The sequence below is a fragment of the Rana temporaria genome, chromosome 11, assembly GCF_905171775.1.
Source record: "Rana temporaria chromosome 11, aRanTem1.1, whole genome shotgun sequence".
NCBI lineage: Eukaryota > Metazoa > Chordata > Amphibia > Anura > Ranidae > Rana > Rana temporaria.
In genome coordinates this window covers 18,939,093-19,207,018 of record NC_053499.1, presented here as the reverse complement: position 1 = coordinate 19,207,018, position 267,926 = coordinate 18,939,093, and the positions used below count along the sequence as shown (strand labels likewise).

Sequence of the window (267,926 nt, the reverse complement as noted above, 5' to 3'; positions counted from 1 at the left end):
ATTTTTTTTTTTTTATATATAAATATGTTTTTGGGGGATATTTATTATAGCAAAAAGTAAAAAATATTGCATTTTTCAAAATTGGCGCTCTATTGTTTATAGCGCAAAAAATAAAAACCATAGAGGTGATCAAATACCACCGAAAGCAAGCTCTTTGTGGGGGGAAAAAAAAACACCAATTTTGTTTAGGAGCCACGTCGCACGACCGCACAATTGTCAGTTAAAGCGACCCAGTGCCGAATTTGCCAAAAGGCCTGGTCTTTTACCTGCATTTTGGTCCGGGTCTTAAGTGGAACACCCCGTTCCACTCATTAATGTTTGTTAAAAGTCAGCAGCTACATAAAGTGTAGCTGCTGGCTTTTAATAAACATACTCACCTGCTCCACGTTCCAGCGACGCACTGGCCGGGGCTCCGCTCCACTACAACCCCCCCCCCTCTCCGGCCGGCGTTTTCATTCTAAGTGTGTGCACCTGGCTGTGACAGCTTTCCACTTCAGGCCGGGCACCCACTGCGCAAGCGGCACTGCGCCATCCGATTGGACAGGTGATCGCCTGGGACCTGTCGCGTGTCCCAGGCAATCGCCTACAGGGAGGGGCTGCCAAAAGGCGATATGATGATCGCCTTAGCAGCTCCTTGGCGGAAGTGGAACAGGAAGTCCCACTCCTCCTGAAGCCCCCCCCCCCCCCCCAAAAAAAATTACATGCCAGTGGATTAAGTGGAAGTTCCACTTTTGGGTCTAACTCCGCTTTACTGACTTGCAGGTCAGCTTATCTTACAAGGAGTATCTCCTAAAAAGTGCAGTTTAGGAGATATTCCCTAATTCTGCAGCCAGTGACGTCACCAGCGCATGTATACTGCATTCTGAAGGAACCGCATTCGAAGTGTGCCTTCCCTTCAGCCCACATCAACTTGCAGGGGATGGATTTTTTTTATTTTATTCTCCCCAAAGCATTTACTACTGCTTTAACCACTTGCCTTCTGGGCACTTTTACCTCATTCCTGCCCAGGCCAATTTTCAGCTTTCAGCGCGGTCACACTTTGAATGACAATTGTGTGCAATTTTGGGGGTAAAAAAAATATTCATCGTTTTTTGTTATGCAATTTTGCAAACCAGTAATTTCCCCCCTCCCTCCTTGATGTGTGCTCTGATGGGACAACTAGCCTTTTTCATAGTTTTGTTATAAAACTTGGCAGACCTGTAGCATACCTCAAGCGCCATTGACAAAGATTTGACACCAACCTAAGGCACTCTTTCAGTCATGTGACTAATTTTCAAGTTTCTTTGGTCTTGACTAAAAATAATGCTTTTTTTTTACTACACATGTTGGCTTTGTAAATTTAAGCTCCTTGCCTAAAGTGAAAGGTCTCGTTCGCTATTGTGAGCCATAAGGCCTTGAGCTATTGAAGTCTGTAAACGTGTGTTTGTGTGTTTTCTGATCCAATTTCCAAACTAATTTTAACTTATTTTTTGTTTTTCCTTTTAGGATGGATATCAGCAAAATTTTAAGCGAGGCACCGGGCAGGGAGGTCCTCGGGGCGCACCTCGAGGTAATGCTCAAGCGATGCACTCCTAACTCAGCTTCAACAAACTTCAAGGGCGCAGGCCTGAGGAATAGAAGGAAAATTTTCTCGCCCCTTCCCCCCTTCCCTCAGTAACATGCCTAGATTTCATCGGCCACACTAAATCTCCCCACAGCACCAGTTTGGGAATAGTAACTCGTCTCACTTGGGTGCTGAGTGAGGTTCAGTTCTTGTACATGATCTGTAGAGGCACCAGAATAGCGGTTTTTAACGCTCGATGGGGAAAAATTGCTTTCGCTAGAATGACTCGCCTTTTTTTAACCACAGAATTCTCCTGAAAACTTGAAGTTTTAATTTATTTTTTTTCTTAAGCTTTACTACTTGTTGCTGCCTTTTTTTTTTTTTTCCCCACCCACATGGAGAGTGTATAAAAACAATATTTTTTTTTAAACTTTTTGCAAGCAAATCATAATAAAATTGTCTTACCCATTGCTATTATACTTCCCAAAACTCTGAATTTGTGAATCGTTGCTTGAGTTTCAATAAAGTTGTGTTCAGTCAACTGCAGCTGGTTGCAGAGTATTTTGTGGTCTGGTTTATTGGACTCTGCTAGTGTGCGGGGGCATTCCAGCTTGTCATTGGCAACAATAATGAACCAAGGTTGTACACAGTCCACTTGCAACTAGCCTGACATTGGCTTGACTTTGTAAAATAAATTTGACATGTGGGGGATGTGTTTGAAGGTTGAAGCCACAGCTACAGATTTTTAAAACTGGAATGGGTGCTGATATGTAAACTTCAGTTTCATAAAGGTCAAAGCTCCCCTAAACTGAACAAAAATGTATAGTTTTCAACTGGTCCTTTTTTGCTGGTAGTTCTGCCATATCCACCTTGCTGTCCTAGGGGGTCAGCTGGGACACCTTACAACCTTCCTCTCTTCCATAAGAGGAGGGGTTGTGTACCCCAGAGCTAGGGGGCAAACAATGAGGACCAGAAGCAAAAGGTACAAAACATCACAACTTCATGGTGGGGGGGAGAAGGGGTGAAACAGAATTTTATCTAGTTCTCTAATCTTATACTCTTCAACAGATATTGCACTTTCATAATTTTACCACAAAAACTGAACTTTTTGGCTCTAGTATAAGCCTAGTGTGAGAATGCAGCAACTACTGTAAGTGGAAAAGAGGATCAACAATTCCCATTTGCACACTTCATTGCCCATTGCAATCTCACTGCCTGAAATTCTTGACAGACTGCGGGCGTCCATTCATTGTTTTTAAAGTCAAGGTCTCCTCCTGGTCCTCGTTCCGTGATGGGCTGCTGGGAAATGCCCATCACAGACTTCTTCTCATCCTCGGACTCAGTTTCCCATTAGACACTGTGTTCAGCCAATCAGACGTCCTTTCATCCTCGGACAAGAGGATGTCCGTGATTGGCGGAACACTGAACAGTGTCTGCTGGGGAAACTCCTATCACGGAAGGGACCAGGGGGAAGCTGAGACTTTTAAACAATGGACGCTCGCAGCCCTTCAGGTACTAGCTGAGGGGTGTATTTTCAGCCCTAAAAAAAGCTGAACAACTTTGCGTGTGTGTGTGTGGGCTGACATCACACTCAGCCAATCAGTGAAAGCTTTGTATTCATAATACAAAGCTGCCTACGAATAGCTGAGCACTGCTCCGGCTGACAGTGTATTTTTCTGGATGTGACACATGAAGCATTGTATATAGCTGAAGCTAAACAGGGCTTGGAGCCAGTGCAGCACTATACAAAACATAACAGGAAACCTTGAGATCAGCTTTAAAAAAAAAAAAGAAAAAGTGTGTGTGTGTGTGTGTGTGTGTGTGTGTATATACACACAATATATATATATTTTTTTTTTAAAGCTGATCTCCAGGTTTCCTGTTACTATAGTTTGTTTTGTATAGTGCTGCACTGGCTCTAAGCCCTGTTTAGCTTCAGCTATATACAATGCTTCATGTGTCACATCCAGAAAAATACACTGTCGGCCGGAGCAGTGCTCAGCTATTCGTAGGCAGCTTTGTATTATTAATACAAAGCTTTCACTGATTGGCTGAGTGTGATTCAAGCCCACCCCTCCCACTCAAAGCAAGCTTTGTATTTTCAGAATACAAAGCTGCCTTTAAATGGCTGAGCGCCGCTCAGACCAACTCTGTATTGTTCCTGGTGTAAGGCAGGAATTCTGTCTTGCAGCTGGAATTCAGTACTTGATGTTGCATGCAGTTTTTAAAGTTCTTAGAGCCAGTGCCGCTCTTGGCGAACAAATAGTTTAAGCCAGCTACAGGAAACATGGAAGTCTGTTTTTACTGGCCAGAGGGTTTTGAGTCTGCTTACACTTTATGGCAATACTAGAGCAAGATGTGAAGGTTGAGACCTAAATGTTATGCAATATCTAAAGCACCCCCCCCCCCTTACACACTATTGAGATTTTCTGTGGATATTTTATTTGTCTTCAGATTTACCAAAACCATATACTTTTTTTTTTTTTTCTTCTTCATATGAGGTCAAACCTTGAGAGTTTCAATTTGTATGCAATCGGGCAGGCCCTTGTATTACATGGTTTTGGTAAACCCCGAAGAAAATCTAATGGTGTGGTTCTCAACTCCTGGCCTTGAGTGTATTACCTTTGGGGAGTTGCAGACTAGAATACTGCAATTGATGAGCAGCAAATGATATAACTTGTGATGCATTGCAGTTATCATGCAAACCTGGCCTATTAATGGGTCCTGAGGACAAAAGTTGAGAACCACTGATCTAGGGTGATTCCTGAGGCAAGCATAGATTGGGGGGGGGGGGGTTATACTAAACTTTTTTTAGTTTTAGATGTGCTTTCAAACAAAATGTTACTCTTCACTGCTGCCAACTTATGGCTTTTTTATTTATATATTTTTCTAGTCCCCAGAGTCTTACCTACTGTGAGAACAAGTGATGGATTTGCCTTTCAGATGCTATTGGACCTAGTCTGTGTGTTCTTATAGTGGCTTTGGAAGTCTCTTCCACAAAGCGAAATGGCTGCACGAGAAGCAGTTGTCATTTGAACTACCTAGGCTGCAGCCGATTAAGACTTTTGCTGTTGACATCTTTGCGTGTCATGTCGCTGATCTGTAGTGCTGGGCTCAGGTGTGTTTTTAGAATTGTAGTCCCAACCCACCTGAGCAATCCTGGCAGGAAACCAACACTGTAATCGGGCAGCTGCGAACCTGGAAATGCCTTGCTTACTACGATTGGCATTGTTGGTTTCCTGGTGGGATTGCACAGGTGGGTTAGGAATACAATCCTGAACTTGCCTGAGCCCATCATTACTGATCTGATGGTATACAGCTCAGGAGTCTGATCATTTCTAAGTGTTTTCAGGTTTGCCTTGTAATTGATGCTGGTTAAGGCTGGGTTCACACTACTACACTACTTTGCTCTGTGTTCAATGTTTCCCTATGAGAGCGTCTTGTAGCGTCCTACACAAGTCGGTCCGACTTTGAAAATGCTCCCTGTACTACTTTTGGTCCTACATTGATCCTACTTCAGGCCCATTGAATATCATTGAAGTCGGACCAAAGTAGTATCCTGTTCATGAAAGTAGGATGGATGTAGGACCAATGTAGGATAAATGTAGGACCAATGTAGCAGAGCAAAGTAGGATGAAAGTAGTGTGAACCCAGCCTAAGGCTGGGTTCACACTACTACACTACTTTCATCCTACTTTGCTCTGCTACATTGGTCCTACATTTATCCTACATCCATCCTACTTTCATGAACAGGATACTACTTTGGTCCGACTTCAATGATATTCAATGGGTTGAAGTAGGACCAAAAGTAGTACAGGGAGCATTTTCAAAGTCGGACCGACTTGTGTAGGACCAGTTAAGACAGCTCTCATAGGGAAACATTGATTTTCACATGTCATGCTACATGAGGCTCCCAATGTAGGACCGTTTGTCGGACAAGTGTGAACCCAGCCTTATGGAAAGGCGAGCACTAGTTTAGTAACTGACAACGCACTGCTGGTGTGTTTATACAGACTAAGCTAGTTTCTCACCCCCCCTTAGTATGTGTGCCTGAATGAGTGAATGTTCATTGTGTGCAAGAGTAAAGCTTATGATTTTTAGCTTTCTGTTGCAGAGTCGTGTCTTGGACCCCTTTTCACACTGGAGGCATTTTTCAGCTGTAAATCCCAGTATGAAAGCCTGAGTGCTTTCACACTGGGGCGCTGCCCTGGCAGGGTATCAAATTCCTGCAAGAAGCTTCTTTGTAGTGTTTTAGGAGTGGTGTGTGTGTGTATAATATCGCTCCTGAAGCTGTGCTTTTTGGCCACTAGCGGGGGTTAAAAGTGCCTTGCTAGCAGCCGAAAAGCTCTGCAAAGTGTCAGTAAAGCGCCGCTAAAAATAGTGGCGTTAACTGCCGACACCCGGTCGCTTTCAGTGTGGAAGCACTTGGTCTTCTGCTTTCCTCTTCCCAGCTCCAGATAACACAAACCTCTTGGAGCCTTTTGCTATGATTTACACAACCTTTAAAAAAAATGTAAATGCAAAGGTTGATCGTAAACCTAATCTTCTTGCCTTGCTATAGCAAAGATCAATAAAAATATATATTTTTTAGTTCTAGGTATATACAAACCTCTGGTTTGCCTTAAACCGACAAGGTTGTGGCAATTTTTTTTCTCTTTAAGGCAAACGCTTCAAAATTACAAGTTTGAGAATTGTGAAGGGTAACTTTTCTTTCTTATAAAGTCCATTACATTAGCTTTTATTATGAAAGGCGACCATGAGCCTTGCCACAAGCTAATTCTCACATGAGAAGTGATGTAATGTCTCTAAAAGTTATCTCCCCCTCTTTCTGCCGGAAGAACATATTGATTACTGCTAATGACCACAATCTGTAGAATCCGACAAGCTTGTTGTACCCAAATGCATTGGTCAACTTTGTGTTCAGCCTGCCCATACATAATTCAAGTCTTGGTCAGTCCCTGCTGAACATTTTGTGAAGTTACTTGAATGCCCAGTAGATCTAGGGTGCCACCAAGCAAGCATTGATCAGGAGGGTATGTTTTTGTTAATCTCTGTTCTAGGAACTCCTTATGACACTGGTAAATCATTTTGGCCTATACATTGTAAAGCGTGGCGTAAACTGTTGGCGCTATATAATAGGCCTCTAAACAAGCGTGCAAAGGCGGTTAACTATATAAGAAGCCATATTACGTTCCTTAGTTTTTAAAGCCAGCTATTTCGTTTTTTCAGGTCGCGGAGGGCCCCCAAGACCTAGCCGAGGAATGCCACAAATGAACAGTCAACCAGTCAATTAAAGCGTTGGAAGGAAGGCTTGCCCACCAGCTGGTGTTTAAAAGCATTAACTTTTTTGTTTTACCTTCCCTCTTGCTAGGATATCTTTTTGCTTGTAAGGGGACTGTTATATTGTTGCCTGGTTTAAGATGAGATTACGGTTGTCAGAATAATCTTAACTGGATATGCAAAAATCATCAAACACACACCCGCTGCATGTTCTTCAGTAAAGAACCCGTGGCAGCTTCAAGTTCATGAAGGACAGGACGCTTTAATGGTTTTCTCATTAAGTTTTCCGGTTATCTGTTCAATTTCTGCCTTTGTTATGTAACCACTTGGGGCTTGAGCTGTAAATGAACATGTACCCACTTTAGACCCCCTGGATCCCTAAATGATCAGTATATGTTGGGCATTACTAGGCCAATTTATCCAACTAACTATACATAGCAGGATTGCTAAAGCTGTCTTGTCTTTGCCTTGGGCCTGCACTGATATCGTGTTCCATCTCTCTACTATCATTTGAGATCAGACTATCATTCATTTCACAGCTTGAAAAAGTAATCATCCGTTGTAGGATCATTTGAAGGGCATGCTAGTCTGGTTTGTGTGTACGTTCGAATGGATTCCAAGTTACCTGTGCTTAGTAGTTCCATGTTGGATAAGTCACAGAACTTCTGCTACAGGATTTTCAAGGGGCCCCATTTTATTTTTCATGGTTGGGGATCGTTTAAACTGCCATTTGTGAATCATATTCCCAGTAATCTGGCGATTAAAGGATCAATCATTTTGAACAGAGGCAAATAAAAACCTGTTTATATAAAGTTTGCTGATTTTTGTTGTGAACATTCCTAGCTGAGTTGGGTGTGGTGTACAATGTGTGGGTTCAGTGCTTGTTTAAAGTGGAGGTTCACCCTAAAACAATTATCTAACATTACATCCAGCATACTAACGACATGTACAGTATGCAGGTATTTTTTTTTTTTCGCTGTACATACCGTTATATTAATTTCCCCCCGGGTTCTGATTCCCGCGGCACTGGGCGTTCTCACCCCTGGGTTAGATGATTGACGTCTGGTGAAAAACTTCCCTTGGTGCATAAGGTGCGTCACCAGTTTTCCGTAAATAGCCGACCTGCGAGACGGCGCCTGCGCCCGCCATGTAGAGCTGACTGCGCAGGCGCCATATAGAGCCGACTCGCAGGTCGGCTATTTACGGAAAACTGGTGACGCGCCTTGTGCGCCATAGGAAGTTTTTCACCAGACGTCAATCATCTAACCCAGGGATAGGAACGCCCAGTCCTGAGGGAATCAGAACCCGGAAGCTGGGGGGAAAATAACAATATAACGGTATGTACGGCGGGAAAAAAAAGACCTGCATACTGTACATGTCGTAAGTATGCTGGATGTAGATGTTAGATAATTGTTTTAGGGTGAACCTCCACTTTTTTTTTAAAAACAATTTTTATTGGTTTTACATTGACATACACTTCCGGAAAGGAAGAAAGGGAACATTAGTTGTCACAAAGTCAGCATGAGGTGGCATAGAAACACACATTCCAAACCCCCCTGCCCCATCCCCTCCCGGAGCATAGCTGCACCATCCCTCAACGGAGGGGTACTTTGTTGCCAGGTGACCCAGCCTGAGCCCAGGCTGGTACACCGGCACAAACATTTGGCAGTCAGCCAAAAGAACAGATAGAAACATAACATATCATACACCTCCGACATTCACTCCAACTCACACCCACATTCATCCATACTGACCTCACAGCCCCTCACCCCCCACGCCCATACACCCCAGCCCAGGCCGCCCGGAGCCCCCCCCCCCCCCGCCCACAGCCGGTTATGGCTGAGAGAGAGGGGTGTCTCCCCAAAAGGAGTCCGCTATGTCCAACCAGGGCTGCCAGATCTTGTAAAACTTCTTGGGACAGGCCCTTCCCTTATATATACACTTAAACATAGGTAATACCTTATTCACCATACGATACAACATTTGGGTATTCGGGGCCGAGGCACTTTTCCAATGTAACAAAATCAGCTTCCTGGCATAGAATAGAACAGTTCGTATTAAAGTCCGAGCATGGGTGGTAGGTACAGAGTCATTTAGCACCCCCAACAATCCGGTCTCCGGGGCGAGGGGAACAGAGATGTGTAAAGTGTCCTTAAAAAAAGAAAATATTTCCTTCCAGTATAGTGAAACAGCTGGACATGACCAAAACATATGTGAATAGTTGGCCTCCGTGGAGTCACACCTGGGGCAGGAAGCACTGGGATTCAGACCCATACGGGCCAACCTGGCAGGGGTATAGTGCAACTGGTGGATGAACTTAAATTGTATGTATTGATCATTAGAGCCTATGAGGTGAACCTCCACTTTAAGTTGTTTAAAAAAAAAAAAAAAAATTCTTAAAGAGTGCGTAGTTTAAATTAATACATTTTTAATTGATTTATTTTTTCACCAGAGAACTTTCCCTGGTGACTGCATCCCTCGTGTCATTCTCAAGGAGATTATATATTTATATATATATATATATATATATATATATATATAAAAATATATAATCTCCTTGAGAATGACACGAGGGATGCAGTCACCAGGGAAAGTTCTCTGGTGAAAAAATAAATCAATTAAAAATTTATTAATTTAAACCACGCACTCTAAGAATTATTATTTTTTTTTTTTTAAGTGCAAATGCTCAAACAGCACTACTTTTGGCGATTTCGGGAGCAATATCTATTTACATCTGTGAAGAAATCTAAAATCGCCACAGTCAATCAGATCACCTACGCGATTTGATTTCTGTGCGAGTTCACAGTTCGCACTGTGATCTGTGAACCGATCTGGGGGTGTCATTAACACCTGCAGCAGTTCGCAGAGGGCAGTGTGAAATGCCTGCGGGGGAAATGCAATGTGGGAATCGCCCCGGGTTCCCACATCGCAATAGGCTAACCTAGGCTCAAGGATTCATATGTCTGATGTCAATAGGGCACTTATAACTGAATACACATACACACACGCACGCACGCAGCATAAATGAGTACACCCTTTGTCAAAAAACCTTTACTTTCCTTTCAGAATCAACATTTTTCTATGGGACACTATACTACAAAATACTCCCACAAATCCGGGCCATTGATTGCAACCAAGATTTGTTAATTTTGCGCACCCACACAAGTAGAATTTCCTAACAAATTCATTCAAGACCATGTTGCTAAAATGAATACACCCCAATGAAAGTCTTAAGCCCCTTTCACACGATAAGCCCGCTCGGATCCGCCTGCCATCCGATCAGCTCAAAACAGACATATGGTGATACGTTTGCCATCCGTCTGGTGGATCGGATCGGATGAAAATGGGCATGCTGATCCGTTTTCATTTTATCTCCCCAAAGAAATCAGCGGGGCTCTGACAGGTCCTTCCCTGCTCAGTGAGCAGAGACGGACCTGTCATCCGCCAACTCAGTGGAGATCAACGGAGTGATCCCCTTTTGAGCGGATCCGCCTCATGTGAAAGGGGCCTAGGGCTGGCCATACATTAAATTTTCTTCTATAGATTTCCTTTAGATTTACCAAAACCATATACAGGCGGTCGTCTAGTTACAAACATCCGACTTACAAACCACTCTTACTTACAAACGCAGGGAGACAACAGGAAGTGAGAGGAAATCTACTCCAAGGAAGGGAAATTTACTCCTGTAAGAGTTATTATGAGAAAAAGGTACCTCCACTGATGCTTTATCACCAATCCTTGTTTCCACAAAAACCCACATTTTTCAAAATCCAATTGTCATTGTGACAGGAAGTGAGGTGAAATCTTCTGAACAGGGGCACAGACAGCAAAATATACATTACAGGGGTGTTAACCCTTCCCTATGCTATCCAAAAAGATTAAAAATCTTTTTTTTTGGCTGGAGCTACACTTAAAACATTTACCTGACTTACAAACAGATTCAACTTAAAGAGGAGTTCCACCCAAATTTGGAACTTCCGCTTATCCCACTCCTCACCCCCCTTACATGCCACATTTGGCATGTAATTTTTTTTTGGGGGGGGGGAGTGGGGGCTTCAGGAAGAGTGGGACTTCCTGTCCCACTTTCTCCTTCCTGTAGGCGATTAAGCTTAATCGCCTACAGGAATGGGCTGCTGTAGGCGATCGCCTAGGACACGTCACAGGTCTTAGGCGATCTCCTGGCCAATTACACGGTGCAGCGCGGGGCCGCTCACGCATGCGCAGTGGGTGCCCGGCCGTGAAGCCGAAAGCTGTCACGGCCGGGTGCCCACAGTGACAATGAAGACGCCGGCCGGGGAGGGGGGGAGAGGAGCGGCGCGTCGCTGGAACGCTGGAGCAGGTAAGTGTCTGTTTATTAAAAGCCAGCAGCCAGCAGAGTACAAAGAAAATGCATGGTGCCTACAGTAAAACATGGTGGTGGCCGTGAGTGCTGCTGGTGTCGGGGAGCTGCATTTCATTGATGGCATCATGATTTCACAGAGGTATTGCTCTATATTGAAAGACAATATGCTACATCAATCCCTGCCCTTGGTCGTCGCGCACTTTTCCAACATGACGATCATCCAAAGCACACATCTAAGGCCACTGTTGCATTTCTTAAGATGATCAGGGTGAAAGTGATTCAGTGGCCACCTATGTCTCCTGTTCTGAACCCAATCGGGTAACACCTATGGGGAATTCTGAAGAGACAAATTGAGGATCAGTCTCCATCCAGAATCCAGGCTATAAAAGAAGTCGTTCTTGAAGAATGGAAAAAGGCGGATTTTGCAATATGTCGCCAACTTGTTCATTCCATGCCTAGAAGACTTGGCGCTGTCCATGCAAATCATGGAGGTCACACAAAATACTAGATGGAGTAGTTTTTGTCGTGGAGTGTATTCATTTTTGCATCAACTAATTTGAGTAAAAAAATGCAGCATGCGCGAAAATTTTTTTTGTTGTTTTTCAGAACCCGAAAAATGGGTTCAGCATAAAACAATGTCTTACCAATGCCCATTAATGCAGCCTGACCAGTGCAGGGGATAAGAGAGGTAGAGGAGAGCTGGCTGGATCATCACACAGGCTGGCGTTGCCCACTGTGACAGCTTTAATTTGAATCGCTGGGTGCTAGGGTGACCACATGTCCCCGGATTGCCCGGGACAGTCCCAAATTTTGCAGGTCTGTCCCGGGCACCTTCATTCCAGGACAATACAATGTCCCGGAATGAAACTGACACAGTCACCCCCCACCCCCCCCGGCCAATCTAATGCCCCCAAAAAAGGCCGCCACATCACCACTTTACTCACTGATAGTACTTGTCCTGGCTGGGAATGCCCGGAGGAGCACAATCCCTGCCCCTGCTTGTGATTGGAGAAATCATAAATCCCACCTCTTGTGTCCAATCACTGTGCTGTGATTCGTTACAGCACAAGTTGATTTTTGGAAAAGGGGGTGTCCCTAAATGGAAAAATGTGGTCACCCTACCAGTTGCCTGCTGTCACACAAGTCCCGCCTCCTGGATCTGCTCCTACCTATTGCCTGATATACCAGAGTAGCCCGCCCCCCCAACCCCCAACCTCCAACCTCAGCACCCACCCAGGATTGGCCCTGCACCTAGCGCCGCCCCTGCAAACCGGGGACAGTATCCTCAGTTCGGGGACTGTCCCCAGAAACCGGGGACCTCTGGTCACCTTACCCTAATTGGGACAGTGCCATTGGAATGAGGTGGCAACCCTAGCCCCTCCCCACACATAATGTTTAATGTAGGGTGACCAGACATCCCCAGTTTCAGGGGACCATCCCCTGATTGAGGACACTCCCCGGACCAAGTCTGTCTCTGGTTTTGTCCCCAGATTGGATTTAATAGGGGGCAGGGGCAATTTCAAAGACAATCAGTGCAGAATTAAAATAAAAAAATTAGAATTACACGCCGTGCCTACTAGCATAGGGGGGGGGGGGTGTATTTTTCCCATTATCTGTGCCCCTTTCTGATGATCATGTGCTGGTCGGAGTGGAGGGAATATTTCTTCAGTTTTGGGCGCATGCCCATTTAGCTCCGCTCGCATGTTCTTCTGCCTTGGCTCAAATCCCGGCCAGCCACCTGCCTATCTCCTTGCCTTCCCTGGTGGAGTGATCTTCCTCCGCTCCCCATGCAGTAGTAGCCGGGGCCCGGAGAGTAAGACTTAAGAGGCTGTGAGGCGGGCGTAGGGTGACCACGTGTCCCGGATTGCACGGAACAGTCCCGGATTTTGCAGGTCTGTCCCGGGCACCTTCATTCCAGGACAATACAGTGTCCCGGAATGAAACTGACACAGCAACCTCTGGGGCCAATCTAATGCCCCCAAAAAAGCCCGCCACATCACCGCTTTACTCACTGACAGTACTTGTCCTGGTCGGGAATGCCTGGAGGAGCACAATCCCCGGCCCCTGCTTGTGATTGGAGAAATCATAAATCCCGCCTCTTGTGTCCAATCACTGTGCTGTGATTCGTTACAGCACAAGCTGATTTTTGGGAAGGGAGGGTGTCCCTGAATGGTAGTTTGAAAATGTGGTCACCCTAGGCGGGCGGCGACGAGCAGAGAGTCGCTGATTGTTGCCATTACTAGAAAAAATATGTCCCCGGATTTAATTTAAAAAATCTGGTCACCTTAGTTTAATGTGCATATAACATTCTTATGGGAAGAGTCTTTTTAAGACTAATCGCCTTAGGATGTATTGTAGGGTACTGAATGTAGCAGCTGCTGCACCAAAAATTGATCTAATATTAATAATTCCATCAACCAAAATAGATTGTTTGTAAAGTATGAACACAAACTACAACCATGTATTTGCAACCATGTGACTTGCATTGAAAAAAATGTGTCTCGGAGTCGGCCATTTTTCAATAGCCTATCATGCAACGCATGTTCCAGGCCACAACAAAATGGCTTCCGGAATGCAGACGGGACGTCACAAAGCCGACTCTGATTGGAAGGACCCCTGCGAAAGCATTCAGGCGCCGAGGACAGCCCGGGGTCCTACCTTACTGTGCACATGGTACATGTGATCGGAGCTGGCTGCCTGATTGTAGGGTATGTAATGGGTGAGCTGTGTGATCCGGGGCCTGGGCGGTACGGGGGTCACAGGCGGGGAATTGCCGGTTATGTTACATAGATGTCTCCTGTAGGTGCCTGTGTCCTTCCATAGAAGGGAGAGTGTCTGTCAGCTCTCCTATGTATGTGTATCCCTCATCCCTGAACATGTTTCCTTATTTTTAGTTCTGTTCATCTGCACTATAAACCGTCCCATTTTATAATGTTACCATAACCACTTCAGCCCCGGAAGACTTACCCCCTTTACAACCAGGCTATTTTTTTTTTACGACACGGCACTACTTTAAAGCGGTTTTCCACCCTAAAGTGAAGTCCCGCTGATCGGAACCCGCCCCCCCTCCGGTGTCACATTTGACACCTTTCAGGGAGGAGGGGGGTGCAGATACCTGTCTAAAGGTATTTGCACCCACTTCCGGCCCGGCATTCACGGGCAAAAGACGGGCATTGCATCACATCCAGTTGCCCCCCCCCCCCTTGTGTGCTGGGAACACTCAGCTCCCAACACACAGCGGGAGCCAATCGGCGGGCGCGACTCGCGCATGCGATGTAGGGAACCGGGCAGTGAAGCCGCAGCGCTTCACTTCCTGGTTCCCTCAGCGTGGTTGGCGGGGGGAGCAGCAGAGTGACGAGCGATCGTTCGTCCTCTGCTGCGATCGGCGCTGGACTCCAGGACAGGTAAGTGTCCTAATATTAAAAGTCAGCAGCTGCAGTATTTGTAGCTGCTGGCTTTTAATATTTTTTTCCCATGGCACATCCGCTTTAACTGACAATTGCGTGGTCATGCGATGCTGTGCACACAATTTTTGTCTTTTTTTTTTTTTTTTCTCTCCCACAAATAGAGCTTTCTTTTGGTGCCATTTGATCGCCTCTGCGTTTTTTATTTTTTGCGCTATAAATGAAAAAAATTAATAAAATTAAACCACAATATATTTTCTGCTATAAAACATATCCAATAAACAAGGCAAAAAAAAAAATATCGAATTTCTTCATAAGTTTAGGCCAATCTTTATTTTGCTACATATTTGTGGTAAACAAAATACCAATAAGTGTATATTGATTGGTTTGCGCAAAAGTCATAGCGTCTACAAACTATGGTATATTTTTAATTATTTTTTTTACTAGTAATGACGGCGATCATCGACTTAAAGTGGAGGTTCACCCGGAAATGTAAATTTTTAACCTTAGATTGAGGCTCATTTTGTGAAGGGGAATCGGGTAGTTTTTTTAAAATCGAAGCTGTACTTACCGTTTTAGAGAGCGATCTTCTCCGCCGCTTCCGGGTATGGGCTGCGGGACTGGGCGTTCCTATTTGATTGACAGGCTTCCGACGGTCGCATACATCGCGTCACGATTTTCCGAAAGTAGCCTAACGTTGGTGCGCAGGCGCCGTATAGAGCCGCACCGACGTTCGGCTTCTTTCGGCTACTCGTGACGCGATGTATGCGACCGTCGGAAGCCTGTCAATCAAATAGGAACGCCCAGTCCCGAAGAAATCTGCTTCTACACAGGAGAGCCGCCTTGTAGCATTAAAATCGCAATGGAGCGGATTTGAAGCCTTTAACCTCTTTCCGACCAGCCACCACAGTTTTAATCAATAAACGCTTATTGCGTTGTTTTTTTTTAACGAAAAATATGTAGAAGAATACGTATCAGCCTAAACTGAGGAAAAAAAACTTTTTTTTATATATTTTTGGGGGATATTTATTACAGCAAAAAGTTAAAAATATAATTTTTTTTCAAAATTGTCGCTCTATTTTTGATTATAGTGCAAAAACTAAAAACCACCAAAAGAAAGCTCTATTTGTGGTGAAAAAAGGACGCCAATTTTGTTTGGGAGCCACGTCGCACGGCCGCGCAATTGTCAGTTAAAGCGACGCAGTGCCGAATCGCAAAAAGTGCTCTGGTCTTTGACCAGCAATATGGTCCGGGGGTTAAGTGGTTAAAGTAATATTAATGCTTTCTTTGTTTTTCATTCAACACACTGAGCACAATAATATTAATATTCCCCAGTAAACAAAGTATTCAAACACTTACCCCAGCACTTGCAGTTAGCCGCTTTCAATACTGCTGGCTCCTGCTTTCTTGGTGCTGCTTCCCTAAACTTCTGGCCTCACAGGAAAGGGTTAAAGGAGATTTATAGGCTCTCTCTATCTATCTAAAAAAACACAAGCATACATACTCCCCTTCAAGTTGCAGTATCTGTCCCATGCCAGCTGTAGGACTGAGACCTGAGTGATCACATGGCTGATGATTACTCAGCTTTCAGCCTGCTCTAAACGGTCAGTCATGGCTCTCCATTGTACTTCTTTGCGATCGCTGGAGCAGCTGGCAAGGGAGTTGGGTGCAATGGGCAGTCGGAAAGATCCCGGCAATATTGTCAGGATCCTTCCTGATCCTGGCACTGCACTGCCATGTAAGCGGATAGCAGGCCATAGCCCATAATTAGCTGACTGGGTCACAGGAGAACATAAGTAAATCTATTTCTATGACCCACAAGAGAAGTACAGCCCAAAAAAAAAAAAGCTTTTTCCCATACTTTCTTTTTTTAACAGTGGGCAATACGATCTCCAGTCAGTCTGTTTTCTTGGAGAAGGGAGGGGGGAGGAGCAGGGGAATTTCTTGCCATCCTAGGCTACAGGGCTGTGTGCTTCTTTTAATGAACACAGTATACGGACCCAAAAAATCTAGTCTAGGATGGTTCCATAGGATGCTGCAAGAGAAAGAAGCCGTCCTGGGGCAGCGGTCATGGTACCAGCTTTGACAGGAACATAGGCAAGGATTTGGCCACTTTAGGTGCTCCCTATAGCAGTCTTACTGCTACAGGGCGGCACCTTTTGTGCCAGATTGTGTGTGTGTGTGTGCGTGTATATATATATATATATATAATGTGTGTGTGTGTGTGTGTGTGTGTGTGACCCAACATTTCCGGGTTGAGGGCACGCATGCGCGCCACTGGCTTGCTTCTGCTGTGATTGCACACAGCAGAAGGCGATCGACAGGTGCAGGGTACCCTATGTCCTCAGGCACCTCCTGATCGTTAGAGAGGTAGATCCCTGTGTACAGAAGGCAGATTATCCTTCTGAGAGGAGGGAAGGGATGAAATTTGTGTCTCTGCAAAGAAGGGAATACATTTCATCTCTTCCCCTAGTAAAAGCACCTCACACAGTACACATGAACACTGGCTAGGCACACGGTTAACCCTTTGATCGCCTAAGGGTTAACCCTTTGATAAAGAAGCTGTATAAAATGCATACAAACTGCAGTGACATGTTACTCTGAGAATGGGCCCCCGCAGCCTACTGGGATATATGAGGGGGATGTCCCAGGAAGCTGCTGGAGTACAACACCACATTCTGCCTAGGTAATAATTAGGGGGGGGGGGGGGAGGCAGGGTACTGAAAAAAACCCGAAAACAAAAAAGATTTGCTGTCTAGGTAGTGGAGGGGGCAGCTGACAGACCTAAAGCTGGGTTCCAAGTGTAAGCCAAAACTTTTTTTTTTTTGCAGGTTTAAAATTAAAGTGTTTGCTACCGTAAAAATAAATAAAAATATATATATATATTATATCCTGTTTTTTTAAAGCATGTTTTATAGCACAGTGCTTGTGCTATGTCATTTGGCCCCCACCTGAAATACCTGGCTGATCCTGCCTGGCTATACCCTTCCCTATGTAAACTGACCACGGTGTATCACGGCTGCTGAGCCCTGACATTGTGGTCCATTTATATGCCTCCGTCATCCGAACCCCTGCACCTGTCCTTCTCTCACCCCCTCCCCTCCCTGCCTGTCAGCTCCCGATCCTCCCCTCCTGCTGTAAAAAAAAACTGTTTGCGCTTTCTATAGTTCCCTCTGTTCTACAACATTAAGCTCCCCGGTGGATGTCATTTGTGTAAGGCTGACCGCAGGTCAGCCTGTATTTGTATTTGTAGGAGGAGTCGGGAGGTATTTAAACCCACCCTCCTTCCTCCTTCTGGGCGACGGTCTTTCTTGTCTTTTTAGGCATACCGACCACGTGACCCCGGCACACCTCAGGTCAATTTCCCTGTTTCCCCCTCAGACCTTTCCCTAGCACGATTACCTGACACTCTGAGTACAAATAAAAATATGCTGTTATTACCTTATTTATAGGGGTGCAACGGATCAAAAAACTCACGGATCGGATCGATCCTCGAATCAGGAGTCACGGATCGGATCATTTTCGGATCAGCAAAAAAAAAAAGACAAATCTTGTTACACCCACCAGAGTTTTAGATTTCACAGTTCTTCTCAACACAAAACGGAGCTTATGTGCTTAAATACAGTGTTTGGAAATCCGACGGACTGTTTATTGCTAATGTGACAGAACACCTCTGATTTTCACATTTAAACAGTCCGTCAGATTTACAAATACTGTATTTAAGCGTATAAGCTCTGTTTTGTGTTGAAATAACTGCATCTCGCAATACTTATATGTGCAGCCAAGTGGAAGTCGCAGCCCCATGTATGAAAGTGGTGTCACCAGTTCCCTACTGTGACCTGAACTATCCCAATCATCAGATCCCTTTAGTGTCATTGATCGGCGGGCTGAGTGTCTAGTGAAAATCCCCCCTACGTGCTCAGTCCATACAGAGCCCCCGATCGCCTCCTCTCTCTTCTCTGGCAAGCAGCAGGACGCCCGGTGCGGCGGCGGCGGCAGCGGCTCCCCGTGTGGATTCCTCAAGGTGCAGCATGGAGCTCATCGCTGGGCTGTTAGGAGTCGATGACATATTGAGCTCAAGTGCCCACAAACTTCCGAGGAGCAGCCTGCATCCCCCGCGCCGGGTGGACCTCAATGGCCGCCGCTTCGATAGCTAGGCCCAAGCCGCGGCCTTTCCTATGGACCAGGAGGCCCGTGGATCGCCGTGTGTCCCGACCCGAAGGTGCTGATCCGTACGGATCAGTTGCACCCCTAGTGACAATACATGATGTGTTCCCACTGTCATATGGCATTCTTGTGCCACAGTGCCTACACACCGTCACGGTTTTATCCACTAACCTCTTTCCTTCATCATTATATTTGACAGGGAAGCCAAAATGCTCCCATACAGGGGATTTAAATGACGCGGGGCATTCAAGCTCCTCCGTTCGCCATGACCACGCTGTGTGTGGACTGAACATTTTTTTTTTAGAAAACAATCCTCGGATCACGTGTGTGCGGTTCGGATCAATCTTTTTCGGTTCGGATCACGGATCAATGACGATCCTTTGCACCCCTACTTATTTATGAGCGCCGCTCAGCGCTCTTGTGACTGCTCACGGGTCGCCACCTCTCCCTGTCCAGGCTGACGTCAGTGGGGAATACCCAGCACCTCTCCCCGCACCTATCAGATCGGGCAGTCACGTGAACGCAGAGCGCCGCATATAAATAAGGTATTGCACAGCATATTTTTATAAATGACATCCACTGGGGAGCTTAATGTTATCTAATGCTGTGGGCCCCGTGATCAGTGTACTTTGGGTAGGTGTGATGTGACATAGTTTGCTTTTACAAGACTAACGTGAGACTTTGGCTCCCTCCAGATTAACCAATCACAATGCAGAGGAAGAAGATCGATAACCGGATCCGGGTCCAGATCGAGAACGGAGTTGCTGAGAAGCACAGAAGTTTATTTGTGATTGTGGGGGACCATGGGAAGGATCAGGTAATTACGTTCAGTTTTATTATCGGTCATGTGATCCGGGGTGTGTTGGGTTATATGTCTGCTGCTCATTATACACAGCAAAACGGGATGAACTGAATTTCTTTACGATAAAGAAAAACTTCTTCCTTTACGCCCTGGTTCACACTGGGTACGATTTGGAACGATTTGAGATGCGATTTGACATGTCAAATTGCATCTCAAATCGGCGGCAATTGTCGGCAATGGCACTGTCCTAATCAGTGCGACGCCGCATCTGCGATTTCAAAAAGTAGTTCCTGTACTACTTTTTGCGATTTCGGGCCGCGATTTACATTAAATTGCGGCCGAAATCGCAGCCGCGAAATCGCGGTAAAATCGCGCATTTTACCACGATTTTGAATTCGCAGCAGTGTGAACCTAGGCTACAACTTCTTTAATCCCAGCACTGGTAATGCTGCTCAGACAACACTGTAAGTACAGGTTGCCTGCAAGTGTTCGGTCATATATCAGGTTCGGATGGGGTCTTTTTTTACATTTTAGTTTTTAATATAGTGTCGATTTATTTATCTATTTATTTTTTTTTATTTTTTTTATATACATTATATTGGGTTTTCTTGTGACTCCAGTGCCTGGACCTGATCTGTCCACCAGAATGGTCCGCTGTGCCCCTTATAATGCTGAATGAGGGTAGAGATATGTGAGGATCTGGCTATGAGAGAACAAGAACTTTTATTTCTTTGTTGAATGGGACAAAGACGTGGAAAGCTTTTAAAGTAGAGATCTGCATTTTTTTTATTTATTTTTTATGGACTGGATGCTGAATAGAAACATGTATATAGAAGAGGATTGGGTAGTATGTTGGGGGACTCGGCAAGAACCAAACTCTGCCTAACCACGCTCAGCACAATATGGTAGAACACAGTTGTCCAACACAAGGCCCGCGGGCCAAATCCGGCCCTCCAGACCATTTCATGTGGCCCTCGCACCTTTCCTGCAGCTGCAGGAGAGCTCTAGTCTTCCTCTGGTCCTCCTCCAGACCCCTACTTTCTGCTTTCAAGCAATGCATCCAGCTTCTTCCCAGCAGCAGCATAAGGAAAGGGGATGCACTGTGTTGTAAGGGATAGTGGGGGACTCAACTTCTGATGGTGGGGTGGCACTTGACATCAAATGTAAAGGGGAGGGGATGAGCTGGACTCCTAATCTTACAGATACAACCGGCCATTTTGAGAACAATCATAATGCTGATGCGGCCCTCAATGAAATTGAGTTTGACACCCCTGTGGTAGAGTCACCATTGCTGAATTTTGAAGTTTGTGTCTTCACTGCTTGCCGAGTCGCTAATCTGAGACTCCAGTAGCCAGAGTGGTTCCCTGTAATAAATAAGTATGTGTAACACTAGCATGAATTCCTATTGGATGCTGGGGATTACTGCCCTATGCAAGTCAAATTTGATTTGCGTGTGTATTTTATGCCTTCTGTGATTGTAAAGTAACCATGTCCCTCTCCGCAGGTGGTCATTCTCCATCACATGCTCTCCAAAGCTGCAGTGCGAGCTCGGCCCTCTGTACTCTGGTGTTACAAGAAGGAGTTGGGCTTCAGCAGGTAATAATCGGCTTCCATGGACCCGTCTGTGCTCCAGTTCCACTTATTTATTTTTTATTTTTTGCACTTATTAAATCTGACCTCCAGTTTTGCACAGTTGTACCGGCTGCTCTCCTAGACTGAAATTGCTTATTCTGATTTCACTGCACACTGTAAGCTCCTCACTGGGTCTAGGACAGGGGTCTCAAACTGGTGGCCCTCCAGCTGTTGCAAAACTACAAGTCCCATGAGGCATTGCAAGGCTGACAGTCACAAGCATGACTCCCAGAGGCATGACGGGACTTGTAGTTTCACAACAGCTGGAGGGCCACCAGTTTGAGTCCCCTGGTCTAGGATAAGGTAGAATAAACATTAATTTTTTGGGGCTTGTTCACAAGGCACAAAGGGGGTTATTTATTTAAAATTGTAGAGTGCTCAATTCAGTGCCGCTCTGCATAGAAACCAATCGGCTTCCAGGTTTTATTGAACAATCTGTAGTTAGAAGCTGATTGGCTGCCATGCACAGCGGCACCACATTTTGCAGGTCCAATTTTAGTAAATTTTAGTAAATCAACACCACAGTGTGTGTTTTTTTTTTATTTTTTTATTAACATTTTTATTATTTTTTACAATTCATTTTTTATTGCATTTTTTTTTTTTTTTTTATATCAGCACTGTTGGGGGGCTTTGGTGAGATAGTCCCTTTCTCTGTCTCAAAGGGGAGATAACTAAGGACACAGACTCCCCAGTCCCTTTCTCTGCAGCCTCCGCTAAAATGAATGGACAGCGACTCCTCTCCATTCATAAACTGAAGCATCGTAAACGCAGAGGTTACGATGCTCAGTTATATGAATGAACAGTCAGTGATCACTACCGACTCTGTACATTCGGAAAAGGTAGGAGCCGGATTTAGCCGCTCATACCTCCGCTCTCCACCCTGACAGATCGAGGGGGTGGAGGAGGACTTTGAGGGGGAAAAGGAGCACAGAGGAGGAGAGCAGCCTGGAGGGGGACAAGGACCCGGAGGGGGACACAGCATGGAGGGGGACAAGGAGCATGGACAGCAGCACGGAGGGGGACAAGGACCCGGAGGGGGGAGAGCAGCACGGAGGGGGACAAGGACCCGGAGGGGGAGATCAGCACGGAGGGGGACACAATCCCGGAGGGGGAGAGCAGCACGGAGGGGGACAAGGACCCGGAGGGGGAGATCAGCACGGAGGGGGACACAATCCCGGAGGGGGAGAGCAGCACGGAGGAGGATACAGGGACAGTCAGCGGTGATCGGTGCGGCTTTGGGGGGAGTTGCAAGCACCGATCACCTCCTGTATAACTTTCACTAAAGCAGCTGAAAAGGGGGCAGATCAGTGCTTGTAACTCCCTCCGCCGCACCGATCACCCCTGACTGCCCAGGTATTGGGTGAAGCATACAACCCCACCTAGTGACTGAAAACAGAAATTACAGTACCAATAGAGCACCACTATGGCACATTTCTATACGGTCTGTCTTTGTTATGAATATTTCTGAATTCTTCTCCCAAGCTTCGTTCTTCTCAATGCTTGGAGTGGCAAGAGGCTTCAGTCCCACCCAAAGCCTCATTTGGTTATTTCTAAGCCCAGTAGTCATGTTTAGTGATTTGTTTCTATGACTTGTCTGGAGTTGTTCGGAATGGGGCCGATGATTGGAATCCGGCACGTGCCGCCTCTGGAGTTGGTTTGTGACACATACACCTTTCTTTTGCAGTAACCGGAAGAAGAAAATGAGAAAACTACAGAAGAGGATAAAGAGCGGCACACTAAACATCAAGGAGGACGACCCGTTTGAGCTGTTTATTGCCGCCACCAACATCCGCTATTGTTATTATAACGAGACCCATAAGATTCTGGGAAACACCTACGGCATGTGTGTCTTGCAGGTATGTCGTACCTAGATCATCCTTCTTGTCCCTCCCCAGGTCTTCACACAGCAGTGAGCTTATCAGTTCTCTGAGGCAGGAGGCACAGAGTTCCTCAGGATTTGTTGGACACGCCTCCTGGTCTAGATATACAGAATTGGGTGCGAAACAGAAACAGGAAAGTGTGCAAAATGTTTTTACTTGTTCATAGTTTGATCACAAAAAAAAGTAGGGCTGTTACTGATTAAAATTTTCGCGTTCGATTAACTTTTTTTTTTTTATCGATTTAATCGACTAATTTTGATTAATTATAACGCACATACATTTTTCAGATCACCACCATATATAGTCCCCACTGTAATATCCGCAGACGTCTCCCCCCCCCCACTGTAATATCCAGACGTCTCCCCCCACTGTAATATCCGCAGACGTCTCCCTCCCACTGTAATATCCGCAGACGTCTCCCTCCCACTGTAATATCCAGACGTCTCCCCCCACTGTAATATCCACAGACGTCTCCCCCACTGTAATATCCACAGACATCTCCCCCACTGTAATATCCACAGACATCTCCCCCACTGTAATATCCACAGACATCTCCCCCACTGTAATATCCACAGACATCTCCCCACTGTAATATCCACAGACATCTCCCCCACTGTAATATCCACAGACATCTCCCCCCCCACTGTAATATCCACAGACATCTCCCCCACTGTAATATCCGAAGACGTCTCCCCCCCACTGTAATATCCGAAGACGTCTCCCCCCCACTGTGATATCCACAGACGTCTCCCCCCACTGTGATATCCACAGACGTCTCCCCCCACTGTAATATCCACAGACGTCTCCCCCCACTGTAATATCCACAGACGTCTCCCCCCACTGTAATATCCACAGACGTCTCCCCCCCCACTGTAATATCCACAGACGTCTCCCCCCCCACTGTAATATCCACAGACGTCTCCCCCCCCACTGTAATATCCACAGACGTCTCCCCCCCCACTGTAATATCCACAGACGTCTCCCCCCCCACTGTAATATCCACAGACGTCTCCCCCCCCACTGTAATATCCACAGACGTCTCCCCCCCCACTGTAATATCCACAGACGTCTCCCCCCCCCCTGTAATATCCACAGACGTCTCCCCCCCCACTGTAATATCCACAGACGTCTCCCCCCCCACTGTAATATCCACAGACGTCTCCCCCCCCACTGTAATATCCACAGACATCTCCCCCCACTGTAATATCCGAAGACGTCTCCCCCCCCCCCACTGTAATATCCGAAGACGTCTCCCCCCCCCCCACTGTAATATCCGAAGACGTCTCCCCCCCCCCCCACTGTAATATCCGAAGACGTCTCCCCCCCCCCCACTGTAATATCCGAAGACGTCTCCCCCCCCCCCCCACTGTAATATCCGAAAACGTCTCCCCCCCCCCCCCCTGTAATATCCGAAGACGTCTCCCCCCCCCCCCCCCCACTGTAATATCCGAAGACGTCTCCCCCCCCCCCCACTGTAATATCCGAAGACGTCTCCCCCCCCCCCACTGTAATATCCGAAGACGTCTCCCCCCCCCCCCCCTGTAATATCCGAAGACGTCCCCCCCCCCCCCCCACTGTAATATCCGAAGACGTCTCCCCCCCCCCCCCACTGTAATATCCGAAGACGTCTCCCCCCCCCCCCCCCACTGTAATATCCGAAGACGTCTCCCCCCCCCCCCCACTGTAATATCCGAAGACGTCTCCCCCCCCCCCCCCCCCTGTAATATCCGAAGACGCCCCCCCCCCCCCCCACTGTAATATCCGAAGACGTCCCCCCCCCCCCCCCCACTGTAATATCCGAAGACGTCTTCCCCCCCCCCACTGTAATATCCGAAGACGTCTCCCCCCCCCCCCACTGTAATATCCGAAGACGTCTCCCCCCCCCCCCCCCTACTGTAATATCCGAAGACGTCTCCCCCCCCCCCCACTGTAATATCCGAAGACGTCCCCCCCCCCCCCCACTGTAATATCCACAGACGTCTCCCCCACTGTATAGGAAGATTAGTGCTTGTATAGTCTTACCAGAGAAGCCGGCCGGACACGAGGAGTTGAGGCCGGGTGATGACGTCAGCGCGCCCCTGGGTGGACCGAGACCAATATGGCTGCCTCTCCGGGAGCTAGGCTGAAGCCGTGGCCTTTCCTATGGCCGAGGCAGCAGCGGAGCTCTGCGGATCACGTGGTGTGCCGATCCGCATATGGTGACCCGTTGGGATCATTTACGATCCGTTGCACCACTAGTACCGATCAAAAAAATTAACGATTTTTTCTTGTGAAAGAAATAAAAAATTAACGATTAATCGAGGAATTAATCTTTAATTTCCACAGCCCTAAAAAAAGCCACTCATAAGTGGTGATGATTTGTTCTAACCCCAACTCGATTCAGCTAAACCCGTAGGAAGCTGTCGCATGACAACATTCCTCCCGGCCCAATCGGCTGTGGCCGAGGCGAAGGTGGAGCTGCGGGGCAGGGAGGTTCATGATGTCTTTGACCTAATATAGCCATATGGCTGTGCAGCCACTTTAGGTCGGCGATTTCCCAGCCTATTGGGTACGTGCAGATGCAAGCGACTGATGCTGAATGGGCTGGCAGGGATGCGACCCTGTGACAGCTTCCCATGGGTTCTGTAGAACTGAGTTTGGATCAAACCCAGCTCCTCCCTATTGAAAGCCGGTGTCGCGGGTATGCATCAATCATCTGTGGCTCTCTCTCAGGTTGTGTACAGAGTTGTTTCAGTCTTCCTTTTTCTTTTTTAGGATTTTGAGGCTCTGACTCCCAACTTGCTGGCTCGTACCGTAGAGACGGTGGAAGGTGGTGGACTTGTGGTGCTTCTTCTCCGCACTATGAGCTCCCTGAAGCAGCTGTACACCATGACCATGGTAAGTATATCAGGGCTGGGGTCACCTCCGGATTTCTGTGATCTGTAAACCTTGTGGTGGGGGGGTAAGAGCACATCAGATCCGATGAAGGGTGGTGTCAAATCTAGTGGGTTTAGTGTAATCAACCCAGGGTTGCATGACCTTCAGAAACTTATCATGGGTAATTTCTAGCGGTTTTCATTTGTTTAGCAATAAAATAATCGCAGCGTTGATTAAATACCACCAAAGGAAAGCTCTATTTGTATAATAAAAATGTTGTATGAGTACAGTGTAATTGTCATTCAAAGTACAACGGCGCTGAAAATTGTCCTGCGGTGGAAGGGGGTAAAAGTTCCCTGTAGGCAAGGGGTTAAATATCGTGCAACATAAAAAATTGCAACAGCCACTTTATTCTCCTGGGCCTCTGCTTAAAGATATATACGCGGGTATATAATATAAAAGTAATTTTCTAGCAAAAAAATGCAGATTTTTTTTTTTTTTGTACATGTATGAGAAAAATGTAAAGGAAGTAGTTGAGGATGTAGGAATCATTAATTATGTAAAGTTTAGCTCCGCTGAGAAGTGAAACTGTTGTAACATTTGTAACCATGCATGTTTATACTATTCAATAAACATCCTTTTTTGAGAAGGAAAAAAAAAAGTTTAGCTCCGGGCAGGAAAGAACATGTTTAGCTTGATTCAGAGAGAGTTACGCCGGCGTATCGGTAGATCCGCCGACCTAACTCGGAATCTGCGCCATCCTAAGTTCAAGTGTATTCTCAAACTGAGATACACTTAAACCTAGCTAAGATACGACAGTCTGCGCCGTCGTATCTTAGGGTGCAATATTTAGACTGGCCGCTAGGTGGCGCTTCCGTTGAGTTCGGTGTAGAATATGTAAATGACTAGATACGCCTATTCACGGACGTACGTGCGCCCGTCGCAGTAAAGATACCCCGTTTACGTAAGTGTTTCAAATATTTTATTAAAGTTAAACAGGAATACAATCAATTCATGTATATATACATGGGGTTGTACAATAAAAAGAGAATTCAGAATAACAGATATATAGTGGCGTTTTCAGGCGTAAAGTTATTCTATCAAATAGCTGGACTAGTCAATGTTAAGTATGGCCGTCGTTCCCGCGTCGAAATTTGAGAATTTTACGTCGTTTGCGTAAGTCGTCCGTGAATAGGGCTGGACGTAATTTACGTTCACGTCGAAACCAATACGTCCTTGCGGCGTACTTTGGCGCAATGCACACTGGGATATGTCCACGGACGGCGCATGCGCCGTTCGTAAAAAAACGTCAATCACGTCAGGTCACCCCCCATTAACATAAAACACGCCCCCCTCATCCTAATTTGAATTAGGCGCGCTTACGCCGGCCCTATTTACGCCACGCCGCCGTAAGTTAGGAGGCAAGTACTTTGTGAATACAGTACTTGCCTCTCTGACTTAAGGCGGCGTAGCGTGAATACGATACGCCGCCTTAAAGTTGCGGCGGCGTCTCTGAATCCAGCTAGTTTTCTTGCGATGGGCCCTCTGCCCACACTGCAGGGGTTAAATGCTCGTTTGGTATGTCTATGGGTAGAGAAATAAGCTGCAAGACTTAATTTATTCCTCATTCTGTCCGGATTCCTCCATCTGCACCCGCTCCCTCAGTACCTCTTCTCTAAGGTCGGCAGTTGTATTGAATACAATGCAGGACCAACAGTCCATTTGCCTTCTGGTCACTTTGGTACAACCCAATGTAAACTCTTTAGCACTGAGTGATTTGGCTCCATTTCCGCCCCCGTCGTTTCCACACATTTACCATTCCTGCTCCTCCGTTGTAAAAGTGTTGTCAGTGAGGAAATCTGCAGGGACTCATTTCTTGTCTTCTTCTTTCTCTAGGATGTCCATTCTCGCTACAGAACAGAAGCGCATCAGGACGTTGTGGGACGTTTTAATGAAAGGTAGATGATCTGTTTGATTTGAGAATGTTATATCTTGCTCCTTACTATATAAGCTCCTGAGATACGCATTGCCCTCTGAAGAGTAATCAGCGGTGGATCACTTATCAGAGGGCGTGTGACAGTATGTTACCATCACAATCTGCTTTAACTTCTTCAGACCCGCGCTATAGCCGAATGACGGCTACAGCGCGGACCTGAAAATCCAACTGGACGTCGATTGACGTCCGCCCCTTAGGGGAAACTCTGTGTTGGCCGTGTCCCTTGGACACAGCCAATTATAGTTCGCCGCGAACGGCCAATCAGAGTGGCCGTTTGCGATGCGATCTGTGCGGCCAATGAGAGATGATCTCATATGTAAACATATGAGATCATCTCTCATTGCCGTTTTACACTAGCGGTGCTGTCTCTGGAGAGGTGACCGATCTGTGTCCCTTGTCCATAGGGACACAGATCGGTCACCCCCCTCCACCTACAGTTAGAACACTATGCAGGGAATACATTTAACCCCTTCCTCTCTCGTTAGTGTTAACCCCTTCAATGCCAGTCACATTTATACAGTAATTAGTGCATATTTATAGCAGTATAAATGTGAATGGCGCCAAAAATGTGTCAAAAGTGTCCGATGTGTCCGCCATAATGTCGCAGTCCCAATAAAAATTGCAGATCGCCGCCATTTATAGTAAAACAAAAGTAATAAAAAATAATTCTGTCCCCTATTTTGTAGGCGCTATAACTTTTGCGCAAACCAGTCGCTTATTGCAATTTTTTTTTTACCAAAAATATGTAGAAGAATACGTATCGGCCTAAACTGAGAAAAAAAAAAAGATTTTTTTTTGAAAAATTGGGATATTTATTATAGCAACAAGTAAAAAATATTGTATTTTTTTCAAAATTGTCGCTCTTTTTTGTTTATAGCGCAAAAATTAAAAACCGCACAGGCGATCAAATACCACCAAAAGAAAGCACTACTTGTGGGTAAAAAAGGACATCAATTTTGTTTGGGAGCCACGTCGCACGACCGCGCAATTGTTAGTTAAAGCGACGCAGTGCCGAAAGCTGAAATTTCATCTGGGCAGGAGGGGGGTATATGTGCCCAGTAAGCAAGTGGTTAAATCCCAAAAGCAAGTCCCACCGCGGTGTGATTTGCATGGAGTTGCAGTGCAGCCCTCATTCGCATGAATGGGACACGTTTGGCCGAACGCAGCAGGTGAATGCAAATCTTAACACAAGGTAAAGCTTCGCCTCCACGGCAAGTGTACAGCCCCATCTGGCTGCCTTTGCGGGGGGGCAGGGTAAAATCAGAGACGAGAAAAAAGGGGGACAGGGGGATACTAAAAGTTATCCCACAAATCGGACTTTAGAGGCACAATAAACAGTGAAAAAATATTACAATGTTTATTTAAATTAATACATGGTACATATAAAACATTTAGAAGAATTAAAAAACACATAAATACAGTAAAGTACATGTTAAAGAGTGAGCCCCTGTGCGTCAACGCATTTCGCTGTTAGGCTTCGTCAGGACACATTCAGGGATCGTTGGAAAGGAAAAATCTGGTCTCATTATCTGAGATAAAACTGTAAAAATATTGCTCCAAGCACCTGTTTTTACCACTCCCCTCCAAGTAGAAATGTATACTTGGCCTTACTGTAGCATGTTTTATATATCTGGAATATTTGGCCAGTTTGCTTTTGATGAATTTTGTGTACTGATATTCTTCCATTCCCCACAGGTTTATATTATCTCTGTCCTCCTGTAAGAACTGTATGGTGATTGATGATCAGCTGAATATCCTGCCTACTTCCAGCCATATTGCCAACATAACGCCGATTCCGCCAAAGACACAGGTAAGGGGCGTCTCGGTAATTTTTGGGCTGTATCTGCATAACCATTTGCCATCTGCTAACCGTACATTTACTAAAAGCAGGCGGCACAGCCAGGAAACTCCACTTACCTGTACACTATGGTGTACTTCTTTTAGAGACGCGCATGCGTGCGCCCTCTGTTGACCTGTGCTGTGATTGGACGCAGCATGAGTTTGTCAGCAGGCTAAAGCCAACCATTTTGGCTGTGTACCTGCTGATCGGCTGTGGCCAATTGCACCACAGATCTGTGTGTTTTGTAAACAGGCTCTGCCTGGATTTCTCCCTGCCGGGCCGAAATGAAAGCAAGTAGAGAAACCCAACCAGATCAGTAAATCAGCACACATACTTAGGCACACCGTTAACCCCATGATTGCCCTCCTAATCACCCCCCTGTCACCCAGCCATTAGTACAGTATTATCACTGATCTCTGTATTGGTGTCACTATCAACATCCGTGTCTGTCAGCGCCCCTCTCAGCCAGTGTCAGTTAGCGCCAGATTGCCTACCACATTATCACAGTCACAATTTAAGTCGCTGATCACTGGCATTACTTGTATAGAGTCTGTATAGATTAGCATCTTAATCAAAACTTTACTTGTGACCCCAGAAACTGTTTTTCTAGAGCCATTTATACAGTATTGGTGACCACTATTTTCCCTGAAGAAGCCAATGTTTGGCGAAACATGTAGGGACTATTGACCAGTAACCTTAATAGGAAGGTAATACCTTGGCCAGTATTAGTATATTATTGCTCTATTGTTTTTATGCACCCATGAATGTATTGTATGTCATAAATATTTTTGTAATAAAATAATTTTTTTAAGTACTATTTGTAATTTCTACTGTTTTTAGGCACCGTTCTAATCCCAATTCCCTAGCCCCCTTTTTGTTCAAACTCAAAATGTATCATTTTTATTTTTTTCTAACAAAGTGGAAAATATAAAAAAAATATAAAATGTTTTGGTCTTTTTCCATTTATTATATCAATGGTCTCCAAACTGTACCAAATTTCGACATTAAGCCAATTGCGTTTTTATGTTGCACATTTTTTTGCAAGTTTTTCATGTGTTTTTATCGCACGTGTAGCAAAACGCTTGACTGCTTCCTGTGTTTGGGGTGCCATTAAAACCACTTGCCGTCCAGGCTTTTTCTGGCACCGTTTCTTTACAAGTTTAACCACTTCCATACCGGGCACTTATACACCTTCCCGCCCAGACCAATTTTTAGCTTTCAGCGCTGTTGCACTTTGAATGACAATTGCGCGGTCATGCTACACTGTACCCAAACTACATTTTTATAATTTTGTTCCCACAAATAGTGATTTCTTTTGGTGGTCTTTGATTACCTCTGGTATATTTATTTTCTGCAAAAAAAATGACCAAAAATTTAGAAAAAAAAAACGTTTTTTTTTTGTTTCTGTTATAAAACATTGTAAATAAGTACGTTTTCTCCTTCACTGATGGGCACTGATGGTACGGCACTGATAAGGTGGCACTGATGGGCGGCACTGATGGGCGGCACGGATAGGCGGCACAGATGGGCACAGATAGGCAGCATGGATGGGCACGGATGGGCATAGATTGGCACTATCGTATGTGTTGTACTAATGGATGCCAATCAGTGCCAAACAATGCCTGCCAATCAGAGATGCCCATTGTGGGTACTGATTGGCATCCATTGCGGCACTGATTGGCATCCATTTTTTGTGTCCTCCTCAACCCTGGTGATCTAGGGTGGCATACTTTTTTTTTTTTTTTTAAATCTTTGGTGGTCTAGTGGCCATCCCTGGTGGGCATCCTCGGGGGGGGGGGGGGGGGGGGGGGGGGCTGTGCTGATCAATCAGCACAAACCCCCCCCTGTCACAGGAACAGCCGATCGGCTCTCCTCTACTCGCGTCTGACAGAAGCGAGTGAGGAAAAGCCGATTACCGGCTTTTCCTATTTACATTGTGATCAGCCGTGATTGGACACGGCTGATCACATGGTAAAGAGTCTCCGTGAGAGACTCTTTACCTTGATCGGTGTTGCGGGGTGTCAGACTGACGCCCTGCAACCACGATCGCCGCGATGCGTGCCTCCGGGGGCGTGCAGCGTCTCAGAATCCTGAGGACGTCATATGACGTCCAGTCAGGATTCTACAACCACTTTGCCGACGTCAATCTGTCATTGGCGGGCGGCAAGTGGTTAAATTAATTATATTTTTTTTGCTAGTTACTTATAACCCCCAAACTATATATACTCCCTTTTTATTTTTTTTGGAGGGACCCTAGGAATAAAATGGCGATCGTTGCATTTTTTTTTTTTTTTTTTTCATACGCAATGGTTTTGCAAACACAACTTTTTGGGAAAAAATACACTTTAGTGAATTAAAAAAACAAAACGCAATAGTTACCCCAATTTTTTGTATATTGTGAAAGATATTGCGCCAAGTAAATTGATACTGAACATGTTATGCTTAAAAATCTCGAAAGGCCACGCTTTAAAAGCCTTTACAGATTACCAATTTATAGTTGCAGAGGAGGACTGGTGCGAGATTTATTCCTCTCGCTCTAACGTTTGCAAAAAATTTTAACGGCAAAAAATCTGTTAAAGTTCTGCGGCTTTCTTATTTCCTTTATCTGTCTGTTTTTTGTATGTGATCATAAGGTGGTGGTTGTTCCATAATATACGGACCTTGTATGGTGCTACAGCAGTATCTCAATGTGTTTTTCAGGAGAGCAGCCTGACCCCGGAGGAGCAGGAGCTGCAGGAGGTGAAGCTCAGTCTCCAGGACACACAGCCGGTTGGGGTTCTGGTTGAAAACTGCAAGACCCTCGACCAGGTAAATCTGACTTGGAGGACTCCACTAGTTTTCGATTTACAAAACATTTTATAATTTTGATAATCTACATTTGGGTATAAAAGATGCCCGGGGTGGTAGACCTTGTATCTGTGATTTTTAAGAAGACTGGTGATGGCACAAAGAAAGGTCTATTAGACCCCAGATCTCGCCTCTGGCCTCAAAAGCATCTGATCAAACTGAGATCCGTAAAGTCAAGGACTAGGTTTCGACTTAAATTTTTTTTATGATCGACATTTGGGTATGGCCGCGTACACACGATCAGTCCATTCGACGAGAACGATCCGAAGGACCGTTTTCATCGGTTAACCGACGAAGCTGACTGACGCTCTGATGTGCCTACACACCATCGGTAAAAAAAAAACATTGTGTCAGAACGCAGTGACGTAAAACACAACGACATGCTGAAAAAAACAAAGTTCAATGCTTCCAAGCATGCGTCGACTTGATTCTGAGCATGCGCGGCCTTTTGACCGATGCTTTTGCATACTAACGATCGGTTTTGACCCATCGGTCAGGCGTCCATCGGTTCAATTTTAAAGCAAGTTCTCTTTTTTTTTTTTTTGACCGAAGGATAACTGATCGATGGGGCCCACACACGATCGCTTTGGACCGATGAAACGGACCTTCAGTGCGTTTTCATCGGTTTTGACCGATCGTGTGTACGCGGCCTATGAAGGATGATGGGGGTGGTAGACCGGGTATCTGATTTTGAGAAGACCAGTAATGGTGGAAAGAAAAAAATTGAAGAGAAGACGTGATGTGAGACTTCCGCGCTTCTTGGTTTGATGTTGGCAGATCCCGCCAGTTTCCTGACCTGGAGCTTCTGTCTGCCTTTGGCCATTACCGCTCTTGCCTACTAATGACCCCTAATTTTATTACACCTAAAAGAACATATACAGGTGCCTCTCATAAAATGTAGAATTTCGTCAAAGTTTATTTAATTTAGCAATTAAATTCAAAAAGTATTTTATATATAAAAAAACGGAGGTACTTCCTGTATGGGAGGGGTTATATAGAGAGGTACTTCCTGTATGGGAGGGGTTATATAGAGGGGGACTTCCTGTATGGGAGGGGTTATATAGAGGGGGACTTCCTGTATGGGAGGGGTTATTTAGAGGGGGACTTCCTGTATGGGAGGGGTTATATAGAGGGGGACTTCCTGTATGGGAGGGGTTATATAGAGGGGGACTTCCTGTATGGGAGGGGTTATATAGAGGGGGACTTCCTGTATGGGAGGGGTTATATAGAGGGGGACTTCCTGTATGGGAGGGGTTATATAGAGGGGGACTTCCTGTATGGGAGGGGATATATAGAGGGGGACTTCCTGTATGGGAGGGGATATATAGAGGGGGACTTCCTGTATGGGAGGGGATATATAGAGGGGGACTTTCTGTATGGGAGGGGATATATAGAGGGGGACTTCCTGTATGGGAGGGGATATATAGAGGGGGACTTCCTGTATGGGAGAGGATATATAGAGGGGGACTTCCTGTATGGGAGGGGATATATAGAGGGGGACTTCCTGTATGGGAGGGGATATATAGAGGGGAACTTCCTGTATGGGAGGGGATATATAGAGGGGGACTTCCTGTATGGGAGGGGATATATAGAGGGGGACTTCCTGTATGGGAGGGGTTATATAGAGGGGGACTTCCTGTATGGGAGGGGTTATATAGAGGGGGACTTCCTGTATGGGAGGGGTTATATAGAGGGGGACTTCCTGTATGGGAGGGGTTATATAGAGGGGGACTTCCTGTATGGGAGGGGTTATATAGAGGGGGACTTCCTGTATGGGAGGGGTTATATAGAGGGGGACTTCCTGTATGGGAGGGGTTATATCGAGGGGGACTCCCTGTCTTGTTTTTAATGGTCCATTTAACTATAGGTGGTGTATAACACAGATAGCTATGTATATAGTCTGGTCTGTGTTCGTGATGTACGATAAAGGAAATCCTTCTTTTTTTTTTATTTTTATTCGTCTTAATCTAATTTTCTGAAATAATTGAATTTGGGGTTTTTACTAGCTAGAAGTCATAATCGTCAAAATTCAAAGAAAAAAATGCTTGAAATATATCACTCTGTGTGTAACACATCTATATAAAATATGTTTTGAATTGTTTGTTTTTTATGTTTTGAATTGAATTACTGAAATAAATGAATTATTTTTTTTTTATGATCTAATTTTGAGATGCACATATATGCCAAAAAAAATTGAGTGACAAAGCTTGGCCGCCACTTTTTACACACTGCTACCAGCAAGAAAGACGGCTTCACTACTTATTTTATTTAAAAAAAAGACAATGTACCTTTTTGCCAGAATTAAAACAAAAATAGCACCTTCATCACCTACACTCCATATTTTGGTGTCGTGTTCTATGACCACTCAGGTGCTCTTTATGTTGTGCTGTTTGCGCCACCAATATGTATACTACAGTTGTTTTTCATGTTTCCAATTTTTCATATGTGCTCCTTTTTTATTCTTACATTTTGGTGTTTCTTCCACATTCCTCCTTTTTCTGCAGGCCAAGGCAGTTCTGAAGTTTATAGAGGCGATATCGGAGAAGACCCTCCGCAGTACAGTGGCCCTGACAGCCGCTAGAGGTCGCGGCAAGTCGGCAGCACTAGGATTGGCGATTGCGGGGGCTGTGGCTTTTGGGTAGGATTTGTTTTTACTTTTATTCAGTTTGGTATACAGTGGAACCTCGGATTACGAGCATAATCCATTCCAGGAGAATGCTTGTAATCCAAAGCACTCGCATATCAAAGCAAGGTTCCCCATAGAAGTCAATGAAACAAAAAAAATACAAAAAACACCTGATGCTTCACCTGATACTTGTACTGTCGGCGGTGATCAGTGCGTGGGGAAGTTACAAGCACCGATCACCGCTGTATAGATTTAAAATTAATTTCTCCGCTTCTCTCTACACCTCTCCCCCCGCGCGGTATCCCGCCGTGTTTCTCTCTCCCTCCGTGCTCCTCCTCCACCCCCTGGAAATGTCAGGATGGAGAAGCGGGGTAGGAGTCGGTAAATCCGGCTCCTTACTGTTCCGAATGGACAGAGTCGGTGATCACTGACTCTTCTCTTCATTCATAAACTGAAACATTGTAAACACAAGTTACAATGTTTCAGTTATGTGAATAGACAGACCCTGTCTTCTCTCCTTTCATTTTCAGCACAGCTGATGCTGCTGAGAAAGGGACAGGGGAACATGTGTCCCTAGTTCCTTTTTCTGTCTCAAAGGGAAGATGTCAGAGGTGCGTTAAGACCCCTGATATCTCACCAAAGCCCCCCAACAGGGCTGAAAAAATAAAAAAATAAAATAAAGAATAAAAAAACAAAAAGATAAAAAAAATAATTGTAGAAAATAAAAAAATTATAGAAATAACACACTGACACGGTCCACCCCCCCCTTAAAAAAAAGAAAGCATTATAAATAAATAAAAAAATGTAAAAAATTTAAAACAAATTGTTAAAGATAAAAAAAACACTACTGACATGAGATTAAAAAAAAGTATCGGTATTCGGTATCGGCGAGTACTTGGAAAAAAGTATCGGTACTTGTACTCGGTCTTTAAAAAGTGGTATCGGGACAACCCTAATAATGACCATTGTATGTATAAAGCAATTTACAGAGCCAACATCCTATGAAACTGCATGTACATTAGTACGGAAAGGTACTAGGCCTTTCTCTCCCAGGTTGGATGTTCTTCATTCATAGGAGTAGAGTGGATTTGGAAAACGCTGCATTGTGGCCAATGGATTGAGATGATGAATAAATACAAAGTGATACTAAAGTCTTTTTTCTTTAAAAATAACCAACATGTCATACCTCCTCTGTGCAAGGGTTTTGCACTGATGGGTCCCGACCCTCTTTTTCTTGCAGTCCCTCCGCGGCGCTCCTGGCTCCTCCTTTTCTCGTGCCCCCCGACGGAGAATCGCTTTCTTTGGGTTCACTCATGTGGATGCACTCCCGTGTCGTTCTGCTGTGTCCATTGACACAGATAGCAGGACCCGGCTCCCGTGTCATTGGATTTGATTGACAGCAGTGGGAGCCAATGGCCCCCTGTGATCGGGAACAGTGATCAGCTGGTAGATGGTAGCTCCTACCCCTCACGGTTAAAATCACTCCCTAGGAAACACTTAAAGTGGTTGTAAACCCACTATTTGGACTTTTACCTACAGGTAAGCCTACAACAAGGCTTACCTGTAGGTAAGGAGAATATCTCCTAAACCTGCACGGTTTAGGAGATATTACCCCCGCAATGCGGGCGGCGCATGCGCAGGGGGGACTCCACGGCTGAAGGACCGGCATCGCCGGACCCTGCCGATTTTAAATCTCCCGCGCGCACGCGCGGGAGTGACGTCATCGCCGCTCCAGCCAATCACAGCGCTGGAGCGGCGATACCCGGAAGACACGCCGGAGCAAGATGACATCCTGCTCGGCGTGGACCAGGTAAGTGGTACACACCTCGTTCCGAGGTAAGTATTTCATAATAGGCTAGTATGCGGTGCATACTAGCCTATTATGCCTTTTGCATTGCAGGTTTGGGGGGAAAAAAAAAAAGTTTATGCGGTTTACAACCGCTTTAACCCCTTCCGCGTCCCCTACTGGTTGACCCCTTCACTGCCCTTGTCCTTTTCACAGTAATTGGTGCATTTTAATAGCACTGATCGCTGTAAAAATGACAATGGTCCCAAAAATGTGTCAAGTGTCCGCTGTCCCCACCATAAAGTCACGATAATAATCGCAGATCGCCGCCATTACTAGTAAAAAAAAAAAAACAACAATAAAAATGCCATAAAACTATCCCCTATTTTGTAGAAGCTATAACTTTTGCACAAACCAATCAATATACGCTTATTGCGATATTATGTATTTTTATTTTTTACCAAAAATATGTAGAAAAATACATATCGGCCTAAATAGAGAAAATATTTGCCTTTTTAAAAAAAAAAAAAAATTGTCGCTCTATTTTTGTTTATAGCACAAAAAATAAAAACCGCACAGGTGATCAATTACCACCAAAATAAAGCTCTATTTGTGGGGAAAAAGGGACGTCAATTTTGTTTGGGAGCCACGTCGCACGACAGCGCAATTGTCAGTTAAAGCGACGCAGTGCCGTATCACAAAAAGTGGCCTGGTCATTGGACAGCAGAGATTTCTGTAGTCTATACTAGCAGTATTTAGATATTTATGAATTAGTGTGTGACTTGACTAAAGAGATTTTATATATTTATTTATTTTTATATTTTTTACATTTTGTTAATTACTTTCAGCTCTGCAGTGATATTCTATGAAAAGTAATAAACACGGCTAGATTCCGATTCACCGGATAGGTTTTTGATTGATTGTTTTTTGTCCGTTTTTAGTTATTCCAATATTTTTGTGACCTCTCCGAGCCCCGATAATCTGCACACGCTGTTTGAGTTCATCTTCAAAGGCTTTGACTCGCTGCATTACCAGGTGAGGCTTCTTCCCTTCTCGGAGCTTTGTGTATGCCCCTATGGCTCTATTTAACCCCTTTCCCCTCAGCCCTCCTGCCACCCCTTTGCAAATAGTTATTGGGCAATCCAGACCTGAGCGGCACTTCTGTGATCACATTTGAGGGCCACTCAGCCTCTGTGATGATGCGCCCCCTAGAGGGGGTGTATAGATGACAAGCTGGGCTTATTAGCATTTATCATATGCCAGGTTAGCGGTGGCGGCTTCCTTACCTCTCTTGGTAATTTAAATAAGAAAGAATACTAATTCTATGAAAATATTTGACTTTCCTTGACATCAAAGTATGTGACCCCCTTTTATAGGAACATATGGACTATGAAATCATCCAATCCCTGAACCCGGAGTTTGAGAAAGCTGTGGTCCGAGTCAATGTGTTCAAGGAGCACCGACAGACCATACAGGTGAGCAGAACAGGGCGAGGTCCAAGTCGGCCCACTTTGGGCGGTTTAATATTTGTTTGGCCCCTGTGGTCAGTAAGTCATCTCTGTGTTTCACTTACTCTTCATGTGATTGGCTCGTTTTGAGGTGCTAGTGACCTCAAAAGGAGCCAATCAAATCACAATTGGGACTGTGCAGCAATCTGATTACCGTATTTATTGGGGTATTGCGTGCTCCGGCGTATAGCGCGCACCCCTAATGTGGACCCGGGTCCGTCTGCGGCTTCGGTGGTGTCCTCCTCGTCGGGTCCGGCGTCCGTCTGCGGCTTCGGTGGTGTCCTCCCGGTTCCTCCTGCGCTGTCTCCCCGTCGAATCGCCGCTTCCCGCGCTCAGTTTGAATGCCTGCGCCGACATATACCGACTGCAGTACACATTCGGCCAGGCTCGGCTTCGCTCGTGCTCACGCTCTGTGACGTTTATGCGTGAGCACGAGCGAAGCCGAGCCTGGCCGAATGTACACTCGGTATATGTCGGCGCAGGCATTTTAAGGGGAAAAAAGTGCGCGGTATACGCCGATAAATACAGTATTCAACCTTTTTAGTGGTTTTAAGCCCAGAAATAAAAATGTAATATGCTGTGACTTACCAGTGTTTATATGTGGTGGCTGCATTTAGAATCCTGCCAGTAATTCACTTTATGTAGCGCCCTGGGGTTTAGTCAGGGAGCTCCTCACCAGATTCCTTGTCAGGAGTAGCTACTGTAGTTAATTACTAGGGATCCATTGACTTATCCCCAAGTCTGGCCTGGTTGTACTTTCCTCTTCTACCATCAGGTGGCCTGACACTTGGAGGTATTAGATTGAGAAGGACAACTCAAGGTCATGTTCTGGGTATATGGCAGGGATATGCAATTGGCGGACCTCCAGCTGTTGCAGAACTACAAGTCCCATGAGGCATAGCAAGACTCTGACATCCACAAGCATGACACCCAGAGGCCCGAGGCATGATGAGACTTGTAGTTTTGCAACAGATGGAGGTCTGCTAATTGCATATCCCTGGTATATGGGGTATCTCAGCCAATGGGCAGGGGTTTTGTTGAATCCCTTGGCCTGCTGGGAGAGCCTAAATATTCGGGTGAGGTCAGGTGATCCGCCGCCTGGGTGGACGTGTGCCCTTTGCCCCAGGCTGCTAGACCGAAGATTGGGCCTATTCTGGGGGCGTTTGGCTGCCAGGCTGTCTGAGGGCCTATTCAGAATTAAGAGGGCAGCGCAGGGTTGGGACTGCAGCTTGCATGTCCAATTAAAAGGTTGGTTCCGCCGGCTGGAGAACCTGTTAGTGGTCGGTGGTAGAAGGGAAGCTGTCATCACAAAGCGACCAATCGCCTTTACCAGGGACCACCGTGGGCAAGTCCCGGAGCAGTATTCTTACCGAACGGGCATGGTGGAGATTTGGGAAACTTCAGCCGGTGATCAAGTCGGGGACCCAACCAGCGAGGTGAGGCTTGTAGAGCAGCCTTGTGTGTCAAGCCAGGGGCCGAGCCGGTCAGCAGGGGTGAAGCTTGAAGGTATCCAAAGTGCCAAGCTAGGGACCCTGCAGGGAAGCGTGGGGGACGCTTGAAGGAGATACCATCGCAAACCTTGGAGGAGCCCAAGGCATTCAGAGTTGGTAAATCAGAGGGTCTAGTGAGAGACAAGGGGCTGAAGAACTACAAGGAGAAGTTGTACAGCTGAGAGAACTGTTACTTTGAGTTAGGAACTGTTTAAGTACTGTTACCATAGGAGACCGCAAACCTGAACGTGCAGAAGTGGCGCCGCCTTTTCCCTGTACAGCTGGTCTGTTATTGATGCTAATGTTGATCAACTCTTGTTCCCGTCTTAGTACATCCATCCGGCAGACGCCGTAAAGTTGGGTCAGGCGGAACTGGTGGTGATCGATGAAGCAGCTGCTATCCCTCTGCCTCTAGTAAAGAGTCTTATGGGGCCCTACCTGGTCTTCATGGCATCTACAATCAATGGGTGAGTTCCTTAGGAAGAGGGACTGGAGATGTAACACATGGAAGTGTGGGTTATGGTAGAAGAATTATTTATTTATTTTTTATAATTTTTCTAGATATGAAGGCACTGGCCGCTCCCTTTCACTCAAATTGATTCAGCAGCTGCGCCAGCAGAGTGCAGAAAGTCAGATCTCCAACACCGCAGAGAACAAAAACTCCAGCACCCAGCTCCTGTCCTCAGGTAGAGTACTGTGTGTAATACATTGATGGGATCCTGACAAATCGCTAAATATACTTTTGAAACTCACATATAGTATCTGACAAAAGATTTTACTTCTGTTCAGCCAGTCCTGGGATTTACACAGCCCTGACGTCTGGCACAGGCTGCTGACCCGACTGTTCTCTACTACAGTTATGCAGCATGGCTGGGTCACCTCTCCCAACCCTCAGCTAGTGGTTGGACATGTAGGAGAGCAGAAGCCCGAAGAGGGGGTCTCTCTCTCTCTCTCTCTCTCTCTCTCTCTCTCTCTCTCTCTCTCTCTCTCTCTCTCTCTCTCTCTCTCTCTCTCTCTCTCTCTCTCTCTCTCTCTCTCTCTCTCTCTCTCTCTCTCTCTCTCTCTCTCTCTCTCTCTCTCTCTCTCTCTCTCTCTCTCTTTCACACTGACATGTTTTTCAGCCGGTATAGTGCTAAAAATAGCGTCTTAATACCGCCTGAAAAAATCCTGCCCTGCAGTCTTCAGTGTGAAAGCCCGAGCCGTACCAGGCCGCATGCCCTCGACATGGGGGGGTGGGTGCTCTGGGGCAGGGGGGGGCGCCCTGCGGCCCCCCCACCCCAAAGCACCTTGTCCCCATGTTAAGGACAGGGCCTCTTCCTGACAACCCTGGCCGTTGGTTGTCGGGGTCTGCGGGCGGGGGACATATTGGAATCTGGGAGCCCCCATTAATAAGGGGGCCCCCAGATACCGGCCCCCCACCCTAGGTGAATGAATATGGGGTACATCGTACCCCTACCTATTCACCTGGAGGCAAAGTGTCAATAAAAATAAACACACAACACAGGGTTTTAAAATAATTTATTAGTCAGCTCCGGGGGGGGGTCTTCTCCACTCTCCGGGGGGGGGGGGGGGTCTTCTCCACTCTCCGGGGGGGGTCTTCTTCCATCTTCTTCGTTCTCCGCTGTCGTCTCGGCGATTCCCGGTTTTTCTACCACTCACTCTCTGGTGCCTTCTTTGGGCTGGCCACTGCTATCTTCTTTTTAGCTCACCTTACTAGCGGCGGCGCAAGCCCGCTCTTTGCCGTCTTCCTCCTTCTTCTTTTCTTCAGATGTTGACACGTCGCTTCCTCCCGCTGTAATGCTGGGTGTCCGGTGCGTGATGATTTATATAGGCCTCTTATGACGTCGCAGTCCCATCATGCTCCGGTCCCGTCGCTTCTATGATGGCTTTTTCCCCATCGAGGCGAGCTGGCTCCCACGACGGGGCTCATAGGTGGTCAATCTCGCCGAGAAAGGGAGCGAGATTGACACAATATCGCAGTCACTTACAGCAAGATGCATTGATGATGATTTTTTATTTTTTACTTATAGCAGCCGGTTTAGCGTTCATCTTTTTGCAAACCATTTCTGAAATTAATTTTAGGATTTTCTATTCTTGCATCTGAGAATCAAACTGTCTTCATGTTGATTTATGTTCATTTTTTGTCCCTCCCCCTCCTTCCAGCTCGTACCCTCCATGAAGTATCTTTGCAGGAATCTATACGTTACGCTCCGGGAGACGCCGTGGAGAAATGGCTGAATGAACTGCTGTGTTTAGATTGCCTGAACATCAGCAGGATGATAAGTGGGTGTCCCCTGCCCGAGACCTGTTCTCTGTATCCTTTCCTTGTACCTTACTGACTAGTCCTATGGTAGTACTGTGCCCATTTCTGTATGTGCCCTGTGAGATCTGACGGGCATCAACATGTTCACAATTATTCAGTAGGACACCAGAAAAAGCAGCAATGATTATCAAATTGAAGGCACTCAAAGCTATGAATCCAGTTCAGATCACTGAAGTTTAACCACTTGCTTACTGGGCACATAAACCCCCTTCGTTCCCAGGCGAAATTTCAGCTTCCGGCACTGCGTCGCTTTAACTGACATTTGCGCGGTCGTGCGACGTGGCTCCCAAACAAAATTGACGTCCTTTTTTCCCCACAAATAGAGCTTTCTTTTGGTGGTATTTGATCACCTCTGCGGTTTTTATTTTTTGTGCTATAAACAAAAAAAGAGCGACAATTTAAAAAAAATATATATATTTTTTACTTGTTGCTATAATAAATATCCCAATTTTTTTTTTAAAAAACTACTTTTTTTCTCAGTTAAGGCCGATACGTATTTTTCGACGTATTTTTGTAAAAAAAAAAAAAAAAAATCGCAATAAGCGACTGGTTTGCGCAAAAGTTATAGCGCCTACAAAATGGGGAACAGAATTATGATTTTTTTTTTTTTTTACTAGTAATGGCGGCGATCTGCGATTTTTATTGGGACTGCGATATTGCGGCGGACGTATCGGACACTTTTGACACAAATTTGGGACCATTCAAATTTATACAGCGATCAGTGCTATAAAAATGCACTAATTACTGTATAAATGTGACTGGCAGGGAAGGGGTTAACACTAGGGGGTGAGGAAGGGGTTAAATGTGTATCCTAGGTGTGTTCCAACTGTGTGGGGGGAGGAGGGGTGACTGGGGGAGGTGACCGTTGCTGTGTCCCTATGTACAAGGGACACAGCATCGGTCTCCTCTCCTCTGACGGCACGTGGAGCTCTGTGTTTACACACAGAGCTCCACGTCCCTGCTGTGTTACCGACGATCGCGTGTACCCGGCGGACATCGCGGCCGCCAGGTACAAGCATCGGCTCTTCAGCGATGCGCCGGGACAGTGTTTACCCGCTGCGCGCCCCCCAGAGGCACGCGTGGGTAATGCACTTTAAAAGACGTCCACTTGGCACTTGAGAGCCGCGCTGTTGACTTCTTTTGTCAATAGCGCGGGTCTCAAGTGGTTAAAGGATAAGTTCACCTTTCAAAAAAATAAAATAAATGCACATTTTACAACAAGATACCAATTGATATCTCGTCATATCAACACGATTCTGAACCATAGTGGTCTCAACTGAATGTCGCCTATGATGTAATATTCCTACCCATACTCATCAAAGATGGATGGAGAGGGCAGTTGGTGGTGACTCCACCCCCTCTCTATTTTTGGTTCTATGCCCCCCCCCCCCCCCCCCACAATTTTTTTTTTTGTTCCCCTCGTAGCTTGGCGTGTGAATAGCAGAGTTGGGAGGGACCTGGGATGGCCACCTAATATATCCATGGTTTTTAACACTAAGGGCAAGATTCTCGTACATCCGCGTAAAATTGTGCGGGCGTAACGTATCTGATTTACGTTGCGCCTCCGCAACTTACACGGGCAAGTGCTGTATTCTCAAAGCATTTGCTCCGTAAGTTGCGGCGGCCGTAGCGTAAATCGGCCGGCGTAAGCCCGCCTAATTCAAATTTGGATCAGGGGGGCGTGTTTTATGTAAATTTACTGTGACCCGACGTGATTGACGTTTTTCCCCGAACGGCGCATGCACCGTCCGTGGAATTTCCCAGCGTGCATTGCTCCAAAGTACGCCGCAAGGACTTCATTGGTTTCGACGTGAACGTAAATGACGTCCAGCCCCATTCACGGACGACTTGCGCAAACAACGTAACTTTTTCAAATTTCGACGCGGGAACGACGGCCATTTTCAGGGCAAAAAAGTGCGCGTATACGCCGATAAATACGGTATATATATATATATATATATATATATATATATATATATATATATATATATATATATATATATATATATATATATATATATATATATATATATATATATATATATATATATTTATATTTATTTATTTATTATTTTTTTTTAAATGTGTGTCTTTTTTTACATTTATTTAGCAAAACATATAAACCCAGCAGTGTTTAAATACCACAAAAAGAAAGTTCCGTCTGTATAAAAGATGATCTAATTTGAGTACAGTGTAGCAATTGTCATTCAAAATGTTACGCTGAAAATGATCCTGGGCATGAAGGGGGTAAAGTGCCCGATATTAAAGCGGTAAAGAAGCAGGTATTACAATTCTGTTGTCCAGAAGACCTTTTCTAATCAGTAGTTGCCCAAGATATACTTAACATTGTGTAACAGATACTATGTGAACCGGGACACTCTGTTCTGCTACCACAAGGCATCGGAATCTTTCCTGCAGAGGTTAATGGCTCTTTATGTTGCTTCTCATTACAAGGTATGGACTTCTAACTCTTTCATATAAAACGGATTCAACTGTCATGATAAATAAGGTGATGTAAGTCAAGGAATGGGACTATAGCTGTGTCTAATGATTGCGATCATTACAGAATTCACCCAACGATCTTCAGTTGCTCTCCGACGCCCCGGCACATCACCTCTTCTGCCTCCTCCCACCAGTACCTCCTACCCAGAATGCCCTACCAGAGGTCCTGGCTGTTCTTCAGGTGACCACTAAGCATTGTGTAGAATTGATGCAAAGTTTATCGCAATAGGGTGGATGTTGGTTTTTGTGTACTGGGGGGGAAGTTTTATGTTGCCCATAGAAATGCTGTTCTTGGAAGGTGGAGTCTATGGGCGACTCGGACATTTCTCTCCCGTGTCTTCTCCAATAACAAGCTGCTCTGTGCCATTCCTGTAGGTCTGTCTGGAGGGGGAAATTTCACGTCAATCGGTCATGAGCAGTCTTTCTCGGGGGAAGAAAGCTTCTGGGGATCTCATCCCCTGGACAGTGTCGGAGCAGGTATGTACCCCTCCCTGCTGTTTTATATGTATACACGGAGGTAAGCCACCTGGCCTTCAGGAGAAAGATCAAGACCCATCTCTTCTGAGGGCCCAGGGAATGGATACCAAGCGCCCAGAGGCGATTCCGTTGGCATGTATTGCGCTATATAAGTTTCTCACTCACTCACAAGGTAGGTGAAAAAAGACACAAGACCATCAAGTTCAACCTATGTGTGTGATTATATATCAGTATTTCATTGTATATCCCTGTATGTTGTGGTCGTTCAAGGGACTTATCTAATAGTTTCTTGAAACAATCGATGCCCCCCCCCCGCTGAGACCACCGCCTGTGGAAGGGAATTCCACATCCTTTCCGCTCTTACAGTAAAGAACCCTCTACGTCAGGGATCCTCAAACTACGGCCCTCCAGCTGTTGTAGAACTACACATGCCATGAGGCATTGTAACACACTGACATTCACAGACATGACTAGGCATGATGGGAATTGTAGTTCCTGAACAACTGGAGGGCCGTAGTATGAAGACCCCTGCTCTACGTAGTTTAAGGTTAAACTTCTTTTCTTTTAATGAGTGGCCACCTGTCTTATTAAACTCCCTTCCGCAAAAGTTTTGTCCCTATTGTGGGGTCACCAGTACGGTATTTGTACATTGAAATCATATCCCCCTCTCAAGCGTCTCTTCTCCAGAGAGAACAAGTTCAGTGCTCGTAATCTTTCCTCATAACTAATGTCCTCCAGACCCTTTATTAGGTTTGTTGCCCTTCTTTGTACTCGTGCCATTGGCTCCTGCTGCTGTTAATTAAATCAGTGGCGTGCCGGGGCCGAGTGATACCCTTGGCGACTATGGCCGCTGACTGTATCACATGGGAGCGCGCCCGCAAGCTATCCCCCTTGGTAGAGTGCTTCCCAGAGGGGGGGGATTATCTCTTGCGGGGAGGAGCCAAGACAGCCGCCGAGGAACCCCAGAAGAGGAGGAGCGGGGCCACTCTGTGCAAAACGAACTGCACAGTGGAGGTAAGTATGACATGTTTGTTTAAAAAAAAATAATAATAATTAAACCTTTACAACCCCTTTAAGTAGTTTTGGGTCACAGACTTGGAACAAGCATAGTGGTTTAGAAGCAACACCGGGCAGCTTTGAAACCAAGGATTTAGTATGGTGGAATCTAACATTCTAATAAGGAGAGGTCAGCTTGGCCTCCAGCAGCATCCATCAACTTCCCCATTAGCTTTAAAGCCAGGGTTACAACCCCTGTAGACCAGAGCACTGTTGGGGTCATCACAAGAGGACGGTACATGAAGCGATCTGCATGATGATGCAGCCTGTCAAATAATGTCCACTCCCCTTGAATGACCTTGCCTCCAGTTGCTGTCAGCCCAACCTACACGCCTGGTCATACTAGATCTATCAACTATCATACTAGATCTATCAACGGGGCCGGATTTGCCCTCCGTGCCGCCCCAAGGCCAGGTTCCGCAATGCACCCCCCTCCCCGCCAACCGAACCACCCCCCCCCCCCCCCAAATCAACGGAGAATGGCAACCGGATGGCAGGGTCGGCACAGTTAGTTCTAATAGTTTTTATTTTGTAGCTTGTCATTTACTTTTTTATTTCTGTATAATTTTCTTATTATTTTTAATATTGTTTTTCTTATTCTTTACTTTTTAATTTTTTATTTTAATAATTTAATTATTTTTTTATCAATTTTTTTTTTTCACTTGGCAATAAAGTTATCACACAGGAGAAAACAATTCCCTGTGTGATAGCAATTGGAGGTGACAGGTTCTCTTTATTGACCCTGTCACCTCCAAAACAGGAGTCCTAGCACTGTGCTAGAACTCCTGTCACAGCTCACCCCTCTCATTGTGTACATCGGTGGCAGGGACAGTCACAGGAGACAGACTCGGCAGCCTGGGGGAGGACGGAGTCCCGAAGACAAAGCCAGTAGAGAGAGGTATGTGGGGGGGGGAGGGGGACGGCAGCACACATCGCCGCAATCACTTAAGGAGCGAGCGGATTCCAGAAAGCAACTTGCCGCCCTTAACTGGCCGTCGGGGGACTCCATGCCGCTGCCGCCCCTTGGCACCCTGCCGCCCCGAGGCCTGGCCTCGGTGGCCTTGTGAGAAATCCGGGCCTGTCTATCAACTATCATACTAGATACTATCAACTATCATACTAGATACTATCAACTTCCAAGGAATGTGAGGGCTCTTGGGAGTCTTAATATAGCCGGATATGTCTGCATCAAAACTTCTTTTAAATGATATATAAAAAGGAGGACACAAAGTAAGGGTTGGTGGTCTTTTAGGTTGTATGCCTGATGTAGGGCTTTATCTATGTATGATATTTTGTTGTTAATACTTTTTTATTCCAAAATTTTTCAGTTTCAAGACCCAGATTTTAGCAGTTTATCTGGAGGAAGAGTTGTAAGGATTGCTGTTCATCCAGACTACCAAGGGGTAATACATTTATGTTGCTGGTATCCTTTTCAGAATGTCTGTTGGTTAACCGCTTCAGCCCCGGAAGATTTTACCCCCCTTCCTGACCAGAGAACTTTTTACAATTTGTCACTGCGTCGCTTTAACTGACCATTGCGGGGTCGTGCGACGCTGTACCCAAATTTCGCGTCCCTTTTCCCACAAATAGAGCTTTCTTTTGGTGGTATTTGATCATCTCTGCATATTTTATTTTTTATTTTTTTGCGCTATAAACAAAAGAACAGCAACAATTTTGAAAAAAAAAAAACACTCTTTTACTTTTTGCTATAATATCCCATTCTTTTTTAACAATTTTTTTTTCCCCCTAGTTTAGGGCGATATGTATTTTTAAAAATCGCAATAAGTGTTTGGTTTGCGCAAGTTATAGCATCTACAAATAGGGGATAGAATTATGGCTTTTTTTTTTTTTTTTTTTTTACTAGTAATGGTGGAGATCTGCGATTTTTATCGTGACTGCGACATTATGGCGGACACATTGGACATTTTTGGGACTATTGACAATTTTTTACAGCGATCAGTGCTATAAAAATTTTGCACAGGGGCACAGTCCTGCTGGAACAGAAAAGGACCCCCCCCCCCAAAGTAAATGTTTAAATAGTCTGTCTGCTGTAGTAACCCTTTAATCTGCATTCACACCTTGGCATACCTAATTGCAGCGTTTTGTCCCGCGAATTGCGGCGTTTTGTACCGCGATTTGCGGCGACAAAACGCCGCGATTGTGAAATGCAGCTTACCCCCAGGTCCACATCTCCTATGCCGAAAGCCGCCTGAAAAAAAGGTCCGGGACTTGTTTTCAGGCAGGCGTCCGGCGTGGAGATGTGAACCATCTCTATAGAGGGCAATGTAAAATCATCCCTCCAGCGTCTTAGGGGCTGCTGCGGCGTCGCGCTTCAGACGTATAAACGCCTAGGTGTGAACAGAGCCTTACTAGAAACACCTAAATTCAATCACTTTGAGGAGTGTCCACATACTTTTGACCATAATGTGGGTGTGATAATTGTCTGTCAACAAACTTCTGGACATCTAGCTGATGACCCAACAAATAGCTGGCAAAGCGGAATGGTTCAGAGGTGTGTGATTTGCAGCACCCAGAGAAGAGCGTTCCTTACATCATCATCTCTAATTGTTGTTCTGAGCGATTTCTGACACTGTGATCACCTTCTTATAGATGGGTTATGGAAGCAAAGCATTGCAGTTGCTGCAGATGTATTATGAGGGACAGTTCACCTGCCTGGAAGAAAATGTCACAAACAAGCCCCAAGAGATCACTCCAATAAGCGGTGAGGTGAGAATCTCTTGTTAGGATTTTCGGTCAGCGGTGGTATTTGAGTAATTTTTGTGATGTCCTGTGTCATATTATGTCATTTGCTTCCCCCTTGTAGGCGGTCAGCCTTTTAGAGGAGATGGTAACACCTCGGAAGAACCTGCCGCCCCTCCTGCTCCGGCTCAGTGAGAGACCAGCGGAGAAGTTGGATTATTTAGGGGTGTCCTATGGATTAACACCAAAACTGCTGAAGTAAGTAACCTACTCAGAGACCTTGTCACCAAAGCATTGCAACAGTGTGATTTGTAAATCCCCCAAACTTACTTATACCTGCCTGTCCAATGGTCCCCTGTAGGGTTGTCCCGATACCACTTTTTTAGGACCGAGTACAAGTACCGATACTTTTTTTCATGTACTCGCCGATTACCGATACTTTTTTTAAATGTGTCCCCCCCCAAATGCAGCCTTGTCCCCCCCAAATGCAGCCTTGTCCCCAAAGAGAAAGCCAGTACAAGTACTCGCGCAAATGCTCAGTATCTGTATCGGGACAACCCTAGTCCCCTGTCCCTTTTTCCTCCCTTAAAGGGGTTGTAAAGCTTCCCGTTTTTTCACCTTAATGCATCCTATGCATTCCGGTGAAAAAACATCCGATGCTTACAGGCCCCCCCCCCAACACACCACTTACCTGAGCCCTCGAAAGTCCCGCATTGAGGACGCGCTAGCTTCTCGGCTCTTCATTGGATAGATTGATGCCAGTGCGGCCATTGGCTCGGGCTGCTGTCGATAAACTCCAATGACGTAAGGCCCGGGGGCAGGTCCGAGTCCTGTAGCTGGTGGCTGTGGACGCAGAATACAGGACTCGGGAGCGCGCCCGCAAGGTAATCCCCTTGGGAGAGCGCTTCTCGGAGGGGGATATCAGAAGCAGGGAGGAGCCGAAACAGCCACAGAGGGACCCCAGAAGATGAGGATCGGGGCCACTCTATGTAAAACGAACTGCACAGTGGAGGCAAGTATGACATGTTTGTTATTTAAAAAAAGAAAAAAAAAAAAGTGAATGTTTAGTATCACTTTAAGCCTGGTGCAAAATACCTCGTGATCCCAGGTACGAGGGAGTATGTGGCCTTCTCTCATGATGCAGTGCTCATATTTAATCACCACTGATGGAGGGGGAGATTTTACCACTTCTAAGCGTTCATTTTGAGTGTTTAGGTAGAAGCTGCAACAAAGGAAGGAGCAGTGGGGGATCACTGAAGAAATGAGTATGGTGACAGAACCCACCAGGACAGGGGCTTTTGGAGGGGATTACAGGGTAGCCTCTTGCCTACAGACCATGGGCCCTGTTTTTTTAAGGGGGCTCTATTCTTGGGGGGGGGGGGGGGGGCATTGGAGACCCTTGGAATGGTCTTGGTTAGGGGCCATGTCTCCTCGAAACACACAGACTCTGGGAAGCTAGGTCCTGGATACAGATTTGTGGCCTTTGCGCCCAGAAACTGTGAGACTCAGAGCAGATGTTAATATAATCGTCTTAAAACAACCTGATGCTTGGGTCTCTTGCTATAATCTATTTACTAAGGTGTCTTTCTCCCATGGTATTGTTTCCACATTGTGTGACTCCTAGGTGTGAATTCCCTTTGTTATTTGAGTCACCTATTTTATCTGTCTGCTAATTCTTTAGAGATTTGGACAGCCCTAGGTCTTACTGGGGAAATGGTGCCAAATGGTCTGGGTGGGCACTGAGTGACTTAGGCATGTCTAGGTGACTAGTTGGCTTACTGTTTAATTAGATTACTGTTTATGTTGGCTGTTTTTTTAGCTATGTTAATTATCTTACTGTTTGCATAAAGTGATCAAGCTCTTTTCTGATTTGAGTTCCAGTTTGCACCTAAGCTAGTATCATCTAGATCAGGGATCCTCAAACTACGACCCTCCAGATGTTGCGAAACTACACATCCCATGAGAAATTGTAAAACTCTGACATCCACAGACATGACAAGGCATGATGGGAATTGTAGTTCCTGAACAACTGGAGGGCCATAGTTTGAAGACCCATGATCTAGATCTTGGGTGCAATATTCCGCTATAAATACCGAGTTCCTGAGTGGAGGAAGCTATATCCTGACAGAGGCACCCAAGCTGGATAGTCCGTCGCAAATATCAATGGTCGGGGGGAAGGAAAAGTGACTGTCTTTGAAGGCTGAGTTTATTATATGAGTAAAATGGCTTATGCAGACAAGGGGCCCCAGTATATTACAATGCACTATTCCCCCTTTGCAAAAATGTTTTTATTGTGATTGGCACACCTGTAGGCCTCTGCTGGTTGCCCCAAAGCATATACTCCCTTAGGCTGGATTCACACCTATGGCAGTTTTAGTGCTTTTTGCATTTTGCAGATTTCCACTACAGAACGTGTTTCATAGGAAACCATGTTAAATGGACTGCAGTGCAAATCTGCAAAATGCAAAAAGCGCTAAAACTGCATAGGTGTGAATCCAGCCTTAGAGCATGGTTGCTCCATTCTCAGCACCATGGCAGCCTGCTTCTCTTTTTGGAAAGAGCCACATGTGCAGTGCATTCTCTTTCCTTATGCCAGCAATACTAAGCCACAGGAACCTCCAAACTCTGCTTTGCCCCAGAAGAAATTGAGGGCAAGCAAAGTTTGAACAACATGGGATTTTGTGAGTGCATTTTGCACTTTGCTGGAAAACGGTGAAGTGCAGGAATGTTCCACCGAACAGAACTTGATCAATGTTGGCGGTCTGTTAAGACTCCATAAATGGTCTATGGTTTTTAATTGGATATTGCCTATTACTTATTGACCATTTCGGCTGGCCATTCGATTCCGTGTCTAATTTATGTTTTTTTCTCTTAGGTTCTGGAAGCGAGCTGGGTTTGTTCCTGTATACCTGCGTCAGACTCCAGTGAGTTGTTTTATTGTTTTCAATGATTGAATCCAAAACTCATTTTACCCCCCATCCTATATCTTCCTATGGGTTGTCACGGGCAGTCTTGCTCACAATAGGAAGGTATCAGAGGAGGCATGGCAGTTATTGCCCAGGAAGCCGCATGGTGGATTGTTCATTGGTTGGGGGATCGCTGGGGGCATTCTATGTACACTGAGCTGCAAGCAGACCTCTGTATATTCCTGCTGTACAGACCTACCCCCTGCTTACAGTGTAAACCCTCCTGTTCATCGAAATCTAGTTTATCAATGCTTTCAATCCTGTTATTTTAGCTGCTTGTTTGTCATCATTTGTGACCTGTTTGGAATCTAAAATAGATTTTCTGTTGATTCACAATACAGTTTTTGCTGGAAATCTGTAAATTGGCCTTCTGGGGGCAATTGTTTGGGGTCCCAAAGGTACTTCACTGAATGGTCTCCAGTGCCGGCTAGGACTAAACAGCGTTTCCGTATCATACTGTGCAAACTACATGAAGGTTCTTTGAATAAAACACTTGTGGTCATTTGTAATACCATGCCCAGGGTTTTTTTTTCAGTGGGAATGTGGGGGAAAGCCGTTCCGGCACCTTCAGCATTGGTTGTATGTAATAGGAAGAGGTGCTGAAGTGTTTAGATGTTCTGTTGATGTTATCTGCTGGGGGATCTATTGTTTCCAGCCACAGGAGAGTCTATCAATGCTGGCTGCTCTGTGATCTATTGTTGCTGGTGGACAAATTCTCTCGGGGGTGATCTCTTGTTGCTGGGTTGTTGTTTTGTTGTGGCAGGCCCATTGTTGCTGGCGGACAAATCTTTTTTTTGGGGGGGGGGGGGTGGATCTATTGTTGGTGGGGAAAGGGGGGGATTGTTGTGGATCTGTTTTACTGATTTTCTTTTTATTAACCACTTAAGCCCCGGACCATTTTGTTGCTAAATGCCCAGGCCAGGTTTTGCGATTCGGCACTGCGTCGCTTTAACAGACAATTGCGCAGTTGTGCGACGTGGCTCCCAAACAAAATTGGCGTCCTTTTTTTCCCCCACAAATAGAGCTTTCTTTTGGTGGTATTTGATCACCTCTGCGGTTTTTATTTGTTGCGCTATAAACAAAAAAAGAGCGACAATTTTGAAAAAAATTCAATATTTTTTACTTTTTGCTATAATAAATATCCCCCAAAAACATATATAACATTTTTTTCCCTCAGTTTAGGCCGATACGTATTCTTCCTATTTTTGGTAAAAAAAATCGCAATAAGCGGTTTTTGATTTGGTTTGCGCAAAATTTATAGCGTTTACAAAATAGGGGATAGTTTTATTGCATTTTTATTAATTATTTTTTTTTTACTACTAATGGCGGCGATCAGCGATTTTTTTTTTTCGTGACTGCGACATTATGGCGGACACTTCGGACAATTTTGACACATTTTTGGGACCATTGTCATTTTCATAGCAAAAAATGCATTTAAATTGCATTGTTTATTGTGAAAATGACAGTTGCAGTTTGGGAGTTAACCACAGGGGGCGCTGTAGGATTTAGTGTTCACCTAGTGTGTGTTTACAACTGTAGGGGGGTGTGGCTGTAGGACTGACGTCATCGATTGAGTCTCCCCTATAAAGGGGATGACACAATCGATGCGCCGCCACAGTGAAGCACGGGGAAGCCGTGTTTACATACGGCTCTCCCCGTTCTTCAGCTCCGGGGAGCGATCGCGATCGAATAGCCGCGCCCTCATCCCGGATCGCTCCCTGAGGCTTACCGACCGCCGCATGTACCGGGGGGGGGGGGGTCCCGATCGGACCCGCGGAAAGGCGGGGACGTACATGTATGCCCATATGCCTGTACGTGCCATTCTGTGGACGTACATATACATGCGGCGGGCGTTAACCAGTTAACAAATTCAATGCAAATTACTTGGCACCACAAAATGATACTTGATTCTGTATTCGCTAAAAGGAGCGATACTGGGTGGTGGGTAGAGGGTGGGACAAGGAGCGGTGCTCGGAGGTGGGTAGGGGGCGGAGACTCAGGGTTGACTCAGAAGAAGGGAGTGCCTACACCTATTCCCTGAGAAATAAGCCCTGATCATACCTAATGTGAATTGTTGATGTAAGAATTCAGGGTGTGAGGAGTCTGTTGGTTCTGTGCCATTTCTCAGCCTGGTATAGTTGGTGCCATTGGTGATGACGCCTCTTCACCAGATGTGTTTGATACAAATAAACAAGTATCTGCTACCTAATCTCATGCTGTCTTTCCTCAGAATGACCTCACGGGGGAGCACTCCTGCATTATGCTGAAGAGTCTTCAGGAAGATGAAGAATCTCAACAGGAGCCTTGGCTGACCGCATTTTGGAAAGGTATGAATGTGTAAAAACCAGCTCTACCCAGCCCCCCACTTAAACACCTGTGGTCTCGCTTGACCCATCAATGTCCCGTCTGCAGCAGCTTTTCTCCCCTCTTCCATTGTTCACAGGAGGCTTTGATGGCAGCCGCTGTCAATCAAATCTGGTAGGGAGGGAGTGAGTGGGAGGCGGGGCCAAGCGGCATTGTGTGGGGCGTTTTGAGAAGAGGAGGAGCAGACAGTGCCAGCGGGGGAACGCAGAAGAGTTAAGGGGTCGCTCTGTGCAATAGCATTGCACGAAGCAGGCAAGTATAACAAATTAAATATAAAAGTCCTTTTATAAATGTACCCTCTTGGGTATAAGAAACCATAATCGGTTATAAAAGTAAAATTGTATTCAAAATATCAGTGTTTTAAAGGGGGTTTGTTTTACATATTCTCAAAACAGCTGTCCAGGGTGATGTTATCCTGGCCTTGGGATCCGATTTTTTTTTTTTTTTTTTTTTTTTAATCCAACGTTTGTTTTTTTTTTGTATACTGTTTCAGTATTCGATAACAGGATCTGAGGCCCTGATGAAGCAGGTCAGCCCACGAAATGCGTTGGCTTAAAAAAATCGGATCTCAAGGGCAGGATAACATCACCCTGGACAACTTCTTTTGAGAATATTTTTTTTAAAAACAAACCCCTTTTTAAAACTGTGATAGAAAATGTTTACCTTTTTATAACTGATTAGCATTTATTATACACAAGGGGGTACATTTAACCACTTAAGACCCGGACCAAAATGCAGCTAAAGGACCCGGCCAGGTTTTGCGATTCGGCACTGCGTCGCTTTAACAGACAATTGCGCGGTCGTGCAAATTGGCTCCCAAACAAAATTGGCGTCCTTTTTTCCCCACAAATAGAGCTTTCTTTTGGTGGTATTTGATCACCTCTGCGGTTTTTATTTTTTGCGCTATAAACAAAAATAGAGCGACAATTTTGAAAAAAAATCAATATTTTTTTACTTTTTGCTATAATAAATATCCCCCAAAAATATATAAAAAAACATTATTTTTTTCCTCCAGTTTAGGCCGATACGTATTCTTCTACCTATTTTTGGTAAAAAAAATCACAATAAGCGTTTATCGGTTGGTTTGCACAAAATGTATAGCGTTTACAAAATAGGGGATAGTTTTATTGCATTTTTATTAATTTACTATTTTTTACTACTAATGGCGGCGATCAGCGATTTCTTTCGTGACTGCGACATTATGGCGGACACTTCGGACAATTTTGACACATTTTTGGGACCATTGTCATTTTCACAGCAAAACATGCATTTAAAATGCATTGTTAACTGTGAAAATGACAGTTGCAGTTTGGGAGTTAACCACAAGGGGGCGCTGAAGGGGTTATGTCTGACCTAACATGTGTTTACAATTGTAGGGGGGGGGTGTGGCTGTAGGTGTGATGTCATCGATTGTGTCCCCCTATAAAAGGGATCACACGATCGATGACGCCGCCACAGTGAAGCACAGGAAAGCCGTGTTTACACACAGCTCTCCCCGTTCTTCAGCTCCGGGGACCGATCGCGGGACTCCGGGGGCGATCGTGTCCGCTGGTCTCGCGGTCACGGTGCTTCGGACGTGCCATTCTGCTGATGTATATCGGCATGAAGGGGTCCTTAGGTGGTTAAAGTCGCAAACAATTTTTTACTTTTTTTAGATTTGCTTTCCAAGGGATGGTACCTCGAGTGAGTGAGTAACTTGTATAGCGCTACAAATGCGAACTTAATCGCCTCAAGGCGCTTGGTATCCATTTCCTTCCTTATCCTTCAGAAGAGGTGGGTCTTTTTTCCTGAAGGCCCGATGATTTTCTTGCATCCGAATGTCTGGAGGTAGCACGTTCCACAGCCGTGGTCCTTGGACTGCGAATCTTCGTTCTCCTTTAGACTTGTAGCGGTACTTGGGGATTTGAAGTAGATTTTGGTTAGTTGATCGAAGAACGCGATTGGGGTTGTGGTATTTTATTTTCTCGCATAACTATTGGGGGGCGATTCCTTGTGTACATTTGTGAGTGAGGCAGAGGGCCTTGAATGTGACCCGATCCCTTACGCCAGCCAATGAAGGGTCTTCAGTGACAAGGTGATTGATTCCCTGGGGTTTCCCCCCGTTATCAGTCTGGCTGCCGTGTTCTGGACGACTTGAAGCCGAGAAATCTGGTTTTTGGGTAGTCCTGGGTAGAGGGAGTTTGCATAGGCGAGCCTGGAGTTGATAATTGTTTCAACTATTACTGCTGTGTCCTCTTCTGGGATGAAGGGGATGAGTTTACGCAGCAAGCGGAGAAGATAATGAGATCCGCTGACTACTGATCCTATTTGTGCGTCCATAGTCATGTCATAGTCAAAGGTGACTCCTAGACTTTTGACTTTGGTGCTGGGGGTGATGGTTTGTCCCAGAATGGGGGGTGGCGTCCATGTCGTCCTAGAGTTTGTCTTTTGGTTTGCGTGAAGCAGAAGAAGTTCTCTTTTGGATCCATTAAGTTTGAGGTGGCTCTCTCCGTCATCCAATTGTCTATCAATGTGAGGCATTGTTCCAGTCCGTGATATTGGTCTTTTTGTTGCTGATGCGAAAGTAAAGTTGAGTGTCGTCGGTGTAGGAATGGTAGAGCAGGTCCTGTTAACTGATGATTTTGAGGAGTGGGCGGAAGTAGATGTTGAAGAGTGTGTGCGACAGGGTTGATCCTTGAGGGACTGCGCATGAAATGGTACGTGCTTCAGAGGTGAAGGCTCCTAGTTTCACTGTCTGGGATCGATTCCTAAGGAAGGATACGAACCAGGGTAGATCCGAGTCTGCGACTTTGGCTACTTCTGTGAGGCGAGTTAGCAACATTTTGTGGTCTACTGTGTCAAAAGCCACTCTCAGGTCCAGCAGCACCAGTAGACATGATTCTCCATCATCTCCTGCTGCTTCTAGGGCGTCATCCCATATTTTGAGAAGCGCCGTTTCCGTCCCGTGACCTGGGCGGTAACCCGATTTGTAGTGGGTCCAGTAGTTTGTTGGTGTCCAAATGGCGTTGTAGATGTTCTACTACTGCTTTCTCAATGGTCTTGGAAAAGACGTTAAGGCTGGTTACAGGTTGACGATGGTTTGGGTATTTGAGGTCTAGGTTGGGTTTCTTTTTTTTTTTTTTTTACAACATTTTTATTGAAAAATTTTCATAGATTTGTATACATAATACTATAAAACATACAGCAAAAGGTATGAGTACATAGTTCCAACAAAAGGGAAGGCATAAGGTTCAATATTCAGGAAAGAATGAGCCCAAAGATACTGCCTTTGGTATCTTTGGGCTCATTCACGCCAATAAAAAAAAAAGGGGGGGGGGGGGTCACATAAGGAACCTAGAAGTGGCAGGGAATCGTGAATCAAGGAGGACATAGTGCAGTGTACTACAGGCCCGTTGGACTCATGCAAGGATAGGAAATTGCCAGTCGGGGTACTCAATACAGCTTTTGTAAGTACTAAGGGACATGCAAAGAGTAAGAGTAATGCCCAACAGCTATGTCTGGAATCGACCGCCCATATTTTGCAACATAAGACCAAACAAAAACAACACACAAAGAGAAAGGAAAGAGAAGGGGGGGGGGAGAGAGAAGTAGGGCAAAGAGAAAGCAGATTGAGGGAGGTTGGGTTTCTTTAGAAGGGGTTTGATTATACCTTGCTTGAGGGAGGTCGGAACCATACCTTCTTTAAAATGATTGATTTATAAGGTGTGTGATCGCGTGGGTGCCAAGATGTCGGAACATTCTTTCAGAAGTTCAGTGGGAATAATGTCGTTTGATGTACTGTCTCGGAGGCTTCTGATGATGCTTTTAGTGGTATCAGTGGTGATTGGGTCCAGTGTAAATTTAGTAGTAGACCATTTATATTGATGTTTCCTTCTTGATTTATAGGAGTGAGGTTTGTTGTGTTTTTTTTTTTTTTTCTGTTGAATTGTTTCACGGATTTTTTCAATTTTGTCAATGACCTTGGGGTAGGAATTGTTACTCTACCCCCCACACACTACATTTTGAGTCTGGGTTCACACTATACTACACACTTTCATCCTACTTTGCTCTGCTACATGGGTCCTACATGGGTCCTACATGGGTCCTACATGGGTCCTACATTGGGTCCTACATGGGTCCTACATGGGTCCTACATGGGTTCTACATGGGTCCTACATTGGTCCTACATCCATCGACTTTCATGAACAGGATACTACTTTGATCCGACTTTGTGATAGTCTGACTTGTTCTTTGACCAATCAAAACAATCCCAGTGTGAGATAAATTCCTTTTACTGCTGCCGTTATCACAATGTTGGCTGTCAAAAGTCGGATGGTAAGGACAAGGCTCCTACTTCGATCCGATTTCAATGATATTCAATGGGCTGAAGTAGGATCAAAGTCGGACCAAAGTAGTACAGGGAGCATTTTCAAAGTCGGACCGACTTGTGATGTACCAGTTAAGACGCCTCTCATAGGGAGACATTGATTTTCACGCGTCATGTGCTCCCAATGTCGGAGCGTTTGTCGGACAAGTGTGAACCCGGCCTGAAGGATAAAAATTAGGATTTACAACTGCTTTATTTGTAAAATAGAAAATCAGGGATGAAACATCAGTTTAAAACTTAAAAACCTTTTTAAAAAAACTATAGGTTTTTATTTTTTTTAATAACATTCACTCCATACGATGGAGGTTTTCTTCCATGCAGAAAGAGGGCGATCCGTAAGGAAAACCTCCATCGTATGGAGTGAATGTTATAAAAAAACGTAATAAAAACCTATAGTTTTCCTCTTCAGATGGGACATCGGATTAGGTGGTTTAATCTTTGTACTGAACTCTCATCACTTGGATCTGTTTTTTTTTTTTTTTTCATGCAGATTTCCGAAGACGTTTCCTCTCTTTATTGTCCTATCAGTTCAGCAATTTCTCCCCATCGGTGGCGCTGAATATGCTACAGAACAAAAACGTCAAGAAAGAATCTCAGAGTTGTGCGTTCAAGTATAATTTCCGTTCTTTTGTTTTATGTGTTTCTTTGGGTTGAGCATCATTTAATCTGCCGACTTCCATCGTCTTCTCCCCCCTCAGCGATCACACGTTCAGAGCTGGAAGCCTCTTTTACACCGTACGACCTCAAGAGGTTAGAGATGTATTCTCAGAACATGGTGGACTATCACCTGATCATGGATCTCATACCCTCGATTGCACGACTGGTCTTCTTGCAGCGACTTGGAAGCTTCAACCTGTCAGTTGCCCAGAATGTAAGTAGTCCTGCGATGTACACTATATTACCAAAAGTATTGGGACGCCTGTCTTTACATGAACTTTAATGACGTCTTAGTCTGTAGGGTTCAATATTGAGTTGGCCCACCCTTTGCAGCTATAACAGCTTTAACTCTTCTGGGAAGGCCGTCCACAAGGTTTAGGAGGGTGTCTATGGGAATGTTTGACCATTTTTCCAGAAGAGCATTTGCGAGGTTGGGCACTTTTGTTGGACGAGAAGGCCTGGCTCACAGTCTCCACTCTAATTCATCCCAAAGGTGCTCTGTCAAGTTGAGGTCAGGACTCTGTGCACTGGTGCAATCATTTGGTTGGAGGGGGGATTATGGTGTGGAGTTTTTTCAGGGGGTGGGCTTGGCCCCTTAGTTCCAGTGAAGGAAACTCTTAAGGTGTCAGCATACCAAGACATTTTGGACAATTTCATGCTCCCAACTTTGTGGGAACAGTTTGGGGATGGCCCCTTCCTGTTCCAACATGACTGAGCTCCAGTCCTAAACGTTGTGGACAGCCTTCTCAGAAGATTTGAAGCTATTATAGTTGCAAAGGGCGGGGCCAACTCAATATTGAACCCTACGGACTAATAGTCAGATTCATACAGAGTTACGCCGGCGTATCAGTAGATACGCCGTCGTAACTCTGAATCTACGCCGTTGTAAATTTAAGCGTATTCTGGAAACCAGATACGCTTAAATTAGACTAAGATACGAGCGGCGTAAGTCTCCTAAGCCGTCGTATCTTAAAGTGTCATTTTTAGGCTGGCCGCGCTTCCGTTGAGTTCGGCGTAGAATATGTAAATGACTAGATACGCCGATTCATGAACGTACGTGCGCCCGTCGCAGTAAATATACGCTGTTTCCGTAAGAGATACGCCGCGTAAAGATAAAGCTGCCCCCTAGGAGGCGTAGCCAATGTTAAGTATGGCCGTCGTTCCCGCGTCGAAATTTTTAAATTTTCCGTCGTTTGCGCAAGTCGTCCGTGAATGGGGCTGGACGTAATTTACGTTCACGTCGAAACCAATACGTCCTTGCGGCGTACTTTGGAGCAATGCACACTGGGATATGTACACGGACGGCGCATGCGCCGTTCGTAAAAAACGTCAATCACGTCGGGTCACGAGTAATTAACATAAAACACGCCCCCCCATCCTCATTTGAATTAGGCGCGCTTACGCCAGCCCCATTTACGCTACGCCGCCGTAAGTTAGGAGGCAAGTGCTTCATGAATACAGTACTTGCCTCTCTGACTTAAGACGGCGTAGCGTAAATACGATACGCTGCGCCGCCTTAAAGATACGCGCCCCTACCTGAATCCGGCTATAAGACTGGGATGCCATTAAAGTTTATGTGCAGGCGTCCCAATACTTTTGGTAATATAGTGTATTTCACTTAGTCCTGAAAGTGCTGTGTGGTTGTTGCAACATATGCAGTAAGCAACCTTCTGCCAGCCAGTATGTCCTCAGTTGTTGGATGGGGAAGATGCCCTTTGCTTGGTGAATGTTCTCTGAAGAAATCTTCCTTGTAGTGTTTTTCATCCCGGTTTCTCCTCTTTCCCCCCACAGGCTCTGCTCCTGGGAATCGGGCTGCAGCACAAGACTATGGATCAGCTGGAGAAGGAGATTGAACTGCCCGTCAGTCAGCTAATGGGTCTGTTTAACCGCGTCATCCGCAAAATTGTCCAGGTAACTTTACTAAAGCTCCGTATTATTATGATGAATCACACCAATTATCACTAGTGTGTGTGTAGCCCGACCCTTGGCAAACAAAAATGATCTCTTGCAGTTGGACCAGTACTTATTTTATGTTTTTGGGTCTCCAGGTATTTAACCGGGTTCAGGAGAAGGCTGTGGAGGAACAGATGGGGGCCGTCAAGGAGGTGGTTATGGAGCCCACCTTGCAATCCCTCAATGATGATCTGGTGAGATTCGCTTACGTCTGTGAAGATGTTTTGATTGGTCGCCGCCACACTCCCCTGAACATTGCTATTCTTTGTTCCTTTAGGAAGAGGCAGCCAGGGAGTTCCAGCAGAAGCACAAAGAGGAGGTGCAGAAGTTGCAAGGAATCAATCTATCGCAGTAAGTGAAGTTGTTGACTTGGGTCTGATTCACACTTAAGGATTTTTTTTAGTGCTTTTTGTATTTTGCAGATTTGCACTACAGATTGTGTTCCATAGGAAACCATGTTACATGGTTTCTGCAAAATGCACAAAAAATTCATAGGTGTGAACCAGGCCTTTTTCTGTGGAAGCTGGGGGCGCGGCGGCGGCGTTTTGTAAGAATCCTGAATATGCATGATACTTTATCTGCAGATACGTGATCCGGGGTGATGATGACGAGTGGAACGAGGTTCTAAAGACTGGCAAGGCTGCATCTGTTATCAGTGTGAAAAGGTCAGTATGCTGCTATTTTATTTACTGGAAAAAGTAGATCCCTGCCATAGATCCTCCAGCAGTCTGCATTCCAGATTTCACCTGCAGCCCCTCATTATTATTATTATTATTATTATTATTATTATTATTATTATCTATTTTTATATGTTAAGCAGGCCATAGATTATGCAATTTTCTTTCCTGTTGCCACAGGGTGCAGGAAATAAAATCGCTAGATTCCTCCATCAACTTAGACAGTGCTGATGGGGGAATTCCCAATCTAATGTCCTGCTGGCGGACAGCCTTTACAACCAGCAAAACACAATGATTTCTACTGGCTGCTACAGCCGCCGGGAGTAATCACATGCAAAAGATCTGACAGACTGGTAATACTGAAGGCGATTGATGGATTGACGTCAGTACAACCAACCTGCCTATAGATGGATTTGATTTTATTGTACCCATAGGTGTGTGCGGCCTATTGCATTAGGGTGTGCACCCCAAATCTCTAACACACATAATTTTTCTGTAGCCTCAGCTATACTGTCCAGTGAATGAATGGGAAGTGCTCTGTGCTGAGCGGTTCCTTATTTTTCTTTATCGTACATCACGGGACACAGAGCGGCATATTCATTACTATATGGGTTATATGGAGTACCTTCAGGTGATGGACACTGGCAATCTCAAACAGGAAGTCCCCTCCCTATATAACCCCCTCCCATAGGAGGAGTACCTCAGTTTTTACGCCAGTGTCTTAGGTGTTGGTCATGGTTTAGCTTGCCTCCACATCCTTGGGATTAAGGTGGGCTAACCGGTTCTGTCCAAGGGCCTCAGTGCTAAAGTGGTCAGCAACCGGACCCCAAACCAATGGGGTATAGCCCATAATGCTTTCTGTCTAGAGAGCTGGACTCTGGGCCCAGGACTTAGAAACCTTTGGGGGCCTAATGTTTCTGTTGCCAGAGTGCTATATGGGCCCAGGACAGTGGATCCTTCATAGGAACCCAGGGCCTGAAGGTCTAGACACCCCACGGAGATGGGGGAACATTGGGCCTCTTGCTGTGCAAAGTCCTGCGGCATGGAGCAGGTAAGTGATGGGGAAACTTGCGGAACTTGGTTCGCAGCAGGTTTTCCAGGGGGGCTTCTCTCTAAGAGAAGCCCCTGAGAAAATATACTGTTTTTTTATGTAAAGAGCTGGGGGTGTACAGAATGCTCTTACCTGCAAAGCCTGCTCAGAGAGGTCCAGGCGGTTGCTGCAGGGGAACATGCCGCTCGGTGTCCATGATTCCTTAGGGAAGATCCTGGCCTGGACGGCAGGATCAGCCTCTGACCTCCTCGTCTGGCCCCCCCCGCCGGCGGGCACACGCGCTCGTCCCCGTGATATGGGCGCAATTTCGCGCCGTTAGCTGACAGGGGAAGGGCGGGCCAGTAGGTAAAAAGAAGGGGCGGCCCTTCCATTGTGTTCCCAGCTCAGTGAGTGTTGGAACTGAGAGAGGAAGGACCAGAGCGGCAGCGTGGGGCGCCGAGGACACACAGTGGCCAAGAAAGAGTATTACAGTCTTGAGAAAGACTGTCCTTTAGCCTAGAGATAGGTGTTCTTTTTCAGCAGTTTTTTTTTTTGGCAATACTACTAAAGGGGACAGAATGGTTTTTCTTTCTTTTGGTTAAAAAAAAAAAAAAAAAAACATTTATAAGAAAGAAGGCATTTTTTTCCCCATAAGGGTTTTTGGGCAAATAACTGTTTATTCTTCCAAACACCGTTAAGTAGCAGGCGTACCTCGGTATTGTACCATGGCAGAGGGTACAAGAGGTGGGGATTCCCCCAGAGAGTCTGAGGTCTCAGACAAAGTCATGCCGCTGCTTTCCCCAGAGGGAGCCTTGGTGGGACCATCGGGATCTGGGGCTGGAGCTGGCACGGGTCAGTCCAACCCTAGGGTGGTCACGGACGAGGTACTATCCACCTCTCTAAGGGAGATGGAAAAAAGAATGGAAAAGATGATAGCCAAGGCTATGCATGGCAGAAAACGGAATAGGTCTCCGTCGCCCGAGCGTGGACCCTCAGATGAGGAGGTCCCTTCCGCAGGGGAATTGGACGACCTCTTGGACAAGGACCAAGTTAGTTCAGGGATCGAGGATCCGGGTACGGAGGAGTCTGGCGCAGCCTCCTAAGGGGAGAGCTGGTGGGTTCAAGTATTAACAGACTTGGTCCATAGGACATTCAACTTGCCAGTACCAGATCTCCAAGTATCAACGGTTTCAGCCTTGGGCTCACTAAAAACGCCTCAAAGCAATGCGGTTTTTCCGATACATCCCCTGCTAGAGGAAGTTATGTTCCAAGATTGGACCAAGCCAGATAGAATCTTTGTACCACCTAAAAGATTCTCTGCCTTATATCCTATGGAAGAGAAATTTTCCAAGAGATGGGCAGCCCCGGCTGTGGACGCAGCCATCTCATGTGTTAACAAATCTTTAACATGCCCTGTAGAAAACATACAGGTGTTCAAGGATCCGGTTGATAAACGCTTGGAAACGCTACTTAAAACCTCTTTCACTACTGCAGGGGCAGTAGTGCAGCCAGCTGTGGCTGCAATTGGGGTTGCACAAGCATTATCGGATCAAGCTAAGCAGATGCTTAAACTTATTCCTGCCCACCAGGCAGAAGAATTTTCGGATGTCCCTAGGGCCATACGCTTTACGGTAGATGCGATTAAGGATTCTATCCAGCAAGCGTCACGTTTATCGTTATCCCTTATCCATATGAGAAGACTCTTATGGTTAAAGAGCTGGGAGGCAGAGCCCCCATGCAAGAAGCTCCTGGTAGGGTTCCCCTTCCATGGAGGACGACTCTTCGGAGAAGACCTGGATAAATACATTCAGACCATTTCAAACGGAAAAAGTACTCTGTTGCCCACCAAGAAGAAGTTGCGGGGGCCTGCGTTTAAACGACAGTACTCCCCTGGGCAGGGGCCCTCCAATACCAAACAGTATCGACGGCCTCCTGCAAGATCAAACTTTAACAAATCGCAGGGACAGGCCGCCGGAAGCAAGAAGCAGTGGTTTCGCAAGCCAGCAAAGCCAGCCCCCAAGTCGGCCTTATGAAGGGGCGCCCCCACCCACAAAGGTGGGGGGAAGACTGCGTCTCTTTACAGAGGTTTGGGAGGCCAGCATTCCCGACAGATGGGTACGGTCTTCCGTGGCTACAGGCTACAAACTAGACTTCCTAAAGTTTCCTCCTCCTCATTTTCAGGAGTCAAGAGTACCAAACGATCCGAGGAAGGGAGCCGCATTAAGGGCGGCATTGAATCATCTACTCTCTCAGGAGGTAATAGTAGAGGTACCAGTCCAAGAACAGGGGCTAGGTTTCTACTCCAACCTATTCATTATCCCAAAGCCCAACGGCGACGTCAGGCCAATTTTGGACTTAAAAATGGTGAATGCATACCTAAAGGTCCGCTCATTTCGGATGGAATCCGTGCGGTCAGCAGCTGCCGCACTTCAGAAGGAAGACTTTATGGCATCCATAGACATAAAGGATGCTTACCTTCATGTTCCAATTTACCAGCCACATCAAAGATTTCTACGCTTCTCGTCATTTCCAATTCGTGGCGCTTCCCTTCGGGTTGGCTACGGCCCCCCGGGTGTTTACGAAGGTCCTAGCTCCAATCCTAGCCAATCTAAGGATCCAAGGGGTCACTATCCTAGCGTATCTGGACGACCTCCTAGTCATAGATCACTCGTCTCCTGGCTTGGAACGAGCAGTGGCCCTCACAGTGCAGTACCTCGAGAGGTTCGGCTGGGTCCTAAATTGAGAAAAATCAGCATTCCAGCCCACAAGGCAGTTGGAATACCTCGGCATGAGGTTAGACACAGAACAACAAAGGGTGTTTCTGCCTCTGATAAAGGTCAAAGCCATCAAGGAGTTAATCCTACTGGTTCTAAGCAAGAAAGAACCAACTGTCCGCCTATGTATGCGGTTACTAGGGAAGATGGTGGCCACGTTCAAGGCGGTACCGTACGCCCAGAGCCACACTCGCATCCTGCAGGCAGCCATCCTGTCGGCATGGAGCAGGAGGCCACAGGCCTTAGATATCCCTTTGCCGCTCTCATCAAGAGTCCGACAAAGTCTGTGTTGGTGGTTAGACCCTCAGAATCTACTGAAGGGGAAGTCTTTCAGCCCAGTGGCTTGGAAGATAGTAACCACAGACGCCAGCCTGACGGGCTGGGGAGCAATTTTGGATGGTTGCACTCGCCAGGGTACTTGGGCAAAGCCAGAGAAGCAGTTGCCCATCAACATCTTGGAACTCAGAGCTGCTCGACTAGCCCTCAGGGCTTGGACGTCCAAGTTGCAGGGGTTCCCGGTGAGAATTCAATCGGACAATGCCACGGCTGTGGCATACATAAATCACCAAGGGGGAACCAAGAGTCAAGCCGCTCAGAGAGAGGTGAGCTTGATTCTCCTGTGGGCAGAAGCTCATGTGCCCTGCATATCGGCTATATTCATTCCCGGAGTGGACAACCTTCAGGCGGACTTCTTAAGTCGCCAGACTCTGTTGCCGGGGGAATGGTCTCTACATCCACAGGTCTTTCAGACACTCTGCCAGAGATGGGGAGTGCCGGACGTGGATGTCATGGCATCAAGACTCAACAAGAAGCTAGACAGGTTCATATCCCGCTCAAGGGATCCGATGGCCTGCGGAACCGATGCGCTGGTTTGCCCTTGGCATCAGTTCAAACTTCTTTATGCTTTTCCCCCGCTCCAGTTACTACCCCGCCTGCTGCGCAGGATCAGGGTGGAGCACATACCAGTCATCCTGGTAGCTCCAGCATGGCCCAGAAGGGCATGGTATTCACTAATCCTGAAGATGGTAGTGGGAGACCCTTGGACTCTTCCTCTACGGCCAGACCTGCTATCGCAAGGTTCGATCCTCCACCCTGCCTTACGGCATCTAAATTTGACGGCCTGGAAGCTGAATCCCTGATTCTCAGGGGTAGAGGTCTGTCTCAGAAAGTAATCTCTACCCTAATCAGAGCCAGGAAACCGGTCTCTAGGGTAATTTATTACAGGGTCTGGAAGGCCTATGCAGGCTGGTGTGAGTCCAAGCTATGGCTTTCTCGCAAGTTTACCATCGATAGAGTATTAAGTTTTCTCCAGCTAGGAGTGGATAAAGGCCTGGCATTAAGCACAATCAAGGGACAGATTTCAGCTTTGTCAGTGTGGTTTCAGCGGCCGCTGGCCACCTACTCGCTGGTTAAGACCTTCATTCAAGGGGTCTTGCGTATTAATCCTCCAGTTAAATCCCCACTTTGTCCGTGGGATTTAAATCTTGTTCTGTCAAGTTTACAGAAACAACCTTTTGAGCCGTTGGCTGAGATTCCTTTGGTTTTACTGACAAGGAAGTTGGTATTTTTGGTCGCCATAGTTTCCGCCAGAAGAGTGTCAGAATTGGCAGCCTTATCCTGTAAGGAACCATATCTTATTTTGCATAAGGACAGGGTGGTTCTCCGTCCTCATCCTTCCTTTCTACCAAAGGTTATATCCAGTTTTCATCTAAACCAGGATTTGGTATTACCATCCTTCTTTCCTAAACCTACTTCCAGAAAGGAAGGGTTGCTGCATTCCTTGGATATTGTCAGGGCCATGAAGGCCTATCTTAAAGCTACAGAGAAGATCCGGAAAACAGATGTGTTGTTCATTTTACCGGATGGGCCCAAGAAGGGGCAGGCAGCTGCAAAGTCCACCATCTCGAGGTGGATTAAACAGTTAATCACTCAGGCCTACGGCTTGAAGGGGTTGCCTCCTCCGTTATCATTAAAGGCTCATTCTACTAGGGCCATGGGCACCTCCTGGGCAGCACACCACCAGATCTCTATGGCTCAAGTTTGCAAGGCGACAACCTGGTCTTCTGTCCACACGTTTACAAAATTCTACCAGTTGGACGTAAGACGGAATACTGATACAGCCTTTGGGCAGGCAGTGCTGCAGGCTGCAGTTTGAGACCCTCGATTTCCGGGGGCTCCCTTTTGAGTTAAATTTAAAATTATTTTTTCTCAACTAAGTTGGATTTATTATGATTTGAGTTTATCTCTAAATTAAATCCTTTTGTCTTGGGAAGATGTTCTCCCTCCCCTCATTGTAAGCATTGCTTTGGGACATCCCATATAGTAATGAATATGCCGCTCTGTGTCCCGTGATGTACAATAAAGAAAAAGATTTTTAATACAGCTTACCTGTAAAATCTTTTTCTTGGAGTACATCACGGGACACAGAGCTCCCACCCCTCTTATGGGGACCATTTTGGGAGGCATACTGCTTGCTACAAAACTGAGGTACTCCTCCTATGGGAGGGGGTTATATAGGGAGGGGACTTCCTGTTTGAGATTGCCAGTGTCCATCACCTGAAGGTACTCCATATAACCCACATAGTAATGAATATGCTGCTCTGTGTCCCGTGATGTACTCCAAGAAAAAGATTTTACAGGTAAGCTGTATTAAAAATCTCTTTATTCACAAACTGAAGCCTAGTAAACACTATGCTTCAGTTATGAATGAACACAGTGAGCGAGTGTGTGCATTTAGAAAAGGAACTATTTACTAGCCATTCCTCTGCTATCCATCCTGAAATCTCCCTGTAGCAGCCGGGGGAGAGGAGGGAAACCAGCAGCCCCCGGGAAGTAGGGGAAATCGGCAACGTACATATTGATTAGGATGCCCACCCCCCTGCGCACACCTATGATTGTACCCATGCTTTGTAATTACAGCTAAGCTCTGGGTAACATGGCATTTGAGAACATTTCATCAGCCTGGCACCCCCCCCCCCCCCCATTTAAGTAACAGTACAGCACAAACCACTGGAGCCCTGATTGGCTGTCACTGCTGCTTCTCCCTTTTCTAGTTTGAGCACTGCTGTACAGGGGGTTACAGAATGCTGAAACCAACAGATTTTGATACAAATGGTAGCTGAATGTGAAGCTGGAATTTGGTGGCTGAGAGTTTAATTTCACAGATTCTAGTAATGTTCTGAAATTTGATCCTTGCAGCGATAAGAAACGGAAACTGGACCAGCCGGAGAAGAGCGGTGGGAAGTTCCAGAAAAAGCTAAGGAACAACAAGGACAACAAAGACAAAAAGCTGAAGAACAACAAAGACAAGACGCAGAAGTTTAGAAAGTGATCAGTTGGGGCTTTGCTGATGTATGAGGGGTGTGCGGTAATCATCCTGTCCACAGTCACCCCCCGAGGAGGCCCCCCCGTCATCCTGTCCACAGTCACCCCGCGGAGGCCCCCCCGTCATCCTGTCCACAGTCACCCCGCGGAGGCCCCCCGTCATCCTGTCCGCAGTCACCCCAAGGAGGCCCCCCGTCATCCTGTCCACAGTCACCCCGAGGAGGCCCCCCGTCATCCTGTCCACAGTCACCCCGAGGAGGCCCCCCGTCATCCTGTCCACAGTCACCCCGAGGAGGCCCCCCGTCATCCTGTCCACAGTCACCCCGAGGAGGCCCCCCGTCATCCTGTCCACAGTCACCCCGAGGAGGCCCCCCGTCATCCTGTCCACAGTCACCCCGAGGAGGCCCCCCGTCATCCTGTCCACAGTCACCCCGAGGAGGCCCCCGTCATCCTGTCCACAGTCACCCCGAGGAGGCCCCGTCATCCTGTCCACAGTCACCCCGAGGAGGCCCCCCGTCATCCTGTCCACAGTCACCCCGAGGAGGCCCCGTCATCCTGGTACCTGCGGCAGGAGGGAGGACTATTATCGGGCTCATCCCTTGATGATTCTGTATATAGGTGGGGTGTTTATTCCTCTATATGTGCCTTGTGTATAATCCTATATAGACCAAGAGAACTGTATATATGTAGGCTGTACAAAGTCCACATTGTTGTCAAATGTTATGCTGTTTTTTTTCTGTTTACTTGGTTGATTCAATGTCAAGAGACATGCAATGATTTTTTTTCTTGGAAAGCATGTGAAAACAAGTGGTGAGAAACTGCAGCTCGTAGGCATTCCCAGAGACGTTGGCGTTGATTTACAAAAGCTGGTGCAGCTCTGCATAGAAACAATAATTTTTTTATTATCAAAGCTTAAGGCCCCTTTCAGACGGAGTGGAATCCGGGGATCTCTCTGTTTATGATGACAGGTCTGTGTCCGTTCCTCTATGTAGCGCAGACACAGCCCGCTGTTCTCTATGCGGCAGCCGGATGGAAATGGACTGCCTATCTGTTTCCATCCGACCTGATTGGCGGATGGGGGAATGTATCCTCGTCTGTCTGTTTTTAGTTGACCGGATTGGGTGTCAGCGGGTACCTGCCGCTCCATAGAGAACAATGGGTGGTCTGTGAAGTTAGGAGCTGATTTGGCCACCATGCAGAGCTGCACCAGATTCTGCGTTCTCTTAGTAAGTCAGCCCCACTTTGTTTTCACCCCATGTGATCCCTTTCTGCCATTATGAGTACACTTTTAAAAGAATATAGCTCCTAAGGGATCTTCCGATGTTACATTTGATGTAATATCTTTGTATGCACAGCGGCAACCCTCTACACCCCCCCCCCCCCCCCCCAAAACAAAATTGCAGCAGGTGCTTGTAGAAAAAGCATGACACCTGTGGGGTTTAGCTCTGATGGAAGCAAGCATTGCATGACTAGTGTGTCAGATTTGCTTCATAATGAATATGTATTGAAGCGGAATTAAACTTAGCTACATTTTTATTTTTAATAGGACCCCTAGGTGGTTTATGCCATGATGTGCACATTATAGCAAACTTTTATTGTCAAAGAAAACCATCCAGCTGGTCCTGGGCACTTCCGTCTTCTGCTGGCCATGATGATGTCACTCCTGTACACGCCCCTGGGAGTGACTTCATAGTGGCGCAGAGTAGTGTTGTAAATGTACTCTGAGCTGCACATAGATTACCGCAGACAGTCAGGGAGAAGGATTTATGAACAGACCAATAGGGCCTCTTCTGTCATTAAAAACCCGACCTGTCAGCATTTTATTTATTTATTTTTCTAAACAGAGATTTAAATCCACATTAAGGATTGGCTGATCACACCAAGCTGCTTTTATCTCCTGACAAAATCTCCCCCCCCACTTTTTTTTTTTTTTTTTGCTGTGAGAGCAATTGGATTGGCTGCTTTCGTTTGCTTAAAATGATTTTTCTCTCCACTTTCGCATTGTACAGAATATTCTGTTCATCTTTCCATGTAAAAGTTTTACACATTTGTTTTTTATTGTCTATAAATGTTTTCTGAAACATTACATCAGTATGAAAAATTGCATCGAACTTTAGTCCAATAAAAACAGTTTTTTTTTTTGTTAACCAATAACCTCTAACTGTTTCTTTTAGAACAGAACATATTGGCAGATTGTAACATCTCATTACCAAACTGTAATAACACATTAGATATCCACTCCTGTAATACACGTCGCTCAGGTGTTCTATAACAGGGGTATGCAATTAGTTGACCTCCAGCTGTTGCAAAACTACAAGTCCCATCATGCCTCTGCATGTCATGCTTGTGGCTTTCAGAGTCTTTCTATGCCTCATGGGAATTGTAGTTCTGCAACAGCTGGAGGTCCGCGAATTGCATATCCCTGCTCTATAAGGTGCAAACACTGCTATTATTATAGAGGAGGTGAGAGGACAGCTGGGCTCTGCTGAGGGGGATCCCCTCCATTGCTGTAAGATCCTGCTAATCCAGGAAGGTGCGCTACTTCCAGAAATCCCATCACAGTGTGGGAGGATGTGAGCTCTGCCCTGGAACGAGCATAGCTTCTGGGAGTCAGCAGTGGATGCTTCCAGTACAGAATGGTGGCCACAACTCTCCTGACAGGTCCCCTTGAAAGGAAATGGCCAACCTAATAAAGTTGTGTGATTGGTTGAGCTGTAATTATTGGTTCCTTACAGGATATCCTGACCTGGGGGGTGTAATTTTGCCCAATACCTGCACACTGTCTTGAGTCAGCATTTATTAGTACAGGCCGTGGCCGCACTGGCCGGTACTGACTTCTCAGCCAATCTCGGCTCTCACATTGAGAGGAGAGTTGCAGCCTCAATTAAGGTTTACTTAAAGCAGGGGGTCTCCAAACTATGCCCCCCGACAGTTGTTTAGGAACTACAATTCCCATCATGCCTGTGAATGTCACAGTTTTACAATGCCTCATGGGACGTGTAGTTCCCGCAACAGCTGGAGGGCCATAGTTTGGCGATCCCTGTCTTTTTAAAGCATAAGAAAACTGCAAAACGTAACATATTCCAGCTTATCAGTCCTTAGATATGGTGTCTGCATTTGTTTTTTGTTCTTTTAGACCAGGGGTCTTCAAACTATGGCCCTCCAGTTGTTCAGGAACTACAATTCCCACCATGCCTTGTCATATCTGTGAATGTCAGAGTTTTACAATGCCTCATGGGATGTGTAGTTCTGCAACAGCTGGAGGGCCGTAGTTTGAGGATCCCTGTTAGACTTTCTCACCTGGAAATCCTGTCCCTGGTGACAACGCTCACTCCTCCTTAACCTCTTAGCGCTGGCACCTCCCAGGGCGGGGTTTATGATCAGTGATTGGCTGTCACAATGGTCCTATGATTGTAAAGCTCGCAACTGCTTTAGGCGCAGGTAACTGTGCCAGGAGGGTGCGTGGTCTCGGCCCAGCTGTATATACGATAATTCACGCAAATATGGGGGCTGCTCAGCGCCAAGGCCCACCCGCCGAGAGGCTGTATATTTGCATGCGGCTAGCACCAAGGGGTTAAATATGTGCCTTTTGTCTTCAGTACAAAGGGAAGTGGTTGTTAGTTGTAGGGATCAACCGATTTATCGGTGGCCGATATTCACTTTTTTTTTTTTTTAGTAGTATCGGTCAAAAAAACTGACAGATTCATTTCATAATCTATTAATCGGCCAGTAACAAAATGGGGTTAAAAAAACTAAAATTAGTCCTTTATAGTACAAAAAGCAAATCGCTACTGTAAATATTTCACACAGTAAAAAAATGAACCCCTTACAGTAGCGATCATTTGCTCTTTTTTAACCCCATTATGTTACTAAGCCTCTCAGGCCAGGGTCACACCTCCTGTTTTTTGGTGCTTTTTGCAGAAACACACTACAGTTCAGTTACATGTTTTCCTATGGGACACGTTCACATCCATGATTCTTTTCCGGCTGCTGCGTATTTGGAAAGGGCAAGGACTTTTTAACGCAAAACGGTGCTATTTTTTTTTTTTTTTGGTTCAATATACTTCAATGGAGAAGCTGCAGAAAAGCATGTAATGTGTTTTTGCGGCAATTTGTGTTTTGTAATCTGCCCAACAACAAATTGGGCCAAAAAAAAATGTAAAAATTCAATTTTTTTCTTTTTAAGGCTATTATCCGATTTAATCGATACAATAATCGGCCAACTTTTTGATTATGAAAATAATCGTTAGTTGCAGCCCTACCGATATTTCTTTAAGGGGTTTTACCGGGGTGATGCAGTTGCAGGTACTGGTCTTTAGAGCAGACGGTCGGCTTTATTGTAATAAGAACCGATGTGGCTCAGTACAAGTATCAGGAGGTTACATCCATTCACCACCCCACCGGGAGGCCTGAGCAACCAGCCGGCACGTCCGCCGGCTGGCTGAACAAAGCCAATGCTTCGTTCCCGTCTCGGATCTAGTAATCAGAAAGCAATGTCATGACATCACTTTCCGGACTACTGGCGCCTTAAAGGTGCCAGTTTTAAAAAATAAAGTATTCAAAAACTCCGATCTTGACGTTTTGAATACTTTGAAGTGCAGAGGAGGGTTTTGGGGTCTTATAGACCTCCGATCCCTCAATATCAGGGCTATGCAATTAGCGGACCTCCAGCTGTTGCAAAACTACAAGTCCCATCATGCCTCTGGGTGTCGTGCTTGTGGCTGAGTATTGCTAGGCCTCATGGGACTTGTAGTTCTGCAACAGCTGGAGGTCCGCTAATTGCATATCCCTGCTTCTATATGAAGAGTACCTGTCACAAGGGACAGAGATATTTCACTATTTTTCATTTAGCGCTACATTTTTACTTCCTGTCACAAGGGATGTTTACATTCCTTGTGACGGCAATAACAGTGGCCAAAACATTGGTATTGTATCGGCACCGAAAAAACGATATTGCTCAATCCCTAGTTAGTAGTTTACATGAGAAAGATAACATTGTAATGAGCTTTAAGCTCACAGGAAATGACAAGGACACTGATTTTTGGAAAGATCAATACGTATTTTCAGCATGTGTTAAAAATCTTCTTAGCATTAAAAATGAAAACAAATGCCGTCACCCTATCTAAAGGGCTGCTTAACGAATATATTACATTTTTGTTTAAATTTATACTTTAACCTCCAAAACATGACACTGTAGACCCAGCTATAGGTAAACCTTGTGTGTTCTCTCTTCAAGGTATGTACACCCACTTCACTCCATAGACCAGGGGTCCTCAAACTTTGGCCCTCCAGTTGTTCAGGAACTACAATTCCCATCATGCCTAGTCATGTCTGGGAATGTCAGAGTTTTACAATGCCTCATGGGACTTGTAGTTCTGCAACAGCTGGAGGGCCGTATTTTGAAGATCCCTGAGTCCTAGACCAAAGGCATGGTGCAGTTACAGACACGTCCTCCCAGTTTCCAGGGGGGGGGGGGGGGTTCCGGATTCATGGGTTGTCCAACACACACACACACACACACACACCATACAATGACCTGTGAACTCATTGTACATACCTCACTGGAATATGTTTGGAGCTTCTATAATTGGCTGAGCACACAACTCTCTCTCCCCCCCCCCATAAGTACCTCCCCCCAGGGGCTCTGCTATATGTGCAACTTTCTTTACAATAATAAAAAACAGAAATGCCCGATGCCCAAACAAATACAAAAGATGCTTCCATGTTTCTGTACAATCACTCCTGGGAGATTTTGGCTGTAATAGTTTGCAACGCACATGGTGCAGAGCCCTGACCCTGGGGGGGGAACAGCTTTATACAAATATATATATATGTGCACTGCCTATCTACATCAACATACAGCTCCAGATTGCTTTACATCGGCCTCATTCTTGGCTGTGTAGCCCCCCCCAAGTTCCAGCTTGACACCCGCAATGGCCCCATTATAAGGACCAACATGACTTGGACTTCCCCCCCATGACTTTCACACCCGACAAGATATGTAAATGTCTTTGATCCTATTGGTCAGTGTATGTTTCAAGTCCATCAGAATGTCCAATCCCTGCACTTTGCTGTTCCGGCCACAGATAATTTGCTTGAAGGGTTCCTGCTCCAGCAGCGTCCTCATGTTTTGTAGGAAGTATCCTTCGCAGAACAGCGCCAGTTCACCGGCATTGTGGACCTGAAGGAGAGAACACTGGTTATGGCCTCCTGATACAACCCAAACATACAACATTGACTTAAAGCAGTGATACTCAACTCCTGTCTTTAGGACCCACTAACAGGCCAGATTTTAAGTATTACCTGGGGGGAGATGAAGACTAGAATACTGCAATCACTGAGCAGCAAATGATATCACCTGTGATGTGTTTCAGTTATCTTGCAAACCTGGCCTGTTAGTGGGTCCTGAGGACTGGAGTTGAGAACCAGCGACTTAAAGCGTAATTCCACTTTTGTTAAAGCGGTAGTTCCCCCTCCAAAACATTTTTACCCTTAGATTGATGCTCATTTTGTCTAGGGGAATCGGCTAGTTGTTTTAAAATCGACGCTGTACTTACCGTTGTAGAGAGCGATCTTCTCCGCCGCTTCCGGGTATGGGCGTTCCTTCTTGATTGACAGTCTTCAGACAGGCTTCCGACGGTCGCATCCATCGTGTCACGATTTTCCGAAAGTAGCCGAACGTCGGTGCGCAGGCGCCGTATAGAGCCGTACCGACGTTCGGCTACTCGTGACGCGATAGATGTGACCGTCGGAAGCCTGTCAATCAAGAAGGAACGCCCACTCCCGAAGACCATACCCGGAAGCGGCGGAGAAGATCGCTCTCTACAACGGTAAGTACTGCTTCGATTTTAAAACAACTACCCGATTCCCCTAGACAAAATGAGCATCAATCTAAGGGTAAATTTTTGGAGATTTTTGGAGGGGGAACTACCGCTTTAAGAAAAAAAACACATTCCCCTCTGGGTGAGTTATGTACATTGCAGGGAGTTAAATATTTTACTGCAAAGTTCCTACCTTTTGTTATTCTGGAGAAAAAAAGAAGTACATTTAATGGGAGTCATTTTAGTGTTGCCCCCAGCATTGTATAAATGAATACAAAGCTTCCTCTGATTGGCTGAGGAAAGGCAGGCAAAGGAACATTAGGATCTTTGCCTCAGCCAATCAGAGGAAGCTTTGTATTTGTTCATAGAATAAAAATGGGTGGGCGATGCTCGGCCCAGCTCGATTTTTTTTTTCCCTGATGGATATCTTATTCTGACAGCCAGCACCAGCGCTTGTCAGAATACTTGAGGAAAGCAGGCTGAGTTCCCAGCACAGCTAGAGAACTGACATGGTGTGTGCTCTCGTGCTTGGTGTGGTCAGTTTTTTTTTTTTTTTTCTAAATAGGAAAGCATAGTGACAGGATCACCAGGGATTTCGCATAAAGGAAGCAATACAAAGAGAACAGGAAGACTTTCTCATGCAAGTACATGGTATATCGGGAATATGAAATGTTGGGTTTACATATTGTTTAAGCTTTATCCACGATTGTCTCACCTTGGCGTATTTATAAATGCTGACGCAGTTGTCGGTGTCGATGTTCTGGGAGCACAAGATCTCACAGTGCCGCTGCAGAGCATCCAGCTGAAAATGACTCGCTGCGGACAGGAGCTGAAATGACACCACACAATACAAATGTAACCCACAGCGTTGAAATGACAGACTATGGAAGTAAAGCCAAGTTTAGAGTATATCTGTTCTACAATAAACCATACGCAGCACTCTCACAACAAGTAGCAGGTGGGTTGGTTCACTTTCCTAAAGAATTCTACCTATGCATTCCAGCTTCTCTTTTTTATATATATATATATATATATAATAACGCCACCTCTATAATAAATATAGAGGTGGTGCTTCCGTTGGGTTCGGCGTAGAATATGCAAATGACTAGATACACCGATTCAGAAACGTACATGCGCCCGGCGCATTTTTTTTATGTCGTTTACGTAAGGCTTTTTCCGGCGTAAAGTTAGTTGAACAAATAGCTGGCCTAGTCAATGTTAAGTATGGCCGTCGTTCCCGCGTCGAAATTTGAAATTTTTACGTCGTTTGCGTAAGTCGTCCGTGAATGGGGCTGGACGTGATTTACGTTCACGTCAAAACCAATACGTCCTTGCGGCGTACTTTGGAGCAATGCACACTGGGATATGTACACGGATGGCGCATGCGCCGTTCGTAAAAAAACAACGTCAATCACGTCGGGTCACCAATCATTTACATAAATGATGTAAATGTCATCCTCATTTGAATTAGGCACGCTTACGCCGGCCCCATTTACGTTACGCCGTCGTAACTTACGAGGCAAGTGCCTCTCTGACTTACGGCGGCGTAGCGTAAATACGATACGCTACGCCGCCTGAAAGATGCGCCGCCCTACCTGAATCTAGCTAATAAAGTGTACTGGGGGTGCTGGAAAGAAGTAAAGTCATGAGCCTATAAATACATCCAACAATCTTCTTACCTCCAGAACAGCGGACATTGGCACTTGTATGGATTCTGTACCACCAAAGTATAAATACTGCATGATCATCTACAGGAGGAAAAAAGGACAGTTAGTTATCCTTCAAAATGTACAGCATCCAGCAGTGCTGGGACAAGATCAACATGCCAAACTACGCCTCCTCCCCCAATCCAAAAAAATGTATGAGCATTACGTGTCAGCAAAAATCCTTCCCTCCACCTCACTTGATACTGCAGTGCCCAGGGCAGCCACCCCTGGTATCCAGTATTGGTCTCTACACCAATGGTGGTCCCTTGTTAGATGTTGAAGGACCTATCGTTTCTTATTTGGCTAGTCCATCCTCAGTGTAATTACTATAAGAATCCATGGACTGACTTGGCCCACCAGGCTCCATTTATATGCCATGGATACTCCAGCAGAGAGACCTCCCTGCCATAATCTATGTGTAACACCCATATTGCCACAATACATCAATACCCACTGCTGGCCACAAGATGTCCTCAGTCTTCTGTTTTGAAAGATGTCCAGGATCCCTCAACCTGGAAGACTGAAGACATACTGTGAGTGCTGGGCGTCACCGAGGTGCCCTTTATTTGGTGCCCTGTATCAGTGTGGACTGCCGAGTCTGGAGCAGACAGGAGGTTCCTGCAGTGTCCAATTAACTGGCTAAAGCCTTCAGAAAAGGCAAATATTAAAGTGTATCTCTAGGTAAAACCCATTTTATTTTTTTTAAGTTTTGGATAGAGTTCTGGGTACCATCATTTATAGGTAAAGTTGATCCAGGGTATATCCGATTGCCTCTCGGGGGATCAGGAAGGATTTTTTTCCCCTGCTGTAGCAAATTTGATCATGCTTTGCTTGGGTTTTTTTTTTGCCTTCCTCTGGATGAAATGTAGAAGAAAAGAGGTTTAACCTTAAACTTCGTTGAGGGTTCTTTACAGTAAGAGCGGTAAGAATGTGGAATTCCCTTCCACAGGCGGTGTTCTCAGCGGGGAGCATCGATAGTTTAAATAACTATTAGATAAGCACCTTGAACGACCACAACATACAGGGATATACAATGTAATACTGACACACATAGGTTGGACTTGTGTCTTTTTTTAACCTCATCTACTATGTAAATATAGGACTGTATACATAGGATTGTGTCCCCCCCCCCCCACCCCCCTTTCTATTGGGTGAACTAGATGGACTTTTTGTCTTTTTATCCAGACTAACTATGTTTAAAGGGGGGAAGGTTTTGCTGCTAGAGCCATTTTTGCATACGTTTAAAAAAAATATATAAATTTAGGCCTGAAGATTACATAAAAGCCCCAAAACATATATTTTTTGAAAGCAGACACTCCAGAGAATAAAAAAACACACGATATTACCGCAAAAGGTCCAGTAAATGCAAAATGTCAGTAAAAAAAAAATGTCACTTAAAGTGGAGCTCCACCCTAAAGTGGAACTCCCGCTGATCGGAACCCTCCCCCCTCCGGTGTCACATTTGACACCTTTCAGGGGGGAGGGGGGTGCAGAAACCTGTCTAAAGACAGGTATTTGCACCCACTTCCGGCCACACAGTCTTGGGCAGACTGCGGGCATTACGTCACCTTCCCCCCCCCCGTTGTGTGCTGGGAACACTCGGCTCCCAGTACACAGCGGGAGCCAATCAGCAGGCGCAGCGCAACTCGCGAATGCGCCGTAGGGAACCGGGCAGTGAAGCCGGAGCACTTCACTTCCTGGTTCCCTCAGCGTGGATGGACGGGGGAGCAGCAGAGTGACGAGCGATCGCTCATTCTCTGCTGCGGACGGTGCTGGACTCCAGGACAGGTAAGTGTCCTAATATTAAAAGTCAGCAGCTGCAGTATTTGTAGCTGCTGGCTTTTAATATTTTTTTTTTCCAGCGGACATCCGCTTTAAGTGAATTTTAGGGCACACTTTTGCAGTAAATGACCCAATTTTTTGCTAAAATATAAAAGACGAGGTTGCACCAAGTAAATAGATACCCAACATGTCAAACCTTAAAGAGTTTGTTAACCAAGAAAGAAAAGATCCTGTTCCCTAAAGCATTTTATACAGCACAGTGCTTGTGCCGTGTCATTTGGCCCCCTGTAACACCTGTATACCATTAAAAGTAAAAAAAAAAAAAAATCCAGTTTTAAAAAAACATAATAAAATAAATAAACTGCGTTGATCACAGAAGAAACTTTTTGACCCGCTACCTTCCTTTGCTCTCTGCCTGCTATGTTATGATGAAGAGGAGAGTGGGAGGAGTTTTGTGTAACACTTCCTGTCCTATGGTGACAACGCTGTTCCTGCATAAATACAGTACAGTGAGTGTTGTCACCCTCGGACAGGAGTGTGTTACTGACAGGATCACTGGGTGAAAATAAAGCAAACATAAAAGAAGATGAATGCAGTCACCACATCTATGGACGGGTAATCTTTGTTCCTGTGTATGATCCTGTAGCTGTTGGTTTAGTGGCGGTGATCTGACCATTGAGTCGGTTTATGTTTTGCAGAGGACAGATCTGTAGCTCATGTCCCCGGGTACATAGGGCCAGATTCACAAAAGAGATACGACGGCGTATCTCCTGATACACCGTCGTATCTCTGAGATACGATTTTCGTATCTATGCGCCTGATTCATAGAATCAGGTTACGCATAGATAGCCCTAAGATCCGACAGGTGTAAGTGACTTACACCGTCGGATCTTAGGCTGCAATTCTAGGCCGGCCGCTAGGTGGCGAGTGGGAAATTTTAGGGACGGAGCATGTGCAGTACGTTCGTGGTCCCCGCCCCATTTGAATTAGACGGGCTTGCGCCGGGCGGATTTACACTACGCCGCCGCAAGTTTACAGGTAAGTGCTTTGTGAATCATGGGATACGTTACGCCGCCGCAGCGCAACGTATTTCTATGTGAATCTGGCCCATAATGTTTATAACATTCTCTCAGCAGAATCTCTTCTCCAGATCCCCCTGTCCTGTGCTTTAGCTTTTCCTGTTCATCTGTATTCAATGGAAAACAAAGCCTGAGACCTGGAAGGGGGATCTCGCCTGATAATTATTACTGCGTCCCCGGGGCCACTCCATCTGGAAAAGTGAATGGACTGGAGGCAGCAGAAGAGTGCGGAGCGAGCCCATTACTGATAACTCCATGGCAGAGAGAACACCTGTGTTCCCCATCAATCCCGGAGCCAAGACATCGGCCTGGGAAGACTCTTCTCTGGCTCTGGGAGAACCAACAGGATGTTTGCTGCGGAATTTTCCGATTTCTTGGAAAGCGACAAACCTGGATGTGCTGGGGGGGTCCTCATGTCTCTGAATATTTCCACACGCATGTATCTGCCAGTATAGAATACTCTACTAGAACAGCGAAAGGAGAACACTTCCACCCAAAACTGATATCTAGCTGATGCCAGGCAAAGTGGAGACCCAGCCAAGAAAGAGAATCCCTCTCATGCCAACCACGGCGAATGGGCAGAGCAGAGACATTGCACAATCTCTGACAACAGACCTTCAGAGATCTTGGTGTGCCAACCTGGCAGCATCCATCCTTGACTTTCAGTTGTGGATGGGGGAAGATGAACTGAACCAACCCTAAGCAACTTGATTTTTTTTTTTTTTTAGGTTAAAGATGAAGGTTAAATATGGCAATAATTGCATAATAATATTGGATCAGCTTGGACCAATGTAAGTATGTATGAGCCATGCCTGTGGGATACCCTGGAAGCGGAAAAATCACTGTATTAGACACAGAGGGGTAGATCCACGTACAACGGCGCATTATTACGCCGGGCGTAGCTTATCTAAGATACACTACGCCGCCGTAACTTACCTCAAAGAATTTGCGCCGTAAGTTACGGCGGCGTAGTGCATCTTTGGCGGCGTAATGGCGCGGCATTCAAATCTCTGTGATGGGGGCGTGTTTTATGTAAATACGTCGTGACCCGACGTAAACAACGTTTTTTTTTAACTGCGCATGCGCCGTCCGTGGGGGTATCCCAGTGCGCATTCTCAAAATTAACCCGGAACAAGCCAATGCTTCCGACGGTGACGTCATTCTACGCAAATCCCTATTCGCGAACGACTTACGCAAACGACGTAAACATTTCAAATTTCTACACGGGAACGACGGCCATGCTTAACATTGCGTACGCCTCATAACAGTAGCTTAAACTATACGCCGGAAAAGGCTGAACGCAAACGACGTAAACAAATGCGTAAAAAAAAAATTATCAATAGATACGCCGGCGAAATTCTTTTGTGGATCTGCCCCAGATACTCCAGTGATCTCCACAAGCTTCCAGGTCCTGTGCCAACCAGCTGCCCTGCTTCTTACTGCACACAGGAGATCGCTTACTTGGCATGGGCAACATTCAGAGAACACTGCATTTTCTCAATGAATGTTCTCTGATTGTACAAGGTGGAAACTATGACGTCACCACCCTGTCTCTCTATTTCATCCAATCAGAGAACGCTTACTGCAGGAGGTTGCTTGCTTGGCATGTGCACCATTCAGAGAGCACTTTTCTAAATGAATCTTCTCTGATTGGACAAGGTGGCGATCATGATGTCATAACCCCACCTCTCCACTTTGTCCAATTAAATAGCACTTTGCATTTTCTCAATGAATGTTCTCTGATTGGACAGGGTGGAAATTATGATGTCACTACCTTGTCTCTCTACTTCGTCCAATCAGAGAACGCTTACTGCAAACAGGAGGTTGCTTGCTTGACATGTATACCATTCAGAGAGCACTTTCTATTTTCTCAATGAATGTTCTCTGATTGGACAAGGTGGAGATCATAATGTTACCACCCGGCCTCTCCACTTTGTACAATCAGAGAACACTTTGTATTCACTGAGATAATGTAAAGTGTACCCTAAAGGGTGTCCAGGCCAAACAAGCGACCTCCTATGCTCACAGTGCAGCAGGACAGCTGCTTGGCACGAGACCCAGAAGCTGGCTCGAGTAGCGATGCCCACTATATACTACAGTGATTTTTAAAGCTGAAGTTTTGATATGGCAATAATTACATAATTATATTGGATCAGCTTGGACCAATGTATGTATGTGCCATACCTGTGGGATCCAGGGGTGGACTGACCATTATAGCACTTGGGCACTGCCTGAGGGCCCCATGCCACTAGGAGGCCCCATCAGGGTTGCCAGCCTCAGTAAAACCAGGGACAGTATGTAAAAATCTGTGTTTTTTTACATCTGTCCCTGAAATGTCCCTTACCGGCATCCTTTTGGTCTAAAAATGCCAAGATTATAGCTGCCCCACCTGTCCAGTTCCTTTTCAGTGTGTGTATGTGTATTCTGTGTGTATGTATACTGTGTATGTATACTGTATGTGTGTGTCTGTGTGGCCCCATAATCTATTGCCTGGGGGCCCCATAATCTCCCATTGCCCGGGGGCCCCATGAGTTGTCAGTCCGCCCCTGGTGGGATCCTTTTTGAATAGTGGTCATCAAGCCTGTCCTCAGGGCCCACTAACAGGCCAGGTTTTATGTATTACCTTGGGGAGATGCAGACTAGAATACTGCAAACACTGAGCAGCAAATGATATCAGCTGTGATGTATTTCAGTTAGCTTGCAAACCTGGCCTGAGGACAGGGTTGATGACCACTGCTCTAGAACACGGTTTCTCAACTCCAGTCCTCAATAGGTCATGTTTTCAGGATTTCCCTCAGATGGAACGGCCGTGGTAATTACTAAGGCAGTGAAACTGATCAAATCACCTGTGCAAAATAATGGAAAGCCTAAAAACATTAGACACCACTACTCCAGTAATCTCCACTAGCTTCCAGGTCTCGTGCCAACCAGCTGCCCTGCTTCTTACTGCACACAGGAGGTTGCTTGCTTGGCATGGGCACCATTCAGAGAGCACTTTCCATTTTAGAAATAAGTGTTGTCTGATTGGACAAGGTGGCGATCATGTCGTCACAACCCCACCTCTCCACTTTGTTCAATCAGATAGCACTTTGCATTTTCTCAATAAATGTTCTCTGATTGGACAGGGTTGAGATCATAATGTTACCACCCGCCTCTCCACTTTGTCCAATAAGAGAACGCTTCACATTCACTGAGATAATGCAAAGTGTACCCTAAAGGGTTTCTGGGCCAAACAAGTGACCTCCTATGCTCACAGGGCAGCAGGACAACTGTTTGGCATGAGACCCGGAAGTTAGCGCCAGGGCTGTCTTAATGAGAGGGCACACCTGGGCACTGCCCAGTAGGGTTGCCAACTCATCCCTTTAAAACAGAACACATATGAATTACACAGGTTCCGAGGCTAATTTAATGCAGGAAAGGCACCAAGTGAGTTTAATTACCTCCTTAATCAGCCACAGAACCTGTGTAATTAATATGTGTTCTGTTTTAAAGGGATGAGTGGGCAACCCTACTGCCCAGGGGCCCTAGCTGCATGGGGGGCCCTGCACTTTCCCCAAAGCAGCTGTACCTTGAGCCCATGCTGCCCCGTAATTGGGGGCCCCATGATGGCACTGAGAGTGATACACTGTGGAGGCAGTCTGCCTCCTACCTACTTGATGTCTGTTTACCCGCACTGTCATCATTGTAGGGGCCCCAGAGCATGGCTTTGCCCAGGGGCCCATGATGCTATTAAGACAGCCCTGGCTAGCGGAGATCACTGGAGTAGCGATGCCCATTATATACTACAGTGATTTTTAGATTTCATGGGGATCCCACAGGTATGGCACATACACACTTACAATGGTCCAAGCCGGATCAATGTAACTATGTAAAAATTGGGACACAAACTCCAGCTTTACCTCCATGTTTTGCAAAATAAATAAATGGACCGATACTAATTATAATATATATATATATATATATATATATATATATATATATATATATATATATATATACATACACACACATACACACACACACACATATTTAATTTTTTTAAATTTTTTATAAATATATATATTTTTTCTATTTAAATGAATTTATTGATATATTTATTTTGCATTGAAGTCTACAAAGCTGTGCAACTGCAATCCGTGCAGTACTTTGACTCCTGCAGACTATTCCTCCAGCCATAGGCCCACCCAGGGATACAGACCTTCAGTGAAGAAAGTATATAATGGACTACAAGTGTGATCATGTCACAGCGCTTGTGCTCCATTGAAAACCACAGTACCATTGCTGTGGTGGCAGATGGGACTTGTAGTGTTTTCCTTCACAGATCCTGGAATGAAGGACGTGGTTTGTGACCATTTTTCATGTTACACTCTACACATGGGTTTAACATGAAACATTTACCATAAAGATGGACTTATCCTTCAGTGTAGCTCTAAACTTGCTGACAAAGTTGATATTATAATAAGGCTGGCAGTTATATCCTCCAACTTCAACATTCGTTATATTCACACAGGCTTTTTAAAGATTCCCTTTCACCCAATGGGGAATGTTCAGGAATTCTCTATGCAGGAAGTGGACATACCTGGAAAATGCTGTACTTAACATCTGTGATTTCAATTGTGGGGCAAGAATCCTCTCCATCGATTAGAGAATTCAGCAAAGATTTAAACCTAAAAATAAAAAAATAATATACATTGAGGATCTTATCCGATTTGAAAACAAATAAGACCAATTAATGTAGGCGTAAATTCAAATCACTTACACACCGATCCATCGCAAAAACGCATATGCGGTTTTGCCAAGTTTGCGGTGCAGTTTTCAAAGGATATGTGACTCAAAAACCACCCCCAAAAACGTACCGCAGTTTTTTTTGCAGCAATTTTACAGCATTTTCTACTGCTTTCAGGTTCAATAAGATTTTTTTTCCACTGCTTTCAATGGGAAGGTGCGGATGGAAACAGACAGGTGATCCGTTTCCATCCTACCGCCCCATAGAGAACAGCGGGCTGTGTCCATGTCTGCTCTGCATCAAACCTCTTAAAGAGACCCTGGGCCAGATTCACAACCGAGATACGACGGCGTACCTCCAGATACGCCGTCGTATCTATGCGCCCGATTCTTAGAATCAGTTACGCATAGATTTCCCTTAGATCCAACAGGCGTAAGTCTCTTGCGCCGTCGGATCGTAACTGCATTTTTACGCTGACCGCTAGGGGCGTGTATGCCGATACGGAAATTCACAAACGCACGCCCGGCCGACACAAACTTTCAAAAGAAAGGGCGGTTTAATGAGTAAACAATATCTTTGGTATTAGGGGGGAGAAATAGTTGGTGTCAGTTGGAGGAATAATGCCCCATTTTTGTTGTCAGTGGAAAGAACTATGCCTCATCGTTGGTGTCAGTGGAATTTAGACTACTTTCACACTGAGGCGATTTGCAGGCTAAATGCATCTTTGAGGCGCTGTAGTTGTGGTGTATACACCGCTCCTAGAGCGCCCCTGCCCATTGAAATCAATGGGCAGCGCCAGCGGTTTTAACCCTTTTTTGCCTGCTAGCAGGGGTAAAAGTGCCCCGCTAGCGGCCAAATACCCCCACAAAAGCGACGTACTTCATCGTTGGTGTCAGTGGGAGGATTTATGCCCAATCGTTGGTGTCAGTGGGAGGTCTAGTGCCCCATTGCTGGTGTCAGTGGAAGGAGCAGTGCCCCATTGTTGGTGTCAGTGGGGGGAGCAATGCCAAATTGTTGGTGTCAGTGAGAGGAGCAATGCCCCATTGTTGGTGTCAGTGGGAGGAGCAGTAGCCCATTGTTTAAACCCTTTTTCGGACGGTAGTGGTGGGGTTAAAAGCGCCCCGCTAGCGGCCAAATAGTGACGCAAAAACAATAGTAAAGAGACGCTAAAAATAGCAGCGCTTTACCGCCGACGCCCCCACCACCACAGTGTGAAAGTAGCCGAATAGTTTCCTATTGTCAAAGTCAGTGAGAGGTTTAGTGCTCCATTGTTGGTGTCAGTGGGAGCAGTGTCCATTGTTGGTGTCAGTGGGAGAAGTGCCCATTGTTGGTGTCAGTAGGAGAAGTGCCCATTGTTGGTGTCAGTAGGAGAAGTGCCCATTGTTGGTGTCAGTAGGAGAAGTGCCCATTGTTGGTGTCAGCAGGAGAAGTGCCCATTGTTGGTGTCAGCAGGAGAAGTGCCCATCGTTGGTGTCAGCAGGAGAAGTGCCCATCGTTGGTGTCAGTAGGAGAAGTGCCCATCGTTGGTGTCAGTAGGAGAAGTGCCCATCGTTGGTGTCAGTAGGAGAAGTGCCCATCGTTGGTGTCAGTAGGAGAAGTGCCCATCGTTGGTGTCAGTAGGAGAAGTGCCCATCGTTGGTGTCAGTAGGAGAAGTGCCCATCGTTGGTGTCAGTAGGAGAAGTGCCCATCGTTGGTGTCAGTAGGAGAAGTGCCCATCGTTGGTGTCAGTAGGAGGAGCAGTGCCCCATTGTTGGTGTCAGTGGTGCCTCAAAGGCCCGATAAAGGCAAGCAAAGGGCCATCATTTGGAGACCACTGCTCTAGATAATAACAGTCACTAGGACAAAAAGAGAGGCCCCCTAATGTCACTAACCATTTTATCTCAGACTCTCTGCTCTGCACAATGGGTCACATAAAGCTCTGGAATAAGAGTGCCACCCGACATGGAAATACATTGTAGGGAGGACTACAAGGAGAGCCAAAAGTCTTCTCCACCCTCATTACTATTACTGGAAGTTGCTGGATGTATGTATGTGGAACTATACCACTACAGCTACACTACATTACCTGTTGGAGGCCGTGACCAGGAGGACCTTATGAGCATAGAAGAGTTTTCCTTCCACCAGGAATGTGATGTCCGCCATCTCCTTGTTGTTCAGGAAGTGGGGATCTGTCAGACAACATACTATTAGTCAGATACCCCCATACTAGAAGCACATACATCTTTATTAGCAGGACTTGCAGTTCTCACCAAGCCGAGCGGGAAGGGCCCTGTGTATATCAGGAATCTTGGGAATTGGGCTGTCTCCATAACTATGAGCAAAGATGGCGGCCACTTGCTGCGACACGGCGTCACTCTGCAGAACAGACAGAAAAATGCGTTGTGTTACAATGTACTTATTTTATCAGTAAATTACAACTAATACTGATATTCCATTTTTTTTTTCTTATGCATCTTAGAGACTCCAATAAGCAGAGCTTCCGCCGCTGTAACTTACTTTTTTTTGTTTTAGAATCCTCAACGAATTTGCGCCGTAAGTTACGGCAGCGTAGTGTATCTCTTGCGGCGTAAGGGCGCGGAATTCAAATGGATGTAATGTGGGCGTGTTTTATGTAAATATGTCGTGACCCGACGTAAACGATGTTTTTTTTTTAACTGCGCATGCGTCGTCCCTGGGGGTATCCCAGTGCGCATGCTCGAAATTTAACCGGAACAAGCCAATGCTTACGACGGTGACGTCATTCTACGCAAATTCCTATTCGCGAACGACTTACGCAAACAACGTAAAAAAATTCAAAATTGTACCCGGGAACGACGGCCATACTTAACATTGGGTACGCCACCATAGAGCACCTTTAACTATACGCCGGAAAAAGCCGGAACGAAAACGACTTAAAAAAATGCGCCGGCCGGACGTACGTTCGTGGATCGCCCTTACTAGCTAATTTGCATACTCAACGCGGATTTTGACGGGAACGCCACCTAGCGGCCGCCGAAAAATTGCAGCTTAGATCCGACAGCGTACTAAGATGTACGCCTGTCGGATCGATCCCAGATGCCGTCGTATCTTGTTTTGTGGATACAAAACAAAGATACGACGCGGGAAATTTGAAATTATCAGTAGATACGCCGGCGTAATCCTTTTGTGGATCTGCCCCCTGATGTTTTTACAATAAAATGGTGAAAAGAACGATTTTGAGTCCTGGTAACGTACCGCCAAGGATGAGCTCCGGCGTGTTCGCACACTCCACGTGCAGCGCCCGCCAGGGGGTCGGCACTGCGCTAATCACAGGCACCCGAGACATTGTTCCGATGCGTGGCTGCAGAGATCGAGAAATGTCTCCCTGCCTGTGATTAGCGCAGCGCGGTGCCGACTTCCTGGCGGGCTCTGCACATGGACTGTGCGCACACGCCGGAGCTCATCCCTACGTACTGCATTCTGTGGGCCCCTGAACAGGTACCTCCCCATGAGGCTCAGGATATGAACGATTCTCACCTTAGTGGTCTTGAATATGGTGAATAGAAGAGGGAGGCCCTCGTTAATGAGCTCCTCGTTATAATCCTCCTCCCGTATGCTGGTGAACTCTTGCAGCAGATTCTCCATAATGGATCGGTGTGAGTAGTTGAAAGAGGTCCGCAGGGACTCGATCCATACATGCAGCTTCCATGGCACCCCTAGAATACATAAAGGAATATTGGAGGTCATCTTCTAAAAACTTTGAAACAAAAAGCCATACTGTCATTGCATGAATGTGACAAAGGTTTGTACAGCCGCTTTTAAAATATTAATGTATTTAGTCTAATATGACTTCTTATAATTGTAAGTTCTGTCTAGTGGCTATAATGCACTTTTTATTTTCCTGAAATAACCAAATCGGGAAAAAATGACACATTATTGCCACTAGATGGTGCTGATCATCATAGAAAATAAACGTATTAGACAAAATATGGCAATTTTGTTGCTGCTGTGCAAATGTTTGTAAAGGTTTTTAATAAATAGACCCCAAAAAATCCTGTGTCATGGGTGCACCCTGTTTTAAATGTTCATTTGCAAAGGAAAGAGTTTAAAAATATAGTTAAATAGGTAGATTCAGAGAGAAGTGCCTACAGTTACGGCGGCGTAGCTTAGTGTGTTTAGGCTACGCCGCCGTAAGTTAGCTAGGCAAGTACATGATTCACAATGTACTTACCTGCTAAGTTACGGCGGCGTAGCCTAAATCGGCCGGCGTAAGGGCGCCTAATTCAAATGTGTTTGAGGGGGGCGTGTTTTATGTTAATGGAGCTTGACCTTACGTTTTTCACGTTTCTTTTTAACTGCGCATGCGCCGGGCGCCTACATTTCCCAGTGTGCATTGCGGCTAAGTACGCCGTACGGGCCTATTGATTTAGACGTGGAGGTAAACAACGTAAATCCCGATTCACGGACGACTTACGCAAACGACGTAAAAATTTCGAATTTAGACGCAGGAACGGCGGCCATACTTGACATTACTATTCCAACTAGGGCATAGCTCTAACTTTACGCGGCCTATCTCTTACGTAAACGGCGTAAAAAAGAGATTTTTAATACAGCTTACCTGTAAAATCTTTTTCTTGGAGTACATCACGGGACACAGAGCGGCATTCATTACTATATGGGTTATATGGAGTACCTTCAGGTGTAGACACTGGCAATCTCAAACAGGAAATGCCCCTCCCTATATAACCCCCTCCCATAGGAGGAGTACCTCAGTTTTGTAGCAAGCAGTATGCCTCCCAAAATGGTCCTCAAAAAAGAGGGGTGGGAGCTCTGTGTCCCGTGATGTACTCCAAGAAAAAGATTTTACAGGTAAGCTGTATTAAAAATCTCTTTTTCTTTCTCGTACATCACGGGACACAGAGCGGCATTCATTACTATATGGGATGTCCCAAAGCAATGCTTACAATGAGGGGAGGGAGAACATCTCCAAGACAAAAGGATTTAATTTAGAGATATACTCAAATCATAATAAATCCAACTTAGTTGAGAAAAATAAAATTTTTAAATTTAACTCGAACAAGAGGAGCCCCCGGAATCCGAGGGTCTCAAACTGCAGCCTGCAGCACTGCCTGCCCGAAGGCAGTATCAGTATTCCTTCTTACGTCCAACTGTAGAATTTTGTAAACGTGTGGACAGAAGACCAGGTTGCCGCCTTGCAAACTTGAGCCATAGAGATCTGGTGGTGTGCTGTCCAGGAGGCGCCCATGGCTCTAGTAGAATGAGCCTTTAATGATACTGGAGGAGGCAACCCTTTCAAGCCGTAGGCCTGAGTGATTAATTGCTTAATCCACCTAGAAATGGTGGACTTTGCAGCTGCCTGCCCCTTCTTGGGCCCATCCGGTAGAATGAACAGCACATCTGTCTTCCGGATCTTCTTTGTAGCTTTAAGATAGGCCTTCATGGCCCTGACAATATCCAAGGTATGCAGCAACCCTTCCTTTCTGGAAGTAGGTTTAGGGAAGAAGGATGGTAATACCAAATCCTGGTTCAAATGAAAACTGGATATGACCTTCGGAAGGAAGGAAGGATGAGGGCGGAGAACGACCCTGTCCTTATGAAAAACAAGATATGGTTCCTTACAGGATAAGGCTGCCAGCTCCGAAACTCTTCTTGCGGAAACTATGGCAACCAAAAATACTAACTTCCTTGTCAGTAGAACCAAAGGAATATCAGCCAACGGCTCAAACGGTTGTTTCTGTAAACTTGACAGAACAAGATTTAAATCCCACGGACAAAGCGGGGATTTAACTGGAGGTCTAATACGTAAGACCCCTTGAAGGAAGGTCTTAACCAGCGAGTGGGTGGCCAGCGGCCGCTGAAACCACACTGACAGAGCAGAAATCTGTCCTTTGATTGTGCTTAATGCCAATCCTTTATCCACTCCTAGCTGGAGAAAACTTAATACTCTATCGATGGTAAATTTGCGAGAAAGCCATTGCTTGGACTCACACCAGCCTACATAGGCCTTCCAGACCCTGTAATAAATCACCCTAGAGACCGGTTTCCTGGCTCTGATTAGGGTAGAGATTACTTTCTGAGACAGACCTCTACCCCTGAGAATCAGGGATTCAGCTTCCAGGCCGTCAAATTTAGATGCCGTAAGGCAGGGTGGAGGATCGGACCTTGCGATAGCAGGTCTGGCCGTAGAGGAAGAGTCCAAGGGTCTCCCACTACCATCCTTAAGATTAGTGAGTACCATGCCCTTCTGGGCCATGCTGGAGCTACCAGGATGACTGGTATGTGCTCCACCCGGATCCTGCGCAGCAGGCGGGGTAGTAACTGGAGCGGGGGAAACGCATAAAGAAGTTTGAACTGATGCCAAGGGCAAACCAACGCATCGGTTCCGCAGGCCATCGGATCCCTTGAGCGGGACATGAACCTGTCTAGTTTCTTGTTGAGTCTCGATGCCATGATATCCACGTCCGGCACTCCCCATCTTTGGCAGAGTGCTTGAAAGACTAGTGGATGCAGAGACCATTCCCCCGGCCATAGAGTCTGGCGGCTTAAGAAGTCCGCCTGAAAGTTGTCCACTCCTGGAATGAATATTGCCGATATGCAGGGCACATGAGCCTCTGCCCATAGAAGAATCAAGCTCACCTCTCTCTGAGCGGCTTGACTCCTGGTTCCCCCTTGGTGATTTATGTGTGCCACGGCCGTGGCATTGTCTGATTGAATTCTCACCGGGAACCCCTGCAATTTTGACGTCCAAGCCCTGAGGGCTAGTCGAGCAGCTCTGAGCTCCAAGATGTTGATGGGCAACTGCTTCTCTGGCTTTGCCCAAGTACCTTGGCGAGTGCAACCATCCAAAATTGCTCCCCAGCCCGTCAGGCTGGCGTCTGTGGTCACTATCTTCCAAGCCACTGGGCTGAAAGACCTCCCCTTCAGTAGATTCTGAGGGTCTAACCACCAACACAGACTTTGTCGGACTCTTGATGAGAGCGGCAACGGGATATCCAAGGCCTGTGGCCTTCTGCTCCATGCTGACAGGATGGCTGCCTGTAGGATGCGAGTGTGGCTCTGGGCGTATGGTACCGCCTCGAATGTGGCCACCATCTTGCCTAGTAACCTCATACATAGGCGAATAGTCGGTTCTTTCTTGCTTAGAACCAGTAGGATTAATTCCTTGATGGCTTTTACCTTCCTCAGAGGTAGGAACACTCCTTGTTGTTCTGTGTCTAATCTCATGCCGAGATATTCCAACTGCTTTGTGGGCTGGAAAGCTGACTTTTCTCGATTTAGGACCCAGCCGGACCTCTCGAGGTATTGGACCGTGAGGGCCACTGCTCGCTCCAAGCCGGGAGACGAGTGATCTATGACTAGGAGGTCGTCCAGGTATGCTAGGATCGTGACCCCTTGGATCCTTAGTTTGGCTAGGATTGGAGCTAGGACCTTCGTGAACACCCGGGGGGCCGTAGCCAACCCGAAGGGAAGCGCCACGAATTGGAAGTGACGCGAAGCCACCATGAAGCGTAGATATCTTTGATGTGGCTGATAAATTGGAACATGAAGGTAGGCATCCTTTATGTCTATGGACGCCATGAAGTCGTCCTTCTGGAGTGTGGCAGCTGCTGACCGCACGGATTCCATCCGAAATGAGCGGATCTTTAGATATGCATTTACCATCTTTAGGTCCAAAATTGGCCTGACATCTCCATTGGATTTTGGGATGATGAATAGGTTGGAGTAGAAACCCAGCCCCTGTTCCAGGACTGGTACCTCTGCTATTACTTCCTGGGAAAGTAGATGATCTAATGCCGATCTTAATGCGGCTCCCTTTTCCGGATCGTTTGGAATCCTCGACTTCTGGAAATGAGGAGGAGGAAACCTTAGGAAATCTAATTTGTAGCCTGTGGCCACGGAAGACCGTACCCACTCGTCGGGAATGCTGGCTTCCCAAATCTCTGAAAAGAGTCGCAGCCTTCCCCCCACCTTCGTGGGTGGGGGCGCCCCTTCATAAGGTTGGCTTGGGGGCTGGTTTTGCTGGTTTGCGAAACCACTGCCTTTTGCCTCTAACAGCCTGTCCTTGTGATCTGCTGTTGAAGCCGAAGTTTGCTTTTGCAGGAGGCCGTCGATACTGCTTGGCATTAGAGGGCCCCTGCCCAGGGGAATACTGTCGTTTAAACGCAGGTCCCTGAACCTTCTTCTTAGTTGGCAAGAGAGTACTCTTGCCGTTTGAAATGGTCTGAATGTATTTATCTAGGTCTTCTCCGAAGAGTCGTCCTCCATGGAAGGGGAACCCTACCAGGAGCTTCTTGCATGGGGGCTCAGCCTCCCAGCTTTTTAACCATAAGAGTCTTCTCATATGGATAAGGGATAACGATAAACGTGACGCTTGCTGGATAGAATCCTTGATTGCGTCTACCGTAAAACATATGGCCTTAGGGACATCCGAAAATTTTTCTGCCTGCTGGGCCGGAATAAGTTTAAGCATCTGCTTAAATTGATCCGATAATGCTTGAGCGACCCCAATCGCAGCCACAGCTGGCTGTACTACTGCCCCTGCAGTAGTGAAGGAGTTCTTAAGTAGTGCTTCCAAGCGCTTATCAACTGGATCCTTGAACACCTGTATGTTTTCTACAGGGCATGTTAACGATTTGTTAACACATGAGATGGCTGCGTCCACTGCAGGAGTAGCCCATCTTTTGGAAAAATTTTCTTCCATAGGATATAGGACAGAGAACCTTTTAGGTGGTAAGAAGATCTTATCTGGCTTGTTCCAATCTTGGAACAAAATTCCCTCTAATAGAGGATGGATCGGAAACACAGCATTGCTTTGAGGCGCCCTCAGTGAGCCCAAAGCTGAAACCGTCGATACCTGGAGATCTGGTACTGGCAAGTTGAATGTCCTATGGACCAAGTCCGACAATCCTTGAATCCACCAGCTCTCCCTCAGGGAGACTGCCCCAGACTCCTCTGTATCCGGGTCTTCGATCCCTGAACCTACTTGGTCCGTGTCCAAGAGGTCGTCCAATTCCCCTGAGGAAAGGACCTCCTCTTCTGAGGGTCCGCGCTCGGGCGACGGAGATCTATTCCGCTTACTGCCCCGCATAGCTGCGGATATCATTTTTCCCATGCTTTTCTGCATCTCTTTTAAAGAGGTGAGTAATACCTCCTCCGTGACCATCTTAGGGTTGGACTGACCCGCGTCAGCTCCAGCCCCAGATCCCGATGGCCCCAAGGCTCCCTGTAGGGAAAACAGCGGCATACCATGGTACAATACCGAGGTACACCTGCTACCTATTGGTATTTGGAACTATAAAAGTTAATTGTCCAAACACCTGTTTGGGGGATAAAAAAAATGCTTCCTCTCCCCTAGATGACTGCAGCCTGGAACACACGAGGAGGTCAGCGTTTTGCCTGCTTGCAGGCTCTGAGGAGGAAGACTGAATGGAGCATCGCCTGGAGGCCTGCAGGTAAGCAAAGCTCTCTGACACACACATATATTTTTATATAACACAGGCCCCACTCAATGCTTTTCCAACACTACAAGGGAGGTCACATCTTATGAGGAATAATACATAGAGAGCCATCCTATCTTTATGATATGTGACTAGTTTGCCAGATGCAGTGCATAACTTTAGGCATGTCCCCTGTGACCCCCCAGAAAAAAACCTGCTAAGAACCAAGTTCCGCAAGTTTTCCCCTCACTTACCTGCTCCATGCCGCAGGACTTTGCCATCAAGAGGCCCAATCTTCCCCCATCTCCGTGGGGATGTCTAGACCTTCAGGCCCTGGGTTCCTATGAAGGATCCACTGTCCTGGGCCCATATAGCACCCTGGCAACAGAAAACTTTAGGTACCCAAAGGTTTCTAAGTTCTGGGCCCAGGGTCCAGCTCTCTAAAAAGAAAAGCATTATGGGCTATACCCCAAGGGTTTGGGGTCCGGTTACTGACCACTTTAGCGCTGAGGCTTTTTTGGACAGAACCGGTAGCTCACCTAATCCCAAGGATGCGGAGGCAAGCTAAACCATGACTAACACCTAAGACACTGGCGTAAAAACTGAGGTACTCCTCCTATGGGAGGGGGTTATATAGGGAGGGGCATTTCCTGTTTGAGATTGCCAGTGTCTACACCTGAAGGTACTCCATATAACCCATATAGTAATGAATGCCGCTCTGTGTCCCGTGATGTACGATAAAGAAAGTACTACGTCGGCCGGGCGTACGTTCGTGAATCGGCGTATCTCCTCATTTACATATTCTACGCCGACCGCAATGGAAGCACCACCTAGCGGCCATCCAAAATATTGCAATCTAAGATAGGACGGCGCTAGCCGTCGTATCTTAGATATGTTTAAGCGTATCTCTGTTTGAGCATACGTTTAAACATAAGTCGGCGTAGATTCTGAGTTAGGTCGGCTTATCTACTGATAAGCCGGCCTAACTCTTTGTGAATCTACCTAAAAGTCTCTGTATGAATGTCACACAAACATTAATGGAGAGAAGTTGTGGATCGCTGTCTGGCAGGATCTTACCGAGGCCGCGCAGCTCCATAGTGATGTCCAGATAGCCATGTTCTGCGCTGTAGTACGTAGCCTCCTGCAGCGCCTTCATTCTGGTCTTACAGAGCCGGATAGGACCCCGATCTGAGCTGCCGATACTGGAGGTGTCACTCTCCACCCCCTCCGCCAGGATCTCCTCCAGGGAGAGGACATCTCCCGTACAGAGTTGGGGCTGAGTCAGCAGTTTTCGCAGGACATTCCTAGAAGGAAGAAGAAGAGAGTGAATGCGGTCTGATCTCTACCACCAAAATAGAAGAACATAATAAAAAAGAAAGATATGTGCAGGAGCCTATGGAAGCTAAAGCTCAGCAGGGTACTGAGTATAATGTGGGACCCTGTTCTAACTAGGAGCTGGAGTATTTCCTTAGCCACCAGCTAGTTGCAAACTATCAGAGCACGTCCGATTCTGATTTTTAAGATCACTACAAACATTACAGTCCAAATGTACAATCTTCTTTGGATCTACCAACAAGTATGCAATGCAAGGGTCTGCCTGATTGGATACAAATTGATCGAATAGTTTAGGTAGGTCCTCATATTACATAGGAATGGTAGATCTGAAGTTGATTGGACAAAGATTGTAGTCATATTATAATGATTATGGTGAGACTTTGTATGAACAAATTTATTCTAAAGCCCTGTACACACGGCTGGGAATCCCACCAGGAAAAAAAAACGTTGGTTTTCCTGACGGGATTCCTGGCAAGGTTGCCTTGCAAAGCCGTGCATACAGACGCCCACTCAAAAGAACCGCCGTTCTTTTGAATGGCAAGAACGCCGTGACGTCATCGACTACGACGAGCCGGCATCTCGTCATATTCGATGCCGTCGCCGCCATCTTGCTACACCCCACACTAACCTTGTATGCTACCGCGCATGCGTCAAAGTGTTATTGAGCATGCACGGTTTTTCACCGCATACAGACGACCGGTTTTCTCGGCAGGAAACACGCTGCCGGGAAACCAGACGAGAAAATAGAGAGCAGGGTTCTCTATTTTCCCGTCGGGATTCCCATTTGTTTTCCTGACGGTAAAACTGCTAGGGAGCATACTAGGGTTGTCCCGATACCACTTTTTTCAAGTACTCGCCGATACCAATACTTTTTTTTAAATGTCATGTGACAGTTTCTCAAACCACAATACAGATTAGGTGGCACTGATCTGCAGCACTAATAGGATTAGGTGGCACTGATATGCAGCACTGATAGATGACTGACTGGCACATGGCACTGACGGCTGGCTGGCACTGGCAGGTGGCACTGGTGGCTGGCGGGCACTGACGGCTGGCTGGCACTGGCAGGTGGCACTGGTGGCTGGCGGGCACTGATGGCTGGTGAGGCACTGGCAGGTGGCACTGATGGCTGGCGGGCACTGATGGGGGAGGCTGCCTGCAACGCCCATCTTGGTACTCCTTGCACTCCGCCGCATAACAGCGGCAGCGGCCATCTTGTTACACCCAAACTATATTGGCTGGGTGTAACAAGATGTCCGCTGCTGGCATACTGTGGCCGAGTGCAGGGTGTACTAAGATGGGCGTCTCTGACGGCAACACGGAATATGAAGGCTCTGGCTGCCCTGAATTCTGCACTCCCTGTCAACCCTCCACTCCGCCAGGTATCGGCTAAGGCATCGGGAGCATTTGTGCGAGTACAAGTACTTGCGCAAAGGCTTAGTATCGGTCCCGATACCGATACTAGTATTGGTATTGGGACAACCCTAGAGCATACACACGGCCGGGATTCCCGGCCAAATGCTCTCCTGGCAGTTTTCCTGCCGGGAAAACCGGTCGTGTGTACAAGGCTTTAAAGTCCTGAAAGCTCAGATCAGAGACAGTGTCTCCAGTTACCGATTATTTTCTGGAACACTTGGGTGCTGAAGCAACAATATGGCATAGTGGCTTTAGTGGTTAGCTCGTCTGCCTGGCAGCAGTAGGGTCATTGGTTGGGATCCCAACCATGATAATGTCTGCATGGAGTTTGCATGTTCTCCCTGTGCTTGTGTGGGTTTGCTCCAATACGCCAAAAACATGCTAGGTTAACTGTCTCCTGTGTAAATTGGCCCTTGTGTGTGTATGTATGTGAGAGAGGGGCCTCAGATTGTAAGCTCCCCAAGGACAGGGAGTGATGTGAATATAAAATATGTGAAGCGGTGTGTAAATTATCAGCGCTATGTAAACACCTGTAATAAATAATAAAATAGTCCAACTATGTAAATGGATTTGGAAGCTTATAAAAACAGGGGATAATTACATGCTAGCTCTGGGGGAAATGACCACAAAAATAGAATGATTGATAATAATAATAATAAATGAATCAGTTTTAGTTGTCAAAATAAAGCATTCCCTATATACTTTAATACTGTGTGGTTCAGGTTTAGCTTTGGAATAGTCCGCTACCTCTTTTCAGACGGTAGATGGCGCTAATGCTAGACTATAGGGAGAGTCCATCACAAATACAGCAAAGTTCCATCACAAAAAGTTGGAATGTGCAACATAAATAAAATAAATCGCTTTGTTACAATACAAAGTTACAATATGGAACATCCTGGCTGCCTGTCTGTTTCCGCACATGGGAAAACGTGCTGCCGTTTCCGATGCGTGGGGGTGCCATTAAGAAGTAATGACCCCCTGTGCGTTTGCTAAACAGCAGTGCATTTTTGCTGCGAGTGTGAGAACGCATGAGATTTACATGCAGTCCCTCGCTCACATAGATGTGAACACAGCCGTATGCAGGAGCAGAAATGTGGTCAGTGGCATATGAATGGTGGGATATAATCTGCTCAGCCTATTCTTAATTTCTTTCTGCAGTATTCTGTGTTATGTATATACAGTATGTGCCAAGAGCTGATTGGGGGCACCTGATCCAAGGGGGAACTCTGATTGGGGGCACCTGATCTAAGGGGGAACTCTGATGGGGGGCACCTGATCTAAGGGGGAACTCTGATGGGGGGCACCTGATCTAAGGGGGAACTCTGATGGGGGGCACCTGATCTAAGGGGGAACTCTGATGGGGGGCACCTGATCTAAAGGGGAACTCTGATGGGGGGCACCTGATCTAAAGGGGAACTCTGATGGGGGGCACCTGATCTAAAGGGGAACTCTGATGGGGGGCACCTGATCTAAAGGGGAACTCTGATGGGGGGCACCTGATCTAAGGGGGAACTCTGATGGGGGGACACCTGATGTAAGGGGGAAGAGTAAGGATTTAGAGATGAGGGAAATAAACGTCCATGATTGATTACATTTGATTTTAGAAGTATACAGGTATAAGCAGGGCCAAAGGCAGTTATGGCAGAGAGTGTTCTAGAAGTGATGAATTGCCGGGGTTCCTACCTGTGCCCATGTGCGGCTGAGTGGCTGAAGCAGTTCATGTCCTCGTGTAGCGAGGATGACACCCGCCCGGCTTCCAGCATGTTCAGGAGGGGATCGGCTCCTCTGTCCAGGAGAAGACTGACCAGCTCATAGTTACCTGCAAAGAAGATCAGAAATGAAATCCTGCCGCAGACAACGAGCAAACTGCTCTCCTGTGCCCGTCCCCTGCAGCTCTGCCAGGCTCCCTCTCCCCTGGCTGCTGCAGGGGATCTGTCAGGATGGAGAGCCGGGAAGGGGATGGTAAATGTGTCATTTACCAACCCCTTCATTTTCTGTATGGAGAGTCAGTGACATTATATATATATATATAATAAAAAATAAAAAATAAATGGTAAAAAAATAAAATAAAAAACTACTGACACCAGTGGCGAAACTATTAAGCCCTGTACACACGATCGGAATTCGGACGGTCTAAAAACTGATGGATTGGAAATCCGATGAAGCTGACTTTTATCAGTCTTGCATACACACTATCAGACTAAATTCCGACCATCCAAAACTCAGTGACGTAAAAAACGACGACGTGCTGAGAAAAATGAAGTTCAATGCTTCCGAGCATGCGTCGACTTGATTCTGAGCATGCATTCACATCTGGCATTAATGCATTCTATTGGCCAGAATATTAATTTATTCTGCCCATTAGAATATGTTAGTATGCATAATCACACCTAGCATGAAGCTCAAAATCTCCTCTCCTGAATGCAAATTGGTGTTTTTTTTTTTCTGCCTTTAAACTCCCTTAAACGCCTATAGTGTGCACGGACACATAGGCTAACATAGATGTACGTTTAGAGGCAGAAACAAAAAAGAAGCTAAAACGCCTTAAAACCCCAGTGTTTGAGCTCAAGTGTGTATGAGGCCTTAAAAATAAATTCCAGTATGGATGGTGGGAACCCCTTATTAAGAACAAGGAATGTATGTAGACCCAGGAACTCAGTGCAGAGATCTCACCAATGCAATCCCTAAGGCCCCGTACACACGATAGAATCCATCCGCTGAAAAATCCCAGTGAATGGGTTTCAGCGGATAGATCCTATGGTGTGTACACTCCAGCGGATCTGTTTCCGCGGATATTTATCCCCTGGGATGGATTCCAGCAGATCGAATATTTGCTGACATGCCAAGCAAATCCATCTGCTGGAATCCATCCCAACGGATGGATCCGCTGGTCTGTATAGACTCACCGGATCCATCCGTTCGAAGGGATCCCCCGCATGCGTCGTAATGATTCGACGCATGCGTGGAATTCCTTATATGACAGCGTCGCGCACGTCGCCACGTCATAATCGCGGCGATGGCGCGACACGTCATCGCCAGAGGATTTCGGCGCGGATTTCAATGCGATGGCGAGTACACTCCATCGCATAGAAATCTGCTGAAATCCTCGAGAGGATTTATCCGCGGAAACGGTCCGCTGGACCGTATCCGCGGATAAATCCTCCCGTGTGTATGGGGCCTAAGAGACAGCAGAGACTGTCAGGTTTCAGGTCCAGAGTTAGAAAAGGTGACAGAAATGTGGTGACGGCCGGTGGTGGGTGTAAGGAGTACCTGCAGCAGAGGCCAGCTGTAAAGGGGTCTCTGCATAGTTGTCTTCTCTGCTGTTCCCGACTGAGCCCTCCACACTGGCGCCGGCATCCAGGAGTAACTGGAGAGAAATAAAGCAAAAGAGATCAGGCTGGGCTCACAATAAGAGAACGCTCACTAGTATATGGCAGTCATTATTTGTGTAGAGCCAAGCCAGCTTCCCTCCTCAAAGGACAGCAAACAAAAACGTGTCCATTTCATTGTAGATGGAGTAGGGATTAGATACACTGTAAAGTTTCTTTTGCTGTCTGTGTCCCATTGAGGAGTATCTATGACTGCTGGAGATGAGGTAATGTGTGTATACAATATATGGGTGGTAGGTATGGGGGGGGGGTATTTATGACTGTTGGAGATGAGGTAATGTGTGTATAGAATATATGGGTGGTAGGTATGGGGTGGTAGGTATGGGGAGCGGTAACGGTCACCACCGTTTACGATATCCCCATTCCATCAACCCAAGACAGCTTATCCGACAGTCCGACAGACATCAGACACGATCCATCTCATTTCCCAGAATAAGAGAGACATACGCTCTGTTCTCTGGTTTCAAAATTTATGAATGACTTTAATGGTTCCTTAGCTTTCTTATATACAGTACAAGCATGTTACAGTAATCAAAGGAACAAAGACACACTCCACCTACACATCACACAATGGGGCTTCAATCAAATTCTTTTAGATAATGACATTCAGGTGAGTTAATTATCCCCTAGACGTCCTGTCTCTGTGACAAGTTCCCCTCACCTGTTACACAAAACACATTCCTTTACTAAACATAATTGACATGCTAATTCCCTACCCCTAAAAGGAGACATCTGACCTTTCAGACTTAATCAGTACAATGGACACAAACAGTATTAGCATCACACAATGGAATGTCTAGGAGCAGACGCAATTAACACCTCAAAAGCATGTGTCCCCCCATTGAATGAAAACACTCCGTTTGGAGTCAGACTTTAACAACTTGTAATATTCCAAGATATCCTGCAAAACATGAATTATCATTTACCAGTCACCCTATGCCCAAAAGGGGCACAGGGTGACCCAAGAGTCATTAGTGACGCTGGCACATGAGTACCCCCAATCCTTCAAAAGTCTCTGAGGATCACGGGTCATTCTGTTACAGGGGCGGTGGGAGTATTTATGACTGTTGGAGATGAGGTAATGTGTGTATACAATATATGGGTGATAGGTATGGGGGGCGGTGGGGGTATTTATGATTGTTGGAGATGAGGTAATGTGTGTATACAATATATGAGTGGTAGGTATGGAGGGGCGGTGGGGGTATTTATGATTGTTGGAGATGAGGTAATGTGTGTATACAATATATGAGTGGTAGGTATGGAGGGGCGGTGGGGTATTTATTACTGTTGGAGAAGAGGTAATGTGTGTATACAATATATGAGTGGTAGGTATGGGGGGCGGTGGGGGTATTATGACTGTTGGAGATGAGGTAATGTGTTTATACAATATATGAGTGGTAGGTATGGGGGGGTGGTATTTATGACTGTTGGAGAGGAGGTAATGTGTGTATACAATATATGAGTGGTAGGTATGGGGGGCGGTGGGGGTATTATGACTGTTGGAGATGAGGTAATGTGTGTATACAATATATGAGTGGTAGGTATGGGGGGGTGGTATTTATGACTGTTGGAGATGAGGTAATGTGTGTATACAATATATGAGTGGTAGGTATGGGGGGGTGGTATTTATGACTGTTGGAGATGAGGTAATGTGTGTATACAATATATGAGTGGTAGGTATGGGGGGGGGGGTGGTATTTATGACTGCTGGAGATGAGGTAATGTGTGTATACAATATATGGGTGGTAGGTATGGAGGGGCGGTGGGGGGGCATTTATGACTGCTGGAGATGAGGAAATGTGTTTGTATACAATATATGAGTGGCAGGTATGGGGGGGCATTTGTGGCTGCTGGAGATGAAGTAGTGTGTCTGTATGGCTGCCAGTGGGCGGATGGACTGGTAACACACATGATCCTATTTTGCACAGTGAGGACATATTGTATCTACAGGAGGAGGTGGGGTAGTGTATATATGACCGGTGAAGATGGGACAGCCATCTTGCAGGCGATGGTTTGCAGTCCCCCAGTTAATGCCATTTCACAAGTTGGCAGAACTCTTTATGGCATTGTGCGTCTACTGAAGGCATCTGTAGCGGACTTGTTCCAACTTACCTGCACAACCGATATGTGTCCATGGAGGACAGCAAACGTCAATGCAGTCCAGTGCCGGGTGTCAGGGTGCACAGATGGGTGTCGGGGGGAACTGCTGGGCACCTGCAAGAAGGGAAACCATAAGATTTACTTCTAATAGTGAGCTGCTGATACACCTAGACTCTAAAAGGGAACATAGAGTGCGGATTCCTGGTACATTCAGACCCCTCCCGATTCTCAACGCACAAGATTTGTATTAATATGCTGGAGGAAAGAGACGAGGGAAGCATTTCACATTGATCTGCATAACGTTCAAATCAACAAGGACTGGAGCACCTATGGGGGATGCACCTTTGGTTCTTCTCCTGATGAATTGCTCACACAGAGGGTATTGTTATACCAGAAGACGCAACAAGGACCCCCAATCTACATCCTGCTGTTAGGACAGCTTTGTAGAAGGATGTCAGAGTTTTAGAGATTGTAAGAACTGGACAGATTTCGGAGGATCTTTTCAGGTCCAGAGTGGCAATGTGGCAGATTTGACGTCTCTCAGGACTGGTGACTGTATTGTTTTTTTTACAGGCTCCTCTCCCCCCCTTTCCACCGGCGCCTCAACTCTAACTGTGGGCACCCGGCCGTGACAGCTTTCGGCTTCACAATCGGGCACTCACTGCGCATGTGCGAGCGGCGTTGCGCTCCACGAGTGGACAAACGATCGCCTGGGACCTGTCACGTGTCTCAGGCGATCGCCTACAGAAATAGGAGTTGCCCAAGCGGTCCCTGGGCGGAAGGAGAAAGTGGTACAGGAAGTCCCACTATTACTGAAGCCCCCACTCCCCCCCCCCCCCAAAAAATGACATGCATGTAAGTGGGCGAAGAGTGGTTTAACCACTTCCAGACCTGCGCACGACGATGTACGTCCTATTTTTAAAGATTGATATCTCGGTAACGGCAGCAGCTGCTGCCACAACCGAGGTATCGATCTTTAGTGTGCGCGGTCCGGTACACGATAACGGCGGTCTCCGCGGCGGATTCGCCGCGAGATCGGCGTTATCGGTGGCGGGAGAGGGGCCCCCCCCCTCCCCCTCCGCTGCTTACCGGAGCCGTCGGTAGCGGCGGAGACGATCGGGACCGTTCGGCTGGTGACTGGGGTTGCGAGTGAAGGAAAAATCTCCTTTGCCCGTCCCCATAGCTCTGCTGGGCGGAAGTGACGTCAAAACGTCAGTCCCGCCCAGCCTCTTAAAGAAACATTTTTTTTTTGTCATTTGAAAAAATGACAGTTTCATATATATTTTTTTTTTTTCTTGCATTTTAGTCTAATTATGAGATCTGAGGTCTTTTTGACCCCAGATCTCATATTGAAGAGGACCTGTCATGCTTTTTTCTATTACAAGGGATGTTTACATTCCTTGTAATAGGAATAAAAGTGATAATTTTTTTTTTCCAGTGTAAAAAGTAATAAAATAAATAAAAATAAATAAGAAAACAAAAAAAAAATTTTTTAAAGCGCCCCGTCCCGACGAGCTCGCGCGCAGAAGCGAACGCATACGGGAGTAGCGCCCGCATATGAAAACGGTGTTCAAATCACACAAGTGAGGTATCGCCGCGATCGTTAGAGCGAGAGCAATAATTCTAGCCCTAGAGCTACTCTGTAGCTCAAAAAATGCAACCTATAGAATTTTTTAAACGTCGCCTATCAAGATTTTTAAGGGTAAAAATTTGACGCCATGCCACGAGCAGGCGCAATTTTTAACCGTGACATGTTGGGTATCATTTTACTTGGCGTAACATTATCTTTCACAATATGTAAAAAAATTGGGCCTAATTTATTGTTGTCTTATTCTTTAATTCAAAAAAGTTAATTTTTTCCAAAAAAAGTGCGCTTGTAAGACCGCTGCGCAAATACGGTGTGACAAAAAGTATTGCAATGACCACTATTTTATTCTCTAGGGTGTTAGAAAAAAAAATATAATGTTTGGGGGTTTTAAGTAATTTTCTAGCAGAAAAAACTGTTTTAGTCTTACAAACACCAAATCTGAAAAACACCTAAGGTCTGGAAGTGGTTAAGCAGAAGTTCCACTATTGGGTGGAACTCCGCTTTAAGGGAGGAGAGTTAGCTGTCCGTCTAATTATACCTCAGCCATGTCTAGTGAGGTCAGAACAAGCCCATTTCACACCCTCACTGGTGCTGGGTCATCGCTAAGCACCAGTGAGGGTTGAAACGCGTTAGCTACAGCGGTTCCTGCACTTCTTGTACTGTATGGACTGTTTTTATACCAATAAAGGTGATTGGATCAGAGTGGCGCTATCTGGATTTACTTTACTACATGACCATCGCACATGCCGGGGCCGGCACCCTTTCTTCATCTAGGGGAGGTCAGTGTTGAGATTACCATCTGGAGCGGTATATCATTCTCACAGAGAGCACAAAAGGTTACCAGCTCACAAGATTTCTGTCAGGATCAACTTGATTTTGCACTTATTGAACAGATCTAAAAAAAAAATAGAAGCGGCTGCAGAAGACAAGCAGGCTATAGATCACCACATAGCAAATGTCAATATAATGTAAAAAAGATCCCCAGTTTTGTCATTAGCGGTGGAGTTTTCACAAGCATACTATGGACGTGATGAATCACTTCTTTATGTAACACAATTTGCGTTTTTATTTAAATTGCTCTTTAACACCCTTCTATAGCACTGTGGTAGCAAACAGGAATTTTTGAAAAAAAAAAAACTTCAAAGACTTGGTTAGAGCTGCCCGAGCCTGAATATTCTCTAATTGGATCAGCATCGTGTTGAAGAACTCAGCAGATTTTCCTAATAATAAAAAAACCACAAGAGCCACAATATTACCTCCTTGTGAAACAGCAGCAGCCTTTCAGCCGTACCCGGCCTCTGCTTAAAGGGACACCAAGTAAAAACATATTTTGGGGGCTAGATTGCCTGTAATGTTGTATTTGGCTTGCTAAACCCAATTATAATTTATTATATTGCTAGTTGTTACTTGTCATTTCAGTGTTCCAATATGATGTTGTAATACATGGGGCGAGGACGGATAAATAATTATACTACAATTGTTCTTTGATACCCAAATATGCTAGGAGGAGCCAGAAATATCAGTGTGGCCTCATATACAAAGGGGGTCATTTGCAGGCACACAATTTGGGTAAATTTGGTTCTCTTACAACTTTCTTTTTTTGTGGTTGTTTTACAGTTTTTTTTTTGTGCATTTCAGGCTAGAATGATTTAAAAAAAAAAAAAAGCAAATTTCTAGGCAATAAAACACTAAAAAAAGTTTTACCCCTATTGTGGAGTCACCAGTAAGGTATTTGTATAATGAAATCATATCCCCTCTCAAGCGTCTCCTCCAGAGAGAATAAGTTCAGTGCTCGCAACCTTTCCTCATAACTAATATCCTCCAGTCCCTTTATTAGCTTTGTCGTCCTTCTCTGGACTCGCTCCATTTCCAGTACATCCTTCCTGAGGATTGGTGCCCAGAACTGGGCAGCATACTCCAGGTGCGGCCGGACCAGAGTCTTGTAGAGCGGAAGAATTATTGTTTTCTTTTCCAATATTTTTATTCAGAATTTTTTTTAACAAAACAAGATCAGCATTTATCATTGTGATAGGAAGTACCGTATTTATCGCGGTATAGCGCGGTCCCGCGTATACCACGCACCCCTAAAGTTGCCCCGAATCCTGTGGAAAAAAAGTTTTTACAGTTTTGGTGTTTTGCGCGGCGTCCATCGACGGCCTCGTCGGGTCCGTCGTCCGTCTGCGGCTTCGGGTGTCCTCTTCGTCGGGTCCGGCGTCCTCCCCGCTCATTTCCCGCGCCGAGTTTGAATACTGCGCCGACATATACAGAGCGCAGTACACTCGTGTATTGTCGGCAATGCTGTCGGCAATGCTCGGCTACTCTCGCGCTGACGTCCTGTACGTCCAGGACGTCAGCGCGGGAGGAGCCGAGACTGCCCGACAATACACGAGTGTACTGCGCTCGGTATATGTCGGCGCAGTATTCAAACTCGGCGCGGGAAAGCGGGTATCGGCGTATACCGCGCACCCACGATTTTGCCCTGATTTTCAGGGCAAAAAAGTGCGCGGTATACGTCGATAAATACGGTAATTGTACATTTACAAATCAGTTATGATTCGGTTGCATCACTGACAATCTTATATTTATGTGCAGCTTTATGTATCATTGTCCACATATTTGACCTACATGAAAAGGTCAAACGTAAACCGAAAAAATAACAAAAAAAGTCAAAAACATTTTGGGGCTCCTCTTCTCACTACAAATAGTACCCAGATGTGTAGCATAGGGAACCATGATGGGTAAGAATTATCGTTTTATCACTGGAGTTAATCCCCTTTTTAATGCATGCCAGCTTGGCATCGCATGCCATTGCTGAGCCTATCATCTACTAGGACCCCCAGGTCCTTTTCCATCCTAGATTCCCCCAGAGGTTCTCCCCCCCCAGTGTATAGATTGCATTCATATTTTTGCCACCCAAATGCATTATTTTACATTTTTCTACATTGAACCTCATTTGCCATGTAGTTGTCCACCCCATTCATTTGTTCAGATCTGCAAGGTTTTCACATCCTGCGGAGAAGTTATTGCCCTGCTTAGCTTAGTATGATCCGCAAAAACAGAGATTGAGCTGTTTACCCCATCCTCCAGGTCGTTTATGAACAAATTAAATAGGATTGGTCCCAGCTCAGAACCCTGGGGGACCCCACTACCCACCCCTGACTAATCCGAGTACTCCCCATTTATCACCACCCTCTGAACTCGCCCCTGTAGCCAGTTTTCAATCCATGTACTCACCCTATGGTCCATGCCGACAGACCTTATTTTGTACAGTAAAGGTTTATGGGGAACCTGTGTCAAATGCTTTTGCAAAATCCAGATATACCACATCTACGGGCCTTCCTTTATCTAGATGGCAACTCACCTACTCATAGAAAGTTAATAGATTGGTTTGGCAAGAACGATTCTTCATGAATCCATGCTGATGATACCAGTCTCATTACTAAAATCTTGTGTATATAGTCCCTTATCACCCCCTCCAAGAGCTTGCATACTAATGATGTTAGGCTAACTGGTCTGTAATTCCCAGGGAGGTATGTTGGGCCCTTTTTAAATATTGGTGCTACATTGGCTTTTCTCCAATCAGCTGGTACCATTCCAGTCAGTAGACTGTCAGTATTCTTTTTCTTGGTGGTGACCCAGCCATCGTAGTGATGCTCCTATAAGTATATAAGTCCCACAAGTGACTCTCTTACCGCAGCATCCAGGTCAGCTCCAGCTTCTATCAACATCTGCACCATGGCCTCATCCCCAGCTGCACAGGCGTACATGAGCGGCGTCAAACCCTGGAAAAGGAGCAACGTTTACATATTAAAGGGGATTTAGAGGATTATTATTTATTGTTTTTGGGCAGTAAAATGTTTGAATGTAATCAGCTTGATAGAAATGATCTATTTATTTATCTATCTTTCATTGTATCCATCCATCTCTCAACCTATCCATCCCTCAATATTTCCATTCTTCAGCCCATCCATCCTTTATTCATATTTCAATCCATTCCTTCTTTAATCTATGTATCCCTCAGTCTATTCATTCTTCAATTATTATTATTATACAGGATTTATATAGCGCCAACAGTTTGCGCAGCGCTTTACATCAGGGAAGACAGTACAGTCACAATATGAATCAATACAGGAGGTATCAGAGGGCGCTGCTCGTTAGAGCTTACAATCTAGAAGGGAGGGTCAAGTGGAACAAAGGGTAGTAGCTGTGGGAGATGATCAGATGGACTCAAATGCAAATACAGTTGTTAGGTGTGGGAAGGGTAGGTTTCTCTAAAAAGGAGGGTTTTTAGGGATCCTCTAAAAGCCAATAGAGAAGGAGATAGGCGGATAGATTGGGGTAAGGAGTTTCATAGGCTTGGAGAGGCTCTGGAAAAGTCCTGGAGACGAGCTTGGAAGCAGGTGATGAGAGAGCTAGAGAGTAGGAGGTCTTGAGAAGAACAAAGAGAACAATTAGGTTGGTATTTAGAGACTAGATCAGTGATGTAGCTAGGGGCAGAGTTGTGGATGGCTTTGTAGGTAATTGTTAGTAGTTTGAATTTAATTTGTTAGGTGAGTGGAAGCCAGTGGAGGGATTGACAGAGAGGAGTAGCAGAGAGAGCGGTTGGTAAGGTGGATGAGTTTCAATGCATCTATCCCTTGATCTGTCCATCCTTGGATCCATACTTTAATCCATTCATCCCTCAATCAGTTCATCCTTCAATTGGTCCATCCCTCATTCTATCCATCCTTTATTCCACACATCCCTCATTCTATCCATCCTTTATTCCACCCATCCCTCATTCTATCCATCCTTTATTCCACACATCCCTCATTCTATCCATCCTTTATTCCACCCATCCCTCATTCTATCCATCCTTTATTCCACCCATCCCTCATTCTATCCATCCTTTTTTCCACCCATCCCTCATTCTATCCATCCTTTATTCCACCCATCCCTCATTCTATCCATCCTTTATTCCACCCATCCCTCATTCTATCCATCCTTTATTCCACACATCCCTCATTCTATCCATCCTTTATTCCACCCATCCCTCATTCTATCCATCCTTTATTCCACCCATCCCTCATTCTATCCATCCTTTATTCCACCCATCCCTCATTCTATCCATCCTTTATTCCACCCATCCCTCATTCTATCCATCCTTTATTCCACACATCCCTCATTCTATCCATCCTTCATTCCACCCATCCCTCATTCTATCCATCCTGTATTCCACACATCCCTCATTCTATCCATCCTTCATTCCACCCATCCCTCATTCTATCCATCCTTTATTCCACCCATCCCTCATTCTATCCATCCCTCATTCTATCCATCTTTTATTCCACACATCCCTCATTCTATCCATCCTTTATTCCACCCATCCCTCATTCTTTCCATCCTTTAATCCATTAATCTCTCAATCTGGCCATCCTTCAATCTATACATCCTTCGATTTATCTATCCCTCATCCTTCAATCCCTCAATTAGTCTTTTACGCAATCTGGCCATCCTTCCAGAAAAGGGAGGCCTATAAAATGCAAGGAGGGAGGACGTGTGCTATGGAATCGAGTCTCAAAGTAGTCAAAACTTCTATCATGTTTAAAAGGCACATTGCAACTGAATAAAAAATAATTAAAGGAAAGGAAAAGCACTGCAACCAATCATTTAAAATACTTTATTTTTTGTGCCTTTACCTGCAAAGTTTTAGGCTGATGACAGGGTCTCTTTAATGATAAATACTCCCTAATCAGCGTGCATTTTTAAAGCATTATCTCGCTGTTTAGTTAGACAAAACATATTTTTAAACCATAATAGAGCTGTGTGTTCCCTGTCCAGGTACGTCAGTCATATGATCCCACATAGGACTTTACTGCACAGAGCTGCTGCCAAAATAGATTTCTCACAGTCGGCACATGGCGATTCTTGATCCAGCATAAAAAAATCCTGCAGATAAATTTACATTACATTTACTAGTGATTTTTTTATCCTGACCGCAGCCAGACCTATGCAGGAGAGCACCGTGAATGTGAACATTTCTTTAGTCCATTGTGACTGGCCAAAATGGTTTGATGGAAACCTTTACTGGGAGAAATACACTCACCGGACACTTTATTAGGTACACCTGTTCAATTGCTCGGTAACACAAATCGCTAATCAGCCAATCACACGGCAGCAACTCAATGCATTTAGGCATCTAGACGTGGTGAGGACAACTTGCTAAAGTTCAAAGTGAGCATCAGAATGGAGAAGAAAGGGTATTTAAGTGACTTTGAATGTGGCATGGTTGCTGGTGCCAGACGGGCTGGTCTGAGTATTTCGAAAACTGCTGATCTACTGGGATTATCACACAAAACCATCTCTCAGGTTTACAGAGATTGGTCAGAAAGAGAGAAAATATCCAGTGAGCGGCAGTTGTGTGGAGGAAAAATGCCTTTTTGATGTCAGAGGAGAATGGGCAGACTGGTTCAAGATGATAGAAAAGCAACAGTAACTCCAATAACCACTCGCTACAACCAAGGTATGCAGAATACCATCTCTGAACGCACAACACATCAGACCTTGAAGCAGATAAGCTACAGCAGCAGAAGACCACACCGGGTGCCACTCCTGTCAGCTAAGAACAGGAAACTGAGGCTACAATTCGCACAGGCTCACCAAAATTGGACAATAGAAGATTGGAAAAATGTTGCCTGGTCTGATGAGTCTTGACTTGAGCTGCGACATTCAGATGGTCGGGTCAGAATTTGGTGTAAAGCATGGATTCATCCTGCCTTGTATCACCAGTTCAGGCTGGTGGTGGGGGTGTAATGTGTAAGGAATATTTTCTTGGCACACTTTGGACCCTTAGTACCAAATGAGCATTGTTTAAAAACACCCCGGCCTACCTGAGTACTGTTGCTGACCATGCCCATCCCTTTATGACTACAGCGTCCCCATCTTCTGATGGCTCCTGTGTGGTTAGTACAGCAGCCAGCCCAGGCTGGGGACCAAGGGTTAAACATGTACGGCTCAGCTCCTGGGCTTTTGGCGGGCCCATGATATAAAGAGGGGGACAGCTAAGACTGGAGAGAGAGGAGGGGCCAGGATTCGGGAGTACGAAGGGTTCGAGGGCTTTGGACAAATCTCTGTCTCTTGCTGGATGGTGCACGCCTGCTATAGCAGCTATAATGGAGTTCCAATCCACTCTGTAATATATTGATGTTCCTGGCATGGTGTGTAGGGAAACAGGGATCCACGGTGAGAATGGAAGCCAACATAAAGGTTGCAACTGAAGTAATAGTTTTGGACAGTAGTTCTTATATGTTGACATCAAGTCATCCATTGCAGACAATCCCAGAATACTCTGCTCTAGGTTTCTCACTCCTACTGCACTGATTGAAGGACGCCAGCTCTAAAAAGTCTGTGACCAGCTGAACGTTGTAATGCAAGGAATCGAAATAGGGCTGCTGAACTTCTAAGAACCCAAAGCGAGTTTACTAGAATTACCCGGCACAAGAAAAATTAACCTGCTCCCCTTTACATGTTTTACTCCATCCAGACCTTATTCATTGAGTGAATTTATGACTAAGCTCCAGATGGAGTGAAATGCGTAAGGCCCCATTCACACGAGGCGGACTCCGTTCCTTACGGAGTCCGCCTGCTCCCGCCAGCTCAGCGGCAGATCAGTCCGCAGATCTCCGCTGAGCCGACGGATGACAAGCTCCTCTCTGCTCACTGAGCGGGGAGGGGCTTGTCGGGCATCGCTGTGTCCTATGGAGCGATCTGATGAAAACGGACAGCATGTCCGTTTTCATCAGATCTTACCCGATCCACATGGACGGATGGGGACGTGCCCCCCATACGTCTGTTTTTAGCGGATCGGATAGGGTCGGATGTCAGCGGACATGTCACCACTGACATCCGATGCTCCATAGGGATGCATGGAGCGGCCGTTCAGGTCCGCCGTCAAAACTGACAGGTGGACCCGAACGGCCCGTCGTGTGAATGAGGCAGGGAGCAGGTGGATTTTTCTTGTACTGAGTAACTCTAGAAAACTCACTTCGGGTTCTTAAAAATTTAAGCGATTCCACTTCCAGTGGCAGCCCGTCCATTAGGGGCGCCTGGGCACCGTCCCCTCTCTCCACGCCACCCCCTATATGAATAATGGATAGATTCATACATAGCATTAATCTATTCATGGCCGCCGCGGCCACCCCCAATTCAGGCGTCTGGCCCCTTTCAGGATGCCGATCGCCTAAATTACAGTGGCAGGGGGTGTTTATTTAAAGCACCTGATTAGAGCCATAGGCTTCAAAATAGGGTGGGCTCGGAGTGCAGAGCATTGCGCTATATGCCCACCCAGGTGTTACAACAGCGAATGTAACACTGATCCTCAATCCGACCAATCAGAAGCAGGTCTGAGACCCGTTGGCCAAAAAGAGTAGAGTCCCAATTGGCCGCCGAGCAGGAGGGAGGAAACTGAAGCCGCCGATGCCTGTGGAGAGCAGGGTAAGGGAGAGCCGCCGCCACCGCCGAGGAGCAAGGGAAGCCGCCGGGGATGTGCTGCATAGATAGGATAAGTGCACCCCCCCCCAAATTCACACCAGCCGCCACTGTCCACTTCTATGTCTTGAATCAAGTCATTTACGTTGGGTCACTTCTAATAACTTATCATTCTGGAACATTTATGGTGGATCTATACAACACACCCTCACCTGATCATCCATGGTGTTTATTCCGTCAGGTCCCAGTGCTCGTACCGCCTGAGGAATCAGATCAGTGCGGCCGCAGTTTAGCATTCGGAATCCCAGGTCCTGTTGAAAACGTTCAGCGGCTGCCCCAGCGTCCAGGCGTCTTAGGGAGCTAAAGCAACACTCCGGCCTATAAAAGACAACAGCAGAATTCCAAAGGGAGAATAAGGAGGGATAGAAGATGTGGATGGAGATAATGTCAGTGGGACATGCATGTAGAAACTTCTGATCAACCCATCCTCTTTGACAAGCATGGGTCACCAAATGTTCACAAATACTGTATGATGAGATCATAGTGGTTCTGGCAATCTGGGGAACTCAAGGAGCACTTGTAGAAGGACAGCTTGAGGTTCCAAAATCCCTGGTCTACTTTTAAAGTAACATAAAGGCTCCTGTATGACAGTCTAAGCCATGAGTCTTCAAACTACGGCCCTCCAGTTGTTCAGGAACTACAATTCCCATCATGCCTAGTCATGTCTGTGAATGTCGGTGTGTTACAATGCCTCATGGGATGTGTAGTTCTACAACAGCTGGAGGGCCGTAGTTTGAGGATCCCTGGCCTAAGCAATTGTCCTTTCCTGACTGGGCCAATTTTTTATTTATTTTTTGTGTGTCTCACACGCTTCCCATCCCAGACACTCCAACTCACAGTGGGAGGGTTTCAGCAACAGAGGCAGTGCTGTCAATCCAGAAAGCAGTGGGCAGGACTAGGTGTGGGTCAGATGTCCATTGACAAAATTACAAGCCTGTGAACCAGCAGTGATAATGCTGATAACTACGCTCCCTTCCACATCTGAACCCACTATGGTGCAGGCAGGCACAGCCCAAATGAGAGTGGCAACTGTGCTCTGAATTCAGAAGCAGTGCAGCATTGTTGCCACCCCACCACAGGTATTAGGTGGACTTCACTGGTCGAATCAACAGGTATTCATTGGACTTTGCAGGGCAAAAAAAAATATAAAACTGTGATTAAAGATGCACTTATAATTAAAGTGGAAGAGCAGGCTAACTATATTCTTAAAAATGTTCCCTCCCCCTTCTCCTACCTATCCTGTATGGAAAATATGTACTTACCTTTTTTCGATCCCGTCCAGAGGCGGCTCTAGGCTTTGTGAGGCCTTAGGCAAAACTTGACATGGGGCCCCCCACCTACACCCATGATGGGAAAAATAATTCAAGGGCAAATGCCTTTTCCCCACAACCCTGGCCGGTGGTTGTGGGGGTCTGCAGGCAGGGGGCTTATCGGAATCTGAAAACCACCTTTAACAAGGTGGCCCCCAGATCCTGCTCTTTAATAACTAAGGGGCGTGGTCCACTCGGTGATGTCACCTGCTGAACCCGCCCCTTGTGACGTCATTGACTGAGGGCATGCTGGGTCATTGATGTCACAAGTGGTGTTGTCACCGATATTCACTGGTTGTTAGGGAGGCTGGCGGCCCCGCTCCCGAGTCAGGGCTCTTAGCGCTGCCTGAGCACAGCAACGTTAAGTTTCCCTGTCCCTTAAAACTGGAGTAAAGCATTGGGTAAGTTAGGTGTCTGTGAGGCCCCTGTGAGTGTGAGGCCTTAGGCGACCGCCTGATTTGCCTAATTAAAGAGCCGCCTCTGATCCCGTCTGGTCATGTGATCCAGCAAATGTGGTCAAATAGGGTCTACCAATGAGGTATGTGAATATTACAATTTAAAGGGTCAGCCCACCCAAACTAGATATTGACGTTTTTACCACATGACAGGTTCTCCTATAGCTCAGAGACTCTATTAGTGAAATCCTGGCTCTGCATATCAGCTGTGTCCAATGGGAGGGGCTCCACCATCCCTGATAATTTTTTATTAATTTTAGAATATTATAATATGAAGAATTTAACACATATATCTTTTCAATGGGAAATGGGCAATAACACATTTTTAGTAAAGTGGGGAAGGGTTGGAAGAACTTTTGACCATGTTTTTAATGCTGTCTTTGCCTTCCTGTCCCAGTGACAACTGCTGACCCTATTTCTAGTACTAGGCAGTAGGGGGAATCGGCACCGCACATAGTGATAAGGGTGTGCCCAGGCACACCCCCACACATCTATGCAGAGGTGACTCATGCTGATAGCAGAGGAACTAAGCAGCAGACAGAAATGACACTTAGTGCTCCTGATTGAGACAAGTACACACTCTAGAGCGGGGATATGCAATTAGCGGACCTCCAGATGTTGCAGAACTACAAATCCCATGAGGCATAGCAAGACTCTGACAGCCACAAGCATGACACTCAGAGGCAGAAGCATGATGGGACTTGTAGTTTTGCAACAGCTGGAGGTCCGCTAATTGCTTATCCCTGCTCTAGAGGGATATGCTTTTTTTCATATTTCATGTCTGAGGTTTACAACCATTTTAAAGACGAATTTCACTTTTACCGGGAATGCCGTCAAGGGGCCCCAGTAGATAATACAAATCTGTGCAACTTTGTAAAAAGTTCATTCATTTAATTTTTTTTACCTGTAGGCCATGTGGGTCCCCTTTAGAAGCCTGGCTTAAAAACTTCTAGATCGCAACCCCCCACATCCTGCCTTGTTTTATACCATTTGACGTTCCTTCCCTACCAATGGTTTTTGCACTCTAGCAACAAAAAGCAAGATTATAATTTTACAAAGTTGCACACATTTTTAATATCTACTGGGGCCCCTTAAATAATAAATGGGCTTTTTTTTTTTTTTTTGAAAAGGTGAACTTAGCCTTCAAGGGCAACCCCAGTCAGACAAATAAATACATAGGGCTAGATTCAGATAGGTTAGCGGATCTTTAGATCCGTGTAAACTATCTCATTTACGATCCGCCGCTGCAAGTTTTTGAGGAAAGTGCTTTATTCAGAAAGCACTTGCCTGTAAATTTGCGGCGACGTATCGTAAATCCCCCGGCAGAATTCAAATTCCGCGGGTAGGGGGCGTGTAAAATTTAAATCAGGCGCGTCCCCGCGCCGAACGAACTGCGCATGCGCCGTCCGTCATATTTCCCAGCATGCATTGCTCTAAATGACGTCGCTAGGATGTCATTGGTTTCGACGTGAACGTAAATTACGTCCACCAGTATTCACGAACGACTTACGCAAACAACGTAAAAAATTCAAAATTCGACCCGGGAACGACGGCCATACTTAACATAGAATACGCCGCATATAGCAGGGGTAACTATACGCCGGAAAAAGCCAAACGCAAACGACGTAAAAAAAAAGCGCCGGGCGGTCGTTCGTTTCTGAATCGGCGTAACTCCTCATTTGCATATTCCTCGCGTATACAAACGGAAGCGCCACCTAGCGGCCAGCGTGAGATTGCAGCCTAAGATCTGACGGTGTAAGTCACTTACACCTGTCGGATCTTAGGGATATCTATGCGTAACCTGATTCTATGAATCAGGCGCATAGATACGACGGCCGGACTCAGAGATACGATGGTGTATCAGGAGATACGCCGTCGTATCTTCTTTCTGAATCCGGGCCATAAAATAAAACACAGACATAGGAATAGTTTTTGCTGCAAAGTGCATGATGCATAGACATCCAAGTATCACCATAAATGGTCAGATCTGGAAGAAATAGTCTCATATCTGTGAGTATCTTTAGAGATGCCTCCATCCAGCAGTATAAAGCCCAGCTCTGCTGTCACTTACTTGAGCTGTCGCGGTTCACAGTCCAGGCCAGGGAGGAGCAATCTGGCGGTCTGTCTGATGTCATCAGCGTCTACGGTCAGGCTGCGGCGGTGTTCAGCGTATGTGATGGCTACACGCATCCATTCCATGAGGGGCGGCAGCAGAATAAATGGCCTGGAGGAGTAAATGCAAACTCTTTATACAACTCGTTAAACTTTTATAAAAAATCGTTACTACTGAGCTGTCATTCTAGTGTCACTCCAGCCAAAACCTTTCTTTTAGTGATGGATAGGATGGAGAAGGATTAGAACCTCTGTCAGATATGTCTAAATGCAGCACAATCTTTACCCCTACAAGCACAGGAGGTGCGGCAAAGTCTTTCAACAGGGACAAAAACAACATTTATGCCGCGTACAGACGGTCGTTTTTTGTGATGAAAAAAAACGTTGTTTTTAAAAACGTCATTTAAAATGACCGTGTGTGGGGAAAACGTCGTTTTATGTCTTCTGAAAAACGACAAAAAAAAATTCGAACATGCTTGAATTTTTTGTGTCGTTTTTCAAAACGTCGTTTTTTGTGTCAATTAAAATGATAGTGTGTGGGCAAAACGACAAACGATATTGTGTGATTGGAGGGGCTCTGTGATAGGGGATGGTGTGATTGGGGGGCTATTTCATAGGGGACTGTGTGATGGGGGGGGGGGGGGTACTGTGTGATTGGAGGGGCTCTGTGATAGGGGACTGTGTGATTAGGGGGCTCTGTGATAGTGGACTGGGGGTACTGTGTGATTGGAAGGGCTCTGTGATAGGAGACTGTATGATTGGGGGGGCTCTGTGATAAGGGACTGTGTGACTGGGGGGGTACTGTGTAATTGAAGGGGCTCTGTGATAGGGGACTGTGTGTTTGGGCGGGGTCTGTGATAGGGGACTGAGTGACTGAAAGGGTACTGTGTGATTGGGGGGGCTCTGTGATAGGGGACTGTGTGACTGGGGGGGGTACTGTGTGATTGGAGGGGCTCTGTGATAGGGGACTGAGTGACTGAGGGGGTACTGTGTGATTGGGGGGGCTCTGTGATAAGGGACTGTGTGACTGGGGGGGGGGGGGTACTGTGTAATTGGAGGGGCTCTGTGATAGGGGACTGTGTGTTTGGGCGGGGTCTGTGATAGGGGACTCAGTGACTGAAAGGGTACTGTGTGATTGGGGGGGCTCTGTGATAGGGGACCGAGTGATTGGGGGGGTACTGTGTGATTGGAGGGGCTCTGTGATAGGGGACTGAGTGACTGAGGGGGTACTGTGTGATTGGGGGGGCTCTGTGATAAGGGACTGTGTGACTGGGGGGGGGGGGTACTGTGTGATTGGAGGGGCTCTGTCATAGGAGACTGTGTGATTTGGGGGGCTCTGTGAAAGGGGACTGGAGGTACTGTGTGATTGGAAGGGCTCTGTGATAGGGGACTGTGTGATTAGGGGGGGGGGCTCTGTGATAGGGGACTGTGTGACTGGGGGGGGTACTGTGTGATTGGAGGGGCTCTGTGATAGGGGACTGTGTGACTGGGGGTACTGTGTGATTGGAAAGGGCTCTGTGATAGGGGACTGTGTGACTGGGGGTACTGTGTTAATGAAAAGGGCTCAGTGATAGAGGACTGTGTGATAGGGGACTGTATGACTGGGGGGTACTGTGTGATTGGAGGGGCTCTGTGATAGGGGACTGTGTGACTGGGGGTACTGTGTTAATGAAAAGGGCTCAGTGATAGAGGACTGTGTGATAGGGGACTGTATGACTGGGGGGGTACTGTGTGATTGGAGGGGCTCTGTGATAGGGGACTGTGTAAATGGGGGGGCTCTGTAATGGGGCACTGTGATTTGTGGGGCTCTGTAATAGGGAGACTGTGTTTGGGCGATCGGTAATGGAAGACTGTGTAATTGGGGGGCTTTGTGATGGGGAACCGTGTGACTGGGGGTCCTCAGATTTAGTCAGGACACTAGAATAGGGGGAATATGAGATGTGGGGGGCTTTCATGTATAGGGGGTTTCTGATGAGATGGGTAGACTCTGATGTGATGGGAGGGCTCTGACCTGATGGGGGCACTCTGTCTTGATGGGGGGGGGGGGGGCTTCTAATGTTAATTTCATCAGAGCGGTCATTGTCCCAGGCTCGGGTTTCCTATTGATAAGTAACAGTTACATATTTTACATTTTAGACATGGGGTCCCTCTGGATTTTGCATTCTTTTAAAGAGAGCTGCAACTGAAAGATAAGCTCTAGCAATTTCCAGATCCCTATTTGCAGAATGTAGAATGGTTGGAGACTGGATAACAATTAAATACATTTATCTCCTATGAACAAATGAGATGAAAAGTGTAAACTCCCACTGAACTCATCTTATTGTGGTCTCAGTGGTTGGACTTAGCAGTTGGTGGGGTGGAATTGGAATTTCTCTTACCCATATTTCTTCATGTATTCTATATCCTACATTTATCGGTAGACTCTGAATAGGGATGTTTTACTATGATACCAAAACTTTATCATGACTTTAATCTCCTTTTTTTTTTTGTCATAATCCCTCTGGATATCTTCACAAGAATTCCTTTTCCTATAAATGCTCCTTGTGATTTCTATGGTTGGTTTGTAGTTTGAAAGCAAATGTGTATTTAGTGCATTTACTTTGTTTATCCTAATGCTGTCTGCATTTTCTTTGGGGACTCCTCTGCATTTCTGTATTAAGATCAGTTTGTTTTGTGTTATGTGTGTCTATGTATGTTACCTATTGTCATACTAAAATACTTTATTTGCGAAAATGTAATCTGATTAACCACTTAAGACCGGGACCTTTAGGCAGATAAAAGGACCCGGCCAGGTTTTGCGATTCGGCACTGCGTCGCTTTAACAGACAATTGCGCGGTCGTGCGACAAGGCTCCCAAACAAAATTGGAGTCCTTTTTTTCCCCACAAATAGAGCTTTCTTTTGGTGGTATTTGATCACCTCTGCGGTTTTTATTTTTTGCGCTATAAACCAAAATAGAGCGACAATTTTGAAAAAAATGCAATATTTTTTACTTTTTGCTATAATAAATATCCCCCAAAAATATATCTAAAAAAAAAAAATTTTCCTCAGTTTAGGCCGATACGTATTCTTCTACCTATTTTTGGTAAAAAAAAAATGTGTTTACAAAATAGGGGATATTTTTATTGCATTTTTATAAAAAAACAGTTTTTACTACTATTGGAGGCGATCAGCGATTTTTTCCGTGACTGCGACATTATGGCGGACACTTCGGACAATTTTGACACATTTTTGGGACCATTGTCATTTTCACAGCAATAAATGCATTTAAAATGCATTGTTTTACTGTGAAAATGACAATTCCAGTTTGGGAGTTAACCACAAGGGGCGCTGAAGGGGTTATGTTTGACCTAATATGTGTTTCTAACTGTAGGGGGGTGTGGCTGTATCTCTATAAAAGGGATCACACCATCGATGAAGCCGCCACAGTGAAGAACGGGGAAGCCGCGTTTACGCAAGGATTATAATAAAAAAGAGAAATCACAGCTCTAGGATACTAATCAGAAAGCCTCCTCACCTGATCGAAAGCCACTGGTGCTGGCAATGCATGGAATGATGTAAAATGAAGGAAAAACGTTCGGGACAGCCGCACTCCAAAAATATATTGCTTTTATTTTAAAATCAAAAAACACACAAAAAGCATGCCACAGCAGATGGGGTAAAAAGCTGAAGAACTTAGCCATGTTATAGCCAGATCATTGTTCCTAATTTTTGAGGATCGCTTGCTGGAATGGCACCAGCAGGCTGGTGAAATGAAAATATGATAGATAGATAGATAGATAGATAGATAGATAGAGAGAGAGAGAGAGAGAGAGAGAGAGAGAGAGAGAGAGAGAGAGGGGGGGGGGGGAGGGGAAGAGAGAGAGAAAGAGAGGGAGGGAGGGGGGGAGAGAGAGAGAGAGAGAGAGAGAGGGTGAGGGAGGGAGGGGAGAGAGAGAGAGAGAGAGAGAGAGAGAGAGAGAGAGAGAGAGAGAGAGAGAGGGGGGGGAGAGGGGAAGAGAGAGAAAGAGAGGGAGGGAGGGGGGGAGAGAGAGAGAGAGAGAGGGGGAGGGAGGGAGGGGAGAGAGAGAGAGAGAGAGAGAGAGAGAGAGAGAGAGGGGGGGGGAGAGGGGAAGAGAGAGAGAAAGAGAGGGAGGGAGGGGGGGAGAGAGGGGGAGAGAGAGAGAGAGAGGGAGGGAGGGAGGGGGAGAGAGAGAGAGAGAGAGAGAGAGAGAGAGAGAGAGGGGGGGAGTAGAGAGAGAGAGAAAAAGAGAAAGAGAGAGAAAGGGAGAGAGGGGGAAGGCGAGAGAGAGAGAGAGAGAGAGAGAAGGAGGAAGGAGAGAGGGGGAGAGAGAGAGAGAGAGAGAGAGAGGGTGAGGGAGGGAGGGGAGAGAGAGAGAGAGAGAGAGAGAGAGAGAGAGAGAGAGAGAGAGAGAGAGGGGGGGGAGAGGGGAAGAGAGAGAGAAAGAGAGGGAGGGAGGGGGGGAGAGAGAGAGAGAGAGAGGGGGAGGGAGGGAGGGGAGAGAGAGAGAGAGAGAGAGAGAGAGAGAGGGGGGGGGAGAGGGGAAGAGAGAGAGAAAGAGAGGGAGGGAGGGGGGGAGAGAGGGGGAGAGAGAGAGAGGAGAGAGGGAGGGAGGGAGGGGGAGAGAGAGAGAGAGAGAGAGAGAGAGAGAGAGAGAGAGAGAGAGAGAGAGAGAGGTGAGAGAGAGAGAGAGAGAGAGAGAGAGAGAGAGAGAGAGAGGGGGGGAGTAGAGAGAGAGAGAAAAAGAGAAAGAGAGAGAAAGGGAGAGAGGGGGAAGGCGAGAGAGAGAGAGAGAGAGAGAGAGAGAGAGAGAGAGAAGGAGGAAGGAGAGAGGGGGAGAGAGAGAGAGAGAGAGAGAGGGAGGAGAGAGAGAGAGAGAGATGGAGAGGGAGGAGAGAGAGAGAGAGAGAGAGAGAGAGAGAGAGAGAGAGGGAGGGGAGAGAGACAGAGAGAGAGAGAGAGAGAGAGAAAGGGGGAGGGAGAGAGGGGGAGAGAGGGAGGAGAGAGAGGGGGAGGGGGGAGAGGGAGGAAGGAAGGAGAGAGAGAGGGGGAGAGGGCAGAGAGAGAAGGGGAGGGTGGAGAGAGTGGGAGAGAGGGCGGAGAGAGAAGGGGAGGGTGGAGAGAGTGGGAGAGAGGGCGGAGAGAGAAGGGGGAGGGTGGAGAGAGGGGGGGCAGAGGGAGAGGACGGAGAGAGAGGGGGAAGAGAGAGAGAGAGAGACCCATCAGATGGTTGGGTGGGGAGAAGATGACCCATCGGATGGGTCTCTCTCTCTCCCCCTCTCTAAGCACTTTTGATAGTGTGAAACGCGTCAGCTCCTGTATTCCGCTGTTTGCCATGGCTTGTATTTTTTTGATTATTACCTCATTTTTAATAAAGGCATTAATTTTGAGTGCGGCTGTCCAGAATTTTCTCTTCATCCGTTCCTATAAACTGACGTACAAGAAACTTTATTCTCTCATCCAGGTTCCCAATCACTTGACTCTGGTAGGGCTTCTTGCACTTACATTGTCTTTTTGAGACTCCCCTCATATAGCCCCCCCATTATTTTTTTCCTCTTTTTTGGCTCTGCTTCCCATACACGGCCTACATACTGCAAAGCCAAAATAGGGTGTCATACTCCTTTAGGTATACTTTATATGATGTAGAATCAAGCAGCTTTGTAGCAGACTCAGTGAATAGGTTGATTCAGGAATATTGGGCCATATTCTCAGTAAAGTTACGACGGAGTTTCCTGAGATACTCCATCTCTCTTTTTTGACCCACGTATCTATGCGAGTGATTCCTAGAATCATTTTCGCATAGATACGCTGAAGATCCGACATGTGTAAGTCACTTACACTGTCGGATCTTAAATGTAATTCGCCGCCGGCCGCTAGGTGGCGTTTACGTTCAGGTCTCATTTGTTTATGCAAATGAGCCTGATACGCCGATTCCCGAACGAAATCGCGTCACGTAACCGTCGCTAACGACGTTTGCGTAAGCGTAAGGTTACCCCTGCTATATGAGGGGTAACCTTACGCCAGTCCCACGTATGCCATGTTAAGTATGGCATCGGGTCCATGTCGTCTTTTCCCGTCGGGTACGTCGTTTTCCTAAGTCGTTCTTGAATACGACTTTACGTCAATGACGCACACGTCGGCGTCATTGACGTTTTCCGCCGAGAACTGGAGCATGCGCACTGGGCTATTTTTAGCCCGGCGCATGCGCAGTTCGATCGAAACGGGGGCGCGCTTAATTTAAATATAAGCCGCCCCCTTTGAAATGCGCTGGGATACGCCGGGCCTTTTACACTACGCCTCCGCAAACTACGGAGCAAGTGCTTGAGGAATACGGCACTTGCTCCAGTAAGTTGCGGCGGCGGCGTAGTGTAAATAGCTTACGCGAGGCCGCCGCAGATTATTGGAGAATCTGGCCCATTGTTTTTCACCACAACAAACAAGTATATTAACTCAACGATGTGCATTCAATACTAAAATGTTTTACATGTAAAAAAAAAGCTTTCCATGCGATTACATACAGTATGTTGTTACATGCTACAGAATGTACAAACGGTATACTGTAATTATTTCTAATCTAGAAGCTCTTTGTATCCGCTAGGCTGGACCCCGGCCTCCATCCCGGAGCGGACTCCAATCTCAGGAGCCTGAGAGGCCACTTAGGAGAAGCTGTCAATGAAGTTTTATGCCAACTCATAAACTTGCTGACAAAATCCCCATTATGGCAGTGATATACCTTGGCCTGCACCCCTCAGCGTCGGCCGGGTCTGATAACAAAACACATTTTTTACATTTGTATAGCAGACTCCAGGAGAGACGCACAGCGACCTCCCGCCGAATGGTATTTGGGCCGTTTGGCAAAGGTCTTCACTGTGCTGCACTTTATGCTTTTGTTTAATTGCTCTGCAGAGTTGTGTAATTCAAGCAAGGCGATCTGTGCGGTAACTACATAGGAATTCCAGGGACATTTTTCAAAAGAAATGTTTACAGCTTAAAAAAATGTGTCAAGAAATTTGGTTTAACTTAACAGCAGAATTACAGAACATTCAGGGGGTTCTTTGGGGGGGCTGAAAAATTATAAAGGTACAAGAACACGTGATAATATAGCTTTGTGCTCATCCAAAATGGGGGCACCGGCCAATCTAATGACACAAGGCCAGTAGGGTGACCATGTGTCCCAGATTGCCCTTTGCAGGTCTGTCCCGGGCACCTTAATTCCAGGACAATACAGTGTCCCTGAATGAAACTGACACAGCCACCCCCCCCCCGGCCAATCTGATGCCCCCCAAAAATGACCGCCCACATCACTGCTTTACTCACTGACAGTACTTGTCCTGGCCGGGAATGCCTGGAGGAGCACAATCACCGCCCCCTGCTTGTGAATGGAGAAATCATAAAACCCACCTCTTGTGTCCAATCACTGTGCTGTGATTCGTTACACCACAAGCTGATTTTTGGGAAGAGGGGGGGGGGGTGTCCCTGAATGGTAGTTTGGGAATGTGGTCACCCTAGAGGCCAGGGACCTCAATAATTCAGCCTATCCATTCACAGGATACCAGTGACATAAGTGGGAAAGCAGCCTATGCATTTATGAGATACCAATGACAGCACTAAGAATGCAGCCTATCCATTCACAGGATACCAGTGACATAAGTGGGAAAGCAGCCTATCCAATCATGAGATACCAATGACAGCACTTAGGCTAGGTTCACATCACGATTTTAACATCCGATAAACGGACCGTTAAATCGGATGGAATCGTATCTGACAAAAATCGTATGAAAATCAGACAGTCATCCGATTTAGTACGATTTAGATTGACCACAATATAAAAAAAAAAATCGGACACGATTTTAATACAATTTCAAATCAGGACCAAAAAACGTGGTCAAACACGTTTTTTGATGCGATTTTAAATCGTATCAAATCGTATGCGGATCAAATCGGATGCACTTGGGGACCTAAATTAATGAATGGAAGTGAATGGATACGTTTTGCCATACAGATTTGGACGATTTAAAACCGAAAATCGTGAGAACAAGTAGGATGATAAAATTGTGGTGTGAATGCACCCTAAGAATGCAGCCTATCCAGTCACAGGATACCAGTGACATCACTGAAAATACAGCCTATCCATTCATGAGATACCAATGATAGCACTAAGAATGCAGCCTATCCATCACGAGATCCAATTTACATAACTGGGAAAGCAGCCTACCCATTCACAAAATACCAGTGGTATCAATGAGAATGCAGCATATCCATTCACAAGATACCAGTGACATCACTGAAAATACAGTATATTCATTCATGAGATACCGATGACAGCACTAAGAATGCAGCCTATCCATTTACGAAAGACCAGTGACATCAGTAAGAAAGCAGCCTATCCATTTATGAGAGACTGATGACATCACTAAAAATGCAGCCTATCCATTCACAAGAGACCTGTGACATTACTGAAAAAGCAGCCTATACATTCAAAAAGGATCAGCATTATCACTGAGAATGCAGCCTATTCTTTTACAAGAAACTTGTGACATCACTAAAAATTCCACCTATTTACTCATAAGTGAGCAGTGACATTACTAAGAATGCAGCCTATCCTTTCATGAAAGACCAGTGATATCACCAAGAATGCAGCCTATCCTTTCATGAAAGACCAGTGACATCACCAAGAATGCAGCCTATCCTTTCATGGAAGACCAGTGACATCACCAAGAATGCAGCCTATTCTTTCACGGAAGACCAGTGACATCACCAAGAATGCAGCCTATGCTTTCACAAAAGACCAGTGACATCACCAAGAATGTAGCCTATCCTTTCATGAAAGACCAGTGACATCACCAAGAATGCAGCCTATTCTTTCATGAAAGACCAGTGACATCACCAAGAATGTAGCCTATTCTTTCATGAAAGACCAGTGACATCACCAAGAATGTAGCCTATCCTTTCATGAAAGACCAGTGACATCACCAAGAATGTAGCCTATCCTTTCATGAAAGACCAGTGACATCACCAAGAATGTAGCCTATCCTTTCATGAAACCAGTGACATCACCAAGAATGCAGCCTATCCTTTCATGAAAGACCAGTGACATCACCAAGAATGCAGCCTATCCTTTCACGAAAGACCAGTGACATCACCAAGAATGCAACTTATCCTTTCATGAAAGACCAGTGACATCACCAAGAATGCAGCCTGTCCTTTCATGGAAGACCAGTGACATCACCAAGAATGTAGCCTATCCTTTAACAAAAGACCAGTGACATCACCAAGAATGAAACTTATCCTTTCGTGGGAGACTAGTGACATCACCAAGAATGCAGCCTATCCTTTCATGAAACACCAGTGACATCACCAAGAATGCAACTTATCCTTTCGTGGGAGAGCGGTGACGATATTGAGAATGCAGCCTATACATTAGGCATGTAGCAATAGTGGGAAAACACCAGGAACTCATTTTTTTAATCTATCTACTTGAAATCATAGTAGCATTAGTACGAATGATAGCAGATGTAGAAGCCAGAACTGTATCCAGTCTGTGTTGATAACAAGCCATGATTAATCCAAAACAGCATGGTAGATGCGTCCATCCATCTCTATCTGCCATCAGCGTCCATTAGCTGTTAATCCGGTATAACCACATGTGATCACCATGAACCCGTGTCCGCTGAGCACACGATCCCCCTGTGAGGTACAGCGTCAGTGAGCTTGTAGCTGTTCTTTATTAGGTGCGGATGATATTGATTTCACAGGAACACATGGAAGCAGTTTGGGGACACAGCAGTCGAGGGGTCTGCAATGTCTCACATTGTGTAATCTGGGGTGGGGTGGCAACAAGGTAGGGGGCTTGGCCGATGTCCCCATTTGAACTCTTGAGAGGAGATGTTTCTGCAGCTGTACGAAGCACGTGTCACAGGAGATGGAATTACTGATAATTTCTATCCAGAGAAAGGGAAACACGTACAGACTTTTATTTAATGACGTGCCATCATCCAAAACAACCTATTAGACTTAGTGGGGGGTTTCTAAGAATCCTGGAAATACCATGTTTGCCAAAGACCCCTCAGGGTAATCATGCACAGGTTGCCCCCCATGTGCAATCCTTCAGAGTTGAAATAGAGTGCAGAGATAAAGTTTCCTGATCACTCAATTTCACCCGCTGGTAAATTCTGGCATTGCAGCTTGTACATAAAATATGACCAATCGTCATAAGTAAGGATAAGTACAGTGAAACCTTGGATTGCGAGTAACGCAGTATTTCGCAATACGAGCACTGTATTTAAAAAAATCCTTACTCGGTTTGTGAGTATTGGCCCAGATTCAAGAAGCAATTGCGCCTGTGTAACCATAAGTTACACGGCGCAATTGCTTACTTGCTCCGGTGTAACGAGTGCTCCTGATTCAGGAACCTCGTTACACCGACTGCAGGCTAAAATCTGCGCGGCATAAGGCTCTTATGCCACGCAGATTTTAGGCTGCATTCTTGCGTGGGCCGCTAGGAGGCGCTCCCATTGTGATCAGCGTGTAGTATGCAAATTGCATACTACCACCGATTCACAAACTTGCGCGGGCTCTGCGCAAGCCAGGTACGGAGTTTCCGTACGGCAACTTTAGCATTGGCTGCCCCTACTATTAGAAGGGACAGCCTTGCGCTAAAAGTATAGCCGCCGCTCCCGCGACGTGAAATTTGAATTTCACGTCGTTTGCGTAAGTGATTCGTGAATGGCGCTGGACGCCATTCACGTTCACTTTAAAGCAAATGACGTCCTTGCGACGTCATTTGCCGCAATGCACGTCGGGAAAGTTTCCCGATGGAGCATGCGCTGTAAGCTCGGCGCGGGAGCCCGCCTAATTTAAATGATTCCCGCCCCCGGCGGGATCATTTACATTGCGCGCGCTTACGCCGGGCAATTTTGCCGGCGCGCCCTCGCAATTTACGGAGCTACTGCTCCGTGAATCGAGGGCAGCGCAAAATATTTGCGGGGGCGCAGGGCAAAATCGTTGCCCTGCTCCCCCGCAAATATCGCGCAAATGTACCTGAATCTGGGCCATTGTCTCGCAGAACAGTATTCAAGCCACAGCGGTGTGCAATACCGCGTTTGGCCTGAGGTGGTGGGGGTGCTGTATCCGAGCCGATCAGAGCCGTCCAAAAAAACTCCGAAATACGCCGTCCTTGAGCCTTTGCGAGTTCAGCCGAGCTGTCCCCGGGCCTTTGAGTGTTTTCGAGGCTCTCCGGCGCCCCCCAACCTCTGTCCACGTGCGGTATTGCATGCCATTGAAGTCAATGCGGAGCTAATTATTTTCGTTTCCATTGACTTTAATGGGGAAACTTGCTTTGATATGCGAGTGCTTTGGATTACGAGCGTTCTCCTGGAACGGATTATGCTCGTCATCCAAGGTTCCACTGTAATATTAAGCCACCTGCAGGCATCAGAAGGTGACTGAGCATAGTCTTGGTCCAACTGTTGGAAAGATCCGACTTAAAAAAATCTTTCCATAAACATCCATGTTTGGATCACCTGAGCAGACTTGGTTTTAAATATGAATGGGCGGCCTTCCGGCTGCATTCACACCTAGCTTGAAGCTCCAAAATGCTGGAAAACATTAGTTATTCTCTATGGAGATGGTTGCAGTGCAGGATGCAGCGCAGTTGGGCAATGGGTAGGTTTATAGTAAGTTGCACAGCCTTGATCACCCACAAAAAACAGTCAGCTAGTTGTAGATGTAGGGACAGTGACCAGAGGGTCTGATGGCTGAAGGCGACCAAAGTAGGAGGGCATCAGGAACAGACTGAAGATTGAAGTTCCACATGGCTCTTATAGACAGGAGCAGCAGCAGGGAGATGCTTCCTCAATGCCTTATGGAGGGAAAAACAACACAAATTGCAGGCCAGACTCCACCCACCAGGTGATGTTAACACTTCAACTTCAGCGTTTAACCACTGGCGGGAAATGGAGACTAATGGCATGCAGGAAAGCGTTCCACAGCTAACTAAACCAGAACAGAGTCAGAAAAGCTCTGCATGCAGAACCTATAGGTAGATTCACAAAGAGTTAGGCCGGCTTATCTACAGATAAGCCGACCTTAATCTGAATCTACGCCGGCGTTTGTTTAAGCGTATTCTCAAACAGAGATACACTTAAACAAAGCCAAGATAGGCCGGCTTGCGCCGTTCTATCTTAGCTTGCAATATTTCTGTTGGCCGCTAGATGGCGCTTCCATTACGGCTGGCGTAGATTATGTAAATGAGGGGATACGCCGATTCACGAACGAACGCAAACGTACGCCAGGCCTACGCCCTCGATTTACATCGTTTACGTAAGGGATAGGTCGCCTAAAGTTAGAGCTATGCTCTAGTGGAATAACAATGTTAAGTATGGCCGTTGTTCCCGCCGCGAGGTTCGAATTTTTTACGTCGTTTGCGCAAGTCGTCCGCGAATCGGGAGTTACGTCGTTTACGTCCACGTCGAAATCAATAGGCCCGTACGGTGTACTTAGTCGCAATGCGCCCTGGGAAATGTAGTCGCCCGGCGCATGCGCATTGTAAAAAAACGTCAAAAAATGTGAGGTCAAGCCTCATTTGAATACAACACGCCCCCCTCCCAGTCATTTGAATTAGGCGCCCTTACGCCCGCTCGTTTGAGGCTACGCCGCCGTAGATTAGCAGGTAAGTGGTTGGAAAATCACTACTAGCCTAACTAATTTACGGCGGTGTAGCCTAAACAGGCTAGGCTAGGCCGTCCTAAAGTTAGGACAATGTATGTGAATCTACCTACTAGTTCCTAAACGCCACTTCAAGGCTAGCCCCACAGTGTCCAGTCCAGTCCAAAGGTGCCTGGATGGGCTGCAGTCCAAAAAGCTAAGCCGAGGTTGTCCACGATGGATCACTGTGATTTGGAGGGGAAGCCTCCAGCGGTGGTGTGGAGTCCTGATTGAAGAAAAAAGTGCTAGTAAAAAATAGAGAGCTGAATAAAATCCATCCTACTAGGACAGTAGCAAAAAAAAAAAACATGCTGGTAGTAGGAGGGGTTATACCCTGGGATGGCCTATAGTTTTTGTTTGCTATGAGTGATGGGCTCCGGCAAGTCTGAATCAAACCCGCCAGGAAGCCGTCACTGCACACCGCCAATCATAGGCAGTGAGGCATTTCCAGACCAGCAGCTGCACATACACACACTGCCTATGATTGGTGGTGTGCAGCGCCAGCTTCCTGGTGGGTTTGATCCGAACATGCCCAAGCCCATCTCTATTTGCCAGTGTACAATGCTCCTGTAGGTGGCAGTATAACCCGAAGGTTTAAGGCTTCCTGTGTCCCTCAATGAACGAGAAAGAAATACATGTTTGTAGATTAAGGAACAATCATAGCCTTTGTCTGCGTCCCTGTCCATTGTCCCAGGGACCGGTGCCAGGAAAGTCTACACAATGGGACACAGATAGAAAGACGGTCTGCTTTAGCTACACACTGGCACATACAAAACACACAGGAACATTTTTTTACACCAAAATGTAGTCACTTGCTGCTTTTGTCCTCTAATTAATTTATTTCTATATTTATCTGGATCTTTCATGTAAATCTTCAATAGTTGCCAAGTCACATATTGCATCCTTACCGCTCATTGTGAAGTGCCATTCTGGGCGGGTCCAGGTTGGGATTCTCCATGGATTCCATCTGTGAGCAGCGCAGGAAGTAGTACAGGGTGTGCAGGGAGTCTGGGGACCAGGTGATGTGCTGTTGGGGGTGGCGAGCTTGGCGTACCGGGCTCATGCCGGGCCTCAGCGTGTTCAGACACTGCATGTGGTGCATGGCACGGGATACCAGGTCACCTACAAGAACAAAGACATGAATAAAGCATTCCCTTTTATGATGAATAAATATTATAAAGTCACATGCTACACGTATCCTCAGTGTATGTACCTGGGGTCAATCAACTGCAGAGTGTAACAATGTAAAGCGTATCTAAACCCCAAAAACTAAAGGATTGTACCTTACCAGCCCTTAAATGTGGTAGCTACATTTGTTTTTGTTTTTTAAGCTCTTTTTTCCTTTAATTTTGACCTGGCGATCCTGTGAGTAACACACGACCTGTCCCGTCCTAGGGTGACAACGTTCACTTAAAGGGGTTGTAAAGGTACAATTTTTTTTCCTAAATAGCTTCCTTTACCTTAGTGCAGTCCTCCTTCACTTACCTCATCCTTACATTTTGCTTTTAAATGTCCTTATTTCTTCTGAGAAATCCTCACTTCCTGTTCTTCTGTCTGTAACTCCACACAGTAATGCAAGGCTTTCTCCCTGGTGTGGAGTGTCGTTCTCGCCCCCTCCCTTGGACTACAGGAGAGTCAGGACGCCCACTAACACACAGCTCCTTTCTCTATCTGCAACGTAGAGCGTCCTGACTCTCCTGTAGTCCAAGGGAGGGGGCGACACTCCACACCAGGGAGAAAGCCTCGCATTACTGTGTGGAGTTACAGACAGAAGAACAGGAAGTGAGGATTTCTCAGAAGAAATAAGGACATTTAAAAGCAAAATGGAAGGATGAGGTAACTCTGTGTGGCAAGACTGGGCACAGATAATAGGAAATCTTATTCTCTACATTGTGACAACATTTTGTTTTTAAAGAAGATCTGTAAAGAAGAGAGGACCAAAATCACTCCTGAGATGTGTGCAAACCTGAACACCAACAAGGGTTTCTCCACCAAGTACTAAGTCATGTTTTGCTTGGGGATCAAATACTTATTTTACCCACTGAACTTCAACTCAATTTATAACATTTGTATCATGTGTGTTTTTTCTGGATTTTTGGTTGATATTCTGTCTCTATTATGTAAAATACACCTGTGATAACAATTATAGACCCTTCATTTCTCTGTAAGTGGGCAAACTTACAAAATCTGCAGGGGATCAAATCATTATTTTCCCCCACTGTATGTCTAATTTAATAGACCAAAAGGGTGCAAGAACCAGAAGTTCATTAACCACTTAAGGACCAGCCCATGTACATATACGTCCACAATATGGCACGTACAGGCACATGGGCGTATGGGTACGTCCTCGCCTATTAGCGGGTGGGGGGTCCGATCGGGACCCCCCCCGCTACATGCGGCGGTCGGGTCCGCTCGGGGAGCGATCCGGGACCACGGCGCGGCTATTTGTTTATAGCCGCTCCGTCGCGATCGCTCCCCGGAGCTGAAGAACGAGGAGAGCCGTGTGTAAACACGGCTTCCCCGTCCTTCACTATGGCGGCGCATCGATCGTGTCTTCCCTATAAAGGGAATGACGCGATCGATGACGTCATTCCTACAGCCACACCCCCCAAACAGTTGTAAACACATACTAGGTGCACCCTAACTCCTACAGCGCCACCTGTGGTTAACTCCCAAACTGCAACTGTCATTTTCACAATAAAGAATGCAATTTTAAAATCGCATTTTTTGCTGTGAAAATGACAATGGTCCCAAAAATGTGTCAAAATTGTCCGAAGTGTCCGCCATAATGTCGCAGTCACGAAAAAAAATTGCTGATCGCCGCCATTAGTAGTAAAAAAAAAATAAAAATAAAAATGCAATAAAACTATCCCCTATTTTGTAAACACTTATAAATTTTGCGCAAACCAATCGATAAACGCTTATTGCGATTTTTTTTACTAAAAATAGGTAGAAGAATACGTATCGGCCTAAACTGAGGAAAAAAAATGTTTTTATATATGTTTTTGGGGGATCTTTATTACAGCAAAAAGTAAAAAATATTGCTTTTTTTTTCAAATTGTCGCTCTATTTTTTGTTTTATAGCGCAAAAACTAAAACCGCAGATGTGATCAAATACCACCAAAGAAAGCTCTATTTGTGGGGAAAAAAGGACGCCAATTTTGTTTGGGAGCCACGTCGCACGACCGCGCAATTGTCTGTTAAAGCGACGCAGTCCCGAACTGTAAAAACACCTTGGGTCTTTAGGCTGCATATTGGTCCGGGGCTTAAGTGGTTAAATACCTTTTATTGTCTTCCATCAAGTGTGCCGAAAAAAATGTTGCTCGTCCGGGATAATGGCTGCGACTAGCGATTATTGCTTCTACAGGTTATAGAGCAACTAAAATTGTGCCAAGGAACCCCAAAGCTACATGTACATAAAAAAGCTACACGCTACATCATTTTTACCCCATAGAGACTGTACCAGTGTGGCTGTAGGCCCAATCTGACTTGTGGAAGATGTTGACAGGTGACCTTATCCAAATGTTTTGGGGATCCAAAGCTTTTTCACTACGAGTTGGATGTACTGAACATGATTAAAGGGTCACTAAAGGAATTTTTTTTTTTAGCTAAATAGCTTCCTTTACCTTACTGCAGTACTGGTTTCATGTCCTCATTGTTCGTTTTTGCTTTGAAGTTGCTGTAATTCTGCTGTGATCTCCACACTTCCTGGTTGCCTGTTTCCTTATAACCATCATACTGGGAGATTTTCACGGTGGTCTAAGCTGTCATTACTGTGTGTCTAAAACTCCTCAGAACCAATCAGATTCATTTTAAAAACAAAACACTGCCCTGGATTTGTTTGTTTTTGTTCTGTGAGTCTTCCCGACTCACCTCTCACCCGGAACTTCATGTATGTTCCTTTAAAGCCGAAAGTGAAACTAGAGGCACATTATATGATAGATTAAATTCAATTTTTAATCATTTTTAAAAGGAATCAGTTAACTTTTATGTCTCTATACCCAATAAACAGTCATTTCAGCAAAACAAATATTTTCCTTTAGTGACCCTTTAATATGGTCTTCTAGACTTCATACCCCCTAGATCAGGGGTGTCAAACTCAATGTCATCGTGGGCCACATCAGCATTATGATTGCGCTCAAAAGGGCCGGTTGTATCTGTAAGATTACATGTCCAGCGCATCCCCTCCCCTTACATTAGATGTCAAGAGACACCCCACCATCAGAAGTTGAGTCCCCCCACTCTCCCTTACATCACAGTGCACCCCCCTTTCCTTATGCTGCTGCTGGGAAGAAGCTGGATGCGTTGCTTGAAAGCAATAAGTAAGGGTCTGGAGTAGGACCAGAGGAGGGCTGGAGCTCTCCTGCAGCTGCAGGATAGGTGCGAGGGCCACATGAAATGACCTGGAGGGCCAGATTTGGCCCGCGGGCCTTGTGTTTGACACCTGTGCCCTAGATCCTTCGTTGTGCCTGCTTGGCTTAATGGATGACATTGGGGTTGATTTACTAAAGGCAAATAGATTGTGCAATTTGCATAGTGCAGTTGCTCCCAAGCTTAGCAAATGAGGTAAAGCTTCACTTGGTAAAGAATACCCGATAACATGCAAGGAGAGTAAAAGAAACCAAATTTTTGCTTGCAGTGATTGAATGATGGAAGCCAGCAGAGCTCCTCCTCATTTACTAAGCTCTGGAGCAACTGCACTTTGCAAATCACAGTCTAGTTGCCTTTAGTAAATCAACCCCACTATGTCCGGTCCAAAAGCTTATAGCACAACGGTGGACTTGCTTTTTGCTCCACCAGATTTCTACGGTTAACAATATCCTGGTCTGTGAGAAGCTGATACATCAAAGACCGGGTTGCCTAACTACATTTGTAAAATTGTGGGGGGGGGGGGGGGGGGGGGCTGATTTGATGTCATTGCATTCATTTCTTCAATATTATTTTTCCCTACTCACTCAGCTCGGAGATGCTGCCGACACATGTGGCGAGGAGCGATTGTTCCAAAGTGCGCAGTTCAAGGTGCGTGTACGCGTCTGTGGTGTCATCTCTGGAAACAGAATTGTCTTTATATGGGCTGAAGTATGGGGGGAGTGAGAGGACACCTAGAAGACAAAAGAAAAAAATGGCATGACATCAGTCGGCTCTGTTCCAAACACAAGACGGAATTATATTTTTTTACACTACAATTTTGCAAGTTCTAGCATAAAAAAATAAACATATAGATAATTGCTCAAAAGAATTCAGTTGCATGACATAGAATTAAAGGGTAACTCCACTTTATTTGTTGTAAAAAGTAGGTGCTGTTACTGATTACATTTTTCGTGTTCGATTAATCGTTTTTTTTTTGTAACAAAATAAATATTGCACTGGAGATAAAATCGATGTAGCTACATAAACTGTAAAAATGGTGCGAGTAATACCAAAGGGTAGCAAAAGCAGTCATAAAAACATGTAGCCAAGTATGATACTGGTATAAAAATGTGTACAACGATACCACTGCTGAATCCAGATGAGGAGGGGTTAACATCAGTCCGTCGGCATGTAGATGTCCCGTGAAGGGATCTATCACAACTCCCAGTGGATGGCTGTAGAATTCCAGGTTGATAGAGGGAAGTGATAGAGGGAAGTGTAACAGCCCTTGCGTGTGGCAGATAGGAAGGTCCCGCCGGCATGCAGCTATGAAGGCACAGCAAAGGAGACCTTCAGATGGACACGGCAAGCCCCGCCGGTGTCCGTGAGGTTACCGGATCTCCAACGGAACTCCCTGAAATCCCGAAAGCCCGCGGAGAGGTAAGTACCGATCAAAAGAATTTTGATTGATCAAAAAAGTTAACGATTAATCGAGGAATTAATAGTTAATTTCCACAGCCCTACCTTTTTATTTTACTTGCATGTCCCCCTCGGATCTACAGCAACTGCACTTCCAAGTGCACTTTTAGTGCAAAGTGGATTTGCCTTTCATAAATAACCCCCATTCTCTCTAATTGAACCCAAATGCACCCTCTAAGGAGTGAAACACCATAGTGCACCCGAAGGTCCATGCGATCTTTGCCCAGATTTTAGGTCACATGAATTGGTTTGGCAATTTTTCATTTGCAGTAAGAAAGAATCAGTATTTTATTAAGAAGGATAAAGTGATTTGGTAACAAATACCTTATTGTTTCATGGGAAGCTCACATTTTAGGTCTACTTTAGCTCAAACCTGTAAAGGCGTACGTAAACACCATTAGCAGTGGGGGGGGGGGGGGGGGGGGGGGTGGTGAAGCTGTCCTGTACACTACTTATCATGGATTCATTATGAAATGACAACTAAAACAGCATAGAATTGCAAACCTGCCAAGGACATGAAAGAATGTAGCCAAGTTCATCACTTAAAGGGGTTGTAAAGGTACAATTTTTCCCCCTAAATAGCTTCCTTTACCTTAGTGCAGTCCTCCTTCACTTACCTCATCCTTCCATTTTTCTTTTAAATGTCCTTATTTCTTCTGAGAAATCCTCACTTCCTGTTCTTCTGTCTGTAACTCCACACAGTAATGCAAGGCTTTCTCCCTGGTGTGGAGTGTTGTGCTCGCCCCCTCCCTTGGACTACAGGAGAGTCAGGACGCTCTCTACATTGCAGATAGAGAAAGGAGCTGTGTGTTAGTGGTAGGGGTGCAACGGATCAAAAAACTCTCGGATCGATCCTCGGATCAGGAGTCACGGATCGGATAATTTTCGGATCAGTAAAAAAAAGTTTTGTCTTTTTACATTTTTATTAATATTTTTTTTTTTTACTACTAATGGCGGCGATCAGCGATTTTTCTCGTGACCGCAACATTATGGCGGACACATCGGACAATTTTGGGACCATTACAGTGGGAAAAATGGCAATTACAGTGTTACTGTTTTACTAGTGTGGGGGCATTGTTGGCTATGGCTATTATTACAGTGGCAAAAATGGTAATTACAGTGTTACTGTTTTACTAGACCGAGTACATCAGTACAGTGAGTTGGCTAATGGCTATTAAGCCATTAGCCAACTCACTGTACTGATGTACTCGGTCCGTCTCACTGTACTCAGGTTGCATGCAGAGTCAGCGGCGCAGCGCGCTCTTGCAAAATAGAAAAAATCCACGAGCAGAGGGAGGGGTGATGACGTCAGCGTGCACCGCCGCCGAGTGTACCAAGATGGCCGACCGCTCCGGAGCTAGGCCGAAGCCGCGGTCTTTCCTAAGGCCGCGGCGGCGGTGCGTTCCGCGGATCGCATACTGTGCCGATCCGAACAGGTCGACCCCGTTCGGATCGCGGATCGGGCACGATCCGTTGCACCCCTAGTTAGTGGGCGTCCTGACTCTCCTGTAGTCCAAGGGAGGGGGCGAGCACAACACTCCACACCAGGGAGAAAGCCTTGCATTACTGTGTGGTGTTACAGAAAGAAGAACAGGAAGTGAGGATTTCTCAGAAGAAATAAGGACATTTAAAAGCAAAATGGAAGGATGAGGTAAGTGAAGGAGGACTGCACTAAGGTAAAGGAAGCTATTTAGAAAAAAAAAATTGTACCTTTACAACCCCTTTAAATTTACTCCTAACAATTATACTCCACTTTAATTAAATTAAGCTTAGACAGAATAAATGAATATCTTAAAGCGGAGTTCCACCCTAAAAAATGAACTTTCTATTAACAGCTTGCCTTTAATGTAAACATTTTTTTTTTTTACTCACTTCTATCTGGCTCTTACTAGGCAGATTTCGTAATCTGCCTAGTTCCTGGTTCTAGGTGGTTCAAATTCCTGTCCTAAGACCCCATTGCCTCCTGGGAAATGATGACACTCATTTCCCAGGAGTCTCTGGGCATTAGTGTGCCTAAAAATCACCCAGCATGCACCTCTCTAGGGAAATCCATGAAGAAAAGGGAACTGGGCTTCACATGCCCACACATATGATGGATACGGCCACAACATGAGCTGGAGGATATAAGGCTATAAGTGTTTGCAATGATTTCTGGAACATTGGGGGAGCTATTAATACGTTTTAGGGACTATTTAACCACTTAAGGACCGTCGGCAGAATGGCATGGCTGGGCACAATCACATACATGTACGTTGCCCTTTAAGAGCCCAGCCGTGGGTCCGGCGTGCTCGCGACCCGGTCCTGAGCTCCGTGACCGCGCCCGCGGGACACGATCGCCACCGGTGTCCCGCGATCGGGTCACAGAGCTGAAGAACAGGGAGAGGTAAGTGTAAACAAACCTCTCCCCGTGCTTCCTAGTGAGCCTGTCACTGATCGTCTGTTCCCTGTCATAGGGAACGACGATCAGTGACGTCACACGCCCCCCCCACAGTAAGAAACACATTAGACGACACTTAACCCCTTTAGCACCCCCTACAGGTTAACCCTTCACTGCCAGTGTTATTTTCACAGTAATCAGTGCATTTTTATTGCACTGATCGTTGTGAAAATGACAATGGTCCCAAAATAGTGTCCGATGTGTCCGCCATAATGTCGCAGTCACGATAAAAATTACTAGTAAAAAAAATATTTAATAAAAATGCCATAAAACTATCCCCTTTTTGTAGACGCTGTAACTTTCGCGCAAACCAATCAATAAACGCTTATTGATTGATTTGAAAAATAGGTAGAAGAATACGTATCGGCCTAAACTGAGGAAAAAATATGTTTTCTTATATATTTTTGGGGGGATATTTATTATAGCAATAAGTAAAAAATATTGAATTTTTTTCAAAATGTCGCTCTATTTTTGTTTATAGCGCAAAAAATTTGTGGGAAAAAAAGGACATCAATTTTGTTTGGGAGCCACGTCGCACGACCGCGCAATTGTCAGTTAAAGCGGCGCAGTGCCGAATCGCAAAAAGTGGCCTGGTCCTTTAGCTAAGTGATTAATATGATTAATTTTAGCTTGCAAACAAATAAAAGATTATCCCCGGAACCCCGCTTTAACTAGCTGCTACAAACAATGTGCATTTTTCACATAGCAGCTTACAAAGAACACATAATAAGACATATTCCCGATCAGAGGGCAGGCTAAGACCATTACAAATAAAAGCTGTCATTATTGTGGAAGAGCAGACATGAATAACCTGTTGGCGCGGAGCCCTCCTTTATATTCTTCCACTCAGCCATAACGAAGGCGACAAAAACCAGGAAGGATTTTTAGAGGTGAAGGATGGAAATGTTTCTTCCAAATATCTTTCTGGGGAAGTTAATAACTTGAGCAGACAAGGAAACTATTCTAGTAAGCGGTATTTTCGCCTCGCGGCTGCCTCGGCGCTCTTCACGGAATGGATACGCCATAAAACGGAGGCCATGGACGACTGCTATTCCGATCACAAGTTACTAGATAGGAACGGAGCGTTAAATCGCTGCCAGATGACAGCTCATTGACTGGAAGAGCCTTGTTTGCCATGATTTATCAGGGAATACGATTTTCCAGAGTTACTTAGCGTGGCCATTAAAAGATCAGCCGTTCGCCTTTTGATGGCACAGGAACGCACCCAGCGAGTGGGTTAGATATTGCCAGGCTAGACTAAAGACACCCTGTCTTGCCCATTAAGGCCATATTGACAATGCCTCTTTAAAGGGGTTGTAAAGGTAAATGTTTTTTCACCTTAATGCATCCTATGGCAGTGTTCCCCAACCCCCGGTCCGCGGCCCACTACCGGGCCGCGGCACTTCTGCAGCCGGGCCGCGAGCAGGCGGCATGAGAGAGCCTCACATGCGGACCGTGGCACTCCGCCATTCGGACCGCAAGGAGACTTTTCTTCCTCCTGCGTCGCTCATAGAGCCGACAGCGGGAGGCGTTACAATTCTGGGTGGAGGGCGGAGCTGCCCGAGGTTATCAAACAGGCGATTGGCTGCTAGGACTGTCCTTCATCCTACCAGCCAATCACCTGTTTGTTACCTCGGCCTTCCATCCAGAACTGTCCCGCCTCCCTCCCTGCAACTTTTCTCCTCATGCTGTGCCTCCTTCCGATCTGTCCCTAAGTGTGGGGGACGGAACCGAGGACTGTAATGTGTGGGGGGACGGAACTGAGGACTGTAATGTGTGGGGGACAGAACCGAGGACTGTAATGTGTGGGGGACAGAGCCGAGGACTGTAATGTGTGGGGAACAGAACCGAGGACTGTAATGTGTGGGGGACAGAACCGAGGACTGTAATGTGTGGGGGACAGAACCGAGGACTGTAATGTGTGGGGGGGGGAGGCTGAGGACTGTAATGTGTGGGGGGGAACCGAGGACTGTAATGTGTGGGGGGACGGAACCGAGGACTGTAATGTGTGTGGGGGACGAAACCGAGGACTGTAATGTGTGGGGGACGGAACCGAGGACTGTAATGTGTGGGGGACGGAACCGAGGACTGTAATGTGTGGGGGACGGAACCGAGGACTGTAATGTGTGGGGGATGGAACCGAGGACTGTAATGTGTGGGGGATGGAACCAAGGACTGTAATGTGTGGGGGACGGAACCAAGGACTGTAATGTGTGGGGGGGAGAAGGCTGAGGACTGTAATGTGTGGGGGGGAGAAGGCTAAGGACTGTAATGTGTGGGGGGGGACTGAGGACTGTAATGTGGGGGGGGGGACTGAGGACTGTAATGTGGGGGGGGGGGACTGAGGACTGTAATGTGTGGGGGGGACTGAGGACTGTAATGTGTGGGGGGGACTGAGGACTGTAATGTGTGGGGGGGACTGAGGACTGTAATGTGTGGGGGGGACTGAGGACTGTAATGTGTGGGGGGGACTGAGGACTGTAATGTGGGGTTATGATATAATTAGGGGCAGATGACAGTACTGTTAATGGGGGAGCCCAGAGTATGACAACACTACCAGTGACAGGGTGAGTGTGAGCAGGGCCTAGTGGGGGCACTAGCTTCATCTGTTGGGGCCTTACCACATCTGGTGGCAGGCAGCATGGCAAGTGACAATCCACATCTGGTGGCAGGCAGCATGGTAAGTGACAATCCGCATCTGGTGGTAAGCAGCGTGGCAAGTGACAGACTCAAAGCTCCCACTGATTCTGCATTATGGTGGGTTTAACTTTATTTATTACTACAATGTAATAAATAGAAATAATGCGCTGACAAATTGCCTGCGAAAAATCGCTTACCCCCCCCGCATGCCATCCTCAACCTCCCCCCAACCGGGCCTTGGCAAAATTTCTTCCATGCAGCCGGTCCCCGGTGCCAAAAAGGTTGGGGACCACTGTCCTATGGTACACAAAGCTCCACATCCTGTCAGGGAGAGAGGAGACCGATCTGTGTCCCTTGTACATAGGGACACAAATGGGTCACCTCCCCCAGTCAGTCCCCTCCCCCCACAGTAAGAATCACTCCCAGTGAACACATTTAACCCCTTGATCGCCCCCTAGTGTTTACCCCTTCCCTGCCAGTCACATTTATACAGCGACCAGTGCATTTTTATAGCACTGTTCGCTGTATAAATGTGAATGGTCCCAAAATAGTGTCAAGTGTCCGATATGTCCGCCGCAATATCGCAGGCCTGACAAAAAACGCAGATCGCCACCATAACTAGTAAAAAAAAAAATAATAATAAAAATGTCATAAATCTATCCCCTATTTTGCGCAAACCAATTAATATACGCTTATTGCAATGTTTTTTTTACCAAAAATATGTAGAAGAATACATATCTGCCTAAACTGAGAAAAAAATATATAAAAAAATAAATAAAAATTGGGATATTATTATAGCAAAAAGTAAAAAAAAATGTGTTTTTTTTTTCAAAATTTTCTATCTTTTTTTGTTTATAACGCAAAAAATAAAAACCGCAGAGGTGATCAAATACCACCAAAAGAAAACTCTATTTGTGGGAACAAATTTATAATATTATTTGGGTACAGTGTTGTATGACCGCGCAATTGTCATTCAAAGTGCGTCAGCGCTGAAAGCTGAAAATTGGTCCGGGAAGGAAGGAGGTTTAAGTGCCCGGTAAGGAAGTGGTTAATGTTTATTTAGGGCGCAATATGAAACATGGTTGCATACAACATCCCCCAAATATGAACCTTTGCCCCCTTACCTGAGCTACCACAGCAGAGCAGGGTGGTGGCGTCACTGCACGTGTAGTTTATTCATTACTTCCTCCAGGCCCGTAACAGAATGTCAGTACCTCTGTACAGCCCCGGGACTAGGGGTAGCAATTCAAGAGCCTGTGCATTACACCCATGAAGCAGTTCAAATGCTCTGCAGGTCTAAATGCTAACATTGAATAAAATATACTTTTTTTTATGCTATTGTTGTTGGTGCATTTATTACAATTTTCCAAAAGGTGGTCTATGCCTGGGTGGTCTTTAAGGCCCGGTTCACACTGCTGCAAATTCTTTTGTGAACTTGAGCAGTTGCGATTGCTCAAATTCGCAAGTCATTAAAATAACATTGTTTTCCATTAGTGCCGTTCACATCAATGCGTTGCGAATATAATCTGCGGGGAAAAAAGGGTCCTGTGCGAACTTGATCCTTGTGCGATGCAAATTCAGCTCTATGGACTGGCATTCCTTGAAATCGTGGCCGCAAAATCGTGGCAAATACGCAGCCGTGAAATCGCCACAAAAATGTTACCGTGATTTTGAATTGCCAGCAGTGTGAACCTAGCCTAAAAGGCATAGTTAGACCCCTTTTACACTGAAGCGTTTTTACAGCGTTTTAGCATTAAAAATAGCGCTATTAAAACGCCCATAAAACGCTCTCCATGCATCTCAATGGACCCTTTCACACCGAGTCCTGCAAGCAGCATCTTTGGAGCAGCTTTTGGGTGCTGAAAAAAAAAAAGCTCCAAAAACGCCCCTCTCCATTGAAATGAATTGAAAGCGCTGTAAAAATCGCCTTACCCTTTCACACTGAGGCACTGCAAAAACGCCCTAAAACGTTAGGGTCTTAGCGGTGCTTTACCAGCCTTTTTTGGGCGCTGGCAGTGTGAAAGGGCTCTGAAAGCACTCTGGCTTTCACATTGGGATTGCAGATGAGGCTTCTTTCAGGCGCTTTACGGGCTTTTTTTTTTAATGCCAAAGCGCCTGAAAAACGCTTGAATAATGCCCGACAAACGCCCCAGTGTGAAAGGGGCCTTATGCCACGTATACACGATCCGAAAATTGGACGACAGATCGTCCGACTTTTTCCGTTTACTAGTCGCAAGTAGAAATTGAATACATTACTAGAGTCACGAAAATTCTTGTACGACAGAAAAAAAAAACTGAAGTGATGTCATGTGTTGTAATGTATTTGTGTAGTATTTTCGGACGACAACTGTACTGACCAAACGAAAATCGGACAATCTGGTATCGCACAACGAAAATTTTCGTGCATGTCCGATAAAAATAGGATTTTTGTACTCACCGTAAAATCCATTTCTCTGAAGTTCATGGACAGACACAGCATCCTTTGACAGTAGGGTTATGCACCTTCCTTCCAGGAGAGTAAACTCTCCTGGAAGGAAGGTGCATAACCCTACTGTCAAAGGATGCTGTGTCCATCCATGAACGAAAGAAATTATATCGGATGAACTAAAATGATCGGCTCGTCCAGCCCTGTACCAACGATCAGATAATCGGACGATTCTTCCTCGGACGACATTTTTCGTACAATATTCGGATCGTGTGTACGGGCCATAAGTCTTAAAATCTGATCGTGTGTACGAGGCTTTGGACAAGAGCACTCTGCAAATCCTGCTGAATACAGATTGGGGTAAATTGAGCCAACTTTTGCACAGCTGCGGCATTTCTCGGATTAGCCGCTCACTTACTACTTTTATTTGTTGCCTGGAGTCTTGCTTTACATTGTCATCTTGAAGGATGGCAGCACAAATGAGGTTTAATTTGGCAAAATTGTTTTTTTTTCTGTGTGCCAGTGATTAGCAAGTGCCGCAAAGACTGATTACCGAGGCGGCGCTCAGGGAGGACGTTCCAGCGGCATTGCGAGTTCTCTGGGGACAAGGAGAACGAGGCCTGAGCACGCTCAGACGGACATCTGTATGGGATAGATAGAGCTGTGCTATAAACAATACAATATACAGCACATAGGTAATGCCTGCCAAACCAGTGCAATCCCCCTGGAGGTTCCGGAGTGTTCCAGCTGGAAGCTCGCACCTAAACACTCCGTCTGATTTACTTTTGACTGAAGCCCAGAAGTGCTTGAAAACAGATCCATTTTAGCTTGTATTAAACCCGAGAGCCTCATCATCACAGGGGTTCCAAAAAGGAGAATGTGATAGGATTAGCTTTGCAAGTATATTTAGGACTTTCACAGTCCACTTTAGAGAGTTCGATCGTAAGCTCCATTATTTAACTAGTTTGTAATACCTAGAAAGGCAACACGCAGGGGCGGACTGACCATTCCGGCAATTGGGCACTGCCCAAGGGCCCCATGCCACTAGGGGGCCCCATCAGGGTTGCCAGCCTCAGTAAAACCAGGGACAGTATGTAAAAATCTGTGGTTTTTTTTTTACATCTGTCCCTGAAATCTCCCTTACCGACATCCTTTTGGTCTAAAAATCCCAAGATTATAGCTGCCCCGCCTCTCCGTCTTACGCAAACGACGTAGAGTTTAAAATTTCGACGCAGGGGACGGGGGGGGGGAACGACGGCCATACTTAATAGGGCTTAGTCAAATAGGACTTAGCCCTATTTTTACACGGCGTAACTCGACGTAAATTTAGCGCGACGGGCCCGTCGAAACGTTTGTGGATCGCTGTAAGTGTTCATTTGCATATTCTAGGCCGGCCGCAATGGCCTCGCCACCTAGCGGCCGGCCTAGAATTGCATCCTTAAGATCCGACAGTGTAATTCAATTACACATGTCGGATCTTCTGCCTATCTATGGTAAACTGATTCTGTGGATCAGTTCCATAGATAGAAACAGGGATACGACGGCGTATCCCTTTTGTGGATAACCCCCATTCTTCCCACTGATCACCAATGTAAGGAACATTCTTCTCACTGACCACCAATGTAAGGGGCATTCTTCCCACTGATCACCAATGTAAGGAGCATTCTTCCCACTGATCACCAATGTAAGGAACATTCTTGTCACTGACCACCAATGTAAGGGGCATTCTTCCCACTGATCACCAATGTAAGGAACATTCTTCCCACTGATCACCAATGTAAGGAACATTCTTCCCACTGATCACCAATGTAAGGGACATTCTTCCCACTGATCACCAATGTAAGGAACATTCTTCCCACTGATCACCAATGTAAGGAACATTCTTCCCACTGATCACCAATGTAAGGAACATTCTTCCCACTGATCACCAATGTAAGGAACATTCTTCTCACTGATCACCAATGTAAGGGACATTCTTCCCACTGATCACCAATGTAAGGAACATTCTTCCCACTGATCACCAATGTAAGGAACATTCTTCCCACTGATCACCAATGTAAGGAACATTCTTCTCACTGATCACCAATGTAAGGGACATTCTTCCCACTGATCACCAATGTAAGGGACATTCTTCCCACTGATCACCAATGTAAGGGACATTCTTCCCACTGATCACCAATGTAAGGAACATTCTTCCCACTGATCACCAATGTAAGGAACATTTTTCCCACTGATCACCAATGTAAGGAACATTCTTCTCACTGATCACCAATGTAAGGAACATTCTTCCCACTGATCACCAATGTAAGGGACATTCTTCTCACTGATCACCAATGTAAGGGACATTCTTCCCACTGATCACCAATGTAAGGAACATTCTTCTCACTGATCACCAATGTAAGGGACATTCTTCCCACTGATCACCAATGTAAGGAACATTCTTCTCACTGATCACCAATGTAAGGAACATTCTTCTCACTGATCACCAATGTAAGGAACATTCTTCCCACTGATCACCAATGTAAGGAACATTCTTCCCACTGATCACCAATGTAAGGACCATTCTTCCCACTGATCACCAATGTAAGGAACATTCTTCTCACTGACCACCAATGTACGGAGCATTCCTCCCACTGATCACCAATGTAAGGGACATTCTTCCCACTGACCACCAATGTAAGGGACATTCTTCCCACTGATCACCAATGTAAGGGGCATTCTTCCCACTGATCACCAATGTAAGGGACATTCTTCCCACTGATCACCAATGTAAGGAACATTCTTCTCACTGATCACCAATGTAAGGAACATTCTTCTCACTGATCACCATGTAAGGAACATTCTTCTCACTGATCACCAATGTAAGGGACATTCTTCTCACTGATCACCAATGTAAGGAACATTCTTCTCACTGATCACCAATGTAAGGAACATTCTTCTCACTGATCACCAATGTAAGGGACATTCTTCCCACTGATCACCAATGTAAGGAACATTCTTCCCACTGATCACCAATGTAAGGGACATTCTTCTCACTGATCACCAATGTAAGGGACATTCTTCTCACTGATCACCAATGTAAGGAACATTCTTCCCACTGATCACCAATGTAAGGGGCATTCTTCCCACTGACCACCAATGATAGGGAACTATTGCTTCCACTGACACCAATGACAGGGCACCATTTCTCCTACTGATACCAACAGTTGGCACTATTCCTTCCACCCACACCATTCCCCCTTCTCCTGCCCACAAGCACTGTGTCATTTTCTTACTCCCACTGACAACCAAGCTTGAGGCATTGGGACATTTTCTACTCCCACTGGCCATATTCTGACCCGTGTGAAGAGTGACGGAGAGTAATCTGGTCCTTTGTGTAGAAAGTTTGGAGACCCCTGAACGAGATCATAAATAAGAAGTAAAACATCTGTCCAATAAGACGACAGTCTGCAATGCGTGGAATACAAACACTGTGTACCGGCACAGTCTATGAATAATAGATTGCATTGGTCTGTGTGTAATTCCGGACATCAGGAACAAAACGTTTCGGCAATCTCAGCTCTTCCTGTAACGATGAAAAGGACGGACAATCCCGGACGTCTCCTCGTAGTCCCCTCCACCTGCCGATCTTTCCATGCCGGGAGGCCTATCTGTGACTCTACCACCGCCAGCGGCCGCTAATCACACCCAGATTATCTGTTGGATCAACATGACATCAACGATCTTCCCAGAGCAGGGAAACAGACAGACAGCAGTTTGGCCGCCGTACTTTGAGTTCTGCACGAGAGCGTCAAGTACTGTGATGTGTATTGGCTTGAAAGCTGAGGTTTATTCTGCTTACATTTTACTTCCCTGGTTCCTTGTTCTTCCCCTCATTAACATACTAATAACATTTCTCTCTTTTTACCATTTTCATTACATGCCTTATTATAGACCATTTGATGCCATCACTGGGTCTCTGTGCTTCTCTATGCATCGCAGGCAGATAGGGTTACACCGCGCCTCTCCTCCGGCACTCGTAGGGTTACACCGCGCCTCTCCTCCGGCACTCGTAGGGTTACACCTCGCCTCTCCTCCGGCACTCGTAGGGTTACACCGCGCCTCTCCTCCGGCACTCGTAGGGTAACACTGAGCCTCTCCTCCGGCACTCATAGGGTTACACCGCGCCTCTCCTCCGGCACTCATAGGGTTACACCGCGCCTCTCCTCCGGCACTCATAGGGTTACACCGCGCCTCTCCTCCGGCACTCGTAGGGTTACACTGCGCCTCTCCTCCGGCACTCACAGGGTTACACTGCGCCTCTCCTCCGGCACTCACAGGGTTACACGGCGCCTCTCCTCCGGCACTCACAGGGTTACACGGCGCCTCTCCTCCGGCACTCACAGGGTTACACCGCGCCTCTCCTCCGGCACTCGTAGGGTTACACCGCGCCTCTCCTCCGGCACTCGTAGGGTTACACCGCGCCTCTCCTCCGGCACTCGTAGGGTTACACCGCGCCTCTCCTCCGGCACTCGTAGGGTTACACCGCGCCTCTCCTCCGGCACTCGTGGGGTTACACCGCGCCTCTCCTCCGGCACTCGTAGGGTTACACCGCGCCTCTCCTCCGGCACTCGTAGGGTTACACCGCGCCTCTCCTCCGGCACTCGTAGGGTTACACCGCGCCTCTCCTCCGGCACTCGTAGGGTTACAACCACGCCTCTCCTCCGGCACTCGTAGGGTTACACCGCGCCTCTCCTCCGGCACTCGTAGGGTTACAACCGCGCCTCTCCTCCGGCACTCGTAGGGTTACACCGCGCCTCTCCGGCACTCGTAGGGTTACACCGCGCCTCTCCTCCGGCACTCATAGGGTTAGTGGCGGATCTCCTCCGGCACTCATAGGGTTACACCGCGCCTCTCCTCCGGCACTCGTAGGGTTACACCGCGCCTCTCCTCCGGCACTCATAGGGTTACACCGCGCCTTTCCTCCGGCACTCATAGGGTTACACCGCGCCTCTCCTCCGGCACTCGTAGGGTTACACCGCGCCTCTCCTCCGGCACTCGTAGGGTTACACCGCGCCTCTCCTCCGGCACTCCTAGGGTTAGTGGCGGATCTCTGGGCCCTGTCCCGTGTTTGGCTCTCCCCGGCATCTGGAGACAATTATTGTGTCCACTGATCAGCACCTTCCACACACGGCTCCATTTGTGTTGCTGATGCCAGAACTGTTAAATTGTTATTAATATGGAAGCACATCTGTCTCCGGAGACCCAGCTCCTCCGATTAACCCCTTCGCTCCCAGCACCACAACCATAGGGCCCAGCACAGACAGATAAAGGGCCCAAAGGTCTCACTTCACAAAAACAAAGCAGAGAAAACATGCAAAAGACAAGTAACCAATCAGGTTTCAGCTTTTCAGTGAAGGAAGGAATGGTATTGGTTGCTCTGGGCCCCCCCGGCTGCATATTTTCTCCTGTGTTAATGGCCCCGGAGCGTGTCTGTGCGACTCGGGGACACAATAATCCTCTCTCTGGGCAAACCGCAGAGACTGTAAAACAAACTATTCCTCTCATTTCCTGCAGCCCGGGGAGGAGGAGGGAGTGCCGGCCGAAAGTGGGCAACCCAAAGACAAACAAACCTTCCCCCCCTTATACCAATCCACAATAAATAATCACAAGCCCAATCATCTGCTACAATATGTGCGTGCCGGAAATTCGGAATCGCTATTTCCAGGGACAACCTGAGATTTATGGAGCGGCTCAGGAAATGTCCCAGAAAACATTCCACAAGATTTCCATGTTTTTATAAACGGATATGATGAGAATCACAGGAATAATAAAAAGATGTGGCACTTTACCTGACAACTATATCCCTTTAACCACTTAAGCCCCGGACCTTTAGGAAGCTAAATGCCCAGGCGATTCGGCACTGCGTCGCTTTAACAGACAATTGCGCGGTCATGCGACGTGGCTCCCAAACAAAATTGGCGTCCTTTTTTCCCCACAAATAGAGCTTTCTTTTGGTGGTATTTGATCAGCTCTGCGGTTTTTATTTTTTGCGCTATAAACAAAAATAGAGCGACAATTTTAAAAAAAAATGCAATATTTTTTACTTTTTGCTATAATAAATATCCCCCAAAAATATATATAAAAAAAAAATTTTTCCTCACTTTAGGCCGATACGTATTCTTCTACCTATTTTTGGTAAAAAAAAAAAATCGCAATAAGCGTTTATCGATTGGTTTGCGCAAAATTTATAGCGTTTACAAAATAGGGGATAGTTTTATTGTATTTTTATTAATTTTTTTTTTTTACTACTAATGGCGGTGATCAGCGATTTTTTTCGTGACTGCGACATTATGGCGGACACTTCGGACAATTTTGACACATTTTTGGGACCATTGTCATTTTCACAGCAAAAAATGCATTTAAATTGCATTGTTTATTGTGAAAATGACAGTTGCAGTTTGGGAGTTAACCACAGGATGCGCTGTAGGAGTTAGGGTTCACCTAGTGTGTGTTTACAACTGTAGGGGGGTGTGGCTGTAGGACTGACGTCATCGATTGTGTCTCCCCTATAAAGGGGATGACACGATCGATGCAGCGCCATAGTGAAGCATGGGGAAGCCGTGTTTACATACGGCTCTCCCCGTTCTTCAGCTCCGGGGAGCGATCGCGACGGAGCGCCGTCGTCCCGGAACACCCCCCCGAGGGAACCCGACCGCCGCATGGGGGGGGGGGGGGGGGGGGTCCCGATCGGACCCCCGACCCGTGGAAAGGCAAGAAGGCATCAAAACTATGAAGTAACACATGTGGAATTATACATAACAAAAAAGTGTGAAACAACTGAAAATATATTTCATATTCTAGGTTCTTCAAAGTAGCCACCTTTTGCTTTGATTACTGCTTGGCACACTCTTGGCATTCTCTTGATGAGCTTCAAGAGGTAGTCACCTGGCGCAGCACCCCATCACTCTCCTTCTTGGTCAAATAGCCCTTACACAGCCTGGAGGTGTGTTTGGGGTCATTGTCCTGTTGAAAAATAAATGATGGTCCAACTAAACGCAAACCGGATGGAATAGCATGCCGCTGCAAGATGCTGTGGTAGCCATGCTGGTTCAGTATGCCTTCAATTTTGAATAAATCCCCACCAGTGTCACCAGCAAAGCACCCCCTCACCATCACACCTCCTCCTCCATGCTTCACGGTGGGAACCAGGCATGTAGAGTCCATCCGTTCACCTTTTCTGCGTCGCACAAAGACACGGGGGTTGGAACCAAAGATCTCAAGTTTGGACTCATCAGACCAAAGCACAGATTTCCACTGGTCTAATGTCCATTCCTTGGGCCGGATTCAGGTAGCCCTGCGTAATATTGTGCAGGGGTAACGTATCTCCGATAGAGCCGCGCGCCGATGCGGGGGCTTCTATCCAAGGTAAGCAATACATAATGAGCTAGTATGCTATGCATACTAGCTCATTATGCCTTTTTCTTGCAGGTTTTTTTTAAAGATTTTTTTTAAGAGGGTTTACTTCCTCTTTAAAGCAAAGTTTTTCATCGGCGTGCTATCACCGCTGACAGGGCTTCCACCTTCACCTGGTCTTGCTTTCAAGTTGGCGGGCTCCTGTCCTTTGATAGGACGAGCCGCGATGACACGATGATGTCCCTCCTGCATGAATGCAGGAGCCGCAGTTCACGGCACAGGGCCCTGAAGGAACGACACACGCCGGAGACGTCGGCGGTTTCAAAAGTAAATATCTCCTAAACAGCGCACGTTTAAGAGATATTTACTGTACCTATAGGTAAGCCTTACCTACAGGTAAAAATCATTCATGGGAGTTTACTTCCACTATAAAAAGTCTTACCTTGCAGCACTGGGGTCCCCAAGCCAAGTCCTGAGCAGGACACCATCTGCTCGCTGAACATAGCCTAGATCCTACACCACCATCACACGCATCATAAATTGCCCCAGGGCACAGCAGGCTGTGTGTACACTAAAGTTGCTAGTAGATGGTATTATGGCTCTGAAAGGTACACAAGGGGTTAGTACCCCCTGCCAGAGGCCGCAGTGTGCTGTTTATTTTATGAATTGTGCATTTCTCCAGGATATACACACAAGCCGGAGTAGAATCTGTCCTTTGTATGGTGAACACACAGAATCCTGTTCTTTGGAAAGAGCCGTGTGTGTGTGTGTCTGACAGGACAAGCTTGTATGGCGAGCCAAGCAGAAGGAAGGCTGTATAGAATAATTTCCTGCAGGCCTGAAAGCAGAGCTGTTTGTATAGACCGCAAGTGACAACATACTGGGCCCGGGAGGAGGTACGGGGCAATGATGGACTCACTCTGGGAATACACTGCAGTGCGTGCCACTTTCCCATGACAGATGTACACTGCCACCATTCACTTTGGTATTTACTTTACTTTCGTGTTTGCCTTTCCATTTACTTAAAAGTATAGTGTTGTAGGGTAGGGGCACGGGACTGCCCAGTGTAGTTCCCTGGCTTGGTCATGGGGTGTTGCTATAGCTAGTTTTAGGAGTAGGTTTAGGGACCCGTTTTAGTGAGCAGGCAGTGTAGTCCTCCAGATCAGCCTTTTTCAACCATGGTGCCCAGGTACCCTGGGGTGCCTTGAGGTGTTTCTTCAGGGGTGCCTTGAGGTTTTTCTTCAGGGGTGCCTTGAGGTTTTTTCTTCAGGGGTGCCTGGAGGTTTTTCCTTCAGGGGTGCCTTGAGGTTTTTCCTTCAGGGGTGCCTTGAGGTTTTTTCTTCAGGGGTGCCTTGAGGTTTTTTCTTCAGGGGTGCCTTGAGGTTTTTTCTTCAGGGGTGCCTTGAGGTTTTTTCTTCAGGGGTGCCTTGAGGTTTTTTCTTCAGGGGTGCCTTGAGGTTTTTTCTTCAGGGGTGCCTTGAGGTTTTTTCTTCAGGGGTGCCTTGAGGTTTTTCTTCAGGGGTGCCTTGAGGTTTTTCTTCAGGGGTGCCTTGAGGTTTTTCTTCAGGGGTGCCTTGAGGTTTTTCTTCAGGGGTGCCTTGAGGTTTTTCTTCAGGGGTGCTTTGAGGTTTTTCTTCAGGGGTGCCTTGAGGCTTCTTCAGGGGTGCCTTGAGGCTTCTTCAGGGGTGCCTTGAGGTTTTTCTTCAGGGGTGCCTTGAGGCTTCTTCAGGGGTGCATTGAGGCTTCTTCAGGGGTGCCTTGAGGTTTTTCTTCAGGGGTGCCTTGAGGCTTCTTCAGGGGTGCCTTGAGGTTTCTTCAGGGGTGCCTTGAGGCTTCTTCAGGGGTGCTTTGAGGTTTTTCTTCAGGGGTGCTTTGAGGTTTTTCTTCAGGGGTGCCTTGAGGTTTTTCTTCAGGGGTGCCTTGAGGCTTCTTCAGGGGTGCCTTGAGGTTTTTCTTCAGGGGTGCCTTGAGGTTTCTTCAGGGGTGCCTTGAGGCTTCTTCAGGGGTGCTTTGAGGTTTTTCTTCAGGGGTGCTTTGAGGTTTTTCTTCAGGGGTGCTTTGAGGTTTTTCTTCAGGGGTGCTTTGAGGTTTTTCTTCAGGGGTGCTTTGAGGTTTTTCTTCAAGGGTGCTTTGAGGTTTTTCTTCAAGGGTGCCTTGAGGTTTTTCTTCAAGGGTGCCTTGAGGTTTTTCTTCAAGGGTGCCTTGAGGTTTTTCTTCAAGGGTGCCTTGAGGTTTCTTCAGGGGTGCTTTGAGGTTTTTCTTCAGGGGTGCCTTGAGGTTTTTCTTCAGGGGTGCTTTGAGGTTTTTCTTCAGGGGTGCTTTGAGGTTTTTCTTCAGGGGTGCTTTGAGGTTTTTCTTCAGGGGTGCCTTGAGGTTTCTTCAGGGGTGCTTTGAGGTTTTTCTTCAGGGGTGCCTTGAGGTTTCTTCAGGGGTGCTTTGGGAAAGTACCGAAAAATTGCCCCAAAAAAATGTATACAAGCCGATGGCCTTTTAGTTACACAAAGCCACAGATTTTCATTGTACACCATTACAACCTTCTAGCTGCCAACCTCCCAACGATCAATGACATCATCAGTTGATAAGGAGAATGTCAGTTGCAGTGTCCTGTCGATAAATGCTCCCTGTTGAATAATACCTGCCCGGTACTGCGCTTGCACAGTATCGAGCCGCCAAAAACCTCTGAACATCCGAATTGCCGATCAGCTGTAAACGGTGCCTGCACACTATAGCCAACATAGTGCCACACGCTCTCGATGCTCGTGCCCTTAACACATGTAGGAAGAATAGCAGATAAATTTGTTTAAGAGATGTGTTTGAGTTTTGTCACAAATTACGCCCCCATCTTAACAGCATTGCCCATCATTACAAAATAAGCCCCCTTCTGTTGCCACTCGCGCCCATCATGAACAAGTCTGCCCCTTGCAGCTTTGCACGAGCATTGGGAGCTTATTCCAATGTCACACTGATATCAATAAGATCCAAAAGGTTTATTCGCCACAATCAAAAAGTCCAAATAAGGAGGCACACAGAGAGAACAATTGCTACTGTATATAAGGCCCATTCAGAATCCCTGTATAATGTTATATGATACAGCTACAGCGGGAAAAAGTCAACAAACTTCTCTTCGCAATATTGTGCCCCTGGGTTCGGGGATCTAGAAATACTTCCCGAGTCAAGCAGAGCCCTCATTTAAAGGCCAGACCCAAACATTTAAGTCTTAAAATTGGTTCAGAGGTCAAGAGCCCTGACAGCCGGATAATGACAGGGTCTTTCTGCCTGCGTCAAATGATTTACAAAGTTCAGGATGACCCTGGAGGAGGCCAGGACACTAAACCTGGAATTTTCCATTTTGCAGTTTTAAGAAGTAAGTGTAATTTTTTTAGGTATAGTCACGACCGTGCACGAGACTGACCATGAATGAATGAATGGCCCATTTTAGATGGAGTAGGGAAGGTATTATCCTATGCCAAGCTCAAGGCTGATCAGGTTCTTGGTGACTCGATCTCCCATAAACTCCAGATAGAATGAGTTTGGCTGAAAGATAAGCTACTATTGTCACCAACCTAGGCATGCAACATTCTCGGCAAGTTTTGCACAAACACTTCTCTTGAAAGGAAAGAACGCGGTGACGTCATCGCGTACGACGAGCTCGTCACATTCGATGCTGTCGCCGCTATCTTGCTGCACCCTACCTATGCCTAGGAAGCTACCGCGCATGCGTCAGTCATTTCGAGCATGCGCAGGTTTCCACGGTGACAGATAAGTATACACACTCTCGGATTTCTCAGCAGAAAAACTGCAGAGAATCTCACGACGAGAAAATAGAGAACAGGTTCTCTATTTTTGTCGTCTAGATTCTGGGCGGTTTTCTTGTCGAGAAACCTGAAAGCCTCGTACACACGCTCGTTTTACTCGGCAAGAAAGCTCTGCCAGCAGTTTTCTTGCTGGTTCTTGCCGAGGCGGTCCTTAAGTGGCTTAACCACTTAAGGACCGCCTCCTGCACATATACGTCGGCAGAATGGCACAGCTGCGAACAAGCACGTAAAGGTACGTCCTCTTTAAGTGCCCAGCCGTGGGTCGGGGGCGTACGCCCGCGACCCGGTCCGAATCTCCGTGATCGCGGGACCCGATCGCCGCTGGAGTCCCGCGATCGGCCCCCCGGAGCTGAAGAACGGGGAGAGCTTCCCCGCTCTTCATTGTGGCGCCGTCATTGATCGTGTGTTCTCTTTTATAGGGAAACACAATCAATGACGTCACACCTACAGACAAATGAGGTCACACTTAACCCCTTCAGCGCCCCCTTGTGGTTAACTCCCAAACTGCAATTGTCATTTTCACAGTAAACAATGCATTTCAAAAATGTGTCAAAATTGTCCGATGTGTCCTCCATAATGTCGCAGTCACGAAAAAAATTGCAGATCGCCGCCATTAGTAGTAAAAAAAAATTTTTTTATAAAAATGCAATAAAACTATCCCCCCTTTTGTAAACGCTATAAATTTTGCGCAAACCAATCGACAAACGCTTATTGCGATTTTTTTTACCAAAAATAGGTAGAAGAATACGTATCGGCCTAAACTGAGGGGAAAAAAATAATTTTTTATATATTTTTGGGGGATATTTATTATAGCAAAAAGTAAAAAATATTGCATTTTTTTCAAAATCGTCGCTCTATTTTTGCTTATAGCGCAATAAATAAAAACCGCAGAGGTGATCAAATACCACCAAAAGAAAGCTCTATTTGTGGGAAAAAAAGGACGCCAATTTTGTTTGGGAGCCACGTCGCACGATCGCGCAATTGTCAGTTAAAGTGACGCAGTGCCGAATCGCAAAAACTGGCCTGGTCCTTTAGCTGCCTAAAGGTCCGGGTCTTAAGTGGCTAAAGCGATTCAAACTTTTGGAAGTCCTGTCTACTAAATACTTTTGCCATGGGGAATTTCCAAAAAAAAAAAAAAAAGAATGGATTTAATAACTTAGGCGTTTGGCTTTAATTTATTATCCCGATATCACCTTACACCCCAACTATGTTACTTTAGTCCACAAATACATTAGTGGATAATCTGTAAAAAAACTGCTTTTTCGCTGTCCTCAGCTAACTCAGGTCTCAGCAAATCATATTTCAGTCGTGGGAGTTTGTACTGATATAATCTCTGGTTTCCACATTTCATCTTTTTTTTTTTTTGTTGATCTGGATATTGGCCACATATGTTTTAAATTTCAACAAAATAAATAATTTTCAATAACCACAAAGTCCTAAGTTCCAAATCGCCAGCAGAATTGAGTCACAGTGGTAGTAAAATGGCTACCGAGCGCCATCACACTCTATGGGGTCGATTCACAGACAAGATACGACGGCGCATCTCCAGATACGCCGTCGTATCTCCGAGTCCGGCCGGTCGTATCTATGCGCCTGATTCATAGAATCAGTTACGCATAGATTTCTATTAGATCCGACCGGCGCAAGTCTCTTACGCCGTCGGATATTAACTGTATATTTACGCTGGCCGCTAGGGGCGTGTACGCCGATTTACTCCTAGAATATGTAAATCAGCTAGATACGCGAATTCACGAACGTACGCCCGGCCGACGCAGTACATTTACGCCGTTTACGTTAGGCTTTTCCCGGGGGAAAAGTGGCGTAAGTGCGGCGTACCAATGTTAAGTATGGCCGTCGTTCCCGCGTCGAATTTAGAATTTTTTACGTCGTTTGCGTAATTCGTCCGTGAATGGGGCTGGACGTCATTTACTATCACGTCGAAACCAATGACGTCCTTGCGGCGTACTTTGGAGCAATGCACACTGGGAAATTCCACGGACGGCGCATGCGCCGTTCGGGAAAAACGTCAATCACGTCGAGTCAAGCCTGATTTACATAACACACGCCCACCTCTTCACAATTTGAATTAGGCGGGCTTACGCCGGCCTATTTACGCTACACCGCCGCAACTTTCTTTTAAGAATACGGCACAACGTAAATATGATACGTTACGCCCGCACAAAGAAACGCCGATCTACGTGAATCTGGGCCTATATTGGGCTCACACTCTATAGTGAGAGCGAGTGGGCTCTATGTCAAGGCCTTCTGTGGAGGTATCATAGATGGGACTCGCGATTAGCATCTCGTCTCCACAGGGTACCAGCTACTGAGATAAGCTCACCATTACAACCTGTTTGTTTTCCTGCCATGGCAAGCAAACAAAAAACGAGGCCTGCTGCTCTTTTCATCAACTAAATCTGGCAGATCACATTTCCGCCCCCTGCAACCTCCTCATTGCACATTCTGAAAACAGGACAATTACTTCATAAAAAGCTCCAGACTGCAGAGCCTTCTTAAAGGACCAACAATGATAATACAATTAGATGTGCTGGCAATAAGAAAATTCATCTACAAGGTTTGAACTCGCATCAGACCAGTTTGAAGCTGGAAATTTGCCTTAAATTTGGGACGCGACTCTTAACTTTAAACGAACGCTGTGCGTGCTAGAAGGGTTATTGCCCCCCACTGTCAGCAACAGTGGGCCATAGTTCCTGCCACTCTATTCCTCCCACTGACACCAATGATGGGCCACTATTCCTCCCACTGACACCAATGATGGGGCACAATTTCTCCCACTGACACCAAAGATGGGCCACTATTCCTTCCACTGACACCAATGATGGGCCACTATTCCTCCCACTGACACCAATGATGGGCCACTATTCCTCCCACTGACACCAATGATGGGCCACTATTCCTTACACTGACACCAATGATGGGGCACCATTCCTCCCACTGACACCAATGATGGGCCACTATTCCTCCCACTGACACCAATGATGGGCCACTATTCCTCCCACTGACACCAATGATGGGTCACCATTCCTCCCACTGACACCAATGATGGGGCACCATTTCTCCCACTGACACCAACGATGGGGCACTATTCCCTCCACTGACACCAATGATGGGTCACTATTCCTCCCACTAACACCAATAATGTGGCACTAATACTCCTACCAATACCAGAGATGGGGCCCTATTCCTCCCCCTAATACCAAACATGGGACACTGCTTACTTCCAAAGACAACAGGTCATTTTTTGCTCCCACCGACCACGGTAAACTGGCCCTTTGTTTGGTAATTTTGGAGACCCCTTTCCTAGACTAATATTTGAGCCAGATGAATAATTCTAAAAATGCTGTGTACAGGGCCGTGTATGCTGCGAGTGGGGGAAATGGGCCCAATGGACCAGCAGTTCCTGTGGGGGTAACGCTACACATAGTTAGTTAGCTCCACCCTCCACCTCCACTCCCGCTCATCGGAACCCTGCCCCCCCTCCGGTGTTACATTTGACACCTTTCAGGGGGGTGCAGATACAGGTATTTGCAGCCACACAGTCTGCGGGTAGACGGCGGGCAGGACGTCACTCTGCTGCCCCCCCCCGCCATCCTCAGTGAGGGAACCAGGAAGTAAAGCGCTCCGCCTTCACTGCCCGGTTCCCTATGGTGCATGCGCGAGTTGCGCTACGCCTGCCGATTGGCTCCCGCTGTGTACTGGGAGCCGAGCGTTCCCAGAACACAACGGGGGGGGGGGGGGGGGGGTTGTGACGTCATGCCCGAGACTGTGTGGCCGGAAGTGGGTGCAAATACCTGTCTTTAGACAGGTATCTGCACCCCCCTCCCCCCTGAAAGGTGTCAAATGTGAAACCGGAGGGGGGGAGGGTTCCGATCAGCGGGAGATCCACTTTAGGGTGGAGCTCCGCTTTAACGTAAAAAAACAAAAACAACAACAATCTTCACAATACCTTCTCCATACCTACAACTCCCCACTTCCTATAACCATGCCATCTTGCACATTAGGTTTTCACTCCACCAGGAGAGGTCATTTAGGCAATGGAAATGGAGAATGCATTTGGACACAGCTTGGTAAATCCTGTTGGCCCTTTAGCAGCAGGGGCCCGGATGCAACGGCGCCCTCTGCTGCCCGATGGTACGTCGCTGCATATCGTTATAAAACGTTCTAGCATGCACAGGGTTACACGTGTCTCCATGAATTGCTTGTGGTCAGTTCCCGCTGGCAGGTGGACAGCAAAGGGCAATGGGAAAGCTGCCGGTTTCATCTCCAATAATATTACATAAACAAAACCAAGATTCTGAATGAGAGAGGCTGTTTTTCTTTGTGCCCAAGCCAAGGGAAATAGTATGAATAATCCACACGGATTTTGTAATGTTACCATTCATTTCGCTACAGAAATACAAACTCACACCCGCATGCTGTAATGTAGCCTACAGGCTGAATATCATTTGTAATTAGAAATACACTCCAGAGATTCAAACAGGTTTTACATTTAAAGCCGATCTCCAGGCAAACCGCTAAATGGACAGGCAGAGTACATACATGAGAGCGCTTTTGCAGCTCCGTCTATCTAGTACTGCGATTTTGCACAGCTTTGTCAGGGCAGGAGGCCTGCATTTTCTCTAATGCAATCAAACACTTACAGGTCCTATCTCTCCCCCCAGCCTGTCATTCTGTTCTCTCCTCCTATCAGCAGGGCCGGGGCTACCACTAGGCAGCCGCCTAGGGCACACTGCTGCCTAGGGGCGCCCAGCCACTGGTGTTCCTACTCTCTTCTCTCTGCAGCAAGCAACTAAGTCTCAGCAGGCAGCCGCCCCTCCGTTCGTAAATAGTGTCAGAGGCGCAGCGGCGGCAGAGAACTGTGTCCCGACTCCTGAACGAATGGAAGCAAGCAAACATTCATTGATGGGCACTAGTAGCAGGGCCGTCTTTAAGGCGGGGTAAAAGAGGAAGCTGCCCTGGGCCCTGTCATTGTTGACAGATAATACTGGGGTGTTAAAAAAATTCTGCCTTTAGTGATCCTTTAATGGAGCGCAAGTGCAGTGATGTCACTGCAATTGTAGCCCATCGCTTCTTCCTCTAGCTCCATCGTTGAATGTCTGTACCTCGGTGTGGACCAGGGGCAGGAGAAGGTCTGGAAGAGCCAGGGCATTGCGGTTCCAAAATGATCCAGCACAATTTTTTTATTTATTTTTAAATGTAAAATAACTGCACATTTTTGCTTTTTGCAATAGGGATGAATTTATTGTTTTTTAATTTACCATTAAGTGGATTCTTTTTTTACATGTATACCAAAAAAAAAGAAAAAAGAATATACATTCCCTTTAAGCACTCCCAAATTCTATATGGAAGACATTTTTTTTTTTATCCTTAATACATGTTCCAAGGAAAAGAAGGCCCTGTCCAAAAATGTGAACAAAAAAAAGGATTGTACCGAATGTTTTTTCAAGAGAAAAGTGAAAAAAAAAAAAAGGGCACTCGTAATGACACAGGAAAGTGAACTTAGCACAAGGGACGATTTCCTGGAACAATTTCTTTGCTGAAGTGTTTGCTTACATAAGTGACATCATTCAGGGAACACACAGCTCAGCTTCTTCTCCATTGCTTAGCCTGTGGAGGAGGTTAGCACGATGGTCAGAGGGACATCATGGTGCAGAGAGAATGTGATGCTCTGATGGCGGCTGGCGCTGAGATCTTAAGATATCCAAAGACGTAAAGGTTGTATGGGGAATTGGCCAACAAATCTTATATTGTTGGGGAGGAGGAACGATAGTATGGAAGTACCAATGACGCAAAACAACTGTACTTTAAAGAGGTCTGAGGAAAAAAGTACAAAATACTGTACCTGCTAACTGTACCTGCTAACTTTTAATATAAGGACACTTACCTGTCCCGTGATGTCGGCACCCCAAGCCAATTCGTCCATCGGCTTCGGCTGCAAGCGCCGGCATTGCAAGTAAAGGAAACCAGCAGGGAAGCCTTCAGGCTCCACAGCCTGTTTCCTGCTGCGCATGTCAAGCTGCGCTTTCTAAATGGTCCCGCTGTCTTCTGGGACACACACAGGTCCCAAAAGGCAGCTGGGGAAAGAAGGAGGGGCCGGACATGACGTAGTATGCCGTGCAGAGATCTTATTAGGCAGTGGGGAACAAGTGGAGCTTCTGCTTTTGGGTGGAGCTCCATTTTAACCCCTTGCCCACTGGTGGGCACTTTCACCCCCTTCCTGCCCAGGCCAATATTCATCTTTCAGCAATTTGAATGACAATTGCACAGTCATGCAACACTGTACCCATATGAAATATTTATATTTCTTTCACACAAATGGAGCTTTCTTTTGGTGGTATTTAATCACCACTGGGATTTTTATTTTTTGCCAAACAGAAAAAAAAAATCTTAGTTTCTGTTATAAATTTTGCAAGCAGGTGAACCAAATAAATAAACTATAATCAATTGATCAGTTGATAACTGGTAAACATATTGAAAGTGCAGGTGCTCCACTCCGTGCTCCCCTATAGAGTTCTCCCCTCACGGTGTGCCCTCACCAGAGAGTTCTCCCCTCACGGAGTCCTATGACCAGAGAGTTCTCCCCTCACGGAGTCCTATGACCAGAGAGTTCTCCCCTCACGGAGTCTTATGACCAGAGAGTTCTCCCCTCACGGAGTCTTATAACCAGAGAGTTCTCCCCTCACGGAGTCTTATGACCAGAGAGTTCTCCCCTCACGGAGTCCTATCACCAGAGAGTTCTCCCCTCACGGAGTCCTATCACCAGAGAGTTCTCCCCTCACGGAGTCCTATCACCAGAGAGTTCTCCCCTCATGGAGTCCTATCACCAGAGAGTTGTTCCCTCACGGAGTCCTATCACCAGAGAGTTCTCCCCTCACGGAGTCCTATCACCAGAGAGTTCTCCCCTCATGGAGTCCTATCATCAGAGAGTTCTCCCCTCATGGAGTCCCATCACCAGAGAGTTCTCCCCTCATGGAGTCCCATCACCAGAGAGTTCTCCCCTCATGGAGTCCCATCACCAGAGAGTTCTCCCCCTCACGGAGTCCTATCACCAGAGAGTTCTTCCCTCACGGAGTCCTATCACCAGAGAGTTCTTCCCTCACAGAGTCCTATCACCAGAGAGTTCTTCCCTCACAGAGTCCTATCACCAGAGAGTTCTCCCCTCACGGAGTCCTATCACCAGAGAGTTCTCCCCTCACGGAGTCCTATCACCAGAGAGTTCTCCCCTCATGGAGTCCTATCACCAGAGAGTTCTGCCCTCATGGAGTCCTATGACCAGAGAGTTCTCCCCTCATGGAGTCCTATAACCAGAGAGTTCTTCCCTCATAGAGTCCTATAACCAGAGAGTTCTCCCGTCAGGGAGTAAAAGGCAGGCGTCCCAATATAGGGTGTATATATATCTATCTCATATATATATATATATATATATATATATATAAAATTAGTTTAGTTCTACTTTAGAATGTTAATGTAATTTATAAGTAAGTTACAAGCTTTTAAAATTTGCAGCCTCATAAAAAAATAGTGATCCTGCTTTGAAGGTCCTTGTTAAGCCACTTCCAGTTAGAGCACAGATGTCAAACACAAAGCCTGCGGGCCGAACCCGGCCCTCCAGGCCATTTCATGTGGCCCTCGCACCTCTTCTGTAGCTGCCGGAGAGCTCCAGCCCTCCTCTGGTCTTTCTCCAGACCCTTACATTTTGCTTACAAGCAATGCATCCAGCTTCTTCCCAGCAGCAGCATAAGGAAAGGGGGGTGCACTGTGATGTAAGGGAGAGTGGGGGACTCAACTTCTGATGGTGGGGTGGCTCTTGACATCTAATGTAAGGGGAGGGGATGCGCTGGACATCTAAACTTACAGATACAACCGGCCCTTTTGAGGGCAATCATAATGCTGATGCGACCCGTGATGAAATGGAGTTTGACACCCTTGAGTTAGAGGGTGACAACTGTTTGCCATTTGTGCTCCTGTGTGGTCACCATGTAATCGCACCCCTGGTGGCCATGCCGAAACATTATCCACCATTATCGGAAAGCCAGTCCAGAGCAATGATGTGCAGCCAGTACTGGAAATGGAGACAGGACGTGGCTGAAAGAGGCTGGAGGAGATCAGCAAAACAAGATGAAAAATAAAGATTCATTACGTCTACTTTAAACAAACATTATACTATTATATAATATATATGGTTATGTACAACTTTAGTTCAAATTCCAAGAACGTGGTGCTTGCTAAGGGAAATTCTCGCATACCAAGTCTGCATATCCACATATAAATCGCCCACAGGAGTGATCGCCTTACTTCTCCGGGTCGCAGGGGATTCCCTATACAATCATTGACTTCATCAAAACTTTATTTAACCCTTGTGTTGTTAAAAGGGGAAAGCAGTCAGCTGGCGTAGGGTGGGAGTTGTACACAATCTGACTATTGAGCGGCGGATATCTCCAGGGGGTCTGCCGTCTACGCTCGCTCCCCTCCGGAGCATCAAGCTGAACACTATAAATAAATAGCAGCCTCGCTGTTAATGAGCGGGAACACAAGAGGCTGTGCGATGCTGGGGTAAGACCCGGGCCGGCTGACACATGTGTACTATGTTTAATGAAGTCACACGCACAATACGCTTTTGTCTCTTACCCCGTCATGTATACATAACAGAGGAGGTCTCAGATTAGAGATTTTGAGCGAAAACATCAATATTTAAGAAAAAAATTCCTTTAGAATGACTTTCATTTTTTATTTTTATTTTTTTCCCCCCAAGAATCACTTTAATTTTATCAATATACACTTACTGGGAATATTTTTTTAACAAAAAATATGTACCGGAATATATATTGGCCTAAATTGATAGACATATTTTTTTCTTTTTTGTAGTAATGTTTTATAGCAGAAAGTAAAAAATATATATTTTTTTCAAAATTGTCGCTCTTTGTCTATAGCTCAAAAAAATAAAACCCGCAGAGGTAATCAAATACTACCAAAATAAATCTCTATTTGTGGGGGGAAAAAGGACATACATTTTTTTGGTGTAAAACGTTGCACGACCGCGCAATTGTCAGTTAAAACAACACAGTGCCATATCGCAAAAAAAAATGGCCTGGTCAGGAAGGGGGTAAAACCTTTTTGGAGCTGAACTGGTTAAAGAAGAACTAAAAGGCAAAACATTTCATTTCATTTTGGATGGTGTAAGGCAGGCAGGGGTCTTCAAACTACGGCCCTCCAGTTGTTCAGGAACTACAATTCCCATCATGCCTGTGAATGTCAGTGTGGTACAATGCCTCATTGGATGTATAGTTCTACAACAGCTGGAGGGCCGTAGTTTGAGGATCCCTGGTGTAAGGGAGGGTTATAACCTGTCAGTTTTTTTTATCTGTATCCCATTGGAGAGATTTCCCTTCACTTCCTGTCCCATATCCAAACAGGAAGCGAGAGGAAATCTCTGCAAATTACAGGAATCCCTAAGGGCCCCCAATATAGGGTGTATATATATCTATCTCACATATATATATATATATATATACATACACACACATACACACATATATATATATATATATATATATATATATATATATATATATATATATATACACACACATACATATATATATATATATATATATATATATATATATATATATATATATATATATATATAAAAGTTTAGTTCTACTTTAGCATGTTAATGCAATTTATAAGTAAGTTACAAGCTTTTAAAATTTTCAGCCTCAGAAAAAAATAGTGATCCTGCTTTGAAGGTCCTTGTTAAGCCACTTCCAGTTAGAGCACAGATGTCAAACACAAAGCCTGCGATTTGCCCTCTATTACCTTTCTAGGACAACCAAAAATTTGGGATTTTCTTTCACTTTCAAAGATAATGGTAAACAAGACAAATAGAGAGGGTGGATCTCCATAATGGGGCACAGACACAATAAAAACCTGACAGGGGTCCTAATCCCTCTCCACACTTTCCAAAAAAAAAATAAAAAAAATTGTAACCACTTCCCTACCGCACCATTGTAATATGACGGCCGCAGGAACCCCTTGTCCCTCCGGGCGGCCATCATATGACGTCCTGGGCTTCCCGGTATTGTGGAGAGCACGTGCACCGCATTACTCGAGACCCGATGTGCGTGCCCAGCAGCCGCAATGTCCGCCGGGCACCCGCAATTGCTCACACAGAGCCACATCCTGTCAGGTGAGAGGAGACCGATCCGTGTGTTCCCAGTACAGAGGAACACCGATCAGTCTCCTCTGCTTCTAAGTCGCCTCCCCCTACAGTTAGAATCACTCCCTAGGTAACATATTTAATCCCCTAGTGTTAACCCCTTCCTTGCCAGTGACATTTATACAGTAATCAGTGCATTTTTATAGCACTAATCGCTGTGTAAATTCCAATGGTCCCAAAAATTTGTCAAAAGTGTCCAATGTGTCTGCCGCAATGTGGTAGTCCTGATAAAAATCGCAGATCGCCGCCATTACTAGCAAAAAAAATAATAATAATAATAATAAAAATGCCATAAATATATCCCCAATTTTGTAGACGCTATAAAACTTTTGCGCAATCCAATCAATAAACGCTTGTTGCAATTTTGTTTTACCAAAAATATGTACGTTTCGGCCTAAACTGAGGGAAAAAAATGTTTAAAAAAAAAATGGTAAATTTATTATAGCAAAAAGTAAAAAATATTGTGTTTTTTTTTTCAAAATGTTGGTCTTTTTTTGTTGATAGCGCAAAAAATAAAAACCGCAGAGGTGATCAAATACCACCAAAAAAAGCTCCATTTGTGGATAAAAAAATTATAAACATTTCATTTGGGTACAGCGTTGCATGACCACGCAATTGTCAAAGTGTGACAGCGCTGAAAGCTGAAAAATGGCCTGGGCAGGAAGGGGGTGAAAGTAGCCTGTATAGAAGTGGTTAACCTGCCTAGACAGAGGATACAAATGCATTCCTGATGATTTCGCACACATATACCGGCGTACAACCTATAAGGAAAGCCAAACTGAGGTTGAAAATAAAAGTTTGGACTTTAATAAAGTGGTTGTGCCAACTACAGACCATGTAATGCGATAATCTCCGTCGCCCCCCTTCCCCCATGGGGCACTCTCCATCTGTGACCCCTGTTACACACTGATTTCTTGGCTCTTATAACCCATCTGGATCATGTAACCCACACGTACAGCTGATTTTATTAAGCGTGCCAAAATTCTCATGTTTGACAGAAAGTGACTTAAAAAAAAAACGACCAAACGCAGGCCTAGATTATGATAATGCAAAGTTCACTGGTAAAGGGAAAGTACTGGGAGTTTAAGAGTGTGTGCCGAGTTATTACTGTAACATTTCATTTAAAGTCATTCTTTATTTGACTTTAACATTCTTGTCCTTCCATATTTTTGTCTGTATGTAAAGGTTTTTTTTTTTTTTTTTTTTAACCACTTGAGGACCGAGCCTTTCTGAGATTTGGTGTTTACAAGTTAAAAACAGTTTGTTTTGCTAGAAAATTACTTAGAACCCCCAAACATTATATATTTTTTTTCCTCTAACACCCTAGAGAATAAAATGGCGGTTGTTGCAATACTTTTTGTCACACCCTATTTGCACCCTCAGGGAGTGCCCTCACCAGAGAGTTCTCCCCTCATGGAGTCCTATCACCAGAGAGTTCTCCCCTCATGGAGTCCTATCACCAGAGAGTTCTCCCCTCATGGAGTCCTATCACCAGAGAGTTCTCCCCTCATGGAGTCCTATCACCAGAGAGTTCTCCCCTCATGGAGTCCTATCACCAGAGAGTTCTCCCCTCATGGAGTCCTATCACCAGAGAGTTCTCCCCTCATGGAGTCCTATCACCAGAGAGTTCTCCCCTCATGGAGTCCTATCACCAGAGAGTTCTCCCCTCATGAAGTCCTATCACCAGAGAGTTCTCCCCTCACGGAGTCCTATCACCAGAGAGTTCTCCCCTCACTGAGTCCTATCACCAGAGAGTTCTCCCCTCACGGAGTCCTATCACCAGAGAGTTCTCCCCTCACGGAGTCCTATCACCAGAGAGTTCTCCCCTCATGAAGTCCTATCACCAGAGAGTTCTCCCCTCATGAAGTCCTATCACCAGAGAGTTCTCCCCTCATGGAGTCCTATCACCAGAGAGTTCTCCCCTCATGGAGTCCTATCACCAGAGAGTTCTCCCCTCATGGAGTCCTATCACCAGAGAGTTCTCCCCTCATGAAGTCCTATCACCAGAGAGTTCTCCCCTCACGGAGTCCTATCACCAGAGAGTTCTCCCCTCACTGAGTCCTATCACCAGAGAGTTCTCCCCTCACGGAGTCCTATCACCAGAGAGTTCTCCCCTCACGGAGTCCTATCACCAGAGAGTTCTCCCCTCATGAAGTCCTATCACCAGAGAGTTCTCCCCTCATGAAGTCCTATCACCAGAGAGTTCTCCCCTCATGGAGTCCTATCACCAGAGAGTTCTCCCCTCATGGAGTCCTATCACCAGAGAGTTCTCCCCTCATGGAGTCCCATCACCAGAGAGTTCTCCCCTCATGGAGTCCCATCACCAGAGAGTTCTCCCCTCATGGACTTAAAGGCAGGCGTCCCAATATATGGTGTAACGTTACGCTGAGTAAATTGATACCCAACGTGTCACGCTTCAGATTTGCGCCCGCTTGTGGAATGCGGACAAACTTTTACTCTTTAAAAATCTCTATAGGCGACGTTTAAAAAATTCTACAGGTTTCATGTTTTAAGTTACGGAGGAGTTGTAGGGCTAGAATTATTACTATCGCTCCAACGATCACGACGATACCTCACATGTGTGGTTTTCATATGCGAGCGCTGCTCACGGGGCATTTTAAAATGCTTTTTTTCTACTTTACTTTCTATATTTCGACACAGTTTCAAAAATAAAATAAAAATTTGGGTCACTTTTATTCCTATTACAAGGAATGTAAACATTTACGTTTTAGGTTGTAACATGACACAATGTAGAAAAAGACAAGGGGTATGAATACTTTTTCAAGGCACTGTATGTAAAAAGTACTTTTTCTTTATAAAGTCCAACGAGTCATGAACTTGCAACGGAGGTCCAGGTCTGCTGAAGAAATTGCACATACAAAGATCACACCTTGTACCCTTCACAATATCCTGCTCCGCCATTAGAGAGAAGTCCTTTACAGATCCTGTAGAACCCAAAAAAACTCTCAGCATTCCAAAAATAACAGAGCCGTTTGTTACAAGGCTGGCCTTGGTGTGACAGCGGAGTGACAGGTGGGAGAGACTTCCTCCGACATGAGATAAAAGGAGACGGAGGCTGTGACTAATGTCATCACCCGGGAGGAATGTCACCTCCACCAGGAGTGTGGTTAGTGGGTGTTCTGCTACTTTAAAGGGTCAGTCCATCCAAAAAGTGATATTATAGCTATAGATGAGGTCTGGTGAGCCGAGTCAGCCCCTGGCCTCTAAAGCATTTTGGGTATTCCACCAAAGAGATCTCCCTGTCATTATTCCACAATCTGTGGCCACCCACCTTAGGCTGCATTCACACCCAGGCGACAAAACGCCTGAGGCGCGACGCTACAATACGCTGGAGGGGAGAAATAACATGATTCTCTATGGAGATGGTTCACATCTCCACGCCGAACGCCGAAATGCTGAACGCCTGAAGCTCAAACAAGTACTGGACCCTTTTTTGTCGCGGCATATCGGGCGGCTTCGGCGTTCTCCATAACCGACAATGACCTATAAAAAATCGCGGTAAAAAACGCCACCTTGTGTGTTCCTGTTACATTCTTTATAATAATATAACATAATTCCAGCAGGGGGAGCCCCACATAATGGCTGCAAGAGCTGAAATCACCTTAAAGCGGGAGTTCACCCAAAAATCTACTTTCTGCAGTTAGATCCAGCATACTGCTGAAATCTGCAGTATGCTGGTCTTTTTATTTTATTTTGGTACTTATCGTTTTAGCAGTATTTCTTCTATGGCTCCGAGCGGGGAATCCTGCGGGGAATGGGCGTTCCCGAAGGCAAGCAAGTTGATTGACGGACTTCGATAGCGCGTCACGGCTTCCGAAAACAGCCGAGGTGACACTTGGCTGTTTACGGCGCCTGCGCCTGCCGTGTAGAGCTGACTGCGCAGGCGCCGTAAATTGCCGAGTGTCACTCGTGTGGATTTTCGGAAGCCGTGACGCGCTATCGAAGGCTGTCAATCAACTTGCTTGTCTTCGGGAACGCCTATACCAGGAAGTAATCCCCGCTCGGAGCCATAGAAGAAATACTGCTAAAACGATAAGTACCAAAAAAAAAAGACCAGCATACTGCAGATGTCAGCAGTATGCTGGATCTAACTGCAGAAAGCTGATTTTTGGGTGAACTCCCGCTTTAAAGGGGTTGTAAAGATACAATTTTTTTTTCCTAAATATCTTCCTTTTTCTTAGTGCAGTCCTCCTTCACTTACCTCATCCTTCCATTTTGCTTTTAAATGTCCTTATTTCTTCTGAGAAATCCTCACTTCCTGTTCTTCTGTCTGTAACTCCACACAGTAATGCGAGGCTTTCTCCCTGGTGTGGAGTGTCGTGTTCGCCCCCTCCCTTGGACTACCGGAGAGTCAGGACGCCCACAAACACAGCTCCTTTCTCTTTCTGCAACGTAGAGAGCGTCCTGACTCTCCTGTAGTGCAAGGGAGGGGGCGAGCACGACACTCCACACCAGGGAGAAAGCCTTGCATTACTGTGTGGAGTTACAGACAGAAGAACAGGAAGTGAGGATTTCTCAGAAGAAATTAGGACATTTAAAAGCAAAATGGAAGGATGAGGTAAGTGAAGGAGGACTGCACTAAGGTAAAGGAAGCTATTTAGGATTTATTTTTTTACCTCTACAACCCCTTTAAAGCAAAATTCCACCCATTTTTTTCGTTTGCCAAGACCCCTTTCACACTGGGGCGTTTTTCAGGCGCTTTGGCGTTAAAAAACGCGCCCGTAAAGCGCCTGAAAGAAGCCTCATTTGCAATCCCAATGTGAAATCCTGAGTGCTTTCAGAGCCCTTTCACACTGCCAGCGCCCAAAAAACGCTGGTGAAGCCCCGCTAAGACCCCTTTCACACTGGGGTGTTTTTCAGGCGATTTGGCGTTAAAAAGGCTCCTCAATGGGAAAGGGGGCTTTAGGAGCGGTGTATTCATTGCTCCTAAAGCACTGCAAAGAAGCTGCTTGCAGGACTTTTTTTGACGCCCTGCCAGGAGTGTAAAGGAATGGGGGTTTTTACATTGGGATTGCAGATGAGGCTTTTTTCAGGCGCTTTACAGGCGCTTTTTTTTTTTTTAACACTAAGACCCCTTTCACACTGGGGCTTTTTTCAGGCGCTTTAGCGTAAAGTGCCTGAAAGAAGCTGCATCTGCAATCCCAATGTGAAAGCCCGAGTGCTTTCACACTAAAGAGCCTGAAAAAGGCCCCAGTGTGAAAGGGGTCTTAACATGTCCCCTGACACCCACTGGGCATCCGATCCGGACCTGTAAAAACAGATGGCTGGGGATACGTTCAACATCCGTCCGGCAAATTGGATCGGAGGACAATCAGATGGAAACAACTGCCCCATAGAGGAGAGCGGGCTGTGTCTGTGTCCACTCCGAGCAGGCGGATCTGCTTGGACGGATTCTGCTTCATCTGAAGAGAAAAAAGGTGACGGGGGGAGGGGGAGCTCCAGCACACAGCCTGTGATTGATAGCCTCAACTCTGTTCCTATGTGCAGAGTGTAACTTCAGCTCTCCGTCCCCTGCTTTCTGAAAGTATAGAAAAGCGTTATAAATTCTGCACTTTGAAAAGCTGTAGAGAAGACTGCAGACAAAGAGGTACAACGTATGTAGGAGGATTTGTTATATCGCCTGAGATTCAGTCACTTCACTGGGTATATATTAAGGTTTTCAACTACTTTAACTGCTTGCCGACCAGCTGCCGCAGTTCTACGGCGGCAGGTCGGCTCTGCTGAGCGAGGGCACGTAGCTATACGTCACCTCGCCCAGCCGCCAATAGGGGCGCGCTATAACTTTTGCGCAAACCAATCTAACGCTTATTGCGATTTTTTTTTACGAAAAATATGTAGAAGAATACGGTTTGGCCTAAACTGAGGAAAATATATATTTTTTTATATATTTTTGGGGGATATTTATTATAGCCAAAAGTAAAAAATATTAATTTTTTTCAAAATTGTCGCTCTATTTTTGTTTATAGCGCAAAAACTAAAAACCGCAGAGGTGATCAAATACCACCAAAAGAAAGCTCTATTTGTGGGGAAAAAAGGACACCAATTTTGTTTGGGAGCCACGCCACATGACCGCGAAATTGTCAATTAACCACTTAAGCCCCGGACCAATATGCTGCTAAATGCCCAAAGGCGTTTTTACAATTCGGCACTACGTCGCTTTAACAGACAATTGCGCACTCGTGCGACGTGGCTCCCAAACAAAATTGACGTCCTTTTTTTCCCAGAAATAGAGCTTTCTTTTGGTGGTATTTGATCACCTCTGCGGTTTTTATTTTTTGCGCTATAAACAAAAATAGAACGACAATTTTGAAAAAAATTCAATATTTTTTACTTTTTGCTATAATAAATATCCCCCAAAAACATATATAAAAAAAAAAAAAATTCCTCAGTTTAGGCCGATACGTATTCTTCTACCCATTTTTGGTAAAAATACAAAATAGGGGATATTTTTATTAATTATTTTTTTTTACTACTAATGGCGGCGATCATCGATTTTTTAGTGACTGCGACATTATGGCGGATACTTCGGACACATTTTTGGGACCATTGTCATTTTCACAGCAAAAAATGCATTTAAATTGCATTCTTTATTGTGAAAATGACAGTTGCAGTTTGGGAGTTAACCACAGGGGGCGCTGAACGTGTTAGGCTTCACCTAGTGTGTGTTTACAACTGTAGGGGGGTGTGGCTGTAGGTCTGACGTCATCGATCGAGTCTCCCTTATAAAGGGGATGACACGATCGATGCGCCGCCACAGTGAAGCACGGGGAAGCCGTGTTTACATACGGCTCTCCCCGTTCTTCAGCTCCGGGGAGCGATCGCGACGGAGCGGCTATAAACGAATAGCCGCGCCGTCGTCCCGGATCGCTCCCCGAGAGAATCCGACCGCCGCATGGACCCCCGACCCGCGGAAAGGCAAGGACGTATATATACGTCCTTCTGCCTGTCCGTGCCATTGTGCGGACGTAAATAGTCGTGCGGCGGGCGTTAAAGCGACGCAGTGCCGAATCGCAAAAAGTGCTCTGGTCTTTGACCAGCAATATGGTCCGGGGGTTAAGTGGTTAAATGCAATCTAATATTATGGGGGGAAAAAAATGAAATGAAAGATCTGACCACAGGGTTTCTTTGATCTTCATGGCTCAAGAAAAAGAAGAAATCACCAGTTTAGGTTTAGCCACATTCGCATGAGGTTTGGGCATCAGGCTCTGCGTTTATTGACACTGAAGCCGCTGTAGGCACAGTTGCGTTCCTCACAGCGCCTATTCATTGCCAGCTCTGTTCAATCCATCAGCCCTGTGTGCAACAAGGGAGCCATTCACCCAACGAGAAAGCCATTTATTCAGGCTTGGAACATTTCCTTCTTCTCCGGCCCGTGCAGGCCGAGCCGGGGAGCCGGGGCCCCATTGTTCTGGCCTGTGAGAAAATGGACATTTATTCTGGGGGGCAGAAAGCACGCTGGGAGACGAGCCGAATCGCACAATTCCTCGGGACAGAGCGGGGATAGGCTCCGATTCAGCCTCTCTATTGAGGAATTATCATTCAGATGTCTCTCTGGCTGTGTAAAGGATGTCGCCAGCAGCAGGAAAATAGATTTACATTGGGCTTATGTCATGTGGACCAGTTTATATGCAAATGATGTTTTGTGGGGGCTCGCCTTTAAAAGCTGAAATTCAGGCAAATAGAAAAGAAATGAATGTTGCTTTATATTCATTATTCTATACTTTATGTGGTTTTGCAGTTTAACCACTTAAGACCCGGACCTTTAGGCAGCTAAAGGACCCGGCCAGGTTTTGCGATTCGGCACTGCGTCGCTTTAACTGACAATTGCACGGTCGTGCGACGTGGCTCCCAAACAAAATTTGCGTCCTTTTTTTCCCACAAATAGAGCTTTCTTTTGGTGGTATTTGATCACCTCTGCGGTTTTTAGTTTAGTTGCGCTATAAACAAAAGTAGAGCGACAATTTTGAAAACAAATTATATTTTTTACTTTTTGCTATAATAAATATCACCAAAAATATATGAAAAAAAAAAATTTTCCTCAGTTTAGGCCGCTACTGTACGTATTCTTCTACATATTTTTTGTAAAAAAAAAAAAAAAAAAAAAAAAAATCGCAATACGCATTTATTGGTTTCCGCAAAAGTTATAGCGTTTACAAAATAGGGGGTATTTTTATGGCATTTTTATTAATATTTTTTTTTTTACTAGTAATGGCGGCGATCAGCGTTTTTTTTTTCGGTACTGCGACATTATGGCGGACACTTCGGACACTTTTGACACATTTTTGGGACCATTGGCACTTTTATAGCGATCAGTGCTATAAAAATGCATTAAATTACTATAAAAAATGCCACTGGCAGTGAAGGGGTTAACACTAGGGGGCGGGGAAGGGGTTAAGTATGTTCCCTGGGTGTGTTCTAACTGTAGGGGGGGTGGACTGACATGGGGAAATGACTGATCGATGTTCATACATTGTATGAACAGAAGATCAGCATTTCTCTCCCGGCCCTCGCTCTGTAACCAACGATCGCGTGAGCCCGGCGGCGATCGCGCCCGGCGGGGACGCGCACGGGATTCCGGGGCGAGCGGGGGGCGTGCCCCTAGTGGACTGCGCGAGGGCCAACGTATAGCTACGGGCTCTCGCGCAGGGGAGCCGACCTGCCGCCGTAAAACGACGGCGGCTTGTCGGCAACCAGTTAACCACTTCAATACCGGGCACTTTCACCCCTTTCCTTCCCAGACCAATTTTCCGCTTTCAGCACTCTCTCAATGACAATTGCGCGGTCATGCTACGCTGTACCCAAATTAATTTTTATCATTTTGTTCACACAAATAGAGCTTTCTTTTCCCAAAACCGGGTGGTAGAAAGCCTAGGCTGAGGGAATTGACTTCTGCTCCTTTTCTTTGACCTTTTTTCTTCTTATTTTCACCCCTTCTTTTTTTCTCTTTTCTATTATCTTCAATGACATTTACCTTATGGATGCACTTTATGTGCTGCCCATTGTTAGTGAACCACTCATCATAATGATAGTCCAATAACGAGGTCTGGTAGGTGAGACAGTGGGCCTGGGCCAACAGCCATGGATGGCGTTTTTTCATCAAAGTACCCCGTTTTTCTGGAATCATAGGGCACCCATGCAGACATCCTGGACATGCCCAGTAGGCAGTGGTATATCCGTTTTATATTTCTTATATGACCACAGACTATAGATTCCCAAGGCCGACTCTAGGACTCAAGAACTCTCCTCAGAAACATCTGTTTTTACTGTAGCAGTCGGGATCAGGTGCTTCGAAAATGTCAGGAATCCAAGTTCAGGACCTTGGCAATAGGTCACAATCTAAAAAAAGGACAACAAAACGTGTCCCTGCTCTACCAGAAAAAACTTCAGGAAAATGTTTTTCTACATTTTATAGAAAAATTCCCATTCCAGACTGGCGACCGCATCCTAAAATATATGGAAGGGGCAACATTGAGGAGCAGGGAGCTGCAATGTCGTCTTTGATTGCATTTGCTTTTCAACATTTTAAAAAGGAAATAAATTAAACGTTTAAGGAATTAAAAAAAAGTAACTTAAAGCGGAGCTCCACCCTAAAGTGGAACTCCCACTGATCAGATGACCGACGTCCTTTCAGAAAAAGTTCCCCCCTGCGGATAAGGCCCCGCCCCCCGTATTGCGAAGGCGCGTCACGAGTCACAGCGTTTCCGAAAGAAGCCGAACATGAAGAAGCTCTATACGGCGCCTGCGCAGTCAGCTCTACACGGCTCCTAGTCGGTGCGCAGGCACCGTATAGAGCCGACTCGCAGCTCTGCATGTTAGGCTTCTTTTGGAAACGCCGTGACTCGCCTACGCAATACGGGGGGCGGGGCCTTATCCGCCGGGGGGGAACTTTTTCTGAAAGGACATCAATCATCTGGGCGACCTCCCAGAGGACATTCCTCCTCAGCATAGAAACGCCTACTCCCGCGTGGAGAAGTACCCGGAAGCCAGATTGCAAATATAGATTATACAGTATGTACAGCGTAAAAAAAAATGCGGACTGTACATGTTAGAAGTATAAAGAAGTTGGTCTGATATAGATGTTATTTGGGTGAACCTCCGCTTTAAAGCGGGGGTTCACCCTATAAACAAAAAAAAAAAATGTTTTTTTCTTCTAGCATAAAATTAGGCATAGTAGCGCGAGCTACAGTATGCCTGTCTCGATTTTTTTAGCCCAGTACTCACAGTGCAATCGTACATTGAAGATACCGACTCCCCGCGGGGAATGGGTGTTCCTATCCAGACGGAGGATGATTGACGGCCGGCTCTGGCACGTCACGCTTCTCCGGAAATAGCCGAAATAGGCTTGGCTCTTCACGGCGCCTGCGCATAGTCTGTGCGCAGGCGCCGTATAGCGCCGTGAAGAGCCGAGACCTACTCCGGCTGTCTTCGGGGAGCGTGACGTGCCAGAGCTGGCCATCAATCATCCTCCGTCTGGATAGGAATGCCCATTCCCCGCGGGGAGTCGGAATCTTCAATGTACGATTGCACTGTGAGTACCGGGCTAAAAAAAATCGAGACAGGCATACTGTAGCTCGCGCTACTATGCCTAATTTTATGCTAAAATGTTGCTATGGAGGGTGAACCACCGCTTTAAGTAGGCAATACAGTTTGTCTATTCGAGCCGGCCGGCTCTCGATCACAGCCCGTAGCTTCCGGGACTGGCACAGTACGCGATGACGTCAGCACGCCGCTTACCCTACGCCGTTTCGTCAAAATTTACGTCTTCCTATCGATAGGAAATTCCTATCGTCTGTGTGCAACTCCGACAGAGAAAAAACACAACGCATGCTCAGAATCAAGTCGACGCATGCTTGGAAGCATTGAACTTAATTTTTCTCGGCTCGCCGTAGTGTTTTACGTCACCGTGTTATGGACGCTCGGAATTCGGTCCGACAGTGTGTATGCAAGACAGCTTGAACGGAATTCAGACGAAAAATTCAATCGGATTTTAGGTCATCGGAAATTCCGATTGTGTGTACGGAGCATTTTGCTGGTAATCCAAGGTTTTAGTGTACTGTTCCGGCATATTGTAAAATGTTACGTATTTATGCATGTCGACTTGTAAAGTTACCGAAGGGCCTACTTTACACACAAGAGAGATTGTGCAAAGTAAGCATTTTGCTCGCCCTCCTACGGTCTATTATGGGAGTCCTGTTTCTCATGAAGTATGGTCCACGTCCACACCAACTCTACTTAATTAAGCAAATAAACACCGCACTGTTCAAAAAATGCTGAAGTGTTATTGGGGGGGATGGCAGACCCTCCAGCGTTATTTCCAAGCCTTGAGTGTTTCATAATTACATTTACAAAAAAAGAAAAAGAAACTAGCTTTGTCCATGTGGAAAGGGCTTCTTTTATCTGTACTAGGCTGATGGAAATGCCCCATTCAGGGCCCATAAATCATCGGCCATGTCTTGTCAAGGCGACGTCCTGCAGCAAGGAGCAGATCCATGCGAGCCTGGCAATATTAATGAGGGTTTTTATTGAGCTCCATTTGGATTGTTATTCATGGTTAAACATCCCGTCACTTGAGAAATGCGTGACACTTAGTGCCAAAGCAAAAAGTATTCCTGGCCCATAAATCTCCACCTCTTTTATTGTCAAACGGGAACATTTATGAATAGCGCTGCAAAAGTATAAAAAGGTTTTATGGCCCATAGTGATCAAATGTTTGCTTTGATTTTGTAAACGTGTCACGAGAGTGGTACGCGCGCCGCCGCCGCTTCCGACCTCCAAGTTGCCAGGCTGTTATGCTGACCAAATTGCGTTGAAGTGTCACGCAATAGGCATGCAGAATAGGAAAGTCAGAGGGCATGCGCAAGGCAAGTAGTAGGGAAATAAGGAGTTCCGTCCCCAACCGATCCCCCATAGAACAGGGAAGAAATCGACTATCACGGTACAGGTTTGAATGATGTAAATTCAAAATTGTACAGTAAAAAGATAGAGGGCCAGATTCTCAAAAGAGTTACACCGGTGTATCTACAGATACACCGGTGTAATTCGAAAATCCCGCCGGCGTATCATTGTTTTGTATTCTCAAAACAAGATACGCCAGAATTAGGCTAGGATCCGACTGGTGTAAGTCACTTACACAGTCGGATCCTAAATGCAATACTACGCTGGCCGCTAGGTGGCTTTTACGTCGATTTCAGCGTCGCATATGCAAATGAGCCGAATACACCGATTCCTGAGCGTTTTTGCGCCGCTTCGCCGTAGTTTACGTTGTTTCCGTAAGCGTAAGGTTACCCCTGCTATATGAGGGGTAACCTTACGTCGGTCCGCCGTATGCCATGTTAAGTATGTCCGTCGGGACAGCGTCGTTTTTTTTCGTTGTTTACGTAACTCGTCGCGAATAGGGCTGTGCATTCATTACGTTCACGTCGCTAGAAATGTATTTGCGGCGTACTACGGAGCATGCGCAGTGGCCTACGTTTAAGGCCGGCGCATGCGCAATTCGTCCGGCACGGGGGCGCGCTTAATTTAAATACAAGCCGCCCCCTTTGAATTACGCGGGGATACGCCGGGCCATTTACACCACGCCGCCGCAAATTACGGAGCAAGTGCTTGGAGAATACGGCACTTGCTCCAGTAAGTTGCGGTGGCGTGGTGTAAATGGCTTACACTACCCTGCCGCCGATTCTATGAGAATCTGGCCCATAGTTTGCTTTATTATTACAAGATTAATAAAAAATCTAAAAAACTTGCGATTAAATACATATTAAAATGCATGATAGTAAACCAGGGATAAGCAATTAGCGGACCTCCAGCTGTTGCAAAACTACAAGTCCCAGCATGCCTCGGCCTCTGGGTGTCATGCTTGTGACTGTCAGAGTCTTGCTATGCCTCATGGGACTTGTAGTTCTGCAAAAGCTGGAGGTCCGCTAATTGCATATCCCTGTAGTAAACCATGTATGTCACCAGCATAATGGTCCCCAAAGAGGGAAGATCACATTGGGATATTGGTTCACGGAAAACATATCAACTAGTTTCGCGGCCAGAATACAGCTTCATCAGGAGAGTATCTGCAATTTGATTAACAGGTAATCAATATCAAAAACATTTACCTGAGCCCTCGAAAGTCCCGCGTCGAGAATGCGCTGGCTTCTCAGCCCGGTCTTCCTCGGCTCTTCAGTGGATAGATTGCTAGCAGCGCAGCCATTGGCTCCCGCTGCGGTCAATCAAATCCAATGACGCGGGCGCCGGGGGGGCAGGGCCGAGGGCGGCATTTGTATCTATGGATGCAAATGCTGGACTCAGGAGCGCACCCACAAGGTAACCCCCTTGGGAAAGCGCTTCCCAGAGAGGGTTATCTGATGCGGGGAGGAGCCGAGACAGCCGCCGAGGGACCCCAGAAGACTAGGTTCGGGGGCCACTTTGCGCAAAACAAGCTGCACAGCGGAAGTATGACATGTTTGTTATTTATTTTTATTTTTTTTCCAAACCTTTAGTTGCCTGGGGACAGCTGGATCCCGGCACAAATGCTCCAAACTGTTCACTTTCATAGCGGACAGGCCAGCGACACCTGATGACGGAGGGTCTTACAAGGCCCCTGGCTCTAGTAGTGTCAGCTTGTTAAATGTCTGCATAAAGCAGCAGAAAACAGCTGGGATTGTCATCCTGCGGGAAGCCCCCCAGCTCGCTCCCTTTGATCTTTGCTAACCTAAAAACCCTCAAAATTAACCCCTCGCTGCACCGGTCATCTGGTAAAAGTCAGTCCGATGTGAGAGACAAGAGAAAGATACAGAGACGCCCCATCAATCAGCAGACAAGAGCGCCAAGTCTTTCATGGAATAATGCTCCTCGGGCAAAAGTAATATTCATCACTCGTAAAAAACAGGTCATTTATACTTAAAGGGTAACTCCACTTTCGTGGGGAAAAAAAATAGCAAATAAAGAAAGAATAATATATAGCCAGATTCAGAGAGTGTTACACCGGCGTATCAGTAGATACGCCGTCGTAACTCTGAATCTACGCCGTCGTAAATTTAAGTGTATTCTCAAATTGAGATACACTTAAATCTAGCTAAGATACGACTGCCTGCGCCGTCGTATCTTTGCTATTTCCGCCGGCCGCTAGGGGCGTGAACGCCGATTTACGCCTAGAATGCGTAATTCAGCGATATACGCCTATTCACGAACGTACGCTTGCCCGTCGCAGTAAAGATACGCCGTTTACGTAAGGCGTTTTTAGGCCTAAAGTTATTCCACCAAATAGGTGGCGCAGCCAATGTTACGTATGGAACTTCGGAACCGCGTCGAATTTTGAAAATGTTACGTCGTCTGTGAATGGGGCTGGACGTAATTTACGCTCACGTCGAAATCAATAAATCTTTGCGGCGTAAGTTGGAGCATGCGCACTGGGATATGTCCACGGACGGCGCATGCCGTGACGTCGGGTCACGATTCATTAACATAAAACACGCCCCCCTGTTCCTCCTTTGAATTAGGCGCGCTTAGGACGGCACATTTACGCTACGCCGCCGTAACTTAGGACACAAGTGCTTTGTGAATACAGCACTTGCCTCTCTAACTTACAGTGGCGTAGCGTATATGTGATACGCTACGCATGCCTAACGTTAGGCACGGATACCTGAATCCAGCTAATAGAGTGTATAATTACGACACAAGTCATATTGAAATTGAATGTTATTAAAAATTACCTTTCCTTTTCAATCTGCAGCCGCTGTAATTCTCTATGGATGCAATATGGCTACATGGAGATGTTCTGTACACATAATGTGTACTGACCACTCCCCAGAAACATCATTTCCTGCTTGTGTGATTGGTTCACTGATTTTCCCAGAAGTCTGCCTAAGATACAAGTCAGATTTCAGGCATCCCCTCCATCAAAAATATATAAAATATATATAAAATATATAAAATATTTGCACCACTTCTGGGTTCTGATCCCCGCGGGGGGAATCCAGCCTGTGACGTCACACCCCCCCCCCGCACTGTCTTCTGGGAAACACTGTTCCCAGGAGAGAGCGGGGACCAGTGACGGCGCGCCGCGATCCTCGCGCATGCGCAGTAGGAAACCCGGCAGTGAAGCCGGCAGGCTTCACTTCCTGATTCCCTCACCAAGGATTGCAGCCGAGGACCGAGCGATTGCTCAGCCTCACCTGCTGACATCACGAGCGCGCTGGACAGGTAAGTGTCCATTTTTTAAAAGTCAGCAGCTGCCGTATTTGTAGCTGCTGACTTTTAAAAAATGGACACTTACCTGTCCAAAAATAAAATCAGCGGAACCTCCGCTTTAACAAGCACATAGGTGGGAAGAGCCCTAAAACTGTTGAGACTTTATGACTTTTAGAGAGGTGGTGGGGGATAACTGCTGTGTAAACACAGAGCTCCACGAGCTGTCAGAGGAGAGGAGACCGATCTGTGTCCCTTGTACATAGAGACACAGCATCGGTCACCTCCCCCAGTCACCCCCCTCCCCCCACACAGTTAGAACACACCTAGGATACACATTTATAAAATTGGGATATTTATTATAGCAACAAGTAAAAAATATATATATTTTTTTAAAATTGTCGCTCTTTTTTTGTTTATAGCGCAAAAAATAAAAACCGCAGAGGTGATCAAATACCACCAAAGAAAGCTCTATTTGTGGGGAAAAAAAGGACGTCAATTTTGTTTGGGAGCCACGTCGCACGACCGCGCAAATGTCAGTTAAAGCGACGCAGTGCCGGAAGCTGAAATTTCGCCTGGGCACGAAGGGGGTTTATGTGCCCAGTAAGCAAGTGATTAATATGTGACTACACAGCTTGCCAGACACATAACTTTTAAAATATATGACATGGTGGTAGAAGAGATCCAACCACTAAAACGACAAAATACGGTTAAACTACCAAAGAGCCATAAAAAATAAAAAAAAATGCCCTTACCAACCTAATGTACATGTTCCACACACCCCTCAGACACAGGAATAATAAACTTTTATTACGGGGAAACCCAAGAAAGAAAAATCTATATAATTATTCAGTACTAGGCAGTTTCCTAATAAGACGTCGGAGGCCAGTACAAATAGGAGGAATAGGGAGAAACAAATGTTAGAAATGGTGATCCGTTAGCAAAGGAAGTGAAATGCGCGTGGGTTTAGTCTGTCCTGTGCAGCTGGTACCTTCAGGGCAAACTGAATTGGAGTTTTACAAAGGTAATTAGGAAGTTATTATAGAGGACGGTGTCTTGCTTCCATCTGTACCGAGTAAAATAAAAAGTAGGGAAACAATGCAAGAACTTTCCCAGAATGCGCCTCACTCCGCGGCTCGGGGAAGAAGTTGCATTTGGGTACTTTGAGGACAAGAATAAAAGTCGGAGGGGTTGTCGGCTCGCAAACCTACCCACGAAAGAAGGTCAGAAATGTCTGCAAAGTCATCTTCACATTTTCTTTTTTTTTGGCCAACCTTCGAACGAACGCACGATACGCACCTACCCACTCAGCATATATTTGCAAGTGTGGGAGGACACCGGAGAATCCCGAGGAAACCTGCGCGGATACGAACGCACGATACGCACCTACCCACCCAGCATACGTTTGCAAGTGTGGGAGGACACCGGAGAATCCCGAGGAAACCTGCGCGGATACGAACGCACGATACGCACCTACCCACCCAGCATACGTTTGCAAGTGTGGGAGGACACCGGAGAATCCCGAGGAAACCTGCGCGGATACGAACGCACGATACGCACCTACCCACCCAGCATACGTTTGCAAGTGTGGGAGGAAACCGGAGAATCCCGAGGAAACTGACGCACCAAACGCACCTACTTAGCATGTTTTGGAAGTGTGGGAGAAAAACGGAGTACCCGGAGGAAACCCACGCAGGCACAGGGAGATCATGCAAACTCCAGACAGCTAGTGTTGTGTTCGGGATTCGAACCGCCGACCTTCTGGCTGCTAGGCAGTAATGCTAACCACTACACCAACTGTGCTGCTTTTCTATGGCTTGTTTAAAGGGGTGTCCAGACTTTTTTTTAAGTTTATTAAAAGTCAGCAGCTACAAAAAGTGTAGCTGCTGGCTTTTAATAAACAGACACTTACCTGCTCCACGGCTCCAGCGGCGTCTTCATTCCTAGTGTGGGCACCCGGCAGTGACAGCTTTAGGCTTCACGGCCGGGCACCCACTGCGCATGCCCGAGCGGCACTGCGCATGCGCGACCGGCGCTGTCCGATAGGACAGGCGCTCGCCTACAGGGAGGGGCTGCAATAAGGCGATTAAGCTATTTGCCTTACCAGCCCCTCTGCGGAAGGAGGAAGTGGGACAGGAAGTCCCACTCCTCCTGAAGCCCCCACTCCGCCCCCAAAAAAATGACATGCCAAATGTGGCATGTAAGAGGGCAAAGAGTGGATTAAGCGGAAGTTCCATTTTTAGGTGGAACTCCGCTTTAAGTAGTAACTAGAAAAAAAAAAATAAAACAATCCTCCCTGGGTGATCCATGTACATTGCTGGGATATAAATCTACTTCAATACCGGCAACTTTCACCCCCTTCCTGCCCAGGCCAATTTTCAGCTTTCAGCGCTGTCACACTTTGAATGACAATTGCGCGGTCATGCAACACTGTGCCCAAATAGAGCTCTATTTTGGTGGTATTCAATCACCACTGTTTTTTTTTTTTTTTTTTTGCTACATTTTGAAAAAAATAAGTTTTCCTTAGTTTCTGTTATAAAATGTTGCAAACAAGTAATTTTTGTTCTTCACTGATGGGCAAGGATGAGGCTGTACTGATGGACAGGGATGAGGCAGCACTAACAAAGCTGCACTCATGGACACGGATGAGGCTGCACTGATGGGCACAGGTGAGGCTGCACTGATGGGCACGGAGGAGGCCACATTAATAAAGCAGCACTGATGGGCACGGACGAGGCTGTACTGATGGGCCCTGATTATCAGTGTAGATGCTGTACTCACTGTGCCCTGACAGATCGTCTCTCCTTTCCTCAAATGCTGCCTGTAAAAAGCCCACGATCCAGCAGATAGCATTAACCCTTTCCTAACCTGGGCATACTAGCTGGTTGACTAAAATGATACATTTAGCTGGATTCAGAAAGATTTACGCCGGCGTATCAGTAGATACGCCGACGTAACTCTGAATCTGCGCCGTCGTAAGTTTAAGTGTATTCTCAAACTGAGATACACTTAAACCGAGCTAAGATACCACAGCCTGCGCCGTCGTATCTCAGGGTGCAATATTTAGGCTGGCCGCTAGGTGGCGCTTCCGTTGAGTTCGGCGTAGAACATGTAAATCCCTAGATACGCCGATTCACGAACGTACGTGCGCCCGTCGCAGTAAAGATACGCCGTTTACGTAAGAGATACGCCGCGTAAAGATAAAGCTGCCCCCTAGGAGGCGTAGCCAATGTCAAGTATGGCCGTCGTTCCCGTGACGAAATGTGAAAATTTTATGTTGTTTGCGTAAGTCGTCCGTGAATAGGGCTGGACGTAATTTACGTTCATGTCGAAACCAATACGTCCTTGCGGCGTACTTTGGAGCAACGCACACTGGGATATGTACACGGACACGGACGGCGCATACGTCAATCACGTCGGGTCACGAGTAATTTACATAAAACACGGCCCCCCATCCTCATTTGAATTAGGCACGCTTACGCCGGCCTATTCACGCTACGCCGCCGTAAGTTAGGAGGCAAGTACTTTGTGAATACAGTACTTGCCTCTCTGACTTAAGGCGGCGTAGCGTAAATACGATCCGCTATGCCGTCTTAAAGATGCGGCGACTTACTTGAATCTGGCCAATAGAATGCATGAAAAACCTTGAGGGTTTACAACCCCTTTTTGACCGCAAGATATGTAGACACTGACTTGTGTCCCAACTGTCCAGGACAGTATTCCTCACCCTATGGTTATTGTTCTACAACGGTGGTCTCCAAAATGTACCTGCGGTTGTCTGGCCCTTGTGGCATTATTCCACCAACTAACACTAATGATGGACCACCACTCCCCCTATGGACACCATCAATGGGGCTCTATTCTTCTCATTGATATCAATAATGAGGCACTATTCCTCCCATTAAAATCCATAATGGGGCGCTGATGCCCAGACATTCTCTACTCCCACTGGCCACAGTCCAGCCCCCCTAAAGCCTGAAGGACAGTAAACTGGCCCTTTGCTTAGAACGTTTTGAGAAGAAGGGGGGGAGCGTTGAACCCCCAAAACACGCAGGCTTTTGTTGCAGAATAAAATAATTTTTGGACTGTATGAACTAGTAGTGTGGTGCTCCCATCTTCAATTTTTTAAATCATATTCCAAAAAAGAGATTGGATCCGACTGCTCGCTAAATACAACTGCTCGATAAATACCACCGCTCGCTAAATACAAGACGGCACCAGACGGCTCTTATTTTAGACACTTTGATAAACGAGGTTTCTGCTCTCAGCATATTATCTATTTTTTTAGCTTCAAGCGGCTCATCAATCATCACTGGCGATGACACGCCGATCATTCAGAAAATGCATCTCCTCCATTTGTCTCTGACGGAACAGCTTCTATTTCAGGGAATCACGTAGAAATCTACCGCCGAATATAGCCGAGCCTCAACAGCAAGAAAAGGCGCTGCAGAGTCGTAAACTGCCTACATGACAATACGTGGATTACCCATCACTGGCCGGGGGATGATTGCACCGCGCCACCCTTTGTCATGCCATAGAGGACGAGTCAGGATATAAAGCTCTTAGCAGTCAGTGCATTTCTGCAGAGGTCATCTGCACGTGTCAGCAAGACTGACTCAGCAATTGCCTGCTAAAAAGACTGCTTTTGTGGAAGCAATTACCGTATTTATCGGCGTATACCGCACACTTTTCTCCCCTTAAAATCGTGGGTGCGCGATATACGCCGATCCCCGCTGTCTCCAACATTGTCCAAGCATTGTCCGAGCCGAGTGTACTGCGCACTCGGCTAGGCTCGGCCCGCGGCCACACGAGAGGAGCCGAGAGAAGCCGAGTGCGCAGGAAATCCGACTCTGCACAGCGCGCCAAATTCAAACACACAACGGAACGCAACCCCGGGCAAGGTGCGGATGGACGCCGGACACCCACAAGGCTCGACGGACCCCACGCAATGCCGCAGACGGACGCGGATGGACGCCGGGCAAGACATCCAAATGTACGTTTTTTTCCCTAAACTGCCCTTCTCAGCTTGGGGTGCGCGCTATACGCCGGGCAAGACAGCAGACGGACACTGACAAAGCTGGACGGACCCCGCGCAAGGCCGCAGACGGACGCCGGACAAGGCCGCCGATGGACGCCGGGCAAGACATCCAAATGTACGTTTTTTCCCTAAACTGCCCTTCTCAGCTTGGGGTGCGCGCTATACGCCGGCACGCGGTATATGCCGATAAATACGGTATTGCCTACTAAACCTGATATGGGGAGAACATGGAGGTTCACTTGCTGTATCTTCTTCATAATAGGATATCGTTTAGGGCGCTACACTTCCAGCTCCTTTTTGTGCAGGTGGCACAAAACCAGAAGCACTTCTAAACCGGAACAAGGTCTATCATGTTCACTCCATGGCCCGATGTCCTTTGGGAAAGTGCAGTTTTAAAGTACTGTATATACTCGCGTATAAGCCGAGTTTTTCAGCACATTTTTTTGTACTGAAAATGCCCCCCTTGGCTTATACTCGAGTCACCTTTTGCACCTGATCTCCCGGACTTTGGGGACCCGGTAACGGCCAAACTTGGCACACATGTAGCCCCACTCTTCCTCTACAAGTGTGCAAAGTTTGTTGTCCGGGGGACCTACAGCCAGTGAGTAGATTGCATTCATGCTTTTGCCACCTACCGTATTTTCCGGCGTATAAGACGACTTTCTGGATGCAAAAAAATGCATCCAAAGTCGGGAGTCGTCTTATACGCCGGGGACGGTCTCCGTGCTGCGAGCGTCAATGATTTCAAAGACGCTCCTTCTTCTCAGAGTGTCCTGTGATAGGCGGAACACAAATCTTCCCAGCAGAGCCTCTGTTCTGTGTTCCTCCTATCACAGATGCCTTCTCATCCTCGGACAAGATGGGAAGACATCCGTGATAGGCGGAACACAGAACAGAGGCGCTGCTGGGAAGATTTGTGTTCCGCCTATCACAGGACACTCTAAGGAGAAGGAGCGTCTTTTAAATCATTGACACTCGCAGCACGGAGACTGGCACCGCCTGCTATTCAGAAAAAAAGTGAGTGATTGCACCGTTTGCAGTGATTGCACTGGGGGGCAAGTTCAGGCACAGTGGGGGCAAGTTCAGGCTCAGAGAGGGGGCAAGTGATGGCACAGAGAGGGAGCAAGTGATGGCACAGTGAGGGGGCAAGTGATGGCACAGTGAGGGGCAAGTGATGGCACAGTGAGGGGGCAAGTGATGGCACAGTGAGGGGCAAGTGATGGTACAGTGAGGAGCAAGTGATGGCACAGTGAGGGGCAAGTGATGGCACAGTGGGGGCAAGTGATGGCACAGTGGGGGCATGTAATGTAATGGCACAGTGAGATTTGAAAAAGCCTGTTTCTGTCAGCGGTTCTGGCTACCCCTCAGCTTCCAGAAAGACTAGTAGGAAGGGGCTAGTCTTTTACAGTGAGTATATCCCAAAACCAAAATTTTTCCTGGAAAATTAGGGGGTCGTCTTATACGCCGGAAAATACGGTAAATGCATTATTTTTCATTTTTCTACTTTAAACCACATTTGCCATGTAGTTGCCCATCGCATTAATTTGTTCAGATCTTCTTGCAAGGTTTCCACATCCTACGGAGTAGCTATTGCTCTACTTAGCTTAGTATCATCCCCAAAAGCGGAGATTGAGTTGTTTATCAGAAGAGGGTAAGAAGACTCCTGGATGGGGGAGGTTTAGCTTAGAAAAGGTTAGGGGGCTAAAGAGCTTTTATTCTAAAGTGATCCTGTCCTTTGAGCCTCTGCTAGACATCATTTCCTCGTGCGCAGCTTTTGTTACAGTTCAGTTGATGCACATCAATGCAAAAAGTTGATAAACAAGAACCTGAGACAGACAATCCGCGTAATTCCCTCTGTCCCGCTCTTGTAATGTGTATTCTGTAGTACTAGTAGAGCGTCGTGTTTTCTGCGTTACGGGAAGGAAAGGTCAGGGTGTAGCACTGCGGCTCAGGTTCACAAACAGAGGCTCCTTTCTACTTGCTGAGGAATTTTTTCCCCAAATTTAAACTTGAACAGTATGCCTGGTGTGTGTGTTGGACCTTGTCCCGTCCTGCCATGATTTCCTGTCTGGCTCTTGATGCCATGGCAACGGCAGAGAGCTGGCAGAAGATGCTCGGCCCAAGGATCGAGGACTGCCAGGCTCGGGATGTCAGAGAGCGAGAGTAAGAAAACTGAAGCTTGCTCCGAGATCTGTGGCTTGGTTGTTCCTCTACTGGGTTTTGCCAGAAAAGTGGACCTGTCATATAGTTATACAGTTAAAGTGGAGGTTCACCTTAAAAAAAATTCTAACATTATATCCAGCCCAGTCCTGCAATTAAAATAACACTGACCTTTGTTTTTTTTCCCTGTAGATATCGTTTAGCCATAGCCTTCACCGCGGCTTCCGGGTAGGGAATCCCGCGGGAGTGGGCGTTCCTATTGACATGCCAATCAATTGGCATGCTAAACGACGGCGCACACAGCGCGTCACGACTTCCCGAAGGAAGCTCGGGTCGGCTCGGCTCGATTCGGCGCCTGCGCACCGGCGCCGAATAGAGCCGACCTGAGCTTCTTTCGGGAAGTCGTGACGCGCTATGTGCGCCGTCGTTTAGCATGCCAATTGATTGGCATGTCAATAGGAACTAGGGCCGAAACAACTAATCGATTAATCGGCAACTAATCGATTATGAAAATAATCGATTACAATTTTCATAATCGATTAATCGGCCAGTAACATAATGGGGTTAAAAAAAAACTAAAATTAGCCCTTTATAGTACAAAAAAGCAAATCGCTACTGTAAATATTACTTTCACTGTCCCACAGTAAAAAAATGAACCCCTTACAGCGATTATTTGCTCTTTTTGTACTTATTTTAGTTTTTTTAACCCCATTATGTTACTAAACATCTCAGGCCTGGGTCACACCTCTGTTTTTGGCGCTTTTTGCAGAAACACACTACAGTTCATTTACATGTTTTCTTATGGGACACGTTCACATCCATGATTTTTTTTCAGCTGCTGCGTATTTGGAAAGGGCGAGGACTTTTTAATGCAAAACTGTGCGATTTTGTTTTTTTTTTGGTTCAATATACTTCAATGGAGAAGCTGCAGAAAAGCATGTCATGTGTTTTTGCGGCAATTTGTGTTTTGTAATCTGCCCAACAACAAATTGGCCCAAAAAAAAAAAAAAATGCTATTTTTTTTAAGGCTATTATCCAATTAATCGAAACAATAATCGGCCAACTAATCGATTATGAAAATAATCGTTAGTTGCAGCCCTAATAGGAACACCCACTCCCGCGGGATTCCCTACCCGGAAGCCGCGGTGAAGGCTATGGCTAAACGATATCTACAGGGGGAAAAAAAAAAAGGTCAGTGTTACTTTATTTGCAGGACTGGGCTGGATATAATGTTAGAATTTTTTTTATAGGGTGAACCTCCACTTTAAAGTTGAATAATGCCCCGTACACACAATTGAAAATTCTGACAGCAAAAGTCCGATGTGAGCTTTTGAACGGAAATTCCGACCGTGTGTAGGCTACATCGGACTTTTGCTGTCAGAATTTCTGCCTTCTGTGTGCAGCAGCCCCCCTAACACTTACCTGAGGTCCTTCTCTGTCCAGCCATGTCCACGAGTGTCTCAGCTGTCCATAATTTCTCCTTCCCGATTGGCTGTGACACAGTAGCGGCGCCATTGGCTCCTGCTGCTGTCAATCAAAGTCGGCTAGCCAATCAGGGGATAGAGGGACTGGGGCTCCATGTCTGAATGGACACAGGAAGCTGTGACTCAGCTCATGTGCCCCCATAGCAAGCTGCTTGATGTGGGGGCACTGAACAGGAGGGAGGGGCCAGGATGACAGAGGAGGGATCCGAGAAGAGGAGGATCCGGGTTTCTCTGTACAAATCCACTGCAACAGAGCAGGGAAGTATAACATGTTTGTTATTTTTATAGGGAAAAAAAATAGACTTTACAATCACTTTCAGAGTCTCTTCTCAAATTTAACACATCTGCTCCCCATTCACACCTGAGACCCTGTAAGGCCTCGTACACACGATAGGTTAACCAGAGGACAACGATCTGATGGACCGTTTTCATCGGTCAAAACCGATCGTGTGTAGGCCCCATAGGTTATTTAACCATCGGTTAAAAAAAAGCCAACTTGCTTTAAATTTAACCGATGGATTCCTAACCGATAGGTCAAAACCGATCGTTAGTAGGCACAACCATTGGTTAAAAATCCACGCATGCTCACAATCAAGTCGACGCATGCCTGGAAGCATTAAACTTCATTTTTCCGGAACGTCGTTGTGTTTTACGTCACCGCGTTCTGACACGTTGGTGTGTAGGCGCGACAGACCATCAGTCAGCTTCATCGGTTAACCGATGACAATGGTCCTTCAGACCGTTGTCATCGGATGGACTGATCGTGTGTACGAGGCTTTACACTAACGAGTCACATGACACCAGCGAGGGAAAATGGCTAATTGGGCCCAATTTGGACATTTTCACTTAGGGGTGTACTTGCTTTTGTTGCCAGAGGTTTAGACATTAGACAGTTATTTTGAGGGGACAGCAAATTTACACTGTTATACAAGCTGTACACTCACTACACAACATTGTAGCAAAGTGCAATTTCTTTAGTGTTGTCAAATGAAAAGATATAATAAAATATTTACAAAAATGTGAGGGGGTGTACTTACTGAGATACTGTACATATGGTCACAAGATGGGAAATGCCTCGGTCGCTTATGATGGTGGGGCACTGTGATGGGGGAAGGTGGCCCTGCCAGGTAGGCGATACGGGGCCCGATGATGGCTAACATCAGCCCTGATAAGGCCAGTCAGATGGGTGTGGAATACCTCTTTACCCTGCTGCCTGCAGTGGTTTCTCCCGCCGTCTCACGAGTCCTAAAAGAAATGTAGAAGTTGGCAGGAAAATCCACTTCTCAGCAGGGAATCGGGTTATTGACACACCCAGAAGTGTCGGGTTCTAAAGAGAATTCAGGAGAGGATTTCTCTGAATCAAAGTAGCATTTAGCAATGCGGGCAGCTGGAGAGGTACTCTATGCATTTACTTTCTTCTCTACGGGAACATTTTAAATGTTAATTAACCACTTGCCGCCCGCCAATGACATATTGACGTCGGCAAAGTGGTTGTAGAATTCTGACTGGACGTCATATGACGTCCTCAGGATTCTGAGCCGCTGCGCGCCCCCCGGGGGCGCGCATCGCGGCGATCGTTGTTGCAGGGTGTCAGTCTGACACCCCGAAACACCGATCAAGGTAAAGAGTCTCTCACGGAGACTCTTTAGCACGTGATCAGCCATGTCCAATCACGGCTGATCACGATGTAAACAGGAAAAGCCGGTAATCGGCTTTTCCTCACTCGCATCTGTCAGACACGAGCAGAGGAGAGCCGATCGGCTGCTCCTGTGACAGGGGGGGTTTGTGCTGATCGATTATCAGCACAGCCCCCCCGAGGATGCCCACTGGACCACCAGGGATGCCCACTGGACCACCAGGGATGCCCACTGGACCACCAGGGATGCAAAAAAAAAAAAAGTATGCCACCCTAGACCACCAGGGATTAAAAAAAATAAAATAAAGGTATGCCACCCTAGACCACCAGGGATGAGGACACAAAAAATGGATGCCAATCAGTGCCGCAATGGATGCCAATCAGTGCACACAATGGGCATCACTGATTGGCAGGCATTGTTTGGCACGGATTGGCATCCATTAGTACAACACATACAATAGTGCCCATCTATGCCCATCCGTGCCGCCTATCCGTGTCCATCCGTGCCGCCTATCCGTGCCCATCCGTGCCGCCTATCCGTGCCCATCCGTGCCCATCCGTGCCGCCTATCCGTGCCGCATATTAGTGCCCATCAATGCCACCACATCAGTGCCACCTCATCGGTGCCCATCAGTGCCGCCTTACCAGTGCCCATCAATGCAGTACCATCGGTGCCCATCAGTGAAGGAGAAAACGTACTTATTTACAATGTTTTATAACAGAAACAAAAAAAAACGTTTTTTTTTTCTCGAAATTTTCGGTCATTTTTTTTTGCAGAAAATAAATATCCCAGAGGTGATCAAATACCACCAAAAGAAAGCTCTATTTGTGGGAACAAAATGATAAAAAATTAGTTTGGGTACAGTGTAGCACGACCGCGCAATTGTTATTCAAAGTGCAACAGCGCTGAAAGCTGAAAATTGGTCTGGGCGGGAAGGTGTATAAGTGCCCTGTATGGAAGTGGTTAAAAAACAAGCCATTTTTCTCCTTGAGCTACCCAACCACACATCAAGCCCCCCACTACTTCTATGACCAGCCCCAATCTAACGTAGAAATAGAGAGCCTGTCCTCATGCTTCATTACACATAGGATAATTCATAGCTCCTTGTCACCTACGAGACGCCGCACGTCCCCGCTCTGCACCTAATATGGATTCCTAACCGATACTCAAGCTCAGGGTGATAACGCAGCCTGGACGGGATCCAGCTCCAGAAGTTGGGAAATTACGGACTGTTTTATTAACTTCCTCGGAGCCCCCTGCTGAATTTTAAGGAAGCTCCAAGGATTTTTACAGCCATATTTCAGCTCACACTTACATTTTTTTAATCTAGAACAGGAAAACTTGTAGACCCGAAAACCTGTGGTTCTGAAAGACAACAGACTATTAAAGGAGTTGTAAAGGAAAAAATGTTTTGCCTAAAATTAATGTCTGCAAGGTAGACAGACAGAATAGTGTAATGATTCTGTTAAAAAACGAGTAAATACCTATTAAATTCCTTCATCTATATCACCTCCGGTGTTTTAGTTTCTGATCTCTCATTCACTTCCTGGTTTGCGGCGCTCGTTCATGTAAGAACTACATTTCCCAGTATGAATTGCGGCACGCCCAGTAATTCACACCTCCTTGAAGTCTCTAACACGTAGAGAGCGTCCTGCCGCACATATGTAGTTCCCAGGAGGGGGTGAGCACGTTACTGACCACCGCAGTAAAGCCTCCCTTCACTGTGGTCAGTAAAATCAGACAAGCAGGAAGTGAACAGAACAGAGAAGAAATAGAGCAACTTCTGAGCAAAAACGAACAATGAGGAAGTGAAAAGAGGAATGTCTGCAGGTAAAGGAGGCTTATTATGAAAAAAAAAATTGTTTTCCTTTACAACCCCTTTAATACATGTCTAAACCGCTGTGTTTTTTTTCCAGGTCTCTACCATTACCTCAATTCAGTTGCATTTAGCCACACTTCTGGGTCTTGTTCCCTGCGGGAGTGGGCGTGTCGATCTTTTTCCCCCAACGCCTCAAGGCGTTATGGGAGCTGTGTGCAATGTCTCCTGGGAGTGACGTTTCCAGACTCACAGGAGACCATCAGAAATAGCCAGTCGTATTCTCGCGCTATCTCGAGTGTCACGTGACACGGAATCCAGGAAGTCTTTGCTTGTGAGCTTCACAGTGCCCACTAGCAAAATGGAAAAGCCCAGGATTCGTTTTTAAAAGTTCTTATTTCTGACGGAAAACGAATGTGAGTGGTAGATTGCAATCTATATTACTAAGCATTGCACATATTAAGAAAAATTCCACAACCCGCGGAACCTCCGCTTTAAGGTGAAAACACTTCTGACACTGATCAGCCCCCTAGCCCCCCATTTTTACTCACCTGAAACGCTTTGATCCCTCGGCAGATACGTGCTATACCTCTCTGACCGGGGTTCTTGGCACTTGATTGGATAGAGTGATAGCAGTGCAGCCATTGGCTCCCACTGCTGTCAATCAAATCCAATGACGTGGGCGCCAGGGGCGGGGCCGAGTCATACATTCTGCATCTATGAACACAAAAGCTGGACTCAGGAGTGCGCCCGCAGGGTACCCCCCCCGAGAGAGCGCTTCTCCTATGGGGTTATACAATTTATATTAACTGCTTGCCGACCAGACGCCGCAGTTTTACGTCGACAGGTAGGCTCTGCTGGGCGAGAGCACGTAGATCTACGTCATCTCTCCCAGCAGCCAATAGGGGCGCGCCCACGCTCGCTCCTGGCTCCCGCGCGCCCGGCGGTCGCTCATTACAGAGTGAGAACCGGGAGCTGTGTGTGTAAACACACAGCTCCCGGTCCTGTCAGGGGAGAAACCCCATGTCATTTCCCCTAGTAAGTCCACCCCCCCCTACAGTTAGAACACACCCAGGGAACATACTTAACCCCTTCCCCGCCCCCTAGTGTTAACCCCTTCCCTGCCAGTGGCATTTTTATAGTAATCAATGCATTTTTATAGCACTGATCGCTATAAAAATGCCAATGGTCCCAAAAATGTGTCAAAAGTGTCCGCCATAATGTCGCAGTACCGAAAAAAATTAATCGCTGATCGCCGCCATTACTAGTAAAAAAAGAATATATTAATAAAAATGCCATAAAACTACCCATATTTTGTAAACGCTATAACTTTTGCACAAGCCAAACGCTTATTGCGATTTTTTTTTTTTACGAAAAATATGTAGAAGAATACGTATCGGCCTAAACTGAGGAAAACAATTTATTTTTATATATTTTTGGGGGATATTTATTATGGTAAAAAGTATTCATTTTTTTCAAAACTGTCGCTCTATTTTTGTTTATAGTGCAAAAACTAAAAACCGCAGAGGTGATCAAATACCACCAAAAGAAAGCTTTATTTGTGGGGGGAAAGGGACGCCAATTTTGTTTGGGAGCCACGTCGCCGACCGCGCAATTGTCAGTTAAAGCGACGCAGTGCCGAATCGCAAAAAGTGCTCTGGTCTTTGATCAGCAATATGGTCCGGGGCTTAAGTTGTTAAACTACATATGGCTGTTTTAGGCTTTTTGCCCATCATCCGTGTATGGAAACCAAGGCTTCTATGGAGTAAGGCTTGAGACCCAACTTTTTGTCGGCTATAGTCCCTTCTCACCATAACCTGTATGGTTCTACTATATTATTTCATCCTAAATAGAGCTGGGAAGTTTCCGGGATAAGTCAAAAGCAGAAGCCACCTTGGCTGCCCCCGCCAAAGTAATCTAAGGGTCATTGACCTTTCATGGTCACTGAGAGGCCTGGTGGCCCCCCTCCCCCATCTCATTGAAGTGTCAGAGGTCTGGAGACTCTTTATATAGAAACAAGATAATTCTGTCTGACTACTGTACATGATGACCTGTCAGGTTGTAGTGTGGGGGTCAAAAAGAAACCCCCCCCCCCCCCCCCCCCAATACATTTTCATGGGTACTTCAGACACCAGTGACTGTGAATAGGTCTATCTTTCTTACACCTGTGACCTCTTAAACCTCCCAACCAACTTTATTGTAGTGGAAATCAGTGGCGGCCCGTCCATAAGGGGCGCAGGGGCCCACCTAATCCATGCGCCCGGCCTCTAATCTACATGCAGTGCGCCGGACACATTGGGGAAATTCAGATAGAGATACAACGGCGTATTTCTGAGATCCGACGGTCGGATCTATGCGCCTGATTCATAGAATCAGGTTCCGCATAGATCTCCCTTAGATCCGACAGGTGTAAGTGACTTGCACCGTCGGATCTTAGGCTGCAATCTCCCGCCGGCCGCTAGGTGGCACTTCCGTTTGTATACGCGACGAATATGCAAATGAGGATCCGCGTAATCTATCTGAATCTACCCCAGTGATTCCAATGGGGTTTTATAAATTATTAAAGTAATTAATTTATATTAATATTATATTTTATTTTTTCAAAGAACATGATTAGATCCCGAGGCTCGAATTGGCTCAAAAAAAGTGGGCTCAGGGGGGCGCAGAGCACTGCGCCTGAGCCCACCCAGTTGTGTGACAATAGCAAATTAAAGGGGTTGTAAAGGTACAATTTTTTTTTTCCTAAATAGCTTCCTTTACCTCAGTGCAGTCCTCCTTCACTTACCTCATCCTTCCATTTTGCTTTTAAATGTCCTTATTACTTCTGAGAAATCCTCACTTCCTGTTCTTCTGTCTGTAACTCCACACAGTAATGCGAGGCTTTCTCCCTGGTGTGGAGTGTCGTGCTCGCCCCCTCCGCTAAATTTCCCAGCGTGCATTGCTCCAAATGACGTCGCTAGGACGTCATTGGTTTCGACGTGAACGTAAATTACGTCCATCCGTATTCGCGAACGACTTACGCAAACGACGTAAAAAATTCAACCCGGGAACGACGGCCATACTTAACATAGGATACGCCGCATATAGCAAGGGTAACTATCCGCCGGAAAAAGCCGAACGCAAACGACGTAAAAAAAAAAGCGCCGGGCGGGCGTTCGTTTCTGAATCGGCGGAAATCCTCATTTGCATATTCGTCGCGTGAAAAAAAACGAAACGCCACCTAGCGGATTTTCGGGAGATCTATGCGGAACCTGATTCTATGAATCAGGCGCATAGATCCGACCGGCGGAACTTAGAGATACGACGGCGTATCAGGAGATACACCGTTGTATCTCTATCTGAATCCGGGCCAATGTACCAAAGTAATAAATAAAATAAAAATTTTAATTTTTATAACAACAGTAGAGGAGGGTAACAAACTTGTGCAATATTTGACCGTTTTTAATAAACTAACGCATCAATATCTGGTTCGATGGATGGATATAGTAGCAATTCTCAACAAATTCTCAAGGTGCTCATCAGATATTTTGGTTCCAATCTCGCCCTTCGTTTGGTCTTGTGACCCATCATCTCTCAATAAATGCATTCTTCCAACTTGTTGAAGAGTAGAACTGTGTGGACATATTTTGTTACAGTGTTTCCCAGCGTCCCTAAAAGCCGCAACCCTGGCAGAGGCAATCTAATCTAAAATGGGACATGAAGGATAATGAGGTCATCTCCGCCTGAGTCAGGCCTTTCTGTGTCCTCGGGCATGAGAGTTTTCTGGGAACCAGATGCAGAGAATAAACCCACTATAAGAATGATCCAGGGGCATTTCATCACTGGAAAGGGAAAGGAGAAACAAACCACTGCCAGTTCCTTGTGGCCGAGCCTCATAAACATGTGGCCAAATGCATTGAAAGCCTTCAGAGAGGAAGTTGTCATCTAGTCATCATCGGCCACATTGACATCACTGGAGTACAAAGCACACGTAGGGGGACTTCAATTAGGACATGTATGTCCTCCGCAGCACAATGACCTCTGTAAGATGTGATTTTAACATAGCTTGTAATTGCATTCCTATCCACAAACCAAGAGTGATATTTAAAGGCGGAGGTTCACCCTAAAAAACATCTACCGTATTTATCGCGGGAATAACGCGCTCCTGCGTATACCGCGCACCCCCAAAGTGACCCCCAATCCTGTGGAAAAAAAGTAATTTTTGTACTTACAGTTTTGGTGTCTTGCGCGGCTTCCATCGGTCCATCGGCGGCCTCGTCGGGTCCGGCATCCTTCTGCTCGTTCGGGTGTCCTTCTGCGGCTTCGGGTGTCCTTCTGCGGCGGGTCCGGTGTCCTCTTCGGCGGGTCCGGTGTCCTCTTCGGCGGGTCCGGTGTCCTCTTCGGCGGGTCCGGTGTCCTCTTCGGCGGGTCCGGTGTCCTCTTCGGCGGGTCCGGCGTCCTTCTGCGTCGTCCTCCCCGCTCGTTTCCCGCGCCAGCATATACCGAGCGCAGTACACTCGGGCAGGCTCGGCAACTGTCGCGCTCACGTCCTGTACATCCAGGACGTGACCGCGGAAGAAGCCGAGACTGGCCGACTATACCCGAGTGTACTGTGCTCGGTATATGTTGGCGCAGTATTCAAAACTCGGTGCGGGAAAGCGGGTATCGGCGTATATCGCGCACCCACGATTTTGCCCTGATTTTCAGGCCAAAAAAGTGCGCGGTATACGCCGATAAATACGGTATATACCATTACATCCAGCATACTTCCGGCATCTACAGTATGCTGGTTTTTTTTTTGCCGTACATACCGTTTTATCGTTATTTCCCCCCCGGCTTCCGGGTTCTGGCTCCCGCGGGAGTGGGCGCTCCTATTGAGAGGTTAGACGATTGACGTCTGGTGAAAAACTTCCCTTGGCGCATAAGGCGTGTCACCAGTTTTCCGTAAATAGCTGACCTGCGAGTCGGCTCTATATGGCGCCTGCGCAGTCAGCGCTACACGGCGTATAGAGCCGACTCACAGGTCAGCTATTTACGGAAAACTGGCGACGCGCCTTATGCGCCAAGGGAAGTTTTTAACCAGACGTCAATCATCTAACCTCTCGATAGGAACGCCCACTCCCGCGGGAGCCAGAGCCCGGAAGCTGGGGGGAAAGAGCTACACGGCGGGCGCAGGAAGTATGCTGGATGTAATGGTATATAATTGTTTTAGGGTGAACCTCCGCTTTAATTAGAGGTAAAGACTTGAGGACCAAGTTATTACCTGGCTTTCTATATGTCTTGAACTCTCCAATAGTGACCCTTCTTGCCATAATTCTCAGCTGTGTTTCAGTCTACCAAGGAGTTTTGGATGTTCCTGCCCTTCTTGGCACATTGATCGATAATGTTCCAGCTCAGGGAGTGCTAAAAGCCTGTGGGTTAGGGGTGAAAATTACTTGTCTAGCCTTGGGTGCGGACAACCCACGCTACGAAAATTTTACTGTTAGGGGTCCGCACAACTTGGGAAATTTTATCAAGGGGTCACGGCACTAAAAAGGTAGAGGTTGTTAGAAGTTCCTTGATCTGTTGCCGATGCGCCACCATTTGTTGCTGCCTTTATAGTTCCAGAGTCAACACCACCAGGCAAAGCCAGTAGCAGGACATCAAATATCCTTTTAACTGTCTTTAAAGTGGAAGTAAACCCTCTGTAATATATATATATATATTTTTTAAATACACCTGCAAGAGAAAGACATAATGAGCTAGTATGCACAGCATACTAGCTCATTATGTGTCACTTACCTGAGAACGAAGCCCCGAAGTCCGCATCGGTCCTGTCCACCGCCATGTCCCCTGGAGCTTCTTCCTTGTTTTCGGCACTCTGGCGCTGTGATTGGCTGGAGCAGCGATGACGTCACTCCCGCGCGGGACCGGCAGGTCGCCGCGCGTGCGCAAAATCACGGAGCACTTTCAGTGCGCCTGCGCCATAGACATCGGCGCCTGTCATTTCTGAAAATATCTTCTAAACCTTTTAGGTTTGGGAGATATTTGTTGCACCTACAGGTAAGCCTTAAGCCTCGTACACACGATAGGTTAACCAGAGGACAACGGTCTGAAGGACCATTGTCATAGGTTAACCGTTGAAGCTGACTGATGATCCGCCACGCCTACACACCATAGGTTAAATAACCGATAGTGTCAGAACGCAGTGACGTAAAACACAACGACGTGCTGAAAAAAATGAAGTTCAATGCTTCCAAGCATGCGTCGACTTGATTCTGAGCATGTGTGGATTTTTAACCGATGGTTGTGCCTACCAACGATCGGTTTTGACCTATTGGTTAGGAATCCATAGGTTAATTTTAAAGCAAGTTGGCTTTTTTTTAACCTATGGTTAAATAACCTATGGGGCCCACACACGATCGGTTTGGACCGATGAAAACGGTCCTTCAGACCTTTGTCCTCTGGTTAACCTATCGTGTGTACGAGGCATTAATCTAGGCTTACCTGTAGGTTAAAGTGGGTTAAAGGGGTTTACAACCACTTTAAAGCCCTGTACACACGATCGGATATCTGATGGAATCTAATCCGATGGATTTTTTTCGCCGGATATCCGCTGAAGCTGACTTTCATCAGTCTTGCCTACACACCATCGGTCACAATCCGACCGTGTCCAAGCGCGGTGACGTAAAACACTACGACGTGCTGAGAAAAATGAAGTTCAATGCTTCCGAGCATGCGTCGACTTGATTCTGAGCATGCATGGATTTTTGACCGATGGACTTCCACACAGACGATCGTTTTTTTTTCTATCATTTTTTTATCCATAGGAAAATTTTAAAACATGTTCTATTTTTTTTCACCCATGAAAAACAAACCAATGGGGTCCACACGCGATCGGTTTGTCCGATGAAAACGGTCCATTTTCATCAGACAAACCGATCGTGTGTACAGGGCTTAAGGGTGGCATTCTGACACACCTTTCCACCCCGGTGGGGAGGCATTCTTCCTACTAACCACCAACATAAGGGGCATTTTCCTAATAAGTGCCTATGTGATCAGCCCAAGTACGTGCACGCTGGGAGAAAAGAGCAACCCCTAGACCGTATAATCGTGGGTATATTCACCCCGTGTCCAAACATTCATCACAGCTGACAAAGGACGGCCTTCTGTTTTGTGCTGACCAAGCTGCATGTTCTACAACATCTAATAAGCAATCAGTACAGGGCACGCGGCCTTCTCACCCAGCACGTGGGCACTGCATCGGCAGCCAACCAATTGGGACTTGTTATTTCGACAGCAGGTCGTGATTGGAATGTGCAGCCCTCACCACTGGCAACCAGCCACAAGAATCAATGTATAGAAGGAAGACAATACTGCATTATCAACCAATAACTGGCTGCACTGTGAAATACATGGCCCCCTTGCTAGAAGGCCAATTGGTATCTCAGTGGGACAAATAACCTCTTCACCTCCTAAGTTACTGAGACATGCCAGTGAGGTTTGCTGAATGTATATAGGTAGATTCAGTAAGAGTTAGGCCGGCTTATCAGTAGATAAGCCGACCTAACTCAGAATCTACGCCGACTTATGTTTAAGCGTATGCTCAAACAGAGATACGCTTAAACATATCTAAGATACGACGGCTTGCGCCGTCCTATCTTAGATTGCAATATTTTGGATGGCCGCTAGGTGGCGCTTCCATTGCGGTCGGCGTAGAATATGTAAATGAGTAGATACGCCGATTCACGAACGTACGCCCGGCCGACGCAGTACTTTTACGCCGTTTACGTAAGAGATAGGCCGTGTAAAGTTAGAGCTAGGCCCTAGTTGGAATAGTAATGTCAAGTATGGCCGCCGTTCCCGCGCCGAAATTTGAATTTTTTACGTCGTTTGCGTAAGTCGTCCGTGAATCGGGATTTACGTCGTTTACGTCCACGTCAAAATCAATAGGCCCGTGAAGCGTACTTAGCCGCAATGCACACTGGGGAATGTAGGCGCCCAGCGCATGCGCAGTTCACAAACATAACGTTAAAACGTAAGGTCAAGCCCCATTAACATACAACACGCCCCCCTCAAACACATTTGAATTAGGCGTCCTTACGCCCGCCGATTTAGGCTACGCCGCCGTAACTTAGCAGGTAAGTACATTGTGAATCATGTACTTGCCTCGCTAACTTACGGCGGCGTAGCTTAAATGCCTTAAGCTACGCCGCCGCAAAGTTAGGCATAGGTACCTGAATCTACCTAATACTGTATACCTGTCATTGCTAAAAAGGTTGAAGAACTCTTGAGCACCATCTGAAGCTAAACTTGTCACAAAACCTATTCCCCAATATGTGCGTGCTGTAGAGATGCACGTTTCTGAGAAAAATGAGAATCGCGATTCTTTTGCATAAAATAAAGAAGATCACGATTCTCCAAAAAAAATTATTTAAAGTTATTTTTAACACAAAACGGAGCTTATGTTTTTAAATACAGTGGCCCGGATTCACAAAGCACTTGCGCCGACGTATCTCGAGATACACCACGTAAGTGCAAATATGCGCCGTCGTATCTATGCGCCGGACTCAGAAACTAAGATACGCCTGAAAATAGGCTTCATCCTACGCCGGCGTAGAGTGGGCGCAAATTTACGCTGGACGTATTTGGCGCTCCCATTGATTTTCTATTCACATATGCAAATGAGGGAGATACGCCGATTCACGAACGTACGTTCGTCCCACGCAGTGCGCGTAAAGTCATATGTCCGGCGTAAAGTTATGCCCCATAAAGGAGGTGCAACTCAGTAGCATCCATGCAAAGGGCTGCACCAGGGAACACAAGCCAACATATATTACGTAGTTTACGTAGGACGTGAATATGACTAGGCGTAGGTTACGATCACACCGTAGGCAGTGATCCGACGTATCTTAGGCAGTTGTTCTGACGTGATTGTGAGCATGCGCACCGAGATGCGCCCACGGGACGGCGCATGCGCAGTTGGTCGATACGTATCCGTCTGGCGCTCGGCCCATCATTTGCATGGGGTCACGCCTCATTAGCATGGCTCACGCCCACTTCCACTTACGCCGACTTACGCCTGAGAAACCCAGCGCAGATTTGGGAGGAAGTGCTTTGTGAATTCAGTGCTTGCCTCTCTGCGCTGCGTCGGCCTAGCGTAAAGGAGATACGCTACGGCGGCATAAATATGCGCCAGTGTCTGTGAATCCGGGCCATAGTATATACTACGAAAAATAAAAAATTGTCCTGCGCCGCTAAAGTGTTCTGGTTTGGCTTGAAGAAAAGATCTATGCCTTCACCAAGTAAAAGCACCTCCCAAAGTTTACAGAAGCACAGGCTAGGCACACTTTTAACTAGGGTTGTCCCGATACCGATACCAGTATCGGTATCGGTACCGATACTGAGCATTTGCGGGAGTACTTGTACTTTACCGCAAATGCCCCCGATGCCAGATCCGATACTACCCCCTCCCCCGTCCCGTCGTCGCCGCCGCCGCCTAGTTAATCAGCGTGCGGAGAACATTACAGCTTTCATTTGAATAGCTGTCTGTTCCCCGCCGCGCCGTGTATAGACACTCCCCCTTGCTCGGGATTGGACGGGGGATCTGTCTATCAAAGTGCAGATCACCCGTCCATTCCCGAGCAAGGGGGAGTGTCTATACGCGGCGCGGCGGGGAACACACAGCTATTCAAATGAAAGCTGTAATGTTCCCCGCACGCTGATTAACGCGGCGGCATCTAGGTATGGGGAGACATGGCTGCATATGTGGGGGGACATGGCTGCATATGTGTGGGACATGGCTGCATCTGTGGGGGGACATGGCTGCATCTGTGGGGGGACATGGCTGCATCTGTGGGGGGACATGGCTGCATATGAAGGGGACATGGCTGCATATGTGGGGGGGACATGGCTGCATATGTGGGGGGGACATGGCTGCATATGTGGGGGGGACATGGCTGCATATGTGGGGGGACATGGCTGCATATGTGGGGGGGACATGGCTGCATATGGGGGGGGGACATGGCTGCATATGTGGGGGGACATGGCTGCATATGTGGGGGGACATGGCTGCATATGTGGGGGGACATGGCTGCATATGTGGGGGGACATGGCTGCATCTGTGGGGGACATGGCTGCATCTGTGGGGGACATGGCTGCATTTGTGGGGGGACATGGCTGCATTTGTGGGGGGACATGGCTGCATTTGTGGGGGGACATGGCTGCATTTGGGGACACATTTAAAAAAAAGTATCGGTATTCGGTATCGGCGAGTACTTGGAAAAAAAGTATCGGTACTTGTACTCGGTCCTAAAAAAGTGGTATCGGGACAACCCTACTTTTAACCCTTTGATCATCCCTGATATTATTCCCCATCCCAGCCAGTGTCATTAGTACAGTGACAGTGCATAGATTTAAGCACTGATCACTGTACGCGGCGACATAAATTCACACACATAGGTTGGACTTATTTTTTTTTCCCAACCTCGCCTACTATGTAACAAAATTATAAAGCGATTGTCAGGAAAAGCGTCTCACACAAATGGATTTCACCTGCGTATTTAGTCATCCGCTGAAGTTCACCGAGAAGCGCGGCTTTGCAGCGCCGTATTATTTCTCGAACGTATTATTGCACATTGTTTACTCTACAAGATGATGCTAGACAGCTTGTGGCTTTAGATTTCAGCTCAGAAGCTTTTCTCTTCCCAAAAAACGGCTAATTGCTATGATAGCTTTCCAATGGGGTTTTGGAAATGGTTCAGTCAACGCCCTGCTGGGTTTTAAACATCTGGGCTGAAGATGCGGCGTAACTTGCGGTTTCAGCCGCTGATACGATGGGAAATCTTTAACACTCCTGCAACAAGCAGGCGCCGGGCATGTGCGCCATTGGGGAGGAGGTGATGAAATACAGGAGCACAAATAAAAAATACAAAAGAACGTCAAGAGGGGGGGAGGGGACTACAATCCCTTACAGATGTTCAAAGCGAGAAGACCCAAAGGAGAGCCTGGCACAAGTATTGACGTGGATCTTCCAGTAACTTTACAAGTAGAAGTACATTTCTGACATCTCACAATATAAAAATGTGATCATTAACCACTTGCTTACTGGGCACATATACCCCCCTCCTGCCCAGGTGAAATTTCAGCTTCCGGCACTGCGTCGCTTTAACTGACAATTGCGCAGTCGTGCGACGTGGCTCCCAAACAAAATTTACGTCCTTTTTTCCCCACAAATAGAGCTTTATTTTGGTGGTATTTGATCACCTCTGCGGTTTTTATTTTTTGCGCTATAAACAAAAAAAAGCAACAATTTTGAAAAAAAAAACAATATTTTTTTACTTGTTGCTATAATAAATAGCCCAATTTTTTTTTCCAAAAATTTTTTTTTCTCAGTTTAGGCCGATGCGTATTCTTCTACATATTTTTGGTAAAAAAAAAAAAAAAAAAAAAAATCGCAATAAGCGCTTACAAAATATGGGACAGAATTATTATTATTATTATTTTTTTTTTTACTAGGCGATCTGCGATCTGCGATTTTTTTTATTGGGACTGCGACATTATGGCGGACACTTTTGACACATTTTTGGCGCCATTCACATTTATACAGCGATCAGTGCGATAAATATGCACTAATTACAGTATAAATGTGACTGGCATTCAAGGGGTTAACACTAGGGGGTGAGGAAGGGGTTAAATGTGTGCCTGTATTGTGTTCTCACTGTGTGTGGAGAGGGGGTGACTGGGGGAGGTGACCGATCTGTGTCCCTATGTACAAGGGACACAGATCGGTCTCCTCTCTCCCCTGACAGGACGTGGAGCTCTGTGTTTACACACAGAGCTCCACGTCTTGTCCCTGTAGCCGCCGATCCCGAGTGCCTGGCGGACATTATTATGGCCGGAGGAATCCAGGACGTCAATTGACGTCCTGTTGGATATTCAGAGCCACCGTGAGGCCGTCATTTGACGATGGCCCGGGGCTCAAGTGGTTAAAGAGAATTCCTTGAGCTTCTCCCAGTGACTTTGCCTAGGCTGAGGTGATGTCATCAGTCTGCTGCAGGCAAGAGGTAGCATTTCCTCAATCTCCTTTCCCCCAGTAAGGAAACTGGAGTACCCAGAGGAAACCAACTGTACAGTACGCTGGGAATGTGTCCTGGACAGCAGGTATATTTCCCTGTTATTTGGGTTGTGGTCCCTTTAAAGGGGTTGTAAAGGTACATTTTTTTCCCCCTAAATAGCTTCCTTTACCTTAGAGCAGTCCTCCTTCACTTACCTCATCCTTCCATTTTGGTTTTTAAATGTCCTTATTTCTTCTGAGAAATCCTCACTTCCTGTTCTTCTGTCTGTAACTCCACACAGTAATGCAAGGCTTTCTCCCTGGTGTGGAGTGTCGTGCTCACCCCCTCCCTTGGACTACAGGAGAGTCAGGATGCCCACTAACACACAGCTCCTTTCTCTATCTGCAACGTAGATAGATGCAATATCCACAGACATCTCTCCACTGTAATATCCACAGACATCTCCCCCACTGTAATCCACAGACATCTCCCCCACTGTAATATCCACAGACATCTCCCCCACTGTAATATCCACAGACATCACCCCCCACTGTAATATCCACAGACATCTCCCCCCCACTGTAATATCCACAGACATCTCCCCCACTGTAATATCCACAGACATCTCCCCCCCACTGTAATATCCACAGACATCTCCCCCACTGTAATATCCACAGACATCTCCCCCACTGTAATATCCACAGACATCTCCCCCACTGTAATATCCACAGACATCTCCCCACTGTAATATCCACAGACATCTCCCCACTGTAATATCCACAGACATCTCCCCCACTGTAATCCACAGACATCTCCCTCACTGTAATATCCACCAACATCTCCCCACTGTAATATCCACAGACATCTCCCCCACTGTAATATCCACAGACATCTCCCCCACTGTAATATCCACAGACATCTCCCCCACTGTAATATCCACAGACATCTCCCCCACTGTAATATCCACAGACATCTCCCCCACTGTAATATCCACAGACATCTCCCCCACTGTAATATCCACAGACATCTCCCCCCACTGTAATATCCACAGACATCTCCCCCCACTGTAATATCCACAGACATCTCCCCCCACTGTAATATCCACAGACATCTCCCCCCACTGTAATATCCACAGACATCTCCCCCCACTGTAATATCCACAGACATCTCCCCCCCACTGTAATATCCACAGACATCTCCCCCCCACTGTAATATCCACAGACATCTCCCCCACTGTAATATCCACAGACATTTCCCCCACTGTAATATCCACAGACATCTCCCCCACTGTAATATCCACAGACATCTCCCCCCATTGTAATATCCACAGACATCTCCCCCACTGTAATATCCACAGACATCTCCCCCACTGTAATATCCACAGATATCTCCCCCACTGTAATATCCACAGACATCTCCTCCACTGTAATATCCACAGACATCTCCTCCACTGTAATATCCACAGACATCTTCCCCACTGTAATATCCACAGACATCTTCCCCACTTTAATATCCACAGACATCTCCCCCCACTGTAATCCACAGACATCTCCCCCACTGTAATCCACAGACATCTCCCCCCACTGTAATCCACAGACATCTCCCCCACTGTAATCCACAGACATCTCCCTCCCACTGTAATATCCACAGACATCTCCCTCCCACTGTAATATCCACAGACATCTCCCCCACTGTAATCCACAGACATCTCCCCCCCACTGTAATCCACAGACATCTCCCCCCCACTGTAATCCACAGACATCTCCCCCCCACTGTAATATCCACAGACATCTCCCCCACTGTAATATCCACAGACATCTCCCCCACTGTAATATCCACAGACATCTCCCCCACTGTAATATCCACAGACATCTCCCCCACTGTAATATCCACAGACATCTCCCCCACTGTAATATCCACAGACATCTCCCCCACTGTAATATCCACAGACATCTCCCCCACTGTAATATCCACAGACATCTCCCCCACTGTAATATCCACAGACATCTCCCCCACTGTAATATCCACAGACATCTCCCCCCCACTGTAATATCCACAGACATCTCCCCCACTGTAATATCCACAGACATCTCCCCCACTGTAATATCCACAGACATCTCCCCCACTGTAATCCACAGACATCTCCCCCACTGTAATCCACAGACATCTCCCCCACTGTAATATCCACAGACATCTCCCCCACTGTAATATCCACAGACATCTCCCCCACTGTAATATCCACAGACATCTCCCCCACTGTAATATCCACAGACATCTCCCCCACTGTAATATCCACAGACATCTCCCCCACTTTAATATGGTCCACATCTCCCCCCCCACTGTAATATCCACAGACATCTCCCCCACTGTAATCCACAGACATCTCCCCCACTGTAATCCACAGACATCTCCCCCACTGTAATCCACAGACATCTCCCCCACTGTAATATCCACAGACATCTCCCCCACTGTAATATCCACAGACATCTCCCCCACTGTAATATCCACAGACATCTCCCCCACTGTAATATCCACAGACATCTCCTCCACTGTAATATCCACAGACATCTCCCCCACTTTAATATGGTCCACATCTCCCCCACTGTATAGGAAGATTAGTGCTTGCTTAGTCTTACCAGAGAAGCCACCCGAAGACACGAGCTCTAGGCTCACCTAGGCCGCCGCCGGGTGGACCAAGATGGCCGCCACTCCGGGAGCTAGGCCGAAGCCGCGGCCTTTCCTATGGCCGAGGCAGCAGCAGAGCTCCGCGGACCACGTGCCGATCCGCATATGGTGACCCGTTCGGATCACGGATCATTTATGATCCGTTGCACCACTAGTACCGATCAAAACTGTAATATCCACAGACATCTTCCCCACTTTAATATCCACAGACATCTCCCCCCACTGTAATCCACAGACATCTCCCCCACTGTAATCCACAGACATCTCCCCCCACTGTAATCCACAGACATCTCCCCCACTGTAATCCACAGACATCTCCCTCCCACTGTAATATCCACAGACATCTCCCTCCCACTGTAATATCCACAGACATCTCCCCCACTGTAATCCACAGACATCTCCCCCCCACTGTAATCCACAGACATCTCCCCCCCACTGTAATCCACAGACATCTACCCCCCACTGTAATATCCACAGACATCTCCCCCACTGTAATATCCACAGACATCTCCCCCCCCCCACTGTAATATCCACAGACATCTCCCCCCCACTGTAATATCCACAGACATCTCCCCCACTGTAATATCCACAGACATCTCCCCCACTGTAATATCCACAGACATCTCCCCCACTGTAATATCCACAGACATCTCCCCCACTGTAATATCCACAGACATCTCCCCCACTGTAATATCCACAGACATCTCCCCCACTGTAATATCCACAGACATCTCCCCCCCACTGTAATATCCACAGACATCTCCCCCACTGTAATATCCACAGACATCTCCCCCACTGTAATATCCACAGACATCTCCCCCACTGTAATCCACAGACATCTCCCCCACTGTAATCCACAGACATCTCCCCCACTGTAATATCCACAGACATCTCCCCCACTGTAATATCCACAGACATCTCCCCCACTGTAATATCCACAGACATCTCCCCCACTGTAATATCCACAGACATCTCCCCCACTGTAATATCCACAGACATCTCCCCCACTTTAATATGGTCCACATCTACCCCCCACTGTAATATCCACAGACATCTCCCCCACTGTAATCCACAGACATCTCCCCCACTGTAATCCACAGACATCTCCCCCACTGTAATCCACAGACATCTCCCCCACTGTAATATCCACAGACATCTCCCCCACTGTAATATCCACAGACATCTCCCCCACTGTAATATCCACAGACATCTCCCCCACTGTAATATCCACAGACATCTCCCCCACTGTAATATCCACAGACATCTCCCCCACTGTAATATCCACAGACATCTCCTCCACTGTAATATCCACAGACATCTCCCCCACTGTAATATCCACAGACATCTCCCCCACTGTAATATCCACAGACATCTCCCCCACTTTAATATGGTCCACATCTCCCCCCCACTGTAATATCCACAGACATCTCCCCCACTGTAATCCACAGACATCTCCCCCACTGTAATCCACAGACATCTCCCCCACTGTAATATCCACAGACATCTCCCCCACTGTAATATCCACAGACATCTCCCCCACTGTAATATCCACAGACATCTCCCCCACTGTAATATCCACAGACATCTCCTCCACTGTAATATCCACAGACATCTCCCCCACTTTAATATGGTCCACATCTCCCCCACTGTATAGGAAGATTAGTGCTTGCTTAGTCTTACCAGAGAAGCCACCCGAAGACACGAGCTCTAGGCTCACCTAGGCCGCCGCCGGGTGGACCAAGATGGCCACCACTCCGGGAGCTAGGCCGAAGCCGCGGCCTTTCCTATAGCCGAGGCAGCAGCAGAGCTCCGCGGACCACGTGCCGATCCGCATATGGTGACCCGTTCGGATCACGGATCATTTATGATCCGTTGCACCACTAGTACCGATCAAAACTGTAATATCCACAGACATCTCCCCCACTGTAATATCCACAGACATCTCCTCCACTGTAATATCCACAGACATCTCCTCCACTGTAATATCCACAGACATCTTCCCCACTGTAATATCCACAGACATCTTCCCCACTTTAATATCCACAGACATCTCCCCCCACTGTAATCCACAGACATCTCCCCCACTGTAATCCACAGACATCTCCCCCCACTGTAATCCACAGACATCTCTCCCACTGTAATATCCACAGACATCTCCCTCCCACTGTAATATCCACAGACATCTCCCTCCCACTGTAATATCCACAGACATCTCCCCCACTGTAATCCACAGACATCTCCCCCCCACTGTAATCCACAGACATCTCCCCCCACTGTAATCCACAGACATCTCCCCCCACTGTAATATCCACAGACATCTCCCCCACTGTAATATCCACAGACATCTCCCCCCCACTGTAATATCCACAGACATCTCCCCCCCCACTGTAATATCCACAGACATCTCCCCCACTGTAATATCCACAGACATCTCCCCCACTGTAATATCCACAGACATCTCCCCCACTGTAATATCCACAGACATCTCCCCCACTGTAATATCCACAGACATCTCCCCCACTGTAATATCCACAGACATCTCCCCCCCACTGTAATATCCACAGACATCTCCCCCACTGTAATATCCACAGACATCTCCCCCACTGTAATATCCACAGACATCTCCCCCACTGTAATCCACAGACATCTCCCCCACTGTAATCCACAGACATCTCCCCCACTGTAATATCCACAGACATCTCCCCCACTGTAATATCCACAGACATCTCCCCCACTGTAATATCCACAGACATCTCCCCCACTGTAATATCCACAGACATCTCCCCCACTTTAATATGGTCCACATCTCCCCCCACTGTAATATCCACAGACATCTCCCCCACTGTAATCCACAGACATCTCCCCCACTGTAATCCACAGACATCTCCCCCACTGTAATCCACAGACATCTCCCCCACTGTAATATCCACAGACATCTCCCCCACTGTAATATCCACAGACATCTCCCCCACTGTAATATCCACAGACATCTCCTCCACTGTAATATCCACAGACATCTCCCCCACTTTAATATGGTCCACATCTCCCCCACTGTATAGGAAGATTAGTGCTTGCTTAGTCTTACCAGAGAAGCCACCCGAAGACACGAGCTCTAGGCTCACCTAGGCCGCCGCCGGGTGGACCAAGATGGCCACCACTCCGGGAGCTAGGCCGAAGCCGCGGCCTTTCCTATGGCCGAGGCAGCAGCAGAGCTCCGCGGACCACGTGCCGATCCGCATATGGTGACCCGTTCGGATCACGGATCATTTATGATCCGTTGCACCACTAGTACCGATCAAAAGAATTTTGATCGATCAAAAAAATTAACGATTAATCGAGGAATTAATCTTTACTTTCCACAGCCCTAATTATATCTATCTATCTATCTATCTATCTATCTATCTATCTATATATATCCCATTAGGCCTAATGATATGAGAGGAGTGGCCCTGGCAAGGCAACCAGTGTAGTCACCATATGTCACATCCACAATGCACTGGCAAGCTTATGACTCTCCTGCCACCTCTTCTCCTCATCAGCTCACCATTTGCATACATTAATATTCAAACTCCCCGGCCAGCGTCTGGAAACACAGATAGTAACACAGGAGGAGGGGGGGGGGGGATCCGAAAGCAGGTTTTTAGACAATTAGCCCACTCACCCTATAATAATCCCCATTTATTTACAGTAGAAAGCGACAGACGTACGGTCTCATTTTAATAAGTTGTCGGCCTGTGGCCATCGGTGATTTATAATAGGAAAAACTTATGGCGATAAGACGCGCACAGGAGTTAGACAAGCGTAACGCGTCAGCTCCCTCTGCGCCGGTCAATGATGTGGTCATGCCAGTTTTGGACAAATTCCAGGTGCCAGGTGTTTAAGAGCAATATAAGCGGCATGTCGTTTTTGAAAATAATCTCTGTTCAAGATGGCGAAATCCTAATAGAACCCATACATGCCCAAAGTTAGCATTTGTTAATGTGTAGCTGTAAAAAAGAAAAAAAAAGAAGAATGGGGTAGATTCAGGAAAGAATTACGCCGGCGTATCCATAGATACGCCGCGTAATTCCAAAGCTGCGCCGGCGTATCTACTTTCTGTATTCAGAAAGCCAGATACGCTGACATTAGCCTAAGATACGACTGGCATAAGTCTCTTACGCCATCGTATCTTAGGGTGCATTCTTACGCTGGCCGCTAGGAGCGCTTCCGTTGTTGTCGGCGTAGATTATGCAAATTAACTTGATACGCCGATTCACAAACGTACGTGCGCCCGGCGCAATTTGTTTACGTTTTCGGCGTAAGGTTGTTCCTGCTATTAGGAGGCGCACGCAATGTTAAGTATGGACGTCGTTCCCGCGTCGAAATTTGAATTTTTTTTACGTCGTTTGCGCAAGTCGTTCGCGAATAGGGCTGGACGTAATTTACGTTCACGTCGAAACCAATACGTCGTTGCGACGTCATTTAGCGCAATGCACGTCGTGAAATTTTAGGGGCGGCGCATGCGCATGCAGTACGTTCGGCGCGGGAACGCGCCTAATTTAAATGATCCACGCCCCCTACCCGGATCATTTGAATGATCATTTCATTGGATTTACGCTACGCCGCCGCAACTTTACAGGCAAGTGCTTTGTGAATCAAGCACTTGCCCGTAAAACTTGCGGCGGCGTAACGTAAATGTCATACGTTACGCCGCCGCAGATTTGCCCGGTCCTACGTGAATCTGGGCCACTGTATTTATATCTTTTATATAGAGCCGAATTTGTGGCCGTACTTTTCAACACCCTAATGGCCCGTACATGCAAAACGAATATCGTACGACAGATCGTATGACTTTTCTACGCTTAATAGTTGCAGGTAGGGATTGAATAGATTACTAAAGTCACAAAAATTCTCGTACGACAGAAGAAAAAAAATTTGGAAGCAATGTCGTGTGTTGTAATGCATTTGTATTGTATTTTTGGACGTCAACTGTACTGACTAAACGAAAGTCGTACGATCTGGCATCGTACAAGTGCTTGTCCGATCTAATAATATCGGATGAACTGTCGTGATTGGCTCTCGAAAGTAGTGTGCACACGATCCCAAAATCTTACGATTCTTCCTCGGATGTCAGTTTTCGTCCGATATTCGGATCGTGTGTATGGGCCATTAGGCCTCATGTACACGGCTTCTGGTAAACGGATGTTTAGAAGCAGTTGGGCATTTTTTTCAACTGGGGCAGAACCACAGAGTGGAAACAAGGATCGGTGCTCAGAGGTGGGTAGGGGCAGAACCAAGGGGGTCAGTGCTCAGGGCTGGGTAGGGGCAACAACCAAGGGTCGGTGCTCAGAAGTGGGTAGGGGCAGAACCAAGGGGTCGGTGCTCAGAGGTGGGTAGGGGCACAACCAAGGGGTCGGTGCTCAGAGGTGGGTAGGGGCAGAACCAAGGGTCGTGCTCGGAGGTGGGTAGGGGGGTGGAACCAAGGGTCAGTGCTCGGAGGTGAGTAGGGGGGTGGAACCATGGGTCAGTGCTCAGAGGGGCAGAGCCACAGAGTTCCCCTTTAAATCTGAATGCGTAGTTTCAGTACACTACAAAAATGATCCTTGGCTCTATATTTTCTAAAAGGCATCAAACTGGGAGCTGGGTAGGGAGTTGAAACAAGGGTCGGTGCTCAGAGGTGGGTAGGGGCAGAACCATAGGTTGGTGATCAGAGACGGGTAGGGGGGGCGGAACCAAGGGTCGGGGCTCAGAGGTGGGTAGTGGTAGAACCAATGGCACCCCAAGCACGTTTTGCCACATTTTTGAAAACGCAGAAGAATATCCTAATACCGCCTGTGTTTTCAGAACCCCCAGGTGTGCCCTATTCACACTTCATGTAACTAAAATCACGGGATTCTGCCTCCAATTCCAGATCATGCTAAAATTGCAACACACCCCAAAACTGCCTAGCGGACTTGCGTTTTGCTGTGGGTTTTGCCATTAACAAACGCACTAAAAATGTGCTAAAAAAATAAAATAAAAATATAGTGCACTATGCTCCACACCTGAAAAGGTGCAAGAGCCTCTTTGGCGTGTTTATCGCACAAAAGGCAGCAACATTAAAGAAAATTGGCTGCCATATGTGCAACCTGCGAAAACGCGCCAAAAAACGTTCCCGCTTCATGAAGTGCGAATGGGGTCTTACTGCGGATGCTACATGCTGTACAAGAACCGCACTACTATATGAATGACAGTCTATGTACTCGCACCCCACTGATATCCAAACAGCTCTCTGCAGCAGACACAGCTAGTGACACTGACCGGCCATGTGTGGGACACAAGTTGCATGCTGTTAGTCGCTGACATGAAAACAGAAGGTTTGCTACTCCATGCAACTACTACAAGCACTCAAGTATAGTGCCAACCGCATTCTTTTTTGCAGTCGCAGAGCAGTGTGCAAAGTGTAGCAACCATACAGGCTGGTCTCTAATATGGCTAAAGTAAGCATAGATATATAACAGTTTAGTGCAAACTCATGTATTATCATTACATAGCTCCCAACGGTCCCTGATTTCCAGGGACTGTCCCTGATTTGGAACAATGTCCCTCTGTCCCCCATTCCTCCTCATGTGTCCCTCATTTTGGTCTGATCTATATTAATGCATATAAAATGCAATTTTTTAGCTAGATTCAAGTAGAGCGCCTTAACTTTGCGGCTGCGTAGTTGTATCGTGTTTACACTACGCCGCCGTAAGTTAGCGAGGCAAGTACATGATTCACAAAGTACTCGCCTGCTAAGTTACGGCGGCGTAGCGTAAATCGGGCGGGCGTAAGGGCGCCTAATTCAAATTCGGCTGAGGGGGGGCGCGTTTTATGTTAATGGAGGTTGACCTGACGTGATTGACGTATTTTACGAACGGCGCATGCGCCGTCCGTGTACATATCCCAGTGTGCATTGCGGCAAAGTACACCGCACGGTCCTATTGGTTTCGACGTGGACGTAAATGACGTAAATCCCTATTCACAGACGACTTACGCAAACGACGTAAAATTTTCAAATTTTGACGCGGGAACGACGGCCATACTTAACATTACTATTCCAGCTATTTGATGGAATAACTTTAGGCCTGAAAGTGCGTTACGTAAACGGCGTATCTTTACTGCGTCGGGCAAGCGTACGTTCGTGAATCGGTGTATCTACTCATTTACATATTCTACGCCGACCGCAATGGAAGCGCCACCTAGCGGTCAGTCTAAAAAGTACACTTTAGGATACGACGGTGTAAGACACTTACGCCGCTCGTATCTGAGCCTAATTTAAGAGTATCTGGTTACCAGAATACGCTTAAATTAGCGTTGGCGCAGATTCAGACTTAGGCTGGCGTATCTACTGATACACCAGCCTAAGTCTTTCTGAATCCACCAATTTGTCTATCAAAAAGTGTTTTTCAGGACTAAACCTTTCATCTGATTTCTAAATTGCTGCATTTGTAAATTCCAAAAGCCAATATAAAGGAATAGTAGTGGTAAAAAAAAAGCACTTGTGGGTTTAACCAATCTTGTTTTTTTTGTACAATTCTCCTTTAAAAGGGGTGTGGCAAGGGGTGTGTCCTATGCCTGCATACTTTTGCTGATAGGTGTCCCTTGTTCCTATCTCACACTGCTATACCTCGTTCACACGAATGTGTTGAAGCATACACCTCTGCGAAGGGCTATGTTTGCCCACATGAGGCACAGAGGTGTTCTGTGCATCCGCATGCAGGCAGTCCTATTCATGTAAATAAGGACGCAGAGCTTGGGTGCCCACGTGTCCCGGATTGTCCCACAGTTGACATGTCTGTCCTGGGTCCCGGGCACCTTCATTCTGGGACAATACAATGTCCCCGGAATGAAATAGAGGACACAGCCACCCCCTACTAACTAATAACTACATTTCCAGAACTGGTTGCTAGGGCCGGTTCTGCCTGGCATCTTGCAACCAGTGACAATTTACTCTCAGACAGCGAGACCGGGAGCGAGGCCTGCGCCTAGCGCAGCACTGCTGTCCCCACCCACCTCAGCACCTCCTCCTTCTCTGGCACCCAGCGGCAAGCTACAGGGACTAATGTGATCTTCACTCTTCAGATAGTGACGCCACTCCTTTCCTTCTACGCACGTGGCTCATGCAGAGGGAGTGACAGCAGCACTGCATCTGGTGGCAGGCTATGAGTGGCAAGCGGCACTGCATCTGGTGGCAAGTGGCACATTCACCTGACAAATAACCGGCCTCCAAATTCCCCATCCACCCCCGAGACTACATTGCCCCCTCATCTTTTTTTGGGGAAGGTGAGAGAGGGGGTGTGTCCCTGTAGGGCAGTTTGGAAATGTGGTCACCCTACGCAGAGCATGCCCAGACACAGCCGCTGCTCCCAATTTGACATATGTGCGGGTGAGTGCCCCTAAACTCACACTGTCTGCGTTCAGGACACATACCCACACCCACATGGATATCAAACTGGCCACAGCGGTTGTGACCGTGCAGCCACTGCATCCCCAATTGACATGCATTGGACTGTCTGCATGCGCATGCACAGAACCATGTGGGCAAACATGGTCCTCACACGCTCATGTGAATGTGGCCTCAATCGTAATACAAGTTTAATGAGTGCATGAAGATACTGATTTGCATAATATATACACAAAGCAGCATTTACATAGTTGGCAACATCTCGAAAAACAATTTCAGGCACTCCTGCTGAACCTGTATACAAGCCGGTTGTGACTGAACTGCATCCAGATACCATTATCCAGATAAGCAATTAAAAAAATAGGTTAATAGTTAAAAGGCCAGGGAAATGTCGCTTACACGCGATCGGAGATTCCAACAACAAAACCGTGGATTTGTTGTTGGAAATTCCGACAGCAAATGTCCGATGGAGCCTACACACGGTCGAATGTTCCCGATAACAAGCTCACATCGAACATTTGCTGTCGGAAATTCCGAGCGTGTGTACGCGGCATTAGGGTCAGTGGTTGTTAACTTATGAACTGAAGGGTGCCTCAAATGTGGCCCCTGACATAGAGCTGCACATAATGTTCAATAGATGTAATGATTGGAAGGACTGTCGGAAACTGCAGACCTAAGAAGGATGAGGGTCGAAAAATTTGGATATGCTACAGAAGACAATACGAAACTGGAAATATGTTACATGAGGCTAGTAGAGATCAATGCTATTACCCTAATTAATGTTCCTAGGATTGTCCCGATACCGATACCAGTATCAGTATCGGGACCGATACCGAGTATTTGCGGGAGTACTTGTACTCCCGCAAATACCCCCGATACCTAAATAGAATACTTGCATCCACCGAGTCACGCCCCCCCCCGCTGTCGCCGCAACGAATGCCGCCGCCGACCCCGTCGCATACCGCAACAATGCCGCCGCATGGGTTAAACAGCGTGCGGGGAATATCACAGCTTTCATTTGAATAGCTGTAGTATTTCCCGCCACGCCGAATATAGACACTCCCCCTTGCTCGGGATCTGTCCAATCCCGAGCAAGAGGGAGTGTCTATACGCGGCGCAGCGGGAAATACTACAGCTATTCAAATGAAAGCTGTGATGTTCCCCGCACGCTGTTTAACCCATGCGGCAGCGGCGGGATCTAGGTATGGGGGGATATGGCTGGATATAGGGGGGACATGGCTGCATATGTGGGGGGGACATGGCTGCATATGTGGGGGGACATGGCTGCATATGTGGGGGGACATGGCTGCATATGTGGGGGGACATGGCTGCATATGTGGGGGGACATGGCTGCATATGTGGGGGGACATGGCTGCATATGTGGGGGACATGGCTGCATATGTGGGGGGACATGGCTGCATATGTGGGGGGACATGGCTGCATATGTGGGGGGACATGGCTGCATATGTGGGGGACATGGCTGCATTTGGGGACACATTTAAAAAAAAGTATCGGTATCGGCGAGTACTTGAAAAAAAGTATCGGTACTTGTACTCAGTCCTAAAAAAGTGGTATCGGGACAACCCTATTCACTACAAAATGCTGAGGTCTGAGGGCCGCACATCATATACCAAAGGGCCCCTGGGCCGCAGGTTGACACCCGGGGTATACGATCATCTTTTCAGAACAAAATGGAATTTACGATAGAATGTATCGATTTGGAAATGTAGAGACAATACCACGGTCAAAGATTGTTTTCGAGGACAAGTCTTGAAAACCCCAAGCGGACCATACCAATCACCGTTAAACATTGACAGAAAATGTAGATGGTCTCTTACCATTGGCATTCTTCCCACAAATTAAGTGCTCATAGGGTTGTAGGACCCCCCACAGTTCAGCGTCATTGTTGATTGCCATTTCCAGGCCATCCAGAGAGATCTCTGCTCCATCAGTTCCTTGGCTGGCCACTACACGGTTCCTGATCTCCTCCAACAGGTTCTCCATGCAGGACGTCAAGCAGATGGCAGCATACTCATGGATCCTCACGGATATCCTGGTGTCCACCATCCACCTGAAGAACCTGCCCACCGACAAAGACAGACCACATCTTGCAGACTTGCCCTGCCTCAGGCCATCCCCAGCACTCATGCTATAGAGAGACATTGCCCGAACCGTGGCAAGGGTGCAACTCTGGGATAGTGCCCAGCTCAGGATGAGTTTCATGGCGCTCTGGATCTCATAGCGGGTGCACTTGGCATGAAGAACGCTCAGCCTCTGAGCTTCTCTAGAAATCCTGATCAAAGGTCTCCTCAGTAAGATGGACATCCTCCTGACAGCATCCTGGGAGAAGTCCCACCTGACTCCACCATCACCTTTGCCAGTCCTCAGCAGCTTGCCAATGTCTTCATCTGTCCAGGGGAACTCTTCCAGGTCTGGGAGCCGGTGGCACCTGGAGAAAAGGTCCACCAGGTCTGGGTCCTCTGTCAAAGCAGAGTTCATGGTATCCCAGCTGCTATTCCTACTATTCATGGACCCGGAGTAGTACCACCAGGTACCACGGTGCTGGGAAGACGCCAGCGGCTGCGAGTTGGACTTGGAGGACGAGAGGCTGAGGGACCTGCAAGAGTCCTCTGCTCCATAGCCAGAGTCCAGTGTCAGGTCTTCCAGGGTCTTCAGGGTAGAGCTGTACACTCCAGCCATAGTTACCGGTAAGAACTCCGAAACTGGAAGCCACTAATGGAAAGGTTCAATTCAAGCTTCTCAGGCTGTAATGCATTGCACGGAAGGCATTGATCTTCGAAATGTTTTGCAGAAGTCTAAGAGACGTTCAAAACATTCCATGGTACATAGACGTTTAAAGATCCAGCTACTCCAGCAAAAACCCTGCCAGACTCCAATCAGCTGCAAAAATCAAGCGTGCAATTTCCACAAGAAACTAAATATTAACGATTTACGGTCAACGCCTTTGTTCCTCCTTGATGTGAAGAAAAAATCCCAAATCCTAGTATGAAGAAAGGTAAAGAGATCCCATAGAGCAGAGCTGCTCCCCCTTCCAAACTTATTTCAAAGTAGCAGCTTGACAAACACAGAACAGAGCGTATGGTAATCCTGCCAGGGGTGGCAGCCAATCCAGAGCTCCGAGGGGCGGGGTCTGCGCTGAAATTAAATCCAAGCAGCTGAAAGGGGTCTTTTTTCCCCGAGCTCAGGCTGGTGAGATGATACCTTTGTCTGCAATATGCTGCTTCGCTCTCACCATTAGTTATGTGATCGGTAATGATTGCGTCTTTTCAGGTGGCCGGATGACATGCAGAACGTTCTATTTTTCTCTTTTCGTTCTCTTCATGCATCATTGCCTAGAACACGTAAATAGCCGCGCTAACAATGAAAGGGTTTGATCAGGGGAACTGATCCAAAAACGATGAAAGACGCTCTTTCAAAAGACCTACAAAACGACCAAGTTAAACTTGTTTTGGCTTAATGATTGGCTTCTGCGTTTATTTGGTAAACCATTCAGCACTACGCGTCACTTTAACCACTTAAGACCCGGACCAAAATGCAGGTAAAAGGACCCGTACAGTTTTTGCGATTCGGCACTGTGTCGCTTTAACCACTTAAGGACCGGACCAATATGCTGCTAAATGACCCAAGGGGTTTTTACAATTCGGCACTGCGTCGCTTTAACAGACAATTGCGCGGTCGTGCGACGTGGCTCCCAAACTAAATTGGCGTCCTTTTTTTCCCACAAATGGAGCTTTCTTTTGGTGGCATTTGATCACCTCTGCGGTTTTTATTTTTTGCGCTATAAACAAAAATAGAGCGACAATTTTGAAAAAAATTCAATATTTTTTCCTTTTTGCTATAATAAACATCCCCCAAAAATATATAAAAAAAAACTTATTTTTTGGTAAAAAAAAAAAAAAAAATCGCAATAAGCGTTTATCGATTGTTTTGCGCAAAATTTATATAGCCGGATTCAAAAAGACTTACAACGGCGTATCGGTAGATACGCCGTCGTAAGTCCGAATGCGCACCGTCGTATATTTAAGCGTATTCAGGAAACCAGATACGCTTAAAGTGGAGGTTCACCCAAAAACTAAATTTTTAACATTAGATTGAGGCTCGTTTTGTGAAGGGGAATGGGGTGTTTTTTTTTAAATCGAAGCAGTACTTACCGTTTTAGAGATAGATCTTCTCCGCCGCTTCCGGGTATGGGCTGCGGCACTGGGCGTTCCTATTTGATTGACAGGCTTCCGACGGTCGCATACAGCGCGTCACGATTTTCCGAAAGTAGCCGAACGTCGGTGCGCAGGCGCCGTATAGAGCCGCACCGACGTTCGGCTTCTTTCGGCTACTCGTGACGCGATGTATGCGACCGCCGGAAGCCTGTCAATCAAATAGGAACGCCCAGTCCCGAAGACCATACCCGGAAGCGGCGGAGAAGATCGCTCTCTAAAACGGTAAGTACTGCTTCGATTTAAAAAAAAACACCCGATTCCCCTTCACAAAACGAGCCTCAATCTAATGTTAAAAATTGTTTTTCGGGTGAACTCCCGCTTTAACTTAGGCTACGATACGACCGGCGTAAGTCTCCTACGCCGTCGTATCTTATGTGCATATTTACGCTGGCCGCTAGGGGCGTGTACGTGTATTTACGCGTCGAATATGCAAATGACCTAGATACGCCGATTCACGAACGTACTTGCGCCCGATACGCTGTTTACGTAAGGCGTTTTTCCGGCGTTAAGATAAACCACCAAAAATTACAAATACATTTTTCTCTTACTGTAGGTTGGTTGTAAAGGCACAAGTGCCCAGATTCACATACCTTGCCGCAACTTTGCGGCGCCGTAGCTTAAGGCATTTAGGCTATGCCGCCGTAAGTTAGCGAGGCAAGTACATGATTCACAATGTACTTGCCTGCTATGTTACGGCGGCGTAGCCTAAAGCGGGCGGGCGTAAGGGCGCCGAATTCAAATGTGTGTAAGGGGGGCGTGTTTTATGTTACTAAGGCTTGACCTTACGTTTTTGACGTTTATTTGTATTGCGCATGCGCCGGGCGCCTACATTTCCCAGTGTGCATTGCGGCTAAGTACGCCGCACGGGCCTATTGATTTCGACATGGACGTAAATGACGTAAATCCCGATTCACGGACGACTTATGCAAACGACGTATAGAATTTCGACGCGGGAACGGCTGCCATACTTGACATTACTATTCTAATAGGGCCTAGCTCTAACTTTACGCGGCCTATCTCTAACTTAAACGGCGTAAAAGTACTGCGTCAGCTGGGCGTACGTTCGTGAATCGGCGTATCTACTAATTTACATATTCTACGCCGGCCGCAATGGAAGCGCCACCTAGCGGCCATCCGAAATATTGCAATCTAAGATAGGACGGCGCAAGCCGTCGTATCTTAGATATGTTTAGGTGTATCTCTGTTTGAGCATACGCTTAAACATAAGTCAGCGTAGATTCTGATTTAGGTCGGCTTATCTACTGATAAGCCGGCCTAACTCTTAGTGAATCTACCTAAAGGTTTTTTTTACGAGGTGATGGTTTACAATCACTTTAACAGCACAGGGAAGTTCTTTCCTCAGACACAATCAGATGCTATACTTAGCTGTACAAAGAAGAGAATTTTAAGTGCCGCTTGTTATCGCTTTTGCTTTTTCTCGCCGAGAAGGTGAAAGCGAAATGTTACACCTTTTATAAATAAAACGTGTCATAGCAGCTGTGTCTTCCTAATTGTCAGCCATTCGCTAATTCAGCGCACAATATCTGCAACCACTATGCGTCCTGTGCAAAGTCTCGAGTTGTTGTCTTAGGTGGCATATAAACAGGCGACATGTTACAATGGGGTGGATTCAGGTAGGGGCGCGCAATGATACGGCGGTGCAGCGTATCGTATTTACACTACGCTGCTGTAACATACAGGAGAAAGTGCTGTATTCACAAAGCACTTGCTCCGTAAGTTGCGGCGGCGTAGCGTAAATGGGGCCGGCGTAAGCGCGCACAATTCAAATGTGGAAGGGGGGGCGTGCTTTATGTAAATGTATGATGACCTGACGTGATTGACGTTTTTTACGGACGGCACATGCGCCGTCCGTGTACATATCCCAGTGTGCATTGCTTCCAAGTACGGCGCAATGCCGTATTACGTCCAGCCCCATTCACAAACGACTTACGCAAACGATGTAAAAAATTCACATTTCGAAGCGGGAACGACGTCCATACTTAACATTGGCTGCGCCTCCTAATAGCAGGAGCAACATTACGCCGAAAAAAGCCTAACGTAAACGACGTAAATACATTGCGACGGGCGTACGTACGTTTGTGAATCGACGCAGCTAGGTAATTAGCATATTCTACGCCGACAACAACGGAAGCGCCCCTAGCGGCCAGCGTCAGAATGCACCCTAAGATACGACGGCGTAAGAGACTTATGCCAGTCGTATCTTAGGCAAATGTCGGCGTATCTAGCTTTCTAGAAAGTAGATACGCCGGCGCAGATTTGAATTTACGCGGCGTATCTATGGATACGCCGGCGTAAATTCTACCTGAATCTACCCCAATGTTTTTAAGATATTTGAGTATAAACAAAATTATTCCCATGCTGAGAGAAACCATCACAGACTGTGATTGGGTGATGAAGGAGGAGAAGCACATTGGTGAGGTCATCCTTCTGCTCTACACTCATGTAAGCATCTTCATAATGTTAGACTGACAGCACTTTGTAAAGTAGTAGAAGGTAGAAGTAGGTTTCAATGGAAGTTCTTTCACTGGGACTGTGTATCTTATTGCTGCTGCACCCCACCTACAATCTGAAGACTGGGGTTCTTCCACCCCATCAACAGAAATCTCGCATTTTATCACACAGTGCGAGAACCAGAAGGATTAGGGATGTCACTGTCAAGTGCATGACCAAAAAAAAATCTTATTTGAAAAGGTAATTTAACAATGCGATCTTTGGATTAGTTCCTGGGATGTAGGGCAGGGGTCTCAAACTGGAGGCCCTCCAGCTGTTGCAAAACTACAAGTCCCATGAGGCACTGCAAGGCTGACAATTACAAGCATGACTCCCACAGGCAGAGGCATGATGGGACTTGTAGTTTTGCGGAGGGCCGCCAGTTTGAGACCCCTGATCTAGGGGATATGTTCAAAGTGAACAAACATTACTGCCATGTGTGAGACAAACTTAGATGCCAACCCAAGCCAACCCAATTGAAGTGTAATGCCGCAAACATTTAATCCATCAGATCCAAAACACAAAGATTTTTCCATGTGTTGGAGTGGTCTCTTTTAAAGGATATGATACATTTTTACATAGTTTCAAAAATAAAAAATTGTACCTGCAGGGCCGTCTTTACCACAGGACAAAAAGGGGCAATTGCCCCGAGCCCAGTTATTGTTGTAGGGCCCAAGGCAGCTTCCCCTTGAGCCTGCACTGCCCACAAATAGCTGATAAGTGGATTCGGAAGGGCCCAAGAAAATGTTTGCCATGGGTCCAATCAATAATTAAAACAGCTCTGTTTACCTGAAAGGCAGACGCCATCAACAAGCGTAGTGGTCTGTGTAAGTGGAGAACTGGAGGGTCCACAGAAAGACCAGGACCATGCACTAATAACGTCTCAATCAAAGGGAAAAAGCTTTATCACATTATCAGGAGGAAGCTATGATTGCATGGCAGTGGCCGCTGGTGCTCAACATTTTTGGGGGGCGCAAACGGAAAAAAAAATTGCAGCCTCACTGTGCCCATCAAATGCAGCCACTGTGCCATCAATTGTCACCACTGTTCCATGCCATCAAATGCAGTCACTATGCCATCAAACGCAGCCACTGTGCCATCAATTCGCACCACTGTGCCATGCCATCAAATGCAGTCACTATGCCATCAAACGCAGCCACTGTGCCATCAATTCGCACCACTGTGCCATGCCATCAAACGCAGCCACTGTGCCATCGATTGTCACCACTGTGTCATGCCATCAAACACAGCCACTGTGCCATGCCATCAAATGTAGTCACTATGCCATCAAACGCAGCCACTGTGCCATCAATTGTCACCACTGTGTCATGCCATCAAACACAGCCACTGTGCCATCAATTGTCGCCACTGTGCCATGCCATCAAATGTAGTCACTATGCCATCAAACGCAGCCACTGTGCCATCAATTCACACCACTGTGCCATGCCATCAAACGCAGCCACTGTGCCATCAATTGTCGCCACTGTGGCAATTGTCACCGCTGTGCCAATTATCCCTATGGTCCCCACTGTGCCTATTGTCGCCACTGTGCCCATTGATGTCACTGTGCCATTCATCGCCGCTGTGCCCCTTTCCCCGCCCGGGACTTACCTTTACTGGAGTCAGCCATCCACGTCCTCGACATCTTCTCCCCCCAATCAGGTTACCGGTAGCCAGAACCGGCCAACCTGATTGGCTGAGACGCCTGTCAGTCTTATACAAGGAACGCACTCCCCGTGCGTTCCGAGGATAAGCTTCCGGGGACCCGAGGGCTGTACTCGCAAAGCCGCTGGCTCTGATAGGCACTTCCGTACAGCCAACCAACTGCCGTTATTCAGATGGTCGGCGCCTCATGTCCGGCCATCTAAATAGAACAGCGGCAGCGGCAACAATAACATAGATTCGTGCAATGCATGAATCTATGTTATTAGACTCAGTGGCGGTGAGAGCCAGAGGGGGTGGCGCTCCAGCGCCCTCTATGGACGAACCGCCACTGTTGCATGGGATGTTTGCAGTATCTATAGAGGAAAGTTTCAAATGCAGTGGAATCTTGGATCACAAGCATAATCTGTTCCAGGAGAATTCTCGTAATCCAAAGCACTCGCATATAGAAGTCAATAGAAATGAAAATAATTTGTTCCGCATTGACTTCAATGGCATGCAATACTGCATGTGGCCAGAGGTGGGGGGGGGGGTGCCGGAGAGCCTTGGAAACACTCGGAAAGGCCCGGGGACAGCTTGGCTGACCTCGGAAAGGCTTGGAAACACCCGAGAATGTAGTATTTCCGGCTCCGGCACCCCCGCACCTCAGGCCAAATGCGGTACTGCACACACGATTAGCTTGAATTCTGCTCCATTCGCGAGACAACACTCGCAAACCAAGTCAGAATAAAAAAATAAAAAAATTTGCTTGTCTTTCAAAATGCTCGTTAACCACGTTACTCGTAAACTGAGGTTCCGCTGTACTGAATGTATGGAAAGGGGTATTTGCAAAAGTACAAGCTCTGAAAGGCCCTATTTCTAGTACAATAGGTTACCGTATTTTCCGGCGTATAAGACGACTTTTAACCCCTGAAAGTCGGGGGTCGTCTTATACTCCGGTAACCTAATATGCTTACCTTATCCGTGACATGCAGACCGCGGCCGTCCATTTTTCAAAAGCCGCGCCTTCTCTTTCTGCTGTTCCGTGATAGGCGGAACACTCAGCTTCCCAGGAGACACTGTGTTTAGTGTTCCGCCTATCACGGATGCCCTCTCGTCCGAGACTGAGGATGAGAGGGCATCCGTGATAGGCGGAAGCTGAGTGTCTCCTGGGAAGCGGAGTGTTCCGCCTATCACGGAACAGCAGAAAGAGGAGGCGCGGCATTTGAAAAATGGACGGCCGCAGTCTGCATGTCACGGATAAGGTAAGCAGTGACACACTGAGGCATGTAATTGGGCACAGTGAGGCATTTAGTGGCGCACAGTGAGGCATGTAGTGGGGCACAGTGAGGCATTTAGTGGCGCACAGTGAGGCATGTAGTGGGGCACAGTGAGGCATGTAATTGGGCACAGTGAGGCATGTAGTGGCGCACAGTGAGGCATGTAGTGGCGCACAGTGAGGCATGTAGTGGCGCACAGTGAGGCATGTAATTGGGCACAGTGAGGCATGTAATTGGGCATAGTGATGCATGTAGTTGGGCACAGTGAGGCATGTAATGGGGCACAGTGAGGCATGTAATGGGGCACAGTGAGGCATGTAATGGGGCACTGTGAGGCATGTAATGGGGCACAGTGAGGCATGTAATTGGGCACAGTGAGGCATGTAGTGGCGCACAGTGAGGCATGTAGTGGCGCACAGTGAGGCATGTAGTGGCGCACAGTGAGGCATGTAGTTGGGCACAGTGAGGCATGTAGTTGGGCACAGTGAGGCATGTAGTTGGGCACAGTGAGGCATGTAGTTGGGCACAGTGAGGCATGTAGTTGGGCACAGTGAGGCATGTAGTTGGGCACAGTGAGGCATGTAGTTGGGCACAGTGAGGCATGTAATGGGGCACAGTGAGGCATGTAATGGGGCACAGTGAGGCATGTAATGGGGCACAGTGAGGCATGTAATGGGGCACAGTGAGGCATGTAATGGTGGCACAGTGAGGCATGTAATTGTGGCACAGTGAGGCATGTAATGGGGCACAGTGAGGTGAGGCGAGGCATGACTAGTAGGAAGGGGGTCGTCTTATATGGCGAGTATATCCCAAAACCAACATTTTAGCTGGAAAATTAGGGGGTCGTCTTATACGCCGGCAAATACGGTAATGCCCTAGAATAGATGCATAGTACAATAGACGGCATCCACCAGACTGAAAACAACAGCTTGGACATCTGAGTTATATGGAACCTGCTCAAAAACGGTGTCATTAGGGGCAGGTTGTAAAAGCTCTGATTCTGAATCAGAGATAGTGATAGGCACAGCAGGCATTCTGGGTGATAAGGGCCACAGCATTGTCAGAAACAGACTTTGCTGTGGAAGGCACCAGAATACAAGTAGAGATAGCAGATTGCTCCAATAATTGTTTGCAGACTGACAAGTTCACAAGTGGAGAAAAGAAGACACAGTGCAGGTCTGGTGCCGCGTACACACGATCGGATTTTCCGTCGGAAAAACCTTGGATGTTTTTTCCGACGGAATTCCGCTCAAGCTTGGCTTGCATCCACACGGTCACACAAGTTCTCTGAACTTTCGACCGTCAAGAACGCGGTGACGTACAACACTACGACGAGCCAAGAAAACGAAGTTCAATGCTTCCGAGCATGCGTCGAATTGTTTCCGAGCATGCGTCGGAATTGCTACAGACGATCGGAATTTACGATCGGATTTTTTTCCGTCGGAAAAATAGAGAACCCGCTCTCAATCTTTTGCTGGCGGAAATTCCGCCAGCAAAAGTCTGATGGAGCCTACACGCGGTCGTAGTTTCTGACCAAAATCTCACATCAGACTTTTGCTGGCGGAATTTCTGACCGCGGCATCAGAGCTATAGAAGCTTCTACTGAGAATGATTCTATAGAAATAGGAGTCCCAGGATCCAGATTATGTGTGTCGGTAACTACTAAGGAAGTTGTCTCCAAACTGCGGCCGGGGGCCAGATGTGGCCCTTTGCTTGATTTTATCCAGCCCTTGGGGCACGATTCCTCCTACTGACACCAACAATGGGGGCATAATTCTTGCCACTAACACCAACAGGGCACTATTCCTTCCACTGACACCAACGATGGAGCACTATTCCTACTACTGAAACTAGGGTTGTCCCGATACCGAGCATTTGCGCGAGTACTTGTACTCGCGCAAATGTTCCCGATGCTTCCCCCGATACTTCCTCCCCCCCGAGAGCAGGTGGAGAGCGGGCGGAGCAGAGCAGTCCTCGGGTATGGAGGAGAGGAGAGCTGCTGCCACTGCCGCCTAGTCCCCAAAGTAAAAGGCAAGCCCCCCGCCACTGCCAACATCTAGTTGATTAGCGCTCGGGGAACATAACAGCTTTCATTTAAATAGCTGTGTGTTCCCCGCCGCGCCTTGTCATGTATAGCCCCTCCCCCTTGTCCAGGCACTTTGATAGACAGATCACCCGTCCCAGGATTGGACGGGTGATCTGTCTATCAAAGTGCCCGAGCAAGGGGGAGTGTCTATACATGATGAGGCGCGGAACACACAGCTTTTCAAATGAAAGCTGTTATGTTCCCCGAGTGCTAATCAACTAGATGTCGGCAGCGGCGGGGGGCTTGCCTTTTACTTTGAGGAAACAAGGCTGCATTTAGGGACATGGCTGCATTTAGGGACAAGGCTGCATTTAGGGACACATGGCTGCATTTAGGGACAAGGCTGCATTTAGGGACACATGGCTGCATTTAGGGACAAGGCTGCATTTAGGGACACATGGCTGCATTTAGGGACAAGGCTGCATTTGGGGACACATGGCTGCATTTAGGGACACATGGCTGCATTTGGGGACACAAGGCTGCATTTGGGGACACAAGGCTGCATTTTAAAAAAAAGTATCGGCATCGGTGAGTACATGAAAAAAAGTAACGGTACTTGTACTCGGTCCTAAAAAAGTGGTATCGGGACAACCCTAACTGAAACCACCAAATGGGACATAATTCTTGTCACTGACAATAGGGCACTATTCCAACCACTGACACCAACGATGGAGCACTATTCCCACTACTGAAACCACCAAAAGGGACATAATTCTTGTCACTGACACCAACAATAAGGCACTATTCCTTCCACCGACACCAATGATATGGCACTATTCTTCCCACTTACACCAACAGTGGAGCACAATTCCAGAGACCGACACCAATGATGGGGCACTATTCCTCCCAGTAAAGACGTGGCATGGTTTACTCTCACTGATATCAGGACATTTTTATACTCCCACTGGCCACAGTCCAGCCCCTCTAAATTCGGAGTCCCAGGATCCAGATTATGTGTGTCGTTAACTACTAAGGAAGTGGTCTCCAAACTGCGGCCGGAGGCCAGATGTGGCCCTTTGGTTGATTTTATCCGGCCCTTGGGGCACTTCTCCTACTGACACCAACAATGGGGGCATAATTCTTGACACCGACACCAATAGGGCACTATTCCTCCTCCTACTGACATCAAACGGTGGAGTACTATTCCTCCCACTGACACCAACTATGGAGCATTATTCTTACCACTGAAACCAGCAAAAGGGACATCATTCTTGTCACTGACACCAACGATGGGGCACTATTCCTTCCACTGACACCAACAATAGGGCACTATTCCTTCCACTGACACCAACGATGGGGCACTATTCCTTTCACTGACACCAACAATAGGGCACTATTCCTTCCACTGACACCAACAATAGGGCACTATTCCTTTCACTGACACCAACAATAGGGCACTATTCCTTTCACTGACACCAATGATGGGGCACTATTCCTCCCAGTAAAGATGAAGCATTGGTTTAATCCCACTGATATCAGGACATGTTCTACTCCCACTGGCCACAGTCGAGCCCCTCTAAATTCTGAAGAGTCGATTTACTAAAACTGGAGAGTGCAAAGTCTAGTTCAGCTCTGCATGGGAGCCAATCAGCTTCTAACTTCAGATTGTTCAATTAAGCTTTGACAATAAAACCTGGAAGCCGATTGGTTTCTATGCAGAGCTGCACCAGAGTTTGCACTTCAGAACCTCCTACCCCAAAGTGAGGTCAATTCTACATAATCAGAAGCCCAGACATTTAATCCTGTTGAGGGTCAGGAGCGGCTGGAGTTGAAGAGGTCACTGAATGAGGGCGGTGTAACAATCCCAGAGATCGGATGATTCATGATGCACTTAAAAGCCGTAGTTATCAGTGGAAAGGTCTTTACTCTCGGGACAAAATTAGGTATCAGTAAATCAGGGCAGGAGAATCTATAGTTGGCATCCAACAGTCAAAACTTTGATTTAACTGCTATTACTGCATTCAGATACCTTCAATACCGGGCATTTACGCCCCTTCCCGTCCAGGACAATTTTCAGCGCTGTCACACTGTGAATGACAATTGCGCGGTCATGCTACACTGTACCCAAAATAAATTTTACCTACAGATTGCATTTTATTTACTTTCCTACTCTCCTGGATTTACCAGGACAGTCCTGTTTTTGAGTTAAAGCCGTTTAAAACTACAGGAAAACCTTGGTTTGAGAGCGTTTTGCAGGACAAGCTAATTTTTTTTATACATTTTGACTTGATATACAAGTGGCGTCATGTCACAACTGAGTATAAAAAAAAAAAAAGAAGAGAGGATCCTCTAAGTGTAGCAATATGGTTACATTTAACCACTTAAGGGCCGCCTCCTGCACATATACGTCGGCAGAATGGCATGGCTGGGCACAAACACGTACCTGCACATCCTCTTTAAGTGCCCAGCCGTGGGTCCCGGTCCGAAGCTCCGTGACCGCGGCCGCGGGAACCGATCGCCGCTGGAGTCCCGCGATCGGTCCCCGGAGCTGAAGAACGGGGAGAGCGGTGTGTAAATACAGCTTCCCCGTTCTTCACTGTGGCGCCGTCATTGATCGCGTGTTCCCTGATATAGGGAAAAACGATCACTGACGTCACACGTCCAGCCCCGCCCCCCTACAGTTAGAAACACATATGCGGTCACACTTAACCCCCTTCAGCGCCCCCTAGTGGTTAACTCCCAAACTGCAATTGGCATTTTCACAGTAATCAGTGCATTTTTATAGCATTTTTTGCTGTGAAAATGACAATTGTCCCAAAAATGTGTCAAAATTGTCCGATGTGTCCGCCATAATGTCGCAGTCACAAAAAGAAAATCGCTGATTGCCGCCATTAGTAGTAAAAATTATTAATAAAAATGCAATAAAACTATCCCCTATTTTGTAAACACTATAAATTTTACGCAAACCAACCGATAAACGATTATTGCGATTTTTTTACCAAAAATATGTAGAAGAATACGTATCAGCCTAAACAGAGGGAAACAAAAACTTTTTTTTATATATTTTTTGGGGATATTTATTATAGCAAAAAGGAAAAAAATATTGCATTTTTTTCAAAATTGAGGCTGTATTTTTGTTTATAGCGCAAAAAATAAAAACCGCAGAGGTGATCAAATACCACCAAAAGAAAGCTCTATTTGTGGGGAAAAAAGGACGCCAATTTTGTGCAATATGGAGTCTTAAAGGGTTTGTAAAGGAATTTTTTTTTTTACCTTAATCGCTTCCTTTACCTTAATGCAGTGCTGTTTTCATGTCCTCATTGTTTGTTTTTTGCTCTCAAGTTGCTGTAATTCTTCTCTGATCTCCACACTTCCTGGTTGTCTGTTTCCTGATAACCACAGTACTGGGAGCTTTCTCTCTGTGGTCACTAATCAAGGAGGTGTGATTACTGTGTGTCTAAAACCCCTCAACACCAATCAGTTTTGTTTTCCAAACCATCACTGCTCTATGGCTCTGTACATCACAGAAGCAGGAAACATGCAAAAACGAAACTATTATGTCTCTATACCCTGTAAACAGTCATTTCAGCAAAAAAAAAAAAATCCTTTACAATGCCTTTAATAGGTTTGGAATCAATTTATAAAAAATGCGGTTACGTTGAATGTTTGACCGAAAAGCTGGGCATTATATTGTGTACCCTAAAATTCATTTGAGGGCATTTGTTTCTGAAAATGTGTGTTTGCACGCAATATTGCGTGACATAAAAAATTGCAACAGCCACTATTTTATTCTCCATGGCCTCTGCTTTCAGAAAATATATAATGTTTGAGGTTCTAAATAATGTTCTAGCAAAAAAAAATGCTGAGTAGCTAATCAAATTTAATTGGACATGTTCTATGATGCCGAAGATACTTCACTGCTCATCCATGACGCTCATTCGGTCTAGTACAAGATCAGTAAATGTGAGTGACTACTGCTACCTATACCATGATTACATGGATGGATCAATGATACCCTTCACAGACATAGAGACAAACTGAGGTCAGATGCTGCCCTCTAGTGGAATTATTACACAACGCAGTTAAAATACATTTTACAGGTTATGTTAGTTAGAAATGTTGGTACATTAACCACTTCCATACCGGGCACTTACGCACCTTCCCGCCCAAACCAATTTTCAGCTTTCAGCGCTGTCGCAGTTTGAATGACAATTGTGTGGTCATACAACACTGTACCCAAATAAAATGTTTATAATTTTGTTCCCACAAATAGAGCTTTCTTTTGGTGGTATTTGATCACCTCTGCGGTTTTTATTTTTTGCGCAACTAAAAAAAGACCGAAATTTTTGAAAATTTTATTTTTTTTATTTTTTTCTGTTAATTTTTTTTTGTAAATAAGTAAGTTTTCTTCAATTATGGGCACTGATATGGCGGCACTGATGGGCACCGATGAGGTGGCACTGATAGGCGGCACTGGTATGCTGCACTGATGGGCATTCATAGGCGGCACTGATGGGCACTCATAGGCGGCACTGATGGGTGGCACTCATTGGTACTTATGGGTGGCACTCATGGGCACTGATAGGTGGGCACTGGGCATAGATGGGCACTAAGAGGTGGCACTGATGGACACTGAGTGGCACTGATGGACACTGAGGGGTGGCACACTGATGGCATTGCTGGGCATCATTTCAGTCAGTGCCCATGTTGCCAGTCAGTGCCCATTTGTGGGCACTGATTGGCATTGATTGTGTTCATTTTTTCTTGTTTTTTTTTTTTTTTCTAGCTCTATTGAGCACCGGGGGGGCACTTCCTGGTGGTCCAGTGTTGGCATCCGAGGGGGGGGGGGGGTTGCGCTGATAAACAATCAGCGCAAAGCCCCCCCCTGTCAACGGCTCTTCCTGTTTACATCGTGATCAGTCGTGGTTGGACACAGCTAATCACGTGGTAAAGAGCCTCCGCCGGAGGCTCTTTACTGAGATGGGAGATGCAGGGTGTCAGACTGACACCCTGCTGCGCGCCCCCATGGGCACGCGCCGGCATGTAATCCTGCAGGACGTCAATAGACGTCCAGTCAGGATTTCACAACCACTTCCCGGACGTCAATTGACTATTGACCAGGCAGGAAGTGGTCAACCACTTAAATCGGAGCTCCACCCTAAAGTGGAACTTCCGCTCATCGGAACCCCCCCCCCCCTCCGGTGTCACATTTGGCACCTTTCAGGGAGAAGGGGGGAGGGGGGGTGCAGATACCTGTCTAAGACAGGTATTTGCACCCACTTCCGGCCATACAGTATGCGGGTAGAACGTCGGTTCCCGTCCCCCCCTTGTGTTCTGGGAAACACACGGCTCCCAGTACACAGCGGGGACCAGTGAGGAGGGCGCAGCGCGACTCGCGCATGCGCAGTAGGGAACTGGGCAGTGAAGCTGCAACGCTTCACTTCCTGGTTCCCTCACCGAGAATGGCCGTGGGGCAGCAGATAGACGAGCGATCGCTTGTCTTCTGCTGTCGACGGCGCTGGACTCCAGGACAGGTAAGTGTCCATTTATTAAAAGTCAGCAGCTGCAGTATTTGTAGCTGCTGGCTTTTAATATTTTTTTTTTATGGCGGAGCTCCGCTTTAAGCCCCGGACCATTATGCAGCCAAATGACCGGGCCACTTTTTGCGATTCAGCACTGCGTCGCTTTAACTGACAATTGCGCGGTTCCCTACTGGGCATGTGCGAGTCGCGCTGCGCCCTCCTCACTGGTCCCCGCTGTGTACTGGGAGCCGTGTGTTTCCCAGAACACAAGGGGGGGTGCCAGATGGGGCCCCTGGGCAGTGCCCAGGTGTGCCCTCTTATTAAGACAGCCCTGCATCATGGTGGGCACAAGGCTGCATGGTGTGCACTGGGTACAAGGCTGCATGGTGGGCACAAGGCTGCATTTGGTGGGCACAAGGCTGCATGGTGTGCACTGGGTACAAGGCTGCATTTGATGGGCACAAGGCTGCATGATGTGCACTTGGCACAAGGCTACATGGTGTGCACTGGGCTGCATGGTGTGCACTGGGCACAAGGCTGCGTTTGGTGGGCACAAGGCTGCATGGTGTGCACTGGGTACAAGGCTGCATTTGATGGGCACAAGGCTGCATGATGTGCACTTGGCACAAGGCTACATGGTGTGCACTGGGCTGCATGGTGTGCACTGGGCACAAGGCTGCGTTTGGTGGGCACAAGGATGCATGGTGTGCACTGGGTACAAGGCTGCATTTGGTGGGTACAAGGTTGCATGGTGTGCACAAGGCTGCATGGTGTGCACTGGGCTGCATGGTGCACTGGGCACAAGGCTGCGTTTGGTGGGCACAAAGCTGCATTTGGTGGGCACAAGGCTGCATGGTGTGCACTGGGTACAAGGCTGCATTTGGTGGGTACAAGGTTGCATGGTGTGCACAAGGCTGCATGGTGCACTGGGCACAAGGCTGCGTTTGGTGGGCACAAAGCTGCATTTGGTGGGCACAAGGCTGCATGGTGTGCACTGGGTACAAGGCTGCATTTGGTGGGTACAAGGTTGCATGGTGTGCACAAGGCTGCATGGTGTGCACTGGGCTGCATGGTGCACTGGGTACAAGGCTGCATGGTGGGCACAAGGCTGTATTTGGTGGGCACAAGGCTGCATGGTGTGCACTGGGTACAAGGCTGCATTTGGTGGGTACAAGGTTGCATGGTGTGCACAAGGCTGCATGGTGTGCACTGGGCTGCATGGTGCACTGGGTACAAGGCTGCATGGTGGGCACAAGGCTGTATTTGGTGGGCACAAGGCTGCATGGTGTGCACTGGGCTGCATGGTGCACTGGGTACAAGGCTGCATGGTGGGCACAAGGCTGGAGCATGGTGGGCACAAGGCTGGATCATGGTGGGCATAAGGCTGCATGGTGGGCACTGGGCACAAGGCTGCATGGTGTGCACTGGGCACAAGGCTAATGGTTTACATAGCTCACGGCATCACGGCTCAGGTAGAGGGCCCCTTAGCAGAATTTTTCTTAGGGCCCCAGGGAGGTCAGGATCAGCACTGAGTGGGGACACTAGTTCTGGTGACTACCAGCAATTCCCTCACTTTTGGAGGGATTTCCTGTCACTTCCTGTTGTGGCTATGATACAGGAAGTCAAGGGAATTCTCCCCGATGAGACGCAGATGGCAAAAAAAAAAAACTCTCTTTCCAAAAATAATAATAATTGCACTTTAAGGAAAAGAAGACTGATCAGTATGACTATTGTATGTATTATACCATTCAGAATCCCCTATCAGCTCCTCTCATCACTCAGCGGTCCGGGGAACGTCTCAGGAGGCATAGGAGTTATACACACGAGCCGGGAAAGCACCCGCGCATGTGCAGGTTTCTGCTTCATAGACGCGCCTACAAGTCCCACAATGCAGCGCGCCCCTAGTAGACAGAGATTTCCGGTTGCGGCTTCTGATCACATCCGGTGTGTGAGCTGCAGTTCCGGGGTATGGGGAGGAGCGGAGAGTGAATGATTTCCTCTCATAAGGATTACATTACAGGTACAGTGCCGGGTGTGCGGGGGTCTGCAATGACCGGAGTTCAGTCACAGTCCTCAGACTCACTGCAGGGTAATTCCCTTCCTCCTACCCGCCGACAGGGGGCGGAGGAGACGTGCTGGGAGAGCAATGCACAGAGACACCCCTTGTCTCCTCTTTTGGGGGGGCCTGCTGGTGTAATCTACTCATCCTCCCTTCTCTGTGCCCCCCCATAGAAAGCTGTATGTTATTGGGGGGCACATGTGTGTCTCACTTCTGAGCTGTCTGCATCCATAGACACACAGTGTGGCTCAACCACGCCCCCTCCTCCCTAGACTTGATTAGGAGCCAATGGAGAGAGGATTTGGATAAGTATTTAACCCCTTGGAGCCAGTGTTCTATCATTATGGGTCCCCTATCAGATAGTGCCCGGCCTGGACTGCGCAATCGCGGAAATCCCAGAGAATGAACATCTGATCCATCCGCTGTAGTTGCAGCATGCGCAGTTAACACGCCGCTCGCTCTATCAGATGGGGGAGCCATCTCCATAGAAACAGCCCTGCCCGCGCTCGCTCAATACAGAAAGGGGCGGGTGTTTTTATCAAAGGGGCGGATATGATTATAAGAGGCCGCGCTCACTGGGGTAGATTCACGTAGGGGCGCGCAATGATACGGCGGCGCAGCGTATCGTATTTACGCTACGCCGCCGTAACTCACAGGAGCAAGTGCTGTATTCACAAAGCACTTGCTCCGTAAGTCGCGGCGGCGTAGCGCAAATGGGGCCGGCGTAAGCGCGCGTAATTCAAATGAGGATGGGGGCGTGTTTTATGTAAATGCGCCGTCCGTGTACATATCCCAGTGTGCATTGCTTCCAAGTACGGCGCAACGACGTATTCGTTTCGACGTGAACGTAAATTACGTCCAGCCCTATTCGCGAACGACTTGCGCAAACGACGTTAAAAAATTCAAATTTCGAAGCGGGAACGACGTCCATACTTCACATTGGCTGCGCCTCCTAATAGCGGGAACAACCTTACGCCGAAAAAGCCTTAACGCAAACGACGTAAATACATTGCGACGGGCGTATGTACGTTTGTGAATCGGCGTATCTAGGTAATTAGCATATTCTACGCCGTCGACAACGGAAGCGCCCCTAGCGGCCAGCGGCAGAATGCACCCTAAGATACGACGGCGTAAGAGGCTTACGCCAGTCGTATCTTAGGCAAATGTCGGCGTCTCTAGCTTTCTGAATACAGAAAGTAGATATACGCCGGCGCAGATTTGAATTTACGTGGCGTATCTATGGATACGCCGGCGTAAATTCTATCTGAATCTACCCCTCTGAATACAAGAAATTTATGATGGCCGGTGCTCAATAATACACCCGCCCCTTTGAAAAAAAAAACATCCGCCCCTTGCTGTATTGAGTGAGCGCGGGCAGCGCTGTTCTGTCGCGATGGCTCCCCCCATCTGATAGAGCGAGCGGCGTGGATAAGCATCGGGAGCGAGCGGCGCGTTAACTGCGCATTGCTCCGACTACAGCTGACGGAACAGATGCTCATTCTCTGAGATTTCCGCGATCTTGGATTGCGCAGTCCGGGCCGGGGCACTATCTGATAGGGGACCCATAATGATAGGACACCGGCACCTCCTGTCCCTTTAAGGCAGTGATGGAGAACCTTGGCTCGCCAGATGTTTTTGGAACTACATTTCCCATGATTATTAATGCACTCTGCAGTGTAGTGGAGCATCATGGGAAATGTAGTTCCAAAACATCTGGTGTGCCAAGGTTCGCCATCACTGGTTTAAGGGGTCTAGGATGCTGAGGGGTGGGGTTTATGAATATGTGACCGGCGTTAATTGGCAGTCATGCGATCGGAAAGCTCCAGATTGCAAGCAGCAATTGGGCGTATTTCCGTCAGCCGCTGGTAACAGTTACCATGCAGCCTCTTGATTAGTGGGCCTTGGAGACGCACATTTGCGTGCACTATTGCAAAGACAGTGGCACCAAGAGCAGGCGCCCTGCCGCGGTGCCGCTGTCTTTGCAATAGTGCACGCAAATGTGCGTCTCCAAGGCCCACTAATCGAGAGGCTGCATATTTGCGTACGGCCAGTGCCAAGCGGTTAATGAGAGGGGCATACAACTACTAGGATGTTTATTTTACCTTAAAGAGGAACTGCAGTCTGATCACATCATTTCTAATAAAACACATCTTTGCCATTCTGAAGCTTCCCTCCAACCACTTTGCATATTATTTTATATATACTGTAATTCTGTACTTGCCAAATATGCTGCAGAAATCTCCCTCCACTGAGTCTGGCAGCAGCCATTTTAACTGTGGGCAGCTGAAGCTGCTGCCTGTTCACTTCCTGGATTTACACAGAGGCACACCTCCAGCTCTGCAGCTCTCATTGGCCATCTTATGACTCATCCCCCTTCCCTTCCCGGCCAACTCTCACGAGAGAGAGCTGTGCATGATGTCATAAGCCTAGGCTTTTTACCAGACAAGAAACAGGAAGTGGGCTGTATAAGGTTTTTACTGGTGGGAAAAAAGTTTTACTATCCAAAGATAAAACAACAACAAGGGCAGAAGATTTCATAGATGGGAAGATGGAAAAATAACTGAAGTTCCACTTTAACCACTTCCCAACCACGCTATAGCTAAATGACAGCTACAGCGCAGTCGTCCAGTTCTCCTCCCAGAACCATGTGCTTACTGCGCCCACAAAACAGGGTGAAGAGCCAATCACAACGGCTCTTTACCACATGATCACAGCCGATCACACTTGCCAGTTACTGGCATTCCTTTCCTCGCGTGGTCACAAGCGAAAGAAGAGAGACGGGAACCCACCTGAGAAATCCCGCCAGGAAGCCGACACTGCACACGACCAATCATAGTGAGGCATTTCCCAGCCCACAGCTCTACATACACACTATTCGATTTTCTGCACATTTTTGTCGTCAGATTTACCAAAACCATATAATACGAGGTCAAACCTTAGGCCTCGTACACACGACCGAACATGTCTGCTGAAAATGGTCTGCGGACCAGTTTCCGCGGACATGTCCGACCGTGTGTAAGGCCGACCGGACAATTTTCCGGCCTAGCGGACGCATGCGTGGAAGCATTGAACTCGCGCGATAGAGAACGTCGGTGTCGTCTACGTCACCGCGTTCTCTGTCCGCAGGGATTTTGGTTTGATGGTGTATACAACCATCAGACCAAAATCTCCGAGCGGACATGTCCGATGAAAACGTTTTTTCTTTTTAATGTTTTATTTTTTTCATTTGTTTATTAAAAAATGTAAAAACCCAGTGGTGATAAACCACTTAAGACCCGGACCATTATGCAGGTAAAGGACCTGGCCAGTTTTTGCGATTCAGCACTGCGTCGCTTTAACTGACAATTGTGCGACGTGGCTCCCAAACAAAGTTGGCGTCCTTTTTTCCCCCACAAATAGAGCTTTCTTTTGGTGCTATTTGATCACCTCTGCGGTTTTTATTTTTTGCGCTATAAACAAAAATAGAGCGACAATTTTGAAAAAAATAACAATATTTTTTACTCTTTGCTATAATAAATATCCCCCAAAAAAGATATACATTTTTTTTCCCTCAGTTTAGGCCGATACGTATTTTACCTATTTTTGGTAAAAAAAAATTGCAATAAACGTTTATCGATTTGGTTTGCGTCAAATTTATAGCGTTTACAAAATAGGAGATAGCTTTATGGCATTTTTATTAATATATGTTTTTTTTACTACTAATGGCGGCAATCAGCGATTTATTTATTTATTTATTTATTCGTGACTGCGACATTATGGCGGACACATCGGACAATTTTGACACATTTTTGGGACCATTGTCATTTTCACAGCAAAAAGTGCTATAAAAATGCACTGATTACTGTGAAAATTACAATTGCAGTTTCGGAGTTAACCACTAGGAGGCGCTGTAGGGCTTGCGTGTGACCTCATGTGTGTTTCTAACTGTAGGGGGCGGGGCTGGATGTGTGACGTCGGTGATCGCCTTTCCCTATATCAGGGAACAGACGATCAATGACGGCGCCACTGTGAAGAACGGAGAAGCTGTGTTTACACACACCTCTCCCCGTTCTTCAGCTCCTGTGACCGATCGCGGGACACCGGCAGCGATCGGGTCACGGAGCATCGGGTCGTGGGCGCGCACCCGACCCACGGCTGGGCACTTAAAAGGGATGTACAGGTACGTGCCTGTGCCCAGCCGTGCCATTCTGCCGACGTAAATGTGCAGAAGGTGGTCCTTAAGTGGTTAAATTCCACCAAAAGAAAGCTCTGTCTGTGGGAAAAACATGTCATATGGGTACAGTGTTGCATGACCCCGCAATTGTCATTCATAGTGTGACAGCGCTACAAATTGGCCTAGGCAGGAAGGGGGTAAACGTGCCCAGTAGGCAAGTGGTCCAGCATCCCCCCCCCCCCCCACACACTTTATACGTACCTGAGCCCAATCTCGATCCAGCGCTGTGCACAGGAACAGCGGCTCGCTCTCTCCTCACAGGGCATATTGATGGCAGAGGAGATCATTGGCTCATGCTGCTGTCAATCAAATCCTGTGAAGAGGGGGCAGGGCTGAGGGCTAGACCCGAGCATGCACAAATGACCCCATAGAAAGCAGAATTCTATGGGGGTACTCTGCAGGAGAGGGAGGAGCCAGGAGCGCCAGCGGGGGACCCCATAAGAGGAGGATTCAGGCTGCTCTGTGCAAACCATTACACAGAGCTGGTAAATATAAGATGTTTGTTATAATAAAAATTAAAAATTACCTTTACGTTAAAACATTTCTTGCGTTTAGCTCCCCGCTAATGCTTGTCTTGCTTTTTTGATGCCTTTAGGGTCACCATGTCTATGTCACATCTGTACGGCAAAGATGAGGACAGCGATGGGGTGGAGATGGAGAAGTTTGAAATCACTGACTGGGACTTGGAGAACGAATTCAACCCCAACCGGCGGAAGCATTACCAGACCAAAGAGGAGACCACCTATGGAATCTGGGCGGAGCGCGACTCTGACGACGAGAGGCCCAGCTTTGGTGGCAAGAAGTGAGTGCGCAGAAGTGGGAGACATTCGGGTTTCTTTATTTTTTTTGGGAAGGGGGGGGGGTTACAGCACCAATCACATTCGTTACCCGTAAATGTGTGTGACCCACGTCATGCAGACTGATGCTTCATGGTAGAGCTGGGCAATTTTGGCCCCAAAAAAAATCTGCAACTTAAAAAAAGAAAAAAAACTCGATTCACGATTCGAATTGAACTTTTTTTCCTGATGGACTCCGCGCCGTTCCTAAGTTTTTAGGCAGGTCTTCGGCTTAGTCCGCCGCGATATTGAGTAAAGCCCACTGACTCGCCTTAAAAAAATCCTACCCGCAGCTCGCCGCGATCCTGGGAAAAGGCCATGAGCAGCGTCCGGCCTCGAGGCCTTTTCCCAGGATCGCGGCAAGCTGCGGGCAGGATTTTTTAGGCAAGGCCATAGCTTCGGCCTAGTCCGGGGAATTGTAGTTCCTGAACAACTGGAGGGCTGTAGTTTGAAGACCCCTGCTCTAGGGTCTCTAATTTAAAAAACAAATATGTTTGGTGGTTCTGACTAATTTTCTAGCAAAAAATACTGATTGTTACATGTAATCAAAAAGTGCCAGAAAGGCCCGGTTCACACTGATGCGCTGTGAATTTGGTCCGTTTTTTGTCCATTCTAAGGTGCGAATTTACCGCTATTTTAACGTGAATTTCAGGAGCTGGACATAGCTGCGATTAATGTTCTAGCCAAAGAAATCATAGTGTAAAAAAAAAAAAAGGTGTTTACTTGCTGTGTACTTCCTGGTTTTTGTGGAGAATCGCGTGGTGGAATTCGCACATATGTGAACCATCATTGCGATTCCAGAACAATTTACACCGATGTCTATGGAGACTAAGGCCCAGATTCTCAAAGTCCGAATGGCCGCCGTCGTATCTATGCGCCTGATTCATAGAATCAGTTACGCATAGATTTGGCCAAGATACGAGCGGCGTAAGTTTCCTACGCCGTCGTATCTTGGGGTGCATATTTACGCTGGCCGCTAGGTGGTGCTTCCGTTGATTTCCGCGTCGAATTTGTAAATGAGCAAGATACGCCGATTCACGAACGTACGTACGCCCGTCGCAATTAGTTACGCCGTTTATGTAAGACATACGCCGGCGTAAAGATAAAGCAGGTCTCTAGGTGGCACAGCCCATGCAAGGTATGGACGTCGGAACAAGCGTATCTTTTTACATCGTTTACGTAAGTCGTACGTGAATGGGGCTGTGCGTAGGTTACGTTCACGTCACAGGCATTGAGCCGGCGTATCTTTGGGGGTAAATACGATGTGATACTGAGCATGCGCCGTTCGTTCGGCCATGCATCTACATGGGGTCACGCTTAATTTAAATACAACACGCCCACGACCTGCCTACTTTGAATTACGCCAGCCGATTTACGTTACGCCGCCATAACTTAGGACGCAAGGAGTGCTTTGTGAATACAGCACTTGCCTCTCTAAGTAGCAGCGGCGTAGCGTAAATAAGATACGCTACGCCGCACAACGTAAAGCCGCCCTACGTGAATCTAGGCCTAAATTTGCAACGCAGTCAGACAAGACCCTTTTTTGTATCGTATCGCATTCGTAGAGGAATCGCAACCATGTATGTGAACGACCGTCAATGAAAACAATGACTTTAGGGATGACATGCGAATTCAAAGTGTTTTTGACACATCGCATTCGTTATGAACTCGCACAAGTGTGAACCGGGCCGGACTGGAAGTGAAAATTCAGCCAAAACGTTGTTGTTTTGGATCTACAGGGTGAGAACAAGTTAGAACCTCCATTCCATACTTTCCTGGGTACATTCCCCTTAGTGTCAGCCAGTGCAATCAGCACTGCAGAACATTTTCAGAGATGAATTACAGGAGAATCTCACAATACAAAACACAGCCACCATTCAAGGCCCATAATCTGCCGGTCTCTGCAGCCTATTGTGACTGCTGTAATTGGCTATCGTGGTCACATGACCAAGAGCTGATCACCTATTAGAGACTGAAAGCGCAGTTACTGTTTTTTGAGTACGTTCTCGGCACAGAAAGCTCTGCCACCCATGGACACATGTGTAGGTGTTAAAGCTCAACCTCTTTGTCATCGCACACATACCGTGTCATGGGCCGCAAAAGGTTAATTATATATGAACGGCCATCAATTCCCTTTGCAGAATCCTCTTTTTTGTTTTATGATAACCCTATGTATGTTCTAAAAATGCCCCAAAGGTATGTACAAAACAAACTTGCCACATTGCTATTCTTCTTCCATCAGGTCCCGGGACTATACAGCCCCTGTGAACTTTATCAGCGCGGGAATCCGTAAGCCTGCGGCTGAGGAGAAAGCCAATAGCGATTCTGATGATGAAATCCCAACAAAGAGAGAAGAACTGCCAAAGGAGTTTGAACCAAAGAAGCTGCGGACGGTAAAGTTATAGTGTCTTGTCACTGATTTGGAAATAATAATAGCTGTGGCACGCATATTAAAGTGGTTGTAATTTCTTGTTAAAGTGGTTGTAAAGTCAGGTTTTATTTATTTTTTTATCTTAATGCGTTCTATGTATTAAGATAAAAACCCTTCTGTGTGTAGCAGCCCCCCTAATACTTATCTGAGCCCCATCTCTATCCAGAAATGTGCACGATTCACACGGCTGCTACACACCACCTAAGGCTCCATTCACACCTGAACGCGGCATATTGTACTGCGATTTGCAGCGAAAAATTGCAGCGTTTTGTCCCGCGATTTGCCGCGTCAAAACGCTGCGTTTTTTACCGCGGTTTTCGCTGGAGGGGTGATTTACACATTGTCAGCTATGGCCGAACACTGAAGCCGCCTGAAAATAAGGGTCAGGGACTTGTTTTGAGCTTCAGGCGTTCGGCGTGGAGATGTGAACCATCTCCATAGCCGACAATGTTAAATCACCCTTCCAGCGTATTTCAGGCTGCAATAGCGTCAGGCGTCAAAACGCCTAGGTGTGAATGGAGCCTCATTGTCTGAGAGACAGCAGCAGCACCACTGGCTCCTGCTGTCAATCAAAGTCAGTTGGCCAATCAGGAGAAAGAGGGGGCAGAGCTAGATGGACACACAGAGCTGCGACTCAGCTCGGGTACCCCCATAGCAAGCTGCTTGCTGTGGGGGCACTCATCAGGAAGGAGGGGCCAGGAGCAGCAAAGAGGAACCAGAGAAGAGGAGGATCAAGGCTCCTCTGTTCAAAAGCATTACACAGAGCTGGTATGTATAATATGTTTATTATATACAAAAAATTTAGTATCACTTTAAATACATTGTCAGCCCCGCTCCCCCATTTTGATCCACTGATACTCACCTTGGCAGTGCACCCCTGCTGCTGCTTCCACTCTGCCTTCCAACCTTAAAATTGTTGGATGTTTTCAGGAGCAGTGCTCTAATTGGCTGATGCGAGCAGTGTTCTTTGAGTAAGCAAAGTGACAGTGTCCGCTTTTTGAAGCGACGCTGTCACGTCGCCCATGCAGGGAAAAGATGCATTCTCTGGAAAGGCTCCCCAATTTCCTTATACTCGCCTTACTAGGGATTCCCAACTGCCACTGCTGCTTCCTCCTTTGCAGTTATCCACAACACTCTACATCCTGGTATGGAAGAATGCCTGACCTCCCTTCCCATTGCTCGGGTCTAGCAGGCAATCGTTAGGCATGAGCATTGTCACCTGACCAGGGGGGTGATGTTACCAATCCCTCCAGGTTGATGACACCAGTCATTTCAGTGCCAGCTGTGAATGAGAAAGTATTAGAGAGGGGATCGCTGGTAATGGGAGTATAGGGGGGGGTGTCAGTAGGGTGCTTTTTCCAGAGACACCGTCCCTCTGGTCTGTATGTGCAAGGTAACAGTGTCTCTCTAAGGCCATAGACAAGAGACGGTGAAGGTTTTGGCATGTTCCGCCATTATATCTTTGCCGTGACATAGTCCAAGCATTTTTGGGTCATATGGTGTTACAGAACGACCCGTAAAAATACTAAACATCTGACAGATCTTTCATCACGCTGCAGGAACATATGCCTTATACTTGCCTGGCCGGGGCTTCTCCAATGCTGCTTCCTCCTTTTCAGCTGCCCACAGCATACTGTACTTCCTGGTATGGAAGAGCATCTGACCTCCTACGCTGTCCCCCCGCATAGGCGTAACAGTCATTCTCTAGGCCTGAGCATTGTCGAGTGACCGGGGGAGTGGCATAACCAATCACCAAGGTTGATCACATCAGTCATTTTAGTGCCCACTGTGAAAGAAAAAGCAGTAAGGAGGGATCACTGGTAAGATGTATAGGGGGGGGTCAGTGGAGCCCTCCCACCTCAGCCAATCGGAGAAAGCTTTGTACAGGCATACCCCGCTTTAAGTACACTCACTTTACATACACTCGCGAGTAAGGACATACCCCCGAGTGTAAAGTGCCTTACAAGTACTGTACAGACATTTTGCAGCCGCACTAGAAGGAGCTGAAGCTTCGAGAGCATAGCCCGCCCTGTTCCAGTGTGCCCCTGACACCCCCACTACAGCCCCTGAGACCTCAACTACAGCTCCTGACACCCCAAATACAGCCCCTGACCCCCTACTAAACCCTAGAAGTGAAAAAAGGTATTGTTTCACTTTAAGTACATTTTCATTTTACATACATGCTCTGGTCCCATTGTGTACTTAAAAGTGGGGTATGCCTGTATTCATAATGTGGGAGAAAAGTGACATCATAAATTCAGGTAAGCTCAACACTGGAGGGTGGGAAGGAGGTGTTACAATGGGGTAGTCGTATGTTTCCCTATACCTGGAAGCCCGCCTGGAGCAGTGGAGTAGGTATATGGCAATAGGGAGGGGGTTGGGGGTCGATCAACACATATTCGCACATTTTGACACGCTTACCATTTGGATGTGCTCTCTTTCAGCAGACCGTTAATAATGACTGTATGTGTTTTTTATCCTGCAGGGGGGAAATTTTAAGCCAACCCAGAAAACATTTGCTGGAGGAATAAAGTCTAATACTGATTTTGGTTCCTGGGAGAGGCACACCAAGGGGATTGGCCAGAAACTCCTTCAGAAGATGGGTTATGTACAAGGCAGAGGCCTGGGGAAAAATGCTCAAGGTACTGTTATTGGATAACTATGAACTTGGTAAAGGTGTATCAGCTTCCTGTTTAATGTATCATTATTAAAGTAAACCATTCCCAAACCTGGGCCACTCCCTAAACCTGCCTGTTGGTCAGAGAGGACATGCATCGCAGGGATGAGCAATAGGAACAGGCAGGAAGGGGTATGGGCAAAATGTAAGTTTACGTTTAACTTTAACCCACAGAATGTAACTTCTGGTTACAACTAAAGGTAAGTGTGAGCTGCCATAACCAACAATGGCATGCCTCCATCCCTAATATATCGGTACAGAAGGAAAGAAATGTGATGGGACTTCACATGAGGCGTGTCATAGCAATGATGATACATGATTTATTTATATAAATATAATTTGATAACACATTCAAATAGGATAATCCATGCTTGAGAAATGCATAATATATTCTAAACAATAATAATAATTATATAATTGGATTACATAGTCAGGTTAAAAAAAGAAACACAAGTCCATGTAGTTCAACCAAAAAAATAAATAAAAATAATATCATACAATCCCATATACCCAATTCTATACCCACAGTTGATCCAGAGGAAGGCAAAAAACCCCAGCAAAGCATGATCCAATTTGCTACAGCAGGGGAAAAAAATCCTTCCTGATCCCCCGAGAGGCGATCGGATTTTTCCGATTTACCTATAAATGTTAGTACCCAGTTATATTATGTACGTTTAGGAAAGAATCCAGGACTTTTTTTAAAAGCAATCTAATGAGCTGGCCAGAACCACGTCTGGAGGGGGTCTATTCCACATTTTCACAGCTCTTACTCTGAAGAAACCTTTCCGTATTTGGAGTTTCATTATTTTTTCCTCCAGACATAAAGAGCGCCCCCTTGTCCTCTGTGATGACCGTAAAGTGAATAATTCAACACCGAGTTCACTATATGGACCACTTACTGTATTTATCGGGGTATTGCGCGCTCCGGCGTAGAGCGCGCACCCCTAAAGTGGACCCGACATTCCTGTAAAAAAAGATTTTAGTACTTACAGTTTTGGTGTCTTGCGCGGCGGCCTCGTCGGGTCCGGTGTCCTTCTGCGGCTTCGGGCGTCCTCTTCGTCGGGTCCGGCGTCCTTCTGCAGCGTCCTCCCCGCTCGATCCTCGCTTTCCCGCGCCGAGTTTGAATACTGCGCCGGCATATACCGAGCGCAGTACACTCGTGTATAGTTGGGCAGGCTCGGCTACTCTCGCGCTCCTGTCCTGTACGTCCAGGACGTGAGCGCAAAAGGAGCCGAGCCTGCCCGACTATACACGAGTGTACTGCGCTCGGTATATGCCGGCGCAGTATTCAAACTCGGCGCGGGTATCGGCGTATATCGCGAACCCACGATTTTGCCCTGATTTTCAGGGCAAAAAAGTGCGCGGTATACGCCGATAAATACGGTATGTATCGGTACTTATTCCCCCTTAATCTCCTCTTCTCAAGAGAGAATAAATTCAGTTCCTCTAATCTTTCCTCATTGCTGAGCTCCTCCATGCCTCTTATAAGTTTTGTTGCCCTTCTCTGCACTTTCTTCAGTTCCCCGATATCCTTTTTGAGAACTGGGGCCCAAAACTGAACTGCATATTCCAGATGAGGCCTTACTAATGAATTGTACAGGGGGGGGGGGCAAAATTCTCTCTCTCTCTCTCTCTCTCTCTCTCTCTCTCTCTCTCTCTCTCTCTCTCTCTCTCTCTCTCTCTCTCTCTCTCTCTCTCTCTCTCTCTCTCTCTCAGGACTTTGCTCGCTTTGGAAACCGCCGCTTGGCATTGCATGTTATTATTGAGCTTATGATCTACCAAGACCCCCAGATCCTTCTCCACTACGGATTCCCCCAGTTGTACTCCCCCCTAGTATGTATTATAGGTATAATATTCTAGCCCCCGAATGCATAACTTTACATTTATCAACATTAAACCTCATTTGCCACTTAGTTGCCCAATTAGACAGAGCATTGAGGTCAGCTTGTAAATTGGAGACATCCTGTAAGGACGTTATTCCACTGCATAGCTTGGTGTCATCTGCAAAGACAGAAATGTTACTTTTGATCTCAGACCCAAAATCATTTATAAAGATATTAAAAAGTAATGGTCCCAGCACTGAACCTTGGGGTACACCACTGATAACCTCAGACCATTCAGAGTCAGAATAATTAACCACCACTCTCTAAATTCTGTCTTATAACCAGTTTTCTATCCATTTACAAATTGACCTTTCCAAGTCTGTAGACTTTACCTTACCTTACCATGAGCCGTGTGTGGGGAACTATATTGAACGCTTTTGCAAAATCCAAGTATATCACGTCCACAGCCACGCCTCTGTCCAAGTATATCACGTCCACAGCCACGCCTCTGTCCAAGTATACCACGTCTACCGCCACCCCTCTGGCTAAGGTTTTACTTACTGCCTCATAAAAATAAATTTAAGAAGTTAAACTAACAGGTCTATAATTACTTGGTAAAGACTTTGTTCCCTTTTTAAATATGGCCCTATGCCAATCTAGTGGTACCATTCCAGTCATTAAGTCCCTGAATATTAGAAACAATGGCTTTGAAATTACAGAGCTCAATTCTTTTAGGATGCGTGGGTGGATGCCCTCTGGTCCAGGTGCTTTATCCACCTTTATTCTGTCTAAAGCTTTCATTTCACTCTTTCACTTCACATGGGACAGCTCACTCTGCTGCTGCAAGCCACTGATCCTACACAGAGATTGCCTTTTCTGATACCCCTTTTCACATATCTGCAGTTTTGCACACATTCCTCCTTGGCCTTATTAGCCGTCCCTACCATCGTAATAGTATCGAGTGTATGTTGAGTGCAAGCACATCACATTCAGGAACTGTCGTAGTGGTCTGTGTCGTCCAATAACTGTTCCCCCTGGTCTTCATTTTTTTGGGCGAGGGGTCTCCCGCCTTAACCCCTGGAGAGACCTTCTATCCTACACCACCAATTATTCTTATTTAAAAGCTGAGCACAGCCTTTTAAAATGATTTTATAATCTTGCATCTTAGGCCTCGTACAGACGACCGAACATGTCTGCTGAAACTGGTCCGCGGACCAGTTTCAGCAGACATGTTCGGTCGTGTGTACGGCCGACCGGACAGGTTTCCAGCGGACATTTGTCCAGCCGACCGTTTTGCAGCGGACAAATGTTTCTTAGCATGCTAATAAACATGTCCGCTGGAATCCTGTCCGTCGGACATGTTCGATCGTCTGTACAGACTCACCGTACATGTCCAACCGGCCGCCATCCCTCGCATGCGTCGAATCACTTCGACGCATGGGTGGAAGCATTGACCTTCCAGCGTCGCGCACGTCACCGCGCTGTCTGTCCGCGCGGATTTCTGTCTGATGGTGTGTACAACCATCAGACAGAAATCTCCGAGGGGACATGTCCGCTGAAAACGGTCCGGCGGTAAGTGGCTGTAAGCCATGAAAAGCGTAGTTTCCAACTCGGGGTGCCAAGACCAGCCTTCCCAAATTATGAATTTCGAATTTTCAAATTAAAGGGGTGTTCCAGTCAGTTTTCATGTTTATTAAAAGTCAGCAGCTACAAAAAGTGTAGCTGCTGGCTTTTAAAAAAACAGACACTCACCTGCTCCACGTTCCAGCGTCTTCATTCCAAGTGTGAGCACCCGGCCGTGACAGCTTTCGGCTTCACGGCCGGGCACCCACTACGCATGCGCGTGCGGCGCCGCGCCATGCAATTGGACAGGCGATCGTCTGGGACCTGTCACGTGTCCCAGGTGATCGCCTACAGGGAGGGGCTGCAGAAAGGCGATTAGGCTTATTCGCCACTCGGCGGAAGGAGGAAGTGGGACAGGAAATCCCACTCCCCCCCCCAAAAAAAAAATTACATGCCAAATGTGGTATGTAAGGGGGCGAGGAGTGGATTAAGCGGAAGTTCCACTTTTGGGTGGAACTCCGCTTTAACCATGTATTGGCTTTTACTTAGGGTGTATGACCTATTTATCCTGTTAATTATGTTTATATAATGATCTGTATCATAGTTTCTGAATTCTATGTACCAATTATGTTTATTGATTATCTGTATTAAATATTTATTATTATCATATTTGTCATGTTAGTCTTTTATGGTTGAATCCAATTTTATTATTATTATCATTATTATTGTTTAGAATATATTATGCATTTCTCAATCATGGATTATCCTATTTGATTGTGTTATCAAATGATATTTATATTTAAATAAATCATGTATCATCATTGCTATGACACTCCTCATGTAAAGTCACATCACCTTTCTTTCCTTCTGTACCAACTTCTGGTAACCGACACACTTGGTATAACTATAAGAGGCAAGTGTACTCAATTCTTGGTGTGTGAGGCAATTGAAGCGGAACTTCATCTGTAAAGGGTTCCGCTCATGGAGGGCGCATGCAATCCACCCTTAAAGTGCTGCTCTATTGTCTCCAGTGTGAAAGCCTGAGGGATTTCACACTGGAGCGTTGCGCTAGCAGGACGGTAAAAAAAGTCCTGCTAGCCGCATCTTTGGAGCAGAGAGGGAGCGGTGTGTATACCGCTACTGCCCATTGAAATCAATGGGACAGCGCAGCTATACCACCTGCAATACGCTGCTTCAGCAGCGCATTGCGGGCAGTTTTAACCCTTTCTCGGCCTCTAGCGGTGTGTATACCACTCCTCCACCGCTGCTGCCCATTGAAATCAATGGGACAGCGCAGCTATACCGCCTGCAATGCGCTGCTTCAGCAGCGCATTGCGGGCGGTTTTAACCCTTTCTCGGACGCTAGTGGGGGGTTAAATGCGCCCCGCCAGCGGCCAAAATGCGCCGCAAATCCGCCCAGAGCGTCGGCGGTAAAAATAGCGGCATTTTCTCGCCAATGCTATGGGCGGCTCAGTGTGAAAGGGGTCTAAAGGTGGATCTAGACCAGAAATTCAATTTTTTGTTTAGTGTTGTGGTACACCATCTGAGATTGTAGGTTAATAGCGGGGAAGATTTGTATTAGTCTCTTCCATTACGATAGGCCTGAAGTTATGACTTTATGCATGTATTCAATTTTTTTTCAGGTTGCTTTAGGTATCTGGCTTACGATATCATTCAGTTTGTATATTAGCTTTTGTTTTAAAATGAAAGGCAAAATAACGTTTTATTTATTATGAGAGACTTTTATTACAGTTTTTTTTATTCAAGTCATAATTATTTTTAAAGATGTTGGCTAATTATCCACATGTCTGCCATATTTTTGTTTGAAATATCTGAAAAACACAGCAGTCTGAAGTCTGCATTTGTCTTTATTCAGGTATTATTGCACCTATTGAGGCCAAGCAGAGAAAAGGCAAAGGGGCGGTGGGTGCTTACGGATCGGAGAGAACTAAGCAGTCTCTGAAGCATTTTCCTGTTGTGGATTCTGAGGATGAAGAGGAACAGGTGAGTTTATTGCTTCTTTACGTATGCAACATTTTCCGTGTCTTCTGAAACACGATGCCATGGACATTAACCACTTGCCAACCACAAAACGTATATATACATGTTGGGGTTTGCTAGTGGTTTACCGGGATTATGGCTGAAGATATCAGCCATAACCCCGGTATGTTTTTTTTGCGGCTGGCTTCTCGTTAAAGCTTTACACGATTTAACCGATCGTGTGTACGCGGCATAAGTGACCTGTGAACATTTTGTTTCTATATCTCATTCAGGAATTTCAGAAGGAGCTGAGTCAATGGAGAAAAGACCCCGGTGGAACCAAGAAGAAGCCCAAGTATGCCTACAAGACAGTGGAGGAGCTGAAAGCCAAAGGGAAAGGGGGGAAAATCATCAGCGCCCCTCAGAGAGAAATTGCTCAAGTCAAGGTTAGTTCTGCTAAATTGATGAGCTTAGTAAATACTAGGGGGAAAGCTCATGCAGTTTGGCACATTTTCAGATAGGTTGACATTTCCCTGGGTTTAAGGGTCCCCGGGAGTCCCCAGCCCCCCCCCCCCCCTGCAGCCGGTTCCCTAATGTGCATGCGCAAAGCGTGCTGCGCTTTGTGAATGGCCCGGTGGCAGGGGAAGAAGGAGGGCCTGGAAGCGCTTGGAGATCACCATGGGGGTCTTACCCAGAACTTTGAGCGGGTACCTTTTAAAACCAGGTACCTGCCCCTCCTCCGCGTTGATGGGCGGGACAGGGCTATTGTGTTTGCCCAACAGGGGACGCAGGGAGCCTTCCCAGCTGGCAGATCACAATGATTTCTGCTAGCGACTATAGCCACCGGCAGTAATCTAATGTAAAAATCCAACAGGCTGGTTGTACCCAAGTGGATCCACTTTGGGGTACAATCAGCCTGCCCATACATGGATGAAATCTCGGCTTTTCCCTGCTGAACCGGAGAAATTTTAATCCATGTATGGCCAACTTTAATCTTCATGTACTACGTTCAATCTCTAAACTGTTTCTTTCATAGAACAAAACACACATCTGAGCGATAAAATACTTTTAGTACATAAAACAAAACGGAATCACTTCTGATCATATACACAATATTGCCAAAAGTATTGTGACGCCCGACTTTACACATGCATTAACTTTATTTATTGCCATCCCAGTATTAGTCTGTAGGGTTCAATATTGAGTTGGTCTTCCCTTTTCAGCTATAACAGCTTCAACTCTTCTGGGAAGGCCGTCCACAAGGTTTAGGAGTGTGTCTACAGGAATGTTTGACCATTCTTCGTACTGATTTTTTATTTTATTTTTCTATTCCTTGTTCTTCAGGTGATTGATATGACCGGACGGGAACAGAAGGTTTACCACAGCTACAGTCAGTTCTCACACAAGCACAACGTGCCAGGAGACAGCACAGCACCGGGAGTGAAGGAAGAGAAGCCTCAAGGGTTTGTTCTGCCAGAACTAGAGCACAATCTTCAGCTGCTGATTGACATGACGGAGCAGGAGATCATCCAGAACGACCGGCAGCTGCAGTATGAGAAGGACATGGTGGTGAACCTGACTCATGAGCTGGAGAAGCTGTCTGAGGTGCTGGGCAGGGAGGAGAAGGTCATTTACAACTTGAGCCAGGTCCTGAAGACGGTGGAGGAGTGCGAACAGAGGCTGCAGCCTGGCTGTGAAAACCCACTCACACTGGACGAGTGCGCGCGAGTTTTCCAGATGCTGCAAGACAAGTACTACGAGGAGTACAAGATGTCTGAGAAGTCCGACCTGGCCGTGGCTCTTGTTTATCCTTTGGTGAAAGAATACTTCAAAGACTGGAACCCTCTAAGGGTGGGTAAAGTGGAGAAAGTTGATACCCTTACTTTTCTAGCCATTGCAGTTTTCTAACGTTTTGTAGAAGATTGTTGCTGAACTCAGTTTACTAAAGCCTAGTACACACTATCAGTTTTGTTTTTTCATTCAACCCAGCGGGCTGAGTGAAAAAAAAAAAACTAAAGAGCTCATTAGAAAATCCTGTACTAACAATCCAATGCAATCTCCTTGCTGAGTTTTTGTGTTCTGATGGGGGGACGGCCCCCCTGCCAGAACACACCAGTCATGAGATCTAAGCCATTGGCTAAGAGCACTGATCGGATGCCAATCAACATCTTTTTCAGTCATGCCCCTTCGATAGAAGCCGGACTGGCTGCTGTACACAAGGGAAGAATCTCCACTGGTTTCTAATGAACCAGCCGATACCACCTGATAGTCGGCCTGTGTGTACTGGGTTCAAGAATGAGTCCTAATCAGCCTGTCTGCCCTGTGGAGTTCAAGTGGAGTTGAAATTAGGGTTGTCCCCATACTAGTTTCGGTATCGGGACCGATCCCGAGCATTTGTGCGAGTACTTGTACTCGCACAAATGCTCCCGATGCCTGACCCGATACTTGGTTGGCGGTGAGCGGATTCAGTCGGCGGAGAGGGCGGTCGGCGTAAGTAGGTGGATCGGGCGGGTGGCCTCAGTGGGCGAAGTCAGAGGACCGGAGAGCGAGTCCTCACCTGCAGTTGAACTAGCTAGGTAAGCTGACAGTGTGCAGGGCTATCAGGATCGGTGACCGGACCGTCGCATTCGGTCGCCGTCAGCTTGGACATCCTGACTCCCATCTTGCACACCCTGCACTTGGCCACATGAAGCCAACAGCTGACATCTTGTTACACCCAGCCCATATAGTTCGGGCTGGGTGTAACAAGGTGTCTGCTGATACTTACTGATGCCGAGTGCAGGGTGTACCAAGATGGGCGATGCAGCATTCAAAATACTTTCCTCGTGTCGTTTATTGCTGCATTTCAGTGCCTGCCCATAAGTGCCAGCCGCCTGTCGGTGCCGCCCATCAGTGCCAGCGCCCGTAGGTGGCACCTATCAGTCCCCACCTATATTGTGGCATAATTCCCCCCACTGACATCAACGAAGGAGCACAACTCCTCCCAGTGAGACCAGCAATGGGGTAGGATTCTTCCCACCAAATGACACTAACAATGAGGCACAATTCCTCTCGCTGACACCAAAGATGGGGCATTGTTTACTCCCACTGATGCCGGGACATTTTCTACTTTCAATGACCACAGTCCGGTCCCTCTATAGTCTGAAGGACAGACTCCTGGCCCTTTGTTTATAATGTTTGAAGGCCCCTGGTCTAAAGAAAGGCTTGGTAATACATTTCCACTATCAGTAGTTGAAAAACTTGCACAAACAATTATTTGAAGAGATAATTGCTTTATTTTAGAGTCTCGAACTGGCATTTACACTGAAAATGTAGACACATATACATTCCTATATCAGTATTTTGTGTTTTTGTCTTTGTTCAGGACCCTACGTATGGCATTGAAGTCATGACAAAGTGGAAGGATCTCCTGGAAGAAGGTCATCTTTCCCATAGTGCACAGGATGCAGCCATGGACCCGTATCACAGGTAGTGATTGTCATTTGTCTCTTAAAATGGACCTGTTCTTACTGTAGGGGGGCATGGCTTGCCGTGACACGTTACTGATCGTTGTTCCCGATGACAGGGAACATGATCAGTGACAGTATCACTAGGCAGAACGGGGAGATGTTGTGTTTACACTAACATCTCCCCGTTCTATCTCTCTCCGTAAACCGATCGCGGGTATGCCCACGGCGATCAAGTCCGCGGGAGATCGCGGCGGCGCCCCGCAACAACTGCTTCTTAAAGGGGATCTGTATATACGTCCTTCTGCCTGCCCGTGCCATTCTGAAGATGTATATCTGTGTGCGCCGGGCGGCAAGCGGTTGATATCGGCACCTGTATTGATCATGTAATCACATGCAATTTCAGAATGACGACCCATTCTGGGTTGCAAAAAATATATTTTTATGTGATCCATGACTCTAAGAGCCATATATGGATGAGTTTAAAGGCTCATTTACACCACAATATTCACATTTAATGTGTGGATATGCATGATTATTTGACTCTGTAATTAGTGTACGCAAGCTGTGTATTTTTTGAGATTATTTAAAGGCGAAGTACAGTCAAAGATTGTTTGGCTGTACTTCCCCTGTGGATCACAGGAGTGCAGTTTGTTCTGCATTCCGGTAACCCCAGCTGATGTCACAGAGCCGGTCCAGGCCAGGGAAATATCACGACTATAGTCAGGATCCTCCCAGAACCCTGGACCGACAACTGGCTCAGCGAGCTGATGAGAGAGAGAGAGAGAGCCTGAGCCAGCTGCTCCCACCCCCTCCACCGCAACAGCTCTCTGCTCACAGAGCACTGGGAACTGAGAGATCAGTGATGTTTGATTGCTCAGTTCTCAGTCTTAGAGCCACCCCGTAAGTGGGGACAGGTAACTGCCAAATGTGGCACCAGAAGGGGGGAAGAGACAAATGGGGTGGAACTCCACTTTAATTAAATTTAAATAAAATAAAAACTCTAGGCCAAGTGCATCAGGAATTATCATTGCAATGTGTCAGTGGAGAGCTGGCTGTGGCCTGGTTGTGTTGCTTACATTGTTTCACTGTATTTACAGCTTCTGCAATATGTAATGTCTGAGTATATTAGTGAGGTTGTATTTCAAATGACTCTTGTCTCTCTTCAGACTCCTGTGGGAGACGTGGGTTCCCTTTTTACGAAACATCATCTCCCAGTGGCAACCTAGAAACTGCCCCCCCATGGTGGACTTCTTGGACAGCTGGGTCCACTTGCTTCCGGTTTGGATTCTAGACAATATATTAGACCAACTGATTTTCCCCAAACTGCAGAAAGAGGTACTCTTCCAGATAATTTATTCTGCTCGAATGTCGTTCACAATTCACATTGGTCACAGGTTTAGAATATATTTTTAGGACCCATACCAAAGCTAATAACGTGAGTGGAGGGTTAGTAGGGAGCACTGTATCCAAAATGACCAGCTAATTAATGTTGGTTGTAACTTTTTTCTTTATTGCACTCCTTTTTTTTTTTTTTCTCTCTCCTTTTTTTTTTTTATTTATTTTTTTTTTTTTTTGACAAAGCCAATTCATAGCACATGCAGTCCAATGTGTTTTTTTTTTTCCTACCTCAAAAGTGCATTGACAGTGGGTCACATGGATTTCAATGGCAAAGTTCACACCATTGCAGTGCGTTCCAGTATAGGCAGTCCCCGAGTTACGAACGGCTTCAAATGCCGGCCACTTGTGCTCCACGCTGGTCCTGCATACCTTTCTAGCACCTTCGGACACATACCACACTGCCGTACTATGCCCCAGATAACATAACAAGCACCCGGAACATCCCACATCCATGCACAGGCGGCAGTTACACTTACAAATGCAGTGTTGCGACTTACGAACAACTTCGACTTACAAACCTACAGTCCTTATTGTGTTCGTAACTCGGTGACTGCCTGTACTGTCAACAAAAGTAGAACATGCAGGGAGCCGGACGCATTGGATTCCAATGGGATGTTTTTTTTTGGGGGGGTATTTTTTTTTTTTTTTTTAAAGCATGTGATTAGAGCCAGAGGCTCTAATACGCTTCAAAAAATGGTGGGCTCGGGCGCAGAGCACTGCGCCCTCGAGCACACCCACTTGTGTGAAAATAGAAAATTAATATTCGCTGTTTTCTTCCTGATTCTCCTCCTGGCCAATCGGGAAGCAGCTCCTGAGACCTGATTGGCCAGGTAGTCTTAGGACTCCCAATCGTGTCTCAGGACACTGCAGCCCAGGGGAGAACGGAGAGGAGAATGGGCCGGCTTTTCAGGTTAGCCTCTGCTGCCGCCCGGCAGGGGAGGGGGCCCGGCCGCCTTCTGCCGTTTGTCTCCAGCGTAGTGGGGGGGGGGGGGATGGTTGTTTGCGGCGGTTGTCCGCAGTTCGTCTCCTCCTCCAAAATATTTTGCACCAGCTGCCACTCACTGCTTTTAAGAAATTGCAATTAATATTTCTAGATACTCAAAAGATGTGACATAAATAATTCACCCCTTATAATTTCCTGAAATCCTGTATAACATTGCTTTGCAGCAGATTAAAGTTCCATTTAGGCTTGCAGTAGATGTGACTGTTCTCATAAAGATTGAATTTTTCAGTTTTTTTTTTTTTTTTTTTTTTATAGTTATGATAGAGATATTAAATTGTAAGCTCTTTAAGGACTGGTTAGGGGTTCTATGTAGTCTGTACAAGTTTATGTATTACAGTTCTACTACAACACAACACCACCACGAATAGCACTCTGGTCACAGCTGGTTTATGTTTACATGGTTGTCACCCCCTTAGCAAGCATAAGCTGATGTCCCTGTATACTTAGAAAGCTGATGATGGTATTTTTATTCTTAAGGTGGAGAACTGGAATCCGCTGACAGACACCGTACCCATCCACTCATGGATCCACCCCTGGCTGCCGCTGATGCAGTCCCGGCTAGAGCCCCTGTTCTCCCCAATCAGGAACAAGCTGGCCAGCGCTCTGCAGAAGTGGCATCCCAGTGACTCTTCTGCTAAATTAATCCTACAACCCTGGAAGGATGTCTTCACACCAGGCTCCTGGGATGCCTTCATGGTGAAAAACATTGTGCCCAAGTTAGGTGAGTTATCTGTTCAATTTTATTGCAAGGGTAGTAAGCCGAATCCAGCACTGGGGGAAAAAGCACCTAAATTTATTTGGTCCCTTCTGCAGCTTGGGAACCCCAATTCCTTGTATTACAAACTATTATAATTTGCAAATTTGACAACTCCTGGTAGAGTGAATTGCGGGTTCCTCTCTCAGTATGACCACTGGCCTTAGAAAATGGGGGAGAGTAGGGGCGAAGGGCTAGTAGCTGAAGCTAGACCTGGAGCTACCCACTCAATGGTTTGGGGGGGACTATCACTGGTAATTATATGGAATAGGTGGGACCAGTGAATGACATTGCAAGGAAGTGATAATCTTTGCAAATTTATACTTTTTTCTAACGTCCGGCAGGCGCACCTGAAAGCACTCGGGCGGCATGGGAAGCGGTTTTCAGACGCTTTACAGGCGCTATTTCTAGCATTAAAACGCCTGAAAATTGCCTCAGTGTGAAAGGGGTCTTAAAGCGGAGGTTCACCTGAATTTTTTTTTTTTTTTTAAAAGCCAGCAGCTACAAACACTGTAGTGGAGCCCAAGAAAAGGACCTTACAAAAGGTCTTAAATACAAAAATACTATTTCTCAGTACATCTCTGCAATAAATGCACATTTTCCCAAGTACGAAATAATATCTATTGATCGGCTAGAAATTAAGTGAGCTACTAACTTCCTGTATACCATTTAAATGTACAATTATTCTTTATCTGCCACACTTGTATGTTTATTTATTGAAGGTCTTGTTGTGTCTGGTAGGCATGTGCATGGCGGAATTTGTCATTAATCCTCATCAACAACACATGGACGTCTTCCTGTGGGCGATGGATTGGGAGGGGATGATCTCCCTGTCCAGCCTCGTAGGGGTTCTGGAGAAACATTTCTTCTCTAAGTGGTTGCAGGTAAGTGGATTATAGACTGGACTCACACTGTGTACCAGCCTGGCACAGCTATAAAGACCCTTCTGGGAGCTATAAGTGATCCAATCGCTTTTATAAACTCCCTGGGTACTGATCTCTAGGGTTTCACTTCTTTAAAATCCTGCTGCGAACTGTCAGATTTAAAGTGGTTGTAACCCTAAAAAAAAAATTCAATATTCTGATCCTTTACAGCATGTTATACAGCGCAGTGCTTGTGCTGTGTCATTTGTCCCTCTGTAAACTGTAAAAAACCTGGCTGATCCTGCCAGTTCCTGTGTCCCCCTCTGTGTACTGACCACGATAATCATTGCTGCTAGACCCCGACTACCATAGTCAGTTTATGTGCCACCGTCATCCGCAGCTCTCGTCTCTCTCCCTCCCTGCCTGTCGGCTCCGTGTGGCAATCTCCTCCCTGCCCCTCCGGCCTCTAGCTTTTTGGAATTACTAGGTGAAAAATTATGTAATTCCCTTCATTACATGTAGATCTAATGTGCAGTAGCTGTGTTTTTTTTTAAACAGGACTCCTCAAAATACCTTATTTTCAGCGCTGCAGGGTTTTCACTTGACCTGCGGGCTCTCTCCCGGCTGACGTCAGGGGGAGGGGGGACACGGCCCCTCCCACTGTAGTGCTCGGATCAAGGGGGGAAAGAGACGGCAGGTCACGTGAGCGCCCCATGGCGCTGTAAATAAGGTACCGTATATACTCCAGTAATTTTTTTGAATTTTTTATTTATTTTTTGTGCTGAAAAAGCCCCCCTCGGCTTATACTCGAGCCTCCCTGCCTCACTGGGCCCATCTTCAGCCTCATGCACCTTATCTCCCTGGCTGTGACGCGGCCATCCAGGGTAACAAAGCCCCGCCTTCTCCTCGTTCCTCATCTGTGATAGGCGGAACAATGAACACTGATTTACTGATGGGAAACTAACAGTGTTTCGTTACGAACAAGGAGGAGGTGGGGCTTTGTTACACTGGACGGCCGCCGACTAGACTGCATGTCACAGCGCTGGGAGATCGGGCACAGTGAGGCCTGCAAATGGGCACAGTAAGGCTGCAGATGGGCATTGTTGACCCTCTTTTGCACTTACAGTAGCTGCTGCATTTCTTACACTAGGCTTATACTCGAGTCAATAAGTTTTCCCAGTTTTTCTGTGGTAAAATTAGGTGCCTCAGCTTATACCGAAGTATATATGGTATTTCAAGGAGTCCCTTTTTTTTTTTAACTACTGTTTATTTGATAAAAGTATAAATGAGACATTGACCAAGAAGAAAAAATCCAAGTAACTCTCACAACCAGGCATAGGTAAGTACTCGAGGAGTCATTTAAAAAAAAAGCACAGCTACAGTACATTAGATCTACATGTAGGAAGAGAATTACATAATTTGTCATGGGTGACGTAACAACCACTTTACGTTTGCCTTTTATTTGACTTCAAATCCATGCTTGCGTTTGTAATTAATACAATTCATATTTCACAATGTGAAATTTAATTAATCCTAGTAATAATTTATTGCATGTGGAACAAATTGATTTGGATTGGATGTTTATGCTCACAGTGATATTAGACAAGCTTACAAGAACATCAGTTACACTTTTTCTTAGCGCTAATAGAGACAAAGGTGATAATCGAACACTATAATTATTGTGTACCTATACAACATAACAGTTATTGATGATTGTGATGTGGTTGGTGTAAGGAATCTGATTTCACCAACGTTGTGTTACTTTGTATGATTGGGCATTCAAAGAATGGCAACATTTTTGGAACATTTCAATTACTCCAAAATCTGTGTTCTGCAAAAAAAAAAAAAAGGGGGGGGGGGCGGGTTTCTTACTGATCTATGCTTTTAGAAATGCTAGTTAACTGGCTGCCTTTCTAATCGTTCTTTTACACTTCAAGTCATTTGCAAATATCCAATCAGGAGTAGTAGCTTTGTGTGCTACATACTTACATACTACTACTACTATTTCTGGGTTAGTGATTCAGACAGGGCTATAGTCTGAGACTGGACAGCCAGGCAGCTAGTTCTTTCAGAAGGAGGTTCAGTAGTGGCAGCTTCTGTGCCTATGAAAATAGGGAATTCACAGCAGATATGTTTTTTTCTTTAACCACTTGCCTACTGTGCACATACACCCCCTTCCTGCCCAGACGAGATTTTAGCTTCCGGCACTGCTTCGCTTTAACTGACAATTGCGCGGTCGTGCGACGTGGCTCCCAAACAAAATTGACGTCCTTTTTTCCCCCACAAATAGAGCTTTCTTTTGGTGGTATTTGATCGCCTGTGCGTTTTTTATTTTTTGGGCTATAAACAAAAAAAAGAGCGTAAATTTTGAAAAAAAACACTATTTTTTACTTTTTGCTATAATAAATATCCAATTTTTTTTTTAAATATATATATATATTTTTTTCTCAGTTTAGGCCGATACGTATAATTCTACATATTTCTGATAAAAAAAAGAAAAAATCGCAATAACCTGGTTTGCGCAAAAGTTATATTGCCTACAAAATAGGGGACATAATGATTTTTTTTTTTTTTTTTTTTTTTACTAGGAATGGCGGCGATCTGCGGTTTTTTTCGGGACTGCAACATTATAGCGGACACATCGGACACTTTTGACACATTTTTGGAACCATTCACATTTATACAGTGAACAGTGCTATAAATATGCATTGATTACTGTATAAATGTGACTGGCAGGGAAGGGGTTAAATGTGTATCCTGGGTGTGTTCTAACTGTGTGTGGAGGGGGGTGACTGGGGGAGGTGACCGATCTGTGTCCCTATGTACAAGGGACACAGATCGGTCTCCTCTCTCACTGACAGGACGTGGAGCTCTGTGTTTACACACAGAGCTCCACGTCCCTGCTCAGTTACTGGGCAATCGCGGGTGCCCGGTGGCCATCGCGGCCGCCGGGCACGCGCACTGTGTTCCCAGTGACGTGACGGGTGCGCGCCCTAGAGGCTTTAAATGACAGGACGTCATATGACGTCCTGTCAGAACAATAGAGCATTCCGCCCGCCGTCCTTTCACGCGGGCGGGTGTCAAGTGGTTAAACAGACATGTCATACTTACCTCCTCTGTGCAGTTGGTTATGCACAAAGTGGCCCCAATCCTCCCCTTCTGGGGTCCCTCAGCGGCGCTGGTGGCTGCTCCTCTTCTCGAGTGCCCTGTCAGAGAACCGCTCTCCTTCGGAAAACCCGTGTGGGTGCGTGCTCGTGTCTTGTTGCTGCGTCTGTTGACAAAGACAGCAGGACTCGGCTCTGCCCCCGGCATCTGCGTCATTGGATTTGATTGACAGCAGCGGGAGCCGATGGCTGCCCTGCTATCAATCTATTCAATCAGGACAGGAGACACCGGCAGGAGCTGGTGTGCTCATCGCCTTCGTGGGAATTACAGGGCTCAGGTTTTTTACTTTAATGCATTAAGGTGAAAAATGCAGAGGGCCAATTCAGACTAATGTGGTGGATTAAAGCACAAATTAAAGGGGTTGTAAACCCTATTTTTTTATAAAAATAACAAACGTGCCTATAACTTGCCTGCTCTGTGCAATCGTTTTGCACAGAGCAGCTCCGATCCTCTTCTTCTGGGGTGCCCGGCTGGCGCTCCAGGCCCCTCCTCTTAATCGGGTGCCACCACGGAAAGCCGCTTTCCCTGGACACCCGCGCAGGCTCTCTCCCAAGTTCTGCTGCTGCGTCCATTGACACAGACAGCGAACTTGGCCTCGCTCCCTGCATCACTGGATTTTATTGACGGCAGCGAGAGCCTATGGCTCCTGCTTGATACCAGTTTGTCCAATGGAGCCTCGGTGCCCATGCACATCACTGGATCAGATCTGGCTCAGATAAGAAAAGAGGGGGGGGGAGATGCAGCACAGAGGATTTTTACCTTAATGCATAGAATGCATTAAGATGAAAAACCTAGAGGCTTTACAATCATTTTACCACTTTGATTTACTGTTAAATCTAACTTTGCAGTGCCCCCCCCCCACACACACACACACTTAAATACTTGTTTAGCTATGTAGGGTGAGTACAAATGACCTTGTATTATCTTTATATTAATATATTTTTCCATTTAATTATATGAATAACCTTGTTATTGTTCATCATCTTAACAGGTGTTGTGTTCCTGGCTCAGCAATAACCCCAACTATGAGGAGATCACCAAGTGGTACCTGGGCTGGAAGTCGATGTTCTCAGATCAGGTGTTGGCTCATCCAGGTATCAAAGAGCGCTTCAATGAGGCCTTGGACATCATGAACAGAGCTGTGGCTTCCAATGTTGGTAAGTGCGGACACGTACTATATGAACGGGTGGTTCTGTCAGCAAGGCAATATTGGGTAAAATCATGGTAGGCAGATAACAGGAGGTGAAGCCTAAAGTGGAATTTCACCCAAAAGGGAAAGTTCTGCTTTATGCCCTTACTACGGAGATATCTGGAGATATGCCGTCGTAAATCCTTTCTGAATCTGGCCCTATAAGTTCCCACATCTCTCCTCTATGTTGGAAAGCCAGAGATATAAATAAATCAATCTCAGGCTTCCCAGCCAAAAAACGTCAGTGTTTACATCTGCCAGCGCTGGAAGTGGCATCATGATGTCGCTTCCGGCCTCCCAGGGTCATAGAGATGGCCAGGGGGTCATCTGGTCCGTGGTCAGCTCTATGGTAAACCGGCGCCGGTGGGTTCATTCTCCAGCTCGCCGATCAAACGGGCAAGCAGGGAGAAGCAAAGTAGGGTGGCGGGAGGCGGCGGCCTGTAAAAGCAATCAAGCGGCTAAACGGCTGCTATGATGGCTTTTACTTTGCAGTGAATCGCCTTTTGAAAAAAAAGATATTTAAATGATGACTGCGGCTGCACCCATCATTCAGATATCTCCATTCAAAGTCCAGGACCTCATATGACGTCCGTGTGCGGGAAGTGGTTAAATGACTGCAAAAATACAGTTCTCCATCCTCTGTCCTTGTTCTGTTTATTACTGGATGTAAACCCGTGTCTTTGATCCTTATTCCAGGCCCATACATGCAGCCCGGCGCCCGTGAAAGCATTGCATACCTGACTCAGACCGAGAGGAGGAAAGACTTCCAGTACGAGGCCATGCAGGAGCGACGAGAAGCAGAGAGCATCGCACAAAGAGGCATCGGGGTCGCCACAGTGCCCATGAACTTCAAGGACCTTATCCAATCCAAAGCAGAGGAGCACAACATTGTCTTCATGCCGCTGATCGGAAAGAGGCACGAGGGCAAACAACTCTACAACTTCAACCGTATTGTGATTTACATAGACCGGGGCGTGGTGTATGTCCAGGGAGAGAAAACATGGGTGCCCACCTCTCTGCAGAGTCTTATAGACATGGCCAAGTAGACCTGAAGGTGAGGCCTCCCTCCCATCACCGGGACATTGTACAAAGCTCAGCAATGTGTTGTACAGGATTTCCTCCTATTCAGTGTCGCTGTACGGAGCGCAGTACAGAGTCTATTGGAAACGACCAGTTGGACTCGCCCTTTGTGACTCCCATCGGTGTTGTACAGAGCTCATAATCGTATTGCCAGCTGTACACTTCACACAGCCAACATCATTAGACACACCGGGCATAAAAACTGTAGAGGAAACCAGATTTATTTTTCTAATGTTGGACTATTTTTTATTGTCCTCCTATAAAACCGTTAAGTTGTCTTTGTATAGGCAGCAGTGTTCAATGCAGAGCTGTGACGCCAGTTAATTCAGCAAGATGAGCAGCGTGTAAAGTGCAGTTTCCCATAGCAACCAGTAAGCCTTCCTCCATGGATGTGACTCGAAATTGGAATCTTGTTATAACTTTGAGTTACCAAAGTTTTTTTACTTTTCCACAGCTTATTGAATAGCAAAAATTGTAAATACTCTATTTGTATAAATTAAATATGATGTGTTTTGTAGTGCGTGAAAAAAAAAAAAAAAGTATTGCGTGTTTTCTGTGTTTAGACAAAAAGAAGAGGATTTTCAGACACTTTAAGGCTCGATTCAGACTTATGCGATGGCAAACATCGCATGTGATTTTCACCGCATTGCTGTACATCTCACATGCGATGTTTGTGCAATGCAAATTCAGCCATATACCGTATTTATCGCGGTATAACGCGCTCCCGCGTATACCGCGCACCCCCAAAGTGACCCCCAATCCTGTAGAAAAAAAGTTATTTTTGTACTTACAGTTTTGGTGTCTTGCGCGGCGGCCTCGTCGGGTCCGGCGTCCTTCTGCGGCTTCGGGTGTCCTCTTCGGCGGGTCCGGCGTCCTCCCCGCTCGTTTCCAGCGCCGAGTTTTGAATACTGCGCCAGCATATACCGAGCGCAGTACACTCGGGCAGGCTCGGCAACTGTCGCGCTCACGTCCTGTACGTCCAGGACGTGACCGCGGAAGAAGCCGAGACTGGCCGACTATACCCGAGCGTACTGCGCTCGGTATATGTCGGCGCAGTATTCAAAACTCGGCTCGGGTATCGGCGTATATCGCGCACCCACGATTTTGCCCTGATTTTCAGGGAAAAAAAGTGAGCGATATACGCCGATAAATACGGTAGTTTGTATGGCTGAAATCACATTCGCACCAAAATGGTGCAGGACCCTTTTTTTGGTCCGCACTGAAATCGGATCACATGGTGACCCTTGTGATCCGCATGGGCGTTCAGGGCCTTGCGGTCCGCGCGGGCGTTCAGGGCCTTGCGGTCCGCGCGGGCGTTCAGAGCCGATTTGGGGACGTCATTAACATATTGATACCCACAGCAGTTCGCAGAGCGCAGTGTGAATTGCCTGCAATTCAGATGCAATACGGGAACCCGCACGGGAATTGCTACGATTCTTGTATCGCACCAGTGTGAACCGAGCCTAAATGATATACTGTTGTAGCTTGTGCTATGTAAGTAAGTGGCAGTGTGTTTAGCAGCGATTGCCAGATATAGAGAGATGCCGTACCACATCTCTGCCATTTAGAAGAAGCCTTGTATTTTTTATTTTTAAATGAATACAAGGCTTCCTCTGATTGGCCAAGGTGGAGAGGCGGACAGATGAAATCACAAGGCTTCTCCTAAATGGCAGAGATGCGATACAACCTACTGTCTCTAGATTTGGTTGGGAATAGATATCCTGCTTATTCCAGAAGGCTCAGGAAGGAGAGTCTCCGCCCATCCAGCCGCGTCATTCATCCGGTGAGTGCCGTGTAGTTACAAGAGCCCGAGGTGGAATAAAACTAAAAGTGTCGTTTTGGGAGTTGGTGTTTAACAATTTGCCTACTGGGTACTTTTACCCGCTTCCTGCCCAGGCCGTTTTTCAGCGCTGTCGCTTTTTGAATGACAATTACTCGGTCATGCCTCACTGTACCCATATGACATTTTTATCATTTTTTTTTTTCCACACAAGGTGGTATTTAACCACTTCAGCCCCAGAAGAATTTTACCCCCTTCCTTACCAGAGCACTTTTTGCGATTCGGCACTGCGTCGATTTAACTGACAATTGCGCGGTCGTGCGACGTAGCTCCCAAACAAAATTGACGTCCTTTTTTTCCCCACAAATAGCTTTCTTTTGGTGGTATTTGATCATCTCTTTGGTTTTTATTTTTTGCGCTATAAACAAAAATAGAGCGACAATTTTGATTTTTTTTTTATATTTTTTACTTTTTGATCTAATAAAACATCTATAAAAAAAAAAAATTCCACAGTTTTGGAACCATTCACATTTACACAGCGAACAGTGCTATAGTAATGCACTGATTGCTGTATAAATGTGACTGGCAGTGAAGGGGTTAACACTAGGGGGTGAGGAAGGGGTTAAATGTATTCCCTGGGAGTGATTCTTACTGTGGGGGGAGGGGGACTGACTGGGGGAGGTGACCGATCTATGTCCCTATGTACAAGGGACACAGCATCGGACTCCTCTCTCCCTGACAGGACGTGGAGCTCTGTGTGTAAACAGAGTTCCACGTCACTGCCGATCGCGGGTACCTGGCGGACATTGCGGCCGCCAGGCACGCGCAACGGCATCTCAGCAATGCGCCGGGCAAAGTTTTTCTCCACTGCGCGCCCCCAGTGGCGCGCGGGGGAATGCAAATAAAAGGACATCCACCCGGCAGTTGAGAGCCGCGCTGTGGACGTCTTTCGTCTACAGCGCGGGTCTCTAGTGGTTAAAATACTCAAGTTTTCACATCCATAAGGACTGTCACATTTGTTTACGTTACAGACTAATTTCTCAATAATTTTACCATAGAAGTTTGATTGTCACAAGGGCCCAGATTCTCATACATTTACGTTGCTCCTGGGCAGCGTAACGTATGTGATTTACGTTACACCGCCGCAGGTTTACAGCCTGATTCTCAGAACACTTACCTGTAAACTTGAGGCGGTGTATCGTTAAATCGCTCGGCGCAAGCCCGCCCAATTCAAATGGGCAAATGGGCGGGCACCATTTAAATTAGGCGCGCTCCCGCGCCGAGCGTACTGCGCATGCTCCGCCGGGTAAATTACCCGACGTGCATTGCGCTAAATGACGTCGCCCCAACATCATTTGCCTGGACGTTTATGTAAATGGCGTCCAGCACCATTCGCGGACGTCTTACGCAAACAAAGTAATTTTTTTTAAATTTAACGCGGGAAAGACGGACATACTTAACATTGGTTGCCCCTCCTAATAGCAGGGGCAACCTTACGCGTCGCGTACGCTACGGAAACGAATGTAAATTCTCAGCATCGACCGCGCGTATGTTCGGGAATCTCGCGTAATTACCTCATTTGCATAGACGACGGGGAAAACGACGATGCGACACCTAGCGGCGGGAAAAAAAATAGCTTTTAAGATCTGACAGCGTAAGAGCCTTACGCCTGTCAGATCTAATGGGTATCTATGCGTAACTGATTCTAAGAACCAGTCGCATAGATACCCGGGGCCAGATGAGGAGTTACGACGGCGCAAATGGTGTTGCGCCGTCGTAACGCCTTTGAGAATCTGGGCCAAGGTTGGCAGTAGTGGATCAAGTTATGTGATTAAAGAGCATGCATAGCAGAGCGGACACAGACCTGTCATCTGCCGCTGGTCAATTGGAATTCGCTGCACGGAGACGTCCGTGTGAAAGGGGCCTTACTGTATAAAGTTTTTATTCTGCTTGACTGGAAGACAAAACCTTACAATAACATTTTAAACTTCAGGAATCTGATTGGTTCCCATGAGATACTGGAGATCATTCCTCGTGATTCTTTTGTTTCTCTTTTGCGTTTTGATTCTTATATTCTGTCGTTATCTTTATATCTGCACATGTACTGACTGACTGTTTCAGTAGCAGAACCGGCAGAGCGAGGAGGAAACTCTGTAATTATTTTCTTCCGGAGGTGAGGCGTAACTAAAATTAATTTGTTTAATTGCACAAATCTATTACTAGAATCTTGGATGACAACACCTCTAAGAATTTAGCACATCCATTTTAAAGTCTGTAAACTGGGTTAGGAGAGAGCTACGTGCCTGGATACAGCCACCAGTTGAATGCCTGCTTAGGAAAACACATAAAGAATAAACACAAAATGAAAAAACGGATTCCTCCATCCATGCTGTACAGTGCAGAAGGACGAATCTCCTGCTGTGGCTATTGTGTTCTGACAGCCAACACCAGCAACTGTCAGAATATCTGAAAAGCTGCTGCATCTGATTGGATGCAGCCGCGCTCCGGCCAATTCTCTGTCCACCTCCTTCACCTTTTTTTCCAATTAAAAGATGTCTGGTGGGAGGTTGGCGACAAAGACAATCAAGGAACGGATTCTGTACACGGATTTGCATACTGTATGGCAGGGATATGCAAATAGCGGACCTCCAGCTGTTGCAAAACTACAAGTCCCATCATGCCTCTGACTCTGGGTGTCATGCTTGTGGCTGTCAGAGTCTTGCTATGCCTCATGAGAATTGTAGTTCTGCAACAGCTGGAGGTCCGCTAATTGCATATTCCCGCTGTATGGCAAACAGTGCATATGCCTTTCATATTACAGACTCGCCCCAAGAAAAAAGGATCTTAATTTTTTAAAGATGGCATACTCACTGTGACCTGGGATCAATGACTTGGAGCGCCATTCTAAAGCCCGGCCATAGACCGTTCAAATCTCAGCCGGCAGAAATTCGAACCATGTATGGGCAGGCCGAATGTACCCAAGTTGATCAATTGATCAACTTTGGTGCAATTACCCAGTCGGATTTTTCATGCGATTATTGCTAGCGGCTATTCTAGTAAAATCGATTAAATTCACACATCATTACTGACTGATGGCTTTCCCCACAGGAGAACACAATGGGCCGGATTCACAAAGAGTTACACCGGCGTATCAGTAGATATGCCGACGTAACTCTGAATCTAAGCCCGTCGTATGTTTAAGTGTATGCTCAAACTGAGATACACTTAAACATGCCTGCACCGTCGTATCTTAGGGTGCAATATTTACGCTGGCCGCTAGGTGGCGCTTCCATTGAGTTTGGCGTAGAATATGCAAATGAGTCGCTACGCCGATTCACGAACGTACGATTGCCCGTCGCAGTAAAGATACGCCGTTTCTGTAAGAGATACGCCGCGTAAAGATAAACATGCCCCCTAGGTGGCGTATCCAATGTTAAGTATGGCCGTCGTTCCCGCGTCGCAATTTGAACATTTTACGTTGTTCGCGTAACTCGTCTGTGATTGGGGCTGGACGCCATTTACGTTCACGTCAAAACCAATGATGTCCTTGCAACGTCATTTAAAGCAATGCACGCCGGGATATTTTAGGACGGCGCATG

General features: G+C 46.6%; 4 protein-coding genes across 7 annotated transcripts in view; 3 read left to right on the top strand and 1 right to left on the bottom strand.

Annotated features, from left to right (window-relative positions):
* Positions 1 to 7,635, top strand: part of CAPRIN1 (cell cycle associated protein 1) — a 39,081-nt gene extending 31,446 nt beyond the window's left edge. For all 3 annotated transcript variants that reach the window (XM_040328103.1, XM_040328102.1, XM_040328104.1), the window contains 2 exons: positions 1,486 to 1,549; positions 6,773 to 7,635. In XM_040328103.1, the coding sequence (XP_040184037.1) occupies positions 1,486 to 1,549; positions 6,773 to 6,837 (129 nt within the window). In that variant the 3' untranslated portion in view covers positions 6,838 to 7,635. The remainder of the gene's footprint in view (positions 1 to 1,485; positions 1,550 to 6,772) is intronic.
* A 6,124-nt stretch (positions 7,636 to 13,759) lies between these two features.
* Positions 13,760 to 70,174, top strand: NAT10 (N-acetyltransferase 10). Its single transcript, XM_040328100.1, has 29 exons — positions 13,760 to 13,873; positions 19,432 to 19,553; positions 21,043 to 21,134; positions 22,855 to 23,026; positions 25,805 to 25,927; positions 27,803 to 27,864; positions 29,598 to 29,712; positions 32,443 to 32,550; positions 35,094 to 35,227; positions 37,943 to 38,036; positions 38,378 to 38,476; positions 40,330 to 40,466; positions 40,561 to 40,685; positions 42,163 to 42,313; positions 44,680 to 44,776; positions 44,889 to 45,005; positions 45,200 to 45,301; positions 47,686 to 47,760; positions 48,968 to 49,084; positions 49,182 to 49,315; positions 51,933 to 51,981; positions 54,254 to 54,350; positions 59,244 to 59,354; positions 59,452 to 59,624; positions 61,202 to 61,321; positions 61,459 to 61,557; positions 61,641 to 61,714; positions 61,948 to 62,028; positions 69,043 to 70,174. The coding sequence occupies exons 2-29, from the start codon at positions 19,446 to 19,448 to the stop codon at positions 69,173 to 69,175; spliced, it is 3,099 nt and encodes a 1,032-aa protein (XP_040184034.1). The 5' UTR covers positions 13,760 to 13,873; positions 19,432 to 19,445; the 3' UTR covers positions 69,176 to 70,174.
* Positions 70,175 to 74,718: 4,544 nt separating this feature from the next.
* On the bottom strand, positions 74,719 to 217,973 carry ABTB2 (ankyrin repeat and BTB domain containing 2). The gene is made up of 17 exons (XM_040328097.1): positions 216,688 to 217,973; positions 134,591 to 134,737; positions 130,544 to 130,757; positions 116,890 to 117,042; positions 113,206 to 113,371; positions 108,220 to 108,309; positions 102,952 to 103,053; positions 100,721 to 100,817; positions 99,134 to 99,269; positions 95,777 to 96,003; positions 88,779 to 88,957; positions 87,533 to 87,638; positions 87,349 to 87,451; positions 85,136 to 85,223; positions 77,669 to 77,737; positions 76,705 to 76,818; positions 74,719 to 75,349 (listed from the first exon to the last, which is right to left on the bottom strand). The coding sequence occupies exons 1-17, from the start codon at positions 217,547 to 217,549 to the stop codon at positions 75,152 to 75,154; spliced, it is 3,051 nt and encodes a 1,016-aa protein (XP_040184031.1). The 5' UTR covers positions 217,550 to 217,973; the 3' UTR covers positions 74,719 to 75,151.
* A 15,990-nt stretch (positions 217,974 to 233,963) lies between these two features.
* On the top strand, positions 233,964 to 263,077 carry TFIP11 (tuftelin interacting protein 11). Of its 2 annotated transcripts, none has more exons than XM_040328098.1 (13): positions 233,964 to 234,084; positions 238,932 to 239,138; positions 241,415 to 241,565; positions 244,089 to 244,245; positions 249,543 to 249,670; positions 249,940 to 250,092; positions 250,991 to 251,497; positions 253,011 to 253,114; positions 254,262 to 254,430; positions 255,974 to 256,217; positions 256,992 to 257,134; positions 261,270 to 261,435; positions 262,164 to 263,077. In XM_040328098.1, the coding sequence occupies exons 2-13, from the start codon at positions 238,939 to 238,941 to the stop codon at positions 262,511 to 262,513; spliced, it is 2,472 nt and encodes an 823-aa protein (XP_040184032.1). In that variant the 5' UTR covers positions 233,964 to 234,084; positions 238,932 to 238,938; the 3' UTR covers positions 262,514 to 263,077. The 2 variants fall into 2 exon arrangements, with proteins under 2 accessions (XP_040184032.1, XP_040184033.1); XM_040328099.1 differs by lacking the exon at positions 233,964 to 234,084 and adding an exon at positions 234,132 to 234,153.
* Positions 263,078 to 267,926: the final 4,849 nt, after the last annotated feature.

Excerpts from the sequence above, each read along its gene's own strand:
- NAT10 (XM_040328100.1), top strand. The coding sequence starts at position 19,446 with ATGCAGAGGAAGAAGATCGATAACCGGATCCGGGTCCAGATCGAGAAC. Across the intron at positions 23,027-25,804 it reads ACGGCATGTGTGTCTTGCAG|GATTTTGAGGCTCTGACTCC; the intron begins GTATGTCGTACC and ends TTTCTTTTTTAG. Across the intron at positions 59,625-61,201 it reads ACCTGTCAGTTGCCCAGAAT|GCTCTGCTCCTGGGAATCGG; the intron begins GTAAGTAGTCCT and ends TTCCCCCCACAG.
- ABTB2 (XM_040328097.1), bottom strand. The coding sequence starts at position 217,549 with ATGGCTGGAGTGTACAGCTCTACCCTGAAGACCCTGGAAGACCTGACA. Across the intron at positions 88,958-95,776 it reads TATGGAGCTGCGCGGCCTCG|GGGTGCCATGGAAGCTGCAT; the intron begins GTAAGATCCTGC and ends TATGTATTCTAG. Across the intron at positions 85,224-87,348 it reads CTGGTCACGGCCTCCAACAG|GTTTAAATCTTTGCTGAATT; the intron begins GTAATGTAGTGT and ends TTTTATTTTTAG.
- TFIP11 (XM_040328098.1), top strand. The coding sequence starts at position 238,939 with ATGTCTATGTCACATCTGTACGGCAAAGATGAGGACAGCGATGGGGTG. Across the intron at positions 253,115-254,261 it reads GCCATGGACCCGTATCACAG|ACTCCTGTGGGAGACGTGGG; the intron begins GTAGTGATTGTC and ends GTCTCTCTTCAG. Across the intron at positions 256,218-256,991 it reads AAACATTGTGCCCAAGTTAG|GCATGTGCATGGCGGAATTT; the intron begins GTGAGTTATCTG and ends TGTGTCTGGTAG.